Raw genomic sequence first — 279455 nt, 5'->3', positions numbered from 1 at the left:
TGTCTCTTTTTAAAAAATAAATATTTTATTTATTTATTGAGAGAGAGAGAATGGGCACACCAGGGCCTCCAGCCATTGTAAACAAACTCCAGATGCGTGCTCCACCTCGTCCATGCTTACGTGGGTCCTGTGTAGCTGAGGATGACCTTGAACTCTTTTTTTTCCCCCTTTGGTTTTTTGAGGTAGAGTCTCTAGCCTAGGCTGAGACCCTGAACTCTTGATCCTCCTGCCTCCACCTCCCAACTACTGGGATTACAGACACATGCCACCATACCCACTTAAAAGCATTCTTTTTATTTTATTATGTGTAAGCATGCACATGTATGTACTTGTGCATATCTGTGATGTGTGTGTGTATGAGTGTTCACATGCCGTGTAGTACATGTGGAGGTGTGAAGACAGCTTCAGGGTGTTTGAGACAGTGTCTCCCCTTGGTGGCGTTTCTTTTTTTTCTTTTAGGTAGGGTCTCGCACTAGCCCTGGCTGACCTGGAATCCACTATGTAGGCTCAGGGTGGCCTCGAACTCACGGCAATCTTCCTACCCCTGCTTCCTGCCGGCTGGGATGAAAGGCGTGCGCCACCGCACCTGGCTTCCCTTGAGTTCTTTTGTTGTTGTTGTTCGTTTTGCCGCTTCACTACGTGTCCCAGTCTAGCTGGCCTGCAAGCTTTTGGGTTCTCCTGGCTCTGCCGCCCATCCCTGAAGGTGTGTTGGGATCACAGATGCATGCCTCACTTTGTGTATGGCTTTACCTGGGTGCTGAAGAGTTGAATTCTGGCTGGCAGGTTTGCAAGCAGATGCTTTTAACCACCAAGCCATCTCTGCAGCCCAATAAAGCCCTTAAAAACAGCCACAGGGGGCTGGGGAAGTAGAGATAGGAGGGTCCCTGTGACTGGCTGGCTAGCTAGTTTAGCCAAATTGGTGAGCCTGTCTCAAAAACTAAGCTACGAGCTGGGTGTGGTGGTGCATGCCTTTAATCCCTCAGGAGGCAGAGGTAGGATTGCCGTGAGTTCGAGGCCACCTTGAGACTCCATAGTGAATTCCAGTTCAGCCTGTGCTAGAGTGAGACCCTACCTCAGAAAACAAAACAAAACAAAACAAAACAAAACAAAACAAAACAAAACAAAACAAAACAAAAAAAGCTAGGGCCGGGCATGGTGGCACATTTTTAATCCCAGTACTCGGGAAGCAGGGGTAGGAGGATCACGGATCACTGTGAGTTTGAGGCCACCCTGAGACTCTGTAGTGAATTCCAGGTCAGTCTGGGCTACAGTGAAATCCTACCTTGAAAAATAAAAACAAGCCGGGCGTGGTGGCGCACACCTTTAATCCCAGCACTCGGGAGGCAGAGGTAGGAGGATTGCCATGAGTTCGAGGCCACCCTGAGACACCATCATGAATTCCAGGTCAGCCTGGGCTAGAGTGAGACCCTACCTCGAAACACCAAAAAAAAAAAAAAAAAGAAAGAAAGAAAGAAAAATAAAAACAAGAACAAAAAAAGAAAGCTAGGACTGGAGAGATGGCCTAGCGGTTAAGGCTCTTGCCTAGAAAGCCTAAGGACCCAGATTTGATTCCCCAGTACCCACATAAAGCCAGATGGACAAGGTGGCATATGCGTCTAGAGTTCATTGCAGTGGCTAGAGGCCCTGGTGTGCTCATTCTCTCTTTCTCTCTATCTGCTTCACTCCCTCTCTTTCAAAATAAATAAATAAATAAATAAAATATTTTTTAAAAATAAAAATAAGGCTAGAGAGACAGCTTAGTGGTTAAGTGCTTGCCTGTGAAGCCTAAGGACCCTGGTTCAAGGCTTGATTCCCCAGAACCCACATTAGCCAGGTGCACAAGGGGTCGCATGCATCTGGAGTTTGTTTGCAGTGGCTGGAGGCCCTGGCGCGCCCATTCTCTCTCTCTGCCTCTTTCTCGCTCTATCTGTTGCTCTCAAATAAATAAATAAATAATTGTTTTTATTGATTGGTTGACTTGTTTCTTTTATTTCATTTATTTATTGGCAAGTGTGTATTGTGGGCACAGGGGCATGCCAAGGACTCTTGCCAGTGGATATGAATGCCAGACGCATGTGCTACTTGTGTCCTGCTTTAGATGGGTGCTGGGGATTGACCCCAGCCATCAGGCCTTGCAAGAAAGTGCCTTTAACCACTGAGCCATCTCCCCAGCCCCACTTGTTGGGTATTTGCAGCCAAGATCTTGCTATGTACCCCAGGCTATCCTCCAACTCATGGTAAACCTATTTCTACCTCTTTTGTTTGTTTTCTGAGGTAACATTTTCCATGATTATAAAAAATATCCCATGATCATACCCTCCCTCCCCCCACTTTCCCCTTTGAAATTCCATTCTCCATCATATCCCCTCCCCATCTCAATCAGTCTCTCTTCTATTTTGATGTCATGATCTTTTCCTCCTCTTATGAGGGTCTTGTGTAGGTAGTGTCAGGCACTATGAGGTCATGGATATCCAGGCCATTTTATGTCTGGAGGGAGCACATTGTAAAGAGTCCTACCCTTCCTTTGGCTCTTACATTCTTTCCGCCACCTCTTCCGCATTAGACCCTGAGCCTTGGAAGGTGTGATTGAGATGTTACTCAGTACTCCGGTTACTTTTTTCCAGAACTATATCTACTGAGTCGTCCCAAGGTCACTGCCGTCTGAAAAGAGAAGGTTCTCTACCAAAAGTGAGAGTAGCATTAATATAAGGATATGAACATTAAGAGAAGTGCTTACTGGACAGTCTGATAATCATAGTATATACATTTATCCAGACATCAGCAGATGTTACACACCCCTATGGCTCTTGACTACCCCTGTTTTAAGTTTTCAGTATCAGGGATGTATTCCCTCCCATGTAGTGAGCCTCCAGTCCAATTTTAGTGCAGTTGGTTTGCACCATGATAGACGTGCCACTATTGCACCTGTTGGCTCATTTGGCCTGGCTGGTCAAATGTCTGGTTCTTCACATGGTTCTGGGCAGTCAGTCCTGGCACAGTGGCCCTCATGCTGAAGTGACAAGCACTCCTAACCACTGAGCCATCTCCCTGGCCCATGCTTGACCTTTCAAGTGGGTGAGGCAGCACTGCTTGTGCCTGTGGAGCCAGCACCCAGCCCCCTGCACGCACAGCTTTATATTCCACAACAGGCAAGTAAGAGATGAGCAAAAGCTTCAAGGGTGGTGGCGCACGCCTTTAATCCCAGCACTTGGGAGGCAGAGGTAGGAGGATCACTGTGAATTCAAGGCCAACCTGAGACTACCTAGTGAATTTCAGGTTAGCCTGGGCTAGAGTGAGACACTACCTCAAAAAACAAAACAAAAAACAAAACAGATGAACAAAAAGATCAGATGAAATTAATTTTGGTTCAACAGCTGGACCTGCACATCAAGTCTATTGCAATCAAGTTTTATAAGCATTTGAAAAATATTTGTAGGGTATAGAAGTTGTCTTTATGTGTGTGTGTGTATATATATTTAAAATATATATTTGTAGGGCTGGAGAGATGGCTTAGCAGTTAAGGCAGGGTTGGCTCAAACGTGTGGCAATTCTACCTCAACTTCTTGAGTGCTGAGATTATAGGTATGAGCCACATGCCCAGCTGTGAGCCTGTGGTTTTTGTTTTTTTTTTTTTAAGAATGACTTTATTTTTATTTATTTATTTGAGACAGAGAGAGCGAGAAAGAGGCAGAGAGGGAGAGAATGGGCATGCCAGGGCCTCCAGCCACTGCAAATAAACTCCAGACACATGCGCCCCCTTAGACATCTAGCTTACAGGGATCCTGGGGAATCAAACTGAGGGCCTTTGGCTTTGCAGCCCTGTGTGAGGTTTTAAAAAATTTATTTATTTGTTTGCAAGGGGAGAGAGACAGAATGGGTGCTCCAGGTCTCCCGACCCTGTTCTTATGTTTTATAACTTACATATGTCATGTTCTTTCCAGGGCTGGAGAGATGGCTTAGTGGCTAAGGTGTTTGCCTTTGAAGCCCCAGGACCCAAATTTGATTCCCTAGTAGCCATGTAAACCAGATGCAAAAGTTGGCACATGCATCTGGAGTTTCATTTGCAGTGGCTAGAGGTCCTGGCATGCCCATTCTCTCTCTCTCTCTCTCAAATAAATAAGAAAAAAAAATTAATGTGCTCCTTTAAAAAAAAATCCTGTTTTGTTTTTTTGAAGTAGGGTCTCCTTCTAGCTCAGGATAAACCAGAATTCACTATGTAGTCTCAGGGTGGCCTCAAACTCGCAGCAATCCTCCTACCTCTGCCTCCCCAGTTCTGGGATTAAAGGCATGCACCACCAGGCCCAGCAAGATGTTTTCTGTAGAGAATGGTGGCATACAACTGTAAACCCAGCCCTGGGAAGGCAGAGGTAGGCTGTGAGTTCAAGACCAGCCTGAGGGAAGCAGGATTTCACTCTAGCCCAGGCTGACCTGGAACTCATTCTGTAGCCCAGTCTGGCCTCAAACTCAAGAGATCCTCCTACCTCAGCTTCCCAAATACTGAGATTAAAGGCATGGGCCACCAAATTCAGCTTTAAAAAATTGTAGTAAAATGCACATTTACCGTTTTGTGACATTTAGTAATTCACTGTGGTGTGCAGCTGTTTCCACTACCTTGTTCTAGAACATTTCCATGACCCCAAAATAAAATGTCATGTCCATTTAATAGTTATTCTTATTTCCCATCCATCCCTGGAAACCATGTTTTTTGTTTTTGGTTTTATTTCTGAATCCCTGGAACTAAATCAGCTTTGACCAACAAACAGTGCAATTTCATGTGAGTCAACTTAAAGACCTAGATACAATGTTCTCATTCTAACTTCTTCAGGAAGAAAGGGCTCCTGAGCTGAAGGTCTGTGCTTCATCTTTCACAGGGGGGAGGGACTGGAATGCTATTCCCCAGGACTTCCTCTGTGAGTGTATAGGGGTCTTGTCTTTGCCCCACATCGGTCCCGAACTCCAGTTACAAGCCTCTAGATCCAGAAACACCAAAACTTTTACTACTCGGAATCAGAGAAACTTACACCCTGTGACCCAGTGTCTGGCTGAGTTGATCAAGCTGAATGGATCCAAACTCATGCGCCTGTGTCCTCTTTAGTATGACAAACCCAACTGGACAGAAGTTCCCCTCACCTTGGAGGCCTCCATCTTACCTCTTTGTTTATTAACTTAAAAAAATATTTAATTACTTATTTGCAAACACAGAAAAACAGAGAGAGAGAATGGGTGTGTCAGAGCGTCTTGCCACTGCTAATGAATGCCAGACACATGCACCACTTTGTGCATCTGGCATTATGTGGTACTTGGGAAACAAACCTGGGCCATCAAGCATTGTCAGCAAGCACTGCTGAGCCATATTCTTCAGCTCATTTTTTAAAATTTGTATTTATTTATTTGCAAGCAGAGAGAGACAGAAGAAAGAGAGAGCATTCCAGATACATGCACCACTCTGCACCTGGCTTTATGTGGATACCGGGGAACCAAATCTAGGTTGTTGTTAGATGCTGCAAACAAGCACCTTAACTGCTGAGCCATCTCTCCAGGTCTTTATTAACTTTTTTTATTGACAACTTCCATAAAATAAACAATATACCATGATCATAATCCCCTTCCATTACCTCCCATTTCCCCCTTCTGTGGAATCCCTTCTTTCCAACTACTCTCTCCTATCTTGATGTTACGGTGTTTCAAGGGAGGGCCTCACTCTAGCCCAGGCTGACCTGGGATTCACTATGTAGTCTCAGGGTGGCCTTGAACTCATGGCCATCCTCCTACCTCTGCCTCCTGAGTGCTGGGATTAAAGGTGTGTGCCACCATGCCTGGCAATGCCATCATTTTTTTTTTCATATTATACAGATCTTCTATAGGCGTTATCAGCTAATTTTTTGGTGCTGAGAAGAGACTCAGGACGTTATGCACATAATAGATGTGTATACTATTGCACCATGCCCCCAGCCCCTTACTACAGATTCTAGACAAGTGCTCTACCTCTGAGCCACGCCCCCAGCCCCTCACTGTGGACTCTAGACAAGTGCTCTACCTCTGAGCCACGCCCCCAGCCCTTCACTGTGGATCCTAGACAAGCATTCTACCTCTGAGCCATGCCCCCAGCCCCTCACTGTGGACTCTAGACAAGTGCTCTACCTTTAAGCCATCACCCCAGCCCCTTTATTTATTTGAGAGCAAAATTTACACACACACGCACGCACGCACGCACACACAGTCAACTTGGGCTAGGATGCTAGCTCGATAGGTAGAGTGCTTGTCTTGTAAGCAAGAGGACCTGAGTTCAGCCCTCCAGAATCCATGTACCTGTAACCCCAATTCTGGAGAGGCAGAGGCAAGAAACTCACTGGGGGTCACTAGCCAGCTGTTTTTTTTTTTTTTTAAGGTAAGTCTCCGGGTGGCCTGAACTAATAGCAATCCTCCTACCTGTCTCCTGAGTGGTGGGATTAAAGGCATGTGCTGCCACACCCAGCTGAGCTTTTTATTGTTGTCATTATTGTTATTCAGGGTCTCATGCAGTCCAGGCTGGCATCAAATTATTGTGTGACCTTGAACTTCTGTCCTCTTGCCTCCACCTCTGAGTCCTGGGATGACAGACATGAAGTACCATGCTCATCATATTTTGTGGGTTCGAAATCTGGTCACACACTTACTGCTCACAATAGCTGTCCACTCCACAGATGAGAAAACTGAGGCTCTGAGGGAAGACTCAGTGAAGGGCTAAGAATATGAAAATTAGTATTCTGGTTTTCAAGTTCATGTCTCACCGACTGTGAACTGGGAGATTAGATTAACAGCCATCGTAGGAATCTTCTTTTTTTTTTTTTTTTTTGGCCAGAAATTTGCTAGCCTCAAACTGGAGTTCCTCCAAGTGTTGGGATGGCAGCTACATACACCTCGCTAGCTACAGTCTCTCATTATGTTTATTTACTTGTTTATTGTTTTGGGCACATGTATGTGGTGTGCATGTGTGCTTGTATGTGTGGGGGACACGTGTGAAGAGGACAGAGGTAAACATGGTAGCTACCCACTTAGCACAACCCTTGGTGTATCTCAGTTGTCACCTGGGCAAAATTCCCACCTTGTCTTTACCTCGGTTTCCTTTTCTGGCACCTGCATTTTTAGGGTGCGCGCTCAGCCTTTTACCTGCAGGCTCTTGCTGTGGCTTCTGGGGGGTGGGGCACAGGAGGCACAGTTAGAAAGCACCCAGCAGCAGAGGCAGGGGGACGAGCAAGTTTGAGGACAACCTGACCTACAGTCGTGAATTTCAGGACAGCCAGGGCTACAGAGTGAGGCTGTACCGAAAAAAATAACAAAACCAGGGCATGGTGTTGCAAGCCTTTAATCCCAGCACTCAGTCAGCCTGGACTACAGTGAGATACTACCTCAAAAACAAACAAACAAAAACCAGAAATACTTGGACCAGCTGGATAGTGAGGAGATGGCTTAGTGGTTAAGGCACTTGGCCGCGAAGCCTAAGGACCCATGTTGGAATCTCCAGATCTTAGGGTAAGCCTGATGCACAAAGGCGAGACAAGAGCAAAGTCGCATATGGCCACTAGGTGGCGCAAGCGTCTCGAGTTTGATTGCTGCAACCTGCCAATTCTGTCCTCTCCAAAACAATAAGACCAAATCAATAAATAAAATTCACCTAACACAGGCAGGGCCTAAACCCAGGACTGTAGCTTTGAAGCTTGAGGCTAGTATAGTCCAGCTTTTGGATGAGAACCAAACCAGGTGTGGGGCTGGAGAGATGGTTTAGCAGTTGAAGCGATTGCTTGCAAAGCCTACAGAGCCAGGTTTGAGTTCCCAGTACCCATGTAAGCCAGATGCACAAGGTGGCACATGTGTCTGGATGGAGTTTGCAGGGGTTGGAGGCCCTGGTGTGCTCCTTTTCTTTCTCTCTTTCAAATAAGTAAATATTAAAAAATAAAGAATAAAAACCGAGTCTGGGCAGCTCCTCCCACAGTAGTTTCCATAGTGCAGACCAAGGAACTGCAGCTCCATCCCATAAGACTGTCTCTGTCAGTTCCAGCTGGGTTACCCTGTGCCAGTCACTGAGACAGTTCTAGAGGCACGGCGGTGCAAGCTTACTGTCCCAGCTACTCAGGAGGCTGATGCAGGAACATCCCAAGTTCAAGGCTTGCCAGGCTTACAGGGTAAATTCAACACCAGCTTGAGCAACTGTGTGATCCTGCCTCGAAAACGTTAAAAAGGGGGGATAGGGAGATGGCACACAGGTCAAAATCACTTGCCTGCAAAGCCTGACAGCTCAAGTTTGATGCCCCAGCATCCACGTAAATCTAGAAGCACAAAAAGTGCCACATACATCTGGAGACTGCAGGGGGTAAGAGGACTTGGCAAACTCATCCACATATATGCAAATGAGTAACTTTTTTTCTTTTGGTTTTTTGAGGTAGGCTCTCCCACTAACCCAGGCTGACCTGGAATTCACTATGTAGTTTCGGGGTGGCCTTGAACTCATGGCAATCCTCCCACCTGAGTGCTGGCATTAAAGGCGTGCACCTCCATGCCCATTTTTTCAGTCCCTTTTCACTTAAGAAAAAGTTATTCAGAGCTGGAGATGGCTTAGCAGTTAAGCATTTGCCTGTGAAGCCTAAGGACCCTAGTTCGAGGCTAAATTCCCCAAGGACTCACATTAGCCAGATGCACAAAGGGGCACAGACGTCTGGACTTTGTTTGCAGTGGGTGGAGGCCCTAGCGCACCCATTCTCTCTCTCTCTTGCTCTCAAAACACTTTTTTAAAGTTATTCAGGGGGCTGGAGAGGTGGCTTAGCAGTTAAGCACTTGCCTGTGAAGCCTATGGACCCTGGTTTGAGGCTCAATTCCCCAGGACCCACATAGGCCAGAGGCACAAGGTGGTGCATGCATTTGGAGTTTGCAGGGGCTGGAGGCCCTGGCGTGCCCATTCTCTCTGCCTATTTCTGTCAGTCTCAAATAAATAAAACTAAACTTTAAAAAAAAGGTCTTTCAGGGGCTGGAGAGACGGCTTAGAAATTAAGGTGTTTGCCCATGAAGCCAAAGGACCGAGATTCAATACTCCAGGACCCACATAAGCCAGATGTACAAGGGGCAGATGTATCTGGAGTTGGTTTGCAGTGGCTAGAGGCCTTGGTGTGCCCATTTTCTCTCTCTCTCTCTCTGCTTGTAAATGAATAAATAAAAAAAAATTTTTTTTTAAGTTATTCAGACCCTACCTTGATAGGGGGAGAGGGAAACAAATCAAAAGAGGGACTGGGGAGATGGCTTAATAGCTAAAGTGCCTAGTGCCAAAGCAGGAGACCCTGAGTTGAGTTTGGATCCCGGCACTCACATAAAAGTCAAATGTGGGGTGCTCCTGCTGTCCCAGTGCTGGGAGACAGGAGGATCCTGGGGCTCGCTAGTGAGGTGACTAGCCAGCTCTAGGTTTAGCGAGGGAGCTTGTCTCAAAGAGTAAGGTGGAAAGTGACCCAGGAAGACAACTGAAGTCAAATCTGGCCTCCACATGGATGTGCACCTGCAAACACGCTCATGCACAGTGCACTCATACACACACAAAAGGGGCGTGTGGGGGGAGACCCAGCTTTCATTCTCCAGAACCCACGTAAAGCCAGATACACCAGGTGACACATCCATCTGGTGGCTAGAGGCCTTGGTGTACCCATTCTCTATCAAATAAAACTAAAGAAAAATACATTTAAAAAAACAATAAGATAAAATAAAGCCAGGTATAGTGGCTCACACTCCCAGTACTCGGGAGGCAGAGGTAGGAGGACTGCTGTGAGTTCAAGGCCACCCTGACACTATGCAATGAATTCCAGGTCAGGCTGGGCTACAGTGAGACCTTACCTTGAAAAACCAATAAATAAATGACAGCTCAATAGTTAAAGGCACTTGCTTGCAAAGGCTGTCAGCCTAGGTTCGATTCCCCAGTACCCACAGAATGCTATGTGCACAAAGAGGCAAACACATCTTCTTTGCAGTGAATCCCTGTGTGCTCAGACTCTCAAACAGACTTAAGCCAGGCATGGTGGCACACACCTTCAATCCCAGCACTCGGGAGGCAGAGGTAGGAGGATGGCCTTGAGTTTGAGGCCACCCTGAGACTGCATAGTGAATTCCAGGTGAGCCTGGGCTAGAGTGAGACCCTACCTTGAAAAACTGAAGAAAAAAAAAATTACACAGAGACACAGTTTAGTGTCTACACCAGGACAGCTATTCCAATGGCCATTCAATAAACACACACCTTGGTCAACTGTGCAAGCCAGGACTCTCCCTCTACTACAGAGAGTGCACCGGGGAGCCACGGCTACACCTCACACAGCTCGAGGGTAACTGGCTGATCATTTTACTCAACCCTGACTTCAGGCCTGCCAGGTGGACCTACTTTACATCTGGCCCTACGTCATGGGTGGCAGACAGTGCTCCATGCCCACATCAGGGCAAGACAGGTATCACCATCCTCAATTATTATTGTTATCAGGTTGGCTTTTCAAGGTAGGGAGGGTCTCACTCTAGCCCAGGCTGACCTGGAATTCACTATGTAGTTCCAGAGTGGCCTTGAACTCATGGTGATCCTCCTTCCTACCTCTGCCTCCCCAGTGCTGGGATTAAAGGCATGTGCCACCACGCCCAGCCATTATTATTTTTTTAATTTGTCTTTTCTTAAGCATTTTTATTTAAGAGATACAGAAATAGGCAGGTGGAGAGAAAGAATGGGGGCACCATGGCCTCCAACCACTCCAGATGTGTGTGCCCTCTTGTGCATCTGGCATACATGGGCCCTGGGGAATCAAACTGAGGTCTTTTGGCTTTGCAGTCAAGTGCCTGAATTGCCAAGCCATCTCTCCAGGCCCCTGATGTCATTTTTCTTTTTTTTTTTTTTTTTTGAGGTAGGGTTTCACTCTGGCCCAGACTGACATGGAATTCACTATGTAGTCTCAGGGTGGCCACGAACTCACAGTGATTTTCCTACCTCTGCCTCCCAAGTGCTGGGATTAAAGGTGTGCGCCACCACGCTGGCAATGTCATTTTTTTTTTTTAAATGTGCATGTGCACATGGAGGCCAGAGGACAACCTCAGGAGTCATTCAAGGAATATCATCTTTTTTTTTGCCTGCCGAGGTGGGGTCAAGGCGCACCCCTAGGTCATACATGGCTTTTTATGTGGGTGCTGAAATCAGATTCGTGCTTACACAGGCCCTCAACTGCTGAGCCATAACCACAGCCCATGCCCGACACCTTTATGCGGGCTTCAGGGATCACACTCAGGTTCTCTTGCTTGTGAGGCAGGCTGCCTATCCTGTGGGCTGCACGGTGGGATGCGGACATGCCTGCTCACTTCTGCAGGGATTCTGGGTCCTCTGCACGTACCATGCAGACCTGGCCACCCCTCCCTCCCAGACCCCCTTCCTCCACACTGCTCACAAGGCCCTGGAAGTAGACAGACACCACTAGGAAAACCAAACAAAACAAAACCATGGTTTTATTCCCATCACATCAGCCAGGCAAGTCTTCACAGGTTAGAGGCAGGCTCAGGCCCTACTTGCCCGCAATGAGGGGATTCCGCAGGACGACGATGACGGAGTCCCCGCGCAGGAACATCTTGGAGATGTAGCGGTCCTTGTTGACCGGCTTGGACTTCTTCTTGCCCTTGCCACTCTTGGGAACCTCGGTCCACATTTCCTTCACGTTCTCCAGCACCATGTTGCAGTGCCTGGGGGTAGGGTAGGCGGCAGGAGTAAAGAACGGGGCAGGCTCCCGGGCTGGGGCTGGGCAGGCGGCTGCCTATGCCGGCCCAGCTCTGACTCGACTCCTCTATGCCTCAGTTTCCTCTCTCAAAGAGCAACGCTCCTGCTCCTTTCTGCACTGCAGCTGTGGATATGCCACACCACATGGAGGACAGGGGTGACTTTTGGGCTCCAGGTCTTGCTGTGCAGCTCCTTGGAGACAGGGTCTCATACTGTTCTCCACTGCACTGGCCAGGCTACCTGCAGGGTGCAGAGTTTCTGGCAGACTCTCCCATCTCCATCTCCATCCCCAGCCTAAGACAGCAGCTTCGTAAATCACTCAGATAAGACCTCTCTAAGGAAAGGGCAGCAAAATGGCACTACTTGTACCATTAACTCTAAGTACCCAGGGAAGTGGCAGTAAAGAGATATGCTTGCCCCTTGGAAAAAGGACTCCAGTCCTGTGTCTGGTCCACATGGCCAGGTGACATATGCACGGACAGTTAAGTGAGTGCCTTCCACAAATGCGTGCTTGGGGGGAGAGACTAGGAGCCAAGTACAGGGATATACATACATAAGAGTCACACACACACTTCTAATCCCAGCACTGGAGAGGTGAAGGCAGGAGAAAGAAGGTCATCTCTGGCTACAGTGAGAATGAGATCAGCCTGGGCTACACAAGTAAGTCTTTAAACAAATAAACAGTCCCAGTACTCGGGAGGCTGAGGTGGATCAGCCTGGTCTAAAGTGAGAAACTACCTTGAAAAGCCAAAAATCAATCAACAAAAAATAATAAAAAGGCGAAGCATTAGGTCGTTTACTTGCAACCTTTCTAATTTCTTAATATAGGCACTTAAGGCTATAAATTTACCTCTTAGAACTGCCTTCATTGTGTCCCAGAGATTTTGGTATGTTGTGTTCTCATTATCATTTGAATCTATAAATTTTGATTTCCTTTTTGATTTCTTCATTGACCCATTCATCATTTAGTAGTGTATTGTTTAGTTTCCATGATTTTGTGTATGCTCTATAGCCTTTCTTGCTACTGATTTGTAGTTTAATTCCATTGTGGTCAGATAGAATGCAAGGAATTATCTCAATTTTCCTGAATTTGTTAAGATTTGCTTTGTGTCTTAATACATGGTCTATTTTAGAGAATAAAAAGAAACTGTTCCCAGCTCCTGAGTGCAGGCACTACAGACGTACACCATTGTGCGTGGCTGGTGAAGATGCTTCTGACGGCTGGGGAGATGCTGCTCAGCATTAAAGGCTTTGGCTTGCAGAGTCTGACGGCCCCAGTGCAATTGCCCAGCATGTGACTCTGGAATGTGTTTGCAACAGCAAGAGACACGCGCGCATACACGCAACTCAACAATAACGACGAGTTGCTGGGCATGGTGGCGCACGCCTTTAGCCCCAGCACGTGGGAAGCAGAGGGAGGAGGATTGTGGTAAGCTCATGGACAGCCTGGGCCAGAGTGAGACCCTACCCTGAAAAAGTGCAGAGGACTTAGGTTTTTCATGGTAGGGTCTCACTCTAGCCCATGCTGACCTGGGACTCACTCAGTAGTCTCAGGCTGGCCTCCAACTCACAGCAATCTTCCTAAAACTGCTTCCCAAGGGCCAGGCATTATGTTTTAAAAAAGATATTTTGGGGCGGGCGTGGTAGCACACACCTTTAATCCCAGCATGCGGGAGGCAGAGGTAGGAGGATCACCATGAGTTGGAGGCCACCCTAAGACTATATAGTGAATTCAGGTCAGCTTGACCTACACTGAGACTCTACCTTGAAAAACAAAGACACTATGGGCTGGAGAGATGGCCCAGAAGCTAAGGCCCTTGCCTGCAAAGGCTGATGGCCTGAGTTTGATTCCCCAGTTACCACATTAAAAAAAAAAAAAAAAAAAGCCAGGGTTGGCGGTGCATGCCTTTAATCCCGGCAGAAGTAGGAGAATGGCGTTGAGGAGAGTTCAAGGCCACTCAGAGATTACACAGTGAATTCCAAGACTAGAGATGGCTCAGTAGTTAAGGCACTTGCCTGTAAAGCCTAAGGACTCATGTTCAACTCTCCAGATCCCACACAAGCCAGAGGCACAGTGACAAAAGCACGCAAGGTCGCACATGCGCACAAGGGGGTGCATGCGTCTGGAGTTTAGGCCCTAGCTTGACAATTCTCTCTCAGTTCATGGAGGTAAAAAGGGCAGGCCAGATGTGGTGGCGCATTTAATCCCAGCACTTGGGAGGCAGAGGTAGGAGGATCGCTATGAGTTTGAGGCCGGCTTGAGATGATATGGTGAATTGCTTGCCTCAGAAAAAAAAGCAACAACAAAAACTCTCATTCATAAAATAAAAATTGGGCTTGCCCAAAAGCAAACAAAAAACAACTTCCCACAGAGTTAGGTAGCTTTTCCAGACCTTCACAGCCTCCCAAGAGACAGTAACCCACCTGTCGAAGGCCTTCACGCGGCCGAGGAGTTTCTTGTTGTTGCGGCAGTTGATGAGCACCTGGGTGTTGTTCTTGACCGACTGCGTGAGCACCGAGAGCGGGCCCGTGTTGAACTCCTCCTCCTCCCGCTTCTGCAGCTCCTCCGGGGTCATCTCACTCTTGGGTTTGTTGAGGAGGCTCCTGGACACAGAACCCACAGGAGAGAGTGGCTTAGGCTGGAAGCATGGATGCTCCTGACACCAGCCCCAAACACGCACCCTCCTGCTCAGACTTTTTTTTAATTCATACTTCACCTTCTTATTTATGTCAAAGGACTAAACAACCCAAATAAAAATGGGTTACAATGCATGTATCCTATAGCCCAAGCTGGTTCTATTTGCAAGCAGAGAGAATGGACAACCTTGGGGCCCACTTGGCATTGCAAAGGAACTCTAGATGCATGCACTACATTTTGTGCTTCTGGCTTTACACGGGTGCTGAGAAATTGAACCCAGGCCATTAGGCTTTGTAAGCAAGTGCTTTAATTAACGTTTAAGGCCAACTGGGTGCGGTGGCACATGCCTACAATTCCAATAGTCATGAGCATGCATGCAATGTGGATGTTCAGAAAGGCTAGTTTCATTCAGCCAATTCAGCAGTTGAACATTTTGCCCATTATCACATTTTTCTCTTGGCATCACCATCTGGAAGTGCAACTGACATTTCTTTCTTCCTTTCTTTCTTTATTATTTGAGAGTGACAGAGAGAGAGAGAGAGAAAGAGGCAAACAGATAAGAGAATGGGCACACCAGGGCTTCCAGCCACTGCAAACAAACTCCAGACACCTGCGCCCCTTGTGCATCTGGCTAACGTGGGTACTGGGGAATTGAGCCTCGAACCGGGGTCCTTAGGCTTGACAGGCAAGCGCTTAACCGCTAAGCCATCTCTCCAGCCCTCTTTCTTCCTTTCTTCTAAGCCCCCCCTGCCCCCTCAGGTAGGGTCTCACTCTAGCATAGGCTGACCTGAAACTCATTCTGCAGCCCCAGACTGGCCTCAAATTCATGGCAATCCTCATTCCTCAGCCTCCTGAGTGCTGGGATTAAAGACGTGTACCACCACACTTGACACCAACAGACATTTCCAACTTTGCCTGCTCCAGATCAAAAGATCACCCACACCCATGTAACCCAATGCTGCTCAGAGCCCTGATGATGTCAAGTCCAACCTTCTGGCTCTCTGGGGAAGAACTCCAATCTCCACTTGACCCCCAACCCCGGCCAAGCCCACAGGTTCTCCAGTAGCCCAGCCCCAGGCAGCCACCTGTCTGCTTCCATAGTGCTGGCATGCCTGCCTCCCACTGCACCTGGCATTTAGCATGGGTTCTGGGAATTGAACTCAGGTCTAGGCAAGCACTATGCCAACTAACTATCTCCCAGCCCATCCCTGCCTCCATCCCTGTGCTCAGAAAGGAGAAAGGCTGTTCTCCATAAGGAGTTAAAACCTAAAAACCCAGTGTGGGGGTGCATGCCTTTAATCCCAGCCTTTAGTCAGGAGACTGAGGTAGGAGCATCACCACGAGTTTGAGGCCACCCTGAAACTACATAGTGAATTCTAGAAAACAACAACAACAAAAAAGGAAAGCCTGCCAGGTGTGGTTAGAACCGGTGTGTGGGGGGTGAGGGGGGGAGGAGGACTGCTATGAATTCAAGGACAGCCTGAGATTACAGAGTGAATTCCAGGTAATCGCAAGCTAGAGTGAGACCCTGCCTCAGAGGGGAGAAAGAGAGAGAGAGACAAACTTAATCCTGGCTGCAGAGATGGTTTAATGGTTAAGGCATTTGATTGCAAAGCCAAGAGACACAGGTTCGATTCCTCCAGGACCCACAGAAGCCAGATACACAAGGTAGCACATGTGTCTGGAGTTTGTTTCCAGCAGCCAGAGGCCCTGGCATACCCATTCTCTCTCTCTGCCCCTTTCTCTCCCTCTCTTAAATTATATACATTAAATTATAAAATATAAATTATGTATATATATATATATATACATACACACATATATGTATGTATATGTGTGTGTGTGTGTGTATACACACACACACACACACATTTTTTTTTTTTTTTTGAGAAAAGCATGAGGGCTGTTGATTTGGCTTAACAGTTGAGTTCAATTCCCCAGTACCCACAGAAAGCCAGATTCACAAGGTGGTGCATGTGTCTGGAGTTCAAATGCAGTGGCTAGAGGCTCTGGCATGCCCATTCTGTCTGTCTGCCTCTCAATATTTTAAAGCCACCATGCTTGGTGTTTATTACTCCCCCACACACACACACACAGAGATAGGGTCTCACTCTAGTCCAAGCTGAACTTGAACTCAGAGATTCTCCTACCTCTGCCTCCTGAATGTTGAGATTAAGGGAGTGTGCCACCAAAACAGCCTTATTATTTTTTAATATATGTTATTTATTTATTTATTTAAAAAAGAGAGAGGGAGGGAGAATGGACAAGCCAGGGCCTCTAGCCACTGCAACCTCAGATGCACACACCCCCTGGTGCATCTGGTTTATGTGGGTCCTGGAGAGTCAGAATCCTTTAGCTTTGCAGGCAAATGCCTTAACTGCTAAGCTATCTCTCCAGCCCCATACTTTTCTTTTTAAACCCTACTCAACTATTTCTTTATTTAAAGCCCCACACATCTAATACAGCATATACTCACATTACTTTGTTGATGGCCCGCCTAATCCTTTTCCTTTATAAGCTCTAGAAGAAAATTCTTGGTGGCAGTAGTCTTTTATGTGTGCAAAGTAGTGTGTAGCTCTTAAGCAGTCAATGTAGTATGGGCTGAATGAATGAACATGTAAAATCCTTGCCGTGGCTATCATCAAAATAGCGAATAGGTGGGGGAAAAAATAAAAAACCAGACTGCATCTTAAACTATTCCCTTAGGTCCCTTAGGGTAAATCATACTTTATCGTTATTTTGCAGACAGAGACAGAGAGAGGCAGTGGAAGAATGGGCACACCAGGGCCTCCAAACACTGCAAATGAACTCCAGATGCACGGACCACTCTGTGCATCAGGCTTTACATGGATACTGAGGAACCCAACACAAGTCGTTATGATTTGCAGCAAGTGCCTTAATCGCTAAGCCATCATCTCTCCAGCCCCATTATCGTAAATCATTATTATTATTTTTGGTTTTCTGAGATAGAGTCTCATTCTAGCTCAGGCTGACCTGGAATTCACTATGCAGTCTCAGGATGGCCTCTAACCCATGGGGAAATCCTCCTACGTCTGCATCCCTAATGCTGGGGTTAAAGAAGTGTGCCACCACGCCCGGCATAAATTATTATTTCTAATAGTTTACACTTTTTTTTTCCTCAAGCCATTTGTAAAATCGTTTCACTTTTTTTTCCCCACGAGACAGGTCTCTCACTAGGTAGGTCAGGCTGGCTACGAACTCGCCATCCTCAGCCACTCGAGTTCAGGGACCACAGGAGTGCACTACCAAGTTTTGCTTTCTTTTTCTAAGTATTTTATTTATTTCAAAGAGATTGAGAAAGGCAAGTTCATATGGAGCGAATAGGCGCTCCAGGGCCTCCAGCAAACCAACCCCAGACGCATGCGCCACCTTGCTAATCTGGCTTTTACGTGGGTCCTGGGGAGTCGAACCTGGGTCCTTTGGCTTTGCCAGCAAGTGATTTCACCACTGAGCCATCTTTCCAGCTCTCCCTCTGCAAACCCACGTGCATAATACCAAGTACTGGGCAGAGTCGCCGGCCTGTTAGATGCTAAAGCGGTCTCCTCCCCCGAACTCAGGAGGCCCCATTCGTCCTCACGCATCTGGAGAAAAACCACGCTACGGCCGTCCCGGCAGGACCTCGGCCTCCGCCCTCGGCCCCGACAACCGCGTTAATAGCCAGCCAACTCCACACCCGCAGCCCCTTCTCCCGTCACCACAGCCCAGCCGAGAGCTCACATGGTGGCAGTTGCCCACAGAGATCCGCCGTTCTTCGCCGCGTTGCTTTCGCCTCTCAATTGAGCCGGAGGAGGGCGGGACTTCCGCTTCCTGCAGCCCACTTCCGTCGACGCCTGCGCAAACGATAGACGCCGGGGCGGGGCCTGCTGTCATAGCGACCCGCTTTCCTCCTCGAGCCGCCTAGGGTGGAAATAATCAGTCGTGAGTACGTGGCCATCCGGGACCCCCCGATTTAGATCCTAACAGGTGCAGGGAGGAAGCAACGGGGTTTTACGCAGATCATTTCGTCACCCAGCAGCCTAGTTTCAAAGAGTGGGAAATGACGCGCCATTTCAAATACCCGCCGCTCTCCCGTCGGAGAGGGGCGTGTTTGGTCTGAGCCAATCCACTTCTCGCTTCAGCGATAGGCCCCGCCCCTTCCGCCTTCTGCGACGGTTCCCGGATGTTTATTGATCTGCCGCTCACCCAATCCCGTGCCTGGATCTTCGAGGGGCGGGGACTCGCGCGCGGGACGTCCACTCTCTCGCAGTTCATTGGCTGTCCCCGCTATGAGGTGGAGCCTGCCTTCCTTCCCGCTGCGAGGCGGGTCGCCTGGCCGGGAGGTGCGCCTTGGTTTCCTGCTCCTTGCGCCGGGGATGGTACAACCACCAGGCGGAACCTGGCAGGGCCCGGAACGCTGTCCGCGGTTGCCGACCGGTCCCGGGGTAAAGCAGACATGCGTTCCGGAGGTCGCGGCCGTCCCCGACAGCGGCTGGGGGAGCGCGATCTCATGGAGTCACTCTCGCCGCCCAAGCGCCACCTGCTACCGCGAGGACGGCTCTTGCCTTTGCTGCTGGTGCTGACCATGGTCACGGCTTTCTACGTTGTCTGGACCGGCTGGCACCGGGGAAATGACGAGCTGTCGCGGAGCCGAGAGCTGAGGGTGAGGGCGCAGCTAGCTGGGGCCCCCTCCTTCCCTTACCGTCTCAGGTGAACAAGGCCATCATCCTGTGGCCCTCGTCCTCCTCTTCGCTCCATCACTTGAGCGCATGCCCTTTAGCCAACAGGGTAAGGTTTTGGGCTCGGGTCCTAGTAGCTCTTCCCCCGAAGATGAAGAAGGGGGTTTCAGGAGCTGGAGAGTTTGCTGGACGGTTAAGGCGCTTGCCTGCAAACCTAAGGACCCAGGTTCGATTCCCCAGAACCCATGTAAGCCAGATGCACAAGGTGGTGCAAGTGTCTGCCCATTCTCTCTCCTCCTCCTCTCTATCTCAAATAATAAATAAAATATTTTAAAATATAGCAAGATTGGGAGTTTGGGGTTCTACACCCCAAGCCATCTTACTTGGAAGAGTCCACAAATCCTGGCTTTGATTACTGTATCAGGACTGTGGTAGGGTGAACGTGATGGGCTTCGAGAGCCTTTTCCCCAGTTTAATATTTATCTTAAAGGTCTCCCATGTTGGGAGATTGTGCATTACCAAAGGGACTCCTGACTCATTGGGAGCAATGGTGTCCAGTGTATAGTCGGAATGAGGGTTGCTCTCATTTTCCTTTTTCCCATCCCATCTCCCAACGAAGGCCTCGATAACTGGAAGCCTGTCAGAAGTCAAGCTGCGGAGGGTCGTGGGACAGCTGGATGGACAGCGTCTCTGGGGGACTTTCCTACGCCCCCTGCTGATTGTACGATCCCCAGGCAGCCCTGGCAATCTCCAAGTTAGAAAGGTAAAAGGTCTTATCTCTAATCCCTAGCCTCTTATCCCAACCTGTGGGATGTGGGATCTGTCCATGATCCTGAAACAGCCCAGAGGCAGAACTGGAGCTCTTTGGAGTGAATCAAAGCTCTAGAGAACAATGTTGGTGCACACACCCCATTCTCCACTGTGTAACAGCCACCAAAAACTTACTGTGGGCTTAGTGAGCTTGCAGAGCCTAGTGACCCAGGTTTGATTCCCCAGTACCTACATGAGCCAGATGCACAAGGTGTTGTATGCATCTGAAGTTCCTCTGCAGTGGCTACAGGCCCTGGTGTGCCCATTCTCTCTCTCTCTGCCTCAAAAAAAAAAAAAAATTAATAAAATACTTTATCCGGGCATGGTGGCACACACCTTTAATCCCAGCACTTGTACTCGGGGGCAGAAAGATCACAGTGAGTTCAAGGCCATCCTGAGACTACACAGTGAATTGCAGGTCAGCCTGGGCTAGAGTGAGACCCTACCTTGAAAAACCAAAACTAAGTAAATAAAAAATAGAAAGAGAGCCGGGCGTGGTGGCGCACGCCTTTAATCCCAGCACTCAGGAGGCAGAGGTAGGAGGATCGCCATGAGTTCAAGGCCACCCTGAGACTACAGAGTTAATTCCAGGTCAGCCTGGACCAGAGTGAGACCCTACCTCGAAAAACCAAAAAAATAAAATAAAAATAAAAATAGAAAGAGAGAGGTAGATTTAAGGCAGTCCTGGTGGGGCATGTCTTTGATCCCAGCACTCAAAAGGCTAGAGCTACCTGGAAAAAGAAAAAGAAAAAGAAAAAAAAAGAGGAAGGAAGCCAGGTTTGGGATTTAGGAAATTCCAAGAATCCACTGTAAGGGGCTGGGTACAACACTCAGCAGTAGAGCGCTTGTCTAGAACCCACAGTGAGGGGCTGGGGGCATGGCTCAGAGGTAGAGCGCTTGTCTAGAATCCACAGTGAGGGGCTGGGGGCATGGCTCAGAGGTAGAGCACTTGTTCATAACCCACAGTGAGGGGCTGGGGGCGTGGCTCAGAGGTAGAGCACTTGTCCAGAATCCACAGTGAGGGGCTGGGGGCGTGGCTCAGAGGTAGAGCACTTGTCTAGGATCCACAATGAGGGGCTGGGGGCATGGCTCAGAAGCAGAGTATTTGTCTAGGATCTACAGTGAGGGGCTGGGGGCGTGGCTCAGGCATAGAGCACTTGTCTACAAGCCACAGTGAGAGGCTGTGGGGGGGGTTCCATAGCATGACAGAGGCCTGAGTTCCATCCCCAGCACAACAACAAAAACACCCCAGGGTTTGGTGGCTCAGCCTTCAAACCCCATCCCCCCCCAAAAAAAAAAAACATGGAGTAAACCAGATTTGGTGGTACATGCTTGTAATCCCAATACTTGGGCAGATCTGGCATCTTAGGTCAGCCTAGACTATATGGTGATAACTTGTTTCAGGAAACCAAGAAAAATAAGGAGTTATTAGTTTTGTTTTGTTTGTGGGTTTTTTTTGTTTTTATTTTTATTTTTTATTCATTTGAGAGTGACAGAGAGAGAGAGAGAAATAGGCAGAGAGTGAGAGAGAGAATGGGTGCACCAGGGTTTCCAGCCACTGCAAACAAACTCCAGACGCCTGCGCTCACTTGTGCATCTGGCTAACGTGGGTCCTGGGGAATTGAGCCTCGAACCGGGATCCTTAGGCTTCACAGGCAAGCACTTAACTGCTAAGCCATCTCTCCAGCCCTTGTTTGTGGTTTTTTGAGGTAGGGTTTCACTCTAGCCCAGGCTGATCTGGAATTCCCTCTGTAGTTTCAGGCTGTCCTCGAACTCACAGAGATCCTTCTGCCTCGGTTTCCCAAGTGCTGTTATTAAAAGCATATAACACCATGCCCCAGCATGGAGTGATTTGTTTTGTTAACATCAAGAGGTGGGGTCACCAGACATCTGGCACCCAGTAGGTCCTCAGCAGCAGTATGTCAAAGAAACCAGGCATGGTAGCACACAAATTTGATCCCTGCATTGGGAAGGCAGAGGTAGGAGGATTGCTGTGAGTTCAAGTCCAGCCTGCGATTACATAGTGAATTTCAGGTCAGCCTGGACTAGATAGAGATCGAGACCCTACCAACCGCCCCCCCCGCCAAAAAAAAAAAAAGTATGTGAAAGGAATGACCTAAACGAAGGCAGGACTTTGAGGTCCACCAGACTGCTGTGCATGACTCCGGTCACCCGGCTCTTCTCCCCACCTCCTCCCCCAGTCCCTGCCCACCCTCCTACCTCTCTCTTGCCACTAGTTCCTGGAGGCCACGTTGCGGTCCCTGACAGCTGGCTGGCATGTGGAGCTGGATCCCTTCACAGCCTCAACCCCCCTGGGACCACTGGACTTTGGAAATGTGGTGGCAACACTCGATCCGGGAGCTGCTCGCCACCTCACCCTCGCCTGCCATTACGACTCAAAGTTCTTCCCGCCTGGGTCAGCCCCCTTCGTGGGGGCGACGGATTCCGCTGTGCCCTGCGCCCTGCTCCTGGAGCTGGCCCAAGCCCTGGATCTGATGCTGAGCAGAGCCAAGCAGCAGGTGAGGAGTGCGGGAGGGGAAGGGTACCAGTCTCAGCCCACATCCTCTCTTGCCTTTGCCTTTATTCTGTTTACCTTTGTGTGGTTTTTATTTTATCTTACTTTTTAAATTAATTTGTTTATTTATTTGCAACTGACAAAGAGAGATAGTGAGGAGACAGACACAGAGAGAATGGGTGCGCTGCAAATAAACCAGATGCATGTGTTTCCTTGTGCATTGGGCTTACATGGGACCTGAGGAATAGAACCTGGGTCCTTTGGCTTCATAGCCAAGCGCCTTAACTGCTAAGCCATCTCTCTAGTCCTTTATTTTATTTATTTGTTTATTTTTGTTTATTAATTTGAGAGCTGCTGACAGAGAGAGAGAGGCAAAGAGAGAGAGAGAGAGAATGGACACACCAGGGCCTCCAGCTGTTGCAAGTGAACTCCAGATGCATGCGCCCCTTTGTGCATGTGGCTCATGTGGGTCCTGGGGAATTGAACCTCAAACCAGGGTCCTTAGGCTTCACAGGCAAGCACTTAACCACTAAACCATCTCTCCAGCCTCCTTTTTTTAAAAAAATGTTTTTTTGTTGTTGTTGTTTTTGTTTAAAAAGTGTTTTTAAGCAAATAGTTTAATTTCATTTTCATCTGGAAGAAAATAAACTTTAAAATGAAACTAAAATTTTGACATATCATTAAGTCATTAAGTGTCACTTTTAATATATTTTTTTGTTCATATTTATTATTTATTTATTTGAGAGTGACAGACACAGGGAGAAAGACAGATAGAGGGAGAGAGATAGAATGGGCGCGCCAGGGCTTCCAGCCACTGCAAACGAACTCCAGACGCATGCGCCCCCTTGTGCATCTGGCTAACGTGGGACCTGGGGAACCAAGCCTTGAACCGGGGTCCTTAGGCTTCACAGGCAAGCACTTAACCACTAAGCCATCTCTCCAGCCCTAAGTGTCACTTTTATAGTATTACCTTTTTTTGGTTTTCTGAGGTAGGGTCTCACTCTAGTCCAGGCTGTCCTGGAATTCACTATGTAGTCTTACAGTGGCCTCGAACTCATGGCAGTCATCCTACCTCAGCCTCCTGTAGCACTAGGATTAAAGGCCTGAACTACCACGCCCAGCCACATCTGGTGTTTTAAAAATTTATTTATTTATTTATTTATGGGAGAGAAAGAGAGAATAGACACACCAGGGCCTCTAGCCACTACATAGGAACTCCAGACACATGTGCCCCCTTGTGCATCTGGCTTACATAGGTCCTGGGGAATCAAACCCAGGTCCTTAGGCTTTTCAGGCCAATGCCGTAACCTCTAAGCCATTTCCTCAGTCCCCACATCTGGCTTTTAAAACATATATAATATATATATATATATTTGAGGTAGACTGAGAGAAAGGCAGATAGAAAGAAAGAATGGGTACACCAGGGCCTCTAGCCACTGCAAACAAACTCCAGAAGCATGCACCATGTTGTGCATGTGGCTTTATGTTTGTACTGGGAAATCAAACCTAGGTCCTTAGGTTTTGCAAGCAAGTGCCTGAAGCACTGAGCCATCTCTTCAGCCGTTGTTTTCCATTTTATATTGACAGTTATTACACATGATTGTAATGTATTTTGATCACAATCCCTTACCATTACCTTTCTTTTCTTTTTCTTTCTTTCTTTCTTTTTTTTTTTTTTTGTTTGTTTGTTTGTTTGTTTTGAGGTAGGGTTTCACTGTAGCCCAGGCTGGCCTGGAATTCACTATGTAGTCTCAGGATGGCCTTGAGCTCACGGGGCTCCTCCTACCTCTCTCTGCCTTCTGAGTGCTGGGATTGAAGGCATGCGCCACCACGCCCATCCCATCACCTTTCTTGGTCCCCTCCTTGTCCTCCTTCCATGGAACCTTCTTCCCAGCTAGTACCGCATCTACTTTGATGTCATTTTTTCCCCTGTGTGTGTGTGACCCAATGAGTCTCACTAAGGTTGCCTGCATGAGCAGCGATGGGACTATTTACCAGAGCCTGTGCAACACACCAGTGGCTGCACCACTGCAGAAAATCTCTCCAGTTCCTCCAGTGACCATTAACTGCCAGTATCTCCTCAGGGAAGGCTGGGGGCCTTATGCCCTGTCCGCCACCCATGATGAAATAGCGATGGGCCTACCGTATATATAGAAGTGTTATGAACCCCATTTATAGATGAAGAAACTGAGCCAGACCTGGTGCTGTGCTCTGGCAACCCCACCTCCTTGAGAGGATGAGACAGTGAGATTGAAAGTTCAAGCCCCGCTGTAGAGATGGCTTAGCAGTTAAGGCACGTGCCTGCGAAGTCTGAGGACCCATGTTTGACTCTACCGGTCCCACCTAAGCCAGATGCACAAGGTGACGTAAGCACACAAGGTCACACATGCACACAAGGTGGCACACATGTCTGGCATTCAATTACAGTGGCTGGAGGCCCTGGTGTGTCAATTCTGTCTGTCTGTCTCTGTCTTTCTGTCTCTCTCTCTCTCTCCCTCTCTTTCTCTCTCTCTTGCTCTCACTCTTGCTCTCATTCCCACTCCCTCTCATAAAAGAAAGGTGCAGTCTGGTGGGCTTGCCTCAAAAGGAAGTTCAAGGCCAGCCTGAGCTACAGAGTGAGTTCAAGGATACTCTGGGCAAGTTAGTTAAACCTTGTCTCAAAAAGTAATAGTGGGGCTGGGAGATAGCTTAGCAGTAAAGGCACTTGCCTGTGAAGCCTAAGGACCCCGGTTCCATTCTACAGGTCCCATGTAAGCCAGATTCACATGGTGGCATATGAGTCTGGAGTTTGTTTGCAGTAGCTAGTGGCCCTGGCATGCTTATTCTCACTTGCCCTTCCCTGGTCTGTCTCTAATAAATAAAAATAAAAATTTCTCTTAAAAAAAAAGTAATAATGGAGCCAGGTGTGGTGGTGCATGCCTTAGCACTTGGGAGGCAAAGGTAGGAGGATCACTGTGAGTTTGAGGCCACTCTGAGACTACATAGTGAATTTCAAGTCAGCCTGGGCTAAAGTGAGACCTTACCTCGAAACCCCCTCCCCCCCAAAAAAGAGGGGGAGCTTGAGAGATGGCTTATTGGTTAAGGCATTTGCCTGTGAAGCCAAAGGATTCCCCAGGACCCACGTAAACCAGATATACAAGGGGTGCACACATCTGGAGTCCGTTTGCTGTGGCTGGAGGCCATGGTGCGTCCATTCTCTATCTACTGGTTTCTCTTTCTCTCAAATAAGTAGATAAAATGTAAAAGTTCCAGGTCATGGAGTCTGGGGAGATGGCTCGGCAGTTAAAGGCCCTTGCTGAGAAAGCCTCTGGCCTGAGTTTGATTCTCCAGCATCCACATAAAGATAGACAAGAAAAGTGGCCTGGGGATAGAGGGGTGGCTTACTTTGTTAAGGACTTGCATACAAAGCCAAAGCACCCAGATTCAACTCCCCAGGACCCACATAAGCCAGATGCACAAGGGGGTGCATGTGTCTGGAGTTTGCAGTGGCTGGAGTGGCCCAAACAACTGCTGTTTGCAGTAAACCATAAGAGACGCTGGTATACCCATGAACACACACACACACACACACACACACACAAAATAAATTGAGCCAGGCAAGGTGATGCATGACTATAATTCAAGTATTTGGGGAGACTGATGTAGGAGGATCACTATGAGTTTGAAGCCAATCTGAGACTACATAGTGAATTCCAGGTCAGCCTAGGTTAGAATGAGACCCTACCTTGAAAAACCAAAATAAATAAAATTGAGGCAGAGGCAGGAGGATCACTCAGTTCAAGGACCGCCTGGAGATACAGATTGAGTTCCAGGTCAGCTTGGGCTAGAGTGAAACCCAACCTCGAAAACAAAACAAAAAGAAATTATCATAACTGCTTAATTATGCAACCATACTGTTTCTCAGCCTTTTGGCTAAATCAAGTGTAGGATTTGTTGTTACCACCTATGTAACCAGTGGGTGAAGATCAATCAATCTGGTTTAGCCTGTGACCCTTGAATGAGTGAAGACACGTGCTTTGTCCAGGCCATGCGGGTGGCCTGATGCCAAGGGATGGCACTCAGCTGGACATGTGCGCCCACAGGCAGCCCCAGTGACTCTGCAGCTGCTCTTCTTGGATGGGGAGGAGGCCCTGAAGGAGTGGGGGCCCAGAGACTCGCTGTACGGCTCCCGGCACCTGGCCCATCTCATGGAGTCTATACCCCACAGCCCCGGCCCCACCAGGATCCAGGCTATTGTAAGACGTGGTCTCGCTGGGCTCTGGAGAGGGAGGTCAGGGAAGGTGGATGCCCGCTCCAGTCCTGGCCTCCCTTCCCTAGGAGCTCTTTGTCCTTCTTGATCTCCTGGGAGCCGCCAGTCCCACCTTCTACAGTCACTTCCCCCGCACGGCCCGCTGGTTCCAAAGACTCCGAAGCATCGGTAAGCTGGGACGGCGGCAGCCGGACTGAACGGGGATGGAGGAGGGAGGGCCAGGCACGGAAGTCTGCGTGTTCAGCCAGCCCTGTCCTCAGCACTTGGGCTAAGAAAGCACAGCAGGTGCTGCAGAGACGGCTCAGCAGTTAAGGTACTTGCCTGCAAAGCCTAAAACCTGGGTTCCATGCCCCAGTACTTCCATAAAGCCAGATGTGCAAAAGTGGTATGTGCATCTGGAGTTTGTTTGTAGTAGCAAGAAGCCCTGGCACAATCGTTCTGTGTGTGTGTGTGTGTAACTCTACCTCAAAAAAAAACAAAGAAAAAAGAAAGAAAGAAAGAAAAACCAAAAAGAGCAAAACTATCCTGGGCCTGCCTCTTACCAGCTGTGTGAACTTGAACAAGGTGCTTCATCTGTCTGAGCCTCAATTTCTCATCTGTAAATGTTAAATTAAATGTTTCAAAGCAAAACATACAAAAAAACCAGCCAGGCATGGTGGCACACGCTTTTTTTTTTTTAATTTATTTATTTATTTGACAGCGACAGACACAGAGAGAAAGACAGATATAGAGAGAGAGAGAGAATGGGTGCGCCAGGGCTTCCAGCCTCTGCAAACGAACCCCAGATGCATGCGCCCTCTTGTGCATCTGGCTAATGTGGGACCTGGGGAACTGAGCCTCGAACCGGGGTCCTTAGGCTTCACAGGCAAGCGCTTAACCGCTAAGCCATCTCTCCAGCCCGGCACACGCTTTTAATCCCAGTACTTGGGAGATAGAGGTAGGAGGATCTCTGTGAGTTTGAGCTCATTCTGAGACTACATAGTGAATTACAGATCAGCCTGGGCTAGAGCGAAACCCTACCTTGGGGGGCAGAGGGGAGAACAAGAAACACATTCACCGGGTGTGTAAGCCTGTAATCCCAGCACTGGGGAGGCAGAGGTTGGAGGATCGCTGTGAGTTCAAGGCAACCCTGAGACTCCATAGTGAACTCCACGTCAGCGTAGGCCAGAGTGAAACCATACCTTGAAAAACCATGAAACAAAACAGATACTCATCACTGCTGGGAGAAGCCCAGGGCTTTGTCTGGGGAACGCTCACGCTCTGATCTGGGGACAAGGACATCTGAGTGCTGAGGACCAATGCTTGCTCTCTTCCCACCTCTCCAGAAAAACGTCTGCACCAACTCAACTTGCTGCAGTCTCACCCGCACGAAGTGATGTACTTCCAACCTGGGGAGCCCCCCGGCTCAGTGGAAGATGATCACATCCCCTTCCTCCGCAGAGGTACTTGCTGTGGGCAACGGGGGCGTGGAGACAGGACAGGGGTCCAAGGAAACCCCTTTCCCTGGGCTAGGGACTGGTGGCATGTTGCTTAACCTCTGTGCCTTGACTTTCGCAACGCCAAAATGGGGTTAAGTCCGAGTACAGAGGTCATCTAGTGCTGGTCTATGTCAGGATCTCCCACAGTGCCGGGATAGAGTGGGGACCACAGTCCACCTGTCTGTGGACAAACACAGGGAAGCTTTCTGCATGCAGGGGCCGTACAGTGCAGGCGTTAAGAGCATGGGTTCAAGCCTGGGGGTTCCAGTTCAAATCCTGTGTCATTTACTTGAGACTGGAAGTCAGACATATCACTGCCTGCCTCTTTATCTCAATTCACACAACTACAAAATGAAGACTCCAGATGGACTTGGTGCGGGACTGCAGTCGTAGCTGCTGCTCACCTGGAACCCACAGTGAGGGACTGGGGGCATGGCTCAGGCTTGCAAAAACATTAAGCTTCAGGTATCAGTAAGCGTCTCCATGTCAGAATAATAACTGGAGTCCTGTAGAGATGGCTTAGCAGTTAAGGTGCTTGCCTGCAAAGCCTAAGGACCCAAGTTCGACTCCCCAGGACCCACATAATGATGAGAAGCACCAGGTCACGTGTGGGCACAGGTGGCACACACCTCTGGAGTTCAACTGCAGTGGCTAGAGGCTTTGGCATGCCAATTCTCTCTCCCTCTCAATTAAAAAAACAAAACTAAACTAAAGGCTGGAAGAATGGCTTAACAGTTAAGGCGTTTGCCTGCAAAGCCAAAGGACCCAGGTTCAATTTCCCAGGACCCACATTAGCCAGATGCACAAGGGGCGCACGCATCTGGAGTTCGTTTGCAGTGGCTGGAGGCCCAGACACATCCATTCATTCCCCCACCCCCTTCCTCTTTCTCAGAGCAATGGAGCAGGCCACCTGAGTTTCATTCCAACCAGTGCGCCCGTGCTGCAGTTGAGCACCTGGGTGCTGCAAGGGTGCGTACATGCACATACACCACACATACACCTACACACAAGCAGAACAATTAAAAAGAGAGAAAAGCTGGATGTATTGGAGGACACCTGTGGCAAGAAGGAAAGCAGAGAGGAGAGAAATTTCTAGAAGCTCTCCAAAGGAGCAGTGACTAAAGAGACCCTACCTCAAACAAGGTTAGGAGGAGGGCTGAACTTCACTCATATACTTGCACACGTACACACTCACACATGTGCACGCGACCAAGTAGAGTGAATGAATGATAGCTAGCTAGCAGGTTCAAGGATCTCTCTCTGGCCTCAACATGGGTTCTTTTTTATTTTTATTTATTTATTTTGTTTATTTTTATTTATTTGAGAGTGACAGACAGAGAGAAGGAGGCACATAGAGGATGGGTGCACTTGGACTCCAGCCACTGCAAAGGAACTCCAGATTCATGCACTCCCTTATGCATCCGGCTTACATGGGTCCTGGGGAATCAAGCCTCGAACTGGGGTCCTTAGGCTTCACAGGCAAGTGCTTAACCACTAAGCCATCTCTCCAGCCTTTATTTTGGTTTCTTTGAGGTAGGGTCTCACTCTACCCCTGGCTGACCTGGGATTCACTATGTCATTTCAGGCTGGCCTTGAACTGACAGTGATCTTCCTACCTCTGCTTCCCAAGTGCATGTGCCACTACGCCTGGCTCTCTCTCTCTCTTTTTTTTTTTTTTTCATTATTTTAAAATTCTTACTCATGATTTACTTGCAAGCAGAGAAAGAGAGAAAGACGTGAATGTGCCAGGGCCTCCTACCACTCCCAACAGAACTCACACATAGAATACCATCCGCATCTGGCTTTATATGGGTACTGGGGAGCTGAACCCTGGCCATCAGGCTTCGCAAACAAATGTCCTTAACCACTGAGCCATCTCTCCAGCCCTGCACATGGGCTCTTGAATTAATCATGGTAACAGTAGGTTGAATTATTTATTTTTATTTTTATTTTTTGGTCTTTCAAGGTTGTCTCACTCTAGCCCAGGCTGACCTGGAATTCACTATGTAGTCTCAAGGTAGCCTTGAACTCACAGCGATCCTCCTACCTCTGCCTCCTGAGTGCTGGGATTAAAGGCATGCACCACCACACCCAGCTCTAAATTATTTTTTATTTTATTTGTTTTTAAATAATTTTTATTTATTGCTAGGTTTCCAGTTGATAGCAATTTGGGAATTAATGCCTCCTGGAGGCACTGTATTGCTGGAGGCAGGCTTATGGGTGTTATAGCCAAGTCCTCCTTACCAGTGTTTGGCACACTCCCTGTTCCTGTTGTCCGCCTGATGTTGGCCAGGAGGTGATGTCCACCCTCTCCTCATGCCATTGTTTTCCCCTGCCATCATGGAACTTCCCCTCAAGTCTTTAAGCCAAAATAAACCTCCTTCCCCCAAAAAAGCAATTTATTCATTTATTTATTTATTAGAGACAGAGAGAGGGAAAGAGAAAGAGAATGAGCACGCCAGGGCCTCTAGCCACTGCAAAAGAACTCCAGATGCATGTGGAACCATGTGCATCTGGCTTACGTGAGAGAACCGAGCCTGGGTTCTTAGGCTTCACAGCTCTGAATTATTTTTTAAATGACATGTACCCTTGCCTACCTAGAATCACTGTTCAGGGGCTGAGGATGCCACTCCATGGTAGAGCCATGGTTTAGCAAGCGCAAGGCCTTGGGTTCCATTTCTAACTCTACCTCACCACCACCCCCCAACAAACCCACAAGAGCAGCAACAAAAGCCGTTGCTGAGTTCATAAAGTGTCTTCTGGGGTGGGGAATAACACAAGGTGGGCTCTGGGTCGGGGGTGAAGGGCCGTGGGTCTGATGGAGTCTCCTCTCCTTTCAGGGGTTCCGGTGCTCCACCTCATCACCACACCCTTCCCTGCTGTGTGGCACACCCCTGCAGACAGCGAGGCCAATCTGCACCCACCCACGGTGCACAATCTGAGCCGCATCCTGGCTGTGTTCCTGGCAGAATACCTGAAGCTCTAGCCTGGGGGCCACTGCCCCGGAGGACCTTGAGCCGACCTCACAGCAGCTCGCCTTGTTGCCTTGCTTGGGTACCTGGAGTCAGTGTGGCAAGTGTGGCTGAGGGAGACGGTTGAAGGGAGAGAGTTTGGCTCCCGGACCCCAGAAGAACACCTATTCTGGACGTTTCCAGGGACCACACGTTGTGCCATGCACTGGCACCTCCGCAGGCACCACCCGACCTCTCTGCAGAATGGGTCCTCTTGCTTCTGCACTAGCTCCTGTCCCGCCTCCCACGTGGGCATGGGCTCAGAATCTGGAATAGGGACAGAAGCCCAGACTTCATAGCTGCATTCCGCAGGAGCTGGTATGGTATGTTAACTGGATCAGAGCCCCGGGGAAAGATATTAAATGAGTTTCTGCACCAAACAGTGTGAACCTTCCTGACCAACCAAGGATAAAGGGGTTCCCAGCGCATTTATCGTGGAACCCCTACATTTGCAAAGGCCTCTGGAGAACATGGGCCTGTCAGGGCATTTGCGGTGGGGAGTAGCCACACAGTGTGAGGCCATTGCTTCTGGAAACTCCAGGCCACCTCGGCTTTTGCAGTGTTGGGTGCAGCAGTGAGACGAAGGAGGGTGTGCCTCCAAGTTCTGGAAGAGGCTTTGAACTTTCTTTTTCTGATTTGTTGTATTTATTTATGGGAGAGAGTGAGAATGGGCACACCAGGGCCTCCAGCCACTGCAAACAAACTCCAGACTCATGTGCCACTATGTGCATCTGGCTTACATGAGATCTGGAGAATCAAACCTGGGTCCTTAGGCTTTGCAAGCAAGCACCTTAGCTGCTAAGCCATCTCTCCAGCCACAAAGGCTTTATCTTTTTTTTTTTTTCATTTTGTTTACTTGCAAGAAGAGAGAATGGGCGCACTAAGATCCCCAGCCACTGCTAATGAACTCCAGATGCATGCACCACTTTGTGCATTGGATTTACATGGGTACTGGGGAATTGAACCCAGGTCGTCAGGCTTTGCTACCAAGTCTTCTCTCAAGCCCTTTTTCTCCCCTCTCCCCCTGAGGTAGGGTCTTACTTTTAGCCCTGGCTGACCTGGAACTCACTTTGTAGTACCAGGCTGACCTCAAACTCATTGCGACTCTCCTAACTCTGCCTCCTGAGTGCTGGGATTAAAGACGTGTGTCACAGTGCATGCCTTTTTTTTGGGGGGTGGGTTCCGAGGTGGGGTCTCTATCCCAGGCTGACTCGGAATTCACTCTGTGGTCTTAGGGTAGCCTCGAAATCAGGGCAGTCCTCCTACTTCTGCCACTCATGCGCTGGAATCAGAGGCATACACCACTATGCTCTGCCCTTTTTCATTTTTTAAGAATTTGTCCTTTTTTTTTTTTTTTTTTTTCAAGGTAGGGTCTCACTCTGGTCCAGGCAGACCTGGAATTAACTATATAGACTCAGGGTGGCCTCAAACTCACAGCGATTCTCCTACCTATGTCTCCTGAGTGTGGGGATTAAAGGCGTGCACCACCATACCCAGCTTGCCCTCTCTTTCTATCTATATATTTTTAAATTTTAATTTATTTGACAGAGAAAGGGAGATTGAGAGAGAGAGAATGGGCGTGCCAGGGCCTCCAGCCACTGCAAACGAACTCCAGACGCATGTATCTGGCTAACATGGGTCTTAGGGAATCGAACCTGGGTCCTTTGGCTTTGCAGGCAAGTGTCTCAACCGCTAGGTCATCTCTCCAGCCCTGCCCTCTTTTTAAAAAAAAAAAAATTTATTTGCGGGAAGGAGAGGGGTAGAGAGAGAATGGGTGCACCAGGGCCTCCAGACACTGCAGACCAACTCCAGACACATGTGCCACCTTGTGTATCTGGTTTACATGGGTCTTAGGGAATCAAATTTAGATTCCAAGCTTTGCAGGTAAGCACCTTAACTAAGGCATCTGTCTCTTCAGCTCCTTTGTTTTTCATGTTTTAATCTGGGTGTGTGTGATAGGAGTGTGGATGTGTGCGTGCCGCAGCATGCATGTGCAGGTCAGAAGAACCTTCAGCGGGCTGGGGAGAGGGCTCGGGAAGTTAAGAGTACGTTCTGTGCAAGCGCGAGGGTGTGATTCACCCACAGTTTGATTCCCCAACACCCATATAGATATCAGGATGTGACCCAAGCACACATGTAATCCCAGTCCTGCGGGGAGCGAAGACCAGAGAGGTGGTGGTTTTTGAGGTTGGCTGGTCACCCAGTTGTTGACCACAACAGCTTCAGGTTGAGTATCCGTGTCAAAGAAATAAAATAAGTCACCAAGAGGGCACCACAAGTTCTCCTCAGGCCTGTGCACGTCTATTCATGCACCGTATGCATACCATACCACACACGTGAAAAACAGAAATTTCAGGTGTCCTTACCTACTGCCTTGACACAGGGACCTTCACCACTACATCTGCTCCCGGCTAGCTGGCCCCTGAGCATCCATGATTCTCCTACCTTGACCTCCCATCTCACCACAGGAGGTTTACATAGGATTACAGATGCAAGCTCTGTGTCTGATGAATTTATGTTGTGTTCTGGGGATGCAGATTTTATGTGTTTTTTTGTTGGTTTTTTTTTTTGTTTTTGAGGTGGAGTCTTGCTCTAGCTCAGGCTGGCCTCAAACTCATATTGATCCTCCTGTCTCCCTCCTGAGCACCACCACCACAATCAGCTCAAGTTTTATTTATTTATTATTTTTGTTGTTGTTTTGAGGTAGGGTCTCACTCTAGCCCCAGGCTGACCTGGAATTCACTATGTAGTCTCAGGGTGGCCTTGAACTAACAGTGATCCTCCTACCTCTGCCTCCCCAGGGCTGGGATTAAAGGCGTGTGCCACCACACCCAGCCCAAGTTTTAAATATTTTTGTTTTATTTGCAAAGTGGGAGAATGGGCATTCTAGAACTTCTTGCATATGAACTCCATGTGCATGTGCCACTTTGTGCATCTGTCTATGTGGATACTGAAGAGTCAAATCCAGGCTGGCAGGCTTCTCAAATAAGTTTCTAACTGCTGAGCAATTTTCCCCAGCCCTGTTTATTTTGGGGGGGTGAAGTAGGGGTAGGGTCTTGCTCTAGCTTAGGCTGACCTGGAGCACACTACATAGTCTCAGGGTGGTCTTGAACTCATAGTGATCCTCCTACCTCTGCCTCTTGAGTGCTGGGAATAAAGGCTTGTGCTACCATGCTCAGCTTTTAATTTTTTTGAGAACATCATACCTAGCAAAAAGTTATTTCTCAATTCCACCAACTTTCCATACGCATCTGGGAAACGTTTTCTTCTTGAAATCTCAGTCATCTTCAGGAGGCTGAAAATTATCTCATCCACTCTTGACAAGAAACATCATGATGGGGCTTCACAGTCCTGTGCCTTAACCGCTAAGCCATCTGTCCAGGCCAGTTTTTCTTTTTTTGCATGTATATGTGGTGTACATACATATGTATTTATGAGTTAGCATGTGTGTATGTGCATGAATGTGCTACCTAGAGGCCAGAGAACAACCTCCAGTAGGCCACCCACCCTTTGGGACAAGGCCTCTGGTTGGCTCAGAGCTACTAATTAAGCTAGACTGGCTGGGCTTGTTTCTGCCTCCTCATTAATGGGATTGTGGGGGCACACCACCCTGACCTTGACATGGGCACTGGGGATCTAGCTGAGGTCTTGGGATGCAAGCACTTTGCCATGTCTGCTGACCTGGAACTATGTAGTCTCAGGGTGGCCTCAAACTCACGGTGATCCACCTACCTCTGTCTGCTGGGACTAAAGGTGTGCACCACCACGCCCAGCCTCCTATTTACTTATTTTGAGCTAGAAAGAATGGGCACGCCCAAGCCGAGCCACTGAAATTGAACTCCAGAGGCTTGTGCCACCTAGTGGGCATGCAGGACCTTGCGCTGGCCTGACCTTGTGCGTCTGGCTTACATGGGATCTGAAGAGTCAAACATGAGCCCTTAGGCTTCACAGGTGCTTTAACCGCTAAACCCTCCCTCCAGCCTAATCTAACCACTTGCTTGCCTGTGAAGCCTAAGAACTCATGTTTGAATCTCCAGGTCCCACGTAAGACAGATGCACGTAAGACACAAGTGGGCAATGTCACATATGCATACAAGGGGGCACATGCCATCTGGAATCCGTGTGCAGCAAAAGACCCCCCCTTTTTTTTTTTGAGATAGGGTCTCACTCTAGCCCAGGCTGACCTGGAATTCACTATGTAGTCTCAGGGTGGCTGCGAACTCATAGTGATCCACCTACCTCTGACTCCCAAGTGCTGGGATTAAAGGCGTGTGCCACCATGCCCGGCTTCTGCCTCTTTTTTCTCTCTCAAAATGAATGACTATTTCCTCCTCCTTTTATTAAGTAATGGAGTCACTTTTTTCACCCACGTGTTCATGTATGTGAGTGCAGGTACATGTGTTCCATGGCGTGCATGTGGAGGTCAGGAGACAGCTTTGGTTGAGTCCTCACCTTCCATCTTGCTTGAGGCGGGGTCTCAGTGTCCACTGCTGCCGCTGCAGGACAGCTGGCCCACAGCCACGGGGCTGTTCTTCAGTCTGCACCTCTGCACCTCCCTTCTTGCCAGAGGCTCGGTCGGTGGTGAGATGCTGGTGCTGCAGCCTCTGGCTTTTACATGGGCTCTGGGGATCTGAATCAGGTCCTAATGCTTGCATAGCAAATGCTTTCACTACTGAGCTCCTTCCTAGCCTGGGTCAGGATTTCAAAACTTTAGTAGCCACATCCCGCTTAAAGATGACGGACATATCCGGGCTGGAGAGGTGACTTGGCTATTAGGGTGCTTGCCTGCAGAGGCGAAGGATCAAGGTTTGATTTCCCCAGGACCCGTGGAAGTCAGATGCACAGGGTGGCAAATGTGCCTGGAGTTCATTTCTGGGGGGTGGGGGTGTTGGAGGCCCTGACCTGCCCATTCACTCTCTCTCTCTCAAATACACAAATAAATTTTTTAATTCAAAAAAAAAAAGATAATGGGGGGTGCTGGAGGAGAGATAGCTTCATGCTTAAGGCACTTGCCTAAGGACCCGGGTTCGGGTCTCCTAGTCCCGTGTCAGTCAGATGCACAAAGTGGCACATGCAATGTGGGGTTCCTTTGCAGCGTCTAGAGGCCCTAGCATGTCCATTCTCTTTCTCTCCCTTTCTCTGTTTCCAACAAATAAAAAGAAAAGAACAGAGCTGGGTGTGGCGGTGTACATCTTTAATCCTAGCTCTCAAGAGGCAGAGGCTGGAGGACCGGAGTAAGTTTGAGGCCACTCTGAGAATACAGTGAATTCCAGGTCAGCCTGGGCCCTACGGTGAGACCATACCTCGAAAAACCAAGGCTGAAGAGAAGGCTTAGTAGTTAAGGCGCTTGCCTGCAAAGCCAAAGGACCCAGGTTCAATTCCCCAGAACCCACGTAAGCCAGATGCATAAGGTGTCTGTAGTTTGTTTGCAGTGCCTGGATGCCCTGGCACACCCACTCTCTCTCTCAAAAATAAATAAACAAATAAAGATAGCAAATCCTAGTTCCCTTGAAGCCCTTCCATATGGCTGAGGTTTTGTTGTTTCAGGTTGAGACAGGTTCTCAGGCTGACCTTGAACTCACTATTTAGCTGACCCTAGCCTTGAACTTCTGATCCTCTTGTCTGCATCTCCAAGTATTAGGGTACAGGTATGTGCCACCACGCCCAGCTCTTTGGTTGAGTTCTGACTACTGAGAGGTATTGAGAAGTGCTTGCAGCAGCTCTGGGAGGAAGAGGGCTTCCCCATAGGCAAAATGAGACAGTAGGAATTTCTGTCACCTCAAACCACAGGGATGTGGGCCATGGCAGGATCATCATGGATGGTGAGCTAGTGGGTTTGTGTTCCCTATGGCTCAAGGGCGACTGCCACTGCCCATGGCTCAGCAGATAAGGTGCTTGCTGGCAAAGCCTAATGACCCAGGCTCAGTTCCCCAGTACCCACGATTGTGCATCTGGAATTTGTTTGCGGCACCTGGAGTACATCTGGCTTTACCTTTGTATTCAGAAACGTATCCCAGGTTGTTAGGCTTTGCAGGTGAGTGCCTTAACCACTTAGCCATTTCTCCAGCCCATATTTGGAGACATAAGGACTCCTCCTTTTCCACCTCATTAGGCAGCCCAGTGACCCATGGCTTTCCTCTGTCCCCCAGCCCCTTCCCCAATATCACACAGGGCAGTCTGGGCCTTATAAATATTGGTTTTTATAGAAAGGACCAATTCAAAATTGGTCAGATGCCACACGCTAGAAGTTTCCAGAACCACAATGAATAAAATTCCCAAAACCAGAGAAACCTCAAACAGAAAAGTCGAAATTATCCCAAACTGCCTGAAAATCAAGGTCCCAGTTGAGCAAAAGATTTTAAAGTAACTTGTGGCTGGGGGGGGGGGGAAGGGGAGCGGCGGGTGAAGAGACCCCAGTGCCTTGAAAAATACCCCAAGTGGAAGGTAGAAATTCAGACCCGCTGTCCCTGCCCTCTGGCCCTCCGAGTCTAGAGCAAGGGAAAGGGCTTCACAGTTTTGCTGGGGGGGGGGGTTGGTAGCAAAGGCTTAAATAAGGGGAGGAGGGGGAGTATCTAGACTACAGGGTATTTTGGGGGGGGGGGGCATTTTCCCCTAAGGAGAAAGGTAGGGACTGGTAGTCTGAGGTTTAGAAAATAGATTTTTTTTTTTTTACTTTAATAGGGAAACATCTGGAAATGCATTTTAAAAAGTGCCAAATTCAACTTGGGAGTTAGTGGCCCTCAGTTTGAAAAGAAAGGGTGGGTAGGTCGTGAGGTGCCAATCTTGGGGACTTGCAGCCCCTTGGAAGAACATTGCTCCAAGAGGAAATAACGGGGGACGTCTTGGAAGGGTGGCCCCTGTGAGGGAAGCCTCAGGTGGTACCAAAATTAGCTGCCATCTGCTCCCTGCTGGTGAGTCCTTGGGGTGGAAAGGGCGGCAGGGAGGATGCTGGGACTAATGGAGTTGAGATGCTGACTTAACAAAAAAAAAGACAAAACAAATACACCCTCCATGAGGGTCCATGGTCCTGGCTCCAGAGTCGAAAATCAAGCAGGGGTCAGTCGGGGTGCTTCACCAGGTAACCCCGAAACCGAATCCCAGTTCCGATGGGGATCCACGCTGCTGGGACTGGCCCTGCGCTCAGCAGAACCGGGGAGGGACAGGCATGATGGGTGTCCCCCGCCCCCAAGCTTCACCTTCCCTCCTCCCGGCCCGCCCGGCTCCCACCCACCCCGTTGCACGGCAGCACCCAGTTGTTGTCGTGCAGGCCCAGGCGACAGCCGGGCGTCTCGCGGTCGGCTCGGCGGCAGCACATCCAATAGGAGCGTCCGTAAGGCAGGTCGTGGTGGTAGGGCTTGGGGTGCCAGCGGCAGAGGGACACGTCGCCCTTCTCGTACCTCTTGCGGCACTGCTTGCAAGGGTCATCGCGATAGAGCGGGTCCCGGCTCCACCGCGAGTCTGTGGCCCGCACGCCGAACGCCTCGATGATGCCCTTGAAGTGGTGGCAGGTGCACTTGAGGGCTGCCAGGGCCCGCGTGGGCAGGAAGCTGAAGATCTTGACCAGGACGTGCTCGGGCAGCAGCAGCATGTACTGCCGCGGCTCCAGCAGCCGCTGGATCTTGAAGCGGATCTCCAGGAAGTCATGGGACACGTGCCGGTACAGGCGGCAAAGGGAAGTGTCTGCGGTCCCCTCTGCATCGTCTGGCGCCGGCACTGGGGTGGGTGCATCGGCTGGGGGTGGCTCGGGGGGCCCATCTGGCCCACGGGATTGCAGGAAGAAGAGCTGGCCCGGCGGCGGCGGCTCCTCGGGGCTGACCGTGAGGCACACGGTCTCCTCCTTCACGTTCTTGGTGCCGTCCTTGCCGAAGAAGATGCACTCGTCCACCACACCAGTGACCACCACGTCCACGTGGAACCCTGACGCACCACAGTCACGGGCCGGGGGTGGAGGGGGCGCCGGCGGGGCGTCCTCAGGCCTGGCGGGTGCTGCGCTCTCACCCTCACTGGCTTCATCCGCCCTGGCCAGCAGGAACTCCACGTTGCTGGGCAGGGCGTCCCGAGAGGGGCTGATGAGCTGGTACAGGTCGCAGGTGATCTTGTCCTTGGCTCGAGCTCCAGGCCCTGGGCTACCAGGGTAAGGGCAACCGGGCCGGCCCCCACCCCCGCTGGGGAGGGTGCCATCTGATGCGCGAGGCTCCCGGCCATTGGAGATGCGGAAGGCAATGCGCACCTCGCCAGGCCCGGGACCTGGCCGCTCCTCCTTGCGGAGGCCCTTGGTGGGAGGACTGTCCCGCTGGGCCTCAAAGTGGGCCACTGCCTCGGCCACACGACTGCAGTCTCCTCCAACGGTTCTCCGCTCTGACCCCAGCCCTTTGGTGGGCCCCGTCTGCTCAGCTGATACAAAGACCATTGGGGCCTGGGTGGTGGGGCGTGGGTAGTTCTGCAAGGCCAGAGCGGCCCTCTGTTCTACCAGGGCCACCATTTCGGCCACAGAGAGTAGGTCCACATCCTCCCCGGCCGAGGTGGGGGCCCCGTCGGCAGTAGGGGCGCTTTCCCGGCCCCCCGGGTCTGGAGGGGCCTTAGTGGGCTCCAAGCAGCGCCTCCTCCTCTTGGCCTTGGAGCTGTCACTGCCCCAGTGCCCCTTGACCTTCATGGAGCTGGCCCGGCTCCCTCCGCCACACTGGTGGGCCACGAAGAAGGCCACCTTCTCCTTTGTGTTTCCAGGCTTGATAACGTACCACGTGTCCAGCAGGACTCGACCCTCATCGCCAGCAGCAGCAGCTGCGGAGAGGAGTGGAGCATGTGGGGAGGGAGGGGCCTCGGAGGCCAAGGCGGGTGGCCTGTTCTCCGAGGGCACGGGCCCATGGTCAGGCTCGGCCCCGCTGCCTGGATCAGGGCAGGCTGGCGGCTTGAGGACCGTGGAAGGCGGGCGTGGCTGGTTCTGGGAGTAGGTGCCAAAGGGCCGGGGGCACCAAAGCTGGAAGGGCAGGAGGCCACCCCGGTCCATTCTGGGGGACACCAATGATTGCCAACAGGCAGGGAGTCACCGCATCTCAGCACCAAAATGGTAGTGGGGCGCTTCACAAGCCGCCTGGAGACAGGGAAGAGAGAAAGGTTGGAAAATTGGAGCAGGCTTCCTTCCAGAACCACCCAACCTCAACCTCTCCAGAGAGGACCATAAGGAACTCGGTCAGGGCTGGAGAGATGGTTTAGCACTTGAGGCACTTGCTTGCAAAGCCAAAGGACCCAGGTTTGATTCTCCAGGACCCACATAAGCCAGATGCACAAGGTGACACAAGTGTATGGAGTAACTTTGCAGCAACTGGAGGACCTGGAATGCCCTTTTGTCTCTCTCTCTCAAATAAATAAAAACAAAGTACTCTAGGGCTGGAGAGATGGCTTAGCAGTTAAGCGCCTGCCTGTGGAGCCTAAGGACCCCCTTCAATTCTCCAGGACCCACGTTAGCCTGATGCACAGGGGGCACACTGGGGTTCATTTGCAGGTTGGAGGCCCTGGCACGCCCATTCTCTCACTATCTGCCTCTTTCTCTATCCCTCTCAAATAATAAAAATAAACAAAACAATTTTTTAAAAAAAGTACTCTGCCGGGCGTGGTGGCGCACGCCTTTAATCCCAGCACTCGAGAGGCAGAGGTAGGAGGATCGCCATGAGTTCGAGGCCACCCTGAGACTCCATAGTGAATTCCAGGTCAGCCTGGGCTAGAGTGAGACCCTACCTCGAAAAATAAAAAAAAATAAAAAAATAAAAAAGTACTCTGCCAGAAGTGGTATGAGGATCACAAGTTTGAGGCCAGCTTGGAACTACAAAATGAGTTCTAGTCAGTCTCGGCTAGAGTCAGACCCTACTTTGAAAATACAAAAACCAAACAACAAAAAAAGATTCTGCCAGAGACAGACATGCTTAATCCCAATACTTGTGGGTGGAGGCAAGAAGATAAGGAGTTGAAGGTCATTCTGGGTTACACAGGACCCTGTCTCAAAATACCAAAGACATACTACTCTATTCTCTGGTTGGGGGCGTGGCTCAGCGGCAGAGCACTCATCTAGAGACCACAGTAAAGGGCTGTGGGCATGACTCAGAGGTAGAGCACTTGCCTAGAATCCACAGTGAGGGGCTGGGGGCGTGGCTCAGAGGTAGAAAGCTTGCTGGTATGCTGGAGGCCCTGTATTTGGTCTCAAGCATGGCAAAAAAAAAAAAAAAATCCCAACTTTACCAACTCACTTCCTACCCCACCACCTGGGTAAGTGGAGGGAGGCAGAAATACACCATGCTCTGACCCCTTGAAGAACCTCTATGATTGCCCAACTGCCTCTGCTCACAGTCCAGAGGCCTCTAGCAGCCATGTCCTTAACACTTAGGTGAAAGTAGTAGCCCAGCCAAGATGGCTCCACCTTTGTTCTCTCTGCTCATCTCATACCACGGGAATTCTGGGCTGCACCTGCATATGACTGCTGGAGCCCATGGAGAGAGTGAGGAATGAGGTGGGCTGGGCAGGGAGGGAGACTCTGAGGCAAGAATGGGGCAGGCTTGGCCCATAAGAATTTACTTGTTTTGAGCCATAGAGCTCCGGGAAACTTCTTTTTTTTTTTTGAGAAACAAGCTCACTGTAACTCAGACAAGCCTCAAATTTATCACCATTTAATCCTCTTGCCTCACTCTCCCAAGGGGTGGGATTACAAGTGTGAGCCCCCAAAGACCACATCTTTGAACCCAGTATCAGGATGGGATTCAGCTTAGTTGGTAGAAGACTTGCTTTGTTCTGGGTTCAAGAGTTCTTGAGTTCTATCTCCTGTACTATTAAGAAGAACCAAAACCCAACAATGTAACTTCACCTAGCAAAATGTACACCTTGCAAAAGCTCACCAGGTACTTTGCTGAAGCACAGACAGACTCCTGGTTGGCTGCTCCCAGCCTACATGCCTTCCTAAACTTGCACACAAGAAAACTGAGGCTCCAAGTGGGGAAAGGGTTTCAGGATAAGGGTAGTTTAGGGTTCATTCTCTCCCTCTCTCTCTCTTGTTTGTTTGGTTTTGTTTTCTAAGACAAGCTCCTTTTAGCTCTGCATACCCTTACTAAGTAGGCCAGGTTGACTTTGAGCTTCCAGCACTCACTTGACTCAACCTACCAAGTGCTGGGATTATAAACACGAGAGAGCAAGCCCAGCAACATCTCTCTTAAAATCAACTATTTCAGAGCTGGAGAGATGGCTTAGCAGTTAAGGCACTTGCTTGCAAAGACTAAGGACCCAGGGGTTATTCCCCAGAACCCAGGTAAGCCAGATACACGTGGTGGCACATGCTCTGGAGTTCATTTGTAGTGGATAGAGGCCCTGGAACACACACAAACACACACTCTCTCTCTCTAAGAAATAAAAATAAAATAAAATAGGGCTTTAGAGATGGCTTAGCTGTTAAAGCATTTACCTGAAAAGCCTAAGGACCCAGATTCAATTCCCCAGAACCCACATAAGCCAGATACACATGGTAGCACATGCCTCTGGAGTTCGTTTGCAGTGGTTGGAGGCCCTAGTTGGACCATTCTTTCCCTCTGCCTCAAATAAACAAACAAACAAATATTTAATAAAATAAAGTAGGTCTGGAGAGATGGCTTGGTGGTTAAGGCGCTTGCTGGAGAACCCTGAGGACCTAGGTTCGATTACATAAGCCAGATGCACATGGCAGCTCATGTGCATGGAATACATTTGCAGTGGCTAGAGGCCCTGGCACACCCATTCTCTCTTTCTCTCTACCTTTAATAAATAAATAACTAGAATAAAATAAATGACAATTTCAGCCAGCTGTAGTGGCACACACCTTTAATTCTAGCACTCAGGAGGCAGAGGTAGGAGGATCTCTGAGTTTGAGGATACCCTGAGAATAGAGAATCCTTTTTTTTTTTTTTTTTTTTAATTTGAGAGGTGATGAGAAAGGGAAGGAGGAAGAGAAAGAGAAAATGGGTGTAACAGGGCCTCTGGCCATTGCAAAGGAACTACAGATGCATATGCCCCTTTGTGCATCTGGCTTACATGGAATCTGGAGAATCGAACCTGGGTCCTAAGGCTTAGTAGGCAAGCACTTTAACTGCTAAGCCATCTCTCCAGCCCGACTATGTGATCTCAATGACCACCCCTAAATACCCATTAAACCCCTAACCCAAATTACCGCTCTAAGCCTAGTCATGGCACACACTTGTAATCCAAGCACCCAGGAGGCTGAGACATGAGAGTGGATGATCAGCTCCAAAACAGCTGGGGTTACATTGTAAGACACAAGAAATCTGAATAGGGCTGGGAGACAGCTTGGCGGTTGGAGACACTTGCTTACATTACAAACCCTGCTATTCTGGGTTCCATTCCGCAGCATCCACATAAAACCAGACACAAAACTTACAGTGGAGACTCTCGCACCACACACACACACACACACACACACACGCACGCACGCACGCACACACACACACACACACACGCACGTGCATACAATCAAAATGACTTAAGGGGCTGGGGAAATGGCTTAGTGATTAAGGTGTTTGCCTGAGAAGCCTAAGGACCTCGGTTCAATTCCCCAGAACCCACTAAGCCAGATGCACAAGGGGTGGACACGTCTGGAGTTCCTTTGCAGTGGTTGGAGGTCCTGGTGCGCCCATTCTCTCTCTCTCTCTCTCTGCCTCTTCTCCCCTCAAATAAATAAACAAAATCTTTTTAAAAATGATTTAAAATAAATCTAGGGCTGGAGAGATGGCTTAGCGGTTAAGCGCTCGCCTGTGAAGCCTAAGGACCCCAGTTCGAGGCTCGGTTCCCCAGGTCCCACGTTAGCCAGATGCACAAGGGGCGCACGCGTCTGGAGTTCGTTTGCAGAGGCTGGAAGCCCTGGCGCGCCCATTCTCTCTCTCTCCCTCTATCTGTCTTTCTCTCTATGTCTGTCGCTCTCAAATAAATAAAAAATGAACCAAAAAGATTTAAAAAAAATAAAATAAAATAAATCTAAACAAATAAATGGATAAATAAATTTCAAAAAGCCCTCCAGGGGCTGGAGGTATTGACTAGCGGTCAAGGCGCTTGCCTGCAAATCCAAAAGACCCAGATTTGATCCCCCAAGACCCACGTTAGCCAGATGCACAAGGGAGCGCACACATCTGGAGTTCCTTTGCAGTGGCTGGAGATCCTGGCGTGCCCATTCTCTCTCTGTGTCAAATAAATAAATAAATTAGCCCTCCAACAGGGAGAGGCACAATCTCAAAGAACCTTTCCTACATCCCAAAACACACAATACTCCTCCAATCTCAATCTCACAGGTGCCTGTCAGTCTTACTATCCATCCTACACTCACCGCCAACACCCTCCATCACAGAACACGTTCACCACATAAAAGCCCCCTCGTGAAGAAGGACCCCAGGGCATGCAAGCGTCCGTCCCGGTCAGCATGGCCCCCGGGGAGCCCGTGGCAGACACGTGCTGAGCACGCAGGCCCGGGCCCTGGGCACCAGCGGCCGGGGTGCTCGGCTCCCGCGTCCTGGGTCACAGCAGACGTCCGGGCTCCGGAGCTGATACTCTTTGGCCCCATGCCCACCGACCCAGCCGGACGGGACGCCCGGAGCACACCACCGGACGACCCGAGCCCCGCGGCCATCCCTTCGGTTCCGGGGGGAGGGGACCCGAAAGTTCTCCCCCGTAAACTTTCCCAAGCCTCCGAATACCACTTCCTTCAACTCGAACGCGCAGCACCCCCCCTCTCGGAACCGCCCCCTCGGGTGACACCCCCCCACAGAAACCGAGACACGCCCCCTCGGGCGCCCTCCCTCACCCGCAGCGCCTCCTCCAGGCGGCGGCCCACACGCATGCGCGCCGAGCCCCTCCCCGCCCCTTTGTTGACAGACGCGCGCGTGACGGCCTCAGCCAATGAGCGGCCGCCGTTCGGAGCCGTGCCCATATAAGGAAGGCCTTGGCGACGAGGCCCGACGCGGAGGAGTAGGCGGCAGGGGGCGGTGGGACGGGAACGGCGCGAGGTAAGGGAGCGTCGGCCGGTTCGGAGATGCTCCGCGCAGCGGCACGGGGGCGCCAGGCCCGGCAGAGGGCGCCGCGCTCCAGCGGAGGAGGCATTACACGACGTTCCCTGGAAACCGCAGCCCTGATTGACTGGAGATTTAAAGGGCCAGGCGGCCCCGGGAAAGTGAGAATCAAGCCAGAGATCCCAGCGTGCCAGGCTTAGGTCACCAGTCGCCAGATAGCGAGATTCCCCGACCGGTCACCACATCTTTAGCGTCAGAGTGAATTCCAGGCCAGTCAGCATGGGCTAGAGGGAGATTCTACCTCAAAAAAAAAAAAAAGAAAGAAAAAGAGGCCGGGCGTGGGGGTGCGTGCCCTTAATCCCAGCACTAGGGAGGCAGAGGTAGGAGGATCGCCGTGAGTTCGAGGCCACCCTGAGACTCTATAGTGAATTCCAGGTCAGCCTGGGCTAGAGTGAGACCCTACCTCGAAGAAAATAAAACCAAAGCCACAAACAAAATCAATACCAAAAAAACAAATGTTCCCGCAATATGATCATTAAAGTCAACACCTCTGGACTTGGCATTCAAGGCTCAGGCCATTTGCCACAGTCTTTCCCAACCAAGGTTCCTAAAACTGACTCACCCTCATTATAGAAAGACAGCATGCAATAACTCAGCAATGATTTTAAGTATTGGTTATGTTAACTTGAAACTACACATGCAGCTTCCATTGTTTCTGGCGTGTGCCAAGCTGCTGTCCCCCCCCCCCCCCACACACACACACACACACGCACGCACGCACTCCAATATCCCAAGCTAGAAGCTTCGAGCTAACTCCACATTTGATATTTCAGTGTGGATAAATGGCTTAAAGGGGTTAATGCGTTCGCCTGCGAAGCCTAAGGACCTAGGTTCCACTCCCAAAACCCACATAAGCCATGTACAGGGTGGCGTTCTTTTGTAGTGGCTAGAGGCCTGGCGTGCCCATTCTCTCTCTCTCTCACTCTGTCTCTAATAAATACATTTTTAAATATTTTATTCTAAAACCGGGCTGGAGAGAGAGTTTAGAGGTTATGGCACTTGCCTGCAAAGCCAAAGGACCTCGGTTCGACTCCCCAGGACCCATGTAAGCCAGATGCATAAGGTGGTGCATGCATCTGGAGTTCCTTTGCAGTGGCTGGAGGCCATTCTCTCTCTCTCCCTGTCTCTCTCTTTCAACTAAATAAATAAAAATATATATTTTTTAAATTTAAAAACCCAGAACTTCAACTTCACCCTTCCCTCCCCACACTCAGAACCTGCCAGGGCCCTCCAGTGCCCTTGGGGAAAACCTCAAGCACTCTACCGGTCCAGTCTCATCCCACCTCCCGCCCCTCCAAGTGGGCAGCTGGCCTGGGAAGGATATGAGGCCAGCTCCACTGGATGCGTGATGGAGAAGCAGGCAGGACAGGATGCCTGACCAGGGCAAGGTCCAAGGAAACTGGGATGAGCCTGGCAGGGGCACGAAGCCAGGGACCAGACACCAGAATCACCGTCCTGTCTCTGGGGTCTCAGTTCCAGAGTGGGGAAGTTCAGACTCCACACACTCACTACCTGTTTCTCAAGCGACTTCATTCAAGTCGTTGTGCAGTTTAATGTCATACAAAGAGGCCTCCCCGTAGTGCCCTACCTGGAAACTACACATCTGCCGAAAGGAGGCACCTCCTGGCTTCCTCACTGCAGTCCCATCACCCTGCTAATGCCACCCACCGGAATGTGCAGAGGAGGTGGTAGGATTTGGGGCAGGAATTTTCTTTTTTTTTCTTTTTTTTTTTTTTTTTTTGAGGAAGGGTCTCTCTAGCCCAGGCTGATCTGGAATTCACTATGAGTCTCAAGGTGGCCTCAAATTCTCAGTGATCCTCCTCTGTACTACCACAACTGGTTGGGGCAGTATTTTCTATTCCCCCCCCCCTCACAGAACCCAGTATGAGGCTGTAAGACATTATTACAGATCATGCATCAGAAACTCTTTGAAGGTTCATGAGAGAAGACATCATGAGGCAGAAAGGCGGGGAAAGACTGACCAAACAAATAGCAACAGAGATAGAAGAGTGCCAAGAACATTTTAAAAACTGCAGGGCACCAAAACAAAAAAACAAAAAACAAAAAAAGGCCTCTAGATGGGCATGATGGTGCATACCTATAATCCCAGCACTCAAGAGGCAGAGGTAGGAGGATCACTGTGAGATGGAAGCTACCCTAAAACTACATAGTGAATTCCAGGTACAGCGAGTCCCGACCCCCCAAAAACAGAATAACAAACACAAAACCCTCCAAGGCTACAGAGATGGCTCAGCAGTTAAAGGCACTTGCTTGCAAAGCCTGCCTGGTGGTGTGGGTTCGATTCCCCAGGACCTATGTAAAGCAAGATGCACAAAGTGGCCCATGTATCTGGAGTTTATTTGCACTGGCAAGTGGCCTTGGCACACCCATCGTCTCTCTGACTTGCAAATAAATTATTTATTTGCAAATTAAAATTTGTTTGCAAAATTAAAAGGGGGGGCTAGAGAAGTGGCTTAGTGGTTAAGGTGCTTGCCTGTGAAGCCTAAGGACCCAAGTTCAATTCACTAGGACTCATGTAAGCCAGATGTACAAACTGGCACATGCATCTGGAATTTGTTTGCAGTGGCTAAAAGCCTTGGAAATGCCTGTTCTCACCACTCTCTAGCAAATAAATAAATAAATAAAAGCTGGATGTGGTGGTGCATGCCTTTAATCTCAGTACTTGGAGGGACAGGTAGGAAGATCACCATAAGCTCAAGACCACCCTGACATGACATAGTGAATTCCAAGTCAGCATGGCCTAGAGTGAGACCCTATCTCAAAAAATAAAAAATAGGACCTGGAGAGATGGCTTAGCGGTTAAGCACTTGTCTGTGAAGCCTAAGGACCCAGGTTCAAGGCTCGGTTCCCAAGGTCCCACGTTAGCCAGATGCACAAGGGGGCGCACGCATCTGGAGTTCGTTTGCAGAGGTTGGAAGCCCTGGCGCGCCCATTCTCTCTCTCTCCCTCTATCTGTCTTTCTCTCTGTGTCTGTCGCTCTCAAATAAATAAATTAATTTAAAAAAATTTTTTTAATAATAAAAATAAAAAAAAACAGAGTTGGGTAGGGTGTTACCCAGCTGTAATCCCAGTACTTGGGAGGCTGAGGCAAGAGGATGACAGCTTTGAGGACAGCTTGGGCACAAAGCAGCAAAAGCAGCAGGCAGGAGGTAGTACTGGGGAGAAGGATGGTGCCAAAACTGACCACGGAAAAAGTTCTTGGCACAAACGCCTTAAAACATAAAAAACAAAAACCTGGCGTGGTGTCTCATGCCTTTAACCTAGGTACTTGGGAGGCTGAGGTAGGAGGATCTCTGTAAGTTTAAGGCCAAACTAGGTTAGAGCAAGATCCTACCTAGAAAAAACAAAACAAAACCAGCCAACCAAACAAACAAACAAACAAAAGAACCAGAAAAGCCAGTCATGGTGGCACATGCCTTTAATCCCAGCATTTGGGAGGCAAAGGTAGGAGGATCGCTGTAAATTAGAAGCCAGCCTGAGGTTACATGGTGAATTCCAGGTCTGCCTGGGCTAGAGTGAGACCCTACCTCAAAACAACAACAATAAAAAAAATCAAATATTAAGGGAAACATTAGTATTTGTCATAAGTGATTGAGAAAATAAAATCAGGCCTGAACCACAAAATCTACACTGGAATCAGATGCTCTCCAACTAGAGAAGCCACATTTCACCATTCTGAATATACATGGGCCATTTGGAAAAAGTTCTCTGACATTCACAGAGGTCCTCCAGTGGGCTGGTCTTGGCTTAGACATCAGGGACACATAGGTGACATTGAGCGTACCAGAAATAGCTCACAGGAAAGGGGAAAGATATCCAAACAAACATCACAGCAACAGGGATACACGAGCCACAGAGGCAGCAAAGCCCCAGCACCCCAAGGGGCAGGCAACGCGCTTAGCCTTTTGTAAATATAAACAACTTTTTTTTTTGGAGGTAAGCCCAACAGACTGGACTTTTCCTTATGCAAGAAGAGTGAGAGCAAGAAAAAGAGAGAGAATTGGCACACCAGGGCACTCCAGATGTGTGCACCACATTGTGCACACTCGTGACAGCACGCTTGTGTCACCTTGTGCATCTGGCTTATGTGGGATCTGAGGAGTTGACCATGGGTCCTTAGGCTTCACAGGCAGGCACCTTAAGCATTAACTCATCTCTCCAGGCCAAATATCAACTTATTTAATTCTTGCATAGTCTAAAATATATTTTTGTAAATTCTTTTTTAAAATATTTTTACTTATTTGACAGAGAAAGTGGGAGAGAGAGAATGGGCGCACCAGGGCCTCCCATCCACTGCAAACGAACTCCAGATGCGTGTGCCCCCTTGTGCATCTGGCTAATGGGGGTCCTGGGGAATCTAACCTGTGTCCTTTGGCCTTGCAGGCAAATGCCTTAACCGCTAACCCATCCCTTCATCCCTCTAAAATCTTGTTTCAGAGACAGGGTCTCACTCTGTAGCTCATCCAGGCCTCTAACTCCTGATCCTGTAGCATTACCCTCCAATGCTATGGGATTATAGGGGTACCCACTGCATTCAGCTTGTTCTATTTTTCTGTTTTGTTTTGTTTTTCAAGGTAGGGTCTCATTCAAGCCCAGGCTGACCTGGAATTCACTCTGTAGCTCCAGACTGCCTTTTTAAAAATAAATAAATAAGTAAGTAAATAAGTTTCAAGAAGGGTTTTATTTTATTCATTTATTTGAGGGAGAGAGAGAAAAAGAGGCAGAGAGAGAGAAGGTGGGCACACCAGGGCCTTGAGCCACTGCAAGTGAACTCGAGACGCATGTGCCACCTTGTGCATCTGGCTTTTGGGGGTCCTGGGGAAATGAACCTGGGTCCTCAGGCAAGCACCTTAACTGCTAAGCCATCTCTCCAGACCCAGATTGCTCTTGAACTCATAGCATCATCCCATATCTGTCTCTGGGAATTAAAGGTATGTGCCCCCACACTCTGCTATTTTCTATTTATTTATTTTGAGACAGGGTCACATGTAGCTCAGGCTGGCCTTAACCAACTATGAAGCTGAGGATGACCTTCAATTCCTGATCCTCCTGCCTCCTCCTCCTGGGTGCCGAGATCACATATGTGTGCCAGGGCTTTGGGAATGCGAGGCAAGCTCAGGCTGACCTGAAACTCACTATGTAGCCTCAGGGTGGCCTCAAACTCACGGTGATCCTCCTACCTCTGCCTCCTGTGGGAATTAAAGAAGTGAGCCACCAAATTTTTAACTTATTATTTTTGTTTATTTGCAAGCAGACAGAGAGAGAGAGATTGAGAGAGAGAGAGAGTAATACAGACACATCAGGCTCCTCAACACTGCAAACGAACTCCAGACACTCGCACCACTTTCTCTATCTGGCTTTATGTGAGTACTGGGGAACTAGACCAAGGCTATCAGGCTTTGCAAGCAAACACTGTCAACAACTGAATCATCTCTCCAGCACCCCCATCCTGTTCTATTGTGTGTGCACACACACGTGGGTGCACACGTGTGCGGAGACCAGAGGTAAATGTTGGTCCAATGTCCCCCTCGAGTGCTCTCTTCTTTTTTTTTTTAATTTTTTTTTAAATTTTTTAAAAAATTAATTAATTTATTTATTTGAGAGCGACAGACACAGAGAGAAAGACAGATAGAGGCAGGCAGAGAGAGAGAATGGGTGCGCCAGGGCTTCCAGCCTCTGCAAACGAACTCCAGACGCGTGCGCCCCCTTGTGCATCTGGCTAACGTGGGACCTGGGGAACCGAGCCTCGAACCGGGGTCCTTAAGCTTCACAGGCAAGCGCTTAACCGCTAAGCCATCTCTCCAGCCCTCTTCTTTTTAATTTATTTATTTACTTTTTGAGAGAGAGAATGGTCCCACCAGAGCCTTTCAGCCACTGTGAACTCCAGAGGCGTGCACCCCCTTGCGGGCATGTGTGGCATTGCACCCTTGTGTCACTGTTGCGTCAGGCTACAAGGGATTCCGAGAACCGAGTTCTTAAGCTTCACAGGCACGCGCCTTAACTGCTGAGACATCTCTCCAGTCCGCATGCTCTCTTCTTTTACTAACTGAGGCAGGGTCTTCCTCTTGAATCCTGAGCTCACTGATTGGGCCAGTCTATCAAGCCAGATCACCTCAGGGTCCTGTTAACACTTCCGCACTGGGATTACAGGCAGCCATCACACCCACCAGGTGCACCCAGCATTCATGTGGGGGATGGAGATCTGAACAGTGGTCCTCATGCTTACAAACCAGGTGTTCTACCCACTGAGCCATCTCCGCAGCCCCTATTCTGTTTTCTTTAAAAAATATTTCTATTTATTTATTTGAGAGAGATAGATGGAGAGAGAGAGAGAGAATAGGTGCACCAGGGCATCTAGCCACTGCAAACAAACCCTAGATGTATGTGCCACCTTTGTGCATCCTGGCTTTATGTGGGTACTTGGGAATCAAACTCGGGTCCTTAGAATTTGCAGGCAAGTGTTTTAAATGATGAGCCATCTCTCCAGCCTATTCTAATCCCCCACCCCCCAAGGTAGGGTCTCACTCTAGCTGAGTCTGACCTGGAACTTTCCATGTAGTCTCACTATATAGTCTCAAACTCATGGTGATCCTCCTACTTCTGCCTCCTGAGTGCTGGGGTTAAAGGCGTGCGCCACCACACCTGGCTTCCATTCTCACTATTTTTAATGTCATGTCAAAGACTAGGAAATGACAGCAGAGGGAAGATACAGATTCTGCCTATGAAGCTCTGGGGCAGAATTTCGAATCCAGTGTGTCTGAGCTACAGTATGAACAATGCCGTTCTGGGCAAACAGACTAGGGCTTCCTGCACTGGTCACACTGACCCTGAGGACTTTGCATGATTATTCCAGACAACCTCAAGGCTTCTCATTCCATGTTCCCCTGCCTAAAATGCTCTTCCCCAGTGGCTCTAGGGCTCACCCTTCATCTCCTTCAGGTGTGGCTCAGAAATCTCCTCAGCAAAAGCCTTTGATCGTAACCCATGACCCAGGATTGGAGAGATGGCTCAGCTGTTAAAGTAGCATGCTTTCAGAGCCTTTTGGCCAGGGTTCAATTCCCTAGCCACTCACATAAAGCCAGAAGGGTATTCCTTTACAGGGGCAAGAGACTATGATCCACCCCCCCCAACCCAACATATGTGCAAATAAATGAATAAAAATACTTAGGCTGGGGCTGGAAAGATGGTTTAGCAGTTAAGGCGCTTGCCTGCAAAGCCAAAGGACCCAGATTCAATAACCCAGGACCCATGTAAGTCAGATGCACAAGGGGGAGTTCGTTTGCAGTGGCTGGAGGCCTTGGGTCGCCCATTCTCTCCCTCTCTCTCCCTACCTGCCTATTTCTGTATCTCTCTCTCTCTCTCTCAAATAAATAAATAAAAATAAAATATTTTTTTTAAAATACTTAGGGTGGAGGTGGTGCACGCCTTTAATCGCAGTATTCAGGAGGAAGAGGCAGGAGGATCAGTGTAACTTAAAGGCCAGCCTGGGGCTGGAGTGAGATCCAGGTCAGCCTTGACTAGACTAAGGCAATGCCTTAAAATAAGACAAAGGGAATGGACACACCAGGGCCTCTGGCCACTGCAAATGAACTTCAGATTCATGTGCCGCCTTGTGCATCTGGCTTTATGTGGGTACTGGGGAATCAAACCTGGGTCCTTCAGCATCATAGGCAAGTGCTTTAACCACTGAGCCCTCTCTCCAGCACACACACACACACACCAATATTTTTTTGAAACCCAGAACTCTTCTATGCAACATAAACACAAGCACTAAGGCTGAGGATTGGAGCCTGGCTGGGAGACAGTAGACTTAGCCTGCACAGACCCCACGGTTCAATCCCCAGTACCGCATAAACCCAGGTGTGGTGGCACACACTTGTAATCCCTGCACTTGGGAAGTGGAGGCAAGAGGATAAGAAGTTCGATGACAGGCCTACTAGAGTGACAGCTCAATGGTTAAAGCACTTGCTTGCAAAGCCTGAGGGCCCAGGTTTGATTCCCCATTATACATGTAAAACTAGATGCAGGAATTGGTGCATGTGTCTGGAGTTTTTACAGCAGCAAAAGACCCTGGCACACTCATTCTCTCTCTCTGTCCCTCAAATGGGATGGCTTGGCAGTTAAGGCACTTGCCTGCGGAAGCCTAAGCACCCATGTTTGACTCTCCAGATCCCACATTAGCCAGGCGCACAAAGGTGAGGCAAGTACAAGCTTGCACATGACCACTAGGTGGCGCAAGTGTCTGAGGTTTGACCTCAGTGGCTGGGCCCTGGTACACCAATTCTCTCTAAATAAATAAGTAAATAAAAATTAATAAATAAAAGAAGTTCAGGGCTGGAGAGATGGCTTAGCAGTTAAGGCACTTACCTGTGAAGCTAAGGACCCAGGTTCAATTCCCCAGGACCCACGTAAGCCAGATGCACAAGATGGCATATGCCCCTGGTATTCATTTGCAGTGACTACAGGCCCTGGTGTGCCCATTCTCTGTCTCTCTCAATAGATAAATAATGTTTAAAAAAATATAAGAAATTCAAAGACATCCTCTGCTATACAGTATGTTTAAGGCCAGCCTGGGCTATTTGAGACCCTTGCCTCAAGAAACAAACGTGCTGGGGAGATGGTTCAGTGGTTAAAGGCCTGTGTCACAAGCCTACCAAAGACCCAAATTTATTCTCAGCACATGTAAAGCAGGGTGCAATGTGGCGCATGTGTCAATAATCCCAGTGCACTTACAGCGATGGGAGGCAGAGCCATGAGAATCTGGGAACTTGCAAGCAATAACCAGATGCTGGTCTTAGAGAATTGGGAGGAGAGAAATCCTCTGTCCTCCAGCAGTCACAGTGTCCCCAACCACCCACCCAACACACACATATGCAAATAAATGGTTAAAAAAAAAAAAGGGGGGGCTGGAGAGATAACTAAGCAGTTGCAGGTGGCTACTTGCAAAGCCTGATGGCCTGAGTTCGATACCCCAGTACCCACATAAAGCTAGATGAACAAGGTGGCATATGCATCTAGAGTTAGTTTACAGTGGCAGGAGGCCCTGGTGTGCCCATACACTCCACTTCTCTCAAATAAATACATAAATATTCTAAAAAGCAGGAAAAAAGTTAAAACACACACACACACTCATCCCTCCTTCCCTAATTCATTTTCTCTTTAGTACATATTTCTACATAGAATACTAAAACTTTGTTTACTGTCTGCCTTCCCATATTTATATAAAATTTTGTTTCATTTGTCTTGCTTTTTTAAAATTTTATTTAATTAATTAATTTATTTTTGGGTTTTCAAGTTAGGGTTTCACTCTAGTCCAGGCTAACCTGGAATTCACTAGTCTCAGGGTGGCCTCAAACTCAGTAATCCTCCTACCTCTCCCTCTTGACTTCTGAGATTAAAGGTGTGCACCACCACACTCAGGTTTTTTTTTTGTTTGTTTGTTTGTTTTGTTTTGTTTTTTTGTTTTTTGTTTTTGTTTTTGTTTTTCGAGGTAGGGTCTCACACTAGCCTAGGCTGACCTGGAATTCACTATGGAGTCTCAGGGTGGCCTTTAACTCACGGCAATCCTCCTACCTCTGCCTCCCAAGTGCTGGGATTAAAGGCATGCTCCACCACACCTGGCTCACACCCAGTATTAATTTTATTTTTAGAGAGAGAAAGAGAGAATTGGCAGCACCAGGACCTTCAGCAAGTGAAATCAAACTCCAGACACTTCCACCACCTAGTGAGCATGTGTGACCTAGCATTTGCCTCACCTTTGAACATCTGGCTTCTGTGGGATCTGGAGAGTTGAACATGGGTCCTTAGGCTTTGCAGGCAAGCGCCTTAACCGCTAACCCATCTCTGCAGTCCTTATTTGTCTTCTTTTTGAGACAGGGTCTCACTATGTAGCCCAGGCTGGTTTCAACCCCTCCATCCTCCTATCTCAGCCTCGCAAGTACCAGGATAACAAGTTTACCACCACAATTGGCCAAGCTGGCATTTTTTTTTGTCCATTCTTTCCCCAGCTTTTAGAATTGTGCCCAGTGCTTGGCAGCAAGCATATGCCGCTGTCTGGGAAGCTGCTAGAAACATGGGCTCTTAGTTGAGACCTCAAAGTGGCTGGATCCAAATGTGTACTTCAACAAGCTTTGAGGGCCTCCCTGCAAACATACAACTATACAAAGCAATGCCAGGGGCTGGTGAGATGGCTTAGTGGTTAATCGCTTGCCTGTGAAGCCTAAGGACCCTGGTTCGAGGCTCGATTCCCCAGGACCTATGTTAGCCAGATGCACAAGGGGCACACGTGTCTAGAGTTTGTTTGCAGTGGCTGGAGGCCCTGGCGTGCCCATTTCTTTCTCTCTCTCTCTCTCTGCCTCTTTCACTCTCTGTCACTCTCAAATAAATAAATAAAATAAACAACAAAAAAAGTTTAAAAAAAAAAGTAGCAATGCCAGCCAGGCATGGTGGCACACGCCTTTAACCCCAGCACTCAGGAGGCAGAGGTAGGAGGATCACTGTGAGTTCGAGACCAGCCTGAGTATTACAGAGTGAGTTCCAGGCTAGCCTAGGCTAGGGGGTCAAAAAAAGTAACAGTTGGGGAAGATAAACTAAAGGAACTTGCTTGCAAAGCCTGTCAACATGGGTTCAATTTCCCAGTACCCACATAATGCCAGATGCACAGTATGGCACATGCTTACAGAGTTCGTTTGCAGTGACTAGAGGTCCTGGCATGCCCATTCTCTCCCTACCTCTTTCTCTCTCTCGCAAATAAATAAGTAAGGCAAAGAGAGACTGAGCAAGAAACCTGGCATTTATCTCTGACTTCCACAAGCAGGCACAGACACATGTGAACACACGTACAAATGCAGGCTACCCATACATGCATACGTGCACACACAGAAAGAAACAATGCCCTAGCACGTGTTAGGTGTGCAATACACACCTGTCTGAATGAATGAATGAACGAATGAACTAACAGCCTGAAGTCCAGCTTCTGCATGTTTGGTACCAGAGACTCCCGAAGAGTGGGCTGCTTCACCCAGCTCTGCCGACAAATCCTGTTCCCTGAGATGGAAGCTTGATGCCATCTCCTATCAGGAGCTGTCCTAGTATGTTCCCGAGCTACGTGTCATCTCTTCCTCCCAGGCTTCTGCTAGCAATACCTGTCCCTGTCCTTGCTCAATGGCAATGAGTGGGCTGGGGGAGGGGCTCTCTTCTCTCTTCTAGCTTTGAGCTCCTTCAAGCTACACAGTGAGACCCTACCTCAAAAAGAAAAAAAAAAAAAAAAAGAAGCTGGAAACTGGAGAGATGGCTTAATGATTAAGGCTCTTGCCTGCAAAGCCTAGGGACCCAAGGTTTGGTTCAATTCCCCAGGACCCACATAAACCAGATGCACAAGGTGGCGCAAGTGTCTGGAGTTGTTGGGTTTTTTTTTTTTTTGCAGTGGCTAGAGGTGCTGATGTCCCCATTCTCCATCTCTCAAATAAGTAAACAAATAAATAAAAAAATTAAAAACAACAAAAGGCTGCCTTTAATTCTATCACTCAGGAAGGCTGAGGAAGGAGGGTGGTCATGAGTTCAAGTCCAGCCTGGGACTACAAAGTGAATTCCAGATGAGCTAAAGTGAGACCCTACCTTGGGGTGAAGGGGGGAGGGCAGAAAAAGTGGGAAATCTGATAGTTTCTAAGACAAACGAAGGGGTGGAAAAAAAAAAAAGTGCCAGCTCGCAGAAATGTGACATGCAGGGACAGGGAGAGACGTGAAAATTTTTCTCAGACTAACAGATTTCCACATAATGGAATGAAAAGTGGGGATAAAATCCATGAAAGCGATGACGCACAGACATGACAAGGGGAAACAAATCTGGAGTAGAAATGAAAGGCCACCAGTGCCACAAAACTACCCAGGTGTTAGGACAAGGCACACCTGAAGGATGGTCTGCACCCAGTCCAGGAAGTGGCATCCAGTAGATATTCTACTAACACTTAAAGACTACTTAAGAGTTTAGGGCTGGAGAGATAGCTTAATGGTTAAGGCATTTGCCTGTAAACCCAAAGGATCCCGGTTCCATTCTCCAGGACCCACATAAACCAGATGCACAAGGAAGCTGGAGACAGACTGAGCTTCTGAACACTTCTCCTCAAGTACTCCCCGGATTCAGGACCCCAGGAATAGGGAGTAAAAAAGAGAACTAGAAAGATCATGCAGCAAGGGCAACTTGGGAGAGAAGTTTCCAAAGCATCCCTCAACGGTCCTTCACTAGCTTCTAGGCTCTTTCGGGTCTGTTTCCCCACTGGTATTAAACACACACACACACACACACACACACACACACACACGAGCTGACTGTGACAGTACACACCTATAGCCGCAACACTAAGGGAAGCAGAGGCAGGAAGATTGAGAGTCTGACCTTAGGAAAGTTGCTCACCTTCTCTGTGCCTCCACCTCTTTTCGGTAAAATGGAACTCGACACCTTAGAGGTGCCATCAAAATTCATCAGAGTTAACAGGAACAAACAGCTAAAACCAGGGCTGGGTCTCATGCATAATTACTTAAACGTTGGCAATAAGAGACTGTGGGGAACCCGTTTGTTGCTGCTGGGGCTGAGGTATACTCCAGCTAGTGCCAGGTTGGCAGAAAATGGGCCTGGGGCTGGACTGATGAGGAGAGAACCTATCAGTATGTGTAACTGGCATTCCAGGGACAGGAAACTTTCCACCAACAGCTCTGCCACCAAAAGTAACATTTTTTTTTAAGGAGCCTCCCTTTAACTCTCTCCACAGCATGCAGATAAGGGTACAAAGACTTGCCTAGGTCACCAAGGAGGGGCCCGAATAAGGACTCTAAGTGCTGGACTGCCCAGACAAACAAAACACTCCACTCTTGGAAATCCCACGGGTAATAGGAGGGTGATAACGCTTGTCCCTAAGGTCCCTTCTGGCTCAGAGTTCTGTAACAGTCCAGCTTATCAGGATGAGTTTGGAGGGAGGGGGAGAGCTGGGGAGAGGGGAGTTGTCCTGGTTGGATTAAACAAAGATATCTACATGCAGGCTTCAAATCCTCACGTTTCTTACAATGCCCGCGGTCCTTGAAACCTCACCTGCATCCCCATTGATATCTGCCTCCCACCAACCTCAACTTGCCTTGCTGTCCCAACTCCAAGGCAGGCAACTCAACCCCAGGGCATCCGCCCGGGAGGGGAGGGGGGAATCCTGTTCCTTGGAGGCACCAGACCCCCGTCACATATCTACCTCTGATCTCCCCTCCATGTCCCCCCCAAGGGCTAACAGATTTGCAAACTGACCCCCCATTCAAGGGGTCTCTGCCAAAACGTCCGACCCCACCTCCATCCCGGAACCCCAACTTCCCAAGCTCTGAGCCCCATGACCATCAATCCCAAAGCTGGACTCTCTCCTCACCTCCAAGAACCCTCCCTAAGCTTTACCCCCATTCTTCTTCTACACCCTCGGGCTCCCATTACTCGCAGTCCCCTCCCCCAAGCGATCTCCCCACCGCCCAGCCCTACCTCGAGCTCTCAACCTGTTCCGTCTCGACCCCTGCTCTTGAACCCCATCGCCCCATACTCTCAAGCACCCTCCCAACCCCGCCTAGGGATATCTCACCATCTTCCCCGCGCTGCAGCTCGCTGGACTACTACGCGGGCTTCCCCCACTCGCTCCTCTTCTCCAACCTCCCCTTCCGGGTTCGCGCCCCGAAGCCCGCTGGGAATTGGAGTACGGGCGACCGAGCACTACAACTCCCAGCATGCATCACGCCGCCATGGAGGCGGGGTAAGCAAAAGGGGGGTACTTGAACGCAGGCGCAGGACACTCCTCTCTGACTACCTCCCCCGCGCCGCCGCTAGGCTCTCTGGGAAATAGAGTCCAGCCTCCACCATTTTGGCCCCGGGCGGGGGGCGGGGGGCTTCGAAAGACTATTGAGAGCAGGAAAAGTAAGTTTCTGGACTTAGCTATGTTGATTAACACAGTAATTAACAGTTCCTTGGTGCTTTACAAAACTTTACCTCGGTCCCTCACCCTCCACCCCAGACCTTCTTACTTACTGTGACCCCCCCGCAATTTACAAATGAGGAAAGATTTAGGCAGGAAGAAAGCCAGGTCACTATCCCACATCACAGGAAGAATAGATCCTCTACCAGGGCAAAAGTTTTTGTGGGCTGCAGCGTTGGCTCGGTACTTAAGGCCCTTGCCTACAAATCTTAAGGACCCTGGTACGATTCGCCAGTACCTACATAAGTCAGATGCACAAGGTAGTGCTTGCATCTCGAGTTTGTTTACAGTGGCCAGAGGCCCTGTCTCTATTTGCCTCTTTCTCATTGCTCTCAAGTAAATAAATAAAAACTTTTTTAAAAATATCTTTGGGGGGAGGGAGGGTATTACCACGGGATTTTTTTTTTTAATTTATTTATTTGAGAGCGACAGACACAGAAAGAAAGACAGATAGAGGAAGAGAGAGAGAATGGGCGCGCCAGGGCTACAGCATCTGCAAACGAACTCCAGACGCGTGCGCCCCCTTGTGCATCTGGCTAACGTGGGACCTGGGGAACCGAGCCTCGAACCGGAGTCCTTAGGCTTCACAGGCAAGCGCTTAACCGCTAAGCCAGCTCTCCAGCCCGGGATACTTTTTTATTATCATGGAAAATGTTAATAAAAATTGAGAAAAAAAACTAAAATAAATAAATTAATTAAAAAAAATCTTTGTTATAATGGCTGGGCATGATGAGCTTGCCATGAGTTCCAGGCCTGCCTAAGACCCCCACCTCAAGCCAAAACAATTTTCTTGTTGTTATACCCTGTTCAACCACCCAGAACACTGTTTTAATATATGTTAAGTACATGTCGCATACTTCCATTTCAGTTGCCTTTTGTATATTTATTTATGTGAGAGAGTGTGTGAGAAAGAGGCAGAAAGAGGAAGAGTGGGCATGCCAGGGTTTCCAGTCATTGCAAACAAACTCCAGGCACATGTGACACTATGCATCCAGCTTATGTAGGTACTAGGGAATAGAACTCTGGTCCTTAGGTTTGCAGGCAAGTGTCTTAACAGCTGAGCCATCTCTCCACCCAATTTTTTATTTATTTGAAAGAGAGAGAGAGAGAGAGAGAAGATAGAGAGTGAGTTTGGGTGTGCCAGGGTCTCTTGCATCTGGGAAGGGACTACAGACACACACAGAATTTATGCATCAGACTTTAGGTGGGTGCTGAGGAATTGAACCAGGACTGTGCTGCTTTACAAGCAAGCACCTTTAATCGCTGAGCCATCTCCATAGCCCTAAATACTTTTTGTTATATTTTCTTGATTTATTCATTTTTAAATGTTTTTCAATGAGGGAGAGAATTGACATACGAGGAACTATAGCCACTGCAGTCAAACTCCAGACACATGTGCCACCTAGTGTGCATGTACGACCCTCTGTGCTTGAGTCATCTTGTGCTTCTGGCTTACATGGGATGTGGAGAGTCGAACATGGGTCCTTAGGCTTCACAGGCAAGGGCCTTAACCACTAAACCATCTCTCTAACCTTTTTTTTTTTTTAATTTTTATTTATTTATTTGAGAGTGACAGACACAGAGAGAAAGACAGATAGAGGGAGAGAGAGAGAGACAGAGAGAGAATGGGCGCGCCAGGGCTTCCAGCCTCTGCAAACGAACTCCAGACGCGTGCGCCCCCTTGTGCATCTGGCTAACGTGGGACCTGGGGAACCGAGCCTCGAACCGGGGTCCTTAGGCTTCACAGGCAAGCGCTTAACCGCTAAGCCATCTCTCCAGCCCTAACCTTTTTTTTTTTTTAATGGTAGAGAATGGATGTGCCAGGGCCTCTAGTCACTGCAAACCCCAGACACATGAACCACCTTGTGCATCTGGTGTGTATGGGGGAAGTGAATTTAGGTGCCTTAACCGCTGAGGCATCTCTCCAGGCCCCCTCACCCCCGCCTTTTTTTTTACAGTATTTTTGAGGCAAGGTATCACACTCTAGCCTGGCTGACCTGGGATTTAGTATGTAGTCTCAGGGGGTCTTGAACTCATGACAACCTTCCTACTTCTACCTACCCAGTGCTGGGATTAAAGATGTGGCTGGGATCCTCCTACCTCTGCCTCCCAAGTGCTGGGATTAAAGGCGTGCGCCACTACACCGGCTAAACAAATATTTTTAAAAAGACGTTTATGTTAGCCAAGCACTCAAGAGGCAGATGTAGGAGGATCAAGGCCAGCCTGAGACTATATAGTGAATTCCAGGTCAGCCTGGGCTAGAGTGAGAACCTACCTTGAGAAAACAAAACAACAACAAAAAAAATACTTTTATGTCAATTCTGGTCTGATAGATACTTTTACCTTTCCACCTTGGGCTCTTCCTTCCCAAAACACCGTTTACATTGTGGTAGATACAACAGACACTAAACGCCCTTCAAATGCATGAAAAAGCAGAAAGCAAAAGGGTAATGGACAAGAGGGACACAAAATGTGGGTGTGGCATGTTTTACATGAAGACCAAGTGACATTGAAGCAGAGACCTGAAGGAGGCAAGGAAGGAGCCCTGCATGGTGAGTGAAGAAGAGCCTCCATAACAGAGTGAAATAGCCAGTGAACAGGCTGTGAAACTGGAACATATGTGAGCACAGAGCAATAGGAGCCAATGGAGGACTTCAAACTGTATTGTGGAAGAGGTCAGAGGCAGGGAGACCTGTAATAGAGATATGATAAGGACTTTAAGATTCCCTCTACAGTGTTCTTTTTCTACAGTTCCAGCTAACCACAGGTGAACTACTATCCATAAATATTAAATGGGTAATTCCAGAAATAAGCAATAAACGTGATGAAATGGAAAAAAAAAAAAAAAGATGTGGCTGGGCATGGTGGTGGCACACGCCTTTAATTGCAGCACTCAGGAGGCAGAGGTAGGAGGATCGCCCGTGAGTTCAAGGCCACCCTGAGACTACATAGTGAATTCCAGGTCAGCCTGGGCTAGAGTAAAAGCCTACCTCGAAAAAAAAAAAAAAAAAAGATGTGTACTGCCTCACCCGGCTAAAATTTTTACATTATTATTACAGATTACTAATATTCAGTGATTCGTTTCTCTTTTTTTAATTTTCTTTTGTACATTTTTATTTATTTATTTGAGAGCAACAGAGAGAGAAAGAGGCAGATAGACAGAGAAAGAGGGAGAATGGGCATGCCAGGGCCTCCAGCCACTGTGAATGAACTACAGATGCGTGTGTCCCCTTGTGCATCTGGCTAACATGGGTCCTGGGGAATCAAGCCTCCAACCGGGCTCCTTAGGCTTCACAGGCAAGCGCCTTAACCGCTAAGCCATCTCTCCAGCCTACAGTGATTAATTTCTTCTGGTTAATTTAAATTTTATTTTCTATTTTATTTTAGTTATTTTATTTTATTTTGGCTTTTTGAGGCAGGGTTTTGCTCTGGCCCAGGCTGACCTGGAATTCACTATGTAGTCTCAGGGTGACCTTAAACTCAAGGTAATCCTCCTACCTATGCCTCCAGAGTGCTGGGATTAAAGGCATGCGCCCCCACACCCAAGTCTTATTTTTATTTATTTATTTGACAGAGAAAGAGAGAGAGAGAGAGAGAGAGAGAATGAATGAGTAGGCCCGAGCTAGGGCCTCCAGCCACTGCAAACGAACTCCAGAGGCACTGCGCCCCCTTGTGCATCTGGCTAAAGTGGGTCCTGGGAAATAGAACCTGGGTACTTTGGCTTTGCAGGCAAAAGCCATCCCTCTAGCCCCTTATTTGTTACTTTTTAAAATAAATTCTATTTATTTCTGAGAGACAGAAAGATAGAGAAGAGAAAGGGCGCACCAGGGCCTCCAGCCATGGCAAACTCCAGACGCATGTGTCACCTGTGCTTTTTTTTTTTTTTTTTTTTTTTTTTTTGGTTTTTCAAGGTAGGGTTTCACTCTAGTCCAGGCTAACGTTGGAATTCACTATGTAGTCTCAGGGTGACCTTGAACTCATGGTGTTCCTCTTACCACTGCCTCCTGAGTGCTGGGATTAAAGGTGTGTGCCACTACACCTGGCTCCAGGCCACATTTTTAAAAAGTATTTATTTGTTTGCAATCAGAGAGAGAGAGAGAATGGGCATGCCAGGGCCTCTAGCTGCTGCAAGTGAACTCGAGATGCATGTGCCACCTTGTACATCTGGCTTTATGTGGGCATAGGGGAATCCAACTCTGGTCGTCAGGCTTTGCAGGCAAGAGGCTTAACTGCTAAGCCATCTCTCAGGACCCCTAGATTTATTTTTTGTTTGAGGTAGGGTTTCACTCTAGCCTAGGCTGAACTGGCATTCACTATGTAGTCTTAGGTTGCCCTTCATCTCACAGCAATCCTCCTACCTCTGCTCCTGAGTGCTGGCATTAAAGATGCCACCTGGCTTTCTTTTTTTTTTCCCTAGGTATTTTTTCCATTTACTATTTTATTGACAACTTCCATAATTATAGACAATAACCCATGGTAATTCTCTCCCTCCCCCACTTTTCCCTTTGCAAATCTACTCTTTTAAATCATATCCCTTCTCTCTCTCTATCACTCTCCCTTTTATTTTGATGTCATGATCTTTTCCTCCTATTTTGAAGGTCTTGTATAGGTAGTGTCAGGCACTGTGGGCTCATATCCAGGCCACTTTTTGTCTGTTGTAAGGAGTCCTACCTTTCCTTTGGCTCTTACATTCTTTCTGCCACCTCTTTCGCAATGGATCCTGATCCTTGGAAGGTGTGATAGAGATATTTCATTATGAGCACTCTTCTGTCACTTCTTCTCAACCCAAAGGTTCCTTCTGAGTCATCTCAAGGTCACTGCCATCTGAAAAGAGAAGCTTCTTTAACCAAAAGTGAGAATAGCATAATATATGAGTGTGAACATTAAGAGAAGTGCTTACTGGGCAGCTTTGTGAGCATAGTATATACATTTAGCCAGACAGCAGCAGATGTTACACCCCTAGGGCTCATGACTACCCCATCATGGGTTGTCAGTATCAGGCATGTATTACCTCCTGTACAGAAGTCCTCCAATCCAATTAGAGAGCAGTTGGTTTCCCCCATAACAGATGTGCCACTATTGCACCCACTAGCTCATTTGCCCTGGTTAGCCAAATTTAGGGCTTGCAGTGTCCACTGTTAAGTATCTTCCCTGATGATTTCTCTCTCCCCCATTGAACTACATGCATAATGGCTTCTTCCAGCTTTCTGTCAGCTGGTCTACATGGAGGAGGCTATCAACTCAGTTCCAGCAGGATTTCTCAGTGGCCTTGCAGCCCAAGTATGTGGAGTCTTCAGCAATAGGGTCTTACCATGTATTCCTGGTGGGAAACCAAGAGCCTTGGCAATGGCCTGTAATGGCAATGGGGTATCAAGGACCTCCCTGGCCAACAACTCACTGGAAGGTATCCCATCCCTGGTACTGAAGATTTTCTAGGAACAATCTATGGCTTCTGGGTGTTCCATTATCCAAAAAGTAGATTTCCACATGCCTTATTTATACCCTCTTAGATTTTGATTAGCCCTTCCACCACCTTTCTTTTACTCAATCTTTTCCCCTGGCCTCACTTAGGCCTTTCCACCCCCATTAATCTGTTCTTCTACTTACATATGTATAATACCATCTTATTAAGTGACCCCTCGTTCCTTTTCTATTCCCTTTATATCCCCTTTCTAGCTTACTGGCCTCTGCTACTGAGTTTTATTCCAACTCACATAGAATTCCAATCATTTGTAGCTAGGATCTACATGAGAGAGAACATGTGACATTTGGCTTTTGGGGCCTGTGTTACCTTACTATGTATAATCCGTTCCAGATTCATCCATTTTCCTGCAAATTTCATTTTCTTTACAACTGAACAGAACGCCATTGTGTAAATGTGCCACATCTTCATTATCCACTCATCAGTTGAGGGATATCTAGGCTGGTCCCATTTCCTAGCTGTGGTGAATAGAACGGCAATAATCATGGTTGAGGAAGTAACTCTAAGGTAGTGAGATGAGTCCTTAGGATATATGCCTAGGAGTGTTATAGCTGGGTCATACGGTAGATCTATTTTTAGCTGTGTCAGGAACCTCCACACTGATTTCCACCACGGCTGGACCAGATTGCATTCCCACCAACAGTGCAGAAGGGTTCTACTTTTTCCATATCCTTGCCAGAATTTATTATTACTACTTCTTCTTCTTCTTCTTCTTCTTCTTATTATTATTATTATTTATTATTATTATTATTATATATGATGGTAGTCATACTGACAGGAGTGAGATGGAATCTCAAAGTAGTGTCAATTTGCATTCCCCCCAGATATTTTTTTAAATGTTGTTATTTAAAGCCAGACATGGTGGTGCACACCTTTAATCCCAGCACTCAGTCGGCAGAGGTAGGAGGATCACCATGAATTCAAGGCTACCCTGAGACTACATAGTGAATTCCAAGTCAGCCTGAGCTAGCAAAGCCAATGTGTATGTGTGTGTTTGTGTGTGTTTGTGCATGTGTGTGTATTTATTTATTAGAGAGACAAACAGACAGACCAAGAGAATAAGTGTGGGTGTTCCAGAATCTCAGGCCACTGAACTCCAGATGCATTCATCACTTGTTGCATCTGACTTTATGTGGGTAGTGGGGAGTGGAACCAGGGCTGTAAAGCTCAAAGACAAGCCAGCACCTTCAACAGCTGAGCTTTGTCTCCATCCCCCATTATATGCTTTCTATCAACCACTCTACCCCTAGCAAGAATTATCCCCAATTAATAAAGGTGATGGCAGAAAGTCATCAAGCCTCTTGTCTACACCAACTCTGTAAAGTGGTTTGAACCAGATAACATCGAACCCCAAAGTCTCCCCTTAAGATATTTTTCACGATGATCTGAGATGGGTCAGCACTTAAAGGCACTTGCTTGCAAATCATGCTGGTCTGGGTTTAATTCCCCAGCACCCTTATAAAGCAAGATTCCAAAAGTGGTGCATGCATCTGGAGTTCTTTTGCAGTGGAAGAGACCTTGGAGTGCCAACCCTCCCAGTCCACATGCAAATAATTACAGCATTAAGAAAGATATTTATACATATTTTATTTATTTATTTGAGAAAGAGAGAGGGAATGGGTGCACCAGTACCTCCTGCTACTGCAATTCCAGATGGATACACCATCAACACCCCCCTCCGCAAGAAAATATATCTTGGTGTCTCAAGGTAAGGTCTCACTCTAGCCAAGGCTGACCTGGAATTCACTCTGTAGTCTCAGGGTGGATTTGAACTCTCAGTGATCCTCCTACCTCTGCCTTCTGAGTGCTGGGATCAGTAGTGTGTGTCACCATGCCTGGCAGCTTTATTTATTTATTTATTTATTTATTTATTTATTTATTTATTTATTTATTAGATGTGTGTGTTTGTGTTTGTGTGTGTGTGTGAGAGAGAGAGAGAGATAGAATGGGCCCACCAGGGCCTGTAGCCACTGCAAACGAACTCCAGATGCATTAACAACCTTGTGCATCTGGCTTATGAGGGACCTGGAGAATTGAACCTGGGCTCTTAGGCTTCAAAGGCAAGCACCTTAACCCCTAAGCCATTTCTTCAGCCCTGCATGAGCTTTCTAATAAATGCAGCTAGAGAGATGGTTCAGTGGTTAATGGTGCTTGCTTGCAAAGCTTGAAGGCCCAGGTTTGATTCCCCAGTACCCATGTAAAGCCACATACACAAAGTGGCACATGTTTCTGAAGTCTGCAGTGGCAGAAGGCCCTGGCGAACTCATTCTCACATTTTCTTTCTCTGCAAATTAATAAATAAAAATATTTTAAAAAACAGAAATGTAAGGCTGGAGAGATTGCTTACTGGTTAAGGTGCTTACCTGCAAAGGCTAAAGATCCAGGTTCAATTGCCCAATACCAATTTAAGACAGATGTACAAGGTGGCACATGCATCTGGAGTTCCTCTGCAGTGGCTGGGGGTCTTGGTGTGCTCATTCTCTATCTTTCTCTCTATGTTTCTCTTAAATAAATAAAAATATTAGGGCTGGAGAGATGGCTTAGCAGTTAAGGTGCATGCCTGCGAAACCTAAGAGTCCAGATTCAATTCTTCAGGTCCCACATAAGCCAGATGTACATGGTGGCGCACGCGTCAGGAGTTTGTTTGCAGTGGCTAGAAGCCCTGGTGCGCCCATTCTCATTCTCTCTCCGTCTCTAATAAATAAAAATAAAATCTCTAAAAAACTTTATATTAAAAAAAAGGTGCGGGCATAGTGGTGCATGCTTTTAATCACAGCACTTGGGAAGCCGAGGTAGATGGATATAGCTGTGAGTTTGAAGCCAGCCTGTGACTACAGTGAATTTTAGGTCAGCCTAGGCTAGAACATGACTCTACCTCAAAGAACCAAAATAAATAATAATAATAACAACAAAATAAATAAAGAGGTCTGGAGAGATGGCTTAGCAGTTAAATGCTTGCCTGTGAATCCTAAGGACCCCGGTTCGAGGCTCAATTCTCCAGGACCCACGTTAGCCAGATGGATAAGGGGGCGCACATGTCTGGAGTTCATTTGCAGTGGCTGGAAGCCGTGGCATGCCCATTCTCTCTCTCTCTCTCTCGCTCTCTCTCTTGCTCTCTCTCTCGGTCTGTCTTTTGCTCTCAAATAAATTAAAAAATAAACAATAGCAACAACAACAAAAAAAGCGAAATGTAGTGTGTAGGTAGGGGTGTGGTGCACGCCTGTCTTTCCAGGCCTTAGAAGGTAAGGTAGGAGGGTCTGGAGTGCTAGGCAAGCCTGGGCTATCGTACAGTCATAAAAGTAAATAGGGCTGGAGAGATGACTTAGCAGTTAAGGCGCTTGCCTGCAAAGCCAAAGGACCTATGGTTTGATTCCCCAGGACCTTTGAAAGCCAGATGCACAAGTGCACAAAGTGGCACATGCATGTGAAATGTATTTGTAGTGGCTGGAGGCCCTGGTGCACTCATTCCTACTCTCTCTCTCTCTCTTTCTTTCTTTTCTTCTTTTTTTTAAAATTTATTTATTTATTTATTTATTTATTTATTTATTTGAGAGAGAGAATGGGTGAGCCAGGGCCTCCAGCCACTGCAAACAAACTCCAGATGCATGTGCCGCCTTGTGCATCTGGCTTACATGGATCCTGGAGATATGAACCGGGATCCTTTGTCTTTGCAGGCCATCTCTCCTGCCTCTCTCTCTCTCTCTTTCTCTCAAATAAATAAGAATAAAATATTTTAATAAAGTAAATAAAAAGTAGGGCGTGGTGGCACACACATTTTATCTCAGCACTCATGAGGCAGAGGTAGAAGGATCACTGTGAGTTCAAGGCCACCCTGAGACTACAGAGTGAATTCCAGGTCAGCCTGAGCTACACTGAGACCCTACCTTGAAAAACAACAAAAATAAATAAATAAATAAATAACAGGGCTGGAGAGACCACTTTGCAGTTAGTGCGCTTGCCTGCAAAGCTAAAGGTTCCAGGTTCGATTTCCCCAGCCAGGTGCATGAGGTGGCACATGCTTCTGGAATTTGTTTGCACTGGCTGGATGCCATGGTGCGCTATTCTCTCGCTCCCTGTCTCTGACCCTTCCTCTTTCTCTCTCTCTCTCACTCAAATAAATTAAAAATAAAATATTTTTTTAAAGTGGAAGTCGCACGCCTTTAATCCCAGCACTTGGGAAGCAGAGGTAGGAGGACTGCTGTGAGTTCAAGGTCATCCTGAGCCTACAGGGCTAGTGTGAAACCCTTCCTCGATAAACCAAAAACAAAGGGGGGGGGGTCGGTCGTGGTGACCCACGCCTTTAATCCCATCACGGGAGGCAGAGGTAAAGATGGGAAGGATCCCTGAGAGTTCGAGGCCACCTGAGAGCACACAGTGAATTCCAGGTCAGCCTGGAGCCAAGTGAGACCTGACCTCGAATAACAAAAAAATACTAATAATAATTTTAAAAAGCAATTAAAGTTCACTTAGATTCTGCAGGAGCTATTTAAGGCTCCTTGACAAAGTCCACACGTGTCCCCCAACACGTCTATGTTGCAGGGAAAGCGCTGGCCATGTGGCAGTCAGTGGCCGGGCCAGGAGGGTGAGTTAGCGACAGCCCCTCGCTTCCAGCAGGATGAGTCCCTAGGGCACCTTCGGGGCCAGGCCAAGGCTCCAAGCCTGAGGAGAAACTTTAAAAAAAAAAAAGGCGGGAAGCAGAGCGCCTGCTGATTGGCGGACGCTTTGGCGCGCGTGCGCAGGAAAGGAGGGAGACGGCCACCTCGCGACGTGGGGGGGCGGTGCGCATGCGCACTGGCGTCGTCTGGCACGCTGCCTCCCTCAACGCCTTCGCGCCTCGCGCCGGTCGTGTCCCCGGGAAGGACGGGGGGAGGGGTGCGCGGCCTCGCGGCGCCTCAGAGTCGCGTGCTCGCGCGCGGGCTGCCATCCGCACTCGTCAGCCGTCCGGGGGAGCCGAGGAGCGAGCAGGCTGCCAGGGGGCTGGGGTGTGTGTGCGCGCGTGTGGCGGGGAGCGGGGGCCAGCGGCGGGGGCAGTCCTCGCCCTCACCCCGCAGCCCGCGGACCCTGGGGCGTGTGGCTCGGGGCGGGGACGGCGGCCAAGCCACACGCAGCCGTGGGGGCGGGTGGTGGACGGCCGTCGCTCGCTCGCCATTTTGCACGCTTTGAGGCAGGTGCTCGGTGGCCGACGGGTACGGGCCGTGGGAGGGGGAGGCCGGGCCCAGGGGAGACGGCGGGGCCGCCTTCTTGGAGGGGATACGGGGACGGGCTGCGGGCTCTCTTTCTGTCTCCCCTTCACCCCCAAACACTCCACCGGGAACCGAACCCGTGCTAGCTGGGGGGAAGGGAGATGTGACATCCGGGCCGGACCCTGGACTTGTGGAATGTTCTATGGAGTGACATGCGCGCCTGTTCGAATCCCCGGGTGTTGGGTTTGGGATTGGAACCCGGCCTGTTGGAACCTGCGCATGGTACACTGGGGGGAGTCTTTGAGAAAGGAAAAGAAATTCTGTCCCCGGGTGTGGTGGGTGGCACACGCCTTCAATCCAGGCACTCGGGAGGCAGAGGGGTAGGAGGATCCCCGAGAGTTCGAGGCCAGTCTGAGTTAGAGTAAGACCCTATCTGGGAAAACCAAAATAGTAATAATCCTGTGTGCAGGTGCAGAGTTGACCTTTTTTTTGGGGGGGGGGGTTCTGATTTGAGGGGTTGGGGACTTCAGTATGGATCTCAGGGTTTTGACATCTCAGCATGAAGGGATAAGAGGGGAAGCTGGAGTCACAACTTGTGTCTTTGGGAATTAATAATTTAGGATTCAGGATCTGGGGAGGCATACATATGAGATCTTAGCTTTAGGGTGTAGGTCAAAATTTGAGGATCTGAAGTGACAAGATTTTCAATATTATTTATTTTTTAGAGAAAATTGGTATGCCAGGGCCTCAGCCACTACAATCAAACGCCAGACGCTTGAGACACCTAGTGGGCATGTGCAACCTTGTGCTTGCCTCACCTTTGTGCATCTGGCTTACTTGGGATCTGGAGAGTTGAACGTGTGTCTTTAGGTTTCGCAGGCAAGCGCCTTAGGCCAAGCCATCTCTCTCCAGCCCTTTTTTTACTTGTATTTGAGAGAGAGAGCAAAAGGAGAGAGAGAATGAGCATGCCAGGCACTCCACATGCATGCACCACCTTATGCATCTGTCTGACATGGGTACTGGGGAATGGAACATGGGTCCTTAGGCTTCGCAGGCAAGCACCGTAGCCACTGGGCCATCTCTAGCCCTGAAGTGGCAGTTTTTCTTTTCTTTCTTCTTTTTTTTTTTCTTCTCTCTCGAGGTAGGGTCTCACTCTAGCCCAGGCTGACCTGGAATTCACTATGTAGTCTCGGGGTAGCCTTGAATTCATGGTGATCCTCCTACCTCTGCCTTCCAAGTGCTGGGATTAAAGGCATGAGCCACCACCCTCCGCTTGTTTTTTTTTTTCTTTTTTGACCTTTTTTATTTTTATACACAAGATTTTATAACCAAGAAGTGGCAGTTTAGAAGCTTAGAGACCTTTACTGTAGGATCTAAGGTAAATTTAGAGCTCTGAGGTTTAAAGTTTGTAGTAATGGCCCAGCAGTAGGGAAATTGAGGTAGGAGGATCACTGTGAGTTCGAAGCCAGCCTGGTGCTGTAGGAGGAGTTCCAAGTCAGTCTGGGCTATAGGGAGACTATTCCTTGAACCCCTTCCCCCCCAAAAAAAAATCTCATACTTTGAAAAAAAAATATATCTGGGTGAGGTGGCACACGCCTTTAATTCCAGCACTTGGGAGGCAGAGGTAGGATCATGGTGAGTTCCTGGCCACCCTGAGACTACATAGTGAGTTCCAGATCAGCATGGGCTAGAGCGTGACCCTACCTAGAAAAACAAACAAACAAAAACCCCACATTTTTTAGAGGCTGGAGAGAGTGTGCAGTGGTTAAAGGCGCTTGCTTGCAAATCCAATCGCCTAGACACAGAGTAACACATGTGTCTGGAGTTCGTTTACAACAGCAGGAGGTGCTGGTGTGCCCCTGAGCTCTTGTGCTTGCTTACTCTCTTTCTCTTAGAAATAAGGGGCTGGGCTGGAGAGATGGCTTAGCGGTTAAGCGCTTGCCTGTGAAGTCTAAGGACCCCGGTTTGAGGCTCGGTTCCCCAGGTCCCACGTTAGCCAGATGCACAAGGGGGCGCACACGTCTGGAGTTCATTTGCAGAGGCTGGAAGCCCTGGCGCGCCCATTCTCTCCCTCTACCTGTCTTTCTCTCTGTGTCTGTCGTTCTCAAATAAATAAATAAAAAATTAAAAAAAGAAAGAAAGAAATAAGGGGCTGAATAGACGGCCCAGTGGTTTAAAGGCGCATGCTTGCAAAGTCTGATAGCCGGAGTTCAGTTCTCCACTGCCCAGGTAAAGTAATTGCAGAAAGTGGCACATGTGTCTGGAGTTTATTTACAATGGCGAGATGTGCTGGAAGGCCCATATTCTCTCTCCTCTGTCTCTTTCGCTGCTGCTTTGTCTCATAAATAAGTTTTTAAAAAATATAAAAATTAAAAAAAAATTTAAGGGCTGGAGATATGGCTTAGCGGTTAAGCGCTTGCCTGTGAAGCCTAAGGACCTTGGTTTGAGGTGCAATTCCCCAGAACCCACGAAAGCCAGATGCACAGGTGGCACATGCATCTGGAGTTCGTTTGCAGGGGCTGGAGGCCCTGGCACGCCCATTCTCTCTTTATCTATATGCCTCTTTCTCTGTTTGTCTGTTGCTCTCAAATAAATAAAGAAAAAAAATACTTAAAAATATATTTCTTAAGAAAAGAGAAATGGAAGCCGGGCGTGGTGGTGCACGCCTTTAATCCCAGCACTCGGGAGGCAGAGGTAGGAGGATCGCCGTGAGCTTGAGGCCACCCTGAGACTATATAATGAAATCCAGCTCAACCTGGAACAGAGTGAGACCCTACCTCAAAAAGGAAGAAAGAAAAAAGAAATAGAGCTGAAGAGAGGGTTCAGTAGTTAAAGGTGCTTTCTTGCAATACCTGACATCCAGGGTTCCATTTCCCAGTACCCACGGAAAGCCAGGTGCACAAAGTGGCTCATTTGTCTAGACTTCGTTTTCAGCAGCTAGAGGCCCTAGGTGCCCATTCTCTTTGTTTCTCTCTCACTATCTCTGTCTCTCTGTCTGCTTGCAAATAAATGAATAAATGAAAATATTTTTTAAAAAATGAAAGAGCTGGAGAGATGGTTTAGTGGTTAAGGTGCTTACCTGCAAAGCCAAAGGACCTTGGTTCCATTCCCCAGGACCCATGTAAACCAGGGCATGCCTATTCTCTCACTCTCTCGTTCTGTCACTCTTCGTCTTTCTCTCAAATAAATAAGTAAATAAAATATTAAAAAAATTAACTGGGCGTGTTGGCACACGCCTTTAATCCCAGTACTCGGGGGCCAGAGGTAGGAGGATCACTGTGAGTCTGAGGCCAGCCTGGGACTACAGAGTGAATGCCAAGTCAGCCTGGGCTAGAGTGAGACCCCATCTCAAAAAATAAAAAATAAGCCAAGGGTGGTGGCCACGTAGGAGGATTGCTGTGAGTTTGAGGGCACCCTGAGCCTATAGAGTGAATTCCAGGTTAGCCTGAGCTAGAGTGAAACCCTACCTTGAAAAACCAAAAATAATAAATAAATAATTTAAAAAGTTAAATAAGTAGCATAAAATATGAAAAATGAATGAAATGAGCTATCTGAAAAAATAAAGTTTGTGTTATGTGTTCTTGATGTTAGGATGAGGGTCTTATTTGAGGGTCAAAAGTTGGTATTTTAGGGACCTAAAATTATCTAAAATCAGTATTAGATTTTAGGGTTGTAAGTTTGGGAGTTCATTTGGGGTTCTAGTTCTTTGTTTTAGGAGTTTAAAGTCAGCTTTTGTGTGTGAATATAAGTCTGAAGGTCTCAAGACACAGACTTCAGGCTGGATAATCTCTATTTAGGCACCTGGCATTTCATTGTTGACATCTAAGCTCTCAGATAAAAACTTAGGAATTTCCTGTTTTAGTTTTTTTTTTTTTTTTCTTTCTTTCTTTCTTGCTAGGGTCTTACTCTAGCCCACACTGACCTGGAATTTGCTGTAGTCTCAGGCTGTCCTCAAACTCACTGCAATCCTCCTACCTCTGCCTCCTGTGTGCTGGGATTAAAGGCGTGTGCCACCACGCTCAGCTGTTTTAGTTTTTTTTTTTTTTAACATTTATGGTTTTTTTTTTTTGGTTTATTTTTATTTATTTATTTGAGAGCAACAGACAGAGAAAGAGGCAGAGAGAGAGAGAGAGAGAGAATGGGCACACCAGGGCCTCCAGCCACTGCAGACGAATTCCAGACGCGTGCGCCCCCTTGTGCATCTGGCAAACGTGGGTCCTGGGGAATTGAGCCTCGACCCGGGGTCCTTAGGCTTTACAGGCAAGTGCTTAACCGCTAAACCATCTCTCCAGCCCTAACATTTATGTTTTAAATATTTATTTATCTGTTTGAGAGAGAGAGAAAAGAAGACAGAGTATGGGCATACCAAGGCTTCCCACCACTGCAAATGGATTACAGATGCATGAGCCACTTAGAGCATCTGACTTAATGTGTATACTAGGGAATCAAACCTGGCCTTAGGCTTTTTAGGAAAGCACCCTAACCACTGAGATATGTCTACAGCCCTAATCTTCATTTATTTCAGGAAACAGAGAGAAAGTAAGTATGGATGTGCCAAGGCCTCCTGCCGCTGCAAACAAACTCCAGACACATACACCACTTTGTATATCTGGCTTTATATGGGTACTAGCATATCAAACCTGGGCCAAAAGGCTTTGCAAACAAGTACCCTTAAGCCACAGAGCTCTCTCTCCAGCTCTGTTTTAGTCCTACATCCAAATTAAATTTATAATTTGAATGGGCTGGGTAGATTGCTCAGTGCTTAAAGGTACTTACTTGCAATGCCTGCCACCCTGGGAGAAGCCTGCTAGCCTGGGTTCAATTCCGTAGGCACTCACGTAAAGCTGGACAAACAATTGTTTGCAACAGCAAAAGACCCAGGCATGTGCACACATGTGTAAATAAATAAATAAATAAATAAATAAATAAATTTATACTGTCCTTAGTGACACACATCTTTAATCCCAGCACTCGGGAAGCTGAGGTAGGAGGATCTCTGTGAGATCAAGGGCACCCTGAGACTACATAGTAAATTCCAGGTCAGCCTAGGCTAGAGCAAGACCCTACCTCTAAAAACAAACAAATAATAAATTAATTTATAATTTGGCATTTCTGATCTTCCACTTAGAGTTTTAAGGTTTTTTTAAACATTTAAAAATATTTTGTTTATATATTTATTTATTTGAGAGAGGCACAGTGAGGGGAGAGAGAGAGAGAAAGAGAATGGGTGTGCCAGGGCTTCCAGCCACTGCAAACTAACTCCAGATGCATGCACCACCTTGTGCATCTGGCTTACGTGGGTCCTGGGTAATCAAACCAGCATCCTTTGGTTTTGTAGGCAAGCACCTTAACTGCTAAGCCATCTTTCCAGCCCTAGTGTTTTTATTTAGTTCTCTGGTTATAAGAATGGAGGACTCTATTTGGGGATCACTGGGTACTTTCAAAGAAGCACTATGGGGAAAATGAAATGTGCCCATCATATTTCCCATTTAGTCTGGAATCCCAGGGTGTCACTAACAATTATGTTTTCCTCTTTGCAGATGTCAGGTTCCAGCAGACACTTGTATTTCCAAGATCAGCCCATAGTCAATTCCTTGGCTCCTGGTGACAGGTAATGGCACTCCCCCATTTCCCTAACAGCTGCTGCTTAGACAGAACAATGACAGCAGGATGTTTACTTGGCATTTACTGTTGTCAGATTCTGGGCTTAACCCTTCATTTTATCTGATAATCCTTACAACAACCCACATGGAAGTAGGTGAGAATATTCCTGAATTTATTTCCTGAATGAAAGAATTCTAAGGGTGGAGCGATGGCTCAGTGGTTAAAAGTGTGTGCTTGCAAAGCCTGATGGCCCAGGTTCAATTCCCCAGTGCCCATGTAAAGCCAGATATACAAACTGGTGCATGCATCTGGAGTTCATTCGCAGTGGCTAGAGGTCCTGGCATTGTTACACATATCCTCCTTCCCTCTTTTCTCTCTCTCATATAATTTTTTTGTTGTTGTTGTTTTTCGAGGTAGGGTCTCACTCTAGCTCAGGCTGACCTGGAATTTAATTTGTAGTCTTAGAGTGGCCTTGAACTCATGGTGATCCTCCTACCTCTGCCTCCCGAGTGCTGGGATTATAAAATAAATAAATTTTAAAAAAAATTCTCAGGATCGGGTGTGGTGATGCACGTCTTTAATTCCAGCGCTGGGGAGGCAGATTCTCCCTCTTATCCAAAGTCTGGATAAAGAAAAACAGCTGGAATACATTTTATCCCTACTGTTCCCTAAGCACTGTCCATCCAATTCTGTTTTCTTGTTTTGTTTGTTTTTTGTATTGTTTTGTTTTGGTGCTAGGAATTGAACCCATGAATGCTACAAAAACTACTGAGCTATAGCCCCAGCACTCATTCATATTATAGCTTCAAAATTAGGTATATCTTGGAGCTGGGGATTGCTCAAGTTTTTGCCAGACAAGCATGAGGTCTATGTTTGGATTCCCAGAGCCCCATGCTAAATACCAGGCATGAGACAGGGAATTCCTGGAGCTCACTAGCTAGCTAGTCTAGCTGAATCAAGTTTTAGGTTCAATTTGAGATCCTGTCACAAAGAATAAAGAAGACATACCAACCTTGACCTCTGGTCTCCATACACGTGTACACACACACATGTGTACTACACACATGCAAACATGCATATGCACACAAGCATACTATACACAGAAAAAAATTTAAGTAAGTATCTCTAACCAGGTGTGGTGGCGCACACCTTTAATCCCAGCACTCAGGAGGCAGAGGTAGGAGGATCACTTTGAGTTAGAGGCCACCCTGAGACTCCATAGTGAATTCCAGGTCAGCCTGGGCTAGAGCAAGACCCTACCTCAATGGAAAAAAAAAAAAAAAGAAAGAAAGATTGACTCTCATTCCTCAAACCTGATGTTACAACCCCAACTTGGAGCCAGCCATGGTAATTGCCCCTGGAAGAACCTTGCTTGGTTCAGTGCTCCATGTGGAAAGGGAGATGGAGACAGTCTTTCAGAACCACATGCACTGAAAATGGAGGAGGAGGAGTTGCCCAAAGGACACTGGAGGTGCTATTACCAGAGAAGGGGACTGGGTGTGGGTTAAGCAACAATAATTATCACCCATGTACTCATTCAATAATGTACCCCACTCCACTGTCAGGCACTCCCCTAAGTCATTCTGACAAATGACAATTCACCCTTTCTCTTTTTTTAGTTTAGTCAGTTGGTTTTTATTTATTTATTTATGAGAGAGGGAGGGGAGGGAGATAATGGGCAAGCCAGGGAGTCTAACCACTGTAAATGAACTCCAGATGCATGCACCACCTTGTGCTTCTGGCTTACATGGTTACTGGGGAATCGAACCTGGGTTCTTAGGCTTCACAGGCAAGCACCTTAACTGCTAAGCCACCTCTCCAGCCCCTGGGTTTTTGTTGCTGTTGTTGTTTTGTTTTTGTTTTTTGTTTTTCGAGGTAGAGTTTCACTCTATCTCAGGCTGACCTTGAATTCACTATGTAGTCTCCCAGGGAAGCCTCAAACTTACAGCAATCCTCCTACCTCTGCCTCCTGAGTGCTGGGATTAAAGGTGTGTGCCACCATGCTCAGCTCCCTGTTTTGTTTTTGAGGTAGAATCTCACAGTAGTCCAAGATGACCTGGAACTCACTCTGTAGCTCAGGCTGGCCTCAAGCTCATGGTGATTTTCATCCTCAGCCTCCTTAATGCTGGGATTAAAGGTATGAGCTACCAATCCTGGATTTCTGTTCTCTCTTCTCTTCTCTTTTCTTCTTTTTTGAGGCAAACCCAACAGGCTTTTTAAAAAATTTATTTCGGGCTGGAGAGATGGCTTAGCGGTTAAACGCTTGCCTGTGAAGCCTAAGGACCCCGGTTCGAGGCTCGGTTCCCCAGGTCCCACGTTAGCCAGATGCACAAGGGGGCGCATGCGTCTGGAGTTCGTTTGCAGAGGCTGGAAGCCCTGGCGCGCCCATTCTCTCTCTCTCCCTCTATCTGTCTTTCTCTTGGTGTCTGTCACTCTCAAATAAATAAATAAAAATTTTAAAAAAAAAGAAATTGTTTTAAAAAAAAAATTTATTTTGGGCTGGAGAGATGGCTTAGCGGTTAAGCGCTTGCCTGTGAAGCCTAAGGACCCCGGTTCGAGGCTCGGTTCCCCAGGTCCCACGTTAGCCAGATGCACAAGGGGGCGCATGCGTCTGGAGTTCGTTTGCAGAGGCTGGAAGCCCTGGCGCGCCCATTCTCTCTCTCTCCCTCTATCTGTCTTTCTCTCTGTGTCTGTCACTCTCAAATAAATAAATAAAAATTAAAAAAAAAAAAAAAAAAAAAAAAAAAAAAAAAAAAAAATTTATTTCACCATTAAATCCTATCCTCCAGGTGGTTGAGCCACCTAGTGGGCATGTGTGACCTTGCACTTGCCTCACCTTTGTGAGTCTGACTAAGTGGGATCCAGAGAGTTGTAGTAGAACATAGGTCCTTAGGCTTTGCAGGCAAGCACCTTAACTGCTAAGCCATCTCTCCAGCCTGGCCTTATTTTTTATTTTTATTATTATTATTTTGGTTTTTTTGAGGTAGGTTCTCACTCTGGTCCAGGCTGACCTGGAATTCACTGTGTAGTCTCAGGGTGGCCTCAGACTCACAGCGATCTTCCTACCTCTGCCTCCCAAGTGCTGGGATTAGTGTGCGCCACCAAGCCCAGCCACCTGTCCATTTTCACTCATCCTTCAGAATAGGTCCAGGCTGCTTCCTCAGGAAATACCTCATCGACCAGGTCAGAGTTTTGTATTACTGGCTCCTCATTTGTTAGATCAAAGTAGTGCCTTTGCCATCATCAGGGCCAAATTCATGGGCATCTGACCTGTGTTGTCACATGGGATGTGCTTTGCTCTCTCCATCCTGAAATGCTTAGTTTGTAAACAAGAGACCCTGCGTTTTCATTTACAGTGTCCCTTTCAAAAAATACATACCATGGGCTTGAGAGATTGCTCAGTTGTTAAGTGCACATATTCGGGCCTGAGGAGGCCCAAGACCACCTGAGTCAATATCTCCAGATGCCACATAAACAGCTGGCCATGGCCTGTAACATTAGTCCTGAGATGAGAACAGACACCAGGGAATTGCCCATGCTCAGGTAAAACAGCAAGCTCTGGTATGAGTGTGAGAGACTCCAGCTCAGACAGAACTGCAGGAGAATGACGGAGCAGGACACTGAAGCTCTGCTCCAGCCACCGCCGGTGAGTATCCCCACCATACTGCAAGGGCACATATGTGCACGCACCACACACACACACACACACACACACACACACACACGCACACTACCTATCTTGTTCTGGTTGTGGTTGCACATTTGTTTTTGATGGTTCAGGTAATGAGCTTACCTCTGACTACACTGTAACTCTAGGATGGGGCTGATGAGATTTTTATCCCTGTTGCCTGCCAGAGCTCCTGGCACATAATAGGTGATTGGTAATTGTGGAAAGAATGGGTGAAATACACTTTTTAAAATTCGTTTCTTTTCTTTGTAGCATGCAGGATGGAATCCAGGACCTCAAGCAAATTAGGCAAGTATTCTGCCACTAAAAGGAGCACACTTGGCCCCTCACTCGTGAATTCTTTTTGTGTGTACCTACGTATGGTACTTGCAAGTGTATATGCATGTTCATATGCATATGGGCGCATGGGTGAAGGCCAGAGGTTAACATCAGGCATCTTTACCTTATTTTTTTTAATATTTTTGTTTATTTTTTTATTTATTTGAGAGTGATAGACAGGCAGAGAAAGAAGTAGAGAGAGAGAAAATGAATGGACACGCCAGGGCCTCCAGCTACTGCAAACGAACTCCAGACGCGTGCGCCTCCTTGTGCATCTGGCTAACGTGGGTCCTGGGGAATCGAGCCTCGAACCGGGGTCCTTAGGCTTCATAGGCAAGCACTTAACTGCTGAGCCATCTTTCCAGCCCATCTTTACCTTATTTTGAGAGGGCAGGATCCCTCATGGAACCTAGAACTCACATGTCCCACTAAGACTAACTAGGCAGCAGGCTCCAGGAACCCATCTGTCTCTGTCTCCTTAGGACTGGGGTTACAGGCCTATGTCACTATGCCCAGATTTTCTGCGGACACTGGCGTTCTGTACTCAGATGCTCATACCTGTGTGGCAAGCATTTCACCAATAGCATCTTCCCAACCCTCTCTGTGTTTGGCTTTGAGGAGTCTGTTTTTTGTTTCTTTGATTTTTATTTTTTTGAGATGGGATCGCATGTAACGTAGACTGGCCTTGAACTCTGTGTAGCTGAGGATGGCCTTGAACATTTTGTTGTTGCTGTTTTGTGGTAGGGTCTTGCATTATCCCAGAATGACCTGGAATTCACTATGTAGTCTCAGGCTGGCCTCGAACTCTCAGAGACCCTCCTATTTCGGCCTCCTAAGTACTGGGATTAAAGGTATATGCCACCATGGCCAGCAGCCTTGAACTTTTTAATATAATTTTTTTTTTTTTGAGGTGGGTCTCACTCTAGCTCAGGCTGACCTGGATTCACTATGTGGTCTGAGGGTGGCCTCAGACTCATGGTGATCCTCCTCCTCTGCCTCCAAGTGCTGGGATTAAAGGTGTGCACCACCATGCCCAGCTAGCTCTGAACTTTTGATTCTCCTGACTCCACCTCCTGAGTGCTGGGGTTATAGGCATATGCCACTATGCCTGGCTTTCACTGGCAAACTCTAGACAAGTTCTCTACCATGGAGTCATACTCCCAACTCAGAAAGATTTTCCTGTGAGTTTGATTAGAAAGATGAGTGTGTTGCTCATGCTGAGCCCCACGCACTACAGTCAGTGACTAAGTCAACCCTCTTCCTCTCCATGCTGCCCAGCGCAGGGCCTGGTGGGAGAGACTTCCCTGCATGGGTGTGAGCTGGAGCTAACCTACGTCTGTAATTGAGGGGCATTGAGGAGTGGCCATTCACATGACACAAAGTAGTTATTCTGGGAGAAGATGACATGAGCAGTAGCAACTGACACGGTCCCTGAAGAACAAAGGTCAAGGATCAGGGTGACAGGTGATGGGCAGCCCTGCAGGAGTCACAGGAGCAGCATCTATTTGTCAGGAGGTGGGTGGCACTGTGTGTCCCTGGGAATCTGATGAATTATGATCAGGGATCGGGGCCTGGAAGTTACCTTAGAGCCAACTGTCTTCAGGGCTTTATTCATTCTTTCATTTGTCAAGCACATGATGAGTTCCTGCAGCATGCCAGAGCCCAGTGCTCGGTTCCTGGGAGTCAGGACCCCTCACCTAGCAGACAGCCTGGGCCAGAGATCAGAGACATAAGGGCACAAGAGCTGAGACCTCACCCACCCTATACAAAAGAGCCAAAGTAAGGATGGAACTAGAGGAGCCACCTGGGCCAGGCAGGGAAATGCACTGTCCACTGCACGGAGGGCTTAAATGTGACCCCAGCCAGGTGTGGTCATCTCAGCACTTTGGAGGTCAAGTCAGTCAAGAAGACTGCAATGCCGGGCATGGTGGCACATATCTTTAGTCAAAGGCATTCAGGAGGCAGAAATGGGAGGATCGTCATGAGTTTGAAGGCCACCCTGAGACTACAGAGTGAATTCCAGGTCATCCTGGGTCAACCTTACATCGGAAAACCAAAAGGAGGAGGAGGAGGGGGCAGGAGGAGGAGGAAAAGACAACTGCCATGAGTTTGAGTCCAACCTGGGCTACAAAGAGAGACCCTGTCTCCAACAAAATCAGAACTAACTAAATACGTAAATGTAAACTCGATCCATGGCAAATGGATGGATGTCTTTGAGGGGTGTGAAGCAAGGAATTGATGTGGTCAAATTTGTGCCTCAGAGAGCTCCAGCTGCCTCCCATAGAGAGTCTGGCTGGCTACAGGCCAGATGGGAGGCTGGGAGACCTGTGAGGATGTCGGGGTGGCAGACATGAACTAGGAGGGAGGAAGGATGGTTGGTCCAGACATCATGGAAGAATGACAAGTCCTGATGATGCCTGGGGCTCCATCTTGGGTGTTCTCAAATGGGGGTTGGGGAAGCATTTTGACATAGGAATGCTGAGGCAGGAAGCTTGGGAGCAGGTGCCAAATTCAGTTTTAAAGCTGGGTGTGGTGGCTCATGCTCCTAATGCCAGTTCTTAGGAGTTTGAAGGGGGAGGATCACCAGGAGTTCCAGCCTGCTTGAGCTACATAGGAAGATCCTGTGTCAAAAAAAAAAAAAAAAAATCAGTTTTAGATGTCCTAACCTAATTCAGCTCTCTCTCTTAAACAGGAAGGAGAAGAAAAACCACACCAGCAAACTCCGAGAGCTAGAATTGCTGATCCCCATGAACACCACAAAGAAGCTGACCAAGGTGTGGGGACTGAAGAAGACAGGGTGTCAGATAGTAGTAAGCAGGGTCTATCCTGTCCTGTCCTGTCCTGAGAAATCTAGTCAGGCTTTTCAGTGACATCCTTCAAATGGGAATGGAATAGTCCTGCTTGAAGGAGGATTTCTGGGAGTCTGATTCCTTGATCAGAAGCCTGGAGGATTTTTACCATGTTAGTAATGAAACCAGGACCTCACTCATGCAAGGCAAGTGCTTTACCTCTGAGCTGAACCCACCAGCCTCACTGTGGATTCTAGACAAGCTCTACTACTGAGTCCCGCCCCCAGCTCTGGGGGTTCATTCCCCAGGAAAGGTGGGAGTACAGGTGAGGACTGGAAAGGGATAGGGGAGCCAGAAATCAGGCCTAGGGGCTTGGACCCTCCAGCTTCGCAGCTGCTTCCTCCCACTCTTCAGCCTCCTTCACTTAGGGGTCTCTGCTCCCCACAGGCTTGGGGTAACAGGAATACCTGGCCCTAATCAGCTGTTTGCATGGTTACTGGAGAATTGAACTCTGAGTGAATTCAATTCTCAACACTCCTACACACTCAGCTATCTCCCCAGCCTACCTTCTTTTTGTTTTGTTTTTTTTTTCTTTTTTCTTTTTTTGAGGTAGGGTCTCACTCTAGCCCAGGCTAACCTGGAATTCACTCTGTAGTTTCAGGGTGGCCTTGAACTCAGTAATCCTCGTACCTCTGCCTCCCAAGTACTGGGATTAAAGGCATGAGCCACCATACCCGGCTGCCTTCTTTTTTAATGAAATATTTTTAGCAATTTTATGCATGTATACAATGTATTTTGATAAGATAGCCCTCCCTCCTCTTCCTCCTTCCCCTTTTTCACTTTGAGGCAAAGTTTCTCTGTGTAACCCTGTCTGGTTTACACGGCCCAGCACAGCCTCAGACTTGTGGCAGTCCTCCTACCCTCCTACTGTAGTGCTGGGAGTACAGGCCTGTGCCACCACAGCTGGTAGTACGCTTACTTAGCCTTTCTGCAAGGCTTGTGAGGGATGTGTGGGCGAGCTCACCTTCTGATTTAAAGAAATTGAGCAGCATGTCCCAGCACTCAGGAGGCTGAGGTATAAGGATCACCATGCCTTGAAGGCCAGATGGGGCTATAGAGTGAGTTGCAAGTCAGCCTGGGCTAGGATGAGACCTTACTGCAAAACAACAACAATAAATAAATGAAAGAGGGAAGGAGAAAGGGAAGAAGGGAGGGGACTTCCTAAGGATTTAAATTGCCCAGAGGTACCCAGCTGGCCTTAGTATTGAGGGGGGAGGAGGGAGAGTCAGACCATTCCAAAGACCTGTGTCCTCAATAACTTGATCACTCAATGTTCACTAGATTCTTGTTGGATGACTGAATGAATTCCCTCTGTTCAGACAGTCTCTGGGATTTGACCTGCAGGTTTAGCTTCAAGCCCATGTTCTTGAAGCGTCAGAACTGAGTCTTCTAGCTACAGTTCCAGTGCTCAGGAGGCATAGGCTAGAGGATCACCAGTTCCAGGCTAGCCTGGGTTACATGGCAAGACATTGTCTCCAAACAAAAAGACTGAGCTTTCTGTAGGGAAATCAGGAAAGTACCCCACTGCCTGGCTTTAGAGGAGTCATAACTGTAACATTTGTATGCTACAGTTAAAAGATTTCATTTCAGTGAGTGTCAACTGTTGCACCCTGTCATTAGAGATGCTAACCAAAAAAAAAAAAAAAAAAAGAAAAGAAAAAAGAAAAAGAAAAAGGTACTATCTTGAAAATCCTGTGATCTTGTTACTTTTTTTCTCCATTTATTTATTTGTTTATTTGGTTTTTCAAGATTTCACTCTAGCCCAAGCTGACCTGGAATTCACTAAGAGTGGCCTTGAACTCAAGGCAATCCTTTTACCTCTGCCTCCTGAGAGCTGAGATTAAAAGCATGAGCCATCACTCCCAGGTTTTTCCTCCTTTTTAAAAAGTATTTTTGCTAGGCATGGTGGCATACACATGTAATCCTAGCCCTCAGGAGACAGAGGTAGAAGGATCGTCATGAATTCAAGGCCACCTTGAGACTACATAGTGAGTTCTAGGTCAACCTGGGCTAGAGTGAGACCCTATCTCAGAAAACCAAAAGTACTTTTTTCTGTTTACGAGAGGGGGGGAGAGAGAGAATGGGCACTATTGCAGATGAACTGCAGATGCAAGCCCCATTTTATGCATATGGTTTCACGTAGGTACTGAGCACTTGAACCCAGGCCACCAGACTTTGCAAGCAAGTGTCTTTAACCACTGAGTCATCTCTTCAGCCCCAGGATTAATTTTTTTTTTAATGTGGTTCAGCCATTAAAGGCACTTGCTTGCAAAGCTTGATGGCCCAGGTTCAATTCTCCAGTACCTGCATAAAGCCAGATGTATAAAGTGTGCATATGTCCAGATTGCCTTTACAGTGACAGGAGGCCCTGGTGCACCCATGCTCATTCTCTATTTCTTTCTCAGTCTTTCTGTATCTCAAATAAATGAATAGATTAATGTTTTTTTTCAGTTTTATTAAATATGTTTATTAGTGTTGTTGTTTTTCCAGGTAAGGTCTCCTTTTTTTTTCTTTTTTTAAAAATTTTTATTAGCATTTTCCATGATAAATTAATGTTTGAAAAAAAATTAGGGCTGGAGAAATGGCTCAGTGGTTAAGGTGCTTGCCTGCAAAGCCATAGGACCCAGGTTTGATTCCTCAGTACTAACATAAAGCCAGATGTACAAGGTGGCACATGCTGTGGAGTTTGCAGTGGCTGGAGGCCCAGGTGCACACATTGTCTTCTATTTGCCCCCCCCAAACAAATTAAAAAGAATTTTTGAAATTTTTTTGTTGTTTATTTTTATTTATTTATTTGAGAGTAATAGACAGAAAGAGGCACAGCAAGAGAGAGAGAATGGGCGTGCCAGGGCCTCCAGCCACTGCAAACGTACTCCAGACTCATGTGCTCCCTTGTGCCTCTGGCTAACATGGGTCCTGGGTAATCAAGCCTCGAACCAAGGTCCTTAGGCTTCACAGGCAAGCGCTTAACCACTAAGCCACCTCTCCAGCCCTGTTTTTTTTTTTTTTTTTGGTTTTGTTTTTTTTTTTGAGATAGGGTCTCGCTGTAGCCCAGGCTGACATGGAATTCACTGTGTAGTCTCAGAGTGGTCTTGAACTCAGGACGATCCTCCTACCTCTGCCTCCTGAGTGCTGGTATTAAAGGCGTGTGCCACCACATCTGGCTTATTTATTTTTAATTTAAAAAACTTAATCCCTGGAGACCCTAGTGAAGACAGTCTCACCCATTTGCTAATTTATTTTTATTTTATTTTATTTTATCTTATTTTGGTTTTTCAAGGTAGAGTTTCACTCTAGCCCAGGCTGACCTGGAATTCACTATGTAGTCTCAGGCAGGCCTCATACTTATGGTGATCCTCCTACCTGTGCTTCCTGAGTATTGGTGTTAAAGGTGTGCACCACACTCGGCTTATTTATTCGTTTTTATTATTTATTTTTTAGAGAGTGTGTGCAAGAAAGAAAGAGAGAATTGGTGTGCCAGGACCTCAGCCACTGATTGAACACCATATGCTTGCGCCACCTAGTGGGCATGTACAATTTTGCACTTGCCTCATCTGTGCGTCTGGTTTATGTGGAATCTGGAGAGTAAAACATGGGTCCTGGGGCTGGAGGGATGGCTTAGTAGTTAAGGCATTTGCCTGCAAAGTCAAAGGGCTCAAGTTCGATTCCCCAGGACCCACATAAGCCAGATGCACAAGGGGGCGCACGCGTCTGGAGTTAGTTTGCAGTGGCTGGAGGCCCTGGTGTGCCCATTCTTTCTCCCTCTCTCCACTTCTCACTCTCTCTCTCCCTCTTTCTCTATCAAATGAATAAATAAATAAAATATAATATTAAAAATAAATTTAAAAAAATACATGGGTCCTTAGGCTTTGTAGGCAAGTGCCTTCACTGCTAAGCTATCTCTCCAGCCCTAATATTTTTAAAAATATTTAGCTTATGTATTTTTTTGCAAGGAGAGAGAGAGAGTGAGAGAGGAGGAATTGCAGACTTGTACATCACACTCACCTCCCATCCAAGTACTAACCAGGCCTGACCCTGCATAGCTTCTGAGATCAGGCAAGATCCCACATGGTCAGGGTGGTATGGCCGAGGACGACTCCCACCTTCTAATGCAGAATGACCTGTGAGTTGTTGCCCTCACTAGACTCTACGCTCTGTGTAGGCAAACGAAACCTGTCTTGTTTGCTCTGCCACCTGGACCTCAGCTTTCATTTTCATGTCTGCAATAACAGCTCAAGTGGGATTCAGTGAGTGGGTGGTGGTGCCTACCTGCTGGCCAAGACTCTGAGAAAATGCACTCTAGAGTCCTGGCTGAGGGGTTGGCTCGGCAGTAAAGCACTTGCCAAACCAGTGCATGGACCTGAAGTTCTGATGCCCAGTGCATGCGCAGCTGCCAAGGTGGTGACGTGCGCCTGCGTTCAGCATTGGGTGGGAGGAGACAGGCGGATCCCCAGGGCAAGGTGGCTAGCTAGACTAGCTGAGTCTGTGAGCTCTGGGTTTAATGAGAGACCCTGTCTCAATAACTAAGGTGGATAGCAATAGAGGGAGACGCTCAATGCTGACCTCTGGCCTCCCCACACATGAACATCACACATGCATTACCCTCCCCCAGCAAACACACACGAAGTCCCCAGCTGAGATGCTTTTTATTCTGGGCTCTTGGAAAACAGAAATCAGTCACTGTCTCACCATCATATAGCTCAAAGTCAGTGGGAGAGAACAGCATAATAGATGATATATAAGTGTTGCTAAGAGCTGGGTGTGGTGGCGCACACCTTTAATCCCAGCACTCGGGAGGTAGAGGTAGGTGGATCTTTGTGAGTTTGAGGCCACCCTGAGACTACATAGTGAATTTCAGTTCAGCCTGGGCTAGAGTGAGACCCTACCTTGAAAAACCATAAAAAGAAGTGTGGCTAATGCCTTCATGGAAAGAGGCCCAGTGTGTGCTACTGAATGCAAAGACATGGGCAGCTGACCCAGCCTGGATGAGAAGGATCAGGAGACAGGCCTCCTTTGGAAAAGGAGATCGCCATGCTGAGGCTCAGAGGAGAAACAGGCCAGGGAGGAGTCTGGAGAGAAGAGTGGGGCTTTGGCAGGGGCGTACTTGAGCCAAGGCCCTGGGGTCAGAAGCTGCACAGTATGTGCAGGCTGCCCCAGCTTGCTGCCTCAGCTTTCCAAACCCCTTTAGCATTCTGAGCCTCAGTTTCCTCAGCTATAACCCCTAGCTCACTGGGACAAGTTGAGGGCTGAGCAGAGTAGGAGTGGCACTGCCCACTGAGATATTGCCAGGGGAATGGGATGCCAGGGCCTTCTTAGTGACGGTTCCCAGGGGCTTCAGGCTATCCAGAACCCTGGCTCTTATGCAATTAAGGATCTGGCTTTGTAGTCTAGGATAGCCTTGGACTCTCAATCCTACTGCTTGTGCCTCCCAAGGAATCGGGGTGACAGATGGGAGCCGCCCTTTTCAGCTCCCAACCCTGTCTTTCTGTAGAAGGAGATTCTGCTGCATGTCCTGAACTATATCCAGTACCTCCAGAGAAGCATCGACGTGGTCAAGGCTTTGCTCAAGCTGCACACCAGTGAGGGCAGAGATGGGTGTTCAGGTAAGCAGTTCCACCATTGTTTCCTGTTGCCTACTATGTGCCATGTGTTGTCCTGCCTGTCAGGGATACCTAGTGACATCTTCCTCTCCTTGCCCCTGGCATCTCAGTCTGGGACTGTGGGACTGTGCCAGAGAGTTTACAACATGCCATGGGAGAACCAGGTGTGGTGGTTCACACTTGGCATCACAGAGGAAACTTACATGCAATTCAAGGACAGCCTGAGCTACATAGTGAGCTCCAGGCCAACCCGGTTTATACAGTGAACCCCTATCTTGAAAACAAGCCAGAAGAAAGATGCCATGGAAACTTAAACTAGGGACCTGGGAGCAGGGCCTTCATACAGCACAAGGAGTCCCTGCCAGACCGCAGAACCATTCCGGGCGAGAGCATGTGAGCAATGGGTGTGACTAGAGGGGCATGTGGTGGCTGCTGAGCCAGATCCTGGTTCAGACTGTAACCTGGGTTCCAGTCCTGTCATCTGCAAGTGAGGGACTCACCTTAGCACCTCCTTCCCTGCCGTGCTTGTCGTGGGTATTGTATTCGATGTGGCAGTGAGCTAAAACAGAACGTGGTGCCTGCAGCATGCAGCCATCCAATGGAGTACACATGTGACTGGAACCTGAGGCACGGGGCAGGAGGGCAGGGGCTAGGGCAGCAGGGGAGACCCAGAAGGACTTCCTACACAGCAGTGAGGGAGATGAGAACCACCCGAGGATGTGAGCCAGGGCACATCCCAGTCAGGTTCATTGCCTTTCTCTTCCCTCTTCTCCTCCTCTCCTCTCCTCTCTTCTCTTTCCCTGCCCTCCCTTTCCCTTCCCTCCTCCTTCCTTCCTTCCTTCCTTCCTTCCTTCTTTCTTTGTTTCTCTCTTTTTTGGTTTTTCAAGGTAGGGTCTCACTCTAGCTCACGCTGACCTGGAATTCACTCTGTAGGTTCAGGGTGGCCTTGAACTCCCAGTGATCCTCCTACATCAGCCTCCCTTGTCATGGGATTAAAGGTGTGCACCACCATGCCTGGCCCTTCCTCTTTCTTTCTTTCTTCCTTCCTTCCTTTCTCTTTCTCTTTCTCTTTCTCTTTTTGTTTTGTTGAGGCAGGGTCTTGTAATGTTGTCCAGGCTAGCCTCCAACTTGTAGCAACTGTCCTGCCCCAGCCTCTCAGATGCCAAGTAAAAAGCATGCGCCCTCGCCTCTGTTTGCCTGTACTGCTACTTCTGGGCCATGGTGTCACAGAAGCGCTGTCTCTTCTCTCTCTCCCTACTTGCCTCATTTGTAGAGTCTACTTGGGACTGCCCTGAGTCCAGCATTGGGAAGCCTTGCCTGGAAGTCAAAAATGTGTAAGATCAGGGGTGGGATCTGACCTGTGTCCTTTAACCCACAGGGCTGGGTCAAGACCCATTTACAGGCCCAGCTAGGCGGACACTGTCCACTCCCTCCAGCTCCCCAAGCTCTCAGAAGTCACACCTTCGGGGCACCTACCAGAAACCACGGAAAAAGAAGCTCACCCGCGTGCCAGGTACGTGTCATCAGTAGGGCAGCACCCGGAGGAGATCAGAGCAGAGCAGCCTCCTTCTCCAGGATGCACTCACCTCTGTGTCTTTGCTTTCCCACTGGGACAGCCACTGGCCACAGGCCATCTCAAGGTCACAAGTGCCTGCCCACACACTGACAAGCCATATTTACGTGGTAGGCACTGTGAAGTCCCAGAAGGACACCACTGCCATTATTTGTTATTCTTGGGCCAAAACATGGGGTTATAAGGTGATAGAAAGATCCAACTATGGAGCACCAGTCCTGGTGAGCCCTACCCCTTTGAGGCCTTGCTGCTCATGTCTGGGAAGTAGGACTAGAGCCTAGTCAGTAAATCTTTTGGGTGTTAAAGACTTCTTGTGGGGCTGGAGAGATGGCTTAGTGGTTTAGGCATTTGCCTCCACAGTCAAAGGACCCTGGTTCAATTCCCCAGGACCCATGCAAGCTGGATGCACAAGGGGGCACACGTGTCTGTAGTTTGTTTGCAATGGCTGGAGGCCCTGGCATGCCCATTCTCTCTCTCTCGCTTTCTCAAATAAATAAATAACTTCCTGTGCATGCCACATGCCCAGAAATCCAGTCTCATCAATGTGGGGTGGGACATCAGACCATCTGCATATCAAGAGTGTGTATGCAGATGCATGTGCCAGTGTGCACGCATGAAGAGGCCAGAGAGAGCATCCTCTGTCACTCTTTTGCCTTATTTCCTTGAGATGGAACTTGGAGCTGCTCTTTTCAGCCAGACTGGCTGACCAGTGAGCCCTGATATTTCATCTGTCTCTGCCCACCTCAGGTCTGGGGTTACAAGCATGTGTGGCCATGCCCAGCTTTGTGCCTGGGTTCTAGGGATGGAACCCAGGTCCTCGTGATTGTACAGTAGGCACTCTTCCCCTGAGCCATCTCTGCAGACCCGTACCAAGCTTCTAAAAGAGCTCTGAGTTGTGTGGATGGGGTTGAACTATGTCCTTTTGCTTGAGGATCTGGGCATGCACAGAGCTGCTGGGGAGAAACAGAGAGGCAAGGCGCTGACACACAGGGTAAGCCCCGAGCACCTGAGGACCTCACCTGAGTCATATTCTGGGGACAGCTTGATGGCCACCTAGAGTTTTTACTTCCATCTCTACTCTCAGAATGCACAGCCTGGACCCCAAAGCCTCGCCGCTGTCTGACCCTGGACCTGCCTGAGAAGCTCCTGATATCCCCAGGCCAGGAGGAAGGAAGTGGGGTGACCTCTACCACTCCAAGATGTCCCCAGTCCTGCGATCAGCCCATGGCCACATTGTCCTTGTCTGGAGGTGATGGAGGAGGAGTAGCTCAGCTGATGCTCCTGGATATAGCCAGCGAGACCATCGCCTGTGATGTCACAAGTTGGTCCCTTTTCTCACTAGGAACCTGCTGTTATTTTCATACTCCTCTGGCACAGTCCCAGCAGCTGGGGACACCTCGGGGAATAGGGAAGGCACTGCCTGTCACTTCATAGGTCATGCCCACTCGTGTGTGTATAAGAGAAGGAAAACATTGGGGTCATCCTTATGTGTATGCTTCAGTGTGACCCCATCACTGCACCAGGGGGAGGCCTCCAGCAGAGAGGGTGGGAAAGACCAGACCAGCCTGGTGCTAGCTTTGTGGTCTCAGAGCACATGCTTCTTCTGCTCCTTTCTGTGCCCTTGTACTTTGGACATTTCCTCTGGGCTATGCCACATGCTAGTGCTCATGACACAGCAGTGACCACGTTCTCAGTCCACTAAAGGGGGTCCACACAGCTCTAGTGGCCGTGGGCACATCACTTTGCCTTGCAGTGCATTCTAGTTCCTCGAACAGGGCTGACCATTCCTTGGTGCTGATCTTCAACAGAACTTCTACTAGAAATACGGGAATCAAATAACCTGGGCTCACCGAAGCACCCCTGGCCTCATACCGAGGCACTGACACCTAAGGCTTTAGCTGGGGTTGTCGGTGGTGGGGGGAAGCTGGGTGGCAGAGCCTGCCCCCTCTCTGTCCCTGGCATCTGGGAGCCCAATTTGCAGGCATCATTATCCTGATCTACCCTCTCCCAGGTGAATGTTACATGGTTTGGACCCAGGATGATAAGCCTAATGTTGACATCGGGACCCAGGGAAAGACTGAAAAGTCCCATTTTCTCAGCAAGCTACAGCCCTGTGTCAGGTAAGGAAACCCTCCTGGTGCTAGGTGTGGTCTGTCATGATGAGAAATAGGGTGGGCTCACGTCTGCAGTGCCTGGGTGATGGCTGATGTGAGGTCTTAGGAACACCGGAACTTCTGTCCTCAAAGTCCCTGACTGTGTCCATGGGGACAGAGCTCTTTCTTGCCTCCCCTGGGAAAGAACCTGAGGCACTGGGGGAAGTCAGCAGCCCAACCTCATCATGTCCACCCTCTTTTGTGTCCTCCCTGCCAAACATACACAGGACAACACAAATATTCCCAGCCCTTATGTGGGCCCCCTCTGGGCTTATCACTCTGTTCCCTCTTACTGGGGTTGCCATCATCCTGTTCTACCTGGGAAACTGCCCTCCCTCCTGCCTACTCAGTACCTGTCCCCTCGTCCTGCCTTGAGGCCCCCTAGCACATCTCCCGCTGTTGCTAGTGTCTGCTTACTTTGCTTCCCCAAGGAGATGTGAAGCTCCTTAGGGATAGGAGCCCCAGCTGATTAGGCTCCCTGGGGCCTGCACACAGCGGTGCCCCACCCAGGCCTCTGTATCTGCCCCTTGTAGGCAGGAGCTGGTCTTGTGCGAGTCCGGCAGGGATGTGGACAACGAAGCCCCAGACATTGACCCCTGTCTTCTTGCCTGGACCTCCAAGGACAGCCTCAATGGTGACTACAGCTCTCCTCCGTACAGGAGTTGTGAGCCTTCTAGAACCTTCATTCTGAGGATTTCTATTCCAGGGAAAAGCAGGAAAGAGGCTGGCGATCTGCTAAACTCAGGGATGGCAAGTGCTCTCTGCCACTGTTTGCCACGCCAGACATTCCTAATCCATCATCTCATTTTCCCAGAGAGCCCAGACAGTACCTCAGAACCTTTACACAGAACTGCTGCTCCTGTTTTTGCTTGGGGGGGGGAGGGCTACCCTTAACATCATGCCAGGAAGCAGCATGCCTCTCTTAATTCCGCCTGCTAAGACTCTGAGTGACAGTCACCTTTCCCCAGTGTCTGTCCCTATGTGCACAAAGCCCACTGCTACATCGGAGGTTGGGTGAGCACTTTCTGACCACACTCCTGAGCCTAGTGTTTCCTTTGCAGGGAACCTACTGGCCTTGGGGCCTACCCAAATCAATAGCTGGTATGTGACAGGCCACTCGAGCAAGATCTTAGACCTCAGCCCTTCCCTCTTCAACTCCCCAAGCAAAATACTGCCAGATCATATCTTGGAAGATAAAACCTACTTCCTGACAGAAGGTAGGTGACCAGGGTGGGAGGACACTTTGTTCACACTCAAAACATGGGGATACTTACCTGCTGAGTGCTCAGGCCTAAGCAAGGCATGCTGGGTGCCCAGGCCCTGCCTTGGGGAGCCACAGCCCAGCACAGGGCAGCCTCTGGCTCGGGGTGAGGAAGAGACTCCAGAAGTGCAGAGCAGGAAGCAGCCAGCTTATGAGCTAGGCTTAGACATGGACAGGGAAGCCCCAAAGGAGAAAGCTGTGGAGTGGGACAGCCATGAGCAAAGACTTGTGTCCTAGTGAGCACTCTGCTCTCCTTAGGTCTCTTTGAAGAGGTGTTCTGTGAATCAGAGGCTCCCCAGGAGAAGGTAGGCTCTGTCCTCCCTGTGGGTCCCTCACTCAAGGGCTCTTGCCTATCCCGCCCTCCCTCCCAAATTCACCACTTCTATCCTCATTGCCTCCCGCCCCCCCCCCCCTTTGACCTCATTGCTGCCCATCAGAGGCCTAGGAAAGACCCTGTCTTAGTTTCCAGCTCCTCTGCCAAACAGGGAGTCTTGTGGCTTCATTTCATATGTAAAGAAAGTGCAACCAGAAGTGGGGCCAGGAAGAGACAGGGCTGCCCCTTCTGGTCCTGGGTGACCTTGGCAGTTTCAGCTCCAGTCTTGCTGGCTGAGTCCTCCTCCAGTGCTGCTCCTGGAGTAAGAAACAAAAGCAGTTGTCTCAGTAGCAAAGAGGGCCTCTCAGCCACTGTGGTGAGCTCCATGCTTAGGGAGAGCCTTTCCCAGCCAGATGGGGTGATGCACTCCTAGATCCCCAGCACTCAGAGTTTGGGCAGGAGGATCTGAAGTTTAAGGCTAGCCTGGACTACATGAGACCCTTTCTCAAAAATAACAAACCAGAGGCTGAAGAGATGGCTTAGTGGCTAAGCGCTTGCCTGTGAAGCCTAAGGACCCCGGTTTGAGGCTCGATTCCCCAGGTCTCACGTTAGCCAGATGCACAAGGTGGCGCACATGTCTGGAGTTCATTTGCAGTGGCTGGAGGCCCTGGCGCACCCACTCTCTGTCTCTGTCTCTTTCAAATAAACAAAAATTAAAAAAAAAAAAAACAGGGCTAGAGGGATGGCTTAGTGGTTAAGGCATTTGCCTGCAAAGCCAAAGGACCCAGGTTTGATTCCCCAGGACCCACATTAGTCAGATGCACAAGGGGGTGCACACATCTGGAGTTTGTTTGCAGAGACTGGAGCCCCTGGCATACCCATTTTCTCTTTCTCTCTCTACCTGCCTATTTCTGTATCTCTCTCTGACTCAAATAAACAAATAAAATTGTTTAAAAAAATAACAAACCAAATCCAGGCATGGTGGCACATGCCTTTAATCCCAGCAGTTGGGGGGCAGAGGTAGGAGGATCACCATGAGTTTGAGGCCGCCCTGAGACTACATAGTGAATTCCAGGTTAGCCTGGGCTAGAGTGAGACCCTACCTTGAAAAACCAAAAATAAGAAAAAAATAAGCCCACCAACCTACTGGGCAACATCCCTGCTTCTCAGTGAGGGTTAGGTCCATCCTAGCAGAGGAGGCAGCTGTCCCCACTGAGCGGGCACCCTTAGCCCTCTGAGAACTCTGGATGCCTCAAGGTCTGTGCAGGCAATTGAGGGTCTTTGAGCTGGTTCTATTGTTCATGACATGTTCTGGAAAATCAGGGAGCGAGGGGATACCCCCTGCCCCATCCATCCTTCTCCCTCACTGTGGTCCAGGGCATACCCTCCGAGGCACCTTCAGGCCACCCTGACACCCACGGCCTGTGCCGGTCCTTGGTCTCCATAGACCACTGCTACCTCCCGCTGAGTGAGGACAGCAAGGCACCACCCAGCTCGGGCTCTGAGTTCTCAGACACAGAGTCCCTGTGGAGGCAGGAGGTGAGGGGGACCGCCCACTTCCCTGGGAAGCAGGAGGGCAGCCTCATCTCCCTCCCCTTCCTCAGCAGTTTGTCTTGCTCAGGACAAGCTGGCCAACCCCGAGTCCTCCAGTGATGAAGATGAAGACCACATATGGACCCCCAGCCAGCAGGCCTTGGCCCTTTCAATAGCTGAGAGGAAGAGCAAGAAGGGCCACGGCCCCACAAAGCCCAGGGAGGGCAAGAAAGCCCCCTGCCTGGGCCAGGTGAAGAAGAAGTGTGTCAATGGCTTCATCATGTTCTGCAGGATGAACCGGAAGCAGTACATCCGGTGGGTGAGGGGCATTGGTGGCCGCAGTAGAGAGAGGGCCCTGCCATCCCTGTGCGCACTCCCACACCCAGGCACATGACTGCTGGGTCCCAGGCTGGCATTGTCTATTGTAGCAGAGCCCAACTCTGACTTCATACTTGAGGAAAGAGGAAGTTAATAGGCTGGGGTTACCTTAAAGAAAAAGGTGGGTGTGGCTGCCCTTGGGAGGGGCTGGCTCTGAGCTGGATCTATCCAGGGGCCTGTGGTATCATCCTCCAGTATACTGAGCCACATCTGTGGCTGACTGTCCCCAGGAGATTACAGTGCAGTACAATCGGACCCCTGGCAGAGTAGCCTTGTCTCTGGCCGTTCTTGGGGTTGGTTTAGATTGCCAGCTCTGGGCAGCCACAGTGAGAGCCAGAGTGGTGGCTGCAGGTATCCCATGCTTCCTGCGACACCCACCCTTACTCCAGAGGGTGCAATGGGGGCTCACAGGACAGCACGATAGGAGAGAGGAGTCCTTAGCTGGGCTGGTGCCCCTTGCCACATTGCGGGCCTGCACCAAAGACAGGGTTGCTGAGAGCTCTCGCCTGACCTCCCTCCTGTCCCAGAGCCTGTCCTGGAACTGCATCCACAGAGGCCACCAAGGAGTTGGCGCAGCTGTGGCGAGTGATGACCCCTGAGGAGCGGAGACCGTACTGGTGAGATGCCCCATCCAGAGGTGTGGATGGGGCACAGTGCCCCTGACCCCTCTCCTCCTCCTCTCAGTGCCTCACTCACGCCTACTTTATGCATTGCAAACATGCTGGGAGTTTGTTAGGCAGAAGATCTGTGGGTCAGAGATTCTTAGGAAAGATTTGGGGAGGTGGTGAGTGGCCACGGTGCAGCAGAGGGGCGGGGGAAGAGCTTCTCTGGAGCCCTAGACCTGTGCTTCACTTTCTTTTGCTTTGCCACCGTTGAGCTTCTCAGAGCATGGCCTTATTCTCCTGTCAGTCAGCTTCCTCTGTCCCTGCTCTTGGTCATCTGTCCCCTCCTCCAACTCCAAGCAGCCTCTTCCTGCCTGTGTCCATCCTGACCCCTGAAGCCTCTAGTCTGCTTGAGGAGCCCTTGGCCAAGTCCTGTCTAGAGGTCATGACTTGGAGGCCTAGAGTTCACTCCCATTGGACTGAAGCTCTGGCCTCTCCAAAGTCCTGGCACAGTTATTGCTGGGGTAGAGCACTAGTAGGACCTAGGTGGCAGACAGAGAATGAGGAACCACCCTCCTGCCTGCCTCTTCTGTCCCCAGCACCAAGGCTCGCAAGTTCAGCCGCCAGCACAACCGCATCGTGAAGCAGGAGAACTCCAGCAGCGACGAGGACTGGGACATGCCCAAGCCCTTCTACCAGCTGCTGGCCGAGAAGGCCAAAGCCTCCCTGCCCGCTCCTCAGTGCCAGTGAGCAGGACGGCCCACAGGTCTCTCCCCTCCCCTGGGCTCCCCCATTTGTTTGGTCGCAGGTACCATGGAAGGTGTGCTTGTTGTCCCCTGAGCCTCAGCACCTGCTCAGTGGATGACCTGGCCATTCCAACAGGATTGGGAATAGGTATATTTATTGACCCTAAGTACATCTTAGTGCTCTGCCCTATACACCCCTTTCTACACCACCCTGTCTCACGGAAGTATGTCCCAGATGAAATGCAAGAGGTAACATGACTGAAGAGGGGCTCCCCTGCCCCCAGAATCAAATGCTTTCGACCCTGTTCATCCTTGCCTCACCCTTCCCTCTCCAGTTCTATTTATAGACTATTTATTGTTTTAAGTAAAATAAAGCAAGTACAACCCTTGTTACCTACCATACCAGCAAGGAAGATAGGAGTAGTGTCCCTTTTTCCCTTGGCTCTGGGTGATCCTTCCACACAAATCACACTGTCAGACCCTTTGCTCCTGAGGTGAGAATCCCTCTCCAGTCCACTTGTCTATACTTAGCCCTCGCTCCTCAGGAAGCAGCCTTCACAAGGGCATGGCCAGAAAGCCAGTCTTGAGACAGCTGTGGTGACGCATGCTTGTAAGCCCAGCACTTAGGAGGCTGAGGCAGGAAGACTGGCTTTCAAGGCCAGCCTGGCCTACACAGCAAGACCCTATCTCAAAAAACAAAGAGCCGGGCATGGTGGCGCATACCTTTAATCCCAGCACTCATGAGGCAGAGGTAGGATTGCATGAGTTCAAGGCTACCCTGAGACTATATAGTGAATTCCAGGTAAGCCTGAGCTAGTGTGAGACCCTACCTCGAAAAAACTAAAAAAAAAAAAAAAATTACCACGCCTTTAATTCCGGTATTTGAGAGGCAGGAGCATCACCCTCAGGCCACCTAAGACTACTGAATTCCAGGTCAGCCTGGCCTAGAGTGAAACCCTACCTGGTGGGGGGGATGTGGAAGCTGGGTGTGTCCCAGTACTTGAGAGGCAGAAGTAGGAGGATCACTGTAAGTTTGAAGACAGCCTGGGGCTACAGTGAGACCCTACTTCAAAAAGGGGTGGGGCATAAGGGGTGTAGCTCAATTAGTAAAGGGTTTGAGGTTCTAAACTCAATCCCAGTCCCCACATAAAGTGGGGCTGGAGAGATGGTTTAGCGGTTAAGCACTTGCCTGTGAAGCCTAAGGACCCATGTAAGTCAGATGCACAAGCACCTGGAGTTCCTTTGCAGTGACTGGTGGCCCAGATACCCTCATTCTATCGCCGTGAGTTCAAAGCCACCCTGAGACTATGCAGTGAATTTTGGGTCAGCCTGAGCTAGTGAGACCCTACCTTGAAAAACCAAAACAAAAAATCTCGATGTGGCTACACACACCTATAAACCCAGCCCTGAGGATGTGGAGATGGGATGGCTAGGACACCCAGCACCTCCGCTGTGCATACACACACATGCATACGCCACAGAAACGTGAAGACAACACATCACATCAAACAAAGGAGGGTGGCATTTATTTTATTTGCATGAGCATGTGTGCGCACGTGCCAGGGTCTCAAACAAATGTCCATCATGCTTTATGTGGGTGGCTGGGGAATTGGACCTAGGCTAGCAGGCTTTGCAAGCAACTAGCCTCCTGGATAGCATTTTTCTTTCTATGCAAGCGAGAGTGGGAATGCCAGGGCCTGAACTCCATATGTAAGTGCCATCTTGTGCATCTGGCTTACATGGGTACTGGGGAATTGAACCTGGGTCCTTTTGCTTTGTCCACAAGCTCCTTAACCACTAAGCCATCTCTCCAGTCCATGGATCGCATTTTTCTTTTAATGCAAGAGGAAAAATTGGCACACCAGGGCCTCCAGCCACTACAGTCGAACTCCAGACGTGTGCCCCTCTCCCTTGTGCAACATTGCACACTTGTGTCACTGCATCTGGCTTATGTGGGACCTGGAGAGTCAGACATGAGTCCTTAGGCTTCTCAGGCAAGCTCCTTAACCACTAAGCTATCTCTCCAGCCCTGGATAACATCCCCCCCCCCCTGGTTTTTCAAGGTGGGGTTTCTCTCCAGTCCCAGTCCAGGCTGATCTGGAATTCACCACGTAGTCTCGGGGTGGCCTGGAACTCACGGAGATCCTCCTTCCTCTGCCTTCTGAATGCTGGGATTAAAGGTGTGCCCAGTTGGGGGTAGCATTTTTGAGCATGATACTGTGGAGGGTGGCCTCTGGCCTCCACATGTGCACTTGCATACCACAAAGCAACAACAAAGCAAACCACAGGCTAACCTGTCCAGTTGCCTTTGGGCTAGTTGTTTGGGAGGTAACCAACACCCCCAGTGGCTGTTATCTGTTAACTTTATTTTAATTGAAATGAAGGGATAACATGTCCTAGAAAAATAAAATTTACAATACACACTAGACACGGGTCAGGTTGCCCCCGGGATGAGGGAATCTTTGGTCTGGGGCTGGAGGTGATTCTAGGGCCTGAGTCTGCTTCCCCCCCCCAACTTGCCTATACCTGTATCCTCAGCAGGGAGGGGCTGTCAGCCATGAGTCCTCGCCTGGGATGTCAGGCAGTTCTGGGAACGCTTGATATCAGTGGACTATTAATAGTGTGTTAAGGAGGGCGAGAGCCAGGCTGGAGATCCATGCCCCCGGCAGGGTCTTCAACTCACACCAGTACCAGGCAGAGCAGGGGAGATGCCTCGTCAGGACCCCCAACGGCCTCATGGACTTGCCCTTAGAGCAAGGAGGACCCAACAGGAGGCCTCCCATCAGGAAAGGGACCATGCCGGAGCAGGGAAAGGCCCCCAGGCTCTTCCAGGGCTTGCAGATGGTGCAGGGTGGAGGGATGTAGTGTGGAACCTTCAGAATGCAGCCAGTTTCCTGAGGGTCCCTTCTTCCCATCCTGCCCGCGCACCTTAAGCACCATTGTCAGGAGAGGTTGCGAAGCCCGGTGGTCACAGTTCCAAGGGCTCTTCCACAGGCACCGACTGCAGCTGGGTCAGGACCTTGGCCTCAGCTTCTAGCCCTTCATCAACCTCAGCCCCTGCTGTAGCTCCCAGGAGCAGCCCCTGGGGGTCGGGGTCTGGCAGCCGCAGCACGGTCTGGGTGGTCTGCGTCCCCAACCCCTTTTCTGTGTCTAGCAGCCCCTCTACTCCCGTGCTCAGTTCCAGCCCAGCTGGCCACACGGGCACAGCTGCAGGTGACAGCATCAGACCCTCGGGCAAGGGTGCTGGGAAGCTGGGCAGGAGGCCAGAGGAGTCCGTGGAGAAGGGGAGACTGGTGGCAGAGGTGACGGCAGAAGCAGTTGGCAGTGGCTGTGCAGAGAGTGCGCCCAGGGCATGAGCCTCTGGGAGGGCTGGGCTGGGGGCCACAGGGAGGGTTCCTTCAGGCACTGAGATGGCTGGCTCTTGCTTCAGTGGCAGCGCCAGGGTGGGGGTAGGTGGCAGGACCTGAGAGACCAACATGCTGGTGGGAAAGGTGGCAGTGAGGATGATCTTGCCCTGCTGCACAGCCACACCAGTGACGATGGGGCTACTGGACACGGGGTTAGCCAGGAGGAAGTTTCCTGCGGGAGGGAGAAGATGGTGAGAGCCGGAAATGGCTAGCCACACGTGGCCAGAGGTGGCTGAGCTGCTAGAAGTCAGATGCATCCAGGTCCCAGGAGGCCTGATCCCAGGGCACAGGGACACAACAGAGGTGAAACCCCCCTTCCCTATCCCACCCAGGCCCGAGGAAAGCAGACGGGGTACCTGGAGCAGTGGCTGAAGGAAGCTGCAGGGCAGTCATGCCCACACCAGAGTTTATCAGATGCACGTTGGCAGGGCCTGCTGTAGCTGCTACCTTCACAGGGCTGCCTGGCCCAGCGGCCAACAACTGCAGTGGCCCCACAGCCTGGGGCAAAGTGACCACCTGGGAGGTGGGCACCACCTGGGGCAGGTTGAGCAGCGGGGAGGTGGTACCCAGGCCTGTTGGGTACCCAGAAGGGGGAGAAAGTGGCACTACCTGAGGGGCAGCCACAGTGGGCACAGGTCCTGGAGTCAGAGAGAAAGTGGTGGCAGGTGGGGGGCCAGGGACTACTTGGGGCAGGGGTCCTGGGGCATCCTCCGTTGCTGACCCAGAGGACCCCTGTGCCCCTTTGGTTTCAGGGGTCTCAGAATGAGCCTCCTCCAGCCGAACCTCCCCGGTCTGTGGGTCCAGGATCAGGGAAGTCTTGGCTTCACTGGCCCCCTGGGGGCTGGGCTGCGGTGGAGGGGCGCCCCCTCCACCGGTAAGCAGCAGAGGCCCGAGGCTGGAGGCCTCGCCCAAGGCCAGGCTGTTGATGATGACTGGGCTGCCATTGAGAAGCACCGCAGAGGGGCTGCTGGCCGCCAGGAAGCTCCCATTCACCAGGATGGAGGAGGAGGCGGGGCACTGCGCGGGAGGGGTGGTCCCGGCCAGGAAGATGGAACCCTGGCTGGGAGCCTCGGCAGCCACAGGGGCCACACTCCTCTCCAGGTCCTCGGGGCTGCGGCTGGACTCATCCTCAGTGGTGGGGTTCCCATCGGACTCACTGAGGCGGGAGAGAGGGGGAGGGTTAAAACTTGTAGGCCTAGGCTGGAGAGCCGGCTTAGCAGTTAAGACGCTTGCCTGCAAAGCTTAAAGACCCAGGTTCAATTCTTCAGGTCCCACGTAAACTAGATGCACAAGGTTAGCGCATGCGCATGCATCTGTTCATTTGCAGTGGCTGGAGGCCCAGGCACGCCCATTCTCTCTGTGTGTATCTCGAATAAATAAATCAGGAAAAAAAAAGTTGTGGGCCTACCTGTGCCGGGAGCAGACTAGGACTATGAGACCCTGTGGACTATTGGGGGGGGGGCATAAAGTCTGTCGGAAGACCTCCCCCACCCCCAAGGACCGCAGGGCCTCTCTCCAGGCCCCAGGGCAGATTCCAACTCGGCGGCGGCAAAAACTGCCTGAGAGGCCGCAAAGCAGAGGCCCTGCACGGTCCTGGCCGGCGGCCGGGCACCCAGGCTGCCCCAAGTCCCCAGGGTCCGCAGACTGGTGGCCAGGAGCGTGGGGAGGCCGCGGGGCCGCCCGCTCAGTTCCCCAAGTGTGTGTGTGGGGGGGGTACGACGTCGGAGAAGGGAGCAGAGGCCTGGCGCACAGGGTGGGAGGGGAAGGGCTTGGATTACAGGGAAACCGGAGCCGGGGAAGGTTCACGTTTCACAACAAAGACAGGCGACAGACCACGCTGTTGGGGCCGGAGGGGGCGTGGGGGTGGGGTAGAGTAACGGGTCACCCAAGGGGCCAGGCTGCCAAGTCCTTCAAAGCCTATCCCTTGATCCGGATTGGCGTGGGCAAAGACATCCCCCGTGGAAGAGTCCCCCCACTTTCCCAGCCTCCTCACAAGTGCGACGGGTTTGGGAGGGACCGTGGGTGCAGAAGGAGCGAGCCCGCGGGACGGTGACGTCCGGAGAGCCCGAGGCCGTGCCTTGGTCACCCACATAGCTCGCTGCCCGCGCTGACCCCAGCCAACAGTGGGCACAGGGAGAAAAGTTGGGTGTCCCCGGATGTTTCCCAACCCCCCAACACGCCCCCCCCACACCGCTCCCCGATTCTCCTCACCTTTTGCAGGGTGCACTGCCTCCGGTCCCGGTGCGATCGCGCTGTCGCCGGTTCTTAAACCAGTTGCTGACCTGCGTGAGCGACAGGCCGGTGAGTGTGGCCAGGCGACGCTTCTCGTCGGGGGTCGGGTAGCGGTTGCCGCGGTAGCAGGCCTTGAGAGCGGCTCGCGAGCGCTCCTTGAAGCAGTAGACCGTCTCCTCGCCGTCCCAGATGGTCTTGGGCAAAGGGAACTTCTTGCGCAGCCGGTACTTGTCCACGGCGCCCAGCGCACGGCCGCGGGCCCGCTCGGCCTCGTGGTAGCGCGCGCGCAGGTAGAGGTCCTGCAGGAAGGCGTGGTGGGCGGCCGGGAAGGGGCGGCTCTCCAAGAGGCGGTAGAGCTCGGCGTATTCGCCCCTCTGGAAGGCCACCAGGGCCCGAGCGCGCAGCACCGGGTCGCTGCCACGTAGGCGCTCGGCCGGGGGCAGTGCGCCCAGAAAGCGGCTCAAGCGACCGGCGTGGCCCGCCTGGAGCAGCGCCTCGCAGACGCATGCCACCTGCTCGGGAGAGAAACGGAGGCCCGTGGGCGTTTCGGGAACGGCCTCCGGGGGCGATCCGGGGACGACTGGGGACGTCGAGTCCTCCGCTCCCGCCGCGGTTTCGCCGGCTCCGGCTCCGACCCCGGCCGCCGCCGCCGCCTCCCCCTCGGCCGCCTGCAAAGTCTGCAGGAGCTGGCGCGCTTCCTCCTCCTCCTCCTCTTCGGTGGCGGCCGCCGCCGCCTGCCCCCCGGCCGCCGGCCCCGCGCTTGGCTCGGCAGGCAAGGTAGCCATGTTTTGCAACTTTGGGAAGTTCCTCCCTCCTTCTCCGCCTCCCTTGGGCTTCCCCAGCCCCCTCCCCCGCCTGTCCCTCCTCTCTGCCCCCCTCTACACACCCCTCGCCCTTCCCGAGCTTTTCGCCACCACCCCGCCGGCCCCCGAATACCAGACCCAGCTCTGCGCTTCGGTCAGTCCCTGTGTGTCCGCCCCCTCCCCGTCTGTCCGGGATTCTCCCTTTGTTTCCCACCGTTCCCCCCCACACACACACACACGCCTCTGGGCGCGTTTTCTGCCACCCTCCTCCCCCCGCGTGTGCCTCTGCCTCAGGGCCTCAGTTTCCCCATCGGGACAACGGAGAAGGTAACGGCCGTCCTAGAGGGTTTAAGGCGCGAAGACGCCTCCACCCAACCCCCCGGGCACTGAGCTTCCGCACGCCTGAGTCTCCGGGGTCCTCTGAAGGTCCCCCCGCCCAGTCCCCATCTCCGCGCCGCGCTCCGCCCCTCGGAATTCCCGGCTCCGCAGGGGGGGGCGGGTCTGGCGGGAGGAGGGGCGGGGGAAGCGGGCTGGAAAGTTTGCTGCAACTTTTCTCCAGCCTGTGTCCGGGAGCGGATGCGCGTGGCCCGCGCAGGCGCGCTGGGAGGAGGAGGATGCCTACCCGCGCGCGCGCCGCCAGGCCCGGCCCCTTCTCCAGGCTGGAGCAGCACAGCTGGGCCACAGCTGGGCGGGGGGCGGTGCCTCCGGGAATGGCTCATTCCTCCTCCCCCATTGGCTGGGCGCCTGGTCCCGCCCCCCGCCAGTCCTCCCCCAGCTCTGATTCGCCCGCTCTGACTCCCGTTAACTCCCCGCCAGGTCATTGGTCGCCTCTTCTGACTTCTTGATTGGCCCACATTGGGCAGCTCCCGCCCCCGGCCCCTCCCCCCTACACACACCGCGGCACCTCCGACACAAGAGGGTCTTTTATTCGCAAGGGTCGGGGGTGGGGCCCTAGGTGGGGACAGACAATAAATACCGAGGAATGTCAAGTCTCAGTGCTTCCAAACCGTGGGCTGGGTAGGGAGTCCTGGCGCTGGCCAGCGGGTCGGAGGACAAGGTCAATAAATATCCAAACCGCCGAGGGGGGGCAGGGAGCTAGCCGTGGGTCCGACAGCAGCGGACGTGAGGAGGCCCAGGGGTCCCCTTCCAACAGAAACCGGGGCGGCCCGAAGCAAAGGCGTCCCCGAGAGCGGGCTCGTGTGGGTCGTGCCGATCGTCCCCAGCGAGCGGGGGCCATGCACGGACGGGGGGTGGGGAACCTGTGGTCTGCAATAGGTGGGTGGGGGCGTCAAGGGTGAAGATCGGATGGTCGAGCCCCGGCCTGACGCCTTCGCAGGGGCCGCAGTTTGCCCATCCACGTCGGGGCTGCGCAAAGAAGTGCCCGGCCACCCCTCCCGGTGGCGGCGCCGTTCCCGGCCGCAGGCGGGGGAACCGCGAGCCCCGCTCCTCCCTCCCCGGCCGCCAGGGGGCGGGTCCGGATCACAGGCGCGGAGCTGAGCGACACCCGCGCTCCCAGCGCTGGGGCCTGGGAGGCTCCTGGGCCATGCCCGGGTCTCTCAACTTTCCGAAGAGGCCCGAGTGGAGGACAGCCTGGGGTTCTAGGGTTCAGGGGGCGAAGGCGGCTCCCGGGAGACACCAGGCTGGGGCGGGATGGCCGGCGCAGGCCACCAGCCCAGCGCAGCCCAGGGTGGCGGCACCAGCCAGAGCAGCGGCGAGCAGGAGCAGGCGACGCGCCTCGGATAGGCCAGGCCTAGGGACCTGCGGGAGGACGAGGGCGGGGTCAGCGCGGGGCCACGCGGCCCCTCGGCGGCTCCGGGGACTCGCCTCGCCAATGCCCATAGAAGGGTCGGCAACCCTCCAAGCCCGCCCAGGCTCCCGCGGCGAGCAGCTAAGGTTGGTCTGCTCGCAAGCCTGAAACACCTTCGGAACGCGTCATTGGCTACTTCCTAGAAGCCCGTGTCCATTGGCTTCCCGTGCGCCCGCCCTCCCCGCGGGGGGCGGAGCCCCTCAGACGCGCAGCCAAGCGGCGGTGGCACGGAGTGGGCGGAGCGAGGCTGGGGGCGCGCGGGGCGGGAGTGGGACGTACCCTGGCAGGGAGCAGCAGGTGGCGGCGGTGCATGGGGCCTGGCCCCACCAGCGGGCACTGGCCCAGAGCCACGGCCGGGGGGCCATCTAGCTGGAGAGAGAAGGGACAGGTGACCTGATCGGAGATCAGCCCGGCTGCCCGGCAGAGGGCGAGAGACAAGAGTAGGGAGTGGAAGCTAGGAAGGAATCTAGGGAGATCCCTGGCCTGGGGGAGAGCTGGTAGATGTAGGACTGAATACGTGGGAGAAGGGGACACCTGTCTTCTTGGAGTCCCCAAGAAGGATGAGCCCTAAATCTGGCTGAGGAGACGGGAGTGGGTAACAGGCCTGAGGCAGGGGAAACAGAGGGGTCTTACATGGGAAGGTGCATCCGTGGCCCGGGGACTGGGGACCCCCGTGACAGCTGGAAGGAGAAGAGAGAGGCGGGTGGAGTGGAGAAGGGCGGTGGCGCGGCGTGCCCCAGCCTGGGCCCCTCCCCTCCCCCACGTGTCCACACACACCGCGTGCCCCCCACCTCCTCCCTGCGACCTCGGGGAAGGGAGTGGAAGAGGCACTCGCCTGCGGCTCCCGGGGCCTGCAGCAGCTCCATCCGCTCCTGCAGCTGCCGAACGTGCGCCTCCAAGTCTCGGTTCCGGGCCTGGGCCTCCCGCAGTTGACTAAGGAAAGACGAGGAGGTGAGCGCCTGCAGGTCCCCGGGAGAGGGCTGCCAAGGTGCCCGTGCCCGCGCCCTGACCGGACCTGGCGAAGTTCTGGTTGGCGGTGCGGATGGCCTCCAGCTCGCGGCTCAGGCTCTGCCGGGTGCGCACCTCCTCCTCCAGGGCCTCCTGGAGCTCCCGCAGCGTCACCTCAGTCTCAGCCTCGGCAGTGGCCGGGACAGCCTCTGGATCAGCTTCTTCGGCCTGTGGGTGGGGGGCCTGGCTACTGGTGGCTCCTGGAGCATTTGGGCCGCCGCACCCCACCCGGTCCATGGAACCCACATCGCTCCTGGTCCCGTCCACGAGTGAAATGAAGGCTCTTGAACGTGAGCCTGATCTCCAAGGAAGCCCAGCTCCTCAGTGCTCACAAGGCCTGCTTTCCGGCTAGGGCCTGGCCTGCTTTATTTCCCTTGGGCCTCTGCAGCTTCCCTTCTTTTCCTAGCGATTTACCCACCTATAGCTTTGGTTTTTCGAGGTAGGGTCTCTAGCTCAGGCTCACCTGGGGTTCACTATGTAGTCTCAGGGTGGCCTCCAACTCTCCGAGATGCTCCTAGCTCTGTGTCCCAAGTGCTGGGATTAAAGGCATGCGCCACCACACCGGGCTACCACCTATAGCTTTTAAGAATCCTACCTAGCTGTAGTAACGTCTGGGATGACTCAGAAGGCACCATAGTGCTGAAAGGTGACAGAGGAGTGCTCAGCACTGAGAGATCTCTATCACACCTTCCAAGGCTCAGGGTGCATTGCAGAAGAGACGGGAGAAAGAATGTAAGAGCCAAAGGAAGGGTATCATGCTCCTCCAGACACAAAATGGCCTGTGGATATCCATGACCTCACAGTGCCTGACACTACCTACACAAGACCATCATAATAGGAGGAAAAGATGATGACATCCAAATAAAAGACAGACTAATTGAGAGGGGAAGAATATAATGGAGAGTGGAGTTGCAAAGGGGAAAGTGTGGGGGGGGAATTATCATCGTTTATTGTCTATGGAAGGTGTCAATAAAAAATATAAATATTAAACAAAGAAAATTGGGCTGGAGGGATGGCTTCGCGGTTAAGGTACTTGTCTGCAAAGTCAAAGGACCCAGGTTCGATTCCCCAGGGCCCACGTAGGCCAGATGCACAAGGTGGTGCATATGTCCCCTCCCAACCTTTTGTCTCTCTCTTTCTCTGCCTCTTTCTCTGTCAAAAAAATAAAATATTTAAAAGAAGAAAACTGTTACTGCTTTAAAAAGAAAAGAAACCTGCATGGCACCTGGGGTTCCCCCCTACAGACCCCAGGGGTAGGGGAAAGTTGCTTCCCTTGGCGGCCCCTCCTCTAGAGTTAGCTGATTTCTGGCTGCCCACCCCTCCCCCAGTCAGCACCAGGTTCTGATTTTCTCCCAGGGAGGTACTGGGATTGGCTTGAGGGTCTCTTGCATGCTAGGCAAGAGCTCTCCTGAGCTGTACATTCCTCAGTCCTTTTCCCTTCCTTTATTTTATTTATTCTTTATTTTTGAGAGGCTAGCCTCAAACTGTATGTAGCTAAGGATGACCTTGAACTCCTGATTTCCCCTGCCTCCACCTCCCAACTGCAACGACTACAGGCATGCACCAGCACACCCGGTCATTTTTTGAACTTGGGATCCTCTTGAGTGGTTAGGGTTACAGGCCTGTGCCATCGGGGCGAGCGGGGACCAACTCTTAACTGCAGCAGCACCTTCAGCTCTCTGGCCCCTAAAGTCCTAGAGAGGGCTTGGCACTGCACGGCCCGTCCTGCCCCGGAAGCCCTGACGAGCCCTTTCCACTACTCACCACCTCCTCTGGTGGGGACACTGGTGCCTCGGCACTGGGCACTTGCACATGGGGCTCAAGCAGCCTCGGGGCCTCCAGCTCCATGGGGGTGGGGTCTGGAAGCTCGGCGTCCCTGGGAAGAGGAAGAGGCTGCTCATTGGGGGTCAGGAATCCCTGAATTGTGAGCACCAGCAAGGCCCCTGAGACCCCATAGTTCCAGGAGAAAGGCCATACCAGGTGACAGGGTATGGGACTCTGGGTGCTGCCCTGTGGCCCTCACCCTGCCAGCACAAGGCTGCCCCCCACCACTGCAGACCCTCCAGAGCTCCTAACTAAGAGGCAGTCACTGTCTCTGTGAGCCAGGGGTGTCCCTGCACGGTGGGCTCTTTTTCCTCATTCATGCTGACTTCTTTGTGAGAAGCACTGTCTTATGTGAATAATTTTTTTTTTTTTCTCTTTGAAACAGGGTCTCACGATGTAGTCCAGGCTGGCATTGAACATGGGTTCCTCTTGCCTCAACCTCCTGACTTCTTGGTTTCCAGGTATGAGCCACCATGCGCAGCCATGCCTGGAGCTCTCTATGTCGTCCAGCTTGCACTCCCAACTTTTGGCAATCCTCAGGCCCCTTTCCAATGCGGAACAGCAGGTGTAAGCCACCCTGTCCTGTAGTAATAGGTGTTTTTTCTTTTTTGCCATGTATATGCTTGTTCCTGCACGTACATGTGTATGTGTGCGTGCGTGTGTGCATGTGTTTGCATATGGAGGCCAGAGGTTGATATCAAGCGTCCTTCTTTATCACTCACAACCTTCTTTTATTTGCACGTGGGGTGGGGGGTTCCTTGACACAGCAAACAAATGCCAGACACGTGTATTGTGTTTTTACATGTGGCTTTACATGGGTGGCTGGCTAATTGAACCCAGGCCATCAGGCTTTGCAAACAAGCTCCTTTAATTGTTAAGCCATCTCTTATACCCCTCCACCTTAGTTTTTTTAAAAGTATGTATGTGCAAGCAGTGAGAGAGAGAGAATGGGCGCACCAGGGCCTCCAGCCACTGCAAACGAACTCCAGATGTGTGCGCCCCCTTGTGCATCTGGCTTTACATGGGTGCTGGGGAGTCGAACCCATTGTTAGGCTATGCAGGCAAGCACCTTAACCACTGAGGCATCTCTCCAGCCCCTTCCTCTTATTTTTCAAAACAAGGACTCTCACTGAGCCTAGAACTCACTGATAGAACCAGTCAGCCAGTCCTGGGAACCCTCCTGTCTCTGCCTCCTCCATACTTGGGTTACAGGTACAGGCTACCGTGACAAGCTTTTACATGTGTGTCCGCTGAGGGTCCACACTGAGGTCTTCATGCCTGCACAGCATGTACTTTACCCAACAAGCCTTTCCCAGGCACCACAGGTGCTTTTAAAGACTTTACTGGCAAGGCATGGCATGCCACACCTACAATCCTAACACCCTGTAAGTGAAGGCAAGAGGATTGCCAGTTAAAGGTCAGCCTAGGTCATGTAGTGACAAAACACAAATACAAAATAAAGAATTAAGGGGCTGGAGAGATTGCTCAGTGGCTAAGGCATTTGCCTGCTAAGCCTGATGGCCAAGGTTGACTTCCCCAGTGCCCATGCAAAGCTAAATGCACAAAGTGGTGCATGCATCTGGAGGTTCTTTGCAGCAGCAAGAGGCTGGCTCTGGCGTGCCTATTCTCTCTCCCTCTCCTTGCAAATAAATAAATAATAACTAAAAAGAATTAAGACTTTATTGTTAAACGATTCAGTTTGTTCTGTTAAAACTGAATATAAAGCCAGGCGTGGAGGTGCACACCTTTATCCCAGCACTCAGGATTGTTGTGAGTTGAAGGCCACTGAGACTACATAGTGAAAATATAAAGCCGGGTGTGGTGTGGTGTATCTCTGTGAGTTCGAGGCCACCCATCATGAGACTACATTGTGAATTTCAGATCAGCCTGGGCTGGAGCGAGACCCTGCCTCAAAAAAAACAAAACAAAAAATTATGTATATATTCATAGCTCATTTTCTCAGATCTGGAGGGTAGACCGGGTTTTTTTTTTTTTTTTTTGGTTTTTCGAGGTAGGGTCTCACTCTGGCTCAGGCTGACCTGGAATTCGCCATGGAGTCTCAGGGTGGCCTCGAACTCTTGGTGATCCTCCTACCTCTGCCTCCCGAGTGCTGGGATTAAAGGCGTGCGCCACCACGCCCGGCTAGACCGGGTTTTAAAACTGAATCTAAAATGTGCAACTATATATGAGTCAAAGAATTCTTGGGGCCAAGACTGATCCTGCACACCTGCAGTCCAGGCGAGCCTGGAGGCTGCGGCCCAGCAGTGGCACAGGTGTGCTTACCTGAGGGCCGTGCAGGAATAGGAGTAGCCCACAAAAGGCAGATGAACCCCAAGCGGCATGTCCTCCTGCATGTCTGACAGTGTTTCCTGTGTAACAGACGTACAGCCATGACCACCAGTTGTCAGAGGTGCCCCTCCCCCCTTTCTGGTCATGCGCACGGCCTGGCGGTCCTCCTAAATCAACTTCACCATCCACGATGGCCGCTCACCACTTCTGTTTCTCCCTGGTTCTCCTCAGCACACCGCCCACACTTTTTTGATTTCAGACTTCTATCTAGGGAGCGCCCAGGGCTGAGCAAGCCTTCCAGACAACTTGTTAGAGTCACCTGTCTTTCCCCACTTGCCCTTTCAGTCTCAGCTCAGGTAGCACCCTCCTCCAGGAAGTCCTCCAGGCACCTTCCAGGCTGGGTCTAGAGTCTAACCAGCCCGCACTCAAATCTCAGTCCACCTCACCCTAAGGCTTCTGCCTCAGGACAGGACTGCAAGCCTGAGTCGCCAGTGTGTCCTTGGCACCGATTCAGTACTCTGAGAGCGTTTTCACCCCGATTTAATGGAGGGGGATGGAGAGGCTCCGTCCGCCGAGTAGGGGCCGCAGGTACGTACCCCGCCCCCGCTCACCATGGCAGTGAGCCCGTCCTCTACCACGTCGAAGTTGCACGTATCCGTGGCACCCTCGAAGTCTGGTGCAAAGGGGGGTATGCTGTCTCCGAGACCCTCCCAGTCCAGGCCAAGGAAGAAAGGGTGCTTCCGGAAATCCTCGGCTCCTCCCCGGCCCAGCCGTATCTCGGCGGGACACAGCAGCCCCTGGATGAGGTCGCGAGCCTCCTCGGGGACCCCCGTGTCTGCCAGGGGCAGAGACAGGTGCTCCTGCTCGGAGAGTGGGGGAGACAAGTGTCACTGGCAGCGGGCCGCGGGCGCCGCCGCGCCGCGGGCCACACTCACCTTGTAGTGCACGATCTTGGCGTAGGTCTCGGCCGTGGAGTCCGCGTAGAAGGGCGTCTGCCCGTAGAACATTTCGTAGGCGAACACGCCCAGAGCCCACCAGTCACACTCGGGCCCGTAGCTGCCTATCCCGGGCCCGCCACCGACGGCGTGCAGGATCTCAGGAGACAGGTAGTCTGGAGTGCCCACGGCCACCAGCGACCGCACCTGTGCCAACGAGACTCCCAGTACTCAGGCTCCGACCCCTGCCCACAAGGCATGCCTGGGCCAGGGTCGGCTGTGTTACACCTGGCCCTGCCCATCCGCATGCCCCCTCCCCACCACTGGGCCGATACCCCCAGCCCGCATGCACCTTCTCGCACCCCTCCCTTGCTGAGTGCCCGCTCTTACCGTTCCGTCCTCCCGGAGCTTCAGGCAAGAGCCAAAGTCAGCGAGACGGATGTGGCCACAGCGGTCCAGCAAAATGTTGTCAGGTTTGATGTCCCTGTGAAGAGGGAAGAGCGCCTGAGCCTCCTTCCGCCCGCCCTGCAGGTCCGGGCCCCATGGTCCTACCCAAGGCGATTGTACAACTCGAGACCCCCCCCACCCCACCTGGTATCCTGCCGGTACCAGCTGGACCCATCCTCCAGACCTTGCCTTGCCCACCTGTGCACGTATCCCAGCTGGTGCACCGAGTCTATGGCCATGACGATCTCAGCCAGGTAGAAACGTGCCATCTCCGCTGGGATTCTCTCCCCAAATTTGCTCAGCAGGGTGAGGAGGTCTCCACCCACGTAGTACTCCATGACCAGGTACTAAGGGGCATGCCACAGGGTTGGTAGTCCCCTAGGCACAGACCGCTTATCTCCTGGGGCAGAGGCTGCCACAGACACCCTGTCCCTGGGTAGAGACCTCTACAACTGGGAGCCCCAGAGATGGGCCAGGCCGAATCAGATATTCCTCCCTCCCCATGAACACCCTACCTCTGCCAACATGCCACTGGACAGAGATACACACACACACACACACACACACACACACACACACACACACACGGTATACCACCTAGATGGTCAGGGGGGGAAAGTAGGGACAGAGGCCTACTGACATTAGAAGGCACACACTGGGCCGGCCGGGCATGGTGGCACACACCTTTAATCCCACCACAGAGGCAGAGGTAGGAGGATCACCGTGAGTTCGAGGCCAGCCTGAGACTACATAGTGAATTCCAGTCCAGCCTGAGCTACAGTAAGAGACCCTACCTCGAAGCAAACAGACAAAAAAAAAAAAAAAAAAAAAAGGTAGACACTTGTGGCTCCGCGGCCCCCACGGATGACAGGGAAGGAGCCCTGCCACCAGAGGCATCTTCACGTGGAACCGCAGAAGGAGCTGTCAGGGAAATCACTTCCCTCCCTCGACCCGAGACATGGTCCTACCAGCAGCTCCCCCAGGCCGTCAACTCCCTCTCCCTACTCGGTCTCTTAACTGGGGCGCTGTGCGTGTCTGTCCTTCTAGACATCCGGACCTGGGGCTCACCAGGTAGTTCTCATCTTGGAAGGCAAAGTGCAGCTGCGTGATCCAGCGCCGGTCCCCGTTCACCAACACATCCCTCTCTTCCCGGAAGCACGACACCTGCGCAGAACGGGGAGCAGGGGAGAAACTGCAGCAGGCGGGCGCACACACACGCTCAGGCCTCCTTCCAGCCCTGGCCTCACCTCGCCTCTCTTCAACATGTCCCACTTATTCATAATCTTCATGGCATATACCTGGCCCGTCTGCTTCATCTTCACCACCGCTACCTAGAGGAGGAAACGGGGTGACAGCCGCTGAAGGAGCCAGGGAAACAAGCACCCCTCCGGGCCAGGCTCCACCCCCGACTTGCCACGCCACGCCCACTCCCCGGAGCCCCGCCTTCTGTTCAAACTCATTCATCAATCTCTAAGGCCCCCAACGCCTATGCCCGCCCACCGCAAGTGGCTACTCAGGACTCACCTCACTGAAAGCCCCGCGCCCTATCACCTTCAGAATCTCAAAGTCATCCCTCTGCAGTCGAACCTCCTTAAGCCTCGTCGCAATAGGCTCCGCTGGGGTGGACAGAGGCCAGAGATCAGCAAGCCCTTTAGAGGCCAGGGTCTGGCCCTCTCTTCCCATCTCTGTCCCTTAAATTAGCCTTAGGGCTCTCCTCCCAAAATACCATGTGACATTTTGGGAAACCAAAGCTGCCTGGGAGCCCATTTCGGGGGCAGCATTGGGCCAGAGGGCTGGAGAATGGAAGGGAAGCCAGAGGCCTTGAGAGCAGAGAGGACCTGGGGCCGTCCACCCCCACTCCATGTCAGGGCTAGGGTGCGGGGCGCGTCCCCACCCTCGAGGGTCTCTCCTTTACTGAATGCTGGGCCATGATCTCGGACTGCAGTAATGTCTAGCACCACACTTGGCAAGCCGCCCTGACCATGGGGCCGGGAAGAGTGGGGAAGGGGCCCACATCCGGGGCATGGGTGGAAGGGCGCTCTGGGTTCAAAGGATGAGGTCTCACAGGCAGGGTGGCTCCACAGGGGGAGGAGCGGGGAGCAGGGAGACAGGAGCCGCAGGGCCGTTGAAGAGAGGGGCCCGACCTCCTCTCAGGCTGGAGGCAGCCAGGATGGAGGAGGGATGAGCACGGGCGAGAAGGGACATGGTGGGTTATGAAGGAGCGCGAGGGGGTTCGGGGAGAGTGGGACGTCAGGGAGAAATCAACCGGGACCAAGGATGGGGGGAGGGAGGAGAGAGCCAAGACATCGAGCCCTTTTAAGGCAGTGGGAACCCAGGCCCCCTCCCCCGCGCCAGGCCTGGCAGGGGAGGGGCCGCAGGACGCAGCTCAGGCCACAAAAGGACTGTTTCTGCCCAGAGGGCAGACCCCTTCCCCACCCCAGCTCTGTTTGCTCTGCTGGCCCAGCTTCATCCTCTACAAAACAGGCTAGGGGAGTCACTGAGAGCTGAGGAGAGGCAAGGCGAGAAGTCTGGCAGAGGTCTGGTGCCCTGGCCCTTGGCCTCTACCTTCCCGCCTGTGAGATGGGGAGGAGGGGACAATGAGGCCCGGGTCACAGACACAGACATGGCCAAGCGCAGAACCCTGAGGGGAGGCATGGAGAGAACCCAGACAGCAGGGTCAGGGTGACCTGAGCTCTGGCTGGGAGGATCTTTGGAGAAGGGAATGTGGGAGACAGAGGGGAATCCCTAGACTGGCAGGGATCAAGATGCTCAGAACCCCAAGTTGTTCTTAAGCTGGGGGACTGAAGGGGTGCCAGGTGGCGCCTGTCTGCCGGGCTGGTTCTCCCCCAGGGCCTCTGTGAGTCACCACACCCTCACAGAGCCCGGGCACCTGTCAGAGCAGCTGCGGAGCCTGGCGCCCAACACCTGCCTGCCAGCCGCACCCCTGGCAGCTGCTCCTCACTGTCCCCACACTCTGAAGAGACACCCGAGAGCACAGGGCCTGCTGAGAAGGGGCTGCCAGCTTGTCCTAGACCTTTGTGGGGTGCAGGGCAAGTGAAGGCTGTGCCCGGCCTGCCCCGGCCGGGTCATGACTGCACTAGCTTCTAGGATCTTACCTGCCCCATCGGACGGTGGTGGCCCTGGAGCCAGTGCCTGGGCTGAGGGTCGTCACAGGGGGCTGTGCTCCCAGAACAAGGCCCAAGCTCTGGGCCCCTTGCGGAACCTCTCTGTACTTCCCTGTCTTCCCCCACCCAGTCCCACCCACAGGCCCACCTACCTCTGCTCTACCCCCAGCCCAACACTTACCCCACTGCAGGAAGTCGGCCACATACTTTTCCTGGGCCAGGTGGGAGGCGCCCAGCTCCTGGTGGACGCCCAGGAGAAGGTCGAGCAGGGGCTCCAGCCCCAGGAAGCCGGGGTCCAGCACCAACTGCTGGAGCCGCCTCAGCCGCACCTCGGCTGACATGTTGGGCAGGCAGCACCATGGCCCCTCCCCGGGCCGGGGCTCGGATCCTCCCGTCACGGGACCTGGCTGCCCCTGTCCAGGACCTGGAGCCCTAGCCACATGTCTGCCTGTCCCTGGCTATACCCTAGGCCCCTCTGGCCACCTCTCTGTGGCTAAGGCCTCACCCTCTTCTCTCCACCCCTTGGCCCGGCCCCCCTCCCGCCTCCCAGGCTTAACCCCTCCCAAGCCAGCCCCCCCTAATTCCCTCCTGCCGGGGACCCTCAGAACCCTCCAATGCTAGAGAGCAGAGAACAGAGAATCCCAACGCTGCAAATGTTCCCAGCCATCCGTAAAGTTGGAGTGCCTGGCAGTTATAGGTGTAAGGTGTCGATGTCTGGACAGGCCTGCTGGAGGCTCAGAGTGACCCAGTGGCCACCCCCCCCCCCCCCGGGGTTCTTGCCAAGCCCCAGAGCTGGAAGGGATGGGGTGGAAAAGGGGGCTGATGCTTGGGAAGTGGGGGTGGGGGAGGGCAGCTTCTCCATGACTCAGCAATGGGTCCCAACTTTGGGACAGTTAAATTTAGATCCCCCCCCCCGGGGTCCCTTGCATTACATTGGCTTTTTCTTTGGCAGAAGGTGGGGAGGGGGTGGTTTAGGAAAGAACTGGGAGCCAGGGCCAGGGGTCACCTGTTGGCCACAGCCTGGGGGAGGGAAGGGGAAGAGCCAGGCCCTACCCAGATCTAGGAGACCCCAAAATAGATCCTTGGCCCCAGGCCAAGTAGCTACATTCCTGCCCAGGCTGGGATTAGAAACAAACATTTGGGGAGGGTGGAGGCCAAGTGGGAAGACACCAGCCCCGCACCCTCGCTGCAGAGCTCTCAGCTTCTTTCCAGGGTGGCCAGTTCTCCTCAGAGGAAACCATGACCTCTAGCTGGCACTGGACGCCCAGTCGCGGCAGGGCCAGGCTCGGAGCACCAGGCTGCAAGGACCTGTCCTAAATCAGCTCCGATCAAGTCCCAGGAGTGGTGCAAGGGCAGAGCTGGAATCACAGTCCTTCGGAAGGAGAACAACTGGCACCTGAGGGAGTCCAAAGGGGGCTGGCTGTCCCCTCCTCTCTGGACGCCGGTGCTCTCCTAGGGCCTTCCTCCCTCGTGGGCTGGGGAAATTGGCCCGAATTCACCTTCCTTTGGTCAAAACACAGACCCTAGGACGCCAGCCAAGGCAGCACGTGAAGAGAAGAGCCACTGTGCAAACGGGGAGCTTTAGTATAAATAAGAGGTCCAGGGGAGAGCCCTGGGGACTTCATAATTTAACACTCTTCAAAAGCACAGAGAGCAAGGGTGGGGGAGGGTGCAGGCTGCGAGGGGTGGGCCTGCCCTCTCAACCCGGGAGTGACCGGTCACATGCTGGGACAGAGATGTGGATTAACACTGACATTTCAGAGGAACAGGTCATTGTACTTGGCAGTGGATGGGGACAAGGCTGAGGACACTCTATCCCCATAACTGGGCTCGTCTGGGGGACCCCCAGTATTTGTGCAGAATGGGGGCTTGAGCAGTCTCTCCATTATGATTAGTCTTGTTAACACGGTGATCCATGAGGTCAGCAGGGTGGGTTGTGGCTAGGAGGCTGGGGCACGGGGTAAGGGCCCCCGACATCCATGGCTTCACACCACTGTGCCACTTGGGGAGTTGCCTGGTTGGGAGGAGATACCCTGGGGAGGATGAGAGGGAGAGGGGTGGGTTAGACACACCTGGGGCTGCCACTGCCCTGCCGCCCCCTCCCCACCCTCCACCCCCGGGGCAGCAGACTAGCTTGGGCAAGCAATTCGGCAGCCTGCAGTCCCGTGATGAGAACTCGGGCGATGCAGGGAGGAGGTGATGAGGGAGACAGAAGTGTAGAGGAGAGGTGAAAGTGGGGTCCTTCTCTGACTTGGGAGTCCAGTCCTGAGCTACTGGAAAGGGGAGAACTGGGGGGCAATCCTACCTCTACCACTGACTTGCTGGGTGACCTGGGCCAATGGGCTTCCCCTGCCTGCGTCTTGTTCTCGTCTGTGAACTAGGGAGACAGAGGGGTGTCTTTTAGAACTCAGTCTCCCCAAACCCCACCATCCTTGTCTTTGAAACTGCTCTTAGTTCTAGGGGTTCAGGACTCTTAAGCTTCCAAAGCCAAGGTCCAAGGAAGTAAGGGGTTGGGGGCCCTGGAGCCCCGGGCACTTGGTCCAAACCCTAAGAGAGGAACCAAGACAGCCTAGGTAGACCCTGTGCCATGCATGTGCCTCCCCAGAGCCCATCTGAAAGGCCCACTGTTCCCAGGCGGTCAGGGAGGGGTGACCAGTCTACACAGGAAGCTCTGCTTGCTACCCAGGCCTCCAGCAGGTGGCCTAGACATGGAGTCAGGAGCTAGGCTCCGGCTCAAGTCTCACCCCGTGAGTGTTCAAACGCAGATTCTCCACAGAAATGGGCCCTTCCTTCAAGCAACAGGCACTAAGACGGGGCTGCACTGGCCAGCAGCAGCCTCTCAGCCGCTTGCGCTGCCCCCTACCCCTGCCGACCGCGTGCTGGGTCGTGCCCAGCCCGAGGGGACTCACCGCCTTGCCTGGCCGGGCCCAGGTGCAGATGAGGCCCTCCTGGCAGGCGGTGATGATGCAGTCCTCCAGGAAGAGCAGCACCGTCAGCCGCTCCTGCGCAATCTTCTTGCACACGAGGGGCTCCAACAGCGGGACCTCGTGGATGCGTGGGCAGAGGGCGGTGCCCAGCACCTTGGCCGGGTCCAGGCGGCTGCGAGGCACAGGCCCGCTGGGCTTGTCGCCGCTGCCGCTGCCCCCGCGGCTGATGTTGCCCAGGCTATGGTAGCGCTTGTGCTCTTTCTCCGCCGCGCGGTCCCGGTCCCGGTCGCGGTCGCGGTCCCGCCGCTCCTGCAGCGTGAGCGTGGCGAAGCGGCCGATGCTGAACGGTGGGCCCGCCTCAGTCGCCGCCCCGGGCCCACCAGCCTTGCCACCGCCCGCCGGGTGCGGGAGGCTGTTGGAGCGGGACAGGGAACGGGGCAGGGGGCTCGGGCCTGGCTCACCAGCCCAGGCGCTGCCGGTGGCCGGCGGGGTGGCACCGGGAGTGCCGGGCAGGGTGCGGGTGCGGGCCAGGGGCGGGTGCGGGGAAAGCACATCCTCCGTGAGGTCCCACAGGCAGAACTGCGTGTCCTGGCCAGCCGAGCCGAAGCGGTAGGTGATGGAGCCGGCCTTGGGCAGCGGGGAGAGCGGGGCGCCCCCATTTGAGCCTGGGCCCGCGGCCTCCGCTTCCTCCTCGCCGCGATCCCCGTCCGCGCCGGCCGACGAGGCCTCCTCGGCCCGCGTGGTGTAGGGGTCGAAGGCCACGGCGTTGACCCACGACTTGTGGCCGTGGCCCCGAGCCACCACGCGGCCCTCAGTGAAGGACCACACGGTGACCAGGTCATCCTCCCCTCCGGTCACCACGTAGCGGCCATCGGGGCTCCAGCACACGCACAGCAAGCCCCCAAAGTAGCTCTTCATGAGGCCGCGCAGCAGCATGGAGTCGAAGTGGAAGACGCGCAGGCAGCCGTCCTGGCTCACGCAGGCCAGGTGCCGGCCGTCGGGCGAGAAGGCGAACTCGTTGAGGGGCCCCTCGCCCACCGCCCACTTGGCCAGCGGGTTGCGGGGCGCCTTGCTCTTGGCGGCGTACACGGCAAAGCCCTCGCCCTGCTTCAGCAGGCTGTACTGCGGCGGGGCCGACACGCACGGGTGGCCGACATTGTACAGGTACAGGTGGCCGCTGGCATGGGACGCCAGGAACAGGCTCTCTGACTCGGGCAGCCACTTCAGATACGTCACCTTGGTCTTGTCAATCAGCCGCTGCAGGGGGACAGAGCAGGGTTGGGAGGTGATTATCGGGCAGGGGCACCCCCAGCCCGGTTCTTCCCAGACCTTTCCACCTGAGCCCTGTCCCACAACAGCTCGGGGGGGGGGGGGGGGGCGAAGGGTGGCCTGCGAGGTGCGCCAGGTCCCATCTTTAGCAAAGGCACAGTCCTGCCAGCTAGAGAACTGTCCAAACCCCTACCATTATCAGGCTCAAAGCAAGAACGCTATTTCCAGAATCCCGTTCTCCCCATGCACCCAACCCCTCCGTCTAGCCCCAAGCACGGAGCAGGGCACACAGGACACATCCCACGCTGCCTGCCGGGTCTCAAACTCTCCAGCACCTCGGCTCTTCCTCCCGGCACTGGTCCGCCCCAGCCTGCCTGTCGCTTCCCTGCCCAGCACACACTGCAGCCACTCTCAGGGACTGAGCCGACACACCACCACTTGGACGAGGCAGGCAGCAAGAGACTGCTCCTCATCTCCACCTCTTCTCCCTCATTTGCCATCTGGCCACGCGGCATACTGCCTGTCTTCCAGGGAGTCTGTCCAGATGTTCCCTCTATTCTGTGGCAGGCTGGCTCTGAACTTGTGATCCTCCTGCCTCAGCCTCCCAAGGAGCTGAATTTACAAGCCTGCACCATGTCTGGCCTTTCTCCCCCAATAAAATGTCCTTCCCCAGGGAGCTCTTCCATCTCCCTCCAGTCTTCACTTTACTGTCCCCTCCTGGTCCTGGCAGGCCTCTATGGCTGCCCTTCACTTCATCAGGTGTCCATCCCCCACCCTTCCCTGCTGTAGTTCCCTGTGACCTCCCCATGGGCTGCCCACAGGACACTGACGTATCGGCAAGTGACTGTCAGCAGTCTGAAAACATGGGAAGGCAGGCTGGCATCTGCTCATTGCCATATGCCTGGAGTGACGCCTGACATGGGGCAGACCCACTGTTCTGTGAATGGACAAGCAAATGACTTTTTTTAATAAAAAATATTTATTTCAGAGAGAAAGAGAAAGAGGCAGGTAGAGAGAGGACTGGAGAGATGGCTTAGTGGTTAAGCGCTTGCCTGTGAAGCCTAAGGACCCCAGTTCGAGGCTTGATTCCCTAGAACCCACATAAGCCTGAGGCACACGGTGGCATATATGTCTGGAGTTCGTTTGTGTTTGCAGTGGCTGGGGGTCCTGGTGCACCCATTGTCTGTCTCTCTCTCTCTCTGCCTCTTTCTCTCTGTGTCTGTCTGTCACTCTCAAATAAATAAATAAAAATAAAAATCTTAAGAGAGAGAGAGAATGGACATGCCAGGACCTCCAGCCACTGCAACCAACCTCCAGACACATACGCCACCTTATGCATCTGGCTTACATGGGTCCTGGGGAATTGAACCTGGGTCCCCAGGCTTCACAGTCAAGCGCCTTAACTGCTAAGCCACCTCTCCAGCCTGCAAATGACTTTTAAAAATAGTATTTTTATTCTATTTTTTATTTATTGAGAAAGAGAACAGGTTGTCAGGGCTTCCAACCACTGCAAACGAACTCCAGATATGCATGTGCTACCACAAGCATCTAGCTTATGTGGCTTCTGGGGAGAACCTGGGGCCTTCGACTTTGCAGGCAAGTGCCTTAACCACTAAGCCATCTATCTCTCCAGGCCCTGCAAGTGACTTTTTAATCCATTCACTGTTCCACTTGGGCCACAGGCTCCTTCAGAACAGACGTGAACACCTCAGGTGACAGGATGCAGCCCAGGGCACACCGGCCTGCAAGCAGCTCACTTGCGCTTCGTCTCAAACCAAATGGGCCCAGCCCAGAGTCTCCATGTGCAAGTTTCACAACAGTCTGGGAGCCAGGGACAAATTCGATTTTGCAGAGGAGAAAAACTGAGGCCCAGAGACCAAGTCACCTCTGAAGCCGCACCATAAGCGAAGGACATGGCAAGTGTAGAAGGCGCAGCGTGTAAGAGCCTGAGGCACACATGCGGGCACCCATAGTCCCAGCACCTATAGCAAAGCAAGGAGGTGAGACAGGAGAATCCACTAGACACTAGTGGGCCAGCCAGGCCAGCAAAGACGGGGAACCGAGAGACCCTGACTCCACATGGAAGAAGGCAAGGACCAACATCGGACAGTTGTCTTTTAACCGCCACGTGTGCTGTGGCGCACACATGCACTTACACACATGAACACACACATTGCCCACACAGATAGACACACACACGAGGCTCCAGGGACAGGGGCGAGCAGGCCTTCTGTAATCCCAGTCCTGAGGGTGAGCAGAGACAAGAGGATCGCTGTGGCTTGCAGGTCAGCCCGTCTGATTAAAATGGCAGCTCCAGGGCTGGAGAGGTGGCTTAATGGTTAGGGCACTTGTCTGAAAAGCCAAAGGACACAGGCTCGACTCCCCAGGACCCATGTAATCCAGATGCACAAGATGGCACATACATCTGGAGTTCATTTGCAGTGGCTGGAGGCCCTAGTGTACCCATTCTCTCTTTCTCTATCAAATAAATAAAAATACAAAATATTTTTTAAAAAAACTGCCACCTCCAGGTTCAGTGAGAGACTATGTATCAAGCAAACAACATGGAAATGTAGATGCAACACTCTTCTCTACAGTACACATATTTGCACACACACAAAAAATGTGCATACAGGCCAGGCGTGGTAGTGCATGTCTTTAATCCCAGCACTTGGGAGGCAGAGACAGGAGGATCACCATGAGTTCAAAGCCACCCTGAGACTCCATAGTGAATTCAAGGTCAGCCTGGGCTAGAGTGAGACCCTACCTCAAAAAACCGGAAAAAAAAAAAATCATCACCATCATCTTGTGCTAGAGAGATGGCTCAGCTGGTAAGGTGTTTGCCTGCAAAGCCTCATGACCTGGGTTCCAGTCCCCAGTCCCCATGCAAAGGCAGGCGTACAAAATGGTGCATGCACTGGAGTTCATCTGCAGGGCTGGTGGCCCTGGCGTGCCCACTTATATTCTTTCTCTCTCTGCTTGAATGTAAGTTAAAAATATTAAAGAAAATTTCATCCAGCTGTGTCAGTCATCTTACTCTGTCAAGGAGGAGCCACACTCCCCACCGGTGGGGACACAGCGAAGCATCCTCAGGCAGCACAGGGCAGGGCCTGGCGTCACTAGGCGCCGCCGTCACCTGCCCCCCTCATCACCTGCCCCCCTCATCTGCACCCTGCCCCTCTCAGGCCTACCCTGCTCCCAGGCAGCTCGCGTGTGGGTGGGTGGGTGGGAGGGAAGGCACAATCACCTCCTCATTGAATAGCTTGCTGGTGTCCTTCTTGATGAGGTCCAGGTACTGCACCTGGCCGGCAGAGAAGCCCACCAGCAGGGAGATGGTCTCCGTGGCAGCGGTGAACTGGTTGAAGTCGTGGCAGGTGGGCTGGGTGCCCTTGTAGATTCGCTTGTCGATGGGCTTGTTGAGGTCAATGGACTTGAGCAGTCAATGGAAAAGACCAGTTAATGGGTTAGACCACTGAGAGAAAGGAAGAGGGTGGTGAGGTTGGGGGAAACCGCAAAGAGGAAGCAGTGCTGGGGGTGGGGAGAGCCAGGCAACCACAGACAGGAAGGAGATTCAAATCTGAAACAGTCTGGAGGAAGAACCCCCCACACCCAGAAATCAAGACCGCTGCATGGTCGTTCAGAGTCCCCAGGGTCCTCGAGTTCTGATGCCTGTCCAGTCCTCCAACCCCATAACCTCAGTGACTCCATTTGATCTTAGCACTCAGATCCCCAACCCCTAAAAAACCTCAGGGTCACCCAAGTCCCAAAGACTCTGAAAGCCCACTGGTTGTGGTGGCACACGCCTTTAATCCCAGCACTGGGGAGGCACAGGCAGGTGTATCGCTGTGAGTTCGAGGCCATCATGAGACTACATAATGAATCCCAGGTCAGCTTGGGCTAGAGCAAGATCCTACCTCAAAAAAACAAACAAAAAAGGAGACTCTGAAAACCCAACATCCCCAAACCTCAGAACCTCTGTGACACATATAAATTCTCATGGTACACATCACCCTAGGCCCCACCCAACCCCTCTAGGACCCTGTATCATTCAGATGTCATGTTCAACGCCCCTGGGAATGTCTCCTCCCAGGAACTCCACCAACCCAGACATTCATCAACTTAGTCTTCAGACCACACCCAATTTCTCTAAACTCTCTTCGCCTGTCGATAACTGTTCTTTTTCATTCTTTTTCTCTGTTTCATTCTTTTCTTTACAGTACTGGGGGAATTAGCCTAGAGCCTTAGGTCTGTCGTCAAGATCTCTAACCCCTGAACTCTATATAGGGCCTCTGAACGAACTCATGGTGCACGCACCACCTTGCGCATCTGGCTTACCTGGGTCCTGGAACCTAGGTCTTTTGGCTTTGCAGGCAAGCGTCTTAACAGCTAAAACCATCTCTCCAGCCCTCCATCACCCGTTATCTTCAACACCCCCATCACTTTCCTGGGATGGCTCAAGACCCTCCCCCTGTCCTCCAACACGTCCAGTTTCTCAGCTCTCCATCCCCTCTGACTGCCCGCACCCCCGCCAAGTGAATGCCTGCCACTCGGAGAACCCTGACCTCATCTCTGGGCAAAAACTCCCACAATCACGTCCACAATACTCACCCCTCCCCACGGAGGCATTATCTATCTAGCTACCTAGCATCCATCCATCTATCCATCCCTCCTTCCCTGGGGAATGCCCGAATCCAGGGGTACCTTTTCTTTTTAAATATTTTATTTTATTTAAGTGAAACAGAGAGAGAGAGAGGGAGAGGGAGAGGGAGAGGGAGAGGGAGAGAGAGAAAGGCAGACTGCGAGAGAGAGAATGGGCGCGCCAGGCCTCCAGCCATTGCAAACGAACTCCAGATGCATGAGCCCCCTGTGTGCATCTGGCTTACTACGTGGGTCCTGGGGAACCGAACCTAGGTCCTTTGGCTTTGCAGGAAAGTGCCTTAACCTCTAAGCCTTCTCTCCAGCCCAGCGATGCCTTTTCTCGTGGCCTTGTGTCCCTCCCTGCCCAGGGGACTGAACGTCTTGTCCCTGCCCTGCCTCGCGTGCCCCCATCACCCGCAGGATGCCCACCACCACCACCACCACCACCACTCCCTCACTCACCCGCTGGCTCCCGCGGCGGCAGCAGCCCGGGTAGAAGTAGAGCTCGCGGCCCAGGTTGAAGCAGACGCGGTCCCCCCCGGCGCGCAGCCCGGCGGGCGTGGCGGGCGGCTCCCCGGTGCCGGGGCCGGTGCTGTCCGGTTCGCCTAGGCGCACGAGGCTGAGACGCACGGCGGGGAGGGCGGGCCCGGGCCCGGCGGGCGGTGGCGGCGGCGGGGACGAGGCGGAGGCCGCGGCGCCGGGAGCGGAGGCCGAAGCCGAGGCCGAGGAGGCCGGGCCGGGCGGGGGCGGCGGCGGCTGCGGCGGCGCCGGGGTCTGCACGGAAACGGGTCCCGGTCGACGGGCGGCGCCGTCGCCCGGCAGCAGCTTGTAGAAGCCCTCGCGGGTGCGGAACTGACACTTGATCTCGGCGCACTCCCCGAGGCCGCCGCCCGGGCCCGAGCCGCTCTCCGACACGCCCGCAGCCATCTTGGGCGACCCCAGGGGCCCGCAACGCGCGCGCACGAACCCCTTGCCGGAAGTCGCCCGCCCGCGCCGGAAGAGGTGAGCTCGTCGTCCTGGCGACGCCTCGATGATGGACACCCGGGTACCCCCACCACCACGCACACCCCAGGGGCGCCGGCGAGCCCGGACCGTTGCTCGGGTAACGGTTCGGGGCGGGGGCGGGGCAGAGTGGGTGGGCGGGGCCCCTCCTGACAGCTAGTGAGTTGTGATTGGCTACGAGGGCCTGGCCAATGGGAACGCACCGGTCCCTAACAACGGCGCCCTGGGAACGGTTTGCCTAGCAACGGGGAAACCTTCCAAAGAGTCGGCTCAGGCTGACCTGGAATTCGCTATGTAGTCTCAGACTGGCCTCGAACTCACGGTGATCCTCCTACCTCTGCCTCCGAGTGCTGGGATTAAAGGCGTGCGCCGCCATGCCTGGCTTCCTTTTTATTTTGATGTCATCATCGTTTCCTCCGGTGGTGAGGGTCTTGTGTAGGTAGTGACTGGCACTGTGGGTAGTGACGGGCACTGAGGTTATGGATATCCAGGCCATGTTGTGTCTGGACGAGGGCATTATAAGGAGTCCTAACCTTCCTTTGGCTCTTACATTCTTTAAGCCACCTCTTCCACAACGGATCCTGAGCCTTGGAAGGTGTAATAGAGATATTGCAGTGCTGAGCACTCCTCTGTCACTTCTTACCAGCACCATGGTGCCTTTTGGGTGAGAACTCCAGACATATGTGCCACCTTGTGCATGTGGCTTATGTGGGTTCTGGGGAATCAAACCTGTGTCCTCTGGCTTTGTAGGCAAGCACCTTAACTATTCAGCCATCTCTCTAGCTCCTGCAAATAAATATTTTTTTTTAAAGGAAGAATGAAGCCAGGCATGGTGGTGCACACCTTAATCCTAGCACTCAGGAGGCAGAGGTAGAAGGATCACCGTGAGTTGCAGGCCATCCTGAAACCACATAGTGAGTTCCAGGTCAGCCTGAGCTAGAGTGAGACCCTACCTCAAAAAAAGAAAGGAAGAAGGAAAGAAAGCTGGAAAGATGGCTTAGCTGTTAAGCGCTTGCCTGTGAAGCCTAAGGACCCTGGTTCGAGGCTTGATTCCCCAGGACCCACGTTAGCCAGATCCACAAGGGGGCCCACGCATCTGGATTTCATTAGCAGTGGCTGGAGGCCCTGGTGTGCCCATTCTCTGTCTCTCTCTCTCCCTCTTTCTCTCTCTGCCTATCGCTCTCAAATAAGTAAAAAATAAACAAAGAAATTTTAAAAAAAGAATGAAAAGAAAACAATGGGCTGGGCATGGTGGCACATGCCTTTAATTCCAGCACTTGGGAGGCAGAGGGAGGAGGATCATGGTGAGTTCAAGGCCACCCTGAGACTGCATAGTGAATTCCAAGTCAGGTCAGCCTGAGCTAGAGTGAAACCCTACCTCGAAAAAAAAAAAGAATAAATAAATGAATGAAAAACAGGGATCCAAGCAGGCAATATCTTCGTCCCAAGCAGAGCTCCACAGCCCTGTCTCGTTGTCCAGGTCAACAATGTGATGGTCAAATGAAGACCATAGGGCAATTTTATTTGGAGTAGTGAAACCAGCAGGATGTCAACAACCTCCAGGACACTATGCATAATGGGCCAGGGCTGTGTGCCTGCCTCGGGAACCGGGTGGAAGGAGCTCAGCCCCCACCTCCTGCTGGTCTTAGTCCTCCTCAGTGGCGTGGGGTCGTCCATTTCCCTGATCTCAGGACTGTCGGGGTACTCCTGTTGGATCAGGGCTGGCGGGAGTTGGGTTGAAATTCTCTGGGCTGCCCTTGTGACCCCAGCCAATGCAGAGGTTCTCAAACGTCCTGGAGCGACAACGAGGCATTCTCTTTGAGGGTTGGGCAGAACAGAGGCGGCAGGGAACTCAGTCACCACGGAGCGACCAAGCACCTACTCCGGGCAGGGACGCTGTCCAACTGCAGCCATGGGACAGTTGAAATGTACTGGGAGTTGGGAGGGGGCTGGAGAACTTATTTTAGTTTGTTTTATTCAACTAATTTATGTATTTGTTTGTTTTTCTCCTAACAGGGCTTACTTACTGTACAGCCCAGGCTGGCCTCAAACTCACTGTGTAGACCAGGCTGGACTTGAACTTGTGATGATCCTCTTGTCTAGCCTCCTGAGTGTTGGGATTATAGGTGTGAACAACTATGTCTAATTTTAATTTTTTTGTTGTTGTTTTGGTTTTTCAAGGTAGGGTCTCACTCTAGCTCAGGCTGACCTGGAATTCACTATGTAGTCTCAGGGTGGTCTCAAACTCAAAGTGATCCTCCTACCTCCTATCTCTGCCTCCCTAATGGGGGATTAAAGGCGTATGTCCAGGTTCTTTTCTTTTTTTTCAACTAATTTATTTTCAGGCAGAGAGAGAGAGAGAGAGAGAGAAGAGAGATAGACAAAATGGGCATGCCAGGATTTCAAGCTTCTGTAAATGAACTGCAGGCACATGCTTGTGAATCTGGCTTTACGTGGGCACTGGGGAATTGAACTCAGGTTGGGGTATGAGTGTGTGTGTGGGGGGGCGCATGTGCCAGAGGCCAACCCTGAGTGTTCTCCTCAGGAACACTTTCCACCTCCTCCTCAGTCAGAGCCTCTGATTGGCCTGGAGCTTGAGAGTTAGGCTAGATAGGCTGTCCAGAGTTCCAGAGATCCTCCTGCCTCCACCTCCCCAGTGCTGGGATTAGAGGCACGTCACCATGCCCAGCACTTCTTGGGGGCTCTGGGAATCGAACTCAGGTCCTCTGCCTGTGAGGCAAGCACTTGATCGCCAGAGCCACATCCCCAGCCCCCAGTGCTGGCACCTGATCAGGCTCCAGTTCTCCACAGAACACACTTGGTCTGGTTTCAGTCCTTTCACACTTACGGAGACGTGCCGATGACAAAGGACGTGATCTATCTCGGAGCGTGTCCCCAGACACTTGAGAGGAACGTGTGTTCTGCTGGTGTGGGGCGGACTGGCTCCTATTTAATTTTAGTTAATTTCAATTTTAAAAATAAAACTTATACTTAATTTGGTTATTGAAACACTTCCAAGTATTCCTGGAACAACTTGGGCATATAAATTTACTTTTCAGGTTTTCCTGTGTTTCTTTCTTTCTTTCTTTCTTTTTGTTTCTCAATCTTTCTTATTTATTTATTTATTTATTTATTTATTTATGTTCAAGGTAGGGTCTCACTCTAGCCCCAGTATGTAATCTCGTGGTGACTTCAAACTCAAGGTGATCCTCCTGCCTCTGCCTCCTGAGTGCTGGGACTAAAGGCATGTGCCACCACGCCTGGCCTGTTTCTCTCTTTTTATAATTAATTTTCTTTTTAATTTGCATGAGCACAAGAAAGAGAGTGAAGCCAGGTATGGTGGCGCACACCATTAATCTCAGCTCTTGGGAGGTAGAAGTAGGAGGATTGCTGTGAGTTCAAGGCCAATGTGAGACTACAGAATGTATTCCAGGTCAGCCTGAGCTAGAGTAAGACCCTACCTCAGAAAATAAATATATATATAATATTTAACTTATTTATTTGAGAGAGAGAGAGAGAGAGAGGCAAATAGAGAAAGAATGGGAGTGCCAGGGCCTTCAGCCACTGCAAATGAACTCCAGACACATGTGTCACCTTGTGCACCTGGCTTACTTGAGTCCTGGGGAATCAAACCTGGGTCCTTTAGCTTTGCAGGCAAGCACCTTCACTGCTAAGGCATCTCTCCAGCCCCCACAGCTGTTTTTTTTTATAACTATTAAAAAAATTATTTATTTATTTATTATTTTAGAGAGAGACAGACAGACAGACACCGAGGGAGAGAGAATTGGCATGCCAGGGCCTCAGCTATGCAATTGAACTCCAGATGCTTTCATCACCCAGCAGGCATTGCACTTTGTGCACCTGGTTTACGTGGGATTTGGAGAGTCAAACATGGGTCCTTAGGCTTTGCAGGCAAGCGCCTTAACCACGAAGCCATGTCTACAGCCCCCTGGCTATCTTTTTTCTTTTGAGAATGTCTAGTCATGTAGCCCAAGCTGGCCATGAACCTATGATCTGATCCTCCTTTCTCAGCTCAGCCTTATCTGTGGTAAAAGTGCTTGCCACACAGGCATAAGGGCCTGAGAGAGCTTCAATCTGATTGCACCATGTAAAAACATGAGTGTAGCCAGGCACACACCTTTAATCCCAGCACTCAGGAGGCAGAGGTAGGAGCATGAGTTCGAGGCTACCCTGAGACTCCATAGTGAATTCCTGGACTAGAGTGAAACCATACCTTGAAAAACCAAAAAAAAAAAAAAAATGTGTGTGGGCTGGAGAAATGGCTTAGCAGCTAGGGCACTTGCCTGCGAAGCCTAAGGACCCAGGTTCAATTCCCCAGTACCCATGTAAGCCACATGCACAAGGTGGCACATGTATCTGGAGTTCATTTGCAGTGGCTAGAGGACCTGGTGCACTCATTCTCTCTCTCTCTCTCTTTCTATCTCTGCCTATTTCTCAAATAAATAAATAAAAATTTAAAAAATAAAATGCTTTAAACAAACCCAAATGTATGTATATACATATATGAAAGAGAATTTTATAAATGGTTAGGATGGATGAATGGCTGGGTGAGTGGGTGGATGGACGGATGAGCGGATGTGTGGACAGTTTGGGGAGGAGGAGAATGGGCCAGCAGAGCTCCAAATTTAGCCTTCTGAGAAAAAGAATTGGGGTGTGGCTAGAAGGGGTTGGCAAAAGTGCGCCCGTTTTCAGATTCTGCTCAAAAAGTAATAATAAGTGCCCGCAGTAAAGACTACCAAAACCCCCGAGGAGGGCCTCAGTAGAAATGGGTCAAAAGAGAAGGGGTGTAAGAATACAACCCTGGGCTGGAGAGATGGCTTAGCGGTTAAAGCACTCGCCTGTGAAGCCTGAGACCCAGGTTCGGTTCTCCAGGGGCCACTTAAACCAGATGCACAAGGTGGCACATGCATCTGGAGTAAGTTTGCAGTGGCTAGAGGCCCTGGCATGCCCATTCTTGCTCTCTTTCTCCCTCTCTCTCTCTCAAATAAATAAAATATGCTAATCAAAAAAGAATACAGGGAGCCACTACAGAATGGCTACAGGCTTAGCAAGATGTCTGAAGGCCAAAAAGAGAATGCTTGGTAGGGAAGAAGCTCTTTGAGAAAAATTGGGGGATTGCAAGAAGAATAGACATACCTTCCTCTGGGAATGGTTAATAAGACCCTATTGCTAAAGACTTCACATACCTGGGCTGCAAGGTCACCGAGAAATCAAACTGGGGCTGAGATGAAAACCTTCTCCTGGTAGATCAGCTGACAGAAAGCTGGAAAACATTGTACTGCATGCAGACTTATGGGAGACAGAAGCTATCAGTGGTGAAAACAGTGGACACTGCAAGCCTCAGATTTGGTGAACCAGGCCAAATGAGCTAACGGGTATAATAGTGGCATGTCTGTTATGAGGGAAACAACTGCTCTCTAATTTGACTGGAGGCCTGCTCTATGGGAAGAAATATATGCCTAATACTGAAAAGCTAACCAAAAGCCTATGGTGGGGGAGGTCGTGAGCATTAGAATGTAATGCCTGCTCTATATTATGCTCACCAAACTGCCCTGTAGGAACTTTACTTAATGTTCATAGCCATATAATAATGCTACTCTCACTTTTGGTTAGAGAAGCTTCTCTTTTCAGGTGGCGGTGACCACTGGGATGACCCAAAAGGCACCAAAGTGCTGAGAAAACGTGATGGAGGAATGTTCAGCACTGAAACGCCTCTATCACACCTTCCAAGGCTCAGGGGTCCATTGTGGAAGAGGTGACAGAAAGAATGTAAGAGCCAAAGGAAGAGTAGGACTTCTTAAGATGCAACTGACCAGAGAGAAATTGGCCTCGATATTCACAACTCCACAGTGCCTGGCACTATCTTCACAAAACCCTCATAATAGGAGAAAAGATGAATGACATCAAAATAAAAGGGAGACTAATGGAGAGAGGGAGGGGATATGATGGAGAGCAGAGTTGTGAAGGGGAAAGCAGGGGAGGGGAGGGAAATATCATGGTTTATGTCTGTAAGTATGGAAGCTATCAATAAAAAGGAAAAAAGAAAAAAACATGAAACAGACAACCCAGTACTTGGGAGGCGGAGGTAGGAGGAGTGCCATGAGTTTGAGGCAGTGGTGGTCACTTCTCTAACCATACCGCGATCACGATGTTTTAAACACCTTCATTCATGGATCATTGCACCACTCAGCACCAGTTCACTAATCTCCGTTTTCACCATGAAAGACAACCAGGAACTGCTCCTTGTGCAATAAGACGGACCATCAAGACACCAAAGCTCCAAATCGCAGCCAAAGCAGAGAGCCTGAGAGCGAGTCCTGCCTACAAGACCTTTCCTCACAGCCTGGGCCTCCGTCCCCCACAGAGTACAGAGCCAGGAAGCCCACCTCCCGTACACAGAGGTCTGTGCAGGGCACCCAGGAAGTCTAGCTTCCATGCTCCTCCAAGGAAAAGGCCTCATAGACCCTTCCTGACTTGACAAAGTCATAAACCAATCACCCCACAATATGTGAATCCAGCTCACTTGTTGAGCAAGCCTCGCAGGTCAGCTCAACCAGCCGCCCAAGCATGCTCAGGATGCTCTCATGAGCCCACGGTCACTTCCAGCCTCCCCAGTGCAACTTGCTATCATTGAAAGAAGACATTCCCAAGGGCTGCTTGCTCTTGTGTTTGCGCTTTCTCTTTCTCTCTCTCTCTCGATTATTTGAGGCAGACTGGCCTTAAACTCACAATGATCCTCCTACCTCTGCCTCCTGAGTACTGGGATTAAAGGAGTGTGCCATCACAAAAAAAAAAAAAAAAAAAAAAGTACAGGGCTGGAGAGATGGCTTAGTAGTTAGGGTGCTTGCCTGTGAAGCCTAAGGACCTATGTTCCACTACTTTTCAGAGCTCACGTAAGCCAGATGCACAAGTTGACACAAACGCACAAGGTCATACATGCACACAAGGTGGCACATGCCTCTGGAGTTTGATTACAGTGGCTGGATGCCCTGGCGTGCCAATTATCTCCTTCTCTCTCTTTTGCATTAAAAAAAAAAAAAAGCCAGTCTTGATGGGTGTGGTGGCACAGCCTTTAATCCCAGCACTTGGGAGGCAGAGGTAGGAGGGTCGCCCTGAGTTTGAGGCCACACTGAGACTACATAATGAATTCCAGGTCAGCCTGGGCTACAGGGAGACTCTCCCTCAAAAACAACAACAACAAAAAACACCCTAATAGGAATATGACCAATATGCAATATGTTCAAACTGTAAAGTTCATAAATAATAATAAAACCAACGATAATTGGTCTAGAGAGAAGGCTCCGAAGTTAGTCACTTGCTTGAACATCCTGACAGCCTGGGGTTCAAAGCCTCAGAACCCAGATAAAGCCTGATGCACAAAGTAGTGTGTCTGGAGTTTATTCAGAAAGGCAGGAGGCCCAGGTGCGCCCCCTGCGGTCGTTCTCATTCTCCCCCCCCCCCCTCTCTCTCTCTCTCTCTCTCTCTCTCTCCCCCCTCCCTCCCTCCCTCCCCCTCCTTCCCCCTCCTTCCCTCCCTCCCTCCCTCCCTCTCTCTCTCTCTCCTTGTAAATAAATAATAAATAAAATACAACGATGATAACAACACGGCCAAGGAAGACGTTCAAGGATCAAGTTTCCATGAATCCACCGGGACTGTGAGCGCAGGGCCCCCGCTCCGTTCAGAGGGGAGGCAACGCTGAGAGCAACCTGCCCTCTGCTGGCCAGAGGCGGTGTCACAGCCGGACTCAACGGAGCAGAAGGGCTGGAAAGCGCCCTGTGCCCCTCCAAGAAGGACTTGGGGTCTATTAGTAGCTGAGAAAGGGAGGGTGGGGGCTGACTTCTGCTCGTCTATCTTTTGGAAGCAAAAATAGTAGGTGCCTCGCCACTGCAAACAAATTCCAGATGCATGCGTCACCTTGTGTGTCTGGCGTCATGTGAGTAATGGGACTTGAACCTGAGACTAGATTTCACAGGCAAGTGCCTTTAACCACTAAGCCATCTCCCTGCACCTCCCTGGCTTAATTTTTTAAAAAATATTTTATTTAGTTATTTGACAGAGAGAAAGAGAGAGAGTATGGGCACGCCAGGGCCTCCAGCCACTGCAAACAAACTCCAGACACATGTGCCACCTATGTATCTGGCTAACGTGGGTCCTGGGGAATCGAACCTGGATCCTTTGGCTTTGCAGACAAATGCCTTAACTGCTACCCAGCTTAATTGTTTTTTTTCGAGGTAGGGTCTTACTCTAGCTCAGGCTGACCTGGAATTCACTATGGAGTTTCAGGGTGGCCTCGAACTCATGTTGATCCTCCTACCTCTTCCTCCCAAGTGCTGGGATTAAAGGTATGTGCCACCCATGCCCGGCCCCAGCTTAATTTTTGAAAGAATAATTTTGTTTATTTGTGTGTGTGTGTGTGATCATGCCAGGTCTCTTAATGAGCACATTTGGCTTCATGTGTGTGCTGGGGAATCAAACCTGGGTCCAGAGCTCATGATTCAGCTAGATGCTAGCCAGTGCACCCTAGGGCTCCTCTCTGTTCTCTCCTCCCCAGCCCTGGACGACAGGAGCTTTACAAGACTGCCCGCTCCTCATGTTTGCACAGCAAGCGCTTTACTACTAAGCCATCGCCCCAGCCCACCCTGGGATTTCCTTTTTTTTTTTTTTTTTCAAGGTAGGGTCTCACTGTGGTCCAGAGTGACTTGGAATTCACTATGTGGTCTCCAGGTGGTCTTGAACTCACAGTGACCCTCTACCTCCGCCTGGGATTAAAGGCATGTGCCACGACGCCCGGCTAACACTCGGATTTCTTAATTTGAGCCCCCAGTGGAGCCCCTGGGTCAAGGAGTGGTTGTACTTGCCACTGGCGTAGGCAAAGGACCCTGGCCAGAGGTTGGAACGGGCGAGGGCCACGGCATACTGCGGGCCGTAGCTGCAGACAGGCAGGCGGGTGGTCCAGGGCGCAGGTGCATGATTTCTGTCAGGGGAGGGAGGAGAGGAGCAGTGAGGTCAGGGGGCTCCCCTGCCATGCCCTGCCTCCTGTGGGGTAGAAAGAAGAGACAGAGACTCAGCAAGGGAAGGGGGGCAACAGCTAGGAGCATAGATTTTTAGTGTTGGAACCCTCTCTCCTTACGTGGTCCTGGGAAGCCTCTTCCTGTGTCTGCATCAGGATATTAAGATACTGATCTCAGCTGGGCATGGTGGAGCACACTATTAATCCCAGCACTCAGGAGGCAGAGGTAGGAGGATCGCTGTGAGTTCAAGGCCATCCTGAGATTGCGCAGTGAATTACAGGCCCGCTTGGGCTGCAGGAACTCTACCTCGGAAAAAAACAAAAACAGAAACACCCAGTTTCCAGGCTAGAAAGATGGCTTAGCAGTTAAGGCACTTCTCTGCAAAGCCAAAGGACCCAGGTTCGATTCCCCAGTACCCATGTAAGCCAGATGCACAAGGTGGCGCTTCCATGTAGAGTTCGTTTGCAGCTGGCGAGCAACCCTGGAGCACCCAATCTCGTTTTGCCTCTCTCTCTCTAATGAATAAAAATCAAAATAAGTTTTAAAAACTCCAGTTTCAGCTGGGCATGGTGGCATACACCTTTAATCCCAGCAATCAGGAGGCAGAGGTAGGAGGATCACCATGAATTTCGGGCCACATTGAGACTACATAGTGCATTCCAGGTCAGCCTGGGCTACAGTGAGACCCTACCTCGGGGAAAAAAAAAAAAAAAAAAAAAGGCCTCCAGTTTCCAGCAACCTCTGCCTCTGCAGGCAGCTCCCTGGCGCTCCCTCCCACCAAACTCACAGGGCCTCCAAAGGTCAGATCCTGGCCAGGTGTGTGTTGGTGGGGGGAGAGCACATCCTGAAATCCCAACACTTGGGAGGCTGAGGCTGGAGTGGAGGATTGGCATGAGCTTGAAGGCAACCTGAGCTACAGAGTGGGACCATGTTTCATCCTGTCCCCCACCCACCCAAATCGCGAAAAAGACCAGAGTCTAAGTCAAGGCCTTTGCCTTGTGACAGATACAGGTGATTCACAGTAGACATGTCACCCAGCCCCATGAGTGAAGTAGTGCCCAGATTGCCCCCTCCCCACTTTTGTTTTTTCTTTTGAGGTAGGGTTTCACTATAGCCCTAGCTGACCTGGAATTCACCCCGTAGTCTCAGGCTGGCCTTGAATTCATGGCGATTCTCCTACCTCTGCTGCTGAGTGCTGAAATTAAAGGTGTGTGCCTCTATCCCTGGCCACTTTTTTAAAAAAATTAATTTATTTGTTTGCATGTGTAGGGGAGAGGCACCAGGGCTTCATGGCCACTGCAAACAAACTCCAGACACATACTCCACTTTTGCATCTGGCTTTACATGGGTGCTGGGGAATTGACTCCAGGCTGGCAGGCTTTGCAAGCAAGCACATTTAACTGCTGAGCCATGTCCCCAGGCCTCCACTTTCCTTTGAGGCAGGGTCTCTCACCCATTTGGCTAGACTAGTTAGCCAGCAGGTCCTGGCATCTTCCTGCCTCCACTTCCCCAGCGTCGGAGTTATAGGTGCTTACCATCATGCTCAGATATTTTTAAAAATATTTTATTTATTTATTTATTTATTTGACAGAGAAAAAGGGAGAAAGAGAATGGGCATGTCAGGGTCTTCAGCCACTGCACACAAACTCCAGATGTGTGCGCCCCCTTGTGCATCTGGCTTAAGTGGGTCCTGTCCTGGGGAATTAAACCTGGGTCCTTTGGCTTTTCAGGCAAACACCTTAACCACTAAGCCATCCCCCCAACCCTCAGATTTTTCTGTTTCTTTGTTTGGTTGTTCGAGGTAGGGTCCCACTGTAGCCCAGGTTGACCTGGTATTCACTCTGTATTCGCAGGCTGGCCTTGAATTCATGGTGATCCTCCTACCTCTGCCTCCTGAGTGCTGGGATTAAAGGCATGTGCCACCACACCCGGCACTGGGCTCAGGTTTTAAGAAATATATATTTATTTATTTGAGAGGAAGATAGAATGGACCAGAGCCTCTAGCCACTGCAAATAAACTCCTGACTCATGCTCCACCTTATGTATCTGGCTTACATGGGTCCTGGGGAATCAAACCTGGTTCCTTAGTCTTTGCAGGCAAACGCTTTAATTCACTAAGCTATCTCTCCAGCCCTCAATTCTTTTAAAAAATATTTTATTTTTATTTATTGCAGAGAGAGAGAGAAGGAGAGAATAGTTGTGCCAGGGCTCCAGACACTGCCTACCAACTCCAGACTCATGTACTACCTTGTGCATCTGGCTTATGTGGGTCCTAGGGAATCAAACCTGGGCCCTTTGGCTTTGCAGGCAAGTCCTTAACTGCTATAACTGCTAGCTGCTAAGCCATCTCTCCAGCCCCTTCACTTCTTTTTGTTAAATGAAGTCATGTGTGTGCGTGCAGGCACACATGCCAAGGTCAGAGGACAACTGCTGCCTGTGGGGCCTTCCCGCTTGTTTTGAGACGGGGTCTCACTGCTCCCCAGGCCAGCTGGTCAGCAAGCTCCCAGGAATTCTCCCGCCTCCACCGCCACCCCATTCTTGGCCCGCTGAGATGGAAGCTGCCACCGCGCCCTGCTTGTCACGTGCCTGCTGGGTTCCTAGTCAGGATTCACACTTGTGCAGCAAGCGCCTGGTCCAGCTCCCTAGCCCAAGCTTGAACTCTTTTTTTTTTTTAATTTTTATTTATTTATTTATTTATTTTTTTGAGACAGAGAAAGAGGCAGAGAGAGGGAGAGAATGGGCGCTCCAGGGTCTCTAGCCGATGCAAATGAACTCCACTTGCATGGGGCCCCTTGTGCATCTGGCTTATGAGGTACCTGGAGAATCCAACTGGGATCCTTTGGCTTTGTAGGCAAACGCCTTAACTGCTAAGGCATCTCTCCAGCGCCACCCCCCATTTTTTAAGGTAAGGTTTCGCTCTAGCCCAGGCTGACCTGAATTCACTATGTAGTCTCAGGCTGGCCTTGAGCTCATGGCAATCCTCCTCCCTCTGCCTCCCAAGTGCTGGGATTAAAGGCGTGCACCACCATGCCCAGCTGAACTCTTTTTTAGAAATACTTTTATTTTATTTGAGACACAGACAGAAGGATGCATACAGAGATAAATAAGTATGAGCATGCTAGGGCCTCCTGCCATTGCAAACCAACTCTAGATGCATGCACCACTTTTTTTTTTTTTTTTTTAGATGCATGTGGCTTTACGTGGGTACTGGGGAATTGAACCCAAGCTGTCAGACTTTGTAAGCAAGTGCCTTTAACAGTGAGCCATCTCTGCAGCCCCAACCTTGAACTCTCAATCCTCCTGCCTGGGATTCCTGGTTTAATGTCCTGTAAATAATGAATACACACAGATGTCAGCTTGGAGCAATTCTTCTTTCTCTAGTGACCTGAAAGGGGTACTTGACCTGATCTTAAAAGACATTATTTAGCCGGGCGTGGTGGCACACGCCTTTAATCCCAGCACTCGGGAGTCAGAGGTAGGAGGATTGCCATGAGTTCAAGGCCACCCTGAGACTACTGAGTTAATTCCAGGTCAGCCTGGACCAGAGTGAGACCCTACCTCGAAAAAAAAAAAAAAAAAAAAAAAGACATTATTTTAGCCAGCTGTAGAGACACATTCTTGTAATCCCAGTATTTGGCAACTGAGACAGGAGGATCACCATGGATTTGAGGCCTGGACTACAGAGTGGGAGCCAGCAGGCATGCAGCCCACACAAATCCAGAATCTCCTGTCCACAGTTCAAGACCTAAAAGCTCTTTGTTCCATGCCCTCCACCAAAAAAGCACCATTAGTCATAGTATCTGTTTCCTGTGGCCAATTTTTTTTTTTTTCAGAAATGAGCTGCCGTGAGCCCTGACCTGAACTGATGGACAATTATTCTGGTTTCAGGCAGACGCAGCATGGCCCTTGCTTGACCTGCGGTGTGTGCGCCCAGCCACTTTAGCCATCAGCAAGATCGGGAGCTGCAAAGCACATCTGAACCAAGGGCTTCTGACCTGGGGATTAGCATGGAGGGAGGGTGGGCAGACAGGTGGATGGATGGATGGGTGGATGGATGGATGGATGGATGGATGGGTGGGTGAGTGGATGGGTGGGTGGGTGGGTGGGTGGATGAATAGACAGATGGATAGATGAGCAAGTGATTGGGTGGATAGAAAGGTGGGTGAGTGGGTGGAAGGATGAGTTGAGTAGATGGATGGATAGACAGGTGAGTAGGTGAATGGATAGGTGGTCTGACGCATTCCGCTGCAGCGTGAGCTCAGGGCGGGCTCTCACCTGCGGCAGGATGTGCTGCACGTGGTGCACCCAGTTGGTCATGGAGTTGACCAACTCAGACACGGGGATGCCCTCGAAGTCGGGGTTCTTCTCACACGACTCGCGGCCCCCGCCGCCCTTCTCCTCGTCGTCGACCTCCTCGTCGTCTCTGGCCCTGTGCTCGCGGAAGCGGTAGTAGCCCGGCGGGCTGATGTGCGTGGCCAAGACGCGCGCTGTCCAGGGCGCCTTCTCATTGTCCGCCTTTCCTCGCCCTCGCGCAGCTCCACCTCGGCCACCAGGTAGCTGCGCTCCACGCCCACGATCTTGCCTCAGAAGCGGCACGTGCGGACCGGCTGCTGCTTGGCCAGCTGCTTGAGGGCCAGGAAGATGAGCAAGCTCTCGTCCAGGCCCAGGCCCACGTCGGCCTGCTGGAAGTAGTAGGCCGCCTCCATGATGTCGGGCACCGGGCCTTCTGTCTGCAGAGGGGTGGGTGAAGGGCTGAAGCCCTCCTCTCTCCAGCCGGAGTCACGCAACCTTAGCTAGAGCTGGAGAGATGGCTTGGCCGTCAAAGGCACTTGCTTGCAAAGCCTGACGGCCTGGGGGTTCAATTCCCTAGCACCCATGTGAAGGCAGATGCACAAGGTGGTGCACACCAAGGCCTCCAGCCACTGCAATTGAACTCCAGATCCATCCTATTGTGTGCATGTGTGCGACCTTGTGCACTTGTGTTACTGTGTGTCTGGCTTATATGGGACCCGGAGAGTTGAACGTGAGTCCTTACGCTTTGCAAGCAAATGTCTTAACCACTAAGCCATCTCTCCAGCCCATAAATAAAATAGTTAAAATATTATTTCAAGTCAGACAGCAAGTTAAGAGGAAAAAAAGAGCTGGGCATGGTGGTGTAGGCCTTTAATCCCACCACTCGGGAAGCAGAGCTGGGAGGATTTCTGTGAGTCCCAGGCCACCCTGAGACTACATAGTGAATTCCAGGTCAGCCTGGACTAGAGCGAGATCTTACCTTAAAAAAACAAAACAAAAATTAAAAAGAGGAGAGCAAGTTCTTGAACAAAGAAGTCAGTAAGGCTAAACGATAGTGGCTATTAAGTCAGGTCCTCAATGCCTCCCCCCCAGTGACTGCTTGGTTCATGGGGTGGGGGGGGGGAAAGCCGGGCAGTGGTGGCACATGCCTTTAATCCCAGCACTCAGGAGGCCAAGGTAGGAGGATCACCATGAGTTCAAGGCCACCCTGAGACTACATAGCGAATTCCAGGTAACCTGGGCTAGAGTGAGACCTTACCTCAAATAAACAAAAAACAAACAAACAAACAAACAAAAAAGAGGGCTGGAGGGATAGCTTATCAGTTCAGGCATTTGCCTGCAAAACCAAAGGACCCAGGTTCAATTCCCCAGAACCCACATTAATCAGATGCACAAGGGGGCACATGCATCTGGAGATCATTTTCAGTGGCTGGAGGCCCTGGCATACCAATTCTCTCTCTGTTTCTCTGTCAAATAAGTAAATAAATATTAAGAGAGAGAGAGAGAGAGAGAGAGAGAGAGAGAGGGAGCAAGCAAGAAAGATAGGCTGTGGGCTAAGATGAGAATCTAGGGGGGTTAGGACTGGAAGTTATAGGACCCCAGGCACACGACCAGCCAATGCATGTGCCTTTCCCTGTCATTGCACACCTTGGAGCCTCAGGCTGTTGACAACACAGTTCAGCCATTCTAGAAATCTTTTTTAATTTATTGGCAAGGAGAGAGAGGGGAGTGGGGAGAAGGGTGGGGGGGGAGAGAAGGGGCAGGACAGGGCCTCCAGCCACTGCAAACAAACTCCAATAGCATGTGCCACTGTGCATCTGGCTTTATGTGGGTGCTAAGGAATATAACCTGGGTCGCTGGACTTTGCAGGCAAGTGCCGTAAGTGCTGAGCCATCTCTCCAGGCCTTAGAAATGCTTTTACATGTGTATCCATGTGCAGCATGTGGGCCTGTGTGTTCCCAATGTGTATGGGCACATGTGTGTGGAGGCTGGGGGTCAGTGTTTGGTGTTTTTCTCAGTTGTTCTTCCTTGTTGTTTGTGAGGTAGGGTCTATTTTAGTCAGGCTGATCGGGAACTCACAGCCATCCTCCTACTTCTGCCTCCCAAGTTCTGGGATTCAAGGCGTATACCATCATGCCAGGTCCACCTTAATTTTTCAGACAAGGTCTTACAGTGAACCCAGAACTTACTGATTGCACAAGATTAGCTAGTCAACCAGCCCCAGGGATCCTGTGTCCACCTCCCCAGTGCTGGGATTACAGGTGTGTACTGGTGCACCCAGCATCTATGTGGGTGCTAGGGATCCGAACTCAGGTCTTCATGGTTGCCCAGAAAGTGATTTACCCATGGAGCCATCTCCACAACCCTTGTCATTTTGGTGCAGCTTCTCACTTTAGGCCCGGCTGACATGGAACTACTCTGGAGCCCAGGCTGGCCTCTCATCTTCAAGACCCTGCCTCAGCTTCCCCAGCGCTGAATTCACACAAGTGAGCCACTGAGCCTGGTCTCCATCAATCTCACTGTACCCCAGGATGATCTGGAACTCACTCTATAGTCCCAGGCTGGCCTCAAACTCACAGTGAACCTCCTACCTCTGTCCCCCAAGTGCTGGGATTAAAGGTGTGCACCACCATGGTTGGCTTTTAAAAAGCATTTTTATGGGGGGGGGCTTGCTGGAGAGATGGTTTAGCAGTTAAGGTGCTTGCCTGCAAAGCCCAAAGACCCAGGTTTGGTTCCTCATTACCTACATAAGCCAGATGCACAAAGTAGCACATGTGTCTGGAGTTCATTTGCAGTGGCTAGAAACCTTGACATGCCCATTCTCTTTCTCTCTCAAATAAATAAAATATTAAAAAGTATATTTTTCTGGGCAAGGTAGTGCATGCCTTTAATCCCAGCCCTCAGGAGGCAGAGATAGGAGGATTGTTGTGAGTTCGAGACCACCCTGAGACTACACAGTAAATTCCAGGTCAGCCTGGGCTAGAGTGAGACTACCTTGGAAAACCAAAAAAAATAAATAAATAAACCTCAAACCCCAGATGCTTGCACCACCTAGTGGGCATGTGCGGCCTTATGCTTGCCTCACCTTTATGCGTGTGGCTTACATGGGATCTAGAGAATAGAACATGGGTCCTTAGGCTTTGCAGACCCATGTAAGCCAGATGCCCAAGGGGCCACATGCACCTGGAGCTTGCAGTGGCTGGAGGCCCTGATGTGCCCATTCTCTCCCTCTCTCTCTTAAATAAATAAATTGTCACCCCATGACCAAAGGAAAAGATTAGGGAGTACAAGAAACTTTTCAAAGCCTATGTCTTGCCCATGAACTAATGCTTGTCACTTCATCTCTGGGAATGCCCCATCCACATGACAATGGCATGGGGTCAGGCCATGTTGAATAGGTGCCAATATCACCCTGCCTTTGTGGTTATTTATTTATTTAGTTAGTTAGTTCTGGTTTTTCAAGGTATGGTCTCACTGTAGCCCAGGCTGACCTGGAATTGACTATGTAGTCTCAGGGTGGCCTCAAACTCACGGCGATCCTCCTACCTCTGCCTCCCGAGTGCTGGGAGTAAAGGCGTGCGCCACCGTACCCAGTTTGTGGTTACTGGTGACTGGAGCAAGAGTGGATAGGTGCCCAGAATAACAGATACAACTCTGTGATTTGTGGGTGTATAGATTGATGGCTACGCTAGCCTCTCTCTGCTGAAATTATTTGTTTTTGAAAATTAAAATTATTTGAGGGGGGAGGAAGGGAGAATGGATGTGCCAGAGCCTCTAGCCATTGCAGACGAACTCCAGATGCATGCACCACTTATGCATTTGGCTTTACGTGGGTACTGAGGAATCAAACCTGGATCCTTTGGCTTTGCCGGCAAATACTTAAGTGCTTAGCCATTTCTCCAGCCTGAATTTTAAAAAATATATTTATTCATTTATGAGAGAGAATGGGCGCACCAGGGCCTCTAGCCACTGCAAATGAACTTCAGGCGCATATGCCACCATGAGCATCTGGCTTTATGTGGGTACTGGTGAATGGAACCTGGGACCTTAGATTTTGCAGGCAAACGTCTTAACCGCTAAGCCATCTCTCCAGCCACCTTAACTTTTTTCTTTTTATCTTATTAAAAGACTCGAAGCTGGGCGTGGTGGCGCATGCTTTTAATCCCAGCACTTGGGAAGCAGAGGTAGGAGGATTACCGTGAGTTCGAGGCCACCCTGAGACTCCTTAGTGAATTCCAGGTCAGCCTGGGCTAGAGTGAGACCCTACCTCAAAAAAACCAAAAAATAAAAAAAATAAAAAAAGAACTCCAGACACACGCACCACCTTGTGCATCTGGTTTATGTGGGTACTGGGGTTATCGAACCTGGGTCCTTAGGGTTTGCAGGCAAATGCCTTAACCACTAGATAATCTTTCCAGCACTTTTATTTTGTTATTTATTTGCAAGGAGAGAGAAAAGTATGGGTGCATCAGGGCCTTCTGACACTGTTACCAGTCTCCTGATGTGGGCACAACCTCTGCATAAGCACAACTTCGTGAATGCATCACGCCGTGCGTGTGGCGTATGTGGGCTCTGAGGAGAAAAACATGGGGTCTTTTTTTTTGAGGTAGGGTCTCACTCTAGCCCAGGCTTACCTGGAATTCATTCTATATTCTCAGGGTGGCTTTGAACTCATGGTGATCATCCTACCTCTGCCTCCTGAGTGCTGTAATTAAAGGCGTGCGCCACCACACCTAGTTCCCCAGCTAATTTTTTTTTCATTTTTTTAGTGTATTATTTCCAAGGCAAGAGAAAAGAGAGAATATGGGCATGCCAGGACCTCCAGCTACTGCAAAGGAACTCCAGGTACATTTGCCACCTTGTGCACCTGGCTTATGTAGGTAATGAATCAAACCTGGCCTTCCCCGCCACCCCCATGACAACCTGAGTTGCTTGCTAGAAACCAAAGTTTTTTCCTTTGTTCTCCAGCCTGTTATCTGGTGTCAAGGCCCTCTGCCCCCTTTGTGAGTGGATGTATATTTTAGTCTCAGGGCACTTATCTAGCCCAAGCTGACCTGGTATTCACTATGTAGTCTCAGAGTGGTCTCCAAATCATGGCAATCCACTGCCTCCCAAGTGCTGGGATTAAAGGTGTGCCCCACCACACCACACCCCATAGCATTTTTAAAATTTCTTTATCATTATTTATTTCTTAGATACAGAGGGATGGAGGGAGAGAGGGAGAGAGAGGGAGGGAGGAAGAGAATGGGCAGGCCAGGGCCTCTAGCCACTGCAAACGAACTCCAAATGCATGCACCACAATGTGCATCTGGCTAACGTGGCACCTGGAGACTTGAACCTGGGTCCTTAGGCTTCACAGGCAAGTACCTTAACCGCTAAGCCATCTCTCCAGCCCCCAAAGCATTTTTATATATCCTTCTGCTGTGTGGAAACTGCTTTGTGAACCATTTGGAGTGTGGTTCAAGGCCCTCCTTGAGGTTGGAAAGGGTAAGAAGAGATGAGACTGGTCAGGTCTTCAAGAAGGAACCTTAAAGCTCTGGCAGAACAGCAACAGGCTGATGTTGCCTGGATTCTACAGCCTGAGGTAGGGCCAGCAGTGACTAGAGTGGGCAGGAGGCTGGAAGGCAGTTGTGAGGAGCCACACCTCAGCATCCTCCAGAGGGCAGCGGGCAGCCACAGCAGGTTCAGTGCTGGAGAGGACACAGCCAGCTTTGTGCTTAAAACAGTTAATTGAGCTGGGTGTGGTGGCCCACACCTTGTATCTCAGCATTTGGGAGGCAGAGGTAAGAGGGTCTTCGTGAGTTCGAGGCCAGCATGGGACTACAGAGTGAGTTTCAAGCCATCCTGGGCTAGAGTGAGACCTTACCTTGAAAACACAAAAAATAAACCACAAAACCACAGGAAGTGGTTTCACTGTGCCCTCTCTGGAGCACTCTTCTTCTAGAAATCTGCAAACCACGCTCCCTTGCCTCCCTCAGGTCCTCCTCACTGAACCTTTCCATCTCTGCGCTTACCTCAACTTAATTTGTTGTTTCTTTTGTTTTAGAGGCAAGCTCTCATCTAGCCCTGGAGCTCACTCTGTAGCCCAGGCTGACCTGGAACTCACTCAGGGTCTGAGTTTTGGATTAAAGGTGTGGTAGAAGATGCAAGCTGCAATGAACTCCAGAGGCACCCACCACTGCGCACCTGGCTTCACCCGGGTTCTGGGGATCTAACTCGCTCGGCTTTATGGGCAAGCGCCACAAACACTGGGCCATTTCTCCAGCCCTCGTTGTGTTGGAGGAAGGGTCTGGCCCAGGCTGACCTGGAATCCACTCTGCAGTCCCAGGCTGGCCTCGAATTTGCAACGATCCTACTCTCGAGGGCTGGGATTAAAGCATGCGCCGCCACGCTGGGCCCTTTTTAACGTCTACAGTCTGCTGTCGTCTAGAACGTGCACCTCGTGGGAGGCGACAGGTGGATTGTGGTGACAACTGGGCGACTCTGGCAAGCACCTTCCTCAGGCAGGTCAGTCCAGTGGGTGGGAACGGGCCCTTCGCAGCCAGCTATCTTGTTCAGATCGCTACTGCCTCCCGGGGTTAAGTGGCCGAACCCCCCTGGTGGTGGCCTATGCCCAGTGCGGGCGCGCTCACCCCAGCGACCCTTTTCTCCCCGGTCTCTGCTGGGTCACAAACCCGGAGCGCTGACAGCTGCTGGGGGCGGTGACCCCGGCCCACAGAAACCCAGGAGCCCGAGGCCGCCTTGGCTGGGCCTCTCCGCCCCCTCACAGGCCAGGCCAGGGTCATCGCTGGTCAGCCTCAGGTGGGCTTTGGCATATTCTGCGCGGCCAGCTCCAGGGCATGGGCAGCGCTTGCGGGGGGACACGAGGAGTGGAAGGCGGGGTCGTCCCTCGGGTAGGGGCCGGGTGGGGTCGTCTGGCTGAACTGCACTTGTCCTGGTTCCTGTTGAACCGACCCTGGACCTCCTGGCTGGGGCCGTGGAGGACGGACTAGGAGACCCCGGCCGCGTAAGAGATGCTGTGGGGCTGGGGCTGGACGGTGGGTTCCCCGTGCCTCCAAGTTTCTTCTCAGCGAAGACAGATAGAACCCGGAGCAGTTGCCAGGCACATGCTGGCAGCCACTAGCCAATGCCACCTGCTCCCCAGGGGCTCGGGGCTTCCAGACATTGAGGCTGCTGCACCCCATTCTGAGCGCCTCCTCCTTTATTGAAGGCAGAGCCCCCAGCTGCCCGCCCCGCCCCGCCCCGCCCCCACTCAGTCAGCCGTCAGCTGTTCCCCTTGGTCTCCGGCTCCCTGGCTTCCTCGGCTGCCACAGGGCTGGGGGTCTTCGCTGGCTCGTCCCCAGCAGGGGCGAGGCTCTGCGGGCTCCGCTCTTCCTTGGAGGCCGGCCCGCCCGCTGCTGCCTCCTGGCGGCCGGGGAAGGCAAGGGCAGTAGGTCAGGAGCAGGGGCCCACCATCCAAAACCCGCAGGAGCCCCTCCCGGGGCCCCTGGTCCTTTCCTTCCTCGGGCTGTCACCCTACCTTGGCCTGGGGCCCCTCGAGACTAGAGTCCAGGGGCGCGGCATCGGTCAGCCCCGAGTCGTCGTCCATGCTGATGAAGATGGCCGGGGTCTCGCACTCGGGCCCCTCCTCCCGGAAATCCATAGCCTCCTCGGCCGGGGGAGGGCCGGCCCTGGCCGAGGACAGGGCCGCGGAGGGAGCCGAGGCGGCTGCTGCGGGAGCCGCTCCTGAGGGCTTCAGCTTCTGCTCCTCCTCCAGCTGCCGCTTTAAAGCCTTCTCCTGGGCCAGCCGCAGGCCAATGAGGTCCTGGGGAGGCCGCAGGGCCGGGGCCGGGGCCACAGCCAAGGGCTCCAGGTCTTCCTGAGGCGGGAGGGGCCCACAGCTCAGGGAGGGGGCCAGAGGGTGGGGACGGGGCCAGGCTCCCCCGCTGCAGAAAGCAGGGAGAGCAGCTGGCGGGGCCCATCCACTCCCTTTCCTTAGGGAATGTACGCTGGGAGACCCTGGGAGGGAGAGGATGAGGGGGCTGGGGATCTAGATGGGTGAGTCTAGTGCCCTCACCTCTTCCAGGGGTCCTGCAGGTGTCTCCTTGGCCTCCGGTTCCTGCTTGCCACTGGCCTCCAAGATGGTCATGATGGAGTTGGGGATATGTGCTTGCTAGAGGTGAACAGCAGAAGGGGCTAAGGACAGCTCTGGCCCCTGTGGGACACGCCAGAACCTTGAACCTGACTATCCAGAGCCCCTGTCCTATGGCAGTGCAGTCCTCTGCCCACCCCGCCCAGTTGCTGGAAGGAGCCAGCAGCCCAGCTCCCCGGTGTACCTGGTGGGGGGTGAAGGAGCGCACGTGGGCCAGCAGGGGCTCGCGGAGCTCGGGGCACTTGTCAAAGACGGCGCTGAGCTGCTGGGGGGGCAGCTGCAGGATGACCTGGAAGCTCTGGGGCTTGGTGCGTTGGCAGCACTTGATGAAGCCCTCCCACACCTTGGGGTACTTCCACACCTGGATGGGGGGGTGATGTTGGGAGGCACTGCAAGCAGCCACCCCACAGCATGTGGTGGCCTCCTCTGAGACACATACACCTGGCCTCCCCTGGAGGAGAGCTGCCCCCACTAACTTTGCCCACAGCCACCCCTGGGTCTGCCTTTAGCTATGCTGAACAGGTTGGAGGAGCAAGGACTAGTCATAGGAGGGGTAGGGACAGGGAGAATGGAGCCCAAGTTTGTGTGATCCCAGGAGCCTGAGCCAAGTGTGGGCCTGTGAGCCGAACCCAGCCAGGGACTGGACGTATCACAGTTATTCTTAAAGCCCTAATTCCCAGCCAGGTGTGGTGGTGCAGTCCGGTAATGTACACATTAGGAGGTTAAGGCAGCAGGGTCACAAGCCTGATACTCGCCTGAGCTGCACAGTGAGGCCCTGTCTCCAAAGGGAAATGAAAGTCCTCATTTCTAGTCTTTCGGAGCAAGGTATGTTTTCTGCTGACATACAGGCCCTGCAGAGGGGCGGGCAGCTACCCACCCTCCTTCCCACTAGGGGCCTTCCTAGGCCACCCTCTGCTGGCCCGAAGCAGGGCTGGGGGCGGAGGTCCCCAGGGCCAGGGCCAAGGCATGGGAGGGTTACCTGCTTCATGATGAGGCGGGACAGGATGTTCATGACGAAGCCCCCCAGGCGGGGGTACATGGTCAGGGACTGGATGACGGTCCTCATGAGCAGCATGGGCAGGGGGCTCTGCTCCATCAACTGCTGCATCACCACGGCCAGCACCTCGGACGTGTACACGTTCCGCTCCGCAAAGCACAGGTTGGTGGCTGCGAGGAGGCGGAGAGTAGGCCTGTCCTCTTTGCCTTGCTGCCCAAGCTCTGGCCTCTGCCTAAGGCCCCTTGAGGGCACGCTGCTCCCTGTGCTGCTCCCGCAGCACGAGGTGTGCCTCCCACACAGCAGCCCACGCCCGGCAGAGCTGAGGCCAGCCTCTTGGACAGCGCTAGCCTGACAGGAAGTCTGCTTGGGACGGAAAATAGTTGCGGACCCTCTATGCTGCCCAGAGGCTGCTCAAGGGCACCAGAGCTTCTGCTAGGTTCAGGGTTGATAAGGCAGGGAGCACTCGAGAGCAGACTAGGGGAGAAACAAGAGAGAATGGGGCACACAGGATGATGAGCACCCCCACTCAACACCACAGGACACAATAGCCAAGCATCAAGTCTCGGGTCTGGTCTGTATGCCCAAGGGTGGGTGGCAGTGCCTGGGTTGACGGAGACCCAAGGAGCTGCCTCCGAAGCCCTTCTTCCCCAAACACCACTGGCCACGTGAGTCTGTCAACCAGGAAGTCTTTATTGAGCCAGAAGAAAGGTCCCCGAATCCCAGAGAGGCTAGTGAAGGGCAGAGAGCCCGCGGAGGGGCCTACTTGTCACTGCTAGGGAGCTAGAGGTCCGGCCTGCCCAGCAGCCATCGAACCCACCAGAACCCAGAGCCAGTGGCCTCCACATCCTTTCCATTGAGCAACTAACAGTCCAAACCTATCTTCCCTCCCTCCTGCCCAGAGGACTGCAAGGTATCAAGGTCAATTTCCTCCATTAGCCCCATATCCAGCCAGGTGGATGGAGGGCCTCAGCCTCACTCTAGTCTCAGCAGGGCAGACCCTCCTCCAGTCCCACAGGGTGGTGGTGAGTGTTGGGGTGAGTGTCTGGGGTTTCACGGCCCACAGCAGAGGGGAGGCCGAGACCTCACCTGGAGTGTAGAGCAGGGAAAATGGAAGCCTACCAGGGGGAACATGCTGTGTGGCTCCAGGGAGAACTGAAGCCGTTGGGGCCCAGCATACGCGCAGTGTGCCGCTCTGGGCACAAGGAAGCGTGAGGGTGTACAAGGCACACTGCGGCTGCCTCCGGGCCCTCCTTCCCTCCAAGGAAGATCACGGGAACAGGCTGGCCAAGGCTTGTGCTGCAGACGCCTTCGAGCTGCACACAAGCTGAGTGTGGGCTGAGCATACTGCCCTTGGGAATGGGCCAACTACAGAGCCTGCACATCAGTGAGTTCAAGGAAGGAGTGCAGTGGTAGAACATGTCCCTAGCAGGTTGTGAGGCCCAATCCTCAGCATGGTGAAACTTTAAAGAATTTAAAGCTTGATGTGGTGGTATACACCTTTAATCCCAGCATATGGGAAGCAGAGGCAGGAGGATCGAGGCTAGCCTGAGACTACAGAGTGAATTCCAGGTCAGCCTGGGAAAGAGACCCTACTTCGAAAAAAAAAAAAAATATATATATATATATTATATATTTTATATATATATATTAAAACAGTGTGTCAGGGATCTGAAGACCACAAGCTGGACAGAGACCTTTGAGACCCTTTCCTGGCCCTGTCCTTCCCTGAGAGGCCAGGTGCCTCTCCAGTCCTGTCTTCACAAGCCCCAATCCTGCCCGAGAAGGTGCTCACTGAGGCAGCAGCTTCTGGTTAGCACAGGAAATAGGCAGAGGCAGCCGGGCAGGGAAGCAAAGAACTCAAGGGCAATGGTGACAGGTAGCCTGCGCTTCTACTGCCAGGACTACTCTTGACCAGGAGCCTCTCAGGGAGGGAAAAGGGAAGGGGCCACGAGGAGGCAAATGGTGGGGAATCCTCTCATTAGAGGGTCATGGAATGAGGCACAGCCCTTGTCGTCTCGTCCAGTTCGGGCTGTTTTCCATCACTAGGCTTAGCTGCCGTGGGCCTCTTGTGTCCCGTCTACAGCATACTTACCAGGAACGGCCCGTGGGTAAGAGGGACGGCTGGGCAGTGGTGGGTCTCCAGAGCTGGCCAGGGACTGGCTGATGCCAAACCCTGCCAAGGGGTATGTGCTCCTGCCTTGAATTGGGCCTAGCAGCTACTTGTGTCAGCAGCTACCTTAATGCCTCAGCCCTCACGGTGGGCTCTGCTTCCTTCTGTTCCTCAGGGCACCCCCTTGTTCCCTAGGAGCACCCGGTGTTGGGCACAGGAGATACACGGGTACCTTACATGGACGCAGAAAAGTTGGGTCTGTGGAGGGCAGGATGGGAGGGAAGGGGCAGGTAAGACAGTGGGTGACCATTTTCAATGTGGCAGGTTCCAATGTGGTCATGCGTGGGACTGAAGCTCTGCCCACTGACTGCAGGGGCCAGGGCCATGGCTGTGGGGGCAGGGTGGGGGCGCCTCACCTTTGATGATGGACTTCATATCACACTTCACAGAGTCAATGTTGTGTAATGCAATCAGAAGCTCTCCGGGGTTCAGGGGCGACAAGGCGGAGTTACCTTCACCTGCAGTGTGGGGGGGGGGGTTGCAGGAGGGAACGGTATGAAGGCATAAGGACCGGGTGGGTCTGACTCCCCAGAATGGGGCAGGGAATGAGGCCCTCTGCGTCACAGGCTGGGGTCAGAGGCTGAGTGAGGCAGGTGGACGAAGCAGGCCCTTGCCTACATGCTTCCCCACCAAGTCACGGGCTACCACATCTCAGCCCCGCCAGGAGGGCAGCCCCTTCTCCCTTCTGGGCTGACCACACAGCAGGTCCTCAGGGACAGCTGCAAGGCCAGTGTGCACAGGACAGGGCCAGGCCCTGGAGCTGACGTGTGGATCAGAATCTTCCACTGTGTCAGGGCAGAGGAGTGAAAAGGAAGCAGCAGGAGAGGGGTCCCCTTGTGGCTGCTTACTGGAGGGAGGGATGGGAGTGGGGTGATGGTGGTGGTGTGTGTGGGGAAGAGAGTACAAGAGCAAACATGGACACACTTGGTTTTTCTTCTCTGAACCAGTACACTGTGCCTCTCGGCATGATGGCAGAATCCCCCAGTTCACAGCCTGAGGGGTTCTGGGAGATCTGAGGCAGGACTGGAGGTTCTGGTCCTGGTGCACTGGCACAGAGAAAAGTTCTTTCTCTGGGGATACTGAAGGCTCCCGCCCCCCACCCCACCCCCTGCTTGAGCAGAGGGGTCTGGGCAGAAGAATGCACACGTACCATGCTGGGTGCCCAGCAGGCGATTGAAGACCTCCTTCACCACGACGGGGTTGAGTTTTATGAGCTTGGGCAGGGCCTGAATCACCTCTTTCTAAGGGACAAGGTAGGGATTGGGAGGACAGCAAGTTGAATATGCCCACCACCCCTCACCAAGACCTCACACATACGCACCCTGGCAAGGCCTCCATGCTCCATGGACACACCTTCCCTCCCTTCCCAAGCTGCCTCCCCACTCAGTTGGACAGTGTCATTCTCGTCCCCCCGTGACAGAGGGACCGTTGTGTGTGCACATGCATACAGCACGAGATGCCCCTGTGACCCTCTAGCAGCAGCTGAGGGGCAAGTGATAGTGGTCAGGGCAAGGTGGGAGGGCCGACACAGGTCTATGACGAACCCGGGAATGTGTTCCAAGCATGGCACACTCGTGTGCTGTGCTTACTGTCAGGAGCCTTTGAGATTGGCCAGGGGTTAAGATGGGACCCCAACTGCTCTTCCGAGTCTCTGGACTGCCTGTGCAGAAGGGGGCTAGCTGCCCTGCCATCGCCCTGTCCCCACTCCTCCAGGTCCGGAAGGAAGCACCTAGGCCCTGGCTCCCTACCTTCTCCAGCCCATTGAGCACGGGGATGAGGAAGCGGACATCAGGCAGCCTCTTGTGGTAGAGGTCCCGGACCCGCTTCACCAGCTCTGGGGAGGGTGGCACTGTGGGAGGACAGCAGGAAGGCCGAGTTGGGGAGGGGTGGATGGGGTAGCGAAGGATGGGGAGCACACAAGGTGGGAATGGCTGGGGGTGGGGAAAGGACAGCACAGCTTAGCAGGCCCCAGCCTCCCGGGTTCTCAAATGCAGCTGTGCCACCCTACTCTAGACAGAGAAACTCTGGCCCAGGGAGGGGAGGTCCACAGGGAGGGCCCCAGGCACCTTTGTCAGTGAGGCTGTGCAGGCAGCGGGTGACCAGCGTCTCCGCCCCCTTGGGGCAGTTTTCCACCAGCAGCAGCAGCTCAGGGGAGTTCATGCCCATTCCTCGGATCTAGATGAACAGGCCAGGAGACCAAGGTGAGAATGTGGGGAGCAGGAACTGGATGGTGAAGGTCACTGGGCTTCTGGTTCTCTTCTGTCTCAGCTGGGCCTTGCTCCAGAGCCTGGGCACGTGTGGCATTTCCTACCCTGGTAGTCCTGTGCCCCTACTCACCATTCTGGTTGGTTTTTGTTTTGTTTTGTTTTGGTTTTTCAAGGCAGGGTCTCTCTCTAGCCCAGGCTGACCTGGAACTCACTCTGGAGTCTCAGGCTGGCCTTGAACTCACGGCGCTCCTCCCACCTCTGCCTGGGATTAAAGGTGTGCACCACCACCACACCCAGAAGAATGGCACGCACCTGTTATTGAAGTTTGGTTGGTTTTTGTTTTGTTTTGTTTTGTCTACTCTCCATTCTGGCAGGCCAGGTCCCCCTGTTCTCCACCCAGGCAGGCAGTCCTCCTGGGCATGTGTGCCATCCTCCGCCCTTGCAGGCCAGTCCCCTGCTAGGGCCTTGATCATGCGAGACCAGAGCCTCCCTGCCATCAGCCCCTTTTCCTCTGTTCCTTCTGAATAAAGAAGGCAAGGAGGGGCTGGAGTGATGGCGCAGCATTTATGGTGCCTGCTTACAAAGCCTAATGGCCTGGGTTCCATTCACCAGTAACCACATAAAGCCAGATGCACAAAGTAGTATGCGTATGGAACTCATTTGCAGTGGCTAGAAGCCCTGGCACTCTTCCTCTCTTCTTGCAAATAAATAAAAATATTTAAAGAGGAGGGGAGGGGCTGCTCATGGTGGTGCACGCTTTTAATCCCACCACTTGAGAGGCAGAGGTAGAAGGACTGTCATGAGTTCAAGGCCACTCTGTGACTACATAGCAAATTCCAGGTAAGTCTGGGCTAGAACAAACCCCTACCCCAAAAAACTAAATAAATTTTAAAAAGGGGTGTGTGGGGGTGGTGACAGTGGAGATATAGCTCAGTGGTTAAGGTGCCTGCCTGCAAAGTCCAAGGACCCAGGATTGATTCCCCAGTACCTATGGAAGCCAGATGCATAAGGTGGAGCATGTGCTTGGAGTTTATTTGCAGTGGCTGGAGGCCCTGATGGGCTCATTCTCCCTATGTGATTTTTCCCATCTCTCTCTCTCTCTGTCAGATAATTAAAAAATATATATACTTAGGAAAGAACTGGGCATGGTGGTTCATGCCTTTAATCCCAGCACTAGGGAGGCAGAGGTAGGAGGATCGCTGTGAGTTTGAGGCCACCTTGAGATGACGAGTTCCATGTCAGCCTGAGCCAGAGTGAGACTCTACCTCGGGGGAAAAAAAAAATTTTAAAAGAAGGAGAACCACTGGGTGTGGTGGTGCATGCCTTTAGTCCCAGTACTCGGAAGGCAGAGGTAGGAGGAACACTGAGTTCGAGGCCAGCCTGAAAACAGTATAGTATGAGTTCCAGTTCCAGGTCAGCATGGGCTAGATGAGTGAAACCCTACCTCAAAACAAACACACAAACAAGCAAACAAACAAACAAACAACCAGCCAGGCGTGGTGGCACATGCCTTTAATCCCAGCACTCGGGAGGCTGAGGTAGGATCACCACGAGTTCAAGGCCACCCTGAGACTGCAGAGTGAATTTAGGTCATCCTGGGCTAGAGTGAGACTCTACCTTGAAAAAAACAAAAACAAAACAAAACCAAAAAACCAAAAAAGAAAAGAAAAAAAAGCAAGCAGTTATGTTTGCGCACACCTGTAACTCAGGCCTCGTGAGGCTGCAACAAGAGGACTGTTAGTGTGCGGCAAGCCTGGACCCCATAGGTACACGGCGAGACGCCAGCTCACAACGAATAGAAGGGACAAAGCCACAGGTACTCATCCTCCAGACAGCCCGTGGCTCTGGGGAGCGGAAGCAGCAGTGAAATGCAAGAAGGCCCACTTGGAACAGTGACAGTGGCTCAGATGCTGCTGCGGACAGGTGTCCAGACTCCTCACTTTTACTGAGGGACCCGAAGTCATAAGAATGAAGGAACCAGATGTGAGCCAGGATCTGCCCAACTCCAGGCCCTTTGTTGCTAGGCAGTGCTGTGTCTTTCACATGACTTGATGATGTGAGGACCCCGACAAGGCAGTGCCAGGTCTGTGGGGGACGGGCCTTCCTGCCAGGTACCCACTGAGGCGGAGACGCCCAGGGCCTCACCGGCTGCTCGATGACCCTCAGCACTGTGCGCTTGATGTCGGCAATGGCCTCGGTGTACACGGCCGCCAGTTCATGGATCAGCTTGTGGTTCTGAGGCAGCAGAGCCAGGTACAGGTACAGACACTGCCTCACGGTCTCCTCGGTCCATGGTGCAGCCACCTCTAACAGAACAGAGGCTGCATCAGAGTGGCCACTCTCTCCCCAGTGCCCAGGGTGTGCCCCTTCTCAGGGAGTGGGTCAGTGGGAAGAGGGGTGGGCAGAGAAGGAGCAGGACGGCTCCTGGCCGCCTCTGACCAGCTGGAGACAGCTCTTTCTAAAGTGCAATTCTGACCCTGTCCCACTCCAAGGCCTACCACAACTGCCTGTGGCCTCAGGGTAAGTGCTTTCTCACTGGACATCTGCCGGGTGCTGGCCACCACGCCCTACTGCATGCTGGCCACTTCTTACAGACCCGGAGGCCCCGCTGCTGAGCCTTTGTGCACCGTCTGTTTTGCTGGGTCACTTCTCCTTGCAACTCCTCCTCCATGGGCTCCCGGCACTCAGGCTGGGCTTCGGGTCTGTGATCCTGCAGGACCTGGCAGGACTCTTCCTGGAAGCCCCCCCCCCCCCCCCACTTCCCACTGGCTGCTCTCTGGCTGGCTGGCTGCTGTGGCTGAACCAGTTCCCTGACACTACCCAGTGCCCTGTGCAGCTGGCCAGGGCGCGCTCAGCATGCACCAGATGAACCTGCACCAAACCTGTGTCCTTGTCCGCGCCAAACAGCACTGAAGGTGGGTTGGGGTGGACTAAGAGCTGCAGGTAGTTGAGGGCAAATTTCTCCACGTACTCTCGCAGCTGCTCCTTCTCATACATGCGCTTAATGAAGAGCAGGGCCTGGGAGCGCACCTGAGGGCATTCGGGCAAGATGGAGAGGCACGGTGAGGCTGTGAACTGGCCGCGCCCCAGAGTGAAACAAGCTCCGCCGGAGGACAGCTCCGCCAGTGGTGAGCCTGTGCTTTCGGCTGGGACCACAGCACCTCGCTCCCGCTCCACAGCCTCACGTCTGGCTGCTCCCTGCCTGCCTGGCAGACTGACCTGTCCTGGCTATGAAATTTGGCATGATGGGTACCATATTGCCTAGAATGCCTGTAGCTGGCTAAATCTTGTTTTATTCATACATTATCTGCTGCAAGCTGAGAAAGCAGGTCTGGTCTTGGGTACTGCTTTGTCCCCTACAGGACCAGGGGTCACAATGGAAGTATGGTGGAAGAATGAACACACGCCACCAGGGAGAAGCTGGGGTGGGGAATGGGTCCAGGGCCCCGAGGCAGGCACAGCACATGCACACGCCTCCTGTCAAGTAGGGCTCAGCTAGCGTGTCCCATCCCAGAACGCTCCTCTGGACCTCCTCCCGGTTAACGTGAGGCAGGAGCGCCCGGGGCTCCAGTGTAGCGCACCACACTGCCCACCTCACACGTGGGCTCCACGCAGGCTTTGGCATTTTGTCCTTGAGGACAGCTCAAGTTCACAAATGCAGGTGAAGAAGAGCGAAGGGGCTCGGCCTCCTTTCACAGCGAGGTGTGCCCTCAGAGAGACATGTGCCCAGCACTCCCGCCTTCCACAAAGTGTCATGAAGGGGAGATGCAACCCAAAACTTCAGGGTAAAGGGAAGTAGCCAGCTGGCTACTGGGAAAAAAAGACCACTGTCAACTATTGAGTGGGCACAGGCTTACCTTGTCTTTCTCATGGGAGCTGAGGTCTAGTAGGACGTGCAGGTACTGGAACTGGCGGGATGGGCGCTTGAAGATCAGGTCTCGAAGCGTGGACATGCCCAGGTAGGTACGGCTCTGAGGCAGGAAGAGGGGACCGGAACTCAGCCCACTGTCTCAGATGCACTGACTCTCTCGCCTCCCTCCCGCAGGTCTGGTCGCAAGAACCAGACTCAGCCAGCCCTGTCTCCACGTCTAAGTTGCAAGCCCTTCATCCTCTTCCTGCCCTGGGCTGCAGCTGCCTCACCTCATCCTCGCAGTATTTGCGAATCACCTCCAGGGCACTCTCAGTGATCAGGGGGGCCTCCAACACAACCTTGGTGAAGATCCTGCCCGAGAAGGACACAGGGTTGGCTGAAAAAGGGCAGCAAGGCAGCTGCATCCTCAGGCCCAACTGACATGGCACAGACTGGACAGCTGAGCCACAACCCCAGCCCCTCACTGTGGATTCTAGACAAGTGCTCTACTGCTGAGCCAGGATTCTAGACAGGTGCTCTACCATCCAGACCCACACTGATGGATTCTACAAGCAAGCCCCGTGAACCATTGAGACATCTCAACCCATTTGTGCATGTGCTCTACCTAGACTAAGCCATACCCTGCCCTGGGAATCTGGGGAAACAGGTTCAGAGGCTGACAGGCCCCTCGGAGCAATGGGCAAACTGGAGCTGGCCAGGGAGCAGAACCACAGCCTTCCTCACAGCATGCTCATGCTCTGCAGGGGACAGGGTAGACAAAGGCATGGAAAGAACTGGCCTGGGTGGAGTGAGGAGAGAAAAGGAAGAAGGACACAGATGGAGGTGGAGGGAGAGGGTCCACAAAGATGTCCTCTCACCCGTCCTTCTGGTCTGGTTTCTCCTGCAGGCCCGACAGAAGGCGGATGAGGCAGTCCTCGTACTTGTCCAGGGTGCCTGAGGGTCCGCCTGCCAGGTAGGCATTGTATTCTTGGTACAGCCAGGCAAAGGCCAGATCCAGGCGAGCCCGCACATCCTCCAGGATGAAGGACAGGACCTCGGCCTTGAGGCCTGAGTCAAACTGTGTCACCAGGCTGGCCAGTATCTTGATGCGTGCCTAGGGTAGAGCAAGCAAGTATGTCAGTGTGGGGGTTCCAGCAGGGCACCCCTCCAGTAATAGCTTGCATTCCTTGCATTGGGCTCTGGACCCCTAGTACAGGCATGGTATCAAGTGATGAAGTGTACCAGCATTCAGACTACTGTTGAGTTTGAGGCCGGTCTGGAATAGAGTGAGACTCTGCCTTGAAAAAACCCCCCAAAAAGGAAAAAGAAAAACAAAGCGAGTAAGGCAGAGCGAAGCATCAAACCAACTGTTGTCACCAAACAAGTGTCACCAGGAGAATTTAGGTACTTCAATGCCCTGAAAAGTCTGTTACAAGTCTCCTGCCGGCAGTGGGTGGTCCATGCCTTTAATCCCAGCCATCTGTAGGCTGTGACCACCGTGAGTTCAAGGCAAGCCTTGGCTATAGAGTGAGTTTCAGATTGAGCTACAGAGAGACCTTACCTCAAAAAGAGAGAAAAAGAACGAACGAACAAATGAAAAACAAAGCTGGGCATGGTGAGGCACACCTTTCATCCCAGAACTCTGGAGGCAGAGGCAGGAGGATTGCCATGAGTTCAAGGGCACTTGAAACCTCAGAGTGCTAGGTCAAGACTAAGCTAGAATGAGACCCTACCTCAAAAAAACAAAACAAACAAACAAAACACACACACAAAAAAAAACCTCAACTGTTACCTAACCCTAATTTGTTGCCTCTGGGGAGAAAGCAGGCGGTGCGGCAGGTGACAAGGCAGACCTGTGCTGCTGTAATGACCCACGGTCTTGCTCCTGCCAGGCAGATGCTTCACAAGTGGTGCCCAGTCCTGGAAGACTACAGCCGTGTGTGCATACCACTGGCCCAATAAAAATGAACACAGCCCTGCATGGTGGGACACACCTGTGACTGCCAGTACTTAGGAGGCTGAGATATGAGGACTGAAAGTTCAAGGCCAGTCTAGGCTACTCCCACCCCGCAAACAAGAACCAGAATGGCGAAAAGGTCATCTGGCTAAGGCACAGCGGCAAGTGGCAGAATCAGGATTGTGTTTTTCGAGGTAGGGTCTCACTCTAGCCCAGGCTGACCTGGAATTCACTATGGAGTCTCAGTCACAGGGATCCTCTGACCTCTGCCTCCCCTGTGCTGGGATTAAAGGCGTGTGCCACGACACCTGGCAGAATCAGAATTTGAAGCAGGTATCTGAGCACTGTCCAGGTTAGTAGCCTTGAGAGCCAACATCAACACCCCAGAATGGCCTTAGCACCCGCACTGCACCCTGGAAGAGCTGAAGACCACATATGCATTCCCAGGAAGTGTTGCAGCTGTCTTATGGGAGACTGAGGTAGGGATACTGGGGGCAGCAGAGCTGGGGGCCGCAGCCAGGGAAGAGAGACCACCGGGGGCTCCTCACCTGGGCTGCTCCACTGCAGGCCACAGCCTTCTCAGCCCGCAGGATCCTCTTCACAGCCCCCAGCTTCATGGCCTCCACCTGGGCGTCTGTCAGGGGCTTCAGCACATCACTCAGACGGAAGATCTTCTTGCGCCCACCAGCGCCCGCCAGCCTACAGGGGAGCAGAGACAAGGGCAGATTCAGCACCCATCTGCAGAGCAGCCTGTCCAGTGACTCTTTGGGAGCTAGACCATGAGACATGGTCCCTAATGCTGCTTCTAAAGTACCCGGTCTGCGTGAGGCCTGGTAGGGTGGGAGGGAAGCAGTAAGAAAGTAATGTGAGACAGAGGAGAAGTGCCAAGATCTGGGACATTAGCTTCCCAAGCAATCCTTCAAGGAGCCTTCTGTGGGTGAGGCGAGGAAGGCAGGAGAGAAGGAGAGAGAGGAGCTGAGTGGGAGGCTGTAGGGGAGCGGGTGTCACTCAGCCATTAGCAAGCCCTGGGTGTGGCCAGGCAAGGAATGGCCCAATTCTGTGATCTGTAAGCAATGTAAATAATGAGGAGTCATGGGGCTGGAAAGATGGCTTAGTGGTTATGGCTCTTGCCTGCAAAGCCTAAGGACCCAGGTTCGATTCTTCAGGTCCTATGTAAGCCAGATGCACAAGGTGGCACATGTGTCTGCAGTTTGTTTGCAGTGGCTAGAGTTCCTGATGTGCCCATTCTCTATCTCTCTCTCCCTCCCTCTCTCTGTCTCTAATAAATAAATAAAAATAAAATCTTAAAAAAAAAAAAAAAGAGGAGGCCTAAAAGATCACAGGTCATTGCCAAGGCTCTTGGTTTCTCACCAGGAATAGATAGTAAGACCCTACTGCTGAAGACTCCACGTGCTCAGGCTGCAGGTCACTGAGAAACCCTGCAGGAGCTGAGCTGAAATTTGCTCCGTGTAGACAAGCTGGAAAAAGCTATGCTGCGTGCAGCTCCATGAGAGAGAGAGGAGTCATCAGTGGAGATAAACAACAGTGGACATTGTAAGCTTTAAGTTGGGCCAGCCAGGCCAAATGAGCCAATGGGTGTAATAGTGGCATGTCTGTTTGGAGGGAAACCAACTGCCCTCTAATTGGACTGAGGCACGTCCCATGGGAGGGAATACATGCCTGATACTCAAAGCCTATGACAGGGGAAGTCATGAGTCCTAGGGGTATAACGTCTGCTGCTGTCTGGCTACATGTATATTCTATGTTCATCAAACTGCCTGGTAAACACTACTCTTGTTTTTGTTTTTTTTGAGGTAGGGTCTTACTCTGGTCCAGGCTAACCTGGAATTAACTATGTCATCTCAGGGTGTCCTTGAACTCATGGTAATCCTCCTACCTCTGCCTCCCGAGTGCTGGGATTAAAGGCGTGTGCCACCAAGCCCGGCTTGTTAAACACTACTCTTAATGTCCATAATCATATATTAATGCTAATCTTATTTTTGGTTAGAGACTCTTCTCTTTTCAGGTGGCAGTGACCTTGGGATGACTCAGAGGCACCATGGTGCTGAGAAGTGACAAGAGGAGTGCTCAGCACTGCAATATCTCTAACATACCTTCCAAGGCTCGGGGTCCATTGTGGAAGAGGTGGCAGAAAGAATGTAAGAGCCAAAGGAAGGGTAGGACTCCTTACAATGCACTCTTCCAAACACAAAATGGCCTGGATAACTATGACCTTGCAGTGCCTGACACTACCTACACAAGACTATCATAATAGGAGGAAAATATCAAGACATAAAAATAACAGAGGGCTGGTAGCCGGGCGTGGTGGTGCATACCTTTAATCCCAGCACTCGGGAGGCAGAGGTAGGAGGATTGCTGTGAGTTTGAGGCCACCCCGAGACTATAGTGAATTCCAGATCAACCAGGGCTAGAGTGAGACCCTACCTTGAAAAACCAAAATAAATAAATAAATAAAAGAGGGCTGGAGAGATGGCTTAGTGGTTAAAGGTATTTGCCAGCAAAGCCAAAGGACCTAGTTTTGATTCCCCAGGACCCATGTAAGCCAGATGCACAAGGTGGAGCATGCATATGGAGTTTGTCTGCAGAAGCTGGAGACCCTGACACGCCATTCTCTATGTACCTTTCTCTCTCTAATAAATAATTTTAAAAAAACATAAAAGAGGGGCTGGAGAGATCACTTAGCAGTTAAGGTGTTTGCCTGCAAAGCTAAAGGATCCCAGTTCAATTCCCCAGGATCCATGTAAGCCAGATGCACAAGGGGGCTCACACATCTGGAGCTCGTTTGCAATACCTGGAGGCCCTGGTGCACCCATTCTCTCTCTCTCTCTACCTGCCTATTTCAGTATCTCTCTTTCTCTGTCAAATAAATAAAAGTAAAAAATAAATAAAAGACAGACTGACTGAGAGGAGGAGGGTATATGATGGAGAGTGGAGTTGCAAAGTTACCATGGGTTATTGTCTATAATTATGGAAGTTGTCAATAAAAGTAAATAATAATAATAGTAAAAAGAATGAGGAGGGCCAGGCGTAGTGGTGCACGTCTTTAGTCCCAGCACTCGGGAGGCATAGGTAGAAGGATCACTGTTAGTTTGAGGCCACCCTGAGACTACATAGTGAATTCTAGGTCAGCCTCGTCTAGAGTGAGACTCTACCTCAGAAAATCAAAAAAATAAAAAACAGAAATAATTTTTAAAAATAAGGAGGGGCTAGAGAGACTGCTTAGTGGTTAAGGCACTTGCTGTGAAGCCTAAGGACCCAGGTTTGATTCCCTAGTACCCACATAAGACAGATTCATAAGGTGACACATGGGTCTGGAGTTCATTTGCAATGGCTGGAGGCCCTGGTGCACACATTCTCTCTTCCTCTCTCTTCTCCCTGTTTCTCTCTCAAATAAATAAGTTATTTAAAAAATAAAGAAAGCTGGGCATAGTGGTGCATGCCTCTTTAATCTAGCACTCAGGAGGCAGAAGTAGGAGGATCGCTGTAAGTTCAAGGATACCCTGAGACTAGAGAGTAATTCCACGTCAGCCGGGCTACAGCAGGACCCTACCTAGAAAAACCAACGAAACAAACAAACAAAAGAGTGAGGAGCTGGTGAGCGCCAGGAGCGCTGGTTGCCCGAAGCACACTGCGTGCTGTACACCACCGTCATTCAGCCCAAGAGCTGTCTACTCCAGTGACTGCACCTCCCTGTGCACAGACTCCACCCTCTCCCAGTTCACACACAAGAAAGTGTGACTGGAGCCAGACAGAACGTGGTCCACACCTTTTGTCTGCCTACCTCACACTTGTGTGTGTGCACATACACATGTAAGTGTGCAAGCTAAGAACCCGACTCCTAGGGCAGGGCTCCCACCCCACAGCATCCAACCGACTCACCGTGGCTGGGTGACAGGGATGATGGGCTCTGGTCTCCTCTTGGCCTGGGGCGCCTCCTCCTCCAGTGGGGACATGGCGCTCAGAGAGCCCACCACCGAGATGGCCTGGCCCTGGGCCGACAGGCGTCGCTTGATCAGGACACTCTCCGGTTTCACCACCTTTTCCTCCTTGGGCTCCTCCTTGCACTGTTTTGTCTGTTCCACACCTGAACAGAGGCAGCCACGCACACGGGGCATATCAACCTCTCCTCCCCTCTCCCAGACCATGCTGAGCACACCTGTGACGATCAGCCCAGCCCCAGCGCCTCCTGAAGTGGGGCTCTTCACCCCCTTCACAGTGTGATTCCTGAGGCTGACCCGGGAAGGGCTCTCATGCCCAGAGGAGCAGCTGTTGCATAGCCAGTGAGACACAGGAATGAGTAGCAGGGCATTTGTTTATTTTTGCAGAACCGATTATCAAACTCACGGCCTCTTGCATGCTAGGCAAGTGCTCTACCACAGATGTTTGTTTCCAGATGTTTTTTTTTTTCTTCTTTTTTTTTTTGCGGGGGGGGGGGGGTTCAAGGTAAGGTCTCTTGCTCCAGCCCAGGCTGACCTGGAATTCACTATGTAGTCTCGGGGTGACCTCAAACTCACGGCAATCCTAAAGGTAGGTTTGCTATGATTTTGAGGCTACCCTGAGACTACATAATGAATTTCAGCTCAGCCTGGGCTACATCGAAACCCTACTTTGAAAAAAAATAATATTAAGACTTCTGTTGTTACAGCTGAGCATGGTGGAGCACGCCTTTAATCCATGCACTTGGGAGGCAGAGGTAGGAGGATCACTGAATTCGAGGCCACCCTGAGACTACATGGTGAATTCCACGTCAGCCTGAGCTAGATTAAGACTTTACCTCAGAAAAACAAAACGAAACAGAAAAACCCTACCTTTGCCTTCCAAGTGCTGGGATTAAAGGCATGCACCACCATGCCGGGCCAGATCAATTTATTTATTTATTTGGGTGTTTTGAAGTAGAGTCCCTAGCCCAGGTTGACCTGGAATTCACTATGTAGTTGCAGGATGGGCTCACACAATTATCTTCCTAACTTCTGCCTCCCAAGTGCTGGGATTAAAGGCATGCACCACCACGCCTTGCCTTTCTTTGATTTTATTCATTCATTTATTTGCAAGAAGAGAGAGAAAGAGAGAAGGGAGATGAAGAGAATGGGCACACTAGGGCCTCTAGGCGCTCCCTACAAACTGCAGCTATATGCACCACTTGGTGCATCTGTCTTTACATGGGTTCTAGGGAATCAAACCTGGGTTACTAGGCTTTGCAGGCAAGTGCCTTAACTGCTGAGTCACCTCTCCAGCCATTTTATTTCCTTTAGTTTTTAAATTTTTTCATTTATTTACAAGAGAGAGGGAAAGAGGCAGATACTAGGCATGCCAAGACCTTCCAGCCAATGCAAATGAACGAATTCCAGATGCATGCACCACATTCAGGCACTGAAAATGAAGGCCAGACCCATGTACCACCTTGTGCATCTGGCTCTTCACATGTACTGGGGAATCGATCCTATGTTCTTTGGCTTTGCTGGCAAGTGCCTTAACCACTAAGCCATCTCTCCAGTCCTGCCCCCACCCCACATATGTTTTTAGATAGGGTCTATCCTAAGTTGCCCAGGCTGGCCTTCAACTCACAGTCCTCCTCCCTCAGCCTGGGTGCTGGGAGTACACGCTGGGTCACCAGGCCTGGCTATGATGAGCAGCTTGTAACAGAAAGCAAGGTTCAAGCACATCTCTGACCCACTTCTACACAGCTCAGAGAGAGGAAAAGAATCAGGTGGAGAGGCAGAAGCCAGAACACACTTTTTGCGGAAGGTGAGGTGCCCTGGGCAGTGACTGGAGCTGACTAAGGGAACTTTCTATTCTGTTGTGTTGTGTTGAGACAGGGTCACATGTAGCCCAGGCTGGCCTTAGCTTCTGGTCTTCCTACCTTCACCTCCTGCTGCTGGGATTACAAGCACACACCACTACATCTAGAATTGCTGGGATAGAACCCGGGGATCTGTGCATGCTAGCAGGCACTCTACCAACTGAGCCCCATCTCCAGCCCAGGGAGAACCTTCTAGAATGGTGCGAACAGCCTTATCTTGACCTTAGTGGAGGTTTAACTGGCAACTCACTAAGAGATTGTTAAAACTGCATTTTTTTTTCTGTTTTAATTTATTGGTTTGTGTGTGCATGTGTGCACATGTGCATGTGCGGTTTTTTGAGGTAGGGTCTCACTCTAGCCCAGGCTGACCTGGAATTCACTGTTAGTCTCAGGGAGGCCTCAAATTCATGACAATCCTCCTACCTTTGCCTTCCGAGTGCTGGGATTAAAGGCATGTACCACCACGCCCAGCTAAAATTGTGCATTTTAATGTACATAACCAATACTTTGAACCATTACTAGACTTGGGGGATCACAAATGTAATCCTAGCAATTATCAGGCAGAGAGGCAGGTGTACTGGTGCAAGTTGAGGCCAGACTCATAATGAATTTGGGGCTATCTTGGGCTAAATGGCAAGATCCAGACTAAGTCCCTACCCCACCACTGCTGAAGCTGGGTGTGGCGGTGCACACCTTTATGCCAACACTCAGGGGCAGCGGTAGGAGGATCACTGTGCGTTCTAGGCCACCCTGAAACTACATAAGTGAATTCCAGGTCAGCATGAGCTATAGCAAGACCCTACCTTGAAAAAACAAAAACAGAACTGTTGAAACAAGGAGACTCTGAGGCTCAGTAACCTGATGGCAGTCAGCCATACAGAGGACGACAGTCCAGTTCCATTCCGACCTCAAACAAAGGTCTAGAGCACTTGATCAACAAATGGGGCCCGTAACCAATATTACATGACACGTGGCCCTCATTTCTCCATGCCCTTCCAGTAAGGAGAATGAATGTCAAAGCGTGGCCTGGGATAGCAGTGCCATGCAACACTCACCAGGACCCAGGCCTGCGGCTGTCATCTGTGTGGCCATGAGCCGAGCCAGGTGTTTGATCTGGGCTTCAGTGCCCGCTGACTCCACGGGGGTGTAGATGGCTTGAAAGGAGGCGGGCATGGTCTCTGGCAGGTATACCATGCTGATGAGGACCTGCAGGATGTCCAGGGAGGGAGCCCTTAACCATTAGCGTGGTGGGTACTGGCCCTCACCTAGGCCAGCGCTGGGGAAGCAGAGGGACTGAAGCTGAGCTGGGCCTGCTCTCGTCATGCTCAGCCTTCCAGGGAGGGAGAGAAGCCCAAGTCCATGTGATATTACTGGCATTACAAGGCCTGCCCAACATCCACTCAAGAGTCCCCCTCCAAGAAGAGGGTGGGCATGTGAGGAGGGACTAGACCACTCAAAGGAGGACACTGGGATGAATGGCCTCTAGAAGGAGAGAGAGTAAGAGATGAGGCCCACCCAAAGGTGAGGGCCTCCCTGGCTGACATCACCAGGAGGTTGGTATGGAGCAGAGGCAGGGACAGGACCAGGTCCATCCTCCTGCATCAGGAGCTGATCAGTATGAAACACAGGTGGGAACAGGACAGGATGGAGGTGGCCACTGTGGAGCAGAGGCAGGGACAGGCCCACGTCTGTCCTTCTGCCATGAGACAGCCTCAGTCCTCACCAGATTGGCCACGTTGTCAGGTGTCAGCAGAGGCTGTAGAAACTCGGCTGTGATGTCTGTGTCTGACTGGCCAGAGATCTGAGCTGAGGCTTTTGACGTCCCCGATGGGCCAGGCTCCAGGTCCTTGTCTTCATCGTCTTCCCCTAAGTTGGGCTCTGAGATGGAGGGAACAGAGTCTGGCTTGAGAAGGGACAGAGCAACAGGCTCCTTACCAGTGAGGTGGGCAATGCTGCCACTGGCAGCCTCAGCAGCAAGAGCAGGACAGTGGACGAGGTCCTAGGCTCCAGCCTGCCTCTGCTGTCAAAGTGCCACAGACCCTGGGCACCAACCTGCCTCATTCAAGACCCCTTATCTCCTGATCTGGGAAATGGGAAGAACTCAAGCACCTCTAGCTGGTTCTACTAAGCTGGAAGAAAATATTATTTTCAGTGCTGCAGATGGAATTCAGGACCTATACATGCTAGACAAGTGCTCTACCACTGAACCACACTCCCAGTCTGAGAAGACAATATTCCAGCCATTGTTTGCCACCTGATCTCAATACCAAGATAACCTAGGTTTCGATTTTGTGTCATTCCTGCCAAGACGGTACAGTCTGAATCCAACCAGGGGCAAGGAAGTAAAACCCACATGGAGTGACATCCTACCAAACTACTGTCCTAGATTGTTCAAATGCTGTGTCAGGAAACACAATGGAAGGCTGGGGAATCAAGGTGATGTGCGGCTCACACCTGCCATCAACAGCACACAGAAGCTTCCAATAGTATTTCTGCAACCTGTCTGCAAGTTCGAAATTACTTCAAAACAAGTTTATAAAGATAAAATAAATAAATAAAGCTGCTTCTAGATAAACTTGAAATGCACAAGAGCCAGAGTGTGGTGGCACACACATGGAACCCCAGCACTCAGGAGGAAGAGACAGGAGCCTCTCCCACAAGTTTGAAGCCAGTCAGTACACAGTAAGTGCCAGGTCAGTCAGGGATACACAGGAAGACTTTGCCTCAAGAAGGAAGAGAGGGAGGGAGGGAGGAAGGGAGGAGAAAAAGAAAACCAGCTGGGTGTAGTGGTGCACGCCTTTAATTCCAGCACTTGGAAGCAGAGGTAGGAGAATCACCATGAGTTCGAGGCCACCCTGAGACTACATAGTGAATTACAGGTCAGCTTGGGCTAGAGTGAGACCCTACCTCAGAAAAACCAAAAAAGAAAAAAAAAAAAAAGTACTCCTTAAACTGGGTGTGGTGGTGCACGCCTTTAATCCTAGCACTAGAGGAGGCAGAGGTAGGAGAATCGCTGTAAATTCCAGGCCACCCTGAGACTACATAGTGAATTCCAGGTTAGCCTGAGCTACAGCGAGACACTATCTTGAAAACAAAAAAAGCACTCCTTAAAGTGAAAGTAAATGAGAATAAATCAAGGTATGGAACATGCTGCTTACTTCATTTAATTACGGGAAAACATAGCTAAATTCCTACATCAGATCTTATAGCAAAATTAATTTATTTACTTTAAAATTTTTTTATTTATTTGCAAGCAGAGAGGAGAGAGACAGACAGAGAATGAGCTTGTTAGAGCCTCTAGCTACTGCAAATGAACTCCAGATGCATGCACCATTTTGTCCACCTGGCTTTATGTGGTTTCTAGGGAATCAAACACAGGTTATTAGGCTTTACAGAAAAGCATCTTCTTAACCACTGAGCCATCTCTGCAGCCCTATTTACTTTTTGTTTTGCTTTGTTTTTTCGAGGTAGAGTTTTACTCTAGCCCAGACTGACTTGGAGTTCACTCTGTAGCCCTACTCAACTAAATGTATTCTCTACCTCAGTAATATTATTTTTACCATGTCATACTGTATAACGTGCAATACAGAATAACTGACTTACGCATACAGTTTAACGTAAGCAAGAAGGTCAGGCAGGGTCAGCCCTCATGCCCCTGGGGTCAGACTCCAGCCTTGGCTCACCTAGCTTCATCTTCTTGAGCGTAGAGTCCGAGTCATCTCGGGGGCGCTTGCGTGAGTCCTTGCTGCTGGGCATGTTGCGGGCGATCTCGGTTTGAGGGGTACCCAGGTCCACCAGCAGGGTGGTGATCTGGGCCTGGAACTCCAGGGAGGCAGGGTGCTTGAGCACACTCAGCAGGTGCAGCTTGAGGTTCTTGCGCACACTGCTCACCTGAGACTTGGCCAGTGTCGGGGGCAGGTTGGCTGTGAGGAGAGAGGGGAGGGTGGCTGTGAGGAGAGGGGAGGGTGGCTGTGAAGAGAGGGGAGGTGAAGAGACAGGGTGAGGAGAAGAGGGTGGCGGCTATGAAGAGAGAGGTGAGGTAAGGTGAGGAGAGGGGAGGCTGTTTGTGAGGAGAGACATATTGTCAGGCAGGAGCCTTGCCAGCTTCAGACTTGGGCATGGCTCTGGCTGGGATGTCCTGAGAAAGTTTCTGGGCCCTCAGAAGGACTAGGTGGCTCTTCCCCTTTCAAAATAAGGCTTAGGTCCGGTGTGGTGGTACACGCTTTTCATCCCAGCACTTAGAAGGCAGAGGTAGAAGGATCGACATCGACATGAATTGAAGGCCACCCTGAGACTACAGTGAATTCCAGGTCAGCCTGGACTAGAGTGACACCCTACCTTGAAGAAAAAAACAAAAAAAGAGGCTTAAAACCTGACAGGCCTTCATTCAGGGCCCTCTATCTCTGGTCTGGATTTCAAGCACTTAGCCTAGTCAGGCTGTAGCCACCACCCTCTCCTTCACACTGTCTACTGAACTGCCGCCACAGCTCAGCCTGGTCCCCACTGTCCCCCAAATGACTGGGCAGTGTGGACAGTCACCTTGGTGAACTGGCCACTTCTGCTCCACTGTGAAAGAGGCTGCCTCTAACTTTGTCTACTCAGAGTCCACTGTCCTTCTCCCAGACAGCACCACTCCCATTCCCCTATGGGCCAGCTACCTAGTCTCCATCCTCTAAGTGTGCAGGAGACTAGGGGCCAGGGAGAACTCCAAGTTCCCTTGGCTGCTGGGATTGGTTCAGAAGTAGGTTCATGACCTCTGCTCAACCAATCACAAGCAGTGAGAATCAACCCTGGGACTGTGGCTGGAATGATGTGGTAACACACATTCTGTTGCCCCTCTGGTTGCTAAGAGGATGGAATGGAAGCCAAGCTGTGGGCACCATTTTTGCTGCTCTCAGAAAAGAGAATGAAACAAGAGCCAAGACATGAAAAGAGACTGGTAGCTGGGTGTGGTGACACACTCTTTTAATCCCAGCACTCAGGAGGCAGGAGGAGGAGGATAGCCGTGAGAGGGCACCCTGAGACTACATAGTGAATTCCAGGTCAGCCTAGGCTAGAGCCAGGCCCTACCTCAAACAAACAAACAAAAGATCGACTCCTGACTGACTGACACTTGATCTCCCTCAACCCAGACTTTCCAGGGGTCACCCATGCACAGAAGTGGAAATATATCAAGAGTCTTCTTTTTGGAGGGCTCAAGGGAAAGGCTACAATACATGAAGGTCTCATAGGCTTGTCATGGCATTCACGTACATCTTAGTACTAAAGCCCTCTGAGGCAGGCTCTGTCACATGACAAAGGTTCCCATGTAATACAAGGTACCTCCCCCTTGTGCTCATGGTGGGCTTGAGTGATGACCAGCATGCAGTGGACAATGTGAAGCTCAGACTTCCAGTGGAGAGAGGAAGGCAGGGCTCCACCTACCGTGCAAGGTCTCGTAGGCCTGGATCACCTCTGACATGAACATGGGTCTCTGGCGGGCAATGTTGGCGAGGGAGCCCAACGCTGTGGTCAGGTTGATAGAGGAGATGGCAGGGTGCACCATGAACTTGAGCAGCTGCTCCAAGGCCGTCTTGCCCTCTTCCCACAGCACATCTAATGGGAAGAAGAGAGAGCAAGTCAAGCCAGTCAGTGGGACTCCTCTCTCTCACACATCTGGAGAGAACACTTTGGGGGGCTCAAAGGAAAAATCCGGCTGCATCTGTGAATGACTTAAAAAACACAGGGAAGTTAGCAATGAATGAGTCCTCGGAGACTATTGCTGACTACAAAAACCAAGTAACCCGGATATGGTAACACATGTCTTTAATCCTAGCACTTGGGAGGCAGAGGTAGGCAGATCACCATTAGTTCGAGGCCACCCTGAGACTACATAATGAATTCCAGGTCAGCCTGTGCTAGAGTGAGACCCTACAAAGAAAAAAAAATAATCAAGCTTCAATGATGTCCTAAGCAGGCTTGCACCAGCAAAAGACTAGACAAGCCAGTGTAGTGGCACATGCCTTCAATCCCAGCACTCAGGAGGCAGAGGTAGGAGGATTGCAGTGAGTTTGAGGCCACCCTGAGACTATACAATGAATTCCAAGTCAGCCTTGGCTATAGTGAGACCCTATCTCGAAAAACCAAGATGACTAGACAATTTAAAATGTCCAAACATGGGCTGGAGAGATGGCTTAGCGGTTAAGCGCTTGCTTGTGAAGCCTAAGGACCCTGGTTCCAGGCTCGGTTCCCCAGGTCCCACGTTAGCCAGATGCACAAGGGAGCGCACGCATCTGGAGTTCGTTTGCAGAGGCTGGAAGCCCTGGCGCGCCCATCCTCTCTCTCCCTCTATCTGTCTTTCTCTCTGTGTCTGTCGCTCTCAAATAAATAAATAAATAAAATTTTAAAAATAAAATAAAATGTCCCAACACAAGAGACTATCTGAACTGTGGATACCAAACTTGAATACAACTGGGAATGGTAGTTAAAGACTTTAATCTGCACACTTGGGAGCCTGACGTAGGAGGACTGCCTGAGTTCTATGATAGCCTGGGCTAGAGAGTGAGTTCCAGGTCATCTTGGGCTAGAGTGAGACCCTACCTCAAAAAAACTTTTAAAAAGGCTGACAAAATGTCTTAGTGGTTAAGGCATTTGCCTCAGAAACCCAAGGACCCCAGTTCAATTCCCCAGGACCCACATAAGAAAGATGCACAGAGGGGCGCACGCGCATGCCAGAGCCTTTAGCCACTGCAAATGAACTCCAGATGCATGTGCTACCTTGTGCATCTGGCTTATATGGGTCCCGAGGAATTGAACCTAGGACCTTAGGCTTTGAAGGCAAGTACTTTAACCACTGAACTATCTCTTTAGTCCTCTTTTTTTTTTTTTTTTTGAGGCAGGGCCTCACTCTTACCCCAAGCTGACCTGAAACTCATTCTGTAGCCCAGGTTGGTCCCTAGCTTGCTGAAATCCTACTTCAGCCTCCAGAGAGCTGGGGTTAAAGATGTGACCCACCTCACCCTGCTTTGTTTGGGGGGATTTTTCTGTTTTGTTTTTGTTTTCAAGTTAGGGTCTCACTCTAACCCAGGCTAACCTGGATGGCTGGAGGCCCTGGCGCACCAATTCTCTTTCTCTTTCAAATAAATAAATAGGTAAATAATAAAATATTTTTTAAAGTAAAAAAATTACACATACACAATCATTATATCTGTACAAGTCAATACCCTGGAGCACCACTGTTCTAAATGTAGTCCCCAAGAGCTACATTCAAGACTTGAATAGAGGCTGGAGAGATGGTTTAATGGTTAAATCTGTGAAGCCTAACCCAGGTTCAATTCCCCAGGACCCATGTAAGCCAGATGTACAGGGTGGCACATGCATCTGGAATTCATTTGCAGTGGCTTAGAGGCCCTGTTGTGCCCATTCTCTAAGTATCTGCCCCTGCCCCAAATAAATAAACAAAATACTTCTCAAAAAAACTTTTGGTGAATAAATCAGCTGAAGCTGAATAAATAAGAAAGTAAATGAAATGCAAGCTAGGGTGCTAGGATGATGGCTCAGTGGCTCGAGGCGCTCACTTATGAAATCTGATGGTCCAGGTTCAAGTCCCAAACCACTCACATAAAGCCAAATACAAAAGGTGGCACAAACATCTGATGTTTGTAGTGGCAAGAGACACACCGGTGCGTCCCACCACACATATAAATAAATAATTTCTTAACTTTTTTTATTGACAACTTCCATAATTATAGATAATAAACCATGGTGATTCCCTCCCTACCTTAAATATTTTTTTCTTTTTTGAGATAGGGTCTCACTGTAGTCCAGGCTGGGGAATTAACTAAGTAGTCTCAGGATGGCCCTGAATTCATGGTGATCCTCCCACCTCTGTGCTAGGATTAAAGATGTACACCACCACACCCAGAAAAAAAAATAAAATACATGCTAAAGGGTCATCTATGAGACCACCACTGTGGAAGGCTGTGTAGCATGCACTGCTTTGGGTCTGGCTTTACGTGGGTACTAAGGAATTAAACCCTGGCCAGCAGATTTTGCAAGCTAGAGCCTTTAATCTCTGGGTCATCATCCCAGGGACCCTTTTTTTTCCAGAAGGAGTCTTGATTCTCATGACCGCCTTCCTGGTGTTGGGATTATAGCTGAGTGCCACCAAGCTTGCTCTGAACAAGATTCTATATGGGAGTCACTAAACTCAGATTGTTTAGTCAAAAGGTTAACTTGATCATGGTACTGCAGGCCTGATAACTGTAATCCCAGCATTTGGGAGGTGAAGGCAGGAGGATCAGGAGTCCAAGGTTATCCTCAGTTGCGCAGCAAGTTGGTAGTCAACCTGGGCTACATGAAAGAGTGTCTCAAAAAACACAATACAACTTTAAACAAAACATAACACCAAAAACCAACAAACGAAAAAGGGGCAAGGGGGAGGTAGAGAGGAGGAAGGAATGAAGGGGAAACTGAGATGGCTCTGTAGTTAACCTTGCCTGCCTGGGTTCAATCCGATTCCCTAGCCACCCACATAAAGCCAGCTGGGCATTCATTTGTAGTGGCAAGAGGCTCTGGTGCAAAAAAGTAAAAAAAAAAAAAAAAAAAGAGTATGGGGGCTGGAGAGATGGCTTAGCAGTTAAGATGCTTGCCTACAAAGCCTAAAGACCCAGGTTCAATTCCCCAGAACCCATGTAAGACAGATGCACATGGTGGCACATGCAACTGTAGTTCCTTTGCAGTGGCTGGAGGCCCTGGTGTGCTCATTCTCTCTCTAATAAATAAATAGGAAAAAAAAATTGAAAAAAAACCAGGCATGTAAGCTGGGCGTGTTGGCACATGCCTTTATTCCCAGTACTTGGGAGGCAGAGGTAGGAGGGTTGAAGTGAGCATGAGGCCACCCTGAGACAACATAGTGAATTCCAGGTCAGCCTGGGCTACAGTGAGACCTTACCTAGAAAAAAAAAAACACGCCAGATGTGATAGCACCATCTTTAAGCTCTCTAATACACATGTAAATTAATATAAAACAGTAGAGGGCCGGGCGTGGTGGCGCATGCCTTTAATCCCAGCACTCGGGAGGCAGAGGTAGGAGGATCACCGAGAGTTCAAGGCCACCCTGAGTGAGACTCCATGGCGAATTCCAGGTCAGCCTGAGCCAGAGTGAGACCCTACCTCGAAAAAGAAAAAAAAAAACAAAAAAAAAACCAGTAGAGGGCTGGGTATGAGGCTTGTGTAAGGCACAGGGTCAAGAAGCACTCACTGTAGTGGATGTAGGGGTGGTCGCGAGGGATGCGGTCTAGGCTGATGTCGTGCTCCTGGCGTCGGGGTATCTCTGAATCAGCCATGCGAGGTGACAGTGTGACAATGAGGCCCTCCACAAACTTGATGGCATGTGTGCGGATGCCGTCATTGTCAGAGTCCAAAAGCAAGATGATGTCCCCAGCCATGGCCGAAACCATGTCCCAGCAGGCCTCCTGGAGATCGTTGATGACTCGAGACTTCACCATCCACTGCAGAGGGCCAAGGAGAGAGGGAAGAGATGCCAGAGAGGAAGTCAGCACATCAATCAGCAGCACCCTTCGCTGCTGTCCAGAGACCCAGACAGTGAGGAACACACCCCTTAGTCAAGTACTGCTCAGTGCTGCCTGAGGCTGGGACAGGACCCCCAGGTGGCGTACACAGGTCCACCCCTGCGGTGGATGGCAGAGATGAAACAATGAGCACCCTAAGAGGTGGTGGCAATTACACGGCTTCATTCGTTTCACTCCCACCAATGAGCACCCCACCATGTCACTGGGTATCATCATATTGTAGGCCCATGACCAATACTCATATGATGCAGAGGACTGGACATAAAGAGGTGCATGGGCTGCTCGCTTTGGTAGCACATATACTAGAATTGGAACAATGTAGATTAGCATGGCCCTTGTGCAAGGATGACACACAAATTCATGAAGTGTTCCATATTAAAAAAAAAAAAGAGGTGTATGGGGAATGCTTGTTGGATGCATAACGATAGACTGAGAAGACCACATTAAATACTGCTGTTGTATTCCCATGACCACCAGCACATTGCCCATGAAGAATATGGCCTTACCAGGCCTGATGGCACATGCCTTTAATCCCAGCACTCAGGAAGCAGAGGAAGGATTACTGTGAGTTCAAGGCCAACCTGTGACTACAGAGTAAGTTCCAGGTCAGCCAAGGCTACAGTGAGACCTACCTCAAAAAAAAGTTCAAGGCCTGCCTGAGAAACTTATTGTCTCAAAAAATATTGAACAGGGGCTACAGATATAGCTCAGTGGTAGAGCACCTGCCTAGCATGTGCATGGCCCTGGGTTCAATATGCAACAACAGCTTACGCGGACCACCACTCTGATGACAATCTCAGACGTAAGGGAGGGAGTCCTATGTGGGAGGGCTCTCACCTGCAGGGCCACCTTGTAGAGCTGGGTCATGGTGAGGATGGCCTTCTTCACCACGTTCACATTCTCATCTCTCAGGAGCATGTTGAGGTTGGCAATCAGCTTCAACAACAGCTCAATGTCTCGCTTGCTAGGAAATGGAAAAGGACCAGGTCAAGTTGGTCTTAGGGCAGGTGGTGGGAACCTGACATTCAGGGAGAACCCGGGGCCTGTGTTTCAAGGAACTAACTGAGATGGAGGTGACGACTCCGAGGCTGTAAGTCTTCGCTGCCAGGACATCCTAAGGCAATAACGGTACCTTGTTCCTCTCTTGCTTTGTCACTGACCCTCTATCCTGGCTAGTCCTGCAGCCCCAACTTGTGTGTCATACAGGTCCACGTCATCTACGTAGGTGGCAGAACCGACAATATGATGAAGCTGGGCTAGTAACTCATGTGACCAAGGATGGCCTTGAACTTCTGATCATCCTGCCCCCCTCCACAAGCACAAAATGAACTGACATATCCAGAAAGGCAGGGAACAGTATCTAGTTTTGCTTAATGCTGTATTCCTATGGCAGGACAAGAAGGCCTGGCACATTGTGGCATATGATATGTATTTGCTAAACACATGATTTTTCATGATTCAGAAAATTTTCCACAGTCAGATGTGATGGTTCATACTTGAAATACCAGTACTGTAGAAGCTGAGGCCAGAGGATCAATGAGTTTAAGGCCACCTGGTCCAAATAGTGAGCTCCAGGGCAGCCAGGGATACGTAGTAAAATCTTGTCTCAAAATAAACAGCAGGGGGCTGGAGAGATGGCTTAGCGGTTAAGCGCTTGCCTGTGAAGCCTAAGGACCCCGGTTCGAGGCTCGGTTCCCCAGGTCCCATGTTAGCCAGATGCACAAGGGGGCGCATGCGTCTGGAGTTCATTTGCAGAGGCTGGAAGCCCTGGCGCGCCCATTCTCTCTCTATCCCTCTGTCTTTCTCTCTGTGTCTGTCGCTCTCAAATAAATTAAAAAAAAAAAAAATTAAAAAAAAAATAAAAAAAAAAAAAACAGCAGGGCATTGTGGTGCACACCTTTAATCCCAGCACTCGAGAGGCAAAGATAGGAGGACTGCCGAGAGTTTAAGGCCACCCTGAGACTACATAGTGAGTTCCAGGTCAGACTGGACTAGAGTGAGACCCTACCTTAAAAAAACAAAAACAACAGCCGGGCGTGGTGGCGCATGCCTTTAATCCCAGCACTCGGGAGGCAGAGGTAGGAGGATCGCCATGAGTTCAAGGCCACCCTGAGACTACAGAGTTAATTCCAGGTCAGCCTGGACCAGAGTGAGACCCTACCTCGAAAAACCAAAAAAAAAAAAAAAAAAACAACAACAACAAAAACTGAGCTGGGCATGGTGGCACATGCCCTTAATCCCAGCACTCAGGAGGCAGAGGTAGGAGGATTGCTGAGAGTTCGAGGCCACCCTGAGACTATATAGTGAATTCCAGGTCAGCCCGGACTAAAGCAAGACCCTATCTTGAAAAACAAAAACAAAAACAAACAAACAAAAAAAAAACAGGCCAGGCATGTTGGTACACACCTTTAATTGCAGATCTCAGAGGCCAAGGTAAGAGACTAACAGTGAGTTTGAGGCTAGGCTAGGCTAGGCTACAAGTGAGTTCCAGGTTAGCCTGGGCTAGAGTAAGACCCTGCCTCAAAAAAAAAAAAAAAAGAAAAAGAAAAAGAAAAAGACCACTGGGCTGGGAAGATGGCACAGCAGTTAAAGTGCTTGCCTATAAAGCCTAGTGACTCAGGTTCGGTTCCTATGAAGCCAGGTGCATAATGTAGCACATGAATCTGAAGTTTGTAAAAGAAAAAAGAAATAAAAAGACAAAAATTACCACTTTTCCCAGCAGGGAAAGTGGCAATGTAGTCACTGGTGAACCTGACACAGGAGAAAATCTTAGTTCTGCCAAGTGGCCTCAGAACTCAACTCCCCCTCCAAACTTGTTTTCTCCACTAAATACATCAATTAACTAATCATCGTCGACCCAAGAAACACTCAAGGCTGAGGAGTGCCCAGCATGTTCCTAGCAAGCAGAAAGCCTCAGGAAAGGGCTGTGTTGTCTCCTCCCCACTACAAAACCTCCAATAACATGTAGTGAAGGACCAACTCAAGCACGCCACTCAGCACCTCCATATCCCTCTCCTTTGAGAAGGTAACTGTTCCCACCCACGGCGGCTGTGGAGATTACAGCAGACAATTAGGAAAGAGTTCATGGAAGGAAGAGCAGAGAACATCCCATGTGGTTACAGCCACGATCAAATCTGTCAACTTCCGTGTCACACATGTCATGGCCTGCTAGTAGGACCAAGCCTGTTCCAGGGTAGATGCTAGGGACACAGTGGCCAATGGGACAGATGAAGTTCTGTCCTGGTAAGGTGACATTCTGCAGGGAGAAGAGATGACTGAGGAGGGATGAATTAGTGGGGAGCACTACAAACAGTGCAGACCAAAGTACAGAGGTGCAGGTGCCCAAGGAGGGGACAGAACGACTTTCCTGGGAAGACTCCAGAGGAGTGAGTGGCCACGTGGGGTCATGGGTCCCTTAGAGGTACAGGAAGTGGACAGGCTGCAAAGGACTGTGGTGCTTTCTGAGGAGCAGAGGAAGGAGAGACATGGACAGGAGGGAGATGGGGCAGCTGAACAGTGTGGCTGCAGCCTGGATGCACAGATGGCCAGCAGGGCTCAGTAAGGTTCCATGTGCATTTCAGCAGATGGCTCCAGCTTGAAGCAGAGGAGTGCAGTCCAAGGAGCATGTGACTCCACTCAGGGGAAGAGAACTAGACTGTGAGGCCCACACCTGATATCCCAGCAACTGGGAAGCAGAAACAGAAGAGTTCAAGGTCACTCAGTAGTCCCACGCTGAACTCAAACTCACAGTGATCTTCCTACCTCTGCCTCCTGATTACTGGGATTAAAGGAGTGTGCCACCACGCCCAGTCAGGCTTCCAATCTTACTATTTATGTGCTGGGGAGAGTAAGTGAGGAGCACAGGGCAGGAGACCTGGAAAGTGCCAGCGTCACCTCGTACCATGCCTCCTCGATGAAGCCGATGACGAACTTGCGCACTTCAATGGACTTGTCGGCTTGGAATGCGATGATCTCCTGTCAGTGTCAGAGAGAAGGTGGTCAAGACACTCAGATCCGCCCCTCTCCTGTGCCCACCCCAGCCTGCTACTTGTCACTCACATCCAAGAAGTTATCCAGCAGGGTAGGGTCTTTGTTGATGATTAGCTCCTGCACCTAGAATGAGATTAGAGGAAAGAGGAGCAAACAGATAAAGCCAAGATACCTGCGTTGGAGATGGGTCAGCAGTGAAAGGCGCGTGCTTGTCAAGTCTGAAAGCCTGACAACCTGAGTGTGATCCGTGTAAAGCCAGATGCACAAAGTGGCCATGTCTGGGATTTGTTTGCAGTGCCCATTTTTTCTCTCTTTGTGTGTATGTGCTAACAAAAACCAAAAAAACAAAACACAAAAACAGCAACTGGGCGTAGTGGTGCAGACCTTTAATCCCAGCACTCAGAAGGCAGAAGTGGGAGGATCACTGTGAGTTCAAGGCCACCCTGAGAATTCCAGGTCAGCCTGGGCTAGAGCGAGACCCTACCTCGAAACGCACCCCCCAAAAAAAAACAGGGCTGGAGAGATGGTTTAGTGGTTAATGGTCTTGCCTGCAAAGACTAAGGACCCAATTTTGACTCCCCAGAACCCACATAAACAAGACACATGTGATGCATGTGCACAAGGTGGCACACATGCCTAGAATTTGATTGTAGTGGCTAGAGGCCCTGGTGCTCCAATTCTCTCCCTCTCTCATAAAATGAAATAAAATAAAACAAACAAAAGACCAGAACACAGAGCCAGGAAGGATGGCTCTTGCTTGTAATCCCAACGCACAGGAGGCCGAGGCAGGGATGTCAGGAGTACTAGACCACCCTGGGCTACAAACTATCTCATTAAAACACAAATGAAAGTAAAGCCAGAATCCATCAAGGCAGACAGGAATGGGGAAGAAATAGCATGCTGCAGGGCAGCGAAAACTGGCCAAGTCTCGGCTCTGCAACTGCTACTATGCTTGTGGGCAAGTGGTCTCTCCTCTGAGCCCCAGTAGTCTATGCCACAAAATGAGATCCCGACACATCAAGGTTCTCACAGGCCACTGGGAGAAATCAAGAGAATGGTAAAGGGTGCAGGTTTTGGTCTACAGCAAAGATATGCTGCTCAAAAGGGCTGAGGAAACCAGGGACTTGGGTCTAGTGGCACAACCTTGTAATACCAGCTACTTGAGAGGCCAAGGGAGAACATCAAGTTCAAGACCTGACTGTGCTAAAGAGGAAGTTCAAGATCAGTCTGGGCACACTGCTGAGCCACGGCCCCAGCCCCTCACTGTGGATCCTAGACAAGTTTTCTACCTCTGAGCCAAGGCCCCAGCCCTCACTGTGGATCTAAACAAGTGCTCTACCTCTAAGCCACGCCCCCAGCCCCTCACTGTGGATCTAGACAAGTGCTCTACCTCTGAGCCACGCCCCCAGCCCCTCACTGTGGACTCTAGACAAGTGCTCTACCTCTGAGCCATGCCCCCAGCCCCTCACTGTGGGTTCTAGACAAGTGCTCTACCTCTAAGCCATGCTCCCAGTCCCTCACTGTGGATCCTAGACAAGTGCTCTACCTCTGAGCCACGGCCCCAGCCCCCCCTCACTGTGGATTCTAGGCAAGTGCTCTACCTCTGAGCCACGCCCCCAGGCCCTCATAGTGGATTCCAGAACTCTGATCCATACCCCCAGCCCCTAACTGTGGATTCTAGACAAGTGTTCTACCTCTGATCCACACCCTCAGCCCCTCACTGTGGATTCTAGACAAGTGCTCTACCTCTGGGCCTCACCCCCGGCCCTGATCCAACAAGCTCTGAACAGCAGCTTCCTCCTCTTCTGAAAGGCGGTACAGAATCCCAGCACTCAGGAAGCAAAGGTAAGTGGGTTGCTGAGTTTGAGGCCTACTCTGATCCCTCATCCTGAAGCCAGGCCAGAAGCCCTGTCTGTTCTTCTCTAGTCAACCCCATCTACTCAGGCCCATCGCTGTCTGATGACGTGAATGCGTTCACCATGAACCTGTGCAGCGGGACCCCAAAATTCAAGCAGGATTTCACCTGCTGCCAGCATTGTGACCTTATGCTCACTCTGGAAGCCTGCAGGTCTGCTTTTCTGTGCAGGAACTAGAGCTTTTGTGGGGGGCAGTGAGTGAGCACGCTGTACAGCACTGAGATGGGAAAGACATGTGAGGGCACGTAAATACAGGTGTCCATGTCACCCTGCTCCCTTCACAGGTTCTGTCCCAGACTTATCCTCCCCAGCACCCAATGCCCACCCCTCACCTGTTTGAGTATCGTGATCTTTGAGTCGTTGGTGATCAGTGCTGCCTGGTTCAGCAGATCCACAACCTGGAAAAGGATCACAGTCAGGTAACAGAGCAGGTCTTGCCAGCCCAGGTTATCCCCTGTATGTCCTTCCTAGGGGTGGGCCGCCTTGGGAAGGGCTGGGCCTCCTGCTCCCAGCCTCTCCACACTCACCCTCTCGGAGGTGGTCATGCCATCGATGCCCGGCCCTTCTTCTTGTGTGAAAAACTGTGAGGCCACACTCCGGCGGGTGACACTGTCTCCACTGCTGCTCGCCATGGCTGCTGTCAGACACCCTGGAACAGAGGCACCTGCGTCATCCTTCTCACCCTTGCCCTCCCCCTCAGGGCAGGTCTCAGACGTAGGACCACGTGAGCATGAGAGAGATGTCCCAGCTCAGAGACAAAGTAGGGGCTAAAGGAATGGCTTAGCTGTTTAGGTGCTTGCCTGTGAAGCCTAAGGACCCAGGTTCGATTCCCCAGTACTGATGTAAGCCAGATGCACAAGGTGGCACATGCGTCTGAAGTTTGCTTGCACAGAAAGTTAGTAGAAAAAGTGTCAATTAGCTTACATGGGCATGAACTCCCCATGTGGCCAAGAATGGCCTTGAACAATCAACACCCTATTTCTTTTTTTTTTAAATTATTTATTTATTTATTTATTTATTTGAGAGCGACAGACACAGACAGAAAGACAGATAGAAGGAGAAAGAGAGAATGGGCGCGCCAGGGCTTCCAGCCTCTGCAAACGAACTCCAGACGCGTGTGCCCCCTTGTGCATCTGGCTAACATGGGACCTGGGGAACCGAGCCTCGAACCGGGGTCCTTAGGCTTCACAGGCAAGCGCCTAACCACTAAGCCATCTCTCCAGCCCAGCACCCCTATTTCTTGTGTCTAGACTGCTATAATAGGCATGGGCCACTATGCTAGACAACTATAGATTTTTTGGTTGTTTTTTTCACAATGATGGTGAGCCACGCCCCCCGCCCCTCACTGTGGATTCTAGACAAATGCTCTACCTCTGAGCCACGCCCCCAGCCCCTCACTGTGGACTCTAGACAAGTGCTCTACCTCTGAGCCACGCCCCCACCCCCTCACTGTGGACTCTAGACAAGTGCTCTACCTCTGAGCCACGCCCCCAGCCCCTCACTGTGGATCTAGACAAGAGCTCTACCTCTGAGCCACGCCCCCCGCCCCTCACTGTGGATTCTAGACAAATGCTCTACCTCTGAGCCATGCCCCCAGCCCCTCACTGTGGACTCTAGACAAGTGCTCTACCTCTGAGCCACGCCCCCAGCCCCTCACAGTCTCTATGGCTGAATTACATCTCCCAGCATTCATCTCCAAGACTATACATATGCATGCTGACCACAGCATGTGCTGAATGATAATCACAGGCTTCCCAGTCTCCTAGGCCACCATCTGGGCTGTACTCTAGATTGGGCATCAGAACAAGAATTTTAGGCCATGCTCAGGGGTGCGCTCCTCTAATCCCAACACTCAGGAGGCAGAGGTAGGAGGATCACCAAGAGTTCATGGCTAGCCAGGTGTGGTGGCACATGTCTTTATTCATAGCACTAGAGAGACAGATGTAGAAGGACTGCCATGAGTTCAAGGTCACCCTGAGACTACATAGTGAATTCCAGGTCAGCCTGGACTACCGAATGAGACTATACCTTGAAAAACTAAAATAAATAAATAAAAATAAATAAAATTAAAAAATATAAAACATACACACACATATATATTTGAAAGCACAGAGATAGAGGGGAGACAGGAAATGGGTGTGTCAGAGACTCTTGCCACTACAAGTGAATTTCAGATGCACGTGCCATTTTGTTCATCTGGCTTTACATGGGTACTGAAGAATCGAACTCAGGTCATTAGCCTTTGTCGGCAAGCACTTTAACAGTGCCTTAACTGCTAAGCCATCTCTCCAGCACACCCTGCCAAAAAGAATTTTAGGGCTGCAGAGATGGCTTAGCAGTTAAGGCACTTGCCTAAGAACTCCTGTTCGAATCTCCTGGTCCCACATAGTCAGATGCACTCTGACACAAGCTTGCAATGTTGCACATGTGCACAAGTGGGCGCGTGCATCTTGAGTACATTCACAGTGCCTGAAAGTCCAGTCTCACTCTTTCTCTGTCCCTACTAAATAAAAATAAATCAGAAAAAAATAAGATTTTTAAAAACCCTCTTTTTTTGTTTGTTTGTTTTTTCAAGGTAGAGTCTCGCTCTATCCCGGCTAGAATTCACTCTGTAGTCTCAGGGTGGCCTCGAACTCACAGTGATCCTCCTACCTCTGCCTCCCGAATTTCAGGGTTAAAGTCATGCACCAGCATGCCCGGCAAAAAAAGAATTTTAATAGAGCTCAGAGAACCCAATCACAGAGCCCTGCACCCCCAAGTATTCACTGTACCAGATTAGGCATGCTGTCCAGATAGACTTGGGGACTCACACACATAATCCCATCACTTGGAGGTGCAGGTGTCTGGAGTTCAAGGCCAGCTTTGGCTACATGTGAATGGGTTTGCGCCAGTCTGGGTTACAGGACACCAGGGCACGCTGTCTCCAAAAGGAAATAGTCTGCTGAAATACAGTGCCTAGTAGCCACTTCCTGCTTTGCTATGGGATGGAGAGGGCCTTCTAGCAACAATCATAAACCACACTGACAAAAATCATCAAATGGCTGGGAGTGATGGTGCAGGTAGGAGGATCACCGTGAGTTCGAGTCCACTCTAATTCTACAGAGTGAATTCCAGGTCAGCCTGGGCTATAGAAAGACCCTATCTAAAAAACCAAAAAAATTAAGAGGATTGCTGTGAGTTCAAGGCCAGCCTGAGATACAGAGTGAATCCCAGGTCAGCTTGGGTTAGAGTAAGACCCAACCTTGAAAAACCAAAAAAAAAAAAAAAAAAAAAAGAAAAGAAGAAGAAAAGCAAACCTGAGTGGTTAAAGGTTCTTGCTCACAAAGCCTGCTGGTTCATGTTCAATCTTCTAGTACTCACATAATGCCTGATACACAAAGTGGCACATGCATCTGGAGTTTGTTTGCAGTGGCAGGAGGCCCTGACACATAGTCTCCTTTTCTCCCTCTCAAATAAATAAGTAAATAAAGTCACTGGGGGGCTGGAGAGATGGCTCAGAGGTTAAGGTGTGTGCCTGCAAAGCTTAAGGACCCAGGTTTGATTCCCCAGTACCCACCTAAAACCAGATACACAAAGTGGTGTGTGCATCTGGAGTTCATTTGCAGTGGCAGGTGGCCCTGATGTGCTCATTCTCTCTGTCTCTCTTCTATCTCTATCACTCTCTCTGCTTGCAAACAAATAATATTTTTTTAATACTGTTAATAAAGGCTGGGGAAATGGCTTAGTGGTTAAGGTATTTGCCTGCAAAGCTTAAGGACCCCAGTTTGATTCCCCAGGACCCACGTAAACCAGCTGCACAAGGAAGCACATACACCTGGAGTTAATTTGCAGTGGCTTGAGGCCCTGATGTGGCCATTCTGTCTTTCTGTCTCTTCCCCTCCCGCCCGCCCTTCCTCCCCCCCTCAAATAAATAAATAAATAAATAAATAAATAAATGTATTTATAAAAACTGTCAAATACATAAAAATAAAATAAATGTGGAGCAGGCATGGTGGCACACATCATTAAGCCCAGTACTTGGAGGCAGAGGTAGGAGGATGGCTGAGTTTGAGACCAGCTTAGGCTACAGAGTGAGTTCCAGGTCAACCTGGGCTACAATGAGACGCTGCCCCCCCCCCAAAAGCCTGCCAGCCCAGATTCCATTCCCCAATACCCACATAAGTCAGGTGTGCAAAGTGGTACATGTATCTGGATTCATTTTTAGTAGCAAAAGGTACACCTAAGCTTACGCTCTTTCCCACAAATAAATACAAAAATAAAGCCGGGTGTGGTGGCATATGCCTTTAATCCCAGCACTCAGGAGGTAGAGGTAGGAGGATTGCTGTGACTTGGAGGCTACCCTGAGACTCCATAGTGAATTCCAGATCAGCCTGGCTAGAGTGAGAACCTACCTTGAAAAACAAACAAACAAAAAAAATTAAAAAGAAAAAAGCAGGGAGCCGAGCATGGGGATGCACACCTTTAATCCCAGCACTCAGGAAGCAGAGGTGGGAGGATCACTGTGAGTTAGAGGCTACCATGAGAATACAGTGAATTCCAGGTCAGCCTGGGCTACACTGACACCCTATCCCCCCAAAAACACTGCTGCATTCAAGAGAAACTGAGGCAGGAATATTATAGTGATTTTAAGACCAAACGAATACAGAGTGAAACCCTGTTTGAAAAAAAAAAAGCTGAATGCAGGTGTGGTGGTACATGCCTGTAATGAGGGCAGAGATTTGGGGATTGCTATGAGTTGAAGGCTAGCCTGGGACTACAGAGTGAATTCCAAGTCACCCTGGGCTACATTGAGAACCTACTCCGAAAAGAAATTAAAAAACTAAAACAATAAAGGCTGGGCATGGTGGCGTGTGCCTTTAATCCCAGCACTTGGGAGGCAGAGGTAGGAGGATCGCTGTGAATTCAAGGCCACCCTGACACTACATAGTGAATTCCAGGTCACCCTGGGCTAGAGTGAGACCCTACCTCAAAAATAATAATGATAATAATAATAATAAGAGCAAAAAGGAGGGGGGAGAAAACCTGAAGAAATACCAAAAAGTAGGAAAAGCAAGAAATGTAGTGAAGGCACTGTGACAGCTTTCAACGTGATGTCATGATCCAGAGTGTACAGCCAGCACGGCCTGCACACGGGACACACACAGGGACACCTTTGTTGCTGCTTGTTTTAATATTTTTTTGTGTGTGTTCATTTTTATTTATTTGACAGAGAAAGAGGGAGGGAGAAAGAGAGAGAGAGAATGGGTGCACCAGGGCCTCCAGCCACTGCACACGAACTCCAGACGCATGCGCCCCCTTGTGCATCTGGCTAACGTGGGTCCTGGGGACTCCGGCCTTGAACCGGGGTCCTTAGGCTTCACAGGCAAGCGCTTAACCGCTAAGCCATCTCTCCACCCCTTGTTTTAGTATTTTTATTACATTTTGTGCACTTAGCTCTATATAGGTAGTACCCACCCTAGGACTACATATACTACTATACTATTCACTGTACCACTAGAGTGAATTCCAGGTCAGCCTGAGCTAGAGTGAGACCCTACCTCGAAAAACCATGATGATAATAATAATAATAATAATAATAATAATAATAATAAGTTTTTGGTTTTTTCCAAGTCTCTCTCTAGCTCAGGCTGACCTGGAATTCACTCTGTAGTCTCAAGGTGGCCTCGAACTTTCAGCGATCCTCCTACCTCTGCCTCCCGGGTGCTGGGATTAAAGGCTGCGTCACCACACCTGGCCCAAAAATTTATTTATTTGAAGAGAGAGAGGCAGATAGAGAGCACGGCCACACTAAGACTTCCTGTCACCACAAACTCCAGATGCATGTGCCACTTTATTTTTTTGGCTTTTCAAGGTAGGGTCTCACTGTAGCCCAGGCTGACTTGGAATTCATTAGGTAGTCTCAGGGTGGCCTCAAACTCAAGGGGATTCTCCTACCTCTGCCTCCCCAGTGCTGGGATTAAAGGTGTGCGTCACCATTTGCATCTGGTTTCAAGTGGGTACTGGAGAATCGAACCCAGGCCACCAGGCTTTGCAAGCAAACGCCTTGAACTGCTGAGACATTTCTCCAAGCCCTACAAGTGTAGTTTCTAAATTTATAAATTATTTATTTCAGAGAAAGAGAAAGAAGTGCAGAGAGGAAAAAAATGGGCGCACCAGGGTCTCCAGCCACTGCAAACGAACTCCACACACATGCACCACCTTGTGCATGTGGCTTTATGTGGGTTCCGGGAAATAGAACCCAGGACCTCAGACTTCGCAGGGAAGCTCCTGAACTGCTAAGTCATCTTTCCAGCTTCCCAAGTGGGACCCCTCTTTTTTATTTTTTTGGCTAATCTTCCTACTTAGGAATATGTGGGATGTTTGCTGCTAGGAAGGGTACCAGGGCTCCCCTGCCCGTGCATTTAAAGGAGTGGATGCGAGTATCTCTCATTCATTCAACATCATCCTAGCGTGATGTGCCAACTGGCAAAGACACACAGACAGACAGAGAGACACATACCCCCGCCCCCCGGGTCCTTCGACTAGAAAAGCACACACATAAGCCTGTAACAAACAGGCCCTTTCACAGGACAGGAAGAAGCCAGGGGAGCCTATGGATTGCGGGGGGAGGGGGGGAGAGGGGAGGGCGAGAAAGGAGGGCCTCGCAAGGGAAGTGACGTCGCCGGCGTCTAAGCCCTGGGGCTGATGGATGGCGGAGTGAGCCCGGCCGACGGAGGCAGGGGGGAGGACAGGAGGATGGTTTCGGGGCAGGGAAGGGGTCACCCGGCCGTGTGCAAAGCCCTGACGTGGGAAGGGGCCTGGCTGGTGTGGGGGTGGCGGCGGAGAACCCCGAAAGGCCGGAGCCGCTGTGCTGGGTGGAGGATGCGCGGTGCAGACGGGGCCACGTGGGAACTGCGCCCCGAGGGTCCCGGGCAGAGTGTGCGAAGAAAGCTGCGGTCCTCGAGCCCGCTGCTCCCGGCGCCTGCCTGCCGTCCCCCCGCCCCGTCCCCGCGCCGCGGCCTCGTCGGGGGCCCGTCCGCCCTTCGCCCCGGGCCCTCACGCCGCCGCCGCCGCCCGCTCACCGCGGCTCCGGCCTCCGTCCCCCTCGCGCCCCCTCAGCAGCGCCTCTCCACAGACGCTACCGCGGCCGCCATCTTCCGCCCGCCGCCGGGACACCGCGCAGGCGCCACACCCGAGGGCTGTCGGGAAACGGAGTCCCACACCGCAGCCCGGCCCCTACGCGCCCTTCCCCCTGTTCCGGCCTTCGAGCGCCGTGTCTTCTGGGAAATGTAGTCCCGCGGAGCAGGAAGCGTCCTACGGGAACTAGCAAGAGAGGCCTCTGGGAAATGAAGTCGCGGGAAGCGTAGGGAGGGAACTAGCAAGAGAGGCCTCTGGGAAATGGAGTCCAGGAGAGCCGGGGTTTCCCCTGGACGGCTGGCTAGCAGTTAGCCTGGAAGAGTGCAGTGAGCTAATTTCCTGGGTGTCGGAGGTGCTCCGTGGCCTCAGTGGGATCTACTCAGAGGCCCTGAACCTTTCCACCATTGCACCTGACCCTGTACACATGCTGATGCGCGAGCAGCCGTCGGAAGCCTCAGTCTTCGCGACCGTCCAGTGGGACAAGTTCTTAGGGTGTCATGTAAGGACTCGTGGCGGAGTCTGTAGCGCTCCCAGTCTCCTTTCCATCGTGGGGGACATGCAGGAGTCTCGGTTTTCGCTCACTCACATGGAGATGGCTCAGCATTGTGCCCTGGGGGCACGAGAGATGAGCAGTCTGTCTTCACCCCCGCCACTCTCCCCGTGAACTCCCTCCCTTCTTCATTCATTCACTTTTTTTTTTTTTTGAGGTAGGGCTCGCTCTAACTCTGGCTGTCCTGGAATTCACTCTGTATTCTCAGGCTGGCCTTGAACTCACGGCGATCCCCCCTGCCTCCCGAGTGCTGGGATTCAAGGAGTGCAAGCAGAGAGAGAGAAAGAATGGGCGCGCCAAGACCTCCAGCCACTACAAACGAACTCCAGATGCACGCATCATTTTGTGCATTTGTGTGCACTCTGATCCTTAGGCTTTGCACTTTACCACTGAGCGCCTTAATCACTGAGCAGTCCCTCCAGCCCTGGCTTGCTTTATTTATTTATTTATTTATTTATTTATTTATTTATTTATTTATTTATTTATTTAGTTGGCTTTTCGAGGTAGGGTTTCACTCTAGCCTAGGCTGACCTGGAATTCACTATGCTGTCTCAGGGTGGCCTCGAAATCACAGCAGTCCTCGCACCTCTGCTGGGATTTAAAGGCGTGCGTTTACCACGCCTGGCTCCCTCTCTCTGAAAGCATCACTAGCTCCCGGGTACCAGGACGGAGGCTCCCGACGCCTGAGGTCTGTCTCCTCGCGATCCCGCAGGGGGCGCCCCAATCCGAGCTCGCCAGCCCTCGGGAAGGTGGGAGGGGAGCCCGGGGCGGGCCAGGGCGGGGGGTGGGGGGTTATGTCCCGGCTATAAAGAGGTGCCTGGGACAGCGGGACTCTGGGCGCTCGGACGGACGGATAGACAGACGGTCGCACGCTGCCGGTCGAAACTCCGGCCAGTGCCCAGCGCAGAGACCGAAGCGCTCGGTTCTCCCCCGACCACCACCACGCCGGGGGCCGAAGTTAGGGCGGGTGGGGGCCCAGGCCCGGGGGATGCTGGGCTCGGTGAAGATGGAGGCCCGTGACCTGGCCGAGTGGAGCTACTACCCGGAGGCGGGCGAGGTGTGTCCTCGGGGGACGGTGGAGCGGGAAATGGGGAGGGGGGTAGGTATGGAGCTGACGGATAATGAGATGGGAGCAGGGGCCGTGGTGTGAACTCAAATGAGAGAGAACGAGAGAGAGAGGGAGAGGGGGAGGATGGACCTAGCAAGACAGCTGCAAACCTGGGGGAGTCTGGGACAGGGGACGAGGCTTGGGAACCCCGGCTAGGTAATGTAATTCAGGGGATGGGTTGCAAGAATAGGAAAATTTATGCAAGGTTCAAGTGACACCTAAAGGTGTCGAGATGCCGAAATCGGAGGGTTTGAAATGAACAAGCTGAGGTCCAGGTTAAGGGGACGGAGCTGGAGGTCGTCAGGAAATGGGGTTCAAAGTGAAGGGGAGAGACATGGGACTAAAAGAGGGAGTGGGGATCCCTAGTAAGGGAAGGTTGAGATGGAAGTTCAAGGTTAGAGTAGAATGGATTGAAGAATTAAAGTTTAGGAGCCAGGCATGGAGGCGCACGTCTTTAATCCCAGCACTGGGGAGCCTGGGGTATGAGGATCGCCGTGAGTTCGAGGCCAGCGCGGGCTACAGAGTGGGTTTCAGGTCAGACCCTAAGCTAGAGTGAGATACTGCCTGGGGGGGTGGGGGGATCGAAGTTTAGGGATAAGGGAACAGCTGGAGATCTAAGATAAAGTCAGAAATAAGGGTGGTCTGAGGTCGGAGGTAAACACCTTTTGAGGAGTGTAAAATAACAGGTGGCATAGACAGACAGGCACCCGGATGGCATGGGTCTGGGAGACCTGAGACCAAATCCCATCTATGGGTTAAGAGTCAACCCTTACCATGACCTTCAGCAGCGAGTCCCCGAGTCAGAAGTTGGAGGATATTAGATGGTGAACAATCAGCCATTGCTAAAGGCTTACCGGAGTCGTGTGCATAGATTTATCTTAATTTCCTCACCCCGGTAGACATAAAGTCCCTCCCTAAATCTACCTCCCATTGATCCTGCCGCAACAACTTCATTCTTTTTTTCACTCTGCTATAATCAATATTATGGTATTAGGGAAATGAGTATGGGGGGGGGGATGTCAGGACCCTTGGATTCCTAACTTAGAAGGAGACTTGAGGATTGAAATAGCTTGGCTTTCCTAAGAATTGACTTCGTGGTTGGTGGCTAGGGTCTGTGTGTTTCAAAGCTATGGGGTGAGACTCCTGGATCCCCAAGGGCTTGTAGGGAGGGGATTTGTTGGCAAGGTGCCCAGTGGGGCCAGTCCTGGGTCTGGGGACGTTTGAGGTACTTGTGAGGTGAGGTGGGCAGGGCTGATGGGAAAGAGGTTGGGAGTGTAGAGAGATGAAGCTGGGGCAGCTAGAAATATTAAGGATATAATGAAGAAGCCAAAGACCAGGGTGCAGAGTGGGGGCTCTTCTGTAGTAGGCCCCTGGGGAGCTTCTAGTCTTGCTCGGGACTTAAGGGTGTCCTGAATACAAATCAGTCTTTCTGGGGGAGCACGTCTTAAGATGCAAATTGTGGAGGTCTAGGCAAGAGGAGAGTCAATGTTTGGGGTACAGTGTGAATATATCCTAATTTAGAGAACATTATGGAAAAATAAGTCAGAAATTGAATGGCCAATTGTGATAGCTTACGCCTGTAAACCTGACACTTGGGAGGCTGAGGCAGGAGGATCACCAGTTTAAGACCAGCCTGGGCTACATAGCAAGTTCCAGGTTAGCCTGGGCTTTAGTGTGAGACCCTATCTAGAAAGCTAGACAGCGCGAAGTTGAGCCATTGTCAGTATTTAAGGGGAGGAAGGTGACTGGTGAGCGGGGGAAGGAGGGACAAGGGGGAGTCATAGGGAGTGGTGGGGGGGGTGAGCACATTATAACATGTATGGAAATGTTGCTGGGCATGGTGGCACACACACCTTTAATCCCAGTACACGGGAGGCAGAGGTAGAAGGATTGCAGTGAGTTCAAGGCTAACCATTAGACTACATTGCAAACTCCAGGTCAGCCTGGGCTAGAGTGAGCCCCTACCTCGAAAACCAGAAACAGGGCTGGAGAGATGGCTTAGCGGTTAAGGTGCCTGCCTGCAAAACCACAGGACCCAGATTCGGTTCCCCAGGATCCATGTAAGCCAGATGCACAAGGTGGCACATGCATCTGGAGTTCATTTGCAGTGGCTGGATGCCCTGGAGTACCTACTTTTTTTCTCTCCCTCTTTTTTCTCTCTTAAATATATGTGTGTGTGTGTATACTATTTTTAAAAGTAAAAATGTTATAAGGAAACTCATTATGTCATATGCTAGCAACAGAATACTTAAAACAAGGGAAACTGGATAAGAAGACAGAATTTGAAACTTTTTTTGTGACTCTAAAATGTTTCCAAGATAGAAAAAGGTGTGGTGGTTCTTGCCTATAATCTCAGCATTTTAGTGGGCTGAAGCAGGACTGTTGGGAATTCATTACCAGCCTGGACAACATTGGTAGACTGATTTTAAAACACCAAAGAGGGCTGGAGAGAAGACTTAGCAGTAAGGCTGTTGCCTGCAAAGCCTAAGGACCCAGGTTCAATTCCCTAGGATCCATGTAAACCAGCTGCACAAGGTGGCACATGCTTCTGGAGTTGGTTTGCAGTGGCTGGAGGTCCTAGTACACCCATTCTCTCTCTATCTACCTCTTTACCTGTCTGCCTTTCTCTGTGTGTCTCTCATAAATAAATAAATAAATGATTAAAAACAAAGAAAGAAAAGGAAAAGAAGGAAGGAAGCCATCCATCCCTGAAGGTGATGGGATTTGAGGGACACAGTTTGGAAGGGTCAGCACACTATAGGGGTGCTGAAACTGGTTTGGAGCTGTGTGAGGGGTTCCCCTGGCTTCCTGTCAGGTAAACCCACCTTTTACACTTGGAAACAACGGGTGAGCTGTACTCTAGGAAAAACTGGGAACCCACAAGATCCCACCCCACCCCCACACAAACTACTTGCACACTCAAAGCTCATGCAGTTTGCCTCCCTGTGTTCACAGCCCCTGGCTGGCTGGCTGTCTGGAGGGAACTTGGAAAGTCACTTCCCTCGGGTGATCCCTTGAGGGAGTCCCTGGCCGGTTCAATGCCCTACCCCATTCGGTGCCCTTCGCCGCATGCGCTTGGGTCCCCACCCTGGTTCTGCAACTAAATTAGCCTTCCTGGCCTCTCTTCCTAGGCTCTTTAGCACACCCTTCACCAGAAACAATAAGGAAATGAAAGGGGAGAAATTCTAGCCTCGCGGTGGGGGGTGCGAGTCCCCTGAAGGCCTCCCCTACTGTCAGCCCCTCCCAGAAGGGGGAGATCCGGTTCCGAGCCGGACATCTGGGATTCACCCCAGCCACAGGGTGTGTGCAAGCTAGGGTGGATGACAGCCTCTGCAGCGCTTGAGGTCAGACCTCCAGGAGGACTTCCAGGTGGGTGGGGAGCCAGAAAAGGAAAGCTCTGGTGTCCCAGAGAGCCTGTCTGAGTTGGAGAAGTGCAGTGGGGATCAGGGGTACGAAGAGACTTCAGGAGCCACCTGAAGCATCACTTTCTCCCTTAATCTTTTTTTTTCTTTCTTTTTTTTTTTTTTTGTTGTTGTTTATTTTTCTTTCTTCCTTTGAGACAGACAGAGAAAGAGGCAGAGAGAGGGAGAGAAGGCACCAGAGCCTCCAGCCACTGCAAATGAACTCCAGATGCATGTTCCACCTTGTGCATCTGGCTCAAATGGGTCCTGGGGAATAGAGCCTCAAACTGCGGTCCTTAGTGGTTAACCGCTAAGCCATCTCTCCAGTCCCTTCTTTTCCTCTGAAAAATTATTTTAAAAAAGAAAAAGGTAGCCAAGTATGGTGGTGCACGCCTTTAATCCCAACACTCGGGAGGCAGAGGTAGGATCGCCGTGAGTTCAAGACTACCCTGAGACTACATAGTGAATCCAGGTCAGCCTGAGCTAGAGTGAGACCCTACCTCGGAACCCCTCCCCACAAAAAAATACCTATTATTTATTTTTATTTGAGACAGAAAGAGAGGGGGAGAGAGAAAGAGAGAGAGAATGTGCCACCTTAAGCTTCTGGCTTACAATGGAACCTAGAGAATGGATCCTGAGTCCTTAGGCTTCGCAGGCAAGTGCCTCATGGCTTGGCGGTTAAGCACTTGCCTGTGAAGACCCTGGTTCAAGGCTCGATTCTCCAGGACCCACATTAGCCAGATGCACAAGGGGCACACGCGTCTGGAGTTTGTTTGCACTGGCTGGAGGCTCTGGTGTGCCTATTCTCTCTCTCTCTCTCTCTTCCTCTCTTTCTCTCTCTCCCCCTTTCTCTCTGTGTCTGTCACTCTTAAATAAGTAAAAATAAAAAAGAAAAGAGAGAGAGAATATCTTCCAGCCACTGCAAAATCCAGATTCATGTGCCACCTTGTGCATCTGGCTTATGTGTGTTCTGGGGAATCAAATCTGGGTTCTTAGGCTTTGCAGGCAAGTACCTTAAGGACTAAGGCATCTCTCCATCCCCTCATCTCTTTTCTTAGCTGTGGAGAAGGGGCAGAAGCAGCCAATCACAGTGGGGAAACCAGTGCATGGAGTTAACTTCTCTGTGAGCCTTCTGGGCAAAAAAGGGCGATTAGATATAGAGGCAGATGTGCAGGGGGAGAAAAGGAGTGTGTGGACGGAGAAAGCAGGACGAGGAGGGGAGGCGGTCAAAGAAATGATGTGGAGGGTGAGAACATTTGTGGGGGAGATTGGGGGGAGGAAGAAGTGCAGAATTACTAGGACAGGGGAAGATGGACAGACAAAATAAGTGATGCAAAAGCTGGCTATGGGCTAGAGAGATGGCTTAGTGGTTAAGCCTGCAAAGCCAAAGGATCCCAGTTCGATTCTCCAGGACCCAAATAAGCCAGATGCACAAGGGGGCACATGCAGAGGGAGGATAGGGTTGTTGTAAGTTCCAGGCCACCCTGAGAATATTCCAGGTCAGCCTGGGCTAGAGCAAGACCCTACCTCAAAAAAGAAAAGAAAAGAAAAGGAAAGAAAGAAAGAAAGACAGACAGGTGGGTGGGACGGGGTGGGGGGGGGTCACAGAATGCTGAGATGACACCTGAATTTGGATCCCCAGAACCCACATAAAAAGCCACAACACAGCCTGGTGTGGTGGCGTATGCCTTTAATCCCAGCACAAAGCAAAGGTAGAAGGATCGCCATGAGTTCAAGGCCACCCTGAGAATACATAGCAAATTCCAGGTCAGCCTGGGCCAGAATGAAACCCTACCTCATAAAACAAAACAAAACAAAACAGAAAAGAGCCACAGCCCTTAATGACGGGAGGAGGAAACAGGAGAATTTCAATGGCCTGTTACCCTACTACATACCCAAACCCTGTCTTCAAACAAGATGCAAGGCCAGGACTAATTCTCAAAGCTGTCCTCTGACCTCCACCTGCAAGCTTGAATGCGCGCACAGAGAGAGAGGGAGGGAGAGAGGCTCCACCTGGAGAGAGAAGCTAGCAGTCAGACCTGGGGGAGGGAGCTCCATCACCAACCACCCTTCTCTGATTCCCTAAACCGCCCTGGTAGGTCCCATTTTCAGTGTGGACCTGGGATCTAACAAACACATTCAGTCGCAGAGAACCCAGAAACCAAATGGCATCCATTCACCTACTCCAAAGCTGCAAGAGGCCCCAGTTAGAATAGGGTCAGGGAGGACAGGAAGGCATATAACCCCAGCACTGGGGAGGCAGTGGTAGGAAAATAGCTATGAGTTCAGGCCAATTTTAGACTACAGTGAATTCCAGGTCAGCCTGAGCTGGAGTGAGACCCTGCCTCAAAACACACACACACACACACACACACACACACACACACACACACACACACACAAAGAAGCCCCAGGGAGAATAGAAGGGCAGGACACAAGGGTAGAAAGAGAAAGCACCACCCACATGGCTTGCTTCTCTGTGCTTTTTCCGCGAGTCACTATTTTCCTGGTACACTGTCAGTTGTAAGAGGGCAGGCATTTCTCTGGTCTGGGTCTCTGCTTGGTTCACATAATGTGTTCAGGGGACAGGGGCTGCACTGAGTGGGTTCATCATCCCACTTCCTGAAAGTTCCTGTAGGTGGCAGTTTACAAAGATGTGTAATGAGCATCATCGCAGTAGCAATCCCAGACTACATGTGCAGCTGTAGGTGCCTGGAACCCACAGTGAGGGGCTGGGGGCGTGGCTCACAGGTAGGGCACTTGTCCAGAGTCCACAGTGAGGGGCTGGGGGTGTGGCTCAGAGGTAGAGCACTTGTCTAGAGTCCACAGTAAGGGGCTGGGGGCGTGGCTCAGAGGTAGAGCATTTGTCTAGGATCCACAGTGAGGGGCTGGGGCTCAGAGGTAGAGCACTTGTTTAGAACCCACAGTGAGGGGCTGGGGCGTGGCTCAGAGGTAGAGCACTTGTCTAGGATCCACAGTGAGGGGCTGGGGGCGTGGCTCAGAGGTAGAGCACTTGGGGGCGTGGCTCAGAGGTAGAGCACTTGTCTAGAATCCACAGTGAGGGGCTGGGGGCGTGGCTCAGAGGCAGAGCACTTGTCTAGATCCACAGTGAGGGGCGGGGGGCGTGGCTCAGAGGTAGAGCACTTGTCTAGAGTCCACAGTGAGGGGCTGGGGGCATGGCTCAGAGGCAGAGCACTTGTCTAGATCCACAGTGAGGGGCTGGGGGCGTGGCTCAGAGGTAGAGCACTTGTCTAGAGTCCACAGTGAGGGGCTGGGGGCGTGGCTCAGAGGCAGAGCACTTGTCTAGATCCACAGTGAGGGGCGGGGGGCGTGGCTCAGAGGTAGAGCACTTGTCTAGAGTCCACAGTGAGGGGCTGGGGGCATGGCTCAGAGGCAGAGCACTTGTCTAGATCCACAGTGAGGGGCTGGGGGCGTGGCTCAGAGGTAGAGCACTTGTCTAGAGTCCACAGTGAGGGGCTGGGGGCGTGGCTCAGAGGTAGAGCACTTGTCTAGATCCACAGTGAGGGGCTGGGGGCGTGGCTCAGAGGTAGAGCACTTGTCTAGATCCACAGTGAGGGGCTGGGGGCGTGGCTCAGAGGTAGAGCACTTGTCTAGAGTCCACAGTGAGGGGCTGGGGGCGTGGCTCAGAGGTAGAGCACTTGTCTAGAGTCCACAGTGAGGGGCTGGGGGCGTGGCTCAGAGGTAGAGCGCTTGTCTAGAACCCACCGTGAGGGGCTGGGGGCGTGGCTCACAGGTAAAGTACTTGTCTAGAACCCACAGTTAGGTTCTTGGGGCGTGGCTTAGTGGTTGAAGGCTTTTGCCAAGCATGGATGAGGTCCACGACCTATCTCCAGGACTTTGAAACAGAATAGTGTTAATACCCCCACAACACACACACACAGACATGTAAAAATTAGAGCCTGCACCTGAAACAAATGCTTGGGTCTCTATAGGCAGTAGATAAATATGTGTTGAATCTGGGTGTGGTAGGGCACACCTAGAATCCTAGCGTAAAGAAACTGAAGCTTAGGCAGGAGAATCTCAAATTCCTGGCCAGCCTGGGATGCACAGCAAGGCTCTGTCTCAAGAATCTAAAAAATAAATAAATAAATGTTTGAGGGCTAGAAAGATGACTCAGCTGTTAAGGTGCCCTACTTCGAAGCCTAAGGACCCAGTTTCTATTACGTAGTTAAAGGTGCTGGCTTTCAAAGCCTAATGACCCAGGTTTGATTCCCTTGAACCCACATAATCCAGTTGTACAAAGTAGCACCATGCATCTGGCTTATTATGTATCTGGCACAGGACCAGCTTATTTACTACATTTAGCAAAATATGAGGAGCTAGAGAGTTGGCTTAGTGGTTAAGCGCTTGCTTGGTGAAGCCTAAAGACTACGGGCTGAGGCTCAATTCCCCAGGATCCATGTAAGCCAGATGCTCAAGGTGGCTCATGCATCTGGAGTTCATTTGTAGTGGCTGGAGGCCCTGACCATGCATTCTCTATCTACCTCTTTCTCTCTCCTCTTTCTCACACACACACACAGATGTGTGTGGTGTGTGACTCATATATATGCCCATTCTCTCTCTCTCTCTGCCTCTTTCTCTGTGCCAGGGCCTCCAGACACTGCAAACAAACTCCAGATGCATGCACTACCTTGTGCATCTGGCTTACATGGGTCCTGGGGAATCAAGCCTTGAGCCAGGGTCCTTAGGCTCCACAGGCAAGCTGTTAACCACTAAGCCACCTTTCCAGCCCTAAATATTTTAGTTTCATTTATTTATTTGATGGAGAAAGAGGGAGAGAGAGAATGGGCGAGTCAGGGCCTCCAGCCACTGCAAACGAACTCCAGATGTGTGCGCCCCCTTGTGCATCTTACTAATGTGGGTTCTGGGGAATCGAACCTGGGTCCTTTGGCTTTGTAGGCAAACACCTTAACCACTAAGCTATCCATCCCTCCAGCCCGGTTTTGGTTATTTTTTAATTTTAATTTTTTTTTTTTTTTGGTTTTTCTAGGCAGGATTTCACTCTGGTCCAGGATTGCTTAGAATTTATTCTGTAGTCTCAGGGTGGCCAGGAACGCACAGTGATCCTTCTACCTCTGCCTTCTAAATGCTGAGATTAAAGGTGTGCGCAGCCATGTCTGGCTGGTATGAATTTTTAAAAATATTTTTGTTTTACTTTTATGTATTTATTTGAGAATGACAGACAGACAGAGAGAGAAAGAGGCAGATAGAGACAGAGAAAATGGGCACACTAGGGCCTCCAGCCACTGCAAATGAACTCCAGACGCATGCTCCCCCATGTGTATCTATCTGGCTTATGTGTACTAGGGAATTGAGCCTTGAACCGAGGTCCTTAGGCTTCATAGGCAAGCACTTAATTGCTAAGCTCTCTCCAAACCGTGGTATGAATATTTTTGGAGACAGAGTCTCCGGTAGCCTGAGGCGGGCTTGAACTAGCTATGTAACCAATGACTTTGAATTTCTAATCTGCCTGACTCCACCTTTCTAGGGATGGGATTATAGGCATATGCTAGAACACGAGGTTTATGTGGCGTTAGGCATTGAACCAGTCAAGCACTCTAAAAACTGAGCTACATACACAGTTCTCTCCTTATTTTATTTTTTGAGATAGGAACATAAGAGAAAATTATTTTACTTTATTGATTTACTTTTGGTTTTTAAAATTTTTTGTTTATTTTTATTTATTTATTTGAAAGTGATGGATAGAGAGAGAGAAAGAGGCACACAGAGAGAGAGAATGGGTGCGCCAGGGTTTCCGGCTGCTACAAAGGAACTCCAGACACATGCGCCCCTTGTGCATCTGGCTAAGGTGGGTCCTGGGGAATTGAGCCTCTGAACCGGGGTCCTTAGGCTTCACGGGCAAGCACTTAACTGCTAAGTCATCTCTCTAGCCCCTACTTTGGGTTTTTTTTTAAGGTAGGGTTTTAACTCTCTAGGCCAGGATGACCTAGAAATTACCTGCATCCCAAGTGTGAGCCACCAAGCTTGGTGTGAGTTTTGTTTGTTTTTTCCAAGGAAGGGTCTCACCGTAGTTCAGGCTGACCTGTAATTCACTATGTAGTCTCGGGGTGGCCTGGAACTCACGATGATCCTCCTACCTCTGCCCCCTGAGTGCTGGGGTTGAAGCCGTGCACCTCCATGCCCGGCTAAGTTAATATTTTTTAAAAGCAAACAAAAAGTAAATATTGTGTGTGTTTAAGTGTATGAGCGTCACAGCGGACAGGTGGAGGTCAGGGGACAACTTCCGGAGTTAGTTGTCACCTTCTCCCTTGGGGAAGGGCTTCTCATCCTTTGCCTTTGCATTGGCAAGGCTATCTGGCCCTTGTGTTTCTGGAAGATTCTTTGGTTTCTCCTTTCTCTCTAAGCCATAGGCATACTGGGGTCACAGATGCTTGCACCGAGATGTTCTGCTGTATGTGGGTTCTGAGTACCCACACTAAGGTACTCACAGTAGGTGCTTTATCTTTTGAGCCACTTCCCCAGCCCCCCACGCCAGTGTTTACTTGTAACCCCAGGACCTGAGGCAGAAAGGATCTTAAGTTTGAAGCCAGCATGGTCTACGTAGTAAGTTCCAGGGTTCCTTGTCACAAAGAAATAAAAAAAGGAAAGACAGGATGGGCAGGAAGGATGACTTAGCGGTTAAGGCATTTGCCTCCAAAGCCAAAGGACCCAGGTTCGATTCCCCAGGACCCACATTAACCAGCTGCACAAGGGGGTGCCTGTGTCTGGGAGTTCATTTGCAGTGACTTGAGGCCCTAGTGCATCCATTCTCTCCCTCTTTCTCTGTCAACAAATAAATATAAATACAATATTTTTTTAAAAGATAAGACATAAAATAGAAGAAGAAAGAAAAAAAGAGGGCTGGAGTGATGGCCAGCGGTTAAGGGACTTGCCTGCAAAGCCTGACAACCCAGGACCCACATAAAGCCAGATGCACAAAGTGGCTCATGCATCAGAAGTTTGAAGAAGGTGTCCTGGTGCACCCATTCTCTTTCTCTATCTGTCTCTCTTCTCTGTCTCTCTGCTTGCAAATAAATACATAACCAATGTATTAAAGAAAAAAAAAGTTGGGTGGGATAACATACACCTGCAATCCTAGTATTTAGGAGGTAGAGGCAGTACAGTTGAGGGGCCGAGAGCTAGAGAGATGGCTTAGTAGTTTGGGCGCTTGCCTGTGAGCCTAAGGATCCAGGTTCAAGTCCTCAGAATCCACGTAAGCCAGATGTACAAGGTGACGCATGAGTCTGGAGTTCGTTTGCACCAAGGTCCTGGCATGCCCATCCTTTCTTTATCTCCCACTAAAAATATATATATAGAGGGCTGGAAAATGGCTTATCCATTAAGGCACTTGCCTGCAAAGCCTAAAGGATCCAGGTTCAATTCCCCAGTGCCCAGGTGAAATCCAGATGCACAAGGTGGCGCATGCATCTAAAGTTCATTTGCAGTGGTTAGAGGCCCTACTGCGCCCATTCTCTCTGTCTCCCTCTCTCGCTACCTGCCTCTTTGTCTCTCTCTTAGATACATAAAATATTTTTAAAACTAGGGCTGGAGGGCTGGAGAGATGGCTTAGCGGTTAAGCGCTTGCCTGTGAAGCCTAAGGACCCCGGTTCGAGGCTCGGTTCCCCAGGTCCCACGTTAGCCAGATGCACAAGGGGGTGCACGCGTCTGGAGTTCATTTGCAGAGGCTGGAAGCCCTGGCGCGCCCATTCTCTCTCTCTCTCCCTCTGTCTTTCTCTCTGTGTCTGTTGCTCTCAAATAAATAAATACATAAAAATAAAAATAAAATAGGGCTGAAAAGATGGCTTAATGGCTAAGGCGTTTGCCTACTAAACTTAAGGGCTTATATTCAGTTCCCCAGTACCCACATAAAGTCAGATGGACAAGGTATCACATGTGTCTGGAGTTCATTTACAGTGGATGGAGGCCCAGGTGCATCCATTCTCTCTTTCTTTCTCTCTCTCTCTCCTTCTCTCCAGCTGTCTCATATAAATAAATAAAAATATTTAAAAATAAATAAGTAGCCAGGAGTGGTGGCACATGACTTTAATTCTAGCACTTAGTAGGCAGATGTAGGAGAATTGCCATGAGCTTGAGTCCACCCTGAGATTCCATGGTGAATTCCAGGTCAGCCTGAGCTAGAGTAAGACCCTACCTCGAGAAAGAAAGAGAAAGGAAGAAAGGAAGGGAAGAAGAGAGGGAGAGAGAGGGAGAAAGGAAGGAAAAGAAAAGAAGAGAAAGAAAAAAAAAATAAATAAAGAGGCCAAGGTTAGGGGCTGGAGAGATGGTTTAGTGGTTAAGCGCTTGCCTGTGAAGTCTAAGGACCCCAGTTTGAGGCTCGATTCCCCAGGACCCACATTAGCCAGATGCACAAGGGGGCGCACACATCTGGAGTTTGTTTGCAGTGGCTAGAAGCCCTGGCGCGCCCATTCTCTATCTGTCTCTATCTGCCTCTTTCTCTGTCTGTCGCTTTTAAAATAAATAAACAAAAAATTAAAAAAAAAAAAAGAGGCCAAGGTTAGATTGAAGAGATGGCCCAGGGTTAATTGCTCTTCCTGGACCTGTTTGAATCTCCAGATCTCATGTAAACAGCTGAGGTTGGCCACTCATTCCTGTAACCCCACTTACACAAGGGGACCAGAGACCAGGGAATTGCCCAGGGTCTCAGACAGCAGCAAGTAAAGAGACTCCGTTTAAGAGTATCAGTACAGGCTGGAGAGATGGCTTGACGGTTAAGGCACTTGCCAAAAAAAAAAAAAAGGTATGAGTGCTGGGATCAAAAGCCTGCTCCACCAGCTTATTTTTGATTTATTTTTATTTTTTGTTTTTTTGAGGTAGGGTTTCACTCTAGCCCAGGCTGACCTGGAGTCTCAGGGTAGCCTTGAACTCAAGTCGATCCTCCTACCTCTGCTGTGTAAGTGCTGGGATTAAAGGCGTGCGCCACCACGCCTGCCCGGCTTGACGGAGGGTGTTGAGATGGTGGGGACAGAGACTCCATGTGCAGGGAGAATGGCAAGGCTTCGGGAGACAGCTACTTCCAGAGGCAGACAGAGCCACTGCTAGCCAGGTGAGTCTGGCATGTTGCTTCATTCTAGCGCTTGGGAGGTGGAGGCAGAAGGATCAGGAGTTCAAGTCAGCCTGGGTACATAGCAAGTTTACAGCCAACCAGGGCTACATGAGACCCTGTCTGAAAAAAGTACTAACAATAGGTGGGCTGGAGAGATGGCTTAGTGGTGGTGAAGGTGCTTGCCTGTGAAGCCTGAAGATCCAGGTTTGATACCTCAGTACCCATATAAGCCATAAGTACACATGTAAGATGTACAGGGTGGTGCATACATCTGGAGTTTGTTTGCAGTGGCTGGAGGTCCTGATGCACTCATTCTCTCTCTCCCTCTCTCTCAATCTTTTTCTCACTTTCTCGCTCAAATAAATAAATAAAATATTTAATTAATAAATATTTAATTAATAGGGCCGGGCATGGTGGTGCACACACTCCCACTCGTGAGGCAGAGGTAGGAGAATCGGTGTGAGTTTGAGGCCACCCTAAGACTACAAAGTGAATTCCAGGTCAGCCTGGACTACTGTGTGAAGCCTAACGACCCTGTTTTGAGGCTACATACCCAGGTTAGCCAGATGCACAAGGTTGCGCATGCATCTGGAGTTTGTTTACAGTGGTTGGATGCCTTGGTGCGCCCATTCTCTCACTCTCTGCCTGTTTGTCGCTCTCAAATAAATAAAAATAAACAAAAATTGATAATAATGATAATAATAGGGCTGTAGAGATTGCTCAGTGGTTAAAGGCTGTTGTTTGCAGAGCCTTCCAGTCTGGGTTCAGCTTCTGAGGACTTAAGTAAAGCCAGATGCACAAAGGGGTGCATTCGTCTGGAGTTCGTTTGCAGCGGCTGGAGATCTCACCCATTATCTCTGTCTCTCTCCCTCTCTTGGCTTGAAAATAAAGAAATAAGGGGCTGGAGAAACAGCTTAGCGGTTAAGCGCTTGCCTGTGTAGCCTAAGGACCCTGGTTCGAGGCTCGATTCCCCAGGACCCACGTTAGCCAGATGCACAAGGGGGCGCACGCGTCTGGAGTTTGTTTGCAGTGGCTGGAGGCCCTGGCGCGCCAATTCTCTCTCTCTCTCTATCTGCTTCTTTCTCTCTCTGTGTGTCCGTCGCTTTCAAATAAATAAAAATAAACAAAAAATTGAAAAAATAAAGAAATAAAATACTTAAAAAGGCGGATCGACACACAGAGGGGGTCATTTGCTGACTGGCAGCGTGGGAACCCACTGACCCTTTCTTATCTTTCTCTCCCTTGCAGGTGTATTCTCCAGTGACCCCCGTGCCCACCATGGCCCCTCTAAACTCCTACATGACCTTGAACCCTCTCGGTTCTCCCTACCCCCCAGCAGGGCTCCCTGCCTCCCCGCTGCCTTCAGGACCACTGGCACCTCCAGCCCCCACAGCACCCCTGGGGCCCACCTTCCCAGGTCTGGGAGCTGGAGGTGGTGGTGGTGGAGGAGGAGGAGGAGGAGGAGGAAGCAGCTCCGGGTATGGAGGCCCTGGGCCTGGCCTGGTACATGGGAAAGAGATGCCCAAGGGCTACCGACGGCCCCTGGCCCACGCCAAGCCTCCTTATTCCTACATCTCGCTCATCACCATGGCCATCCAGCAGGCTCCAGGCAAGATGCTGACGCTAAGCGAGATCTACCAGTGGATCATGGACCTCTTCCCGTACTACCGGGACAACCAGCAGCGCTGGCAGAACTCCATCCGCCACTCGCTGTCCTTCAACGACTGCTTCGTCAAGGTGGCACGTTCCCCGGACAAGCCGGGCAAAGGCTCCTACTGGGCCCTGCACCCCAGCTCGGGGAACATGTTCGAGAACGGCTGCTACCTGCGTCGCCAGAAGCGCTTCAAGCTGGAGGAGAAGGCGAAGAAAGGGAGCAGGAACCCTCACGCGGGCTCCACCATCGCCGCCGCCGCCGCCCCGGCGCAGCCCCAGCCTCCGCCCCCCGAGCCTGAAGCCCAGGGTGGGGAAGACGTGGGGGCTCTGGACTGTGCCTCGCCGGCTTCCTCGACCCCCTATTTCGCCGGCCTGGAGCTCCCAGGGGAACTGAAGTTGGATGCACCCTACAACTTCAACCACCCCTTCTCCATCAACAACCTGATGTCGGAACAGACACCAGCGCCTCCCAAACTGGACATGGGGTTTGGGGGCTTTGGGGCTGAGAGCGGGGAGCCCGGCGTCTACTACCAAGGCCTCTATTCCCGCTCCCTGCTGAATGCATCTTAGCGGGGGGTGGGGTTGGGAGCATGGTGGTGGGGGACACAGCTCTGATTGACTCCAGGCTCTGGCAGGATGGTGGGGGGGGGTCTCATCTTTCTGTCCCATCAGTGGACATCTTTTTTCTTTTTTTCAAGATAGGGTCTCACTCTAGCCCAGGCTGACCTGGAATTCACTATGTAGTCTCAGGGTGGCCTCGAACTCACGGCAATCCTCCTACCTCTGCCTCCCGATTGCTGGGATTAAAGGCGTGCGCCACCACGCCCGGCCTCAGTGGACATCTTGTTTGGTCTGTTACTGTGATGACCCACTGTGTGCTCTGATAACCACCGCGGACTCTTCAGTGGGCCTGTAGAGAATCGTGGCGCCATGTTGAGGGTCACTGTGAGGTCAGCTATATTGGGAGTACTTTAAGGTTGGCCATGTTGAGTGTGTCATTGTTTCATCTATTGGGTGCATGGTGGTTGATATTTAGAATGACTTCTTTTTCTTTTTTGGTTTTCTGAGGTAGGGTCTCACTTTAGCCCAGGCTGACCTGGAATTCACTATATAGTCTCAGGTTAGCCTCGAACTCCGAGCGATCCTCCTACCTCTGCCTCCTAAATGCTGGGATTAAAGGCGTGCGCCACCAGGACATCTTGTTTGGCCCTTTCCGCCTGTGTTGACTGTCTTGACTGACCCTTTTGGGTGTGTGACAGAGACACCATGTCATTGACATCTTCTGCTCACCACTGGGTGCTGGGATCATTTCTTTTTCTTTCTTTCTTTTGTGAACTTGGTATCAAGTTGGCTACCATCTCACATGTGTTTTTTTAACTTTTTATTTTCGGGGGGCCTCACTGGATGCTTGGAATGGCAGGGTAACATTCTCACTGTGCCCTTATGCATCACATGACCACCATGGCATATCATTACCACCTCTGGCGAGGGGGCGGGGTGGGGGTGGGGGTAGACCTTCAGTTTCTCCCCTCCCCCATGCCCATTCCCCACCCTGGCTCAGGAACCCACAGAAAAGTCCGATGAGGGTGTGGGTGATTTCTACTGAGGTCTGGTTCTTGCCTGGGACTTGGGATACCGGCTGTGTTTGACCATTAAAGGCACCGTTTCTGACTCTTACGTAATGTCTCTCTTCCTTGGTGACACCCTGTGGGGCTCGAACGCTTAACTTTCTGTTGCCCTGCCCACTCTCCTTCAGGTCTCCACACACTGGTGGCCTCTGGGGGAAGGGCCGGGGGAAATCAGCCACCTGACCTTTGGCTCTTTGCTGTCCCTGACCCCAAGGACAGTTTGTTCATTGATAGCAGCCCCCGCAGGAATGGGGCCAGGGCTGCTGGGGAGGAGAGGTGACTGCAGTGACCGAGGCCACCTGCCCACCCCCACCTCCCAGACGCACACCTGGATCTCTGGGGTCCGGGAACCTACGGGCTGCTCGGTTGTTGTTTAAGCTTTTGGACCGGAGAGAAGGGGACAAAGTAAAGACATGTGCATGTTAGACTTTGTCACAGAGCCTGCTGAGACCCCTGCGATCTGCCGCAGGGGGGGTGTCACCTGTGCCCCTACGCTGCCTGGGCTCGGGTGTCACCGGGGTGTGCGTTCCCTGTGAGTGCTCAGAGTATCAGACTTCTGTGGGTCCACTGGTTGTGTCAGGGGTCTGTTATTTATTTATTTTTCTTAGTTTTTAGTATTGTATTTATTAGTGAGAGAGAGAGAGAGAGAATGGGCACACCAGGGCCTCCAGACACTGCAAAACGACCTGTAGATGCATGCGCCATGTGCATACGGCTCACACGGGTTCTGAGGAGTCGAACCCCAGTCCTTAGGCTTCACAAGCAAGCACCTTTCACCGCTAAGCCATCTCTCCAGCCCTATTTTTCTTTATTTATGAGAAAGGGGAAAGAATAGGCACACCAGTGCATGTAGCCACTGCTAACAAACTCTAGACACATGGGCCACCTTGTGCATCTGGCTTATATGGGTTCTGGGGAGTTGAACCTGGGTCCTTTGGCTTCGCAGGCAAGTGCTTTAACCACTAAACTGTCTCTCTCTAGCCTTTTTTTTTTTTTTTTTTTTGGTTTTTCGAGGTAGGGTCTCACTCTAGCCCAGGCCGACCTGGAATTCACTATGTAGTCTCAGGGTGGCCTCAAACTCACGGCGATCCTCCTACCTCTGCCTCCTGAGTGCTGGGATTAAAGGCGTGCGCCACCACGCCCAGCTTTTTTTTTTTTTTTTTGAGGTAGGGTCTCACTGTAGCTCAGGCTGACCTGGGATTCACTATGGAGCCTCAGGGTGGCCTTGAACTTGCTATGTAGCTGAGGATGACCTTAACCCCTTGGTCATCCTGCCTCCACCTCCCGAGTGCGGGGATTTCGAGTTATGTGCCACCACGACTGGCTTCCCTTGTCTTGATCTCGCCTATGCCACTGTCCCCTTGGCCGGCTCTCACTTCCCTCTCTGGCTGCCAGCCTGTCCTCGCTCAAGGTCCGTCTCCCGCGTTCTGTCCAGCGCTCTCCCTTTCCCCAGTCCTGAGGTCCCGCCTCTACCTGCCACCGTGCAGGTTGGTCCCTCTGCGTCCGTCCGGCCCCTCCCAGCCGGCTGCGTGCCACCTCCCCACCCCCGCTGTGCGACCGGGCTCCGCGTCCAGCAATCCCACCAAGCCTGGCTGTCCTGGAGCAGGCCAGGGGAATTCCTCCCGGTTCCTGGAAAAAACAACTGGGGCCTAGAGAAAGGCCCTCAGTCTCCCCGGCCCCCACCCCCTCCCTGGGGCCTGGGGGTCTCTCCCGGACTCCTAGTCCAGGCCCCAAGGCAGGAAGCCCTGCGGTTTCTGGCTTCTCCCCGGCGGCCTCCGGATCTGGCCCCCGCCCCCCCAGGCCAACAGCCCAAATATTATTCCGCAGGAGGAGCCCGTGGCGGCCCGGAGGAGGCCCAGCTTGAAAGAGGCTTTCAGGGCCGCCAGGCCTGGGGCTTCCTGTCCCCAGGCTCGGGCCTCAGACGGGTCCACTGGGGACCTCAGGTGGCCAGGGGAGGTGGGGAGGTGGGGGGTGGTGTAGGCTCTTTAGAGGAGGGTGGGACCATCGACAGGGTGTCTGGTGGCCACCATCAGCTCCCTTGGCCAGAGGAGGCGTGGGCAGGTGTGGCCCACCCCCCACCCCCACCCCAGTGACAGCCGGCTAGTGTCCAGCGTGGAAAAGTACCACGGTCAGACGTGGGACGCGTGGACAGACATGAGGACGCCAGGGATGGATCAGGGATGGAGGGGGAGCTATAGGGACACAGGGAGGTCTGGGCTGTAGGCCTGAGGTGACACAGTCCAAGGAAAGACTGTGGGTGGGAAAAAACGGAGCCTGAGGGTGGGGTCCCGGCTGTGGGCACAGGGCTGCGAGCAACGGAAGACATCAGGACGTCGTGATCATGATGATGATGGCAGAAGTGGTACCAAGACAGCTACTTTCGGGGCAGCCTGGGTTACATAGTGAGACTGGGTATTAAATTATAAAGAAAGAGAGAGAGAGAGAGAGAGAGACAGAAGAAGAAAGAAGGAAGGAAGGAAGGAAGGAAAGAAAGAAAGAAAGAAAGAAAGAAAGAAAGAAAGAAAGAAAGAAAGAAAGAGGGAGAGAAAGAAGAGAGAGATACAGTAATCCCTTTTCTCCCAGCAGACTTCTTTTTCTTTTTTCTTTTGTTTGATTTTCAAGGTATGGTTCCCACTCTAGCTCAGGCTGACCTAGAATTCACTATGTAGTCTCAGGGTGGCCTCGAACTCACGGTGATCCTCCTACCTCTATCTCCTGAGTGCTGGGATTAAAGGCGTGGGCCACCATGCCCAGTTTGTCATTTTTTTTTTAAATTTTTTTACTTATTTCTACTTTTTGAGAGCGACAGACAGGGAGAGAGAGAGAGAGAGGGAGGGGGGGGGAGAGGGAGAGGGAGAGAATGTGCGTGCCAGGGCCTCTAGCCCCTGCAAACCAAACTCCAGACGCGTGTGCCCCATTGTGCATCTGGCTAACGTGGGTCCTGGGGAATGGAGCCTTGAACTGGGGTCCAGGCAAGCGCTTAACTGCTAAGCCATCTCTCCAGCCTCTTCATTCTTTATTATTGTAAAACTGAGACACTGGGGCTGAGACGATGTCTCAGCAGTTAAAGGCATTTGTTTGCAAAACCTCCCAGCCCCGGGTTCGATTCCCCATTGCACAAGTAAAGCCAGATACGAGAGCGGTGCATGCATCTGGAGTTCATTTGCAGCAGCAAGAGGCCCTGGCATGCCGTGCTCTCATTCTCTTCTCTCCCTCTCTTTTTCTCATTCTCACTCTCACTCTCCCTCCTAGCAAATAAAAATTAAAAAATAAAAACTTTAAAAACTAAAGATTTCTGAAGCAGGGCGTGGTGCTGCATGCCTTTAATCCCAGCACTCGGGAGGCAGAGGTAGGAAGATCGCTGTGTTTGAGACCAGCCTGAGACTACATAGTGAGTTCCAGGTCAGCCCCGGCTAGAGTGAGACCCCTAACTCCAAAAAACCGAAAGAAAAATGAAAAATAGATTAAAAAAAAAAAAAGGCGAAGTGGTTTGCTTAAAGCTACACAGCCAGAGGGTGTTGGTGGGGGATTGGTTTCTAGGGCAGTCTGGCCCAAGACTCAGTGTCCTTCACCTCCAAGTGTTCTGAACTCCCCCCACTTCCTGCCACACAAACCATGGGAGGAGAAGCCACACCCACAGAAGACAACCCTGTGCGTGTGTCCCGGTTTGTCGCAGAGCCTAATGCATGCCTCTCCTGTTGCTGGCTTCCATGTTATTTCATGAATAATGTCTTCTTCAGGCATCCAGGTTGTGTGCTTATGTCTCTAAGTGACTGTCACTTGCACAAGTACTTTTATTTATTTATTTATTTATCTAAGAGAGAGAGAGAGAGAGAGAGAGAGAGAGAGAGAGAGAATGGGCGCGCCAGGGCCGCCAGCCACTGCAAATGAACTCCAGACGCAGCAACCTTGTGCATCTGGCTTACGTGGGACCTGGAGAATCAAACCCGTATCCTTCACAGCCATGAGCCTTAACCACTAAGCCCTCGCTACAGCCCGGTCATCTCTTGCTTGGTCACCACATCTATACATCACGTTTACCTGTTTGTGTGTGTGTGTGTGTGTGTGTGTGTGTGTGTATGTGTGTGTGTCCCTAACACACGTCTCCCACTGTGTTACAATGTGTCTCTGTCCCTGAGAACCATCACTCTCAGTCTGCCTATATCTGTCCCTATGTGTCACTGTGTCCGTCCACAAATGTGTCACCATCTACCCAGGTGTCACCCTGTGTGTTACTCACCACCTAGGCCACAGGTGGGCGGGTCGGGCCCACTGGTGCCAGGGCTGTGGCCCGGCCCATCCCACCCCGGCTGCCATGGGCCAGGACGGACGCCTGTTTGCCATGTCTGCCCCAGGTAAACACCAGAATCCGGAGGCCCCAGGCACCTCCCTCACCTCTGCTCCCTGCCCCTCAGCCTGCTCCAGACCCAGCTGGACCACAGCCCACAGGCTGCCCAGCTGCCCAACACCCACACCCCAGCGCTTGCCTCCGCCTGGTGTCTATCCATTTCTCTCTCCAGGCAGAGTCTCATGTAGCCTAGGCCGGCCTTCAACTCACTGTGTTAAGATGACCCTGAATTCCTCATCCTTCTGCCTTCACCCCCCCCCCCCCCAGTGCTGGGGTAACAGGCATGTACCACCATGCCTAATTCTATGTTGTGACATCTAAGGATTTTTTTTCCCCATGTCCCTACTTTCTCTGGCACTCTGCTTTCCCCTGCCAAGACCCTATTTTCATTTTGTCCCTCACCTTCTCCCTCTTTTTTTTTTTTTCTTTTTTGTTTGTTCAAGTTAGGGTTTCTGTCTCTAGCCCAACATGACCTGGAATTCACTGCGTAATCTCAGGGTGGCCTCAAACTCACAGCGGTCTTCCTACTTCTCTGCCTCCCAAGTGCTGGGATTAAAAGTCTGCGCCAACATGCCCAGCTCTACTTTTATTTTATTTTATTTTATTTTATTTTATTTTTTGATTTTTCAAGGTACAGTCTCACTGTAGCACAGGTTAACCTGGAACTATGGAGTCCCAGGCTGGCCTTGAACTCAGAGATCCTCCTACCTCTGCCTCCCAAGTGCTGGGATTAAAGGTGGGCTCCCTAGGTCTTTTTTATTTTATTTTATTTTATTTTTGTCCTGTTTTTCCTGGCGAAGTTCATTTCTCCCATGCCTCTTCACCTTCCTACTCTGGGTCTCAAGACTGAACCGTTCTCTCCTTCTTGTAGCCCACACCTTGGCCACTATCTCTGTATCCGAGTCACCCCCCTCCCCATTCCCGCACCCAGACCCTCACAGCGGCAGACTCTGAAGTGCCTTGTCTTTTCCCTGTCCGAGCAGCCCCCAGCCTCCGCCCCAGCCCACTGGCATATGTATAAATACGAAGGTGTACGTACATCTTATTTATATCTGTACAGGGCAGGAGGGGCAGACACTGGGGCCTTTGTGTAGCCACTGCCCGCCTGCTCACCACTCCTCCTTCACCCCTGCCACCCGCCTACCTCCACTGCCCCCACACACAAAGGTTCCTGTGGGGCCTGCCAGCTTCCTCTGCCCGAGGTGTGAGTGGGCACGCCATGGTGAAGCAGGAGCTGGGTTGGGGGGGATCCCCCCCCCCCCAGTGCCTGGGAGGTTTTCCAGGTGAGGAAGGTTCTGGAAGGCACCAGGCTGCTGTCTACCTGTTTGCATCTGCTGTCCCTCGGTGTCCCTCAAGTCTTTTGCTGGTTTCTTTTCGGGGTGCGGGGGGAGGGGGGTCATCTGTTGTATCATGTGGTAGTTATATCCCAGTCCCTTGAAAAGAGCTCCAGCAAGTTCCTACCTCGCGAGCCACGCCCGTGGTTTCCTCTGCTTTCTCCCTCTCACATTCAGTTCTTTTATTTTTATTTTTTTATTTATTTGAGAAAGGGGAGAGAGAGAGAGAGCGCGCAAGCGAGCTCCAGATGCATGCTCCACCTTGTGCATCTGGCTTACGTGGGTTCTGGGGAATCAAACCAGAGTCTTTTGGCTTTGCAGACTAGCGCCTTAAGCACTAAGCCATCTCTCCAGCCTTTTTAAAAATAATAATTATTATTTTTGTTTGTTTTTTTGAGGTAGGGTCTCACTCTAGCTCAGGCTGACCTGGAATTTACTATGTAGTCTCAAACTGGTCTCAAACTCACAGTGATTTTCCTATCTCTGTCTCCCAAGTGCTGGGATTAAATGCCACCATACCCTGCTAATTATTATGTTTTTGAGGCAAGGTCTGGATAACCTAGAATTTACTCTGAAGTCCTAGACTGGCCTCAAACTTACAGCAATTCTCCTACCTCTGCCTCCAGAGTTCTGGGATTTTAAAGGCGTGCGACACCTCACCCAGCCTGGCTGTTTTGTTTTTATTTTTTTAATTTTATTTTTTATTTATTAGAGACAAGAGAGAAGGGTAGGAGTGGGAGGGAGAGAGAGTGTGAATGGGCGTGCCAGGTCCCCTAGCCACTACAAAGGAACTCCAGGCACGTGCATCTGGCTTATGTGGGACCTGGAGAATCAAACCTGGGTCCTTAGTCTTCACAGATAAGTGTCTTAACGTTTAAGCCATTTCTCCAGCCCTGTTATGTTTTTTAAAAATAATTTTATTTATTTGCAAGGGGGTGGGAGAGAATGAATGAATGAATATGGTTGTACCAATGCTTCCACGCACTGCAAATGAACCCCAGACACATGCACCACCTTGAGCATCTGCTTTTACCTGGGTATTGGAAAATACAACTGGGTCCTTTGGCTTTGTGTTGAGAAAGAGGAAGGTATATAGAAAGAATGGGCACACACACCAGGGCCTCCAGCCACTGCCAACAAATTACAGACACCTGCGACACTTTGTGCATCTGGCTTACTCGGGTAGTGGGGAATTGAACCTGGGTCCTTAAGGCAAGCACCTTAGTGGTTAAGCTATCTCTGTAGCCCCCCACATGTTAGGTTTTAAAGATCTATGTTCCGGTTGAACACCGGCTCTTTGAGTGTAGGGGCTAGATCCTCATTCTCTGACCAACCCACCACATCTGCCCAGGGACGTGTCACACAGTGGAGGCTGAGAAATGTCTGCTGAGGGAAAGGAGTCCATTAATCAATATATCTCTTAAGTTAGGCCTGTGCTGGGGTGATGATGGAACACAGTGAGCAAGACAGCTCTGGACCTTCTGTGAGGGAGCTGTGGCACACAGCTATGGTCCAGAATGGACCAAGTGTAAAGGAATACAAGGAAGTGTGGGAGCTGAGGAACAGTCTTTACTGCAGCACAAGAACCAAGGAAGGCTCCCTGGGGGAGGTGATGGCCGAGTGTGCAGAACACTGGAACCAACTGGCCAGAACCCAGCCTTGTTCTTCTCTGCAGAGTGCTGGTGTTCTTACCTTCTGAAAAGGGAACTTCCCAGTTCCAAGAGGTCTTCAGTCTTCTCCCCCTCAACTTCCACTGGTCCTCCTGTTTTAGCCTCCCGAATGCTCGGTCCTGGCTCCCATCTGCTGCCTGGCCCGCTCAGCCTCCAGGTCTCTGCTGTTGGCACCTCTATGTGTGTCTTTCTCAATCTCTGGACATTTCTCCATTGAACACACTGCTTTGAGCATTGATCTGTAGTTTTTGCCTCATCTTCCTCATGTGAAGACTTTATTATAGGCATGTCTTACCTGGCTCTTTTGGCAAATGGTTCTTTACCGCTGAGCCATGCCCCCAGGCCCTCACTGTGGATTCTACACAAGTGCTCTACCTCTGAGCCACGCCCCCAGCCCCTCACTGTGGATCCTAGACAAGTGCTCTACCTCTGAGCCACGCCCCCAGCCCCTCACTGTGGATCCTAGACAAGTGCTCTACCTCTGAGCCACGCCCCCAGCCCCTCACTGTGGATCCTAGACAAGTGCTCTACCTCTGAGCCACGCCCCCAGCCCCTCACTGTGGATCTAGACAAGTGCTCTACCTCTGAGCCACGCCCCCAGCCCCTCACTGTGGACTCTAGACAAGTGCTCTGCCTCTGAGCCACGCCCCCAGCCCCTCACTGTGGACTCCAGACAAGTGCTCTACCTCTGAGCCACGGCCCCAGCCCCTCACTGTGGATCCTAGACAAGTGCTCTACCTCTGAGCCACGCCCCCAGCTCCTGACTGTGGGTTCTAGACAAGTGCTCTACCTCTGAGCCATGTCCCCAGCCCCTCACTGTGGATCCTAGACAGGTATTACCTCTGAGCCACACCCCCAGCCCCTCACTGTGGATCTAAACAAGTGCTCTACCACTGAACCACACCCCAAGCCCCACACTGTGGATCTAGACAAGTGCTCTACCTCTGAGCCACGCCCCCAGCCCCTAACTGTGGATCCTAGACAGGTGTTACCTCTGAGACACAACCCCAGTCCCTCACTGTGGATTGTAGGTGTGATATCTACCACCTAGCCATATCCCTAGCCCTTGGGTCTAGTCAGTTGCATCTCTCCTTTCCCAACCCATCTCTTCCCTCTTTCCCTGACTCTCAGTCTCTTCACCTACTCACTGGTCCTCACATCAATCCAGAGTCCCTCCATCCTGACCCCACCCAGGCACTGGTGAAGGGGGGACTGACCCAGCCCCCCACACCCACACAAGTCAGGCTGTCTGCTCGGTTAATAGTTAACCTCACCTCTATCTAGAATACACAGCAGCCAGGCCCGGGGTGACTTCTCTGGCCCCCCCACCCACCCACGTAACAGCTGCTCTTAAAGAACCAGGTGTAGTGCAGAGCTTGTGAACCTTCCCTAGGGTGGAGGGGACAGGTGCGGGGAAGCCTTTGGCCCAGAGCATTTAGGGGAGGGAGAGATCCCCATTGCTTGGGTCCTCAGCCCTGGATCATGGGAGACTCCATACCTCCCTGGGAAGGGAGCTGTAGCTAGCATCGCCCATTCTGCGGCTTATCACCTCGTGTATTTAATCAGGGGTAGCCTTCCCAGCCCTACCCAGAGCTCAGGCTGGTAGTGCCAGGGTTGACAAAGCACCCGAACGCTCACGGCTGGGCGGGGGAATGGGAGCCCTCTCACTACACAAACTCAGGATCCTGGAGACGGCAGGAAGCTCACGGTCCTTGGCTAATTACCTAGGTGTTAGGCAGGGGTGGACGGAACACTTGGGTATCCCACTTGAGGATATGCTAAAGTTTCTCTAGATTCAGGTAAGGAAACACCCGAGGATCTGGAGATGGGGAGGCACCCTTAGATCCCACAGCTGTCTGAGCACCGTGCGGGGAGTTGGGTGCAAACCCCTGCCCCTCCATTCAGTGTTCCCTTTGGCTCAGCATTCCGACTTTTCCCGGAATCTCCACGTCAGGGTCGCAGGGAGGTCGCCTGGGGGGGCGGGTGTGTGTGAGCGCGCGAGGCGGCTGGGCTCCTGGGGCCGCCCCCTCCCTTTAACCCCTGTTCTGCCAGCCGCTGCCCACGCCACGCCCCCTTGACGCCAGCGAGCAGGAAGTCCGGGTTAATGATCAGTCGCCCTGGACAGGTGCGGGACCAGGCAGCGCGCACATCAGAAGAGGCCGCGGCGGCCGGGGGGCGGGGGGCTGCCTTTTTTTCAGACCGTCAGTGTTCTAGGGTGGCCGCCGCTGTCCTGAGAGGCAGGAGCCCGGCTCAGGTGTCCCAGGTGTGCCTCTCTTGGACACCATCTGAAGGAGGCAGAAGCCACCTTGCTGCCAAGTATGTCCCCATTGAACCGGTTTCCTCGGACAGTCCCCTAGTGATCTAGCCTCAGTCTCCCAGTTGCTCAGTCCCTCTAGAAGGCCTTGGTCTTCCCCCTCCTCTGGTGGTTCTTTGTAGATGACACAGGGCCCGGGACAGCCACTGTGCAGAACCTGTTCCAGGGGCTGTCCGTGTCCTCTGCACACCGGCCGCTGGCGACAAACTTTTAACAAGACACAGCGGTCCACCTGGGCGGAGGGCGCCACCTAGAGGTCCCAACGCAAACGTCCTCTCCATCGCACGACCAGTCTAGTCCAAAAGGGGGCGCAGCATCTCGCAAAACTAAGGGACCAAGAAGGGGGGGAAAAACCCATCTTTCAGTTTATTGAAGGAGGAAGAAGGGGCAATAAAATGCTTTTGCTTTGTTTATAAAGAGCGAGTTTTCAGATCAGCCCTTCTCAAGGGCCTGTGGGGCACCTCCCCCCCAACTACCAGCAACAGGAAAGCCAAGCCAAGGAGAAGGGAAATTGGAGAGGCCCAGGAACCCCAACACACCCACCTCTGACAGGAGCCACAACTTTTTACCCTCCCTCCCCCTCACACCAACAATGCTTCTACCTCAGGGGACCCATCTGGGCAGAGGAAGGGGTATATACACAGATCTGGGGTACTACCAGGTTGGGTGGGATAGGGAATAATTTATCCGCAGCTGCGGTGGGCGGCAAGGGACGAAGGGGGAAGCAGCCTGGTGGCAGTGGTGGCCTAGGGGTCCCGTTCTTTCTTGACCTTGATGTCTCCAGCAAGGATGGTGGCAATCTCGCCCTGCATGAAGGCCCAGGGGACAGAGGAGCCCACCAGAGGGCACTTGTCTCCACTGGGGCAGTACACCTCTCCAGCCGGGCCCTGCGCCTTGATAAACTCCCGGGAACAAGGAAAGCAAAACTTGTGTCCTGGAACCGAGGGGCACTGCACAAAGTGGGTGTCTTCCAGCCGCTCCCTGCACAGGGTACAGCACAGGGGGGCCCCAGGGGTCGCCCCTGTGCCGCTACTACCCCCACCACTGACGGCTTCGGCCCCGGCTGTGGGGCTTACTTCTGCCTCACCATTACGTGCCACCAGGCGATGCTGGGTTGGAGGTTGGGTCGTGGAGGAGGCTGCGGGGCTGCCGACCCCCGCACGCACGTGGCCTCCACCCACACCAGGGTCTTTGGGTGAGTGGCCTAGGGCCTCGGCCACATTCTTCAGGGCGGCAATGGGTGAGGGTACACCGGGGGTCTCAGTGGAGTACGGGCCACCAGGGGCCACCCAGTGTCGCTGCTGCTGTTCCTCGGTGGTCATCTTGCCAGCGGCCTCACCCTCGGGCTCAGGGGATGCCTTGCGCCGGCGTGGAGTGGTCGCCAGGTTCCTGGATGGGGCTCGCGGCGGCGGACCACACAGAGCTGCAGGGGTCGGCTCCGGGTACTGCTGGGGCAAAGCCTCGGCAGGGGCGGGTTCGCGGAAGCTGCGGACCCCATCGGTGAGCAACTCACCCAGCTGGCGCCATTCTCCCGACCCGTGGCGGCGTTCATATTCGAGGTACTTGAAGCCTGAGGAGGCCAGGGCCTTGCCAGGCTCCCGGAGGGCATCGTGAAACATCTGGCGAGCCACAGCCAGCACCCCTGCATACACATTGCCAGAACCACACGGGTACTCGGTGAAGAGCTTCAGCTCGAACTCATAGCCCGGAGGGCGGGCAGTGGCATCGAAGGCGAACACCCTCCCCACCAGTCCATGATCCTTCTTGAATCGGACGTTGAAGGGGGCGCAGGCGGACAGTGCCAGGAGCTGCTCCCTCACGGCCTTGGGACGCCCGTGCCATTCCTCTGCCCGGCCCCTCATGGCCTCGTTCAGTTCCGCCAAGCAGTCCGCATTCCTCTGCTGTTTCTCTTTCTCGAAATCGGAGCCGAAGAGTGGACGAGCAGGACTCAAGCCGGGTGCCAGCGTGAGGGCTCGGCCTCCAAGGCCAGACACCGCAGCTGCCAGCAGCCCGGGGGGCATCAGGCTGGGCATGGAGCCAAGCAAGGCCCTGCGCGCCCCTTCCGCCACCGCCTCCTCTCGGCCTAGTCCATTGGCCAGGCGGGACCCCAGGGTGTATTCCAAAGCCGGCGAGGGCAGCGGGAGGCGTCCAGACGATGTGGCCCTGTCATAGCGGTCTGGACCGGAGACTCCTCCACCTCCGGTACCGGATGGCTGAGGTTGGTTCTGCGGAGGTGGTAACTGGGGTCCCGGTGCGGCCCCGGCGGCCGTCAGATCCTTGGAGGGGGGATGCTTGAGGGCCGGGGGTCCCGGGGAACGGCCTTCGGGGAGCACGTGGCTGCGTTTGAGCTGACGGGCGGCGTCGATGAGCAGCTCGATGCGGTCGGCGCCCTCGAAATTCACGCAGCCTCGGCACACGGCCTCGCTGAAGTCCCACACCATGGCCCATGGCATCTTGGGCAGGTCGCACAGGTAGCACCACTGGCGGCGGGACGCTTGCACAGACGCCATGGCGCCCCCCGCGCGCGCGCCGCCGCCGCCCGGTCCACGCCGCCCACGTTCGCTGCTCCGCGCCGCCGCCGCCGCCGTTCGATCCGAGTCCCCGAGAAGGCGCGAGCCACAGTCGGGAGGCCTGCTCAGGCTCTGCGGCCCCGCCGGATTCAGGCCCGGCCCCCCTTCCCCGCCCCCCTGGGGCCTTACGCCTTAGCCTGGCTTTTTTTTCTTCTTTTCTTTTTTTTCTCCCTTCCTTCCTCACTCCCGCCTCTCCGCGAAATGCAAGACGCGAGAGGCTCTTCGGCGCCACCGTCCGGTGAGGGGCGACAAACAGCTCCGGGTTCCGCGATAGGCACCCCACTCCACCCCCCACCCCCACGCGGCACACACACACACCGGAGCTCCCGCTGCTCCCGTTCCCGACGCTCCGGCTCCCGCCGCTGCAAACGGCCGCCGTCGCCTGCACCGCGCCTCCTCCTTCTGCCCCAGAGGCCGCTTCGCAGGGAAAGTTACATAACGCGCCCGCAGAGCCTTCTGGGAAATGTAGTCCCGAGGCGGCGAGGCTCTTAAAGGGGACGGCGGGATTTTAAAGAAGACGGTGGAAAGCTTTGGTAAAGAAAGGAGTGCGGAGGGAGAGGGGAGGGAGGAGCCGCAGGTTCACCACCGGCCGGAAGGGTATGAATGATTAGAAATGCCACGGAATCTGATAAGACGCCGGGTGCACAGGAGGTTGCTAGGAATGCAATTAAAAAATATTTTTAATTGAATTATTTGAGAGTAAGAGAGAATAGGCACGCCAGGGCCTCCAGCCATTGCAAACAAACTCCAGATGCATGGGCCACCTTGTGCATTTGGCTTATGTGGGTCCTGGAGAATCGAACCTGGGTCCTTTGGCTTTGGCGGGTAAACGCCTTAACCGCTAAGCCAGCTCTCCAGCCCAGAAATGTAATTTTTTTTTTTCTCCTACCACTCTTTAGGCCAGGTTGACCTGGAGTTCACTATGTGTAGCCCAGGCTGGCCTCAAACTAGCAACAATTTGAGCCGGGGAGAGCAGCGGTTAAAGACGCTTGCTTGTAAAGATTGCCAGCCCGAGTTCACTTCCCCAGTAGCCATGTAAAACCGGCTGCACATGGAGTTCGCTGCGAGGCTCTGGCCATCCATACTCAATTTACATTGTTTCTGCTCGCAAATAAAAATGTATTTATTGGGCTGGAGAGATGTCTTAGTGGTTAAGCGCTTGCCTGTGAAGCCTAAGGACCCCGGTTCAAGGCTTGATTCTCCAGGACCCCCGTTAGCCAGATGCACAAGGGGGCGCACGCGTCTGGAGTTCGTTTGCAGTGGCTGGAAGCCCTGGTGCGCCCATTCTCTCTCTCTCTCTGTCACACTCAAATAAATAAAAATGAAACAATTTAAAAAAATGTATTTATTTATAAGCAGTGGGGGCAAGGAGAAAGAAAGAATGGGCATGCTAGGGTCTCCAGCCGCTGCAAAAAAAAAAAAAAAAAAAAAACCAAAAAACTCGGCTATACGCACCACTTCGTGCGTCACGTGAGTACTGGAGAATCAAAGTCGGGTCATTAGGTTTACGCAGGCAAGTGCCTTAAACGCTGAGCCGTCTTCCCAGGTCAACAATATATTTAAAAAATAAACAACTACCAACAATTTTCTTGTTCCCGCCTCCACAGCACAGGGCTCACCCGGGGCGTGCAATTTCGGCTCTGATTTGCTGAGCAGCTCTAGGCAAGAGTCTTGCCCTCTCTGAGTGTCCCCGCCCTTCGAGGAAGGGCCAATGCGAGTTGGTGAAGGCGGCGGAGAGGCTGTGATTGGGTGGCTTCAGGGCACCAGGCTACTTTGTCCTTTCCCAAAATCTTCAGCAGCAACCTCGGGAGCCAGCAAGGGAAAAGGGAAGACTGAGGCGGCCTCCGAGCCAGGTTCGGGCCCCCCTGGTCTCCGCGTTCCGCGCAGGGAGAGCACGGATAAAACGCCTTCCAAATCTGCTCGCTCTCTGGTCTCCAAAGGGTTACTCTGTCCACCTCTCAGTGCCCCCAACCTTCACTACAATTCCCAAAATGCCCTGCGGGATGTACGAACTGACGCACTTCCGCTGTCTGAAGACTGCGGGAGGCCTTCCCGATTCGCTCTGTACTCCCCCCCCCACGCTCACACCCGATCAACTTTTTGGGGGTGCTTTTAGAGCCTGGGATTTGTGGGGAAACCTTTTAATGGTCCCTCGATGTGAGTCGAGGAGGAGCTCGAGGGATGGCTAGGAAGAGGAGAGTGTTAGACCATCTTTCCCCCAACCTTGTGTGCTTATACTTGGTGGGCCCAGCATGGCCTTTGGACGCCCCCATGTTTTCTGTCTTCTCAGACGCCGGGAACACTGCGAGGCAGGGTGGGGAGGGGAGGATGCAGGTCTGTAGGTTCGAGCTCACAGCTGCCCCTCTCTTCCTCTTTGGGCCTGGGTTCTGCCCTGAGAAGTATCCCTAGGTCTTGCCCGTCTGCCTTCATTGTTGGCTGGCACTCTAAAAAGGCTGGCTGTCTTACTTATCTTATTCTTTTTTTTTTTTCCCCAAAGCAGGGTCTTGCTGTTACCCAGGCTGATCTGGAATTCACTATGTAGTCTTAGAATGGCCTCGAACTCAAGGCGATCCTACCTCTACTTCCCTAGTGCTGGGATTAGGTGGCCACATCTCCTCTTTAAAAATAAATAAATAATAAATAATTGCCGGGTGTGGTGGTGCACGCCTTTAGTTCCAGCACTCAGGAGAGAGAGGGGAGGATTGCCGTGGGTTCGAGGCCACGCTGAGACTACATAGTGAATTCCAGGTCAGCCTGAGTTAGAGTGAGAATCTACCTCGAAAAACAAAAACAAACAAAAAATGACCTAGTGCTGGAGAGGTAGCTCAGAGGTTAAAGGTGCTTGCAAAACCTGAAGGCCAGAGTTCAATTCCCCAGAATCCACATAAATCCAGAAACAGAGAATGGCATTTGCAGTGGCAGGAGGGCTTGGCATGCGTAGATTGACTGTGTCTGCCCTTTGTTTCTCTCTCAAGTAAATAAATAAGCTAAAAAAAAAATTACGAGGCTGGTGACATGGCTTCATCAGTTAAGGTACTTGCCTGCAGAGCCCAAGGAATTGAGTTCAGTTCTCCAGTACCCACGTAGAGCTGGATGCATGAGGTGGCACATTCACCTGGAGTTCATTTCAGTGGCTGCAGGCCCTGGTGTGTCCATATTTCCCCCTCACACCTCTCTCTCTCTCTTTGCAAATAAATAAATAAAATATAAAGATGTGAGCCACCACACCTGGAAAAAAAAATTACCTACTTTTGCCTGCTGTATCTTAGGGTATATGGCCTCCTGTTAAGTTCTCCACCATGGAGCTATACCAGTACTGTCCACCGGCACCTTTTTTTGTTTGTTTGATATTTTTGAGGTAGGGTCTCTCTCTAGCCCAGGGTGAGCTGGAATTCACTACGGAGTCTCAGGGTGGCCTCGAATTCATAGCGATCCTCCTACCTCTGCCTCCCGAGTGCCAGGATTAAAGGTGTGCAGCACCACACCTGGCCCCAGAATCCCTTTAATATATATATATATATTTGGCAGGCACATATCTTTAATCTCGGCACTCGGGAGGCAGAGGTAGGAGGATCGCCATGAATTCGAGGCCACCCTGAGACTCCGTAGTGAATTCCAGCTCACCCTGGGCTAGAGAGAGACCCTACCTCAAAAAAACAAATGAATAAATTTCAATTTTTATTTGAATGTGCATGCATGTGGGCACACACAAGGTGTCTCTTGCCTACTACAAACACTGATCTGTCTTTATGTAGGTGCCTGGGAAATTCAACCCAGGCCCATAGGCTTTGCAAATTGGTTACTTTAACCGCTGAGCTTCATTCCCAGCCCATCTGTTGAGAAGCACAGATGCATCTCCATCTCCCATCTCAGTGTCAGCTTGCTGAGATTTCCCAAGCAGGGGCTTGACCCCTTGAGCTATCTCCCAGCCCTAAAATTTCTTAAACACAGTGGAGGCCTATTTCTTATTCAGCAAACTTTTTGGGAGTTTGATTTCAGGAAGCTCTCTTTGCTGGTGAGTCAGCCATCCAAATGGCTTTTTATCTTGTAGCGGTTTTATTTTTAATTTAAATATACATACATACATACATACATACATACATATGTATGTATGTATATGAGATTCCAAGGTAGGGTCTCACTCTAGCCCAGGCTAACCTTGAATTAACTATGTAGTTTCAGGGTGGCCTCAAACTCACAGCGATCCTCCTACGTCTGCCTCCCGAGTGCTGGGATTAAAGGCATGTGCCACCATGCCGGGCCCTAAATTTTTTTTTTTTTAAATTTATTTGAGAGGGAGAGGAGAAGATAGAGAGAATGGATGCACCAGGGCCTCTAGCCACTGCAAATGAACTCCAGATGCATGTGCCACCATGTGCATCTGGTTTATGTGGGCTCTCAGGAGTAGAAACTGGGCCCTTGGATTTCTCAGGCAAGTGCCTTAACCACTATGTCATTTCTCCAGCCTTTCTTCGTACCTGTTTTTGTTTGTTTGTTTTGTTTTTCAAGGCAAGGTCTTGCTCTAGCCCAGGCTGACCTGGAATTCACTATGCAGTCTCAGGGTGGCCTTGAACTCATGACGATCCTCCTACCTCTGCCTCGAGTGCTGGGATTAAGGGTGTGTGCCACCACATCCGGTTGTGTACCTGTTTGTTGTTTGTTTTTTTTTTTAAACAGGAACTTTCGCATGAACACCGACTGAATCTGAAATTTAGAACATTCTTGGAGCCATTGTTCTGTGACAAAGTTTCTATATGCAGCCCAGGCTGGCCTTGATTTTGAGATCTCCTGCCTCAGTCTCCCCAGTGTTGGGATTACATTTATACACTACCATGACCTGATTGAGACATTCCAGCGAAAATGCAGGGGACTGTCAGGAAAACCTATCCAGGCATTGTTAGTGCAGCTGAGATCTAGCAGATAAACAGAACCTCACTGCAGAAAGTAAAGGTTCTTAAAAGTTCATTTTTTCCCCCCTCTGCATGTCAGGCAGGTGCTCTGAGCCACCCCCCCCCCAAATCAGTAGTGGTTCTAGACCAAGCCACACCCCCAGGCCCTCACTGGCGAGGCCTCTACTGGGGAGGAGGTGTGGCCTTGGAGAGTCGGGGTTGGGGGAGTGTGACCCTCCGGGAGAAGGTGTAACTTGCCACCCAGTGGGTGGGGCAGTTGTAAGTGCGACACTCAGTCCTGTCTCAGAACCTCAAGTATGAAAAATAAGTTTATTGGTATCTGTCACCACTAAGGAGGCAAAGGAGGATGAGTTCCGGAGGTCAGAATCGGCAAAGGCAGTGGGAGGCACAGGACCCAACCCTTACCTCCCCAGTCAGAACCCCCTCCCCCCGTTGCCCCTAGGGGACATACTGGCTATATCCTCTGTCATTCACAATCTCTCTTGTCGAGCGATTTCCACCCCCATCTAAAAGTTTGGGGTTTGGGGAAGTGGGGATCCCCCCCACCGCCACGGGTCACTTCTCTTCAAGTCAATAGCAGGAACTGTTAGGCAAAGGGGCGCATTGCAGACCCGAGGGGTCCCTTCCCACCCCACGAAGGGTGATATTATTAAGGAACGTCAAATCGATGGCTTAGAAGTCAGGGCTAAGGGAGGCAGCCAGGCAGACAGCATTGTACCAGAGAAAGGAGCTGGGGGGGGGGGTCCCACCAAGGGCTTACCCACCCCAGGCAATCAGGCACTAACTAGCACAGGGGAGTGGGGTGCTCACCACCACCCTGGAGCAGGGAGCCAAGGCGCGGCTAGGATGTGCAAGGTGCATTTCCCCCCACGGTGCCAAGCTGGGAGGGGCGCAGCGGGCAGGGGCAGAGAGGGGAGCAGGTTTCAGGGAGATTTCCATCGGCCCCGCCTCTTCCGCGTGGGGAAACCTTTCCTCCTCTTGTGTGGGGGTGAGTCGTGGGGAGGAAGTGGCGCTGGGGGTGGCCTGGGTGTCCCTTCCTCGCTCCTAGGGGCAATGATCACCCCTCGGGCTGCCACCACAGCCCCGTCCACGACGGCAGCGACCACAGACACGGGTTCTGGGGTGACCTCCACCTTCGGGGCAGGTGGAGGCTGGACGGGCCTGGGAGGAGGAGGAGGAGGAGGAGGAGGCGGGGGTGGGGGCGGGGGCAGCGGTTCGCCCGGGATTCCCGGCAGAAGGGGTAGCAGGGCACTAAGGGCCTCGCTCAGTTTGGCCAGTCCCTGCCGAAGGGTACCAGCCAGCTCCCGGATGGCGTTGGCAGTCTCCTGCTGGGCCCGCAGGAAGTCCAGGGACTGGTCTGGGGCCGAGGTGGGTGGAGGCCGAGGAGGGGGACTGGGGGACGAAGGTGCCGCTTGGGTCAGCGGTTGTGGTGGCAGCGGAGGGGCAGAGGGCGGTGGAGACAAGGCCAGGCGGGGCAGCTGGACAGCCTGGGGGACTGCAAGGGGCGGGGACTCACGCTCCTTGGACCTTGGGCAACCAGTTTCCTGGACATTGGAAGAAGGTCGGGCCCAGGGTTCTGGGCTGCTGGAGCCACCCTTGCTGTGGGCTGGGGTATCTGAAGAGAGAGATGTCCACAGGTTATGCATGAGCCTGAAGTGCTTTATTTCCCTTTTTGGCTCCTAAGCCCAGAACAATCCCTCGGTTGGTTGGTTGGTTCGTTTGTTCATTCATTCTTTCATTCATACATACATTCAGTGTCTTGCTATATTGTCCAAGCTAACCTAAAGTCATGATCCTCTTGCCTCAGCATGCTGAGGTCTGGGACTATAGGTATGCACAACTGTGCCTGGACAGTGATTGTTTTAAAACCTAAGTGAGGGCTGGAGAGATGGCTTAGCAGTTAAGGTATTTTGCCAAAGAAGCCTAAGGACCCAGGTTCAATACCCCAGGACCCAAGTAAGCCAGATGCACTAGGGGGCTCTGAAGTTCGCTTGCAGTGGCTATAGGCCCTGGTGCATCCACTCTCTCTATCTGACTTTCTCAAAATAAATAAGCCGGGTGTGGTGGTGCATGCCTTTAATCACAGCACTTGGGAGGTAGGGGTAAGAGGATTGCTGTGATTTCGAGGCCAGCCTGAGAGTACATAGCAAATTCCAGGTCAGCCTGGGCTAGAGTGAGAGACCCTACTTCGAAAAAAAAAAAAAAAATCTGCACTTTTTACTTTGGGCTGGAGAGATGGCTTAGTGTTTAAGGCATATGCCTGCGAAGCCTAAGGACACAGGTTCGATTCTCCGGGTCCCATGTAAACCAGATGCACACAGTGGCACATGCATCTGGAGTTTGTTTGCAGTGGCTAGAAGCCTTGGCCCTCTTTCTCTCTCTGACTGTAATTAAAAAGAAAAAAAAAAGGGGCTGGAGAGATGGCTTAGTGGTTAAGTGCTTGCCTGTGAAGCCTAAGGCCCTGGTTCGGGGCTAGATTCCCCAGGACCCACGTTAGCCAGATGCACAAAGGGATGCACGTGTCTGGAGTTCCTTTGCAGTAGCTGGAGGCCCGGGTGTGCCCATTCTCTCTCTCCCTCTCCCTCTCTCTCTCTGCCTCTTTCTCTGTCACTCTCAAATAAATAAGTAAAAATAAACAAAAAATTTTTATATAAAAGAGCCGGGTGTGGTGACACACACCTTTAATCCCAGCACTCAGGAGGCAGAGGTAGGAGGATCACAGTGAGTTCGAGGCCACCCTGAGATTCCATAGTGAATTCCAGGTCAGTCTGGGATAAAGTGAGACCCTACCTCGAAAAAAAAAGTAGTTGTTCATGATTCATAGCCAGTTTCAGGCACATAATTGAGAATTCAAGGCCAGTCTCAAAAAATATATATACTTATATGTTTTAAGGGCTGGAAAGATAATTCAGTCCTTACAGTATTTGTGTTGCAAGTATGAGGATCTGAGTTTCATCCCCAGAGCCCACGTAAAAAAGCCAGGCATGGTGATACACAACTCTCTGGAATTCCACTGGTAGGGCGGTGGGAACAGGAAGACTCCTGGGACTCACTGGTCAGCCAGTCTAGCCTAATTGGTAAGTTTCAGGCCAGTGAGAGAGAGACCCTGTCTCAAAAAAAAAAAAAAAGTGGAGAAGTCAGGCAGAAGATGGCTTAGTAGTTAAGGCTCTTGCCTGTGAAGACTTAAGAACTCATGTTCAATTCTCCAGGTCCGCATAAGTCATTCACACAAGATGATGCAAATGCACAAGGTTGCACATGCACAAAAGGTGTGGAGATTTTATTTTTATTTTTTTATTAGTTGGTTTTGTACTCAGTGAATAGTCAGTTTGGTACCATTAGTAGGCTTATCTGTGACCTAGCCCCTCTCCTTGGCCCCTCCTTGTTGAGGTATGGGTCACGCATTCTGGAATGGAGTATTTTTTTGTTTTTTTGAGGTGGGGGTCTCACTGTAGCCCAGGCTGACCTAGAATTCACTATGTAGTCTCAGGGTGGTCTTGAACTCAAGGCAATCCTCCTACCTCTGCCCCAGAAGCGCTAGGTTTAAAGGTGTGTACCACCAGACCCGACTTACTTTTTTCTTTTTTTGGTTTTTCGAGGTAGGGTCTGTCTCTAGCCCAGGCTGACCTGGAATTCACTATGTAGTCTCAGGGTGGCCTCGAACTCACGGTGATCCTCCTACCTCTGCCTCCTGAGTGCTGGGATTAAAGGCCTGCGCCACCATGCCCAGCCTTTTTTCTTTTTTAATGAGAGAGAGAGGGACAGAATTGGCTTGCCAGGCCCTCCAGCCACTGCAATCAAACTCCAGACACTGGTGCCACCTTGTGCGCATGCGCGACCTTGTCACCTTGCACATCTGGCTTACGTGGGTTCTAAGGTGTGGAACAGGAACACGGGTCCTTAGGCTTTGCAGGCAAGCGCCTTAACCACTAAACCATTTCTGCAGCCTGTTTCTTTTGTTGTTTTGTTTTGTTTTTAGATGGGGTTCACACTATAGGCCCAGGCTGGCCTTGATTTTTGAGCCAATCTTCCCGCCTCAGCTTCCAAATTGCTGGGATCAAAGTGCTGGGATTAAAGGTGTGCGCCACCACACCTGGCGCCTTTTTTTTTTTTTTTTTTTTTTAAGGTAGGGTTTCACTGTAGCCCAGGCTGACCTTGAATTCACTATGTAGTCTCAGGCTGGTCTCAAACTCACGGCAGGCCTCCTACCTCTGTCTCCTGAGTGCTGGGAATAAAGGCATGTGCCACCATGCCCAGCTTATTTTTATATTTTATTTATTTATTTATTTATTTGAGAGATACAGGGGCAGACAGAGAAAGAGAATGGGCACACCAGGGCCTCCAGCCACTGCAAACAAACTAGATGCATGCGCACCAGACTTGTGCATCTAGCATACGTAGGTCCTGGGGAACCAAACCTGGGTTCTTTGGCTTTGTAGGCAAGTGCCTTAACAGCTAAACCATCTTTCCATCCCTGCCTCCTATGTTTTGAATACTTGGTCCTCAGCTGGTGGCAATTTGGAAAAATTTGGGGGTCTTTGGCGGAGGGGCTTGCTGGAGGAGGTATGTTATTGGGGGTGGATGTTGAAGTTTGTTAGTCCCCCAGCTCACTCGGACTACCTCTTTCTCATTCACGTGGAGCCATGATAGGCCCCTTGCTAACCCTTTCCTCCCTTACATGCTGCTTGCATCAGGCGTTTTCTGTCCCAGCAACGAACAGGTAACCACCTCTGGGCGTGGTGGCACACACCTTAAATCCCAGCACTTGGGAGGCAGAGGTAGGAGGATCGCCCGTGAGTTCAAGGCCACCCTGAGACTACAGAGTAAATTCCAGGTCAGCCTGGGGTAGAGTGAGACCGTGATTTCGGAAAACCAAAAAAGAAAGAAAATATAAAAAAAATAGAGAGAGAGAGAGAAGTTAACTGTTTTCACAGAGGCTGGGAGATGGCTCAGCAAGTAAGATCCCTGGCTGTGCTAACATAAGAACCTGAGTTTGGACCCCACGACCCATGTAAGAGGCCAGCAGTCTTGATGGGTCCTAAGAGAGTAATAGAGTCAGCCTCCACGAAAGTATCCAGGCACAAAGGCCTACGTGTTCCAATAACTCTAATTACACGGTGCGCCCATATCAAGACCATCTACAGAGGCAGAAGGTAAATGAGTGGTCGTCTGGGGCAAGGAGAAGTGAATGGAGGGGGAAATCTTAGAAGTACAAGGAATGGTGAAAATGTTCTAAAATTGATTGTGGTGTCACCCAGTTGGGGCTGGAGAGATAGCTTAAGCAGTGAAGGCACTTGCCTGCAAAGCCAAAGGACCCAGGTTCGATTCCCCAGGACCCATGTAAGCCAGATGCACAAGGTGGCATGTGTGTCTGGAGTTGGTTTGCAGTGGCTGGAGGCCTTGGCTTGTCCATTCTCTCTTTTGCCTCTCTCTCAAATAAGTAAAAATAAATAAATAAATGCCCTTGCTATGAAAAAACAAAAAGTCACTGAGTTGTATACCTTCAATAGGTGGATTAGAATGTTATCTGTGTGTGTGTGTGTGTGGTGTGTTCCATACATTACCTATGGTGGCTGGAGCGAAACACTGGGTGGCCTGGTCCTTGTTTTGTTTTTATTTATTTATTCACCTTTTTTTGTTTTTCAGGATAGGGTCTTGCTCTAGCCTAAACTGACCTGGAATTCACTATGTAGTCTCAGGCTGGCCTCGAACTCATGATGATCCTCCTACCTCTGCCTCCCGAGTGCTGGTCTTTGTTTTGAGCAGGAGTCTCTTTAATGATTCTAGAGCCTGTGGGGCGTTGACAACTCTCTGGTCTCTGCTCCCTTGCAGGACTGAGGTGACAGGTGCATGTGGCTACACCCAGCTGTTCATATGGGATCTTAACATCCAAACTCAGTCTCAGGCCCTTCAAGCCCTCATGTTTGTACAGGAAACGTCCTTAATCACTGAGCCATCTCTCTACCCTGGAATGATATCTTTTTTAAAAATTTATTTACTTTATTTTATTTGAGGGGGGTGGTAGATGGAATGGGCACGCCAGGGCCTTCAGCTGCTGCATATGAACTCCAGACACATGCACCTCCTTATGCATCTGGTTTACGTGGGTACTGGGGAATTGAACCTGGGTCCTTTGGCTTTGCATATAAGTGCCTTAACTGCTAAGCCATCTCTCTAGCCCCTAGAATGATTTTTTTTTGTTTGTTTCTTTTCTGAGATAGGGTCTCGCTGTAGCTCAGGCTGACCTGGAATTCAGTATATAGTCTCAGGGTGGCCTTGATCCTCCTACCTCTGCTTTCCGAGTGCTGAGATTAAAGGCATGTGCTACCATGCCCAGAAAGAAGCTTTTTTTTAAAAAAATATTTTATTTCTGTATTTATTTGAGAGAGAGAGGAAGAGAAAGAAAGAGAGAATGGACATGCCAGGGCCCCCAGCCACCGCAAACGAACTCCAGATGCATGTGCCCCCTTGTGCATCTGGCTTATGTGGGTCCTTAGGCTTCAGAGACAAACACCTTAACCACTAAGCCATCTCCTTAGCCCAAGAAGCTTTTTTTAAAAATACCATCCAGGGGCTGTGAAGAAGGCTCAGCAGTTAAAGATGCTTGCTTGGGGCTGGAGTGATGGCTTAGCGGTTAAGCGCTTGCCTGTGAAGCCTAAGGACCCCGGTTTGAGGCTCGGTTCCCCAGGTCCCACGTTAGCCAGATGCACAAGGGGGCGCATGCGTCTGGAGTTCGTTTGCAGAGGCTGGAAGCCCTGGCGCGCCCATTCTCTCTCCCTCCCTCTATCTGTCTTTCTCTCTGTGTCTGTCACTCTCAAATAAATAAATTAAAAATTAAAAAAAAATATGCTTGCTTGGATGCTGGCTTGGGTTCAATTCCTAAGACACCCGTGTAAGCTGGACACAAAAGTGGCACAAGCATCTGGTGTTTATCTGCAGCAGCAAGAGGCCCTGATGTGACCCCACAGTGGTGGCACATGCCTGTAATCCCAGCCGTTCAGAGTAGAAGCAGGGCAGGAGGATCAGATGTTCAAGGCCATCCTCAGCTGCAGAGTGAGTTCAAGACCAGTATGAGATCCCTGTCTCACAAATAATAAAAATACTAGTCAAATGCAGCCCTGTCTCAGCCTAAATCCTTCCGGGGCTCTCTCACTGGATGCAGGAGAAAAGAAAATTGCTTGAAGCCAAGTATGGTAGTGCACACCTATAATTGCAACACTCAGGTGGCTGAGGCAGAAGGATTTCTACAAGTTCGAGGCTAGCTTGGATTACATAGTGAGTTGCAAGACTTCCTGGGACTAAAATGTGAAACGAAACAAGGAAAGGGGAGAAGAAAAAAACAGTGTCCACAAAAACCCTCTGCCCGGATCTCACCTCCTTCCTCTCCGTCTCACTCACTGGTTCCACTTCCTTGCTGGTTCTCACTCCTACTCAGCCTGCTCCTCCCTTCGCCTGGGAAGACCTTTCCCCAGACAGCTACCTGATACTCCACTTCCTCCAGCCTCCAGGTGCTCATGGTGCTTCCACGAATAGGCCTTCTTAGCTATCCGCTGAAGTGTCTGCCAGTCTTGCCTCTGTCTCTTCAACAACCCTACAGGAATCCAGCACCAGGTTTGCTGTCTACTCAGTCCTCATATGTTAGGCTCAATAGGCTTAATCCTGCTCTGTCTGAAGGGGGCAGTGGGCAGTGAGGGGGAAACCCCTTTGCACATGTTGGGCTACAGTGGCATGACACGCCCACAAGCCCCTCACTGGAGGATTTGAGACAAGATCTAATGCTAAGCCACGCCCCTAGCCCCTCACTGTGGATCTAGACAAGTGCTCTACCTCTGAGCCACGCCCCCAGCCCCTCACTGTGGACTCTAGACAAGTGCTCCACCTCTGAGCCACGCCCCCAGCCCCTCACTGTGGATCTAGACAAGTGCTCTACCTCTGAGCCACGCCCCCAGCCCCTCACTGTGGACTCTAGACAAGTGCTCTACCTCTGAGCCACGCCCCCAGCCCCTCACTGTGGACTCTAGACAAGTGCTCTACCTCTGAGCCACGCCCCCAGCCCCTCACTGTGGGTTCTAGACAAGTGCTCTACCTCTGAGCCACGCCCCCAGCCCCTCACTGTGGACTCTAGACAAGTGCTCTACCTCTGAGCCACGCCCCCAGCCCCTCACTGTGGATCTAGACAAGTGCTCTACCTCTGAGCCATGCCCCCAGCCCCTCACTGTGGACTCTAGACAAAGTGCTCTACCTCTGAGCCACGCCCCCAGCCCCTCACTGTGGACTCTAGACAAAGTGCTCTACCTCTGATCCACGCCCCCAGCCCCTCACTGTGGACTCTAGACAAGTGCTCTACCTCTGAGCCACACCCCCAGCCCCTCACTGTGGGTTCTAGACAAGTGCTCTATGGCACAGCCACACCCCAAGCTTCTTTTTCACTTATTTTTTTTCTGGTTTTTCAAGATAGGGTCTTGTTCTACCCCAGGCTGCCCTGGAATTCACTAGGTAGTCTTAGGGTGGCCTTGAACTCACAGCCATCCTCCTACCTCTGCCTCCCGAATGTTGGGATTTCTCCCATGCCCAGCCTGCTTTAAGTATTTTTATTTATTTACAAACAGAAAGGGAAAGAGACCTCTTGAGTAAGCATGGGCAGAAGTATGTCAGAGCCTCTTGCCACTGCCAACGATTTGCAGATACACATGCCACTTGGTGCGTCTGGTGTTAAGTGGATACTGGGGAACTGAACCTCAGCCTGCAGGCTTGCCATGCAATGCCTCTAACCACTGAGCAATCTCCCTGGGCCTTCCCTTTTTGAAACTTGATCTCACTCAGTTATCCAGGCTGGTGGTTGAACTGGATCTACAGTCTAGACTGGTCTTGAACTTGTGATCCTCCTTCTTCAGCTTTCCAAGTGGAGTCTCCCTTATAATGAATACAGGGGCCAGGCGTGGTGGTGCACACCTTTTATCCCAGCATTTGGGAAGCAGTGGTTGAAGATCACCATGGGTTCAAGGCCAGTCTGAGACTACAAAATGAGTTCCAGGTTAGCCTGAGCTAGAGTAATACCCTACTTAAAAAAAAAAAAAAAAAAAGATCATGTGAGGGGCTGGAGAGATGGCTTAGCAGTTAAGTGTTTGTCTGTGAAGCCTAAGGATCCCCGTTTGAGGCTTGATTCCCCAGGACCCATGTAAGCCTTCTAGAAGCACAAGGTGGAGCATGTATCTGGAGTTCCTTTGCACTGGCTGGAGGCCCTGATGTGTCCATTCTCTCTTTCTCAGAGAAACAAACAAACAAACAAACAAAAAGATCATGGAAAGTCCAACCACTTAGAAATGTGATTTTGCTAGTTTACTGAGTAAAAAGGAACAGCAAGTACAACAGCCATCATGCCCACAAAAATCATGGAAGGGTCACTGCAACAGTTAAAATCTTACATTTTGGGCTGGAGAGATGCCTCAGTGGTTAAAGGCTCTTGCCTGCAAAGCCTAAGGACCTGGGTTTGATTCCCCAGTACCCACAAAAGCCAGAAGCACAAGGTGGCACATGTATCTGGAATTTGTTTGCAGTGGCTAGGGGCCCTGGCTTGCCCTGTCTCTCTCTGTCTGCCCATTCCCCCCAGTCAAATAAATAAAATATTTCTTAAATTTTATTCATTTTTATTTATTTATTTGAGAGTGACAGAGAAAGAGGCAGAGAGAGTGAGTGGGCGCACCAGGGCCTCCAGCCTCTGCAAATGAACTCCAGATGCGTGTGCCCCCTTGTGCATCTGGCTAACGTGGGTCCTGGGGAATCGAGCCTCAAACCGGGGTCCTTAGGCTTTGCAGGCAAATGCTTAACCACTAAGCCATCTCTCCAGCCCAAATAAAATATTTATTTGTGGAGAGCCGGGCATGGTGGTGCATGCTTTTAATTACAGCACTCAGAAGGCAGAGGTAGGAGGATTGCCATGAGTTTCAGGCCAGCCTGAGACTATATAGTGAATTCCAAGTCAGCCTGGGCCAGAGTGAGACCCTACCTCAAAATAAAATTATTTGTTTGGGAGAGTGATAGAGCAAAGAGAGCAGGGAGAGACAAAATGGGTGAACCCGGGCCTTCTGCCATTGCAAATCAACTCCAGACACGTGCACCACTTTGTGCATCTGGATTTATGTGGGTACTGGGGAATCAAACCCTGGCTGTAAGGTTTTGCAAGCAAGCACCTTCAACCTTTGAGCTACCTCTCTAGCCACTGGACAGGGTCTTTCTATGTAGACCAGGCTGGCCTTGAACTTTCAGTTTATCCTTCTATTTCAGCCTCTGCCTCCCAAGTGCTAGGATTAGAAGTTTGTACTACCACACCTGGCTGTTATTTTTCTTTCAAATACTATGCCAGAGATAAATGGTCCCTAGCTCCTTCTCCAGGGTCAAGGCTGCCCTAACCACTTTTTCTTTTCTTTTCTTTTCTTTTTCTCTCTCTCTGTTTTATTTTATTTATTTGCAAGCAGAGATAGAGAAATAGAGAGAAGAGAGACAGACAGACAGAGAATGGACATGTCAGGGAGCTCCAGATGCAAGTCCCCTTGTGTATCTGGCTTACGTGTGTACTAGGGAATCGAACCTAGGTCCTTTGGCTTCGTAGGCAACTACCTTAACTGCTAAGCCATCTCTCCAGCCCTCCCTTCATTCTTTCCTTCCTCCCTCCCTCCCTTCCTTCCTTCCTTTCTTTTTTTGAGATAGGGTTTCACTCTAGCCCAAGCTGACATGGAATTCACTATGTACTCTCAGGCTGACCTCCAACTCACAGCAATCCTACCTCTGCCTTCTTAGTGCTGGGATTAAAGGCATTCACCCCCATACCTGGCCCTAGGCTGTATTTTTATATTTCATTTATTTATTCATTTATTTGAGACACACACACACACACACACACACACACACACACACAGAATGAGCACACCAGGGCCTTTAGCCAGTGCAAACCAACTCCAAACACATGCGTCACCTTGTGCATCTGGCTAACGTGGGTCCTGGGGAATTGAACCTGAGCCCTTTGGCTTTGCAGGCAAATGTCTTAACCACTAAGCAATTCCTCCAGCCCCTCTATTTTTATTTGTTTATTTGAGAGAGGGAGGGAGGGAAAGAGGCAGAGAGAGAGAGAGAATGGGCGCGCCAGGGCCTCCAGCCACTGCAAAGGAACTCCAGACACATGTGTCACCCCTGGTGCATCTGGCTTACGTGGGTCCTGGGGAATAAAATCAAGGTCCTTTGGCTTTTCAGGCAAACACCTTAACTACTAAGCCATCTCTTCAGCCCTATTTTCTTTTCTTTTTTAATTGTACTTATTTGTCAGTGCAGGGGTGGGAGAGAATGGGTGTGCCAGAGCCTTGAGCCAGATGCACCACCATGTGCATCTGGCTTTTGCAGACTCTGGGGAGTTGAACCTGGGTCCTTAGGCTTAGTAGGAAAGCGCCTTAACCATTCAGCCATCTCTCCAACCCTGTTCATTATATTTTCTTTTCCTTTTGGTGTTTCAAGACAAGATCTCATGCTAGCCCATGCTGATCTGGACCTGACTGTATAGCCACAGGCTGGCCTGAAACTCACTGCTAGCTTACCTCAGCCACCCATGTATGGTTTTATATATGGTCTGTGTTTTTTTTTTTTTTTAGGTAGGGTCTGTAGTCCCAGGCTGGCCTTGAACTCATAGTGATCCTCCTACCTTTGCCTCCCAAGTGTTGGATATTTTCTTTCTTTTTTGAGGGGAGGATGAAGAGGGTTTTGATCTAGCCCAGGCTGACTTGGAATTCATTGTGAAGTCTCAGGGTGGCCTCGAACTCACTGCGATCATCCTACCTGTGCTTCCCAAGTGCTGGGATTAAAGGTGTGCGCCCCCACGCCCAATTTTTATTTTCTTTGAGAGCGGGTCCTACTGTGTAGGCCAGGCTCCTCCTGTCTCAACCTCACAAAAGCTGGGAATGCAGGTGTGAGCCACTGTGTCTGGTTTCATGTCCTCTCAAATATGCTTCATTTTTCATGTTAGTTGTCATGTATGTGCAATTAGTTTTGGGTACGATTTGCGCTGTGTTTTCCTCAACTCAAGAGAGGAAAGGTCTTTGCCGCCTTTTCTGCACAGGATTCTTAGCACGTACCCCAGGAAGAGACTCTCGTTAAATAGCGAACAGTGGACAAGAAACAGTCATTGGTAATGCAGTGGCAACAACTTCTGAGAAAATAAACTTGACATTGCTGATTCAACTGGGCCATTTCACAGACAGGAACATTGAGGCTTGATTCAAATGAAAAACATGAGAGCCAAGCGATTGTGTCTTTTCCTGGTTTCAGATAATTTCATAGCTTCTGAAAGCTCTCAAGGTAAATCCAAAGTCCTGAGCTTGATTTTCAAGCACCATGAAATCATTCTGTTTACCTTGCAAGGCTCAGGGTCTAAGGCGGAAGGAAGAGGTGGCGGAAAGAATGTAAGAGCCAAAGGAAGGGTAGGACTCCTTACAATGTGCTCCCCCCAGACACAAACTGGCCTGGATATCCATGACCTCACAGTGCCTGACACTACCTACACAAGACCATCATAAGAGGAGGAAAAGATCATGACATCAAAATAAAAGAGAGACTGATTGAGAGGGGGAGAAGGGAGTTTCAAAGGGAAAGTAAGGGGAGGGAGGGTATTACCATGGGATATTTTTTACAATCATGGAAGTTGTTAATAAAAATTTGAAAAAAAAAAAATCAGTCGGTTGTAGCCATTAACTAATCTTTTTGTTTTGTTTTGTTTCTGAGATAGGGTCTCACTCTAGCCCAGGCTGACCTGGAATTCATTATGTATCCTCTGGGTGGCCTCAAACTCATGGCAATCCTTCTACCTCTGTCTCCTGAGTGCTGGGATTAAAGGCGTGCACTACCATGCCTGGCTTCATTAACTAACTACTTTTGTTGTTGTTGCTCAAGGTGAATTCCAGGTTATCCTGGGTTAAAGTGAAACCCTATCTCGAAAAACAAAAAAATAAAAAATAAAAAATCAACAACAAAAATACAGGTAGGAGGGCTGGAGAGATGGCTTAGCGGTTAAACGCTTGCCTGTGAAGCCTAAGGACCCCGGTTCGAGGCTCGGTTCCCCAGGTCCCACGTTAGCCAGATGCACAGGGGGGCGCACGCATCTGGAGTTTGTTTGCAGAGGCTGGAAGCCCTGGCGTGCCCATTCTCTCTCTCCCTCCCTCTATCTGTCTTTCTCTCTGTGTCTGTCGCTCTCAAATAAATAAATAAAATTAAAAAAAAATACAGATAGGATTACAGGCCATTGCCGAGGCACTTGGTTTCCCACCAGGAATAGATGGTAAGACCCTATGGCTGAAGACTCCACATACTTGAGCTGCAAGGTCACTGAAAAATCCTGCTGGAGCTGAGCTGAAAACCTCCTCCCTCTAGACCAGCTAACAGAAATCTGGAAAAAGCAACGCTGTATGCAGTTCAATGGGAGAGAAAGAGAAATCACCAGTGAAGATAATCAACAGTGGACACTGCAAGCCTTAAATTTGGCCAGCTAGGCCAAATGAGCCGATGGGTGCAATAGTGGCATGTCTGTTATGGTGGAAACCAACCACCCTCTAATTTGACTGGAGGCCTACTCCATGGGAGGGAATACATCCCTGAAACTGAAAATCTACAACAGGAATAGTCATGAGCCCTAGGAGTATAATATCTGCTGCTATCTGGCTAAATGTATATATTATGCTCACCAAACTGCCCAGTAAGCACTTCCCTTAATGGTCATACCCATATATTAATGCCACTGTCAATTTTGCCTAGAGAACCTTCTCTTTTCAGATGACAGTGACCTTGGGAAGAAGGCATCACGGTGCTTTGAAGAAGTGACAGAGGAGTGCTCAGCACGGCAATATCTCTACCACACCTTCCAAGGCTCAGGGTCTATTGTGGAAAAGGTGGCAGAAAGAATGTAAGAGCCAAAGGAAGGATAGGACTCCTTACAACATGCTCCCCCAGACACAAAATGGCCTGGATATCCATGACCTCACAGTGCCTGACACTACCTACACAAGACCATCATCATAGAAAGAAAAGATCATGTCATCAAAATAAGAGAGAGACTGATTGAGAGGGGGAGGGGATATGACGGAGAATGGAGTTTCAAAGGGAAAAGTGGGGGTATGGAAGGAATTACCATGGGATATTGTTTACAATTATAGAAGTTGTCAGTTAAAAAAGAAAAAAAAATTACAGGTGGGGTCTCACTCTAGCCCAGGCTTACCTGGAATTCACTATGTAGTCTCAGGGTGGCCTCAAACTCATGGCAATCCTCCTGCCTGTGGCTCCTGAGTGCTGGGGTTAATGGAATGTACCACCATGCCAGGCAAATATTTATTTATTTATTTGAGAGGGAGAGAGACAGAATGGGCACAACAGGGCTTTCAGTCACTATAAATGAACTCCAGATGCATCTGGCTTATGTGGGTTCTGGGGAATTGAACCTGGGTCCTTTGGTTTTGCAGGCAAGTGCCTTAACAGCTAAGCCATCTCTCCAGCATCATTAACTAATTTTTGTTGTTGATGGGCATAGATGGGAAGTTAATAATATACTGGTGTTCAGGTCAACACTTTTTGTTTGTTTTGAGGTAGGGTCTCCTTCTAGCCCAGGATGACCTGGAATTCACTATGTAGTCTCAGGCTGGTCTGGAACTCACAGCAATCCTCCTGCCTCTGTCTCCCCGTGCTGGAATTAAAGGTATGAACTACCATACCCTGCAAATCCCCAACTGTCTTGCTCTGTGACTCTGGGAAAGGGAATGAGGCTTTCAGAATCATAGATCTTGAAAAACTAAATGTGAGCATAAAATCCAAATTCTTCACCTTAATACAAGGCCCAGCATGGCCTGGTCTCTGCTTATCTCTGTACTCAACTTCAAACATTTCTTCAGGGGCTGGAGACTTGAATCAATGGTTACAAGTGCTTTCAAACCCTGATGGCCAAGGTTCGATTCTCCACTAACCGAGGTAAAGGCAGATGTGCAGAGTGGTACATTATGTCTGAAGTTTGTGTACAGTAGCAGGAGGCCCTGGTGCACCCCTCCACTCTCTCTGTTTGTCTACCTTATTCTGTCTCTGTCAAATAAATACATAAAAACATTTAAGAACTTAATCCCAGCATTCAGGAAGCAGAGGTAGGAGGATCGTCACGAGTTCCAGGCCAGCCTGGAACTACATAGTGAATTCTACATCAGCCTGGTCTGGAGCGAGACCCTACCTCGAAAAAATTAAAATTATAAAAGGGCTGGGGAGAAAGCCCAGTGGTTAACCTCTGACAACCTGGGTTCGATTCCCCAGTACCTATGTTAGAAAGAGTCACAAAGTGGCTTGTGCGTCTGGAGTTCACTTGCAGTGGCAAGATACCTGGTGCGCTATTCTCTCTCCATCCCTCCCTCTGCTAGCAAATAAATAAATAACATGTTTTAAAAATGTATTTCGAACTGGAGAAATGGCTTAGCTGTTAAGGTGATTGCCTGCAAAGTCGAAGGACCCAGGTTTGATTCCTTAGTTCTCATGTACAGCCAGCTGCACAAGGTGGTACATGTGTCTGCAGTTCATTTGCAGCAGCTCAACGCCCTGATGCACCTATTCTCTCTCTCTACCTCTTTCTCTTTCAAATAAACAAATAAAATGGAAAAATATTTAAATTTAAAAAATTATTTGAGAGCAACAGACAGAGAAAGAGGCAGAGAGAGAGAGAGAGAGGGAGGGAGGGAGGGAGGGAGGGAGCGAGCCGGCGTGCCAGGGTCTCCAGCCACTGCAAACAAACTCCAGATGCATGTGTCACCTTGTGCATCTGGCTTATGTGGGTCTTGGGGAATCGAACATCGACCTGGGGTCCTTAGGCTTCACAGGCAAGTGCTTAACCGCTAAGCCATCTCTCCATCCCCTTAAACTTTTTTTCATCAATTTTTTTAAAAATTTTTATTAACATTTTCCATGATTATAAAATATATCCCATGGTAATTCCCTCCCTCCCCACCCCCACACTTTCCCATTTGAAATTCCGTTCTCCATCATATTATCTCCCCATCTCAATCATTGTACTTACATATATACAATATCAACCTATTAAGTATCCTCCTCCCTTCCTTTCTCCACCCTTTATGTCTCCTTTTCAACTTACTGGCTCATCAATTTTTTTAAAACCCCCACATTTCTTCAATCTTCCTGCTCTCCTCCTCCCCAAGGAAACTTCTTGCAGTTTCTCTCACTGGCCACACCTCTATGCCACACAAGCTGCTGCTTCTCCCAGGATTACCTGCCCAGCTCATCTGTTCCTGGGACCCACATGACAGCTCTGACAACTCCTCCAGCAAGCCCACCATCTACCTCATTGGCTAAGTCAGACTGCTCAGTGTCTGGGCTTTCCCCACCACAAGCTGGGGATCTGGCTCAGAAGGCAGACTGCTTACCTAGCATGTGCCAAGGCTCTGGGTCCACAAAAGCCCGTGGGCCCCAGAGCCACTGTACCAGGCATGGTGGTGTACTTGTTATTCCAGCACTTGGGAAGAAGAGGCAGGAAGACCACAAGTTCAACATGATCCTTGGCTACGCAGGGAGTTTGAGGCCAGCCTTGGCTACATAAGACTCTCTCTTTACATTATTTTTTTAATTTAAGTTAATTTTTAATTTTTTTAAATTTTTATTTATTTATTTATTTTATTTGAGAGCGACAGACACAGAGAGAAAGACAGATAGAGGGAGAGAGAGGATGGGCGCGCCAGGGCTTCCAGCCTCTGCAAACGAACTCCAGACGCGTGTGCCCCCTTGTGCATCTGGCTAACGTGGGACCTGGGGAACCGAGCCTCGAACCGAGGTCCATAGGCTTCACAGGCAAGCGCTTAACCGCTAAGCCATCTCTCCAGCCCTATTTTTTTTTTATTTATTTTTAAGCAGAGAGAGAAATAGGAAGAGCTGGGCATGGTGGCATCCACCTTTAATCCCAGCACTAGAAGGCAGAAGAAGTAAGAGGATCAATGTGAGTTCAAGGCTAGCCTGAGACTACATAGTGAGTTCCAGGTCAGCCTGGGCCAGAGTGAGAGGAGGAGACACAGAATGGGCTCTCCAGGGCCTCTAGCCACTGTAAAGGAACTTCAGAAACATTCAGTTTGTACATCTGGCTTTACCTAGGTACTGGGGAATTGAACCTGGGCTGTCAGGCTTTGCAAGCAAGTGCTTTTATCTACTTAGCCATCTCTCCAGCCCCCAGAGACCCTCTCTTGAGAAAAAAAAAAAAAAAACCCTTAAGCCGGGCAATAGTGGCGCACGTCTTTAATCCCAGCTCTTGAGAGGCAGAGGTAGGAGGATCGCGAGGTGTTCAAGGCCACCCTAAGACTATGTAGTGAATTCCAGGTTAGCTGGGGCTAGATCAAGACCTTACCTCGAAAAACCGAAAAATAAAAACCAAAAAACAACCAAAACCCCAACCAACAAAAAAAAAACAAAAAAACAAAAAAACACCCCAAAACCCAAACAACAAACAAAAACCTACATCCAGGGCCTGAGAGATTGCTCAGCGTTTAAAACCACTTGCTTGCAAAGCCTGACAGCTTAGGTTCATTTCCCCAGCACCCAGGTAAAGCCAGATGCACAAAGTGACATGTGTGCCCAGAGTTATTTGAAGTGGCAGGACGCCCTGGTGCCCCATTTTTTTCTTTCCCTCACTTTTCTTCTCTTTCTCAAATATATAAACAAATACATAAATATCTTTTTCGAGGCAGGGTCTTGCTCTAGCCCAGGGTGACCTGGAATTCACTATGGAGTCTCAGGGTGGCCTCGAACTCGCAGCTGTCTACCTCTGCCTCCCGAATGCTGGGATTAAAGGCATGCGCCACCGTGCCAGCTATGGAGAGGAAAAAAATTTTTTTTTCCGAGGTAGGGTCTCACTCTAGCTCAGGCTGGCCTGGAATTCACTAGTCTCAGAGTGGCATCAAACTCATAGCAATCCTCCTACTTCTGCCTCTGGAGTGATGTGCCACCACACCCAGATCTTCTTGGATTTTTAAAGTTTTTCTTCTTAGAGATTTTTTGAGCTAAGTGCGCTTAGCTGAGGCTGACCTTGAACTCCTGTATCCCCCCACAACCCTCCCCCTTTCATCTCCCAGGTGCCGGTACTACAGGCGAGACCCAGTTCATCTTTCCCGACCTCCACATCCTCCAGCTGAGACACGAGGGTGGCATCCTCTGCGCGCCCCGGCGGGGGGGATGGGGTTTGAAGTGCTCCCAGGTGAAGGTCGGGGAGGGAACTCACCTGCCCGTCGGTCCTCTGACAACACGTAGCAGCGCTGGGCACCTGCGCCGCTCGGGGCAGGTGGCGGCGAAGAGGCGGCCGCGGACGATTCCTCCGCCCAGGCAGCGGCGGCGGCAACCCCAGTCCCCGTTAGCCCGGGACCCAGGATAGCAAAAATAGTTTCCTCCTCGGCCGAGAAGGCATCGTCGGCGGCGGGCCCCGCGCCCTGCGTGGAGTGCGGCACGCGGGCCAGCTTTTCCTTGGTCCTGCGCTTGAAGTCGTTCCAGCGCTTCTGCACCTCCTGCCCGGTGCGCTTCCAGCTGGTGATGCCGTTGATCTGGGCGGCGATGCCATCCCACACGCGCCTGCGCTCGGCCACGCTCACCCGACGGCTCTGCGCCCCGTACAGCTGCGGGTAGTGGGCGCGCACCTCCCGGATCAGGATCTGGTTCTCTTCGAACGAGAAGCGAGGCTTGCGCAGCCGGGTGGTCTCCTCCGTCTCGCCCGAGGTCGTCGGGGCCGAGGCCATGGTGTCCCCGCACCCCGACGACGCCACCGAGCATCTGCCTGGCGCATGGGAAACGGGGATGGGGTGTGGGGTGTGGGGAAGGTGGCGCCGGAGCTGCGGGCAGAGGAGGGCAGACAGCGCTGGCGGGAGTGGGGCGGGGGATGGCAGGTGCACGGGATGGGCTCGAGGGTCCCCCTTCCCCCCTTTCGACAATCTGGGCAAGGGTTGGGGGACGTCAGAAGTGCTGGGTGCCGTCAGAGGAGCCCGCAAACAGCTGACAACCCCGCCATGTAGGGTGGGTTGGGTGGGTGGGGGGGCTCATGTGTCTGGTGCGTTGCGGAGTGGACGAGTTGCTGGAAATATAGGGGGAAGGGTCTGGAAAGATGGAGGGAAATGAGGAAAAGTGGAAGGAAGGGTCCGCGGGCATGGTTTGGGGGACACGGGAATGGAGGGGCATTGGGTGGGAGAAATGGATGCCCTAGATGGGTAGGTATTGTAGGGGGAGTCGAGCCGCATGGAGATGCTTAAAGGGGCTAAGAAGCAGAGGAGGGGGCATCCAGAGCTGAGGGGGTGCTCTGGGGGTTCCCAGGGGATCTGGCATAGCCGATAAGAGAAGAGGGGTCCCTGAGAGGGAGGGTTGTCCAGAAATCCCAGGCGAGACTGGGGAGAGGGGAGGGTGGGTGGGCTGCTGGGTCAGTGACGGAGATGGGACGATCAAATATCAAGGATGAGGGGCTGCAGGGACCTTAGAGGGCGCTGGGATTGCCAGGAGCTCTGGGAAGGGGATGATGATGGTTCTGAGACAAGATGGGAACCACGGAGACTACGTGGGACTCCAGGATGAGTGAGGGTCGCGGAGGATGGGGACCGAGTTGGGCCGCGGGTCACTCACCGGCGCCGCCGCAGCCCCCGCCTGCCGGTGGGTCAGGGCTCGGGCTTCTGCGGCCTCTTCCCTCCCCCCTCGGCCCCTCCCTCCTGCCGCTGGGCCCCGCCCCCGGTCGCCCGGGGAGCCGACGCGCACGCGCGCCCAGCGCCCGGGGTCTCCCGACGTCCTTACAGCCGGGGTTGCATCTCTCCACCCCCGCACCCCCGCCCCCTCCCCACCCCCACGCAACCGCGCCTCCGGGCACTGCGCAAGCGCAGAAGTCCCCCGCGGGGCTCGCGCGCAGGATGCAGCTGCGCAGCCGTAAACGGCGCTGGGCTCGCTAGCGCGCCCCCTGGGGTGCGAGTGCGCACGCGCAGAACTGCGTTGGGCGCGGGCGCTTCTGGCCCGCTGGGTGGTACCCAGGACCGACTGCCCGGAGATGCTGGACGCGATGCCCAGGTCCAGGCGGCTCTTTCGCCTCTCAGGTGGTCTTCCTACCACCCCTGCCCTCTGCAGAAGTCTTTCCTGTTGGAGAAAAAGGGAAGGGACGTGGCGATAGGGGCTGGGGGAGGGAAACTTCGTTTCCATGGCAACCGTGTGGGTGGTATTGGTGGTGGGGGGAACGTTAGGAAACTTTGCCGCGTTCCAAACCCTCGGTGCCCTGGGTCGTTCCGGAGGGAGCTGCTGCCTCCTACCGGTTGAGGCGGGGCACCCTGGGGATCTTCCCTCCTTGGCGGAGGCAGTAACCATAGCAACCTGACAACCACCAATTGACGTCACCGTTGGGAGAGAAAGTGATAGAGTTTTGCTGTAGCCCAGGCTGACCTGGAATTCACTATGTAGTCTCAGGGTGGTCTCGAACTGACAGCAGTTCCTCCTACCTGTGCCTCCCGAGTGCTGGGACTAAAAGCGAGCGCCACCATGTCAGGCTGGGCCCCCTATTAAGCAAAGGCTCAGAGCAGAAATTATTGTAGAAGATAGGTTGGGGTGAACTGGATGGCAGGGTGACCTAGTTCAAGCCTCTGGATAATTTGGTTAGCATAAACGAGTTAGTGGCTCACTCTTGTAATCCCAGCACTCGGGAGGTGGAAGGATGTGATTGCTAAATTCGTGGCCAGCCTGGGCTACAGCGAGGTCAAGGTCAGCCTGGTGAGACACCACCACAAAACAGACAAAATTGTGTTCCAGCGTCATGTAGTTCTCAGGGTCCATCAGCAAACTTTGCTTCATCCATTGAACAAATGGGAGCTTCCAGCGACAAGGTGCAATGCACGTCCAAGATAAAACTCTTCAGTCCCAGCACGTGAGAGGCAAAGGTAGGAGGATCGCAGTGAGTTGTCAGTCAGCGTGAGACCACATAGTGAATTCCAGGTCAGCCTGGGCTAGAGCAAAACCTACCTTAAAAAAAACCAAAAAGAAGGGCTGGATGTATGGCTTAGCAGTTAAGGCGTTTGCCTGCAAAGCCAAAGGACTCAGGTTCCATTCCCCGGGACCCACATTAGCCAGTGTTTGTTTGCAGTGGCTGGAGGCCCTGGCACGCCCAAACCCTCCCTCCCTCCCTCCCTCTCTCTATATCTCGCCCCCTCTTTCTCTGTCAAATAAGTAAATAAAAATAGAATATATAAAAAAGAGGGGGCTGGAGAGATGGCTTAGCGGTTAAGCGCTTGCCTGTGAAGCCTAAGGACCCCCGTTTGAGGCTCAATTCTCCAGGACCCACGTTAGCCAGATGCACAAGGGGGTGCACGTGTCTGGAGTTCGTTTGCAGTGGCTGGAAGCCCTGGTGCACCCATTCTCTCTCTCTGTCTCTCTCTCTATCTGCCTCTTTCTCTGTCACTCTCAAACAAATAAAAATGAACAAAATAAAAAAAGAGTTGCTGGAGAGATGGCTTAGCAGTTAAGCACTTGCCTACGCAGCCTAAGGATCCCAGTTCGAGTCTCAATTCCCCAGGATCCACATAAACCAGATGCACAAGCTGGTGCATGCATCTGGAGTTCATTTGCAGTGGCTGGATGCCCTGGCGTGCCCATTTTCTCTCTCTCACTCTACCTCTGTCTGTCACTCTCAAATAAGTAAGAACAAACAAACAAAACCAAAAAGAGAGAGAGAGATAAAACTCCCTACTTTTGCCGGGCATGATGGTGCACACCTTTAACCCCAGCACTCAGGAGGCAGAGGAAGGAGGATTGCTGTGAGTTTGAGGCCACCACCCTGAGAATACAGAGTGAATTCCAGCCTGGGCTACAGTGAGACCCTACCTCGGAAAAAAAAAAAAATAGAAAAACAAACAAAGAAAAACAGCAACAACAAAAACATCTCCCTACTTCCCTAGATCTACTTACTACATTTGTCTTGAGACAGCATCTCATTGTGTACCCAGGCTGGCCTTGAACTTCTACCTGTCTTCTCTGCCTCAGCTTCCAGAGTACTGGGATGAGGTAGATGTGTTTGAGTTGAGACATGAAAAGGTGTGTGTGTGTGTGTGTGTGTGTGTGTGTGTGTCAGTCAGGGAGTGAATACAGTCCAAGACTGTACCTCCTGTATTCCAGGAACACAGTGAGCCAGTGAGGGGTTTGTGCAGGGAACAAGATGGTGCAAGATCATTGGTGTTTTTTTTTTTTTTGGTGTGTGTGTGAAACAATGAGTTTATTGGGTTACTTACAGAGCAGGGTGAGAGGTTATATACAGGAATGTGGAGCCCACAAAGCAGTTGCACCATGGAGACGTCTCATCCAATCCTGATGAGTTCTTTCTGCTGGCTGCAGCAAAGAACTGTATGTGTGGTAGTCCAGTGGCAGTTGCAGGCCCAAGAATCAAGGAACCCGGTAGCTGCTCAGTCCACATGGCCAGATGCCTCAGCAGTCCCCAGGGCACTGAAGGCGATAGTCTTCAGTCCATGCTGGAATGCAGCTCGGGCAGCCAAGTGGAAGGAAGGAAGCAAGGCCATCGTTCTCCTTGAGAGGAGAGGTATGGATGGGAGGGGGCTGCTGAGTAGAGAAAGATGTAACCTGATTTTGCCTTAGTGTTTTCTTGTTTTGTTTGAGACAGACATAGACCAGGCTGACCTCAAATTCATTATGTAGGCCAGGCTCGCCTTGAATTCCTTATCCTTCTGCCTCCACCTCCGAAGTTTAGGAATTATAGGTATGTACCACCATGCCTGGCTTTTATGGGATTCCTTAGAACCTGACTTAAGGGCACAGTGGTATACAATGAGGAGGTGCCTATGATGGCACAGGGGAGAGGTGGAGATGTTTACCATGGGGGGGGGGTGCTAGCCCTGGAGGTGGAATTGGATATAGGTACAAATGGGAGGGAGTCTAAGGATCATGGGCGGTTCAGCTCAGCTAATGCGGAAGGTGTGCAAAACAGAAGTAGATAAGTAGGGCTGGAGAGATGGCTTAGTGGTTAAGGTGCTTGCCTGTGAAGCCTAAGAACCAGGTTCGATTCCCAGTATCCACATAAGCTAGATGCACAAATTGGTGCATGCATCTGGAGTTTTGTTTGTTTTGTTTTTTCCAGTGGCTAGAGGCCCTGGTGCACTCATGTTCTCTCTCTCTCTCTAATAAAATATTTTTAAATTAATTTTTAATTTTTTTTATTAACAACTTCCATGATTATAAAAAAAAAAATACCCCATGGTAATACCCTCCCTCCCCTCACTTACCCCTTTGAAACTCCACTCTCCATCATACCCCCTCCCCATCTCAATCAGTCTCTCTTTGACTTTGATGTCATGATCTTTTCCTCCTCTTATGATGGTCTTATGCAGGTAGTGTCAGGCACTGTGAAGCCATGGATATCCACGCCATTTTGTGTCTGGAGGGAGCATGTTGTATGGAGTCCTGCCCTTCCTTTGGCTCTTATATTCTTTCTGCCACCTCTTCCACATGAGACCCTGAGCCTTGGAAGGTGTGATACAGATATTGCAGTACTGAGCACTGTGGTAATTTCTTTCCATCACCATGATACCTTCTGAGTCATCCCAAGGTCACTGCCATCTGAAAAGAGAAGATTCTCAACCAAAAGTGAGAGTGGAATTAATATATGGGTATGAACATTAAGAGAAGTGCTTACTGGGCAGTTCGATAAGTGTAGTATATACATTTGGCCAGACAACAGCAGATGCTACACCCCCTACGGCTCATGACTACCCGTTTTAGGTTTTCAGTATCAGGGATGTATTCCCTCCCATGGAGTGGGCCTCCAGTCCAATTAGAGGGCAGTTGGTTTCCCCCATAACGGACGTGCCACTATTGCACCCATTAGCTCATTTGGCCTGGCTGGCCAAATGTATGGCTTGCAGTGTCCACTAATGAGTGTCTTCACTGGTGATTTCTCTTTCTCCCATTGAACTGCATGCAGAATGGCTTCTTCCAGATTTCTGTCAAAAAGAAGCAGGTAAGTAAAGAGAACACATGAACCTTCTCCTCTGGTCCCTTGTTACTGTCTTGGAAGAGTAGGGGACAGGGTCACTGGTGATAGGAAAGCGCTGAGGGCTCCGAGAGGCGAAAGCATGAAACGGACCGTGAGTGATCATGAAAAATAAAGTTCTAGGGCTGGAGAGATGGCTTAGCAGTTGAGGCGTTTGCCTGCAAAGCCAAAGGATCCCGGTTCAATTCTCCGGGACCCACGTAAGCCAGATACACGAGGGGGCGCATGCATCTGGAGTTCTTTTGCAGTGGCTGGAGGCCCTGACTGCCCATGCTCTCTCTCTCTGCCTCTTTCTCTCTTAAATAAATAAATAAATATTTTTTTTTTTAAAGAAAATAAAGTTCTGGAGATGAAACCACTGTGAGTTAAGCCTAGAGTTGAAGTTTCCTTTCATTACAGTTTTCTTACAGTCTCAGATGACAGGTGTGAGTACACTTGGCAGTAGCCATGGTTCTGAAGAGAGGACGGCTGACTGCTGCTTTAGACAATCTTCTTAGGGGCTGGAGAGATGGCTTAGCCATTGAGGTTAAGGACCCAGGTTCGATTCTCCAGGTCCCATGTTAGCCAGATGCCCATGATGGCACATGTGTGTGGAGTTCGTTTGCAGTGGCTGGAGGCCCTGGCATGCCCATTCTCTCTCTCTTAAATCAATTAAAAAATAAAATTACATTAAAAAAAAAAGCATGTGCTGGAGAGATGGCTTAGCCATAAAGGCACTTGCCTGTGAAGCTTAAGGACCAGGTTTGATTCCCCAGTGCCCACATAAGCCAATTGTACAAGGTGGTGCATGCATCTAGAGTTCTTTTGCAGTGACTAGAGGCCCTTGAGTGCCCATTCTTTCTCTCTTCCTGCCTCTTTCTTTCTCTCTCTCAAAAATAAATAATAAATAAAATATGAAAAACAACATGAGGCCTGGAGAGATGGCTCAGAAGTTAAGGTGCTTGCCTGAAAAGCCAAATGACCTGGGCTTGATTCGCCAGTCCCCACATAAAGACAGATGCACGAGGTGGCACATGCATCTGGAGTCCATTTGCAGGGGGCCAGAGGCACTGACACACCCATACTCTGTCTGTCTCTCTGCTTGCAAGTAAATGAATAAAATTATTAAAAAAAAAAAAAACAACTTGAAGCCAGGTGAGAGTGTGAGAGCCTACCTAGTGAACTAGAAAAAAATTGAGAGAGAGAGAGCTGGACATGGTGGTGCACACCTTTAATCCCAGCATTTGGGAAGCAGAGGAGGAGGATTGCCATGAGTTTGCAGCCACTCTGAGACTCCATAGTGAATTCCAGGTCAGCCTGGGCTAGGGTGAGACCCTACTTCGAAAAAAACAACAACAACAACAACAAAAAAATCCCCTTGAGTGACTATGGCAGACATACGACTTCTACCTCTGGTCTCAAGGCACACACATGTACCACACATGCAAAACACACACTAGAAAGGCTCTCTGGTGGACCTGGGCAGAGGGCTAGTCTAGCACCAACAAGGCCCTGGCCTATGACCACGCGCAGCCCTGAAATAAAGGAAAGGAAAAGAAGGCCCTGGGTGCTGTGGGCGGCTGAACGAGAGGGAGAGTGCAGGGCACTGGGCAGCGGCACGTGCCTGTAACCCCAAGCACTTGGGAGGCGGAGGCAGTAGGATAGTAAGTCTGAGGCCAGCCTGAGCCACATAGTGAATTCTATGCCAGTTTGGATGATACAGTGAGACCCTGTTTCTTTTTCTTTTTCTTATTTTGGTTTTTCGAGGTAGTGTCTTGCTCTAGCTCAGGCTGACCTGGAATTCACTACAAAGTCTCAGGGTAGCCTCGAACTCATGGCGATCCTTCTACCTCTGCCTCCCAAGTGCTGGGATTAAAGGCGTGCGCCACCACGCCTGGATTTCTTCTTCTTTTTTTCTTTCTTGCTTTTTTTTTGTTTGTTGTTGTTTTGTTACATAAGGTCTCATTCTGGCCCAGGCTGACCCGGAATTCACTATGTAGTCTCAGGGTGGCCTTGAACTCGCATTGATCCTCCTAGAGAGGGAGGGGCAGGTAATGGGTGTGGCGGGGCCTGTAGCCACTGCAAACACACTCCACACCCTAGTGCCACCATGTTCTTCTGGTCCACCTGGGACCTGGGGGAATCCAACCTGGGTGCCATAACTGCTCAGCCGTCTCTCCAGCCCACGACCCTGTCTCAAAGCAAAACAAAACTTCTAGAAGGCAAAGTTAAGGTGTCAAGGGAAGTCTGGGACAGGGGTGAGTAGGAGGCTGGGTCTTGGGGGGATGTGTTCTGGCCTGACTGGTCATGGATTAGACACTAGAGAAAATTCATAAAGCATGGGGACTATCAGACTGGGAAGGGGAAGAGAAAACTGTAGGTGATGCTCAGATTTCTGGCCCAGGTTCCAGTTGGGGTTTTGGCATTGCTTAGATGATGAGTGAAAACATGCCTGTGGGTGTAATGACAGTTAATGTTTATGTGCTTTTTAAACAAGCTTGGTGTAGTGGCACACACCTTTAATCCCAGCACTTAGGAGGCAGAGTTACCAGTATCGCCGCGAGTTCAAGGCCACCTGAGACTACATACTGAATTCCACATCAGCCTGGGTAGAGTGAGACCCTACCTCAAAAAACCAAACCAAGGGCTGGAGAGATGGGCTAGTGGTTAAGGTACTTGGCTGTGAAGCCTAAGCACCCAGGTTCAATTCTCCAGATCCTATGTAAGCTAGATGCACAAGGTGGCACATGCATCTGGAGTGCATTTGTAGTGGTTAGAGGCCCTGGCACCCATTTTCTCTCTAGTTTGGTCTTTAATAAATAATTAAAAAAAAAAGTTAGGGAGGGTTAGTGGCGCATGCCTTTGATCCCAGCACTAGGGAGGCAGAGGTAGGAGGATCTCCATGACTTTGAGGGCACCCTGAGACTACATAGAGAATTCCAGGTCAGCCTGGGCTAGAGTGAGACCCTACCTTGAAAACCAAATAAAAGAAGGTTTGGAGTGTTGCTTAGTGGTAGAGCACTTGTCTAGAATCCACAGTGAGGGTCTGGGGGCGTGGCTCAGAGGTGCAGGACTTGTCTAGAATCCTCCGGGAGGGACTGGGGGCGTGGCTCTGTGGCATAGAACATTCTTCAGGCCCTAGGTTCAGTCATCAGTACTGAAAAGAAAGAAACAAGGCTAACTTCCCATCCGGTGTGACGTTTGAACCCGCTGTTCTTAGGTCTTGAACCTCCTTGGCTGGCCAGCTTCCTGTCCACCAGTTTCCCAGTCCCAGCTTTCTATCTTTGAATTTGTTGTCCATCTGCCTGGAATGGCCTGTTGCCATGTACGCTGCTGGTTTGTTTGTTTCATTTGGGCTCTGCCCAGCTGTTCCCTGACCATCTCGAATAACACAACCACTCCTTTCTATCACCCCCCCACACCCCCAGGTAGGGTCTTGCTGTTGCTCAGGCTGACCTGGGAATTTACTGTGTAGTTGTCCAGCTAGCCTCAAACTCATGGTGCTCCTACCTCTGCCTCCCGAGTGCTGGGATTAAAGGCCTGCGCCAACATGCCTGGCTCCCCTCCCATTCTTTTTTTTCTTATTAAAAAAAATTTTTTTTTTGTTTATTTACTTGAGAGCGACAGAGAGAGAGAAAGAGGAGGAGAAAGAGAGAGAGAGAGAGAGAGAGAGAGAGAGAATGGGCGTGCCAGGGCTTCCAGCCACTGCAAACGAACGTGCACCACCTTGTGCTTCTGGGAGCCTCAAACCAGGGTACTTAGGCTTCACAGGCAAGCGCTTAACCGCTAAGCCATCTCTCCAGCCCCCCTCCCATTCTTTATACATCTGTCTGGTCATTTGTCTTCATTGAGGTTAATGCCCACTCAACATTATACAGGTATATGCAGAATATATATATACATATTCATTCTATTTATTTATCTATTTATCTATTTACATACACACATGTACATATAGATGCAGTTTTTTAGGACCTAAGATCGGAATGCAGGTCTTGTGCCTGCTAGGCCTGGGCTCTGGCACTGAGGCACATCCTCAGCCCAGCCCTTGTTCTCCCGTGGCCTTCATGTGTGACTGCAAGGGGCCTACACGTGTGCACACAAGCATGCATGTACTACACACACACACACACACACACACACGTTAGTGGCAGTGCTCACTCTTACAGGGCAGGAGGGGAACCTGTAGACAAGACATGAAAGTAAATCCGATTTTGACGGCTTGGGGAGATAGCAGAGAGGCAGAAGCCTAGCTTAGCATGTGTGAGGCCCTGCGTTGGATTCCCAGTATCAAAGGTGGGGGGCGAGGGGGAGGTACACATGGAGACTGGGGGAAGACTCTTGAGACTCAGTCTCAAGCAGTGGCCTGTGTTGGAGGACATATGTGGGGACAGGTCTGGAGAGCAGCTCTGGATTCCTTCTTGTCCCTCTGCTCACTTCCCATGACTTTCGGCAAACTCAGCAGCTCCCCAGGGTCACCGCCAAATCCGAAGACAGCAGCAAACGCCAAAGATCTCACTGACAACTCTTAAGCACTCTTTTATTTTTAATTTTTTTTCTCAATTTTTATTAACATCTTCCATGATTATAAAAAAAATCCCCTGGTAATACATCCCCCCCCCCTTAATCACTCTTTTATTCACCAGAGGTCAACCTAGCCTTTAGCCCCAAGCCAAAATAAACCCAAATAGCTTGACATCCAACTGGGGCTCTTCTTTGGCCCCAAAATATACAACCTGGACAGTTGCCATGGGCAACCCAATTGCCTCTGCTTGGTTTTTGCAAGCTTGGAAGACGAAAGGCACGGTCAATGAACAGGATTGGGAGGGGGCAGTCCGGGACTCGGAGCGGGAGGAGGCATGGAACGAAATGGGATACACAGTGAAAAACTAGGGCGAGTGGACAGGGTCAGCTCACCTGAGGCGGTCAGTCTCTAGTGTGGACCTGTCCCTCTTCCAGCTCCTGACGCATAGTGTGCTCAGGGGAGGGAGGGATAAACTTGGGCGGGTCCCTGTTGGAATATTGAAACATGGGTTTGCAGATGCCATGCAAGTTAAAGAAGGACAGATACCCTCAAGTCAGTAGCCCATTTTCAAGTTCTTGGGCTGGGAGGGTCCAGGGCCAGCCTTGAGTACTGTCTCCAAATTCTGAGAACTTGCACACTGGGGTCCTACAGGGCTGAGGGTTCCCCTAGGGAACAATGCTCAGGGGGGCTGAGAGTCCAAGGAGCCAGGTTAGTGTCACTGGTGGGACTGATGATCCCAGGTCAGCCGCTGAGATGCATGGTCCACCTTCAATGCTTCCAGAGCACCAGGAGTCCCCGAGAGAGACTGGCACAGATGCCAGCAGCCACCAGCATTCCAGGACCCTGTAGGGATGGAGAGAATTTACATTCAGGGATCCCCAAGGGCTGGGTGAATGGAGGGGAGGGTGTAGGGACTGAGCAGGCAGGGTTTAGGGTGGTGGTGGTGAGCACCTCACAGACTTTAGCGCTTGACTTTGCGGCCAGCTGAGTTGCGTCCACTCCGACGGTAGAGAGACTGCTGGCTGTCATTAAGTGGACAGTACTTGAGCGTGTGTGCCTGGTCCCCAGTGGCTCCGCAGAGGGGACAGACGTAGTGTCTCAGGATGGGACACACCACCACACCATCTGGTGTCTTCAGCTCGTGTGAGGTGTAGACGTGACGAGATTCCCCGTTGTGTTTGCAGAAGTTACACAGGCCCGACAGGCCCCCAGAGATCCCTGGTTCCTGATCTTTCTTCAGTGGCGGTTTCAGGGTGTCCTGTTCAATGTCATTGACCTCCAACCTTTCCCTCTGGCTAGGGATCAAAGCCAGTATCACCTGGCTCAGGTTGAAGTAATCCCTCCACATGTCAAAGGCCAGGGGCTCCATGGCACCTAGGCGTGGGAGGACGTGGCCACTGGTGGGGGGGGGGGGCTTGCTGGAGACCAGCAGGCAGGAGAGGCAGGCGGTTTGTGGAGCAGAGAGGAGCTGCACCCCCTGCCTTTTATAACCTCAGAGACCCTTCTAGTCAAAGGTGGAGCTTAGGCTCTTAAAGGGCCCCCTCCCAGCCCATGACCCTTATCTGACTGATCTCCCAGGGAGATGGGGAAGCTCACTTTCCAGGCTGCCCTGCCTCCAAGGGGCCCTATGATTTCTGGAAAAAAAAAAAAAAAGCCTTTCCACTCCCTGGGCCTCAGTTTCCCTTGTGTTCGATTTAGGTCCCACGTTTCCCTTTCTTCAAGGCAGGATGAGCCTCTCCTCCCCTGTGCATATTCTAGGGCCATCTCTATCCTCTTCTTTTTGTTGTTTTGTTTGTTGGTTTGTTTTGAGGTAGGGGCTCATTCTAGCACAGGCTGGCTTGGAATTCACTATGTAGTCTCAAGCTGGGCAGGAACTCATGGGAATTCTACCTCTGTCTCCTGAGTGCTGGGATTAAAGGCCACCAGGTGCTGCCCTGGAATCTCCTTTTAAAATTTTTATTTATTTGCATGGATGTGTATGCACGTAGGTATAGACACTCCAGGGTATCTTGCTGTTGCAGATGAATACCCACGTGGTATTAAGAGGGTGGTAGGGAATCGAACCCAGGTAGTCAAGGCTTTGCAAACAGGCGTGTTCAACAACCGAGCCATATCTGAGACCTCTAATAACCCACTTATCTTATTTATTTTTTTTTTTTGGAGGTAGAGTTTCACTCTAGCCCAGGCTAACCTGGAACTCACTATGTAGTCTTAGGGTGGCCTTGAACTCTTGGAGATCCTCCTACTTCCTGCCTTCCAAGTACTGGGATTAAAGGTGTGAACCACCACTCCTGGCTTCTTTGAATTATTTATTATTTTTAAGATTTTATTTTTATTTATTCATTAGAGACAGAGAGAGGGAGAGAGTGAGGAGAGAATGGGGACGCCAGGCCCTCTAGCCACTGCAGACAAACTCCAAACGCATGTGCCACCATTGTGCATCTGGCTTACGTGGGACCTGGAGAATCACACCTGAGTCCTTAGGCTTCATAATCAAGCGCCTTAACTGCTAAGCCATCTCTCCAGCCCCATTTATTTATTTATTTTGTTTTGGTTTTTCAAGGTAGGGTCTCACTCTAGCCCTGGCTGACCTGGAATTCGCTATGTAGCCTCAGGCTGGCCTCGAACTCACAGTGATCCTCCTACCTCTGCCTCCTGAGTGCTGGGATTAAAGGAGTGCACCACCACGCCTGGCTGAATTTTTTTTTTTTTAATTATACTTATTGGGCTGGAGAGATGGCTTAGTGGTTAAGCGCTTGCCTGTGAAGCCTAAAAACCCTGGTTTGAGGCTCAATTCCCTAGGACCTACGTTAGCTAGATGCACAAGGGGGTGCATGTGTCTGGAGTTCGTTTGCAGTGGCTGGAGGCCCTGGCTTGCCCATTCTCTCTCTCTCTCTCTCTGTGTGTGTCTGTCGCTCTCAAATAAATAAAAATAAACAAAAAAATTAAAAAAAAAAAAGAAAGGACAATTTGTTGGTGTGAGTCGCAGCCATGCAAGTGGAAGAACTAGATCTTTTTTAGTTTTTTTTTTTTCCCCCCGAGGTAGGTTGTCATTTTAGCCCAGGCTGACCTGGAATTCTCTATGTAGTCTCAGAGTGGCCGTGAAGTCACGGCAATCCTCCTACCTCTGCCACCTGAGGGCTGAGATTAAAGGCATGCACCACCATGCCTGGCTTTTTTAATCTTTTTAATATTTTATTTAGTTATTTGCAAGGGGAGAGAGAGAGAAAAAAATGAATGAATATGGGTACAGGTATCAGGGACTCTAGCCACTGCAAATGAACTCCAGATGCATGCACCACTTTGTGCATCTGGCTTTCTGTGGGTACTGGGGAATTGAACTCTGGTCGTTAGGCATTGCAAGCAAGTGTCTTAACTGCTGAACCATCTCTCTGGCCTAGAACTAGGTCTTAAACTAGCAAAACAAGTTTTCCTTTTTTTTATCTTTTAAAATTTTTCCTCTCTCCATGATTGAACTCAGGGCCCAATGCATGCCAAGCAAACCTCAGCTGCTGAGCCACATCTTCACCTTACCAGTCTGCTTGTATTTTTTATTTTTACTTATTTACTTACTTATTTTTATTTGTCATTTATTTATTTATTTATTGTTTGTTTCTTTCTTTTTTGAGATAGCTTCTTGCTCTAGCCCAGGGTGAACTTGGGATTCACTATATAGTCTCAGGGTGTTCTTGAACTCATGATGATACTCCTGCCTCTGCCTCCTGAGTGCTGGGATTAAAGGCGTGTGCCACCACGCCCAGCTATTAATTTATTTTAAATATATTTTATTCTTATTTATTTATTTGACAAAGAGAAAGAGAAAGAGACAGAGAGAGGGAGAGAATAGGTATGCCAGGGCCTCCAGCCACTGCAAACGAACTCCAGACACATGTGTCCCCTTGTGCATCTGGCTTATTAAAATTGTTTTTAGTATTATAGGCCATTGCCAAGGCCCTTGGTTTCCCACCAAGAATAGATGGTAAGACCCTATTGCTAAAGACTCCACATACTTGGGCTGCATGGCCACTGAGAAATCCTGCTGGAGCTGAGCTGAAAACCTCCCCCAGCTGACAGACCAGCTGACAGAAAGCTGGAAAAAAAAACATACTGCATTCAGTTCAATGGGAAAGAGAGAAATCACCAGTGAAGATACCTAACAGTGGACACTGCCTTATATTTGGCCAATCAGGCCACTGAGTCATTGGGTACAATAGTGGCATGTCTGTTATGGGGGAAATCAACCACCCTCTAATGTGACTGGAGGCCCACTCCATGGGAGGGAATACATCCCTGATACTGAAAACCTACAACAGGGGTAGTCATGAGCCCTAGGGGTGTAACATCTGCTGGTGTGTGGCTAAATGTATATACTATGCTTATCAAACTGCCCAGTAAGCACTTGTCTTAATTTTCATACCCATATATTACTGCTAGCCTCAATTTTTCCTTAGAGAATTTTCTCTTTTCAGATGGCAGTAACCTTGGGGTGACCCAAAAGGCACCATAGTGCTGAGAAGTGACAGAGGCCTGCTCAACACTGAGACAGCTCTGTCACACCTTCTAAGGCTCAGGGTCTATTGCAGAAGAGGTGGCAGAAAGAATGTAAGAGCCAAGGGAAGGGTAGGACACCTTACAACATGCTCCCTCCAGACACAAAATGGCCTGGAATATCCATGACCTCACAGTGCCTGACACTACCTACACAAGACCATCCTAATAGGAGGAAAAGATGATGATATCAAAATAAAAGAAAGAGTGATTGAGAGGGGGGAAGGGGTATGATGGAGAATGGAGTTTGAAAGGGAAAAGTGGGGGGGGGGAGAAGGGAGGGAATTACTGTGGGATATTGTTCACAATCATGGAAGTTGTTAATTATAAAAAATAAAAGTTTGAAAAAAGAGGTTAATAAAGCCTGGTGTGGTGGCCACCCCTTTAATCCCAGCACTCGGGAGGCAGAGATAGGAGGATTGCCGTGAGTTTCAGGCCACCCTGAGTGTCCATAGTGAATTTCAGGTCAGCCTGTGCTAGAGTGAGACCCTACCCTGAAAAACCAAAAGAAAAGGTTAATAAAAATAAAAATAAAAATGTTTTTAGGAGCCCAGCATGGAGGCGCACACCTTTAATCCCAGCACTTGGGAGGCACAGGTAGGAGGATTGCCATGAGTTCGAGGCCACCCTGAGGATACAGAGTGAGTTCCAGGTCAGCCTGGGCTAGAGTGAAACCCTACCTCTAAAAAAAAAAAAAAAGAGTTTTACTACTGGGGAAATGGCTTAGCAGTTAAGGCAATTGCCTGCCAAGCCTAAGGACCCTGGTTTGAGTCCCCAGGACCCACATAAGCCAGATGCACAAAGGGGTGCACGCATCTGGAGTTTGTTTGCAGTGGTTGGAGGCCCTGGTGCACCCATTCTCTCTTTCTCTCTGCCTCTTCCTCTCTCTCAAATAAATAAAATATTTTTAAAAAATGTTTTAAAATAATAATTTCCAAGTCAGCAAGGTAACCTTCAGTGTGGGGGGGGGGGGCGTGTAGGGAGGTGTATGAGTGACGGCCTGTGATGGGTGTAGGGCCTGGACCCGTAATGGTCACTATAGCTGTTGACAGTCAGAATCTGAGATTGACACAAGGAAAGGGGATATTTTGAGACTCCACATCTCCACTTCATAATTACACCCATTGTTTGGGGAATCTCATATTCTGTTGCTATACAGTTTTTGTTCCTTCTTTCTTTCCCTTATTTTTCCCCTAAATTGTTTTCTTCTAGGCTGGTGCCATTTCTGCCCTCATTGTGTTTTTTTTTTTCTTTTCTCTTCTCTTCTCTTCTCTTCTCTTCTCTTCTCTTCTCTTCTCTTCTCTTCTCTTCTCTTCTCTTCTCTTCTCTTCTCTTCTCTTCTCTTCTCTTCTCTTCTCTTCTTCTCTTCTCCTTTTTTCTTTTTTCCTTTCTTTTTTGTTGATTTACTTCCAGAGAGACCTTCTTCTAAGAGGTACCAAGTAGAGGCAGAAGCCGGAGATGATATTGATGTGAAATTCACCAGTCTGATGTTTACCTGTCAAAACTTCCGATCCCTCCACCCTAGCCACGCCCACATGCAGCCCCAGCTTTCACGCCCCTGTTTACTTGTGAGTTTCCCTCTCAGGCTGACCAAGGCTCGAAAACACCATAGTGCAGGGAAGGGCAGACAGGGAAGAGGGTTTCCAGATGCTAAGTGGTCCCAAAGGCTGAGGGACACACGCACATTGTGATTGAAACAGGGACAATAAAGATGAGGTCTGGAGAGACGGCTCAACAGTTAAAGATGCTTGCTTGCAAGGCCTGGTGACTGGTATTCGATTCCCCAGTACTCACTAAGGCCAGATGCGCGAAGTGGCACCTGTATCTGGAGTTTGTTTGCAGTGGCAGAAGGCCCTAGTACACCCACCTCTCTCTCTCTCTCTCTCTCTCTCTCTCTCTCTCTCTCTCTCTCTCTCTCTCTCTCCCCCCCTCTCTCGTTCCTTCTCTGAAATATATTTTTAAAATATTTCATTTTTCTTTGTTTATTTGAGAGAGGGAAAGAGGCAGAGTGAGAGAGAGAGAGAAAAAAAAAGTGGGCAGGCCAGGGCTTCCAGCCACTGCCAACAAACTCCACATGGTACTGGGGAATCAAATCTGGGTCCTTAAGCTTTGCAGGCACAAGAGTGGTGGCATAAGATATAATTTCAAGCCAGGCGTGGTGGCGCACGCCTTTAATCCCAGCACTCTGGAGGCAGAGGTAAGAGGATCACTGTGAGTTCGAGGCCACCCTGAGACTACATAGTGAATTCTAGGTCAGCCTGGTCTAGAGTGAGACCCTACCTCGATAAACTAAATCTATATACATATAATTTCCAACACCCAAGAAGCTGAGGCAGGAGGATTGCCAAAGTTGGAGGCCAGCCTTAAGCTCCTCAGTATGCCGTCTCAAAAATGAATAAATGGGCTGGAGAGATATCTTAGTAGTTAAGGTGTCTGCCTGCAAAGCCAAGGGACCTTGGTTTGATTCCCTAGGACCCATGTAAGCCAGATGCACAAGATGGTGCATGTGTCTGCAGTTCATTTGCAGTGGCTGAAGGCCCTCGCATGCCCATTCTCTCTCTCTCTCTCTTAATTAAACAAATTAAAACATTTTAAAAATGAATAAACAGGCTAGGGAGATGGCTCAGTTTATGTGCTTGCTATGCAAGTGTGAGTACCTGAGTTTCATGTCTGGTGTATGTTCATTTCCAGTTGCTAGAGACCCTGGTGTGACCATACACATACATAAATAAATAAAAATAAACATAAATACCAAGAGAGAGAGATACCCCCAGGTCCAATAAGAATTGCTATTACTACAGAGTTAATTCCAGGTTAGCCTGGACCAGAGTGAGACCCTACCTCGAAAAACCAAAAAAAATAAAAATAAAAATAAAAGAATTGCTATTGTATTGGTTACTTGGTTTTTTAAATATTTATTTATTTATTCATTTATTTATTTATTTGAGACAGAGAAAGAGAGAGAGAGAATGGGTGCGCCAGGGTCTCCAGCCACTGTAAATGAACTCCAGATGCATGCGCCCCCTTATACATCTGGCTTACATGAGTCCTGGAGAGTCAAACCAGGATCCTTTGGCTTTGCAGGCAAATGCCTTAACCACTAAGCCATCTCTCCAGCCCTGGTGGGCTTATGGCTGTTATAGCCAATTTCCACATGCCAGCGTTTGTCACACTCTCCTGTTGCTATTGTCCACCTTATGTTGGCCAGGGGTGATGTCCACCCTCTGCTCTTGCCATCATTTCCCCTGCCATTATGGAGTTTCTCCTCGAATGTCTTAGCCAAAGAAATCCTCTTTTTTCTATGAGCTGCCCTTGGTTGGGTGATTTCTACCAGCAATGCAAACCGGACTGCAACAGTAAAGTTGTACCAGGAGTGGGGTTGCTGCTAGACACCTGACTGTGTGGCTTGGCCTTTTGGAACTGATTTTCAAGAGGAATGTGGAAGGATTTGAAACCTCGACCTAAGAGACGCCTTGCAGTGCTATAAGTACAGCTTGATGGACTATTCTGGTCAGTGTTGAAAGACCTGAATGCAGTAAGAACTATGGACTGTGAGGTTTGGCTTATGAGGGTGAGAAAGAGCTTTGCTTGGACTGGGCTAGCAGTTTGTGTGAGAAGCTTGCTGTTATGCCCTTGTCCTGAGAAGTTGTGCAGGGTTGCATTGTGTAGAAATGAACTGGTCTGAGCAGAGGGATATGGCACAGAAAAAAATGAAATCTTTGGGCCTAAACTGCTGTCCATTCACTTGCAAATTGTTTGAGAGATTACAACCTTTGAGATTGGGCCAGCTGACCTGCACTGGGGCAACAGGAAGAATGTAGAGTCTTTTTGAAGGGGCCTGAGTGTTAAGAAATGTGCTGTTCTTCAAAGTCTGCTTTATTCCTCCCTGGAGTAACAAATTGGCACTCTACCTGGTACTGTGGAATATGAGAGATGCAAGAAAGAGAGGGTCATTGAGTTTGTAACACAGTCTCGTGATTTGGAAATGGCCATGGGCAGTGTGAAGCAGGTTTGCTGGATGCTTGCATAGAGACTCCATGGGACCATGAGGATAAACTGTAGAATGCACTGGAGACCCAGTTGAGATGTCAGGACCACGAGATGGGTGCTAAGGAGCTGCTGGCCCCGGTGAAGTTTTCCAGGACTGTGAGTAGCCTAACTGGAGGGGTGGAATTGGAATGCCAGAGACTTGTTGCTAGTTAGAGAGAAAAACAGAGAGAGAGAGAGAAAGAGAGAGGGAGGGAGGGGGGGAGGGAGAATGGGCCCACCAGGGCCTCCAGCCACTGCAATGAACTTGATGCATGAGCCACCTTGTGCTTACATAGGTCCTGGGGAATCGAACCTAGGTCTTTTGGCTTTGCAGGCAAGTGCCTTAACTGCTAAGCCATTTTTCCAGCCCTTATTATTTTTATTTTTGAGAGAGAGAGAAACTGAGAGAGAGAAAAAAAAATGGGCATGCTAGGGCCTTTCAGCCACTGTGAAAAACTGCAGCTGCATGCATACCCTTGTGTGCATGTGCAACATTGCATGCTTGCATTACTGTGCATCTGGCTACATGGGACCTGGAGGTTTGAACATGTGTTCTTAGGCTTTGCAGGGAAGCACATTAACCACTAAGCCATCTTGGCAGTCCTAGACTAAAAGATTTAATCCTCAGTAGGAGTATGGGGGGTGGGAAATCATCTGGGAAGATGGACCCTGGAGAGGGTGGGATGAAGACCACTATGTGACCTTGAACTCACAGCGATCTTCCTACCTTTGCCTCCAGAGTACTGGAATTGAAGATGTGTGCCACCATGCTTAGCTATCATTGTTATTGTTATTATTTTGACGAAGGGTCTCACTGTAGCCTACCTAGGCTGACCTGGAACTAACTTTGTAGCCTCGGCAGGCCTCAAACTCACTGTGAACCTCCTACCTCAGCTTCCTGAGTGCTGGGACTAAAAGTGTACACCACCATTTCTGACTGTATTTTAAGTTTCTTTAAAAAAAAAAAAAAAGTATCTTGGGCTAGGCATGGGGGTGCATGCCTTTAATCTCAGCACTCAGAAGACAGAGGTAGGAGGATCACTGTGAGTTTGAGGCCACCCTGAGACTACATAGTGAATTCCAGGTCAGCCTGGGCTAGAGTGAGATCCTATCTCAAAAAACCAAAAATAAAAATTTACTTATTCACTTACCTGAGAGAATGAGTATAGATGTGCCAGGGCCTGCCACTGTAAAGAAACTCCAGATGCATGTTCCATTTTTTGCATCTGGCTTTATGTGGACACTGGGGACTTGAAACCAGGCCAGGCCATCAGGTTTTATAAGCAAGCTTCTTTAATTGGTTAGTCATCGCTCCAGCCCTAACTTTTTTTTTTTTTTTGGCTTTTCAAGGTAGGGTCTCACTTTGGCCCAGTCTGACCTGGAATTCACTATGTAAGTCTCAGGGTGGCCTCGAACTCACGGCGATCCTCCTACCTCTGCCTCCCGAGTGCTGGGATGAAAGGCGTGTGCCATCATACTCGGCAAGGCCTGTCTTAACTTTTTAGAAAATATTTTATGTTTATTTATTTATTCATTTGTGTGTGTGAGAGAGAGAAAGAGACAGATAAAGAATGGGCACACCAGGGTCTCTAGTCACTGCAAATGAACTCTAGACACATATACCACCCTGTGCATCTGCCTTACATGGGTACCAGGGAATTGAACCTGGGTCCTTAGGTTTTGCAGGCGAGCATCCTAACTGCCAAACTATCTCTCCAGCCCCAGTTTTAACATTTTTTTTTCCCCCAAGTCTCAGTCCCTGCTGACCTGGAATTCACTATGTAGTCTCAGGGTAGCTTCAAACTCTTGGCAGTCTTCCTACCTCTGCCTTTTAAGTGCTGGGATTAAAGGCATGTGCCACCACGCCTGGCTTTATTTCTCTCTTTTAAAAAATAAAAAAATTTGGCTGGAGAGATGGTTTAGTGGTTAAACGCTTGTCTGTGAAGCCTAAGGACCCCAGTTCAAGGCTCGATTCCTCAGGACCCATGTTAGCCAGATGCACAAGGGGGCACACGTGTCTGGAGTTCGATTTGCAGTGGCTGGAGGCCCTGGTGTGCCCATTCTCTCTCTCTATCTCCCTTCTCTGTCTGTTGCTCTCAAATAAATAAAAAATAAAAAAAATAAAAAAAATAAAAATTTTGTGTGTGTGTGTGTGTGTGTGTGTGTGAGAGAGAGAGAGAGAGAGAGAGAGAGGTTGGTAGAGAGAAAGAGAATGAAAGCTGGGCATGGTGGCACATGCCTTTAATCTCAGCACTCAGAAGGCAGAGGCAGGAGGATTGCCGTGAGTTTGAGAGCCACACTGAGACTACATAACGAATTGCAGGTCAGCCCCAACTAGAGGGAGACCCTGCCTTGAAAAACAAAACAAAACAAAACAAAAAGAAAAAGAGAGAGAAAGAGAGAATGGGCACACCAGGACCTCCAGCTGCATGCTCTAACTCATGCTCCAGGACCTCCAGATGCATGGGCCACCTTGTACATCTGGCTTGCATGGGTACTGGGGAATTGACCCTGGGTCCTTTAGCTTTGCATGTAAGCACCATGACCACTGAGCCACCTCTCCAGCCCTTATTCCACTTTTGTTTCATTTCAGGTGGCATTTCTTCTACCACTACCAGATTCTTTAAAACAAACCCCAACACACTATCGCTTCACCCATCAACACAGATGGCTCAGCATCTAACGATGGGTTGACTCACGCTATTTTGAGCTTAGGATTGTATAATAGTGATACACATTCAGAAAAAAAAGATGTTCAAATTAGATGTGTTTCTCAAGCTAGTAATTAGCAAGAAGCCCTTATGTTATCCGTGGTGGCGCATGGCTTTAATCCTAGCACTTGGGAGGCAGAGGTAGGATGATCAATGTGAGTTCAAGGTCAGCCTGGGCTACAGTGAGACCCGACCTCAAAAAAGCAAAGCAAAACAAAAAACCCTGTATGATATAAAGTGGGGGTGAGTACAACTCCAAGATAGACATGTGATCACAGTGAGGGGGTGAAAACTCTAGTGCATGGAATCTACTCACTACTATGCTAAGGAAACTCAGTATGTTAACATACAGGGTCTTGGGACTGCAGAGATGGCTTAGTGGTTAAGGCATTTGCCTGCAAAGCCAAGATCCTGGTCCGATTCTCCAGGACCCACGTATGCATAAGAGAGCACATGTGTCTGGAGTTCATTTGCAGTGGCTAGAAGCCCTGGCATGCCATCATTCTCTTTCTCTCTCCCCCTCTCTCTCCCTCTCTCTCCCTCCCTCTCCCTCTCTCTCTCTTTCAAATAAATAAATAATGTATATTTTTTAAATTACAGGGTCAGCTGGGCATGGTGGCACACACCATTATTCCCAGCACTTGGGAGGCAGAGGTAGGAAGATCACTGTGAGTTCAAGGCTGCCCTCAAACTACAGGGCAGCCTGAGCTAGAGTGAGGCCCTCCTTCGAAAAACCAATTAAAAAAAAAATTACAGGGTCCCTCTATGTAGCTGGGACTGGCCTTCAACTCATGCTACCCCAGCCTCAGCCTCTTGAGTGCCAAGATTACAAGCAAATGCCTTACACATGGCTAGTAAATTCATTTTCTTTCTTTCTTTATTATTTTTTTAAACTTCTCTTTTGTCGTTCTTTAACCACTAAGCCAACTCTCCAGCCCTCATTTTCTTCATTTAGAGAAATGTTTTTAGGGCCAGGTGTGGTGATTCATGCCTTTTAATCCCAGCACTCGGAAGGCAGAGGTAGGAGGATCGCCATGAGTTCAAGGCCACCATGAGACTACACAGTGAATTCCAGGTCAGCCTGGGCTAGACAGAGACCCTACCTCAAACAAACAAACAATAAAATTATATATATATGGCTGGAGAGATGCTTCAGCAGTTAAGGCCCTAGCTTCCAAAGCCTAAGGACCAGGGTCCAATTCTCCAGTGCCCATGTAAAGCCAGATGCACAAGGTGATACATGTGTCTGGAGTTCATTTGCAGTGTCTAGAGGCTCTGGTGTGCTTATTCTCTCTCCCCTCCCTCTTTCTTTCTACCCTATTTGTTACAATAAATAAATAAAATAAAATATTTTTAGCTACATGTGGTGGTACATGAGCCCCAGCACTCAGAGGCAGAGGTAGGAGGATCACTATGAGTTCGAGGCCACCCTGAGACTCCATAGTGAATTCCAGGTCAGCCTGGGCTAGAGTGAGACCCTACCTTGGGGGAAAAAAAAGGCTAGAGAGATGGCTGAATGATTAAGACGATTGTCTGCGGCACCTTAGGACCCAGGTTCAATTCCCCAGTACCTACCTGAGCCTGATACAAAATATGGGGCAATGAAAACATTACAGGCCATTGCTGAAGCCCTTAGTTTCCCATCAGGAATAAATGGTAACACCCTTTTACTGAAGACCCACATACTTGGGCTGCAAGGTCACTGAGAAATCCTGCTGTGGCTGAGCTGAAAACCTCCTCCATGTAGACCAGCTGACAGAAAGCTGGAAGAAGCCATTCTGCATGCAGTTCGATGGGAGAAAAAGAGAAACCACCTGTGAAGATACCTAACAGTGGACATAACAAGCTTTATATTTGACCAGCCAGGCCAAATGAGCCAATTTGTGCAAAAGTGGCACGTTTGTTATGAGGGAAACCAACCGCCCTCTGATTTAACTGGAGGCCCGCTCCATGGGAGGGAATACATCCCTGATACTGAAAACCTACAACAGGGGTAGTCATGAGCCCTAGGGGTGTAACATCTGTTGCTTTCTGGCTAAAAGTATATACTATGCTCACCAAACTGCCCAGTAAGCACTTCTCTTAATGTTCTACCTGTACATTAATTCTACTCTCACTTTAGGCTATAGAACCTTCTCTTTTCAGATGGCAGTGACCTTGGGACGACTCAGAAGGCACCATGGTGCTGAGAAGAAGTGACAGAGGAGTGCTCAGCACTGAAATATCTCTATCACACTTTTCAAGGCCCAGGGTCCATTGCAGAAGAGGTGACAGAGGTGACGGAAAGAACGTGAGAGCTAAAGGAAGGGTAGGACTCCTTACAATGTGCTCCTCCAGATGCAAAATGGCCTGGATATCCTTGACCTCACAGTGCCTGACACTACCTACACAAGACCATCATAATGGTAGGAAAAGATGATGACATCCAAATAAAAGAGAGACTGATTGAGAGGGGGAGGGGATATGATGGAGAGTGGAGTTTCAAAGGGGAAAGTGGGGGGCAGGAGGGAATTACCATGGGATATTGTTTACAATTATGGAAGTTGTCAATAAAAAAAACAGTATAAAAAATATGGGGCATGGGTCTGGGGTTCTTTTGCACTAGGTAGAAGCCCTGGTGGCCAGACCATTCTTCCTTTTTCTGTCTACCTACTTCTCTCTTTCTCTCTCTCCCTCACTGCCTCTTTCTCTCTGTCTCAAAAAAAAAATGAATAGAAATATTTAAAAAAAAAAATACAACAAAAGCCAGGCATGCTGATGCATGACTTTAATCCCAGACTGCTGTGAGTTCGAGGCCACCCTGAGACTACACAGTGAATTCCAGGTCAGCCTGGACTAGAGTGAAACCCTACCTTGAAAAAAAGAAAAAAGAATGAAAGAAAAAGAATATAAATGCAACAAAGGGTTGGAGAGATGGCTTAGTGATTAAAGCACTTGCCTGCAAAGCCAAAGGACCCTTGTTTGATTCCCAGGACCCACATAAGCCACATGCTCCAGATGGCACAGGCGTCTGGAGTTCATTTGCGTGGCTGAAGGCCCTGGAGCACCATTCTCTCTCTTTCCTTCCCTCTATCTGTCTCTTTCTCTTTCTGTGTCTCAAGTAGATAAATAATAGTAAAATATTTAAAAGAAATACAACAAAAACAAAATTTCTGTGGAATGAAATAAAGTGGGGTTATGTGGCTCTTATAGGTGGGGTGTTCAAAGCATACCATTTATCAGGAGTGTCTTTTTAAATTTTTATTTATTTGAGAACGACAGACAGAAAGAGGCAGAGAGAGAGGGGAAGAGAATGGGCATGCAAGGGCCTCCAGCCATGGAACTCCAGATGCGTGCGCCCCCTTGTGCATCTGGCTAACGTGGGTCCTGGGGAATCAAGCCTTGAACCAAGGTCCTTAGGCTTCACAGGCAAGCACTTAACCATTAAGCCATCTCTCCTGCCCTGTCTTTTTTTTTTTTTTAATTTTTTTCTATATTTATTTATCAGAAAAAGGAGGAGAGAGAAAGAGAGATTGTGTGCTCCAGGGCTTCCAGCCATTGTGTACGAACTCCAGACACTTGCACCCCCTTGTGCATCTTGCTAACGTGGGTCCTGGGGAATGGAACTTGGGTCCTTGACTGGCTTTGCAGGCAAATGCCTTAACTGCTAAGCCATCCCTCCAGCCCTTCTTTTTATATTTATTTATTCATGACAGAGAGAGAGAGAGAGAGAGAGAGATTGGGTGTACTAGGGCCTCTAGCCATTGCAAACGAACTCCAGATACTATGCACCACCACCTTGTGCATCTGGCTTAAGTGGGTCCTGGGGAATCGAACCAAGGTATTTTGGCTTTGCAGGCCTAAGCCATCTCTCTAGCCCTACTTTTTTTTTTCTTTTCTTTTCTTTTTTCCAAGCTGACCTGGAATTGACAATGTAGTCTTAGGGCGGCCTTGAACTCACCTTGATCCTCCTACCTCTGTTTCCTGAGTGCTGGCATTCAAGGCCTGGCTCCCCCTTTTTTTCTTCTTTCTCTTCCCCCTTCCCCCTTCCCCCTTCCCCATTCCATTCCATTCCATGCTGAGGATGGAACCCAGGCCCTCACTGGTGGATTCTAGACAAGCGCTCTACCCCTGAGCCATGCCCCCAGCCCTCTTTATTCTTTTAATTTTTTTTTATTGCTGTTGCTTTGTTTTTCGAGGTAGGGTTTCACTCTAGGTCAGGCTGACCTGGAATTCAGTACATAGTCTCAGGGTGGCCTCGAACTCACAGTGATACTCCTACCTTTGCCTCCCGAGTGCCGGGGAATAAAGGCGTGCGCCACCACGCCCAGCTTTTTCTTTTAATTTTGAGACAAGGTCTAAGTTGGCCAGAATGCTCTTAAGTCCATTTAAAAAAAAATTATTTATTTTACAGAGGGGGAGAGAGAGTGAGAAAGAGAATGGGCGCACCAGGGCCTCCAGCCACTGCAGAGGAACTCCAGACACTTGTGCCCTCTTGTGCATCTGGCTTACGTGGGTCCTGGGGAAATGGAACCTGGGTCTTTTGGCTTTGCAGAGAAATGCCTTAACCGCTAAGCCATCCATACAGCCCTTATGTTCATTTTGTAGCACAGAAAGGACTTGAAGTTGGCATCCTCCTGTCTCAGTCTCCCTGAGTTGCTGGATGGCAGATTCCAGCCACCAGTCACGCCCACCTAAGACTTGAGCCGGCTCAGGATTCTGGAGGATGGTGGGTCCTGGCGAATTGTTTCTACAAGGGTCTTGGAGGTTGTCAAGGTCCACAGGCCCCCTCATAAATCTCTCAGCCCGTCAGTGGGAGCAGTCAGCAGTAGGGGGGAGGACCACTTGACCTGGAGGCGGCTTCCTTTCTCCAGATGCTTATGACCATGCAATCTGTGATTTGAAAATACTTCCTAGGCTGGCCACAGCCTGCCTTTAATGCCAGCACTGGGGAGGCAGAGGTAGGAGGATCTCCATGAGTTTGAGGCCACCCTGAAACTATGTAGTGAATTCCAGGTCAGCCTGGGCTACGCCACCTAGTGCATCTAGTTTAGGTAGGGCCTGGGGAATGGAACCTGGGTCCTTAGGCTTCCCAGGCAAGCGCCTTAACCACAATGCCATCTTTCCAGCCCTTGTTTTGTTTTTGAAGTAAGGTCTTGTGCTAACCCAGGCTGAGGTGGAATTCACTATGTAGACACAGGCTGGCCTCAAACTCAAAACGATCCTCCCACCTCGGTCCTCCTGGTGCTAGGATTTTTTGAAATTTTTGTATTTATTATGATTATTATTTTGGTTTTTCAAGGCAAAGTCTCACTCTAGCTCAGGCTGACCTGGAATTCACTACGTAGTCTCAGCGTGGCCTCAAACTCACAGGGATACTCCTACCACTGCCTCCTTAGGGCTGGGATTACTGGGATTTATTATTTATTTATTTATTAGAGACAGAAAGAGGACAGACAGAGGGAGATAGTGAATGAGAATGGGTGCTCCAGGGCCTCTAGCTACTGCAAAGGAACTCTAGACCCATGCGCCACCATGTGCATCTGGCTTAATGGGACCCGGAGAATCAAACCTGGGTCCTTAGGTTACGCAGGCACGTGTCTTAACTGCTAAGCCTTTTCTCCAGCCCTGCTTCTTTTACGTTTTTTAAATATATATATATATTTTGGTTTTTAGAGATAGGGTTTCACTCTAGCCAGGCTGATCTGGAATTCACTGTGGAGTCTCAGGGTGGCATTGAACTCACCTTGATCCTCCTACCTCTGCCTCCTGAGTGCTGGGATTAAAGGCGTGTGCCACTACTCCTGGCTAAAAACGTTTTATTTTTATTTATTTACTTATTTTACAGGGAAAGAGGGAGGGAGACAGAGAGAGAGTGCGTGCGTCAGGACCTCCAACCACTGCAAACGAACTCCAGACGCGTACACCCCCTTGTGCATCTGGCTAATGTGGGTCCTGGGGAATCGAACCTGGGTCCTTTGGCTTTGCAGGCAAATGCCTTAACTGCTAAGCCATCCCTCCAGCCCCTGTCTTTTACATTTAAAGTCCTAGCCATCCCCTGGGTTCTAGAATAAGAACGAAACGGTTACATTTCCTGTATATTTGTTGTTACTGTTTGTGGTATTTTGCGAGGTAGGATCTCACTCTAGCCTAGGCTGACCTGGAATTCACTCTGTACTGTCAGGGTGGTCTTGAACTTACCTCGATCCTCCTACCTCTGCCTCCCGGAGTGCTGGGATTCAAGGAGTGTGTCACCACAACCTAGCTTGTTGTGTTGTATTCAGGATACAAAACATAATTTAAAAAGAGAGAGAGAGAGAGAGTGTGTGTGTGTTGAGGAGATGGATCAGTGGTTAAAGTAGCTTGCTTGCAAAGCCTACCTGCCCAGGGTTCAATTCCCCAGCCGCTCATGTAAAGTGAAACACACAAAGGCTCATTGGTGTGGAGCTGTACGGTTCATCCGCAGGGGCAACAGGTGACTGCTGTGCCCATTGTCGTCTCTGTCTCACAGATAAGTAAAAATTAAACAATAGGGCTGGAGAGACAGCTTAGCAGTTGAGGTGCTAGCTTGCCTGTGACTGAAAGAGAAGGAATGATCTAAACTTTAGACACCTATTTCCACTCTTCTTTAAAAAAAAAATTTTTTTTTTGTTTATTCTTATTTGAGAGCGATAGAGAGAGAAAGAGGCAGAGAGAAAGAGAGAGAGAATGGATGCGCCAGGGCCTCCAGCCACTGCAAACGAACTCCAGACGCGTGCGCCCCCCTTGTGCATCTGGCTAACGTGGGTCCTGGGGAACCGAGCCTCGAACCAGGGTCCTTAGGCTTCACAGGCAAGTGCTTAACCGCTAAACCATCTCTCCAGCCCTCCACTCTTCTTTAGTTTTAACTACACCATAGTGTCAAGCTGCACGCTTCCAAAAGCAAGGCTGACATTTAATTTTATATAAATAAAAATTTGAGAGAGACAGAGAGAGAGAGAGAGAGAGAGGGGGGGGGGGAGATTGGGCACACCAAGGCATCTAGCCACTGCAAACGAACGGCAGATGTGTGTGCCACCTTGTGCATCTGGCGTAGGTGGCATCACAGGTGAATGCTTTAACCGCTAAGTTAACTCTCCAGGCCAAGGTTGACGTTTAAACACCATTCTACCCCAACCTTGGTCTTGCCTCCTTTGGCCGAAATGGAGCCTGTCCTAAGCTGTGTCTGCGTCCCACTGCTGTCACAGACCCAGCTGCTTCCACACTTAACCCCAGCGCTGTCCTGCTTTTGTCTCCGGCCACATGTCACCCTTCACCTGCCAGTCTCAGGACACAGAGTTACTCCAACCTTGAGCCCCACCCGTATTCTAGGTCAAGTCCTAGATCCAAACCTAGCCTGGACTTTGGCCACAGTTGTCACCTCCACTTTAATCCTAACTCTAGCTGTAACCACCAAGGCCTCGTCTACACTCTCTTTATTTTCATTTATTTGAGAGCGACAGACAGAGAGAGAAAGAGGCGGATAGAGACAGAGAATGGGTGCGCCAGGGCTTCCAGCCACGGCAAATGAACGCCAGATGCATGCGCCCCCTTGCGCATCTGGCTCACATGGGTCCTGGGGAATCGAGCCTCGAACCAGGGTCCTTAGGCTTCACAGGCAAGTGTTCAACCCCTAAGCCATCTCTCCAGCTCACACCCTCTTTATTTACCTTGACTCCACACCTAACATTAACTATGGCTACTACAAAACACTAGGCTAATTGTCACATTTGTCTGATTTTTTTTTTGTTGTTGTTTTTCTTTCTTTTTTTTTTTTTAGTATTTTTGTTTATTTTTTAGACAGAGAGAGAGAAAGAGGGAGATAGAGAGAGAATGGGCGCTCCAGGGCCTCTGGCCACTGCAAACAAACTCCAGACGCGTGCGCCCCCTTGTGCATCTGGCTAACGTGGGTCCTGCGGAATCGAGCCTTGAACCGGGATCTTTAGGCTTCACAGGCAAGCACTTAACTGCTAAGCCATCTCTCCAGCCCTTTGTTGTTTTTCAAGGTGGGGTCTCACTCTAGCCCAGGCTGACCTGGAATTCACTATGTCATCTCAAGGTGGCCTCAAACTCACAGTGATCCTCCTACCTGTGCCTCCAGAGTGCTGGGATTTAAGGCCTGCACCACCACGCTGGCTTTCATGGGTCCTGGGGAATTGAACTGAGGTCTTTTGGCTTTGCAGACAAATGCCTTAACCACTAATCCATCTCTCCAGCACAAATGTTTTTAATTTTTAAATTTTTTCATTCATTTGCGAGAAAGAGGGAGAGGGAGGAAGGGGGAAAGAGAGAGAGAGAGGGAGAGAGGGAGGGAGGGAGGGGAAAAATGGGTGTGCAGAGCCTCTAGTGACTGCAAAAAAACTCCATATGTATATGCCACTTTGTGCATCCGGCTTACGTGGGACTTGGGAATTGAACCTGAATCTTTTAGCTTTGCAGGCATGTGCCTTAGCCACTAAGCAATTTCTCCAGCTCCCCTTCCCCCTTTTTTTTGGGGGGGGGTTCAAGGTAGGGTTTACTCTGTATTCTCAGGGTGGCCTTAAACTCACGGCAACCTCCTACCTCTGTCTCCTGAAGGCTGAGATTAAAGCCGTGTGCCACCACACCTGGCTATACCCCCACTTTTTTTTTTTTGAGGCAGGGTCTCACTGTAACCCACACTGACCTGGAATTCACTTTGTAGTCTCAGGGTGGCCTTGAACTCAATGGTCCTCCTACCTCTGCCCCCTGAGTGCTGGGATTAAAGGTGTGAGCCACCATGCCCAGCTATATTTTCCTTTTTTTTTTTTCATTTTATTTATTGATGAAAGAGAGAGAATGAATAAGAATGGGCACGACAGGGCCTCAGGCCACTGCAAACAAACTCCATAGGCATGTGCCACCATGTGTACCTGGGGTATGTGGGACCTGGAGAATCAAATGTGTGTCCTTAGGCTTTGCAGGTGTGCATCTTAACTGCTAAGCCATCTCTGCAGCCCTCCTTTTTGAAGATATGGTCTCATGTAGCCCAGGTGTGATGGCTTGATTCAGGCGTCCCCCATAAACTTAGGTGTTCCAAATGCCCTGTCCCCATCTGATAGCAGCTTGGGAATGAAACACTCCTGGAAGCAGTGTACTGTTGAGGGCGGGCTTATGGGTGTTTTAGCCAGTTTCCCCTTGCCAGTGTTTCACGCACACTCCAGTTGCTATTGTCCATCTGATGTTGCCCAGAAGGCGCTGTCCACCCTGTGCTGATGCCATCATTTCCTCCCTGCCATCATGGAGCTCCTCCTCGTGCCCATAAACTACAATAAACTCTTTTTCCCCACAAGCCAGCAATGCGAACCTGACTGCAACACCGGCCTACCCTTGACCTCCTAAGGGAGCTCAGATTGGTTTTGAACTGCTGACCCTCCCACCTCCACTGCCTAAATAACCACACAGCTGTCCGCCTCTAATCTGAATCTTAATCTGATCTTCAGCTCTCTCAGACTTCATGGAGTGTCAGCCCTTGCCTCATTCCTCTCTTCTTTCCTCTCTCCCTTCCTCCTTCCCTTTTTCCCTCCCTTCCTCACTTTCTTTCCTGCCTCCCTTTCTTTCTTTTTTTTAAGCTGGACAGAGAGAATTGGCACACCAGGGCCTCAGCCACTATAATCCAACTCCAGACGCTTGTGCCACCTAGTGGGCATGTGTGACCTTGCGCTTGCCTTACTTTTGTGCATCTGGCTTACATGGGATCTGGAGAGTTGAACCTGGATCCTTAGGCTTCTCAGGCAAGTGCTATAACTGCTAAGCAATCTCTTCAGCCTCCTTCCTTTCTTTTTTGTTTGTGGTTTTGTGAATTGAACTCAGGGCCTTGTGAAAAATCCATTTTTCCTTCCTTCCTCCTCCCTTTCTCCCTCCCTTTCTCCTTCCCTTTCTTCCTCCCTCCCTCCCTTCTTTCCTTCCTCCCTTCTTTCCCTCCTTCCTTCCTTCCTTCCTTCCTTCCTTCCTTCCTTCCTTCCTTCCTTCCTTCCTTCCTTCCTTCCTTCCTTTCTTCCTTTCCCTTCTTCCTTCTTGTCTCCCTCCCTCCCTCTCTTCTTTTCCTCTCTCTCTTTCTTACTTTTTGGATACAGGTTCTCACTTTGTAGCTCAGGGTGACCTGGAACTCACTATGTAGCCCTGGCGAACTTGAAGCAGTCTTCCTGCCTCAGCCTCCCTGGTGCTGGAATTAGAGATGACTATTTGTTTATCAGTTGTTACCCTTTCTGTTGCTTTTGATCCACCCTTACGATCTAGAACTGGGGCTGGAGAGATGGCTTAGCAGTTGAGGCACTTGCCTATGAAGCCTAAGAACCCAGATTCAATTCCCCAGTACCCATGTAAGTCAGACACTCAAGGTGGCTCATGTTCCTGGAGTTCATTTGCAGTGGCTAGAGGCTCTGACATGCCCATTCTCTCTAGTTATCTGCCTGCTTGCTTGCTTGCTTTCTTTCTTCCTTTCTTCCTTTCTTTCTTCGTTCTTTTCTCAAATATATAAAATGTTTACAAAGATCTAGAACAGTTCTTGAGATATAGTAGGTGCTTAATAAATGTTTGTAAATTAAAGACCTGTGTATTTTTCAAGGATGGAGCTGTTTCCTTGTAGATATATGATTAAGGTTAGGGTAGACACAGTTTTGTTATTTTATTTTATGTTTTGAGGTAGGGCCTCGCTCCAACCCAGGCTGACCTGGAATTCACTATGTAGCTTCACGGCGATCCGCCTACCTCTGCCTCCCGAGTGCTGGGATTAAAGGTGTGTACCACTACGCCTGGCTCTGCCATAGTTTTTTTTATTTTTAAATTTTTTTTATAATGGCTGTTATATAGCAGTCAATTAAAGCTTGTCAACCTAGAGCCCGGCGCTAATGCAACCCAAACCTTTTGTCCAGTCTTTTAGTTCCTCTAGCCAGGGCCAGAATTCACTGGACCCATTGGGTGTGTCTTTTCCGTCTGCAGTGCTGAAGGGGTGGGCAGGTAGTGTGGCTTGGAGACCAAAGCCCAGTCCAGTACTAGAGGCACGCATCCCTGGTCCTCCTCCTCTTCCTGCTTTCTCTTTCCACTTAGGCCTTTGTGTCTCAGGCTCAGCCAGAAGGCGGTGAAGATCAAGAGGGAGATTCCCCCTCAGTAGTGGAGCTGGAGCCACGCGCCTTTGATCCCAGCACTCGGGAGGCAGAGGTAGGAGGATCCCCGTGAGTTCAAGGCCACCCTGAGACTACATTGTGAATTCCAGGTCAGCCTGGGTTAGAGTGAGACCCTTCATCAAGAAACCAAAATAATAATAATAATAAATTACTAATAAATAATTAAAGAGCTGGGCGTGATGGCACATGCCTTTAATCCCAGCACATGAGCTCACACCTGTAAACTGTACACAAGGGGCAGAGGCAAGAAAAAAACTAAAATAAAATTTTAAAAAAGTGGGGGCTGGAGAAATGACTTAGTGGTTAAGGCGTTTGCCTGCAAGCCAAAGGACTCAGGTTTGATTCCCCAGGATCCATGTAAACCAGATGCACAAGGTGGTTCACACATCTAGGGTTCATTTGCAGTGGCTGGAGGCCATGGCGCAAACCCGTTCTCTTCTCTCTCTCCCCTCTCTTTCTCTGTCAAATAAACAAAAAAGAGGCAGAGGGCTGGAGGGCTACACACTGAGTTCTAGCCCAACAAGGGCTATAGAACCAGACCCTGCCTCAAAATAAACAAACAACAACAAAACAAAACCCAATATATACAAATAAATGAAGAAAGAATCACAGAAAAGTTGAAAATGAAAAACATGTTTATATAATAATAGAATGGGCTGGAGAGATGGCATCTGGCGAGATGGCTTAGCGGTTAAGGCGTTTGCCTGCAAAGCCAAATGACGTCGGTTCAAGTCCCCAGGACCCACAAGATGCACAAGTTGGCGCAAGCGTCTGCAGTTCTTTGCAGTGGCTGGAAGCCCTGCCGTGCCTATTCTCTCTCGAATAAATAAAACGATATATTTAAGCCGGGCATGGTGGTGCACGCTTTTAAAGCCAGCACTCCGGAGGCAGAAGCAGGAGGAGCGCAGCGATTTCAAGGCCAGCCTGAGAATACATAGTAAATTCCAGGTCAGCCTGGGCTAGAGCGAGACCCTTTTTTGAAACACCAAAACAAAAAACCAAAACCAAAAACCCACAGAAACGGTTACAGAGAAAGGGTGTGTGCCACCATGGGGACAAAGTAGGGCGCTCTCATCATCTGCCAGTCCAAAAAGATCTGGGACCGTGGAGGCTGAAGGCTAAACTACATTTCCCAGAATGCAGTGTGGTTGGTCCACCAATCAGATGCCTTCGCGGGAAGCTTAAATTTCTAACCAAGGTGAACTATGACAGAGAAGCAGCTTAGTGGTTTGCCACTATGCTTGTGCAGGCGGGGTGGCTTTCAAGCCCTTCCCATTTTTCTGCTTTTGCAGCAGCTCTATTGGGAGACTTTTTCACTTTTTCTGTTCTTCCCTCCCTCACTTCTTCCCAGGTCCGTCCGTTCTGTCGGGCAGGACTGGGGTTTGCCCCTGAGGCCTTTCTGGTGCTATCAAAACACTACTGCTGGGCTATAAGCTCAGCCACCCCTCCTTTCATAACTAATTCATTTTTAGTTTTGTTTTTAAAATATATTTTGTTTGTTTATTTATTTATTTGAGAGGGGGGGGGAGAATATGGGTGCACCAGGGCCTCCAGCCGCTGCAAATGAATTCCAGACTCATGTGCCCCCTTGTGCATCTGGCTTACGTGGGTCCTGGAGAGTCGAACCCGGATCCTTTGGCTTTGTAGGCAAGTGCCTTAACCACTAAGCCATCTCTCCAGCCCTATTTTTGTTTTTATTTTAAGATTTTATTTCATTAAAAAAAAATCTGTTTAAATTTATTTATGATAAAGAGACAGAGAGAAAGAGAGAATGGGCACTTCAGGGCCTCTAGCTACTGCATACGAACTCCAGACACATGTGCCCCCTTGTGCATCTGGCTTACGTGGGTGCTGGGGAATCGAACCCGGGTCCTTAGGTTTCGCAGGCAAATGCCATAACCGCTAAACCATTTCCCCAGTCCCCTTTAATACTTTATTTTTATTTATTTATTTAATGGACAGAGAAAGAGGAAGAGAGAGAGAATGGGTGCAACAGGGCCTCCAGCCACTGCAAATGAACTCCAGATGCGTGTGTCCCCTTGTGCAGCTAGCTAAAGTGGGTCCTGGGGATTCGAACCTGGGTCCTTTGGCTTTGCAGGCAAATGCTTTAACAGCTAAGTCATCCCTCCAGCCCCCCCCCCTTTTTTTTTCTTTTCTGAGTGCTAGGATTAAAGGCGTGTGTCACCACACCCAGCTCCCTGTGTTCTTTCTTCATCTCTCTTCTGGAACACCCTCACCCTTGCACCTGTGTCCATCACCCCACTCACTCCCGCCAGGGGAGAAGGAATGGAGGCTTTTAACTGAGCAAGAAATCCCCCAATGACTCACCTTCCTCCCGACCTCATCCTTTCTTCCTTCCTTCCTGTCTTCTGGGACAGAGGTCATGAGAGTTTCCCAAAGTCAGAACATGAACCAAACCCACGCCTCCTCCCCCACATCACTCCCAAGTTTCCTAGTGGAAAATATCTCTACCCTTTTGAAATAGTCCTGCCTGAAATAGTTGAGCAGCTGGTGCCTGTGACTCACAGAGTGGCAAACTTCTTGTTGTTATTGTTTTTTAGCCCAGGCTGGTCTCAAACTCAGGGATTCTCCTACCTCTTCCTCCCAAGTGCTGGGATTAAGGGTGTGTGCCATCATGTCTGGTCTGAATTGTGAACTTCTGAGGACCTACTACTGTGTGGGGGAATATGGCTCATGAGCTATAAATATCAGAATTGTGACTCAGCATGGACATCTGACTTTTTATTTTTATTTTTTATTTTTTGAGTCAGGGGCTCCTGTAGCCCAAGCTTGGGTTTTCTCTGTAGCTGAGGCTGGCTTTGAGCTGGTCCTCCTGACTCCACCTCCCAAGGCTGAGATTACGGGTGTGTGCTGCTAGCACATTAGGTTTATGTCTGCCTTTTAAAAATACATTTTATTTACTTGAGAGAGAGAGAGTGAGAGAAATTGACAGATAAAGAGAGAGAATGGGAGCGTCAGGGCCTCCAGCCACTGCAAACTAACTCTAGATGCATGTGCCACCTTGTGCATCTGGCTTACATGGGTCCTGGGGAATCAAACCTGGGTCCTTAGACTTTGCAGGCAAGTGCCTTAACTGCTAAGCCATCTCTCAAAGCCCTATGTCTGGCTTTTTGTTTTTGTTTTGCTTTTTCAAGGTAGTATCTCAGTCTAGCTCAGATTGACCTGGCACTCTGCAGTCCCAGGCTGGCCTTTAACTCATGGTGATCCCTCTACTTCTGCCTCCTAAGTGCTAGGATTAAAGGTGTGCACCACCACACCCTGCACCTTTTTGTTTTGGTTTGGTTTTGGCTGTAGTAGGAATTGAACCTAGGGCTTTGAGCATGCTAATTGAGTGCTTCCCCACTGACAACCCAGCCCCTCAGTGGTAGACTCTAGGTAAGCACTCTATCATTGTGCTATATCCTGGCTTTTTTTTTTTAATGATATTTTTATTTATTTTTGAGGGGGAAGTGAGAGCGAGCAAGAGAGAGAGAGAGAGAGAGAGAGAGAGAGAGAGAGAGAGAGAGAGAGAGAGAAACAGACAGGCAGATAGACAGAGAATTGGTAGGCCAGGACCTCAGCCTCTGTAATCAAACTCCAGACGCTTGCGCCACCTAGTGGCCATGTTCGACCTTGCGCTTGCCTCCCCTTTATGCATCTGGGTTATGTGGGATCTGGAGAGTCAAATATGGGTCCTTAGGCTTAGAGGCAAACGCCTTAACTGCTAAGCCATCTCTCCAGCCCTATCTCTGCTCTTTGAAATATAGTTTTTAAAGTTTTTGTTTTGAGGTAGGGTCTTGCTCTAGCCCAGGCTGACCTGGAATTCACTATGTAGTCACAGGGTGGCCTTGAACTCTCCTCCTATCTCTGCCTCCTGAGTGCTGGGATTAAAGGTATGGGTCACCGTTACTTGTTTTTTTATTTTTTTTTTGTTGTTGTTTTGTTTTGTTTTTAAAGTTTAACACAGGTTCTCACTTAAGTTTCCCAGGCTGCTCTTAAGCTTGCTTTGTATCCCGGTCAGGCCTTGAACTTGCTATTCTCTTGTCTTAGCTTTCCAAGTAGCTGGTGTTATGGATCTGCACCACCACCTCTGATAATGTCTGTTAGAAGAATGATTGAATGCATAAATCAATGAACACTCCCCAGGTAGTTGCTATTTGTTTCTGTTTGTCCTTCTCTCCACCCCAGTAGCTGTCTTCCCCTTACTTGGTCTGAGGTTTGGTCTTCCATTTCTCTTCCCCCCCCCCCACCTTGGCTCCTGTCCTAGAGCTGAGTCATGTTGTTGTTCATTTCAACTGGAGGTAACAGGTATGTGCTTGGCATCTCCTCCATCAGGTATTGATGGCGTGATCTACACATAGCATCCTATAGGACATTCCAGAAGCTAAATACAAGCTGTATAGGGGTGCTTTCCAAGGTGAAGTTTGAGATCCAAAAAGAGGAGGTGAGGGTCCCACCGGAATTGGAGCACGTGTCCCACATATCCTTCACCAATCTGTTCTGTCTCCATCTCAAACTTCAGCCTTTCTCCTGCTTGGTAAGGCCTTACCTGCACAGTATACGCATCCATAATGTAAGGACATTAGCAACAAGCAATTACTCAGGGATCGCCAGCCCCAATCCAACCTCTAACCAGGAGGGCATGACGTCGAACACAAAGAAACAGTGCATGCTGGGAAAGGATTGTGGCTGCTCGATGCTCATTACAGCCAAAGATACCATATTAAATTTCTTTCCACCCCAGTCGGGTTTCTTCTTTCTTTTTCTAGGTAGGGTTTTGCTCTGGTCCAGGCTGACCTGGAATTCACTCTGTAATCTCAGGTTGACCTTAAACTCACTGTGATCCTCCTACCTCTGCCTCCCAAGGGCTGGGTTTAAAGACTTGCACCACCATGCCTGACCCCGTTTCTTTCTTTTTTTTTAAGAGAGAGAGAGAGAATTTATGGGTCAGGGCCTCAGACACTGTAATTGAACTCCAGATGCTTGTGCCACCTCGTGGGCATGTATAGCCTTGCACTTGCCTCACCTTTGTGCTTCTGGCTTATGTGGGATCTGGAGAGTCGATCCTGGGTCCTTAGGCTTCTCAGGCAAGCGCCTTAACTGCTAAGCCATCTCTCCAGCCCCCAGTTGGGGTTTTGAAGCAGTCTTGCTATTTAGTCCTGAGTGGCCATGAACTTTTGGTAGTCCTCCTGCCTCAGTCTCCTGAGAGCTGGGATTACAGCTGTGAGCCACCATGCTTGGTGCCATATTGGATTTTCTCAAGAAGCTTCTCCCACACAAAACGCTGTCCAGGGATTATGAACAGGTTCTGTATTTGCCAGACCTACCCACTGGCTGATAGTCTGAAACCCCTGAACTTGTTTTGTGTGCTGTATGCCGGGCTCCGGATTAAAAATGAATTTCCAGATTCCAGTGGAACACATGCTCCATGAAGGCAGACATATTTGAGGTCTAGTTTGCTTTATCTTTGGCACCTAGAACATCGCCTTGCCCACAGTGGGTGCTTCACACATTTTTTTTAAAAAAATGAATCATATATAAACCACGTGATGTAGAAATAACATTAAAAAATTCCCATTCTACAGATGCCAAGGTGGTGGCTTATAGGAGCAAAGTCTCAGGGTGACATGGCAGCCCTGTGGTCTGAACTGGAGCCTCACCTGACTTAGGCACCTGACACTACCGGACTTGAAGGTTTGCAGAGCCTTTTGTTGTCCAGGTGTGCACTCCATGGGAATGTGGCTCCGCACGTGTGTGTGTGTGTGTGTGTGTGTGTGTGTGTGTGTGTGTGTAGGGGGGGTTGTTGTCCCCCCCCAGGAGGAGACACTGACACCTTGGAAATTGACAGTCTCATGTAGCCCAAGATGGCTTCAAACTCTGTGTAGCCGAGGATAACCTTGAGCTTCTGACCCTCCACCTCCGAAGAGCTGGATTTACAGTGCTGGGAATCGAACCCAGGGCTTTGTGCGTGCTAAGTAAGCACTCCCGCAACTGAGCCGTCCTCCCTCCCACCCGCGGTCCCTGCCCAGACACCTTGGATGCTCAACCTTTAAGCTCTTGCTAGCCTTTGGCCAGGCTTGTTCGGTTTACCCAATCCAGAGAGAGCAATGCATTCCCCCCTTCCTCCCCTCACCTGCAAACATCCCCCCCCCCCCGGAAGCCCTCCACCCTCCTCCCCTATAAACCCAGAACCCTGGGGGTGGGGGTGGGGTGGGAAAAGGGGAGAAAGAACTGAGGATGAGGGTGGAGGTGTCAGGGAGGCGGGAGAGGGAAGGGGATGGGTTAAGAAGGCGTGTGTGTGATGCCAAGCAAAAAAGACAACATTAGACACAGATGCTGAGATGGCGTTTTATCGCGGCAAAAAAAGGTGAAGTCACCGAGGGAGAAGGCGTGGGGGAGGGGCGTGGTGGGGGCGGGGGTGGGGGTGTCCATGGAAGCTAATACATGGTGCACTAGGTCACACAACGAACACTGGGGGTGGGTGGGTGAGTGGGTGGGAGAGGTGGGCATGGCCCAGGCATGGCGATGGGGGGTGGGGGAGGGGGAGGAGAGGGCGGTGGCCCCAGCCAAGAGCTTCTGAGGGTGGCAGAGGGAGTGGGCGGCGGCGCTGGTCACAGAGGATGGAAGGAATCAGTTAGAGGAGGTGAATGAAGATCTGGAGGCATGGCCACACTACACCCCTATCCCAAATTGGAATGCGTTCTGGGTGGTTGGCAAGGGGTCCTCCGGGGCTTGGGGAGGACACAGAGGGACATTGGAAGTCCTCCGGTGCGTCCCCTTCCCCACCTCCATTTTTGCAAGGAAGAACAAGCCCTGGGAGGGGGTTAGCATCAGATTTTTGGAAGGATTTCAGCAATCCATCCTCCAAAGATAAGTCCTCCACCCTCGTTCAAGTCTCTCTTCCCCACCGAGGCCCGCCCCCCAGGAAGCTTGGAGGACGAACCCATTTCACAGATGGGGAGAATAGAGCCATTCTGCCAGGTCCTGGGATGTGTGCACCCCGGCCCTCCAGGGGGTAATACTGATATATCTTGAAATCCTTAGCATTTTAGGTGGTTACATCTTGGGATTCTCCCAAATTGAAATGGGATGTGGACCATGCCTCCAGTAGCAGAAATGCCAACACAAAGGAAAGAAAAAAAAAAAAAGACTCCCCACGTCCCCTGGCTCAAACCAAGTACAAAAGTGACTATTTACAATGAAGGCGTGGGGAGTGCGAGGGGGGGGGGGACGCTGGGGAGGAAGGAGGGTGACCACAGCGATCGCTCCATTGGAGGGAGACCACGCCCCCTGGACACTCCTTTTAAAGGGGCAAAGCCAAACAGCAAAGGTATTTTGTGTGTGTGTGTTGGGGAGGGGGGTGCCTGTCTCCACCCCCAGGAGGGGCAGACCCTAGCGGTAAAGGGATAGGGGGGGACATGGGATGGGGTGCTGGTGGGGAGGCATGGGCTGGAAATGAAGGAGAAGTAGCAACTGCCCCTATCATCCCCACTCCCCCCCCCCTTGCAGGACACACAGTTTTCCGTGGGATGAACACAGAAAGGGTTAATCAAAGAGTTCGATGAGCGAGTCTGACGGTCGAGTGGGGCGGGCTGGAGCAATGAGGCCGCAGGTTCCGGTGGTGGCCGGTGGTTGATGGAGTCACTTGGAAGATGAGAGGTTGGTGGTTTTGGGGGTAGGGGAGAGGGTGGGGAAAAGGGGTGATGAGGGAGGGGAGTTAGGCGGTCTTCCCATATTACATCTGGGAGACGAGTGTCCTGGGCTGGCTGAGAAGGGGTTAATAAAAATCAGCAGCCTTCACCACCACCACCACCACCCACCCACCCTAAACAGCCAGCCCTTTCTCCCTCACCACCCTCTTGGCCCCCTAAGCCACTGGCAGAGGAGGTGGGGACCAATGGACCAGACACATTGCTGAATTGTGGTGGGCAGGGGGCGTCAGGGCGACTGGGTATCCAGACTCCACGAGAGTGTGTCAATGTCCTGGGCCAGGCCACATCCCCAACTTGGCTATCCCCCCCCCCCCCATGCGACTTCCAGTTCAGGTTTTCATAACAGCTGGCCTAGACTCCAGGATGGCGCTGAGGACAGGACACAATGAAGGCCTGCCTGGCTGTCACGGCCCGCTGTGGACACCCAGGTTGCCACCTCTGTGGCCACTCTGACTAATACTTTTGCAAACAAACCTCTTAATTATTACATTTGGAACAGCCAAGTATCCATGCAGGGGACTGGCTCTCCTTTTTCCAAGCAGTTGGAGACCAATCCAAATGAAGACCAATCCAAAAAAATGAAATCCTAAGGATGGTGTGGAACTGCAGGAATTGATTGGCAGGAAACAAGAGTAAGAGGATTCTGAAGGGAGGGGGTTCTGGTTGGTTTGGAGGGGGAGGAGTACCACCACAGGGGCAAGAAAAAAAAAAAGTGGTACCGTAATATTCTGAGTATAGGTCCCCCAACCATTTATAAGACGAGTCTTGCCAAGCTCCCATTTTTCCCACCTATAAGTCCAGGGCAGATAAAGATGGCAAAACTGTTGCCGTCTGATCTCACCCTATTAATTATTGCAGCAAAGCTTCCTTGCCCAGGCAGAGAGGGCTAGGACAGG

At 50.8% G+C, this 279455-nt stretch overlaps 12 protein-coding genes and 2 non-coding genes across 20 annotated transcripts; 4 read left to right on the top strand and 10 right to left on the bottom strand.

The window, feature by feature from the left end:
* Positions 1-11469: 11469 nt before the first annotated feature.
* Positions 11470-18281, bottom strand: Snrpd2 (small nuclear ribonucleoprotein D2 polypeptide). Its single transcript, XM_004672918.2, has 3 exons — positions 18129-18281; positions 14177-14356; positions 11470-11718 (listed from the first exon to the last, which is right to left on the bottom strand). Coding segments are annotated over exons 1-3 (357 nt in total). The 5' UTR covers positions 18131-18281; the 3' UTR covers positions 11470-11543.
* Positions 14774-14841, bottom strand: LOC123454953. Its single transcript, XR_006633594.1, has one exon. It is a non-coding gene; the product is annotated as a small nucleolar RNA Z40 (small nucleolar RNA).
* A 418-nt stretch (positions 18282-18699) lies between the features above and the next one.
* Positions 18700-31509, top strand: Qpctl (glutaminyl-peptide cyclotransferase like). The gene is made up of 7 exons (XM_004672933.2): positions 18700-19050; positions 19686-19829; positions 22114-22395; positions 26474-26626; positions 26709-26808; positions 27966-28082; positions 30959-31509. The coding sequence occupies exons 1-7, from the start codon at positions 18844-18846 to the stop codon at positions 31102-31104; spliced, it is 1149 nt and encodes a 382-aa protein (XP_004672990.2). The 5' UTR covers positions 18700-18843; the 3' UTR covers positions 31105-31509.
* Positions 31510-38321: 6812 nt separating this feature from the next.
* Fbxo46 (F-box protein 46) lies at positions 38322-58929 on the bottom strand. 3 transcript variants are annotated; one of them, XM_004672919.2, is made up of 2 exons: positions 58845-58929; positions 38322-40220 (listed from the first exon to the last, which is right to left on the bottom strand). In XM_004672919.2, the coding sequence occupies exon 2, from the start codon at positions 40134-40136 to the stop codon at positions 38322-38324; it is 1815 nt and encodes a 604-aa protein (XP_004672976.1). In that variant the 5' UTR covers positions 40137-40220; positions 58845-58929. The 3 variants fall into 3 exon arrangements, with proteins under 3 accessions (XP_004672976.1, XP_044989486.1, XP_044989485.1); XM_045133551.1 differs by lacking the exon at positions 58845-58929 and adding an exon at positions 44952-44983; XM_045133550.1 differs by lacking the exon at positions 58845-58929 and adding an exon at positions 44478-44626.
* A 20055-nt stretch (positions 58930-78984) lies between these two features.
* Meiosin (meiosis initiator) lies at positions 78985-96518 on the top strand. The gene is made up of 13 exons (XM_045134203.1): positions 78985-79043; positions 82199-82280; positions 87847-87958; positions 89334-89468; positions 90613-90849; positions 91540-91648; positions 92215-92315; positions 92743-92898; positions 93201-93247; positions 94633-94794; positions 94877-95103; positions 95694-95783; positions 96368-96518. The coding sequence occupies exons 1-13, from the start codon at positions 78985-78987 to the stop codon at positions 96516-96518; spliced, it is 1668 nt and encodes a 555-aa protein (XP_044990138.1).
* A 2303-nt stretch (positions 96519-98821) lies between these two features.
* Six5 (SIX homeobox 5) lies at positions 98822-102955 on the bottom strand. The gene is made up of 3 exons (XM_004672920.2): positions 102133-102955; positions 100278-101077; positions 98822-100093 (listed from the first exon to the last, which is right to left on the bottom strand). The coding sequence occupies exons 1-3, from the start codon at positions 102936-102938 to the stop codon at positions 99483-99485; spliced, it is 2217 nt and encodes a 738-aa protein (XP_004672977.2). The 5' UTR covers positions 102939-102955; the 3' UTR covers positions 98822-99482.
* A 1445-nt stretch (positions 102956-104400) lies between these two features.
* Dmpk (DM1 protein kinase) lies at positions 104401-114875 on the bottom strand. Of its 4 annotated transcripts, none has more exons than XM_045133549.1 (15): positions 114573-114875; positions 112791-112882; positions 112514-112597; positions 112335-112430; positions 111465-111613; positions 111210-111303; positions 110820-111026; positions 110496-110744; positions 109879-109964; positions 107536-107647; positions 105779-105939; positions 105599-105696; positions 105397-105443; positions 105043-105132; positions 104401-104714 (listed from the first exon to the last, which is right to left on the bottom strand). In XM_045133549.1, the coding sequence occupies exons 1-15, from the start codon at positions 114730-114732 to the stop codon at positions 104562-104564; spliced, it is 1878 nt and encodes a 625-aa protein (XP_044989484.1). In that variant the 5' UTR covers positions 114733-114875; the 3' UTR covers positions 104401-104561. The 4 variants fall into 4 exon arrangements, with proteins under 4 accessions (XP_044989484.1, XP_004672982.2, XP_004672981.2 ...); XM_004672925.2 differs by having other exon boundaries at positions 105043-105128; XM_004672924.2 differs by having other exon boundaries at positions 110481-110744; positions 114573-114874.
* Positions 114876-115952: 1077 nt separating this feature from the next.
* Positions 115953-124172, bottom strand: Dmwd (DM1 locus, WD repeat containing). Of its 2 annotated transcripts, XM_045133546.1 has the most exons (5): positions 123688-124172; positions 121835-122017; positions 117301-118575; positions 116697-116768; positions 115953-116424 (listed from the first exon to the last, which is right to left on the bottom strand). In XM_045133546.1, exons 1-5 carry the CDS (start codon positions 124150-124152, stop codon positions 116377-116379), a joined length of 2043 nt encoding a protein of 680 aa, XP_044989481.1. In that variant the 5' UTR covers positions 124153-124172; the 3' UTR covers positions 115953-116376. The 2 variants fall into 2 exon arrangements, with proteins under 2 accessions (XP_044989481.1, XP_044989482.1); XM_045133547.1 differs by lacking the exon at positions 116697-116768.
* A 20621-nt stretch (positions 124173-144793) lies between these two features.
* Positions 144794-185325, bottom strand: Sympk (symplekin scaffold protein). Its single transcript, XM_045133544.1, has 27 exons — positions 185225-185325; positions 178691-178812; positions 178496-178561; positions 176317-176370; positions 176159-176232; positions 173095-173221; positions 171927-172176; positions 168110-168280; positions 166369-166608; positions 164409-164563; positions 163741-163891; positions 160765-160969; positions 157413-157563; positions 155786-156021; positions 155198-155279; positions 154915-155028; positions 153940-154087; positions 153203-153363; positions 150917-151025; positions 150599-150699; positions 150001-150091; positions 149207-149308; positions 146663-146850; positions 145868-146044; positions 145609-145704; positions 145072-145410; positions 144794-144956 (listed from the first exon to the last, which is right to left on the bottom strand). Exons 2-27 carry the CDS (start codon positions 178793-178795, stop codon positions 144816-144818), a joined length of 3834 nt encoding a protein of 1277 aa, XP_044989479.1. The 5' UTR covers positions 178796-178812; positions 185225-185325; the 3' UTR covers positions 144794-144815.
* On the top strand, positions 172536-172637 carry LOC123454914. Its single transcript, XR_006633564.1, has one exon. It is a non-coding gene; the product is annotated as a U6 spliceosomal RNA (small nuclear RNA).
* Positions 185326-186694: 1369 nt separating the features above from the next.
* Positions 186695-201703, top strand: Foxa3 (forkhead box A3). The gene is made up of 2 exons (XM_045133554.1): positions 186695-186886; positions 200672-201703. The coding sequence occupies exons 1-2, from the start codon at positions 186818-186820 to the stop codon at positions 201644-201646; spliced, it is 1044 nt and encodes a 347-aa protein (XP_044989489.1). The 5' UTR covers positions 186695-186817; the 3' UTR covers positions 201647-201703.
* Positions 201704-212712: 11009 nt separating this feature from the next.
* On the bottom strand, positions 212713-214880 carry Irf2bp1 (interferon regulatory factor 2 binding protein 1). The gene has a single exon (XM_004672931.3). It carries the CDS (start codon positions 214878-214880, stop codon positions 213117-213119), a length of 1764 nt encoding a protein of 587 aa, XP_004672988.1. The 3' UTR covers positions 212713-213116.
* A 5260-nt stretch (positions 214881-220140) lies between these two features.
* Positions 220141-238924, bottom strand: LOC101615429 (Myb related transcription factor, partner of profilin). The gene is made up of 2 exons (XM_004672935.2): positions 238131-238924; positions 220141-221465 (listed from the first exon to the last, which is right to left on the bottom strand). Exons 1-2 carry the CDS (start codon positions 238636-238638, stop codon positions 220774-220776), a joined length of 1200 nt encoding a protein of 399 aa, XP_004672992.2. The 5' UTR covers positions 238639-238924; the 3' UTR covers positions 220141-220773.
* A 10455-nt stretch (positions 238925-249379) lies between these two features.
* On the bottom strand, positions 249380-249787 carry Nanos2 (nanos C2HC-type zinc finger 2). Its single transcript, XM_004672932.1, has one exon. It carries the CDS (start codon positions 249785-249787, stop codon positions 249380-249382), a length of 408 nt encoding a protein of 135 aa, XP_004672989.1.
* Between the last annotated feature and the right edge of the window lie 29668 nt (positions 249788-279455).

This window comes from Jaculus jaculus, chromosome 14 (genome assembly GCF_020740685.1).
Source record: "Jaculus jaculus isolate mJacJac1 chromosome 14, mJacJac1.mat.Y.cur, whole genome shotgun sequence".
Lineage (NCBI taxonomy): Eukaryota > Metazoa > Chordata > Mammalia > Rodentia > Dipodidae > Jaculus > Jaculus jaculus.
Note: the sequence above shows the minus strand (reverse complement) of the source record. Positions and strands in the feature narration are given on the sequence as shown.

What these genes read in the sequence shown, in the direction of transcription:
- Snrpd2 (XM_004672918.2), bottom strand. An exon ending in CGCGTGAAGGCCTTCGACAG is followed by an intron (nt 11,719 to 14,176) that starts GTGGGTTACTGT and finishes CCCTACCCCCAG; the next exon opens with GCACTGCAACATGGTGCTGG.
- Qpctl (XM_004672933.2), top strand. Translation starts at nt 18,844, where the DNA reads ATGCGTTCCGGAGGTCGCGGCCGTCCCCGACAGCGGCTGGGGGAGCGC. An exon ending in GCAATCTCCAAGTTAGAAAG is followed by an intron (nt 19,830 to 22,113) that starts GTAAAAGGTCTT and finishes TCTTGCCACTAG; the next exon opens with TTCCTGGAGGCCACGTTGCG. An exon ending in TGAGCAGAGCCAAGCAGCAG is followed by an intron (nt 22,396 to 26,473) that starts GTGAGGAGTGCG and finishes GTGCGCCCACAG; the next exon opens with GCAGCCCCAGTGACTCTGCA.
- Fbxo46 (XM_004672919.2), bottom strand. Translation starts at nt 40,136, where the DNA reads ATGGACCGGGGTGGCCTCCTGCCCTTCCAGCTTTGGTGCCCCCGGCCC.
- Meiosin (XM_045134203.1), top strand. Translation starts at nt 78,985, where the DNA reads ATGGCCTGTAACATTAGTCCTGAGATGAGAACAGACACCAGGGAATTG. An exon ending in CCACAAAGAAGCTGACCAAG is followed by an intron (nt 82,281 to 87,846) that starts GTGTGGGGACTG and finishes GTCTTTCTGTAG; the next exon opens with AAGGAGATTCTGCTGCATGT. An exon ending in AGTCCCTGTGGAGGCAGGAG is followed by an intron (nt 94,795 to 94,876) that starts GTGAGGGGGACC and finishes TGTCTTGCTCAG; the next exon opens with GACAAGCTGGCCAACCCCGA.
- Six5 (XM_004672920.2), bottom strand. Translation starts at nt 102,938, where the DNA reads ATGGCTACCTTGCCTGCCGAGCCAAGCGCGGGGCCGGCGGCCGGGGGG. An exon ending in GGCAGTGCACCCTGCAAAAG is followed by an intron (nt 101,078 to 102,132) that starts GTGAGGAGAATC and finishes CTCCCGCCTCAG; the next exon opens with TGAGTCCGATGGGAACCCCA. An exon ending in TCCTTCAGCCACTGCTCCAG is followed by an intron (nt 100,094 to 100,277) that starts GTACCCCGTCTG and finishes TCCCTCCCGCAG; the next exon opens with GAAACTTCCTCCTGGCTAAC.
- Dmpk (XM_045133548.1), bottom strand. Translation starts at nt 114,732, where the DNA reads ATGTCAGCCGAGGTGCGGCTGAGGCGGCTCCAGCAGTTGGTGCTGGAC. An exon ending in GGCGCGGGGCTTTCAGTGAG is followed by an intron (nt 112,598 to 112,790) that starts GTGAGTCCTGAG and finishes TTCCTCCTCTAG; the next exon opens with GTAGCGGTGGTGAAGATGAA. An exon ending in CCACGGATGCACCTTCCCAT is followed by an intron (nt 105,129 to 105,396) that starts GTAAGACCCCTC and finishes CTCTCCAGCTAG; the next exon opens with ATGGCCCCCCGGCCGTGGCT.
- Dmwd (XM_045133546.1), bottom strand. Translation starts at nt 124,152, where the DNA reads ATGGCTGCGGGCGTGTCGGAGAGCGGCTCGGGCCCGGGCGGCGGCCTC. An exon ending in GCCGCCGCGGGAGCCAGCGG is followed by an intron (nt 122,018 to 123,687) that starts GTGAGTGAGGGA and finishes TGACTGCTCAAG; the next exon opens with TCCATTGACCTCAACAAGCC. An exon ending in GGGCCCGGCCAGGCAAGGCG is followed by an intron (nt 116,769 to 117,300) that starts GTGAGTCCCCTC and finishes CTGTCTCCCTAG; the next exon opens with TTCACAGACGAGAACAAGAC.
- Sympk (XM_045133544.1), bottom strand. Translation starts at nt 178,795, where the DNA reads ATGGCGAGCAGCAGTGGAGACAGTGTCACCCGCCGGAGTGTGGCCTCA. An exon ending in CCTGCAGTGGAGCAGCCCAG is followed by an intron (nt 156,022 to 157,412) that starts GTGAGGAGCCCC and finishes GCTCTACCCTAG; the next exon opens with GCACGCATCAAGATACTGGC. An exon ending in GCTCCCATGAGAAAGACAAG is followed by an intron (nt 154,088 to 154,914) that starts GTAAGCCTGTGC and finishes GAATGCCCTCAG; the next exon opens with GTGCGCTCCCAGGCCCTGCT.
- Foxa3 (XM_045133554.1), top strand. Translation starts at nt 186,818, where the DNA reads ATGCTGGGCTCGGTGAAGATGGAGGCCCGTGACCTGGCCGAGTGGAGC. An exon ending in ACTACCCGGAGGCGGGCGAG is followed by an intron (nt 186,887 to 200,671) that starts GTGTGTCCTCGG and finishes TCTCCCTTGCAG; the next exon opens with GTGTATTCTCCAGTGACCCC.
- Irf2bp1 (XM_004672931.3), bottom strand. Translation starts at nt 214,880, where the DNA reads ATGGCGTCTGTGCAAGCGTCCCGCCGCCAGTGGTGCTACCTGTGCGAC.
- LOC101615429 (XM_004672935.2), bottom strand. Translation starts at nt 238,638, where the DNA reads ATGGCCTCGGCCCCGACGACCTCGGGCGAGACGGAGGAGACCACCCGG. An exon ending in GTCAGAGGACCGACGGGCAG is followed by an intron (nt 221,466 to 238,130) that starts GTGAGTTCCCTC and finishes CTCTCTCTTCAG; the next exon opens with ATACCCCAGCCCACAGCAAG.
- Nanos2 (XM_004672932.1), bottom strand. Translation starts at nt 249,787, where the DNA reads ATGGAGCCCCTGGCCTTTGACATGTGGAGGGATTACTTCAACCTGAGC.